Raw genomic sequence first — 209401 nt, forward strand, 5'->3', positions numbered from 1 at the left:
TATGGCTCCTGGCCTTGCTCCCTGGAAAAATTTGCTATAACAAATCACAGTGTCAAAAGCAAGCTCATTAAATGTTTACATCAGGCTGCCATGTTCCCCTCAGCTCCCTGGGTACCCACAGCTCTCCCTTCCAGTGCTCAGGGCTCACTTGTTTTCAAGGGCAGAAGCAAAGCAGTTAGGAGAGAGGAATTTATTTCCTCCCTGCTGTGCAATGGCACATCCAGCACTGCTCCATCACCCCCTCCCAGCCCTGCTGCATGACACAATATTTCCCATGCATTTCACTCAGCACCAGTATTTGTGCTGAGGCAACCACAGCACTTGAGCATCCTGAAAGTGGAGACTGAGCACATTTTCCACCACTGTCTGTCCCTTTCAATGATGTCTTTTTTCCTTAATACAAAGGAATACCTAGCCCATTTACCCAGTAAAGGTTTCAGAAGACATAAAAATCCTTAGATACCTGGAAAAGTTAAAAACATTTATTGGCTTTGCCTTAGTCTACAATATGTTGGGTATTTTCAAGGAACAGGCATGTAAGGAATTGGATTACATAAAAATTAAATTCCCTGTTCACCCATCCACTCTATTTAAAAGGTACATAAACAATTTTTGCCTTTTTTAGAATCTCCTCTCTAATTTTATTGGATTTGAAATATTTATTTCACTTCTAAAGGATTCATGTAGCCAATATTTCACTATGCTTTTCCCAAGAGTTCTTGGGATTTTATTTGTTCACAAGGCCAAATACAGAAAAGATTATGATTTTATTCACCACCATGTAGAGGGTGATCTTGTCCCCCAGTGAGTTGCAGCTGTTTCAGTTGCTGAAGATTGGAGGTGGGCCTGATCTTAACAGGCCACAGCTGCAATCAATAAGAACTAGTGCTAGATAAGAGTAAGGAAAGAGGAGTGAGGAGAGTCAGATTGCTGCGAGGAGCTGGAACAGTCAGTGAGTAGAGGAGCTGCCTGTGAGCAACATCAAGAAGGTATGAAGCTCTGATAATATGAAATCCTTGTACTATGATGATGATAGAACCTTTGCTATCCAAGACAACACCACCACTTCACTTTTTAATTTGTTTTCAGGCCTGACACATCTAACATTTGATGGAGTGCAGTCATTCCTTCCCAGGCCTGCACTGCCACTGGCAGGTAGGATGCAAATCAATGGAATTGCTTCTGAAACTTCACAGCAAGTAAGATTTCTCCCTCTAAAGTGCCACAGGCAGCAGATGGTAAAGCTTGCAATGCTTTTTTCAACTTCCCAGATTTTCTGGAGTTCTGCTGAATCAGGATTTTACCCCAAATATCCTGTCTGCTGCAGATCTACACTTCCTCAGCCACAAGTGGTTAAATAATTAACAGGCACCTGACCCAAAGAAGGCACAAAATCCTCAGACCCCTGGCCCATCTTTAAGCTACTGATGATCATCACCATCATCTGGTGAGTAGAGTCAACTTGGTGAGACCTGGAATAAAAATAATTAATTTAAAGAAAAACAGGACAAGGGAGAGAAGCAGGATGTGAGCTCAGCCCCTCTCCCTCTCTCCCAGGTGATTCATTCCAGCTGAAACCATTTCCATGCCCCATTGTGGGCAATCAGGAGGAGCCTCAAGGAGAAGCCATCAGCATCCCAATGATTATGGACAGCCCAGGGCAGGAATGAAAGGGCAACACTGCCATCTCTGCAGTTCAATCAACCACCAGAGATTCCCAAAACTCCTGATGCAATTTGAAGGCTTCTGGTGTCAACTAAACAGCACTGCTCATGGAAATGACCAGAAACACTGAACAAGTCTGTCTGAGCAGCTGCTGAGAGCTCAGGCATCCCCCACAGGCAGAGCCCCTTCATGCACATGCACCAATAGATCATATTCTGACATTTGACCTCCACCAAAGTACTAAATCCAATATTGGCATTCCTGCATGGAACTAAGGGTAGAGGAACCCCTCCTGCATCTTCCCAGCTGCCCTTGCACAGCCTTTACAGCCAGAAAGAGCCTGAAATTGAAAACAATTTGAAACCAAGACAAAGTACACAAACAAAAAAATCACAACAGGTATTGCTTAAACACCTGAAGCTGTTCTAAACTTCCAGACATCAGATTCCAAAGTGTGTTTACTTTCTGCTGCCAGCTGAGAGGCAGCTCCAGCACCCAGAGCCTGCCAGGCTCTTTCATTAGAGACAGGGACCCACAGCCAGGCTACTTTCTGCACTCACTGATTCCATTTAATCCCCAAGGGCCAAGGCTGCCCTTACATGATCCAAAATTCTCTCATCACCCACACATTACAGGAGGGCAGACTTGCCATGAGGATTTCTGACCAGAAATCTGTGCCACTGATGTCCCAGCTTTCAACCACCCAATTCTGGTACCCTTGAACAAATAACACTCTGCAGGGATTTTCTGATGCATTGTTTTGGTGTTTTGGGAGGGCTCCCTCCCAAATGTATAACATTAATAAGCAAAAATTATCTGGCATTGATCTGTCACCTAAATAATGAATATTTACTCCATATGCACAAATCCAACTGGCTCTAGTGAAAATGCAGCATCTTGGATGTCTCACAGAAAACTGAACATCAGAAAAAATAGTGGAAAAATGGCATCTTTTTCTAAAATTTGACACAAAAATTATTCTTTAACATCATCCCATTGAAGAGAACTTTCTCCCCCAGTTTCACAGGGCTGCCACTGCCTTTTTAAACATGTTCTTCTCAAACAATCATGCTGGGTTAGTGAATTGTGTGCTCTGCCATTCTGAGGTGAACTCAGACAGCAGGGCAGAAAAATAAAAAATCCAGAAACCCCACAGGATCTATGTGCAGCATGTATCCCAATACTGACAGAAGAAATATATTTTCAGGACCTGAAAAAAAGAAGTGCCTGCTGCACAAAAACAAGGTTCAGTTAAATAACAGGCTGCTCTCCTTGTCTTTATTGCAGTTAAAACAGGCATCTTCATGGCTGCTTCTGCATGTTCATTTATGAAAGCCAAGGGTACAAAACAAGGCTAAAAGGGCTAAGATTTAGACCTGAGATTGAAGAACTAAACATGATCTAACCCCCCCAAAGTATTTTAATTTCCTAGGTACCCCATTGAAATAACATGTCTCAAAGCAGCACATCTTAGATTAGATTCTCAAATCAGAACCTGTTGTCCTTCTTGCTGTACCACATTTATTTTTCAAACAGCAGACACCTTCCCAAACACATTTTAGCTCATGCCAGAGATTGTCCATAACCACTTCATCCTCAAAATGTTTAACCTGCTAGAGATGCAGGTCCAACTTTCAGATGCATCTCTAGAATGAAGAGAGGCAAGTGAGTCTCATTTATCACTTGCAGCTTCAAAATGTTGATCTTTATAGATCAAGACACTGTGAATATTCCTTGGCACATAACATCAGCACTGCTCAAACAGGGGCTGCTCTCATTAGACTGCTGAGCCCTTTTTAGGAATATTGTGTTGTTGTAAAGGCTGGCAGCTCCTTGGTTAAGATTGAAGTGAGCCATTTCATTACTGAAACCCTGTAAAACACTGCATCTGGAAAGCCTTGCTGCTTCTAATAGACCCAGCCTCCCAGCCTGAAGACTGATATATTTGTGCTCTGCTCTCAAACTGATTGGATGCTGCAAGCTCTTGGCTGTGTGGGACTCTGCCCACTTTGGAATTTCAACAGCTTTTTTACAAGCTGCACGTTGGGATTCACAGCACATCTCCACTTTGTCATAGGCACTACCCTTTATATCATTTGATTTCAAAGCTGCTTGCTACAAATCCTCTGCAATCAGGTTGTTATTAATACCTTTAATCTGCCCTCAGACAAGAAATCTAGTGCAGTGGGGCTGTGCCAAGCAGGCTGAACAGTAATCAGCAACCCTATCTGATGGATTATGTTCTTTGTACACTATTTACAGTGAGCAAAGAACAGAAAAACACACACATGCTCGTGCCTTGTGCTACTGTGCATGCAGGCCCTGCTGCTGGGTCCATCTGTAGCCCCACCACTCTGTTCTCTGCAGCCAAAGCAGCTGAAAGGAAACAGAATTTTGGGGGAAAGTGCCATACTGCCCCTCTAATGGAATGAAATATTGACAGCTTTTATCAGGTAACATAAAAGGTGCCACAACTTGAATATACCGTGCAGTAAATAGCAATTCTGAGCTCTGCTATATGTTGTTTGCTTTTGCATATTGAATGCAGGAGTTTGCTGAAACTTAGGGAAAATTAATATCAATTTCTGTTCTTCTGGAAAAATTCCCTCATCACTGCTACTTATCTCTTTAACTTAAAATCCCTTCAATCTCAGCTGCCATTACAGTCACAGTTCTGAGACCCATGGAACCAGAAGGCAGTCCTGTGCTACTTATTTGAGAGATTTTTCCTTTCACAGAATTAATTCTGGCAGTTGTTCCTCCTTTTTTATTGTTGTTGGGTTTGTTTTGTTTATTGTATTGTTTTGCTTTGTTTGTTTTTAATGTACAGACAGTGGCAATATTCTATGCATGTACTCTAGTCTAGACTCCTGGGCCCCTGCTTTCTACAAAATTCCTTTGCTCAGTGCACAAAGGTTCTCTGAGGTTCTGGCAAATAGCACAAATTTAGCACACACAGAGCAAAGAATAATCAAACCCCACAGCCTTTGTCAGTAGGAGCTAAATGAAAATTCATAGCCTGGAGTTTCCAAGCAATGCCAATCTGCTGAAATGACAGCAGAATGAACTGCAATGTTGACAGAGATAACAAGAAATCACCCAAGACTGGCTTTGAACAAACACACTTTACTTGGAATGCTCCCTCAATTCCAGGAAACGTTGGGGATGGCTGAGAACTGGGAGTCAGCTCAATAAAAGCAGCAACTTCACACAACCAAACTTTACCACTCTGGGCTTGCTCTGAATTCAGGTCACTTTTCAGCAGCCACTTGAAGAAGCTCTTGCTAGAGACCACTGCCCCTGCTCACAGCTGCACAACACCTGGGCAGAGGTCTCTGGGTCAGGAAATGAGCTATGGCCATCCTCCTACTCTCAGTGCAGGAACTGGGGAGAGCTCAAAACAATCAGCACAGAGAAAATATAATCCATTAGTTATTCAAAGAGCCATGAGATTACACAGTGCTGGACTTGTGTGAGTACCAAAGAACAAGTCTGGCAGCACTATGTATTACCCTGACTGCATTTGGGGAATAAATAAGTAGATTTAAGCATTTGCAGGAGAGGCTGGAACGGGTCAGACTCACTGGAAGGGTGCAGAAACTGATTATTGGTAATCAACATACACACACACACACAGATAAATGCAGGTAAACTTGTCCCACTCTCACCAAATGTCTTTGAAAATCCCTTTTCTGAAGGAGTTTTACATGCCAGATAATAACAGCCATCACTGACACTCTGAAACAGCCAGGAGTTATTTTTATGGAAACAAACACAATCATTTTCATCTGCTGCCTATTGATTTTGTTCTACAATTCAAGCACAGGTGTGTGTGTGAGTTCAGTGCATTTGAAATGCTCACTTACACTGATCTCTAGAGGAGATCAGTACAAGTGATCTCCCAAAACAGGACAGGAAAATCATCCCCTCTTACTCTGTCATTTCTATTTGTTTACCAACAGCCTTTATGTGGCTCTCCTTGCTGCTTTAGCTCATTCACAGCTATTTTTAGCACCTTCCAAGGTGGGGGGAAGGCAGTAAGAACTGGCACTAGAAGGAACATCCTGGGAAAGAGGGGAAAAGAATAACCTCATGTGCATGTAAATAATTCCACACTGCATGGCAGAACAGTGACAGATTTTCAGGCCTGACTCGTGATCCTCCCATCCAGCTGTGTGCACACCTCAGAGCACAATCCTGCAGCCTTATTGCATAGATATATTATATATGTAACAGAAAATGAACAGGTGGCCTTTCCTGGAGCATTGTGAAGTCAGTTCAAGTGCACAGAATAGCACAGAAATGGAGATGTGTGTACTATCTCTGCACAAAAAGAGATTTTTTCAATCACCAAAGCTCGTATTTAGCAAAGTGTAGTGAAAATCAAAGCATGAACATATTCCATGTTTGCTTCCTCTGAGTTTACTCTGCTTTTCCCCAAGTTCACTATGATCTGTAGAATAGAAACACCTTCTGAAAAACTCCACAAGTATGACAGTAAATTCACTGGACCACAGCAATGACTACTGAAGCTTTTCTAGATGAAAGAAAAAATTCATTAAAAAGGAGTCCTCCTTACTTTAGCCAAAATTTAATATATATATATATATATCCTGCAGCTCATTTTGGATCTAATATCACTTCCAAAACATAATTTGCTCACAGCAGTGAGATAATTTGAAAAAATTCCAGGAAAGACATGGCCTGCCAGCTGACAAAACCCAGGAAAACACCTCAGGACTGGAGGCACTGGAGGGCTCTGAACCCCACAGCACCAAACAGTGCAAGGAGAAAAGGAAATACAGGGAATTACTTCCCTTAGCAAGCACAGGAGTGCATTCAGAAGTGCTAAACAGTTCTGAGCAAAGGCCAAGAGTTAACCTGGTTTTGCAAAATGTTCTGCAGAGTGAGACAGCTGTGCTGGAGAAATTCTGAGTCTGAACAGAATCTGAGCAATGTTTTCAAAAACTCAGCTGAAGCATTTATTTCATGGAAGCCTTCAGAGAAAAAAGTCAGCTAGTAAGAACAGAGAAGGTTACAGCACACGGACCAGTTTCATGTTTTTAAATTCGTCAGGCCAAATGGATTTCATCCTATTTCTTGGCAATATTTCATTTGCCAAGAAATCTAGTTGTGAGCTCTGAGAATCCAAGGAAGACAAAGGTAATGCCAGAACACTGAAAAAAAAAATGGGAAATAAAGAACTGATCTTCCAAGAGGGGACTTGGGGAAATCATTGAGCCTCTTAATTTGAGCTCTACAAAAACTCAAAACCCAAAACAGAACAAAAAAGCATCAGCACCAATAGTGAGACAAACAAAACTCCCCACTGCAATCAATAAGCTCCTGAAGATAAAATACAATTATATAGCAGGCAACATTGATTTTTTTTTTCCAAAATAAACCAAGTTAAGTTTAATTTTCCTCTGTAAGAGTGTACAAGAACACCTGGATATCAGATTTTCTGTAACTTGACTGTAAGAGGTTTTTTAACAGAATTTCATGTGACAGTGCAAAGCAAGCTTGGAAATGAGATAAAGATGAAACTACTGCATGATAAGAGACAAAAATGGTTGAACAACCTCACTCAGGGAACAGTTATTAATTATTGCCTGTCCAGAACACACCAGGGAGGTTTCCCTGTGCTCACCACTAATGTATTTCTTTATCCCAGGATGAAACTTCCTCACTATGAAAGTCAAAAAATGCCAATTTTATCACGATAAACAATTTCAAAACCTGGAAAAAAACAGACTCTTATTGTGCAGAAATGCCCCACCAGAATGAAAAGGAGGCACTTCAGTGCTTTCACAGCCTCATGATGGCTTGATTAACCCAGCAATTCCCAGTGAGGGAGCCCAGCAGCCTCATGGGCCATGGGCAGCAACACTGTGACTTATGGCTTCACACTCCTGAACTGGCCTCTCCAGCACCAGCTGATAAATCAACACACAAGTCATTAAATGGTTCATTATCCCTGCAATATGATTCATTCTCTCTGCCAGGAAGAAAGAAGAAATGATGGGCATCTTCTGCTTGTAACCATGGCTGTCCATCACTAGAACAGATTAAGTGCATGAGAGAGTTTAGTTTGGTGTAAAGGTCAATGGGATGCTTCATGTGCCAATTCTTCTTCTGCAAGGCTTGACCTCTTAGCAGGGGAAAAAAGTGTGGACAAAGAGGAAGAGAATGTGGTTATCCTGCTGTGGAGACAGCTTTTTAAAATAAAAACTATTCACTTAAAAAATAAGAGCTGTGACAGAAGAGAATGGAAACAGGGCTTGCACCTGGTCACCATGGAGTCTGGCACCATCAGCTGCCCATGCTTAGAAAAATATCCTTTTTACCATGCATTGACATTTCAGATAGTCCATGGCAGCCTGCAGGTCTGAATAAGAATTACAAGGCATATAATAAATAAGTCTCTGCCATCACTGTATTATGCTGAAGATCATGCAACATCCCTCTAAAGATAAAACAGTTTGAGGAAAAAACCTCTGGCCTAACCCTGGAAAAGTAGAAAAATGTGTAGGATCATTGCTTCACAGAAACAATGAAGAGAAGCAAGTGTGTGGTCTTACTTCCAGTTACTCATCATACATCAGCATCCACTACAAAAAATAAGAACAAGCTGATTTATAAAAAGATTGTGTCCTTATCTCAATCACAGTAACTCAAAGCTTTGTCTTCAGAACTGAAGAATTGTTATATTCCTTCCCAAGAGTTTATTTACAACAAGAGTTGGACTTTCTAAGAGTGGTTGGGTTTTTCTCTTCTGTCAGATAAACACTCAAAAAACAACAGCATCAACACTTGTAGTATGATGCTCAGAGGAGGTGGGAAAGATTAGATTTTCCTAAAGATATCAGGGAATTGTGTAAAACCAGAGTAAGAGCCAGGATTTGGGCTAATTTTGCATCCAGGGTAAGCCCAAGAGTTTTTACCAGAACCTCTGGCTGGAGCTTTCCACACAAAATTAGGTACAGCAAGATTCAAAGGATATTTATGCAAATTACTACATGAGAGTGATAGTATTCATATAAATTATTTTATAGAGTTACACTAGGCAGATCTGCTCCTCAAAGGAAAAGCATTTCCAGATTTCCAGACTATGAGCATTCCTTATAAAACATCACATTTCAGTGTCCTTGTAACTAGAGATGAAGACATCCAGGCACAAATTTTAATAATATCAGTGCACTTGTATAAAGATCCAATTTTGTGGAAGCTGAAAGCCCAGGTATTTTTCACCAATGCCAGCTGCACTGTAAGCACAGACCTGTTACATTCATTTCTGGATATCAGCTATTATGCACCTCTCAAGAGGTGGAATAGAAACTGCCAGAGCAGCAGGATGGTTCTGCTTGAACAAATCATGGAGATTGCATGGTCTGGCTTTGAGGCTTAACTGCAGCTCTTCCTGCAGAAATTCCCAACAAATATCTGCTCCTCAGCTGGCAGAGCTCACCATCACAACAGGTTTAGGAGGCAGCAGAAAGAGTCTTTGTTTCAAGTCACTGATCAGAAATAAGCATTGCTCAAAAAGATTAAGTCTCAAATTCATACATTATTCTGAATGGCTGAAAAAATTCTCTGTGGAAAGTACTATATTGGGAACTGGAGGAAAAAAAATTCTTTTTGCTTAAATTTGGAGGTAAAAATGTAAACAAAAAAAAAAAAAGTACCATATTCCTAAAGCAACTTAGAACTTGTTCTGCAGAATACATGGAGTGAAGAGGTGGAAGGTGTGTAAAAGGAGAAGAGAAAATGCAATGTGTGGGCCTAAATTGTTTCCTTTTCATCTGGAGACATCCCCATAATTTGCTACCAGTAACAGAAGGTGACAATTCCTGCCTTCCTCCTTGGGGAAATGGGGACAGAGTTCTGGAGTTTCAGGGCAAGCAAAACACCTTCACATGAGCTTGGCTGAAAAGTCCTGGAGAGCTGCTGGAATCCTGAGCATTTCACAAAAACATGGACAGTCCTCAGGTGATGGTCTCAGCTGACACACAAATCCCTGAGAATCAACAGGCTTTTGGGATTAAAGGAAAAAAATAAAGCCACCACGTGTAGCATTGATCTAGACATGATTTAGTCACAGAACCATCTCCCCCCCAGGCAGAATTCACTCGTTCTGAGGGCAAGAAAGGAAGGGCTGGAGCAAAGCTCAGACTTCCAGGGGCAAAGCCCCCACCCCAGGAGCTGACCTGACAGAGTCATCCCACCTCTCTGGCTGCTCTGATGCTGGAAATCCACCAATGCCCCAGTGCCAGGCTGCTTTAATCTCTGAATAAAAATAAAAACTACTAAAGAGTTTCTCAAGAATTTCACCCTTTGGATTCCTCACGCTGGCATAAAAGCATTTTTAAATCTCTTGTTGAAGACTCAACTATTTTATCCTTTGTATTTAATGGCAACCATATTCTGCACTTTGGATTTTTGAGGAAAAAAGCATATCCTGTGAGGTTTTAATTTGAAATGTTAGTACATTCTGAGCAGTCCTACATTTCCACAAAAGTGTTGATTTCAACTTGATTCCATCTCAGTAAATGTTCCTAGGAATTCAATGGAAATGACAGCAACAGAATTGGTGGTGGATAATGTATTTGGGACCAGGCTACATAAACTAGGATTATGTATAATTAATTAATGATTACAGAGGGATCTGCCTTTCCAGACTCCCTTCTATAAAGAGCACCTTATGGTATATCTTTGCAAATCTCTTTTCCTGCAGCTTGGAAAAATTTATGCCAAAAAGCAGTGAAATGTGACATATTCCCCCAGAGCAGAGACATTAACTTTTTCTAAACTAGTCTGCATGAAATAAAAAAAAAAAATTAGCATAGAATTAACATTTTTGAAGACTCCTAATCTGCAAAATTATGTTATTGAAATTGACAGCAGTGAGGTTTGTCTCTTCATGTAGGTCTAGGAAAGGGTAACTTCAGAGGGACCAGGAAGGAAAGGATAACCTCAGAGGGCCCAGCCTCAACAACTAATCATGATTCAGATACTTAGCAGAAGTAGTAAGAAAAAGGAATATGGGTAGTAAATCTTTTAGAAGAGATTTTTCCCTCTGTCGTCCCTGACAGGGCTTTAATGAGACTCAGGAAGGGGAAGGTGAGGGTGTAGGGGAAGGAAAAAAAAAAATCTTCAGAGAAGATTACTTATGAGGAAAAAGAAGAAAAGCAGGACTGATGAAAGGCACAAATAGCTCAAGATCTCCTGATTTTCTGCTACAATCTAGTAAATTCTTCATGTTTTGCTAATTATGTTTTTGTCAAAATGCAAACTTTTAATGAAAATAAGGGAAAACAAACATATTTTTCAAAATAATATAGTATTTAAATGAGATTAAAAACGTTTCTGATGTTTCAGAACTTGACATCCAACGTTTAGCTACAGTGACTATCAATCTTCATGCTGACATATACTGAATTTCAGTAGTTAGGTGCTCTCTCCCCACACAGCTGCCTTTATATATACTTTATATCCTGCATGTAGGATATATATAATATATATATAGTCCTGCATATCTGCTCAGTAACCATTGGCAAGTATCAAAGGTGCTGTGTAGGATTTCACAGAACACCTTTCAAAAGTATTGAGACTGAAATTGTTCCAGTATTGAATTCCAGAAGTCTGGGGTGTTTTAATTGATATACAACAGGAGAAGGGAATGGAAAAGGGAGAAGGAAGGCAGAGAAGGAAGGCAGAGAAGGAAGGCAGAGAAGGAAGGCAGAGAAGGAAGGCAGAGAAGGAAGGCAGAGAAGGAAGGCAGAGAAGGAAGGCAGAGAAGGAAGGCAGAGAAGGAAGGCAGAGAAGGAAGGCAGAGAAGGAAGGCAGAGAAGGAAGGCAGAGAAGGAAGGCAGAGAAGGAAGGCAGAGAAGGAAGGCAGAGAAGGAAGGCAGAGAAGGAAGGCAGAGAAGGAAGGGAAGGGTTCTGTGATATATTGCATCACATCCTTAAGTGATGTTTCAACTTGAGAACTACTGTTTTCCAAAGTGCACAGCACTAAATGGGAACTCAGCATGACTGAACAGAGGCCATCTCCTGTGCCACCACTCCCCACACCAGGCAGTTCAGGGTCACTGCAGCGGCCCGATCCCGTTCCCGGAGCTGCATGCAGCTGTGCATGCAGCTGTGCATGCAGCTGTGCATGCCCTGCAGCAGAGCCAGCAGCGTGCAGGGACCCTGCAGAGCCCGGGGGGGACCCGGTGCCCTCCGTGTGCCCCGGAGCAGCCGCAGCCCGCGGGCAGAGCGACATCCCGAGTGATCAGCCCAAACCAGAGCCAGCACAGCGCTCCAGGAGAGAAATCGCAGCCGAAGGGAACTTTTATACCAGAGTGCCTTCTAGTGGCTGTGGATCCCAATCCTCGGCTCCAAACAGAAACCCCAACAGCGGCCAAATAATTATTCACTGAGCCAACCACAAAAATACAGTCATAGGTGTCTTATGGGAAATGTTTGTTGCATGTCAGACCCACAGTTTTCCTGTTTATAAAAACAGAAATATAATTTAGTCATAAAATGTTTTGTACAGCTTTAGTTTACCAAACACGTAAGCAAGAAAATAATAGACACTAAAATACAGTGTTCATCTTTGGGAAAATGTTTAACCTGAATTGCATGTTTATGCCAGCTAGGAAAATTAGCAATATTGTGAGTTCATTTCATTGAATAACTCTAAGAGTTATTATTTATTAGAATGATTTTTAACTGTACCAGCTACACATTTATGTAACATTGAGCTATAAAAGACATAGAAATTTACACCTGGATACTGAAAAAAATTCACAGTCTCAACTAAAAGTTCCCTAATATATAAAATAGTCTGAAAAGGTGAAAAATAAATGGTCAGACTGCTGAAGAATCATTAGTTTTTTCTCAGCCTATCAACCTGATCTGTGTTTTGCAGAAACTCTGCATTTCTATGTTTGCACTGCAGGTGTAGCTCCCTGGCTGCTGTGTTTAATGTGCTTTCACTAATGGCAGCAGGCTCTGGAACAGCTCTCTAGCTTAAAGTGTGAAATGAGAACTGGAAACTGCTGGGGAGGGGGATCTGTGCATCTTCAGTCAGCCTCAGAGCTGTGTCCACACCACACTGCAGTCAAGCACCTTTCAAGCACCTTTCCTTTCCTGGAAACATCCCAAACCAGTGTCCAGAGCCATGGGAAGCATTTCCAAGAACACCAAAACAGGCTGCCTGTGCACCAAACTGCTGCTGCATTTATTTGAATGTCTCAAAGGCACCTCAGAAGAGAAGTTTAATGGTTACAGAAAATGTAACCATTCTACCTTAGGGCTCACTAGTAAAAGTCAAAGCTGATTACAAAATTCTATAGACAAGAAATAAACAATCCTTTGTTCCCAGCTCCCTTCTGTGACTGCCAACCACATTATCACACACATCCTTCTTAATTACCTTCTTTAAACCCAAAAGTAAATGCTGCTGCTCCCATAATCCAACACACACCTCTCAATTAGGGCAGCTTTATACCAGAGGATCTATTCCTTTCTCATGATGCTGTGTTTAATTTATTTACATTTGTTGAAAAACATGACAAAAACCTCTGGTAATTCAGGGAATTGTGCATGCAGATAAATTCTGCTGACTCCAGACACCAGCTGAAGTACCAGTGCACTGGAGTGCCCTCAGGTGACCTCTGAGACAACCATTTCACAGGAAAAAGGTACATAAAAATAGAAATAAAAAATGAGGCAGCTTTTCTTTTTGCCAGCTGCAGTCTGGCCCAGCATGCCTGCATGGCAAGGGAAGCCAGGTGAGGTCACCTGCCACCTTCTGCCTTGGCAACAGCTGGGACAGCAGCATCTGCTCACAGCAGCATCTCTCCTTGCTGCAGCTGAGCTGTTTCTCTAATCCCACACCTTCTCCACAACTACTCCTCTCTGCCCCAGTGGTAATTTCTAGTGAATCATAAATGCAAGAGGTCCCCAGTGTATAAACATCCCTGCCTCCCTTTGTGACACCCCCTTCTGTGTACATGACTGTACTTTACAATTTCAGGTTATCTTTGATTGGTGCACAAAACCAGGAAATTTCTAACATGTGACCACACCTGCAATTCCATTCTCTCCAATCCATTCTGCTCATGAAGACAATTCCCTCATACTCCCCCCAGCAGTCTATGTGCTGGTGGTTATATATTCCTTCTAGCTAGGGAAGTGATACCAAGGTGAATTTTTCATACCCAACACACTAATAGTACAGGAATCATTCTCCAATTCTGTTTCAGCTTCTCCTCTTTCTCTCAATATATTTGTAGCAGATATTGTAAATACTTGTATTGTGACAGATTGCACTTTGGCAGCAATTAGAAAGCTTGAAGTGTCTGCTGGTATTTTAGGAGCACTTAATTTCAAATCCAAGCATGTTTTCTAAAGATGTTTAATTTCTGACTTGTTTCAAATACACATGGAGCTTTCACTGCATCTTCACTCTACTCTGTCCTGCTGCTGGAGAGTCCAACTGCCCAGAGTGCAGAAAAGCACATGGAAAAGAAGCCAAGCCATGTCTGCTGCCACAGAGACAGCACCAGCCACAGGCAACTGAAATCTTCAGCAGCTGGAAATGAAGAGATGGACTTCCAGACATCAGGGCCTTTTTACCTGGGTGCTTTATGCTCTGAGAACTTCTAGAAATGCTTTTCCCATGCCCAGTACATGTGGGTAGTGTTCCCAGCAGAATGTCCTGATTAACAAGAAGGGTCCCATCAAAGACATCAAGAAAAGACTGGGCTGGCTTTTACTGAGGGAAGCAATCAAATGGCATACAACACTAAAAAAATTTAAAATCATTAAAAACGCAGATCTAGAATTATGGAAATACAAACAGCATTTAAACAAGTAGGAAAGTTTCAATGAGACAGTGCCTGGATTTGCAAACATTTTGTGAGCAATAAATCCTGGTTTTCAGAGATTCAGTGAAGAACAGCTCAGCTACTGCTGAAGGCATTGCAAAAAGATTCTTGACTGAGTGGTACGTGCATTTTTACACCAGTACAGAAGGAAATGGTTTAGATCAGTTAAAATGGAAAGAATATAATGTTGGCTGCTTTACCAAAGTAACTGAAGAAATCCTAGCTTTATGGTCTTGCTCTTTATCTGTATCTTTTATTAAATTGCTTCATAAATAGTCTCCTTCTGAAATGAGAGAGCTCATCCCTCTGAAGGTGGTGAATCGATGGAATGAATATCCATTTCTGATTGCTATCAGGCAGGCAGCAGTTTAGGAGAACACTTAAGCTTTAAAGAACAAGCTTAAATCTTACTGGAGACAATTATGTCCTTTGCTAACTGAAGAAAATGGTTGTAGTACCTTTAACAGAGGCTCATGGTTATGTTCAGCAGTAAGGAAAAAAGTATAAGTAAAAGGTAATATTAGAGTAGCCTGGACACAAAAATACATAAGATAAATAGAAATCACCTGCTGAATTGTGTTATATTAAAAAAAAAATTTAAAAATGTTTCTCCAATTCAAACTCATAACCTGTGGGTCAGCCTGGGTATTTGTGCTTGCCAGGACTGAGGTGGTTTCACAAGGCACAGAAAAGAATGCACGTGCAAAACCATTTCAGCCCAGCCATTCCTGGAACTGAGGTCCTACCTAATCCAGCATTCTTACAGCTCAGCTGGAAACAGCAGCTACCAAAATGTTTGTAACAATTGGGAGAGTTGCTGGTGCTGGGCCAGGAGCTGGAGGTGCAGTGGAGCCCAGGATCAGCTCTTGGCACAGAGCAGAGAGAACCAAAGCCTTTTCTCTTTGCCAGAGCACACCTGGAGGGGGCACAGAGCCAGCTGGCAGCACAGAGCAGCTCCATGGTGATGCACAGGTGGCTCTGTCAAGGAAAGGAAAGCAAGAGCCCAGGGCAGGATTTGTGCCCCTGCTCTCTGTGGTGGTGCAGTGGCACAAATTCCTCCTGTGCCACCCCTGGCCCATTCCAGAGCCCAGCAGAGAGCTGTGCTGGTGCTCTCAATGGCTGGAGCAAAGCACAGCAGCTCCAGGGGTGGGAAGGTTTGCCACTGCCACTCCTGGAGGACCCAGGTGGGCAAGAGCCCCTGGGCAGTGTCAGCCCTCAATAAATCTCCTGTGCCTGCCTGGATATCAGAGCTCCAACCCAAGGCTGCTCATTCCAAATCATGTCCACTTTACATCTTCCTTCAGAAAAGGTCAGTGCTCTCTGATTTTTTGGTGTTAGCTTGTGTTTCCTTTGCACATCTGCAGCTCAAATGATGATGGAGGTCTCCCCCATATGGTTCCCTAAGCTTTCCTAAATTGATTGCAATTAAAATAGACAGGTCTTTGACTGATCCTCTTTCCTTAAGCACAGCTAATGCAGATTAGCTGTCCACAGAAAGAGGCTTTAAGTATCCAGTGCAAGAAAAACCTCATATTAAACATTACCAGTGGCACCACCATGCATCACTGTCATCATTTAATGCATTGTGCTGTTTGACAATATAATAAAAATTAGCAACTAAAAATACTTCTGTGCTAAAAGAGCCACATTTTTGCCCTCTCTTGTGCATTTCATGTGTGCTGTCTCATTGAACAGCTCAAACTACAGCACAAAGTAATCCTTGGGTGTCCTTCTGCCTCAGAAAGACCACAGCTGCATCTACTGGAAAATGTGGCTGTACAGAGAGCAATAAATTTGAAATTTCTTAACTACTGTTCAATCTTAATTTTGTTTCTAAACATATCCAAACACATAAAATGAAAGAGATGTGTAATATGAGGATGAAAACATGACAAACTCATATTAGAGCACAACATTTTTCACTACATTCTAAGAACAAAAAATCCACAAAGTGTGAGCACACATAGATTATTAAACCACAGAACTTTCAAAAGTACATTTCTTAATTTTGGAAAAGTTTTTTCCTGTTTTGATGAAAAGTCATGGTCAAGAAAAAAATTTCCAGCACAAGAAGGAAGATGATTAGAATTTGTACAACTTACTACATAAAAACCAATAGATTTTCTGTAAGATAAACTGTGCCCACAAAAAGCAGATGGATGCAAAGGACTAGGATACAAAGGTTCCTAGGATGCTGTAAATGAAATAAACAGCAACCTGCTCCATTGTGACTGGTCCTTGCAGAGCAGTTGATGAGTATCTCAGTAGCTGTTGCAAGCACAGCAATCAATGCCTGTGAAATTAATGCAAATTTTAAATCCTTGCTACTACAAGTTTTTTGAAGTATTCATTTGCTCATCCCCATTTCTCCTCCAGTGACTCACAGAGCTTAGGGTACAGCTACTTAAACCCTCCAAAGACATTTCTGGATAGAAGCATGAAAGGCATGACTGAGCCCAAGGCTAGGGGAAAAGGAGCATGGCTGGTTCTTAACGTTCCCAGATGTGAATCCTTGGGAATTACCAAACACACCAGAAGGGTTACTCAAGCACAGCTAAGCACTGGAACCTTTGTCAATGCTTCCCTAGGAAATGCGCTTGTTTATCTATAATCCAATTTCCACATGAAGATTCAGCCCAGCTTTGGGACAGATTTTCACTTCCAAATATTTTCAATTCTTTATATACTTCAGTATATAAAGAATGAAATTACAAAGTCTTTCTTCAGTGCCTGAGGAAGTCTCTTAGCTTTTAGAACTAACAAAAGTATTTCTTACAAATTGCTTTGCAACCACTACTTTCTTCAGAAAAAGAACCTTTGATGACTAATTCTGCAGGAACAGAGGTATTGAATTTGACTGGCACAGAGTTGATAAAGCATCAAAACAAAAGCCATGGTTAAAGTTACCTGGACTCATCTCATGTGACAGCACACCCAGGACAGCCCTACACCAGTGACACAGTCCCTGCCCATGTTGAACTGGAAGGAAACTTTTTTTTTTCCCAAACTTGTCAAGTTTCCAATACAAAGATTTAATAACAAACTCCAAAATTGGGATGACAATTTCTCTCAGACACAAGCAGCAGGGGATGAGCCATGCTCCCTGCAGGCCACCATCAGACATGTGAACTTTATTAGAGTAACCACACAAAAACCACCTGGCAGGAGCTGATCAGGCTCACAAAAGGTCTGTGACAGAATTCTGCACAGAACTCTGCTGAAAACCCAAAGATATGATAAGAAGCAAAATACTTCATCAAAACCACAAACTGTCCAGAGGATAGAAATTAAAGAAGGAATAATTGGTTTACTGTCAGTATGGCTAAAGAGTAACAGTAATACCTCAAGATTCTGTACAGAGCTTTTCTCTGCAATTTGACAGAAAATACGAACATTTTCTATCTGCCCAGCTTGGTCAAAAAACCCACCAAAACAAAACCGAAAGGATTATCTGGAATAGAGAGGGTGAGCAACACCCAGAGGCGCAGATTTGTGGTTTTGTTAGGTAGATTGTGTCCTGCACACCAAACAATTGCTGAGAACTGCTGTGTGTTCCTGCAGAGCAGGGCCATGGAGCTGTGCCACTGCTGCTGGAGAGCCTCTGCCAGGCTGCCTCTGCTTCCATGGCTGGGGCAGCTCTGGCCTGAGCTGCACTTTGCCAGCTCCTACAGATTCAGGCACCCTATCTCCTGAAAAAAGGAACTGTTCATGTAAGTATTGCTAATTTATCATAATCACAAGATGAATTTTAGGCATATGTTAGATTTTCTATTGAAAAAGAAAATTACTCCTGTTCTTTTTCTGAACGAGTAAGGTCATCAGGAGGCAGCTTTCACCTGCCAGTCTTCTGAATCACAGGGTAGAGCTAGATTTTTTTTAAACCCACAAACCTTTTTTTTAATAAAATGAAAAGGATTTCCATGCACATTTCAGCATGAAAGGATATAACTCCCTATTCTTTGCACTGATTGCAGCACTTATCAAAGAGAAACATCTGCTGGGGCACAAATACTGCAGAATAATCTCCTTTGGGTTAACATTCTGTATTTCCATTATGGATTTTTTTTAACCAGATAGCTATAATAATTTTAAATCAATCTAATGTACTATGATTAAATACTATGATTAAATGAAGGAGAAAGTTAAGGTAAGACCATACAGACCTCAAAGTTTCTGCAGCATCTACTCCCTGTAGTATGTACAGGAGGGACTTGTTAGAGATGGAAAGGAATTGAAACTTCCCACAGAATCTTGACATTTCAGACAGATCACATATGACTGGATGTGCACTAATGTAGCTTTAAATTACACAGCTAAACCACTTTGCATTGCACTGAATCCAGGTGATATCTGCATGAATTCTCATTTTTGGCAGTGTCTGTCAGGGCTTTTCACTTCTAGCAGGCGAGGAGCAGAGTCACATAGAACAAAGAAGGTATGGCTGGGTCAGTTACAGTAAATCCTCTCCCTACAGAGCCATGAGGCCCCTGGGCCACAGGGATGTGGCTGCTTTCAGCTGCCAAGCTCCCCTGCACATAAGGACACCTGCACTCATTGTGCACTCCATATTTTATAGGAGCTGCTCAGGCTACAAAGACTGACCAATTTACCTGCCCAAAATCACCTCTGCTTTGGTGGAAAGCCCAGAACAGCTTTGCAAAGTCACTTGTGAAGTTCTTTCCCTTCCTGTGAACTGGTGGTTTTCAGTAGCTGAGTATTTCCCCAGGAAGAAGGCTCCATGTAAAGCACAATTGTCCTTCCCCATGTCCAGCCTTTTTCTCCACTGACACCTACCTGCCCTTTACTCACTGCCTTCCTCCATGGCTGCACTTTTCAGCCAATGAAGCTGCTGTGACTTGCTTCTCTATGCCCCAACTTGAAAGCCCTGCGTCTTGATATATGAAACTGTTGAGCTTTACAGGCACTTTTTATGTCCACCCACTTTTCCTGGTGTGCTCACCTTGATTTAGTGTAGAACACACTAATAGATGTGTTCTAGGAGAGAAGGAGCACAAACAGTACCAGTGCTTCTGACAATCTGGTCTTACACACAAAAATGACTGAGGAAACTGAAAGGACTCGGGCAAAGCACTGCCAGAAACAAGTGATTTACACAAGGGGAAAGTGCTGCACTCCCCATGGGACTGGCTTACCCCAGCTTTAAACTGTTTGTGTACAGACATTACATTGGCATGCTTCCCATCTGAAACAAAACACAAGAAAATAGAGACCCACAGAGTGAAGTAACACATTCAAACCAGGCTCCTTTGCCTGTTTCTATAGTAACCAGCTGCAGTAAGTGCTTGGCAGAAATCTTAGACCTAGACTATATGAATTTTTTATGTAATCATACTTTACATGCAGACAGATCTCTGCCTCAATGAAGTCACTGTACCACAGGAGAGATGTGTGCTTTACTGCCTGCATTAGCAGAACAGATGGAATACATGGCACCACCATGAAGACAACAAGAGACTGAATTTCCACTCTGAATTTTAACAGTTCTGGCACATTGTTACTCTATAGTGTGTCTGTTCTGGGACACCAAATGGAGCATTCTGTCCCTAGGGCTGTCAGTCAAGCATATCAGACAGCACTAAATTCACTTGTAAAACATCTAGGTGTTAGTAAATATTTTCTAAATTACAAATATTTTTATACAATTTAAGAGTTTAAAGAAAATAAAAGTCCTATTAGAGGCACATCTGTAGTCTGGAATGAAATCTTAGGAATGTCCTCAGAATGTCTAACAGTCAGCTATGCCTGTTTGTCTGGGGAGATAATCTGAAAGCTGAAGCCCCTTCAGGATACTTTGTTTCCCCTTTAGAAATGTTGAATTTTGTTAAATGGACTATATTCAAAAGCTCTAGACCTTCCTGCTCAAGTCTAACAAGACATAAAATAGGAAAGTTACAACTATTTCCCTACAACTGAAATGCAGCATTAAGCTCTTTTCACCATTTGTAACAGATTTAAAACACTGCATGTTGCAAAGCAGCACATCTAATGAGAGCAGAGCATTTCACCCCCTGACCCCCAAGATGTCATTAACACACTATTTTATTTTGGTTTGAAAACACTGAAGCACAGGCGACTTTGTGAAGACCAAGAATGTGCTAATGTGAAAAATGCCTGTGAAAAACATGCTCCACACTATTAAACACTCACACCAAACCTGGAGAAAAGCAGTTTATCAAAAGGGCAAACTTTAAAACAAGCCTTTGAAGAAAAGCTCTAAAAGACTGTTTGGGGACTCTCAAGTAAAGTGGTACTTGGTTATACTGCTGGTTCCAGGTTTTAATTTTGTGCTGAGCAATTCAGGCTTTATTAGCGTGGGTTAAGACCACCCAAGGATTTACCAAGTTACACAAGTGCATCCTACTGCAGGAGTGACCCAAAAGCAGCCTGCAGAGCACAGGACACGTGGGAGCACCTACATACAGCAGGACCCAACCACAGCAGCCAGGGATGATCAGCTACAAACAGGCACAACAAAGCAGCTGGAGGTGCTGGGGGTCCTGGTCCATGGCCAGCACTGGGTCCTTGTGACTGTGTCACAGCATATGGCAGAGTTGAGAGTGCCACAATACAGAGCAGCACCATACAATTCCAAAAGGCTTTAAACATTCCCCCACACAAAGTAGGCCCTTACCTCATCAGAAGGCTTCAGGCATCTGCCCATACAGAGTAACACCAGATCACTTCAGAAGGCTGAAAGCATCTGCCCTTCTTGTCCTTTAGCCCAACCTTTTATCCCCTCATGTTGATGCCCTGCACCTGTGTGCCTCTGATTGCTAATGCCCTGCACCTGTGTGCCCCTCATTGCTAATGCCCTGCACCTGTGTGCCCCTCATTGCTAATGCCCTGCACCTGTGTGCCCCTCAGTGCTAATGCCCTGCACCTGTGTGCCTCTGATTGCTAATGCCCTGCACCTGTGTGCCCCTCATTGCTGATGCCCTGCACCTGTGTGCCCCTCATTGCTAATGCCCTGCACCTGTGTGCCCCTCAGTGCTAATGCCCTGCACCTGTGTGCCCCTCATTGCTGATGCCCTGCACCTGTGTGCCCTCTGTTCCCTCTGGTGGTTGGTCAGTGCCCCTGGGCACTCCATGGCTCATTGTGACAATGCTGATCACCTGCTGCTCACAGGTGTAGCTCATTGGGGATGAGGCTGGGTCTGCCCCACTCCCAATTACCACAAACTGTGCCTACAGGTGAGGCCAACGGGATCCTGGGGACTTAAAGAGCACTGGAGCAGGTCAGGGAGATGACCCTGCCCCTCTAGTCAGCCCTGGTGAGGATCACTGGAGTGCTGTGCCCAGTCCTCTCCTCAGTTCCAGAGAGACATGGAGCTCCTGGAGCAGGGCCAGCTGAACATGACACAGATGGAGAAGGGACAGGAGCATCTTTGGTGAGGGAAAGCTGAGGGAGCTGGGGCTGCTCAGCTCAAGAAGAGACAACTGAGAAGGGACCTCATCCCTGTCTGTCAGTGTCCAAAGGGAGGTGTCAAGAGCACAGACCAGGCTCTCAGCAATGGAACAAGAGGAACAGGCAGGAACTGATGCCCAGGAGGTTACACCTGAACATCAGGGAGAACTTTCCTGTGCAGTGACCAAGCACTGAACAGGCTGCCCAAGGAGGGCATGGGGGTCTCCCTCACAGGGGACATTCCACAACAATCCTGGACACAACCCTGTGCCATGAGCCCTGATGGCCCTCCTGGAGCAGGGAGGGAAGAGCAGATGACCCACTGTGGGCCCTCCAACCTGACCCATTCTGCCCTTTGGTGATAAAGCTGATTTTAAAAACCATAGACAAGACATTGCCTAGAGCTCAGCCAGGCCTAAAATGAAATGCAAGGGACAGAAGTAGTGTATGTGCATCACAAAGGCAGCTCACCCAGGAGATTTAAGGAGTGGAGAAGATGGACGTAAGAACCAAGTGAGTTTTCAGCCTGTCCTTTAATAGGGATTACACCTGGGTAATAAAAGCATAACACCATAACACAACTCCTGGCATGTGACCTAACTAATAACTGTACAAATCCTACTGCAATGGCAGCAGGAGTCAAGACAGTCAGAAAAAAAAGACACCAAAACTTCCTTTCCCATTCCATTTGAACTGATTGCCATCAACAGAAACAAACATTTCCTGTGACATTAAGTTGTCATCAGCTTCTGTAAATCCCAATTCACTCAGTCTTTTCCTGTGCATCTGTCTCTTCTTTGCAGAAGTAGCCCCAAGTACATTTGCAATTTCAGAGTTGTTTTCAGCTTGTTCAGAAGTCTCAGCTCGCTTATAAAGCTCCAACTCATCAGTTACACATCCAGGTTGCTCTTGCCTGGAGCCCTCTGCACAGGCTGTCTCATCACCTGCCTGGGGAGGTTGTGTACACCCTAAAGGCAGGAAACAGAATGTCATCAACAGTCATGCAAAGCAGCCACATCATTCAAAAATCCTGGAATTAGTTTTCTTCAGTCATAACACTGTCAACTCATCCCACTCTCTGGTACTTCATGTACAAAGTTATGAAGTATGCAATCCAAAAACCGGGGTAAACTAGACTGACTTAATGGTTTCAGGAGTTTCTTCTAAGAAAAGCAAAGTACCTTTTGTTCCCTGTGCTGAAGCATCCTTCATTTCAGAGGGCATCGCTGGTCTAACCAGGACCACACCATATCCTTCATTATTGTGGATCATATTATTAACCATGGTTATCCTGGGAGCCTCATAAACTTCATCTAAAAAGTTCTACAGAACAAAAGAGAAATCTAACATGTCATGTTCAGCTACAGAAAACACTAAAATCTTTTAGTTTTAGGTCAAATCAGTCCTCAGTATTAGCTAGAGCAGGATTATTTGCCTATACAGCAGACATTGTGAAAGGCATTTTCTCCTTTTGGCAGCTATGAAATAAAACCAGGTAATTGCTGGAATGTATAAAAATGAAAATATCATACTGCAAAGCTGCTGCAAAGCTGTCTGTCTGTAGGAGGGGTCTGTCTTTACAGAACTGGTTCATCCAGCAAGGATCAAGGCAAGTGCAAGGCAAGCATCATCTGCAACAGGTTAGAGCTCCAGCATAGCATAGCAGGGTCTGAGCCAACCCAAGCCTACTGGCACTAATTGTAGCAGTGATTAACTAGCTTTGGCAAACCAGTACCTTGTGACTGGGACTGACCTTGACCAGTATTCCCTCCTTGCAGTGGTGGATCCCGTTGTGCAGCAGTGTGCACGTACTTCCTGGATAGATCTCCACACCAGCACCCTGCAAGACACAGTTGGCAGCACTTCACAAGTGGTTCAGGCACATTTTTACCCTACAAGACACAGTTGGCAGCACTTCCCAAGTGGTTCAGGCACACTTACCATTGAACTTGACCACTCCATGGCACATCTTTATGTTCACCTACCAGTTTGCACAATGCAAAACTCTGTTACCCCTCCAGCTTCACAGCTTTGTTACCATCTCAAGCAGCATTACTCAAGGCTGAGGCCCCACAGCATGGGGCACCAGTCCATGAAGGCCTGCTGAAGAGCAGCTGAACAGCCTCGCCTTACTTGCTTGTGCTTTAGTCATCCCTCTCAATACCTCAAGCTCCATCATTATTCAAAACACCCAAAGAGTATCAGAATCCATTTTTGTGTTTATCATCCATCTGTAAGAATCAAAGTTGTCCAAAAAGGGCATTTCACTTGCAGAAACAGAAATGAGAAAACTAGCTTTGGGCAGAGAGACCAGAAAATCACCATAGAAGTACTGCAGGACATGAACCAGCCATGCAGCAACGATTATTTCACAGATGTCCCCTGTTACTGCATCACTTTGCTATCATCACACACAAATCAGCCTGAGACATTTCACTAGATTTGACAAGAGGCTATAAGACCCCTGAGACCAGTCTTGATTCAGTAACATGTAGCTGTCCAAAATGAATTTGTAAAGGCCCTCTCCAGAGCAATACAGGCCACCCTGTGACTGACTGCAATATTTCCAGAGAGAAACTTTTATTTTAAATTAGGAAATAAGCCAAAGTTAAGAATGAGTGTACCTTTGCCCCATAGAGATCTGAGTTTCTCATCAGTAGCTCAGCTGATGTCCTCACTGTTATTCCAGTGGTTTCACACTGTAACACACAATTCTCCAGTGTTGTTTTCCCATGATGGACATCTACATACACAGAAACAATTACTGCTGGATGAACCAGTTCTGCAAAGACAAACCCGTCCTACAAACACACAGCCTTGCAGCAGCTTTGCAGTGTGATATTTTCATTTTATCCACTTCATTGATTTGCTCACATGTGGTTTGAACTCATGCTGCTTTTCTGGTCTAAGCAGGGACACTGCTACAAGGGAGCACCGGTTGGAGATTTGTCTTACAGGTTGACTTCTTTTTTATTTATGACAGCAATAATTCTTTTCATTACAATCCTAAGATATTAAATACATGCATACAAATGTTAATAAACATTTTAACATGTTTAAAACCCAAATGTCTCTTGAGGAGAAATATCAGTTAGCATCTTCTGCAAAGACACGGCCACAGCCAATAAACTCCTTGGATACAACTCAGACTTAGTTGAGTGTCAGTCTGAAGGTGCTAGAAACAAAGTTCTACAGCACTCCTACAGCATGTGCTGCTCCTCACTGGAGCACTGGCTGAGGTCAGCTACAGCTGAATTTTGCCATGGGGGCTCTTCTGTGGAAATAAGAATTGTTTCCATTTCCAGGCAACCTGACACAGGCTGTGCTGCACTCAGAGTCAGGCTGCCTTAACAGCAGAACAACAATCAAGTTAATGATCTTGTCCCAGCAGAAGAATAAAGCATAAGAGCCAGAAGAGCTTGAAAGTACAAACAGAAGTTCTTTTGATTTCTACATTATAAGCAAGTTGAAAAAAGGAGAGGGAAGACTTGATATGCATGTATACCTGTAGGGCTCCTCTTTGCAATATTTTGTTAAACTGCAACACTGGGTCCCAGCTTTAACACTAATTATGAAAGAGTCACAAAAAGCTCAAGATGCTTTTACACTTACTTAAAATCCCCTCCACAGCATCATGCTGCACTAACTTCAAATTGGAGATCTTGATATTGGCTCCTGTACAGTCAAAGAAGTTGTCTCCTTTCCCTTGTTTTTCTATCACGACATCATCTGGCAGGCCATAGCCTAAGAGCAGAGGTGAGAGATGCAAGCTCAGAGAACATCTGGTGACACTGAGGTGCTCAGTACAGAACAGACATTTAAATCAATGACAGTAGTTTAAAACTTGATGTTTTAATGCCTTGAATAGGATTTTCAACAAGTGGCCAGGCTATACCTTACATCACCTCTGTGCCAAGGTACAGGGACTCCAAACTAAACTCAAAAGTTACCTTAATTGAATGGCACAAAACAAAATGCAAAGCTATCTGAGAAAGCTGAACAAATGGGTAACTGAGCTCACATTTGCCAAGGCCAAAGTTCTCACTCCCAAAAGTTACCAGACCAGCAGGATGCAGGAACTGAGGACACACAGGCATCTCCAGTCTGCTCTCAAAGGACAGAAGTTCACTAGGAGCAGGCAGAGGTTCCCAAGAACACAGAGGGAAAAAGCAGTCACACCACAACATGAGGAAAAAACAGTGCAAAGGGCTTGATATTGTTAGCATGCTTCATTCAGCTTCCCTATTTACATGGAATTTGGGGGGAAATTTTCAGTGCTCCTGTGTTGCACAGGCTTCCAGATTCATTCAGTTTAAAAAGCAGCTTTCAGAAGCACATGCCAACATTGATTTACTAAACCATCCACAGTTGTCAGCATTTAAGCACTTACAGGAAAATTTATGAGCATGTAAAGCTTTTATTGCTTGTCACTGACAAGAATCATGATAAGGAAAGCAATAATGCCACATCCATTACAGCAGCACGAGTCCTATCATTTTCTGAAAGCACACACAGATAAGAAGTGCCCAAGCAGGATGCCAGCTTCTAACCAAGTACATAAATAAATAAACAGTGCCACATGCAAGCAGAAAGGTTATAAACAAAATGAAAATAAAAAGCTTTGAACAAGAGTCGGCAGAAAGTTTTAAAGACGGGCCATTTAATGCAAAGTTAAGTGACTGATACTTCAACAGATGCTATTACCTAGAAATCTGTTCCCACTGCTACTGATTTATGGTCACCCCTGAAGAGGAGGTGGCATGGGGCAGTTCCAGCATGTAAAAAGAGAGCACCACAGGACAGCAGAAGTTTAACTTCTCACCACTACAGAAAGATGTTATTACCCAAGTAGGAGTTTAGGAATGATTATCCTGCAGAGTGCCTGCAGCTTTCTAACAGTGTCTTTAGCTTGCCTTATACTTCATCTCTGAAGCAGCAGCTCTAGAATGAAGATTCCCTGGCTGCCCAGTGCTGCTCACTCCCCAGCAGGGCTGTGCCCCTGCCTGAGCCTGAGGGGCTCCACAGCAGCCGAAGGCCTCTGTCATCCACTGCCACTGAGCACAGCTGATGCTGCAGGTTCCCAGGCAGCTGCACAAACCATGGCACAAGCAGAAGGGAAGTTCTTAGGCGCCTCTGCAACACCTTGTCAGGCATGGAAGTTATTTCTTGCAGCTGCTACTGCTTTAACCTTATTTAGTTCCTCTAAGTTTTATTTATCCCTGATTTACTAATCTTCATACTTTCAACCTCAGTACTGACTCCACAGTATCTGGGAAAAAAAGAGAAGCTCCACTAAGCAGTGTGATGTATCTTTCATGAGTCACCCCTCCATCCCAAAAAAGCCACCAAAGCAGCCAGCTGCTCAGATTAGTGCCAGCAGAGTATGTCTTGATGCTCCTACTTCAAATGTTCCTGGCTGCTCCTAGCAGTAGAATACCTAATCTGAAAGGAGTCCTTGTAAGAAGATTAAATACCTGACAAGTACTTGTTATTCAGAGCATGGTTTGTACTAAAAATACATATTTATATGCCTTGCTTCTTAAAATAGAGCAGCTCATCCTTTAATGTGTGTTACTGCACCATTTGTGTATTAGTTTCCTTAAAGCAAGAAAAGCAATAAATAGCACCACACACAATTTCAAAACAATGTCATTCTTGAGATAAATAAAGCACTTTATCGATGTCCCTTGTCCTGCAGGGGCACTGGTTATCACAATGTGTGTCTGCATAAATCAAACACACACTGGAGATGGGCAAGAAAGAAACTGACTCATAAACAAGAAGGGCAAGAAAAACACAGTCTAGAACAGCAGGAAATTAAACTCTCAGCCTTCTTCTCATTAAGCAGCTTTGACAAGATAAAAATGCAACTAAATAAGTATCTGAACAGCTGCAGAAGCCACAGTGACAAACAGACTATAGCACTGCAACAGTGTGTACCTGCCTAAAGCAAAGGGATACACTGAGAAATCAAGAATGGTAAGGGAAAGACAGCAACATATCCTAGGCAAAGCAGAAGTATTCTAAACACAAACATTTTGCAAGAAAAATCCTAAAATCAACATCTGTTTCTGCAGAAAAAAATGTATTAATGAAAAGTTGCCTCCTCCACCCACGTGGTTCACTCAGTGCAGAGCCAGGCTGGCAGCACCCCCCCCCCCCCCACTGACATGCTCCAAGTGCCATCAGTAAATCCTAACAGCACCTCCTGCCTCCTTCCCCCTGCACTCCCTGGGGCTGCACCAGCACTGGGGCTCAGAGGCTGCCCCTGAGGCACATTCAGACACTCAAAGAACAAGGACATTTCTCAAGCACTCCTTAGTAGAAGCCTCTCAGAATTACTCCTCTGTTTCCACTACTACAACCATCAAGACCCCTTAGGTTTCTGTTGAATCCTCTCTATTACCTATACAAACACCATTTATGCAGACAAATAGGAGGAAATTATGAATTTGCTATCAATCAACAAAATCTGCAGTTTATCTGCACTAAAGCTCATTAAACAGCTCACTCCACCCTGCATTAGACTCTACAACAGAAACAAGAATACTTTGAAGAAAAAAGCTCCAGGTAAATTCTGCAAGGAGTAAATCCTTACACAGAGCTGGTTTAAGACATTCCATTTGCTTGTTTAAGAACCTTTAGACTAGCAAACCTGCTACCTTCTAGCTCTATTGAATCAGCAATGGAGAACATGCCATCCACAAAATAATGGCCAGGACAGATGATGACTGTGTCTCCTTCATAACAAGCATTTACAGCTGCTAGTGGATCACGGTGAAACTGCAAAAAAAAAAAAAAAAAACCACAATCAGCTCCCAAAGAACGTGTAAAAATGGATGCATTTATGCCTGTAGAGCTTGCTTTCAATTAAATGTTGCTGCTTTTGCTTTAAAGAAACCCTTTCAATAGCATTAATAATACAAAATTTCTACTTTGAATTCAAGAATTGTAGCCCTCTGCAGACAAAACCAGCCTTAACACATGACTTTGATGTTTGTGTCACATCCATTCCCCCAGGAGAAAACTGGGGCATACACAGATAAAAGAGCACATGCACCCCTAAGCAAACTTTTCTGTGGCCTTGGTTCCAGGCCAACACTTCAATTGTGCCTAAGGGATTTGCCATGAAGAAACAGATAAACAGAAATAGAAGGTAAGAAAGAAATAGAAGATAAAGAAAATAAAAACCAAACAGCAAGTAGATCAGAGCTAGTCTGAATACTCCTGTGTTTGCTCCTGGTATGAGACACCCCCAGAGTTCAAATACCACAGTGGTAAATAGTGCCCACATGATCCTTTCCCTTGATAAAGAGGGTAGGGTGATATCCTCAACAAACATTACTGAGGAATTGCATACTGAAAGATGACAAATAGTAAACAGAAACTATACATTTACTGCTTCCCAGCAAATTCCAGGGTAAGCATAATAAGAGCACTTTTTCAGTTGCCAAATCAGAAAATCAGATTTATAGCCTAAAGTTATTCCAAGACATTCCCCATGGCTCCATTCTGGCAATCTGTAATTCACAAACATGATCAGAACACAGCAAATCATTTCATTTGGGTCCAAGGAATTCAGCCTCTTCTGAACTGCTGAAGTAGCAAGTCTTGTCTGAGTTCACTAAAACTAAACATGGCTGCTCCTAAAATAAATGTATTTCCTACCAGGACCAAAGCAAGAAAACTATGCTTCCTCCTTCAAACCCTAGATCATTATCAGCAGCATCAAGAGACATGGGCATTTCAAACTTAAATTCAAGTGTCATGCCTTACAGCGTTTCACTGTAGAGTTATTAGAGGTTCATTTATTTCCTACACACAGGAAGCTGCTTGTATAGAGAACTCAACAGGCACAAATGAATTAAAAGAAATTATTTAAATCATAAAATTTTACCACTTATTGTTTAAATTACAGTGATATTTTTTTATTGACAAAACAATCCCACCACTGTAGTATCTTGCATGTGGTAAATTAACTTATCCTTCCACACTGTTTCTTCAGAGGAAAAACTATTAGCACTCAGACAACTCCTGCTACTGCACCTGTATTTCTAAGGCTTCACAAGATTCTGGGCAAAGCTTGTCTCTTGTCAACAGTTGGAGAAGATTTGCTTTCATGATGCAGGGCACAACATGAATGACCTTGGCACCCGTTGATCTCAGTCCTTTAGCCTGGAGGCTGCCATATTTTTGGTAACCAAACACGTACCTGCAACAAAAGCAAGAGAGCCAACAGCTCTTCCTTCAGCCCCCACCTCCTCTATGTGATTCCCCTTAGGAGCCTCCTCCCTGCACAAACCCACCCATTACCTCAGCAGAGGATTCTCAATTAGTTTTAGCCTTTGTTTTACGTGCTCCACTTGGTCATACAATTTTAGTCCTTCCACCATGGAAACGTTTTCTGCTTCTGAGTCTGAATCACTGCTTGATATGCTGTTCCTCACATTTAGAAACTTCTCATAGAGCTCTTCACACTGTGATAACAAGTTCTGGTAATCAGCTACCAGCCCAGAAGGCACCCGGTGTTCCAGGATGTCATAGTGCCTGCAGTTCAGAGCAAGGGGTCAGTACATGGCACATTCCCAATCCTCACAGACCAAACATGAGACTGCAGAGAACCTGGAGTTCTGCATCAGTTACTTGAGTCAAGGTTCTCTGCAGTCTACATCAACACTGCTCCATTTTATTTGAAGCAGAAAAACCAAAAAAATCTGAACAGACACAAATATTTTACTTTCTAAACATCTGCCCACCCACCTTGAAAGATTGTCTACTGTCAGAAACTCGCCCTAAAAAAATGGCATAAGCACAGCCATAAAAAAAAAAGTAACAATTTAGGAGGTAATATCTAAGCCTTCATTAGAATAACAGAAAGATTCACACATGTTCCTCCTAGAAAATGACCAATTTACAAGTTTTTGTTTACATTCAGCTCTGTTGTGGTTTTTATTTTATGCCAGAGGTAAAAGTGGAGCATCCCATTTATTAGGATTATTAATCCCTTTTATTAGGATTAAACTTATACGAGTGTGAGGATGACTATTGCTGGGTTTGGGGCACCATGGAACACCAAGGCTCAGAAATCAAGTGGCAGCCTCAGCTGAGATCTCTTTCCATACAAGATTTTGACCACTAGACAGTGAATGCTGTTAACCTGTTTTGGCTTACAAACCAACAGAAGCTTTTTGCACCTAATTGAGAGTCCCTATTCCCACATGACACATTCCAGTGGTTCTGCCCTAAGAACAGCAAAGGTGTAGCACTCACAGTCTCAGTCTGGGCTCAACACATCTCACAAAGTAATCAAACTCATCCTCCTCCTCCTCGTCCCAGGTCCTCCAGATGTACCGGTAGAAGAACCTTGGGAAGCAAAGTGTTAAATCACACAGGAGAACAGAGTCAACAGCACTGGAAACACAATGTAACCAACTGGAGAATTCACCTCTCTCTAGAAATTCATATCCCTTAGGCTGCTCAGTACACACAGTCATCCTTCCTGCCTGTTGCTTACCTGCATAAAGAGTTTTACTTTGTGTGTCTAAGCTCAAAATTCAGAATAACCTGTGTTCTACTTCCTCAAAAGGGAGTAAACAGCTAAAACCTGATTTTGAAAAGCAAGACTGACACTCTTCAGATTCTGAGGCTTTCTGGTTGTTTACTTTTGGCCAATCACCCTTCAGCTAAGTTTTCTTTCTTGACAATGTAGGTCATTCCTCCTATTTTAGCTTTTTTTGTCCAGCCCCGCAGCCTATTTGTAGAGAGGTTTCAAACAGCATGTAGTGCCTGAAAGGAGGTGGAAAAGAGACAGATGATAAAGAAGAAAAAAATAGAATATGTGAAGATACACCTAAAGAATAAAGAGCAAATTTAGGGGAAGGGGCAAAATGCAGAAAGAAGAATGGGACAAGAAAAAGAGAAAAATCCAGAAAAATGTTAATGAAAAGAAAGAGCAGTGTATTAGTGTACAGGTGATACAGTCCAAAGAACTCTGGGGTGAAAAAGAGAGGGAAAGCAGTCTCCTCAGAGCACCAATCATCAGACTGACTTTGGAAGGCTTGGCTTGTGGAGCTGCCAGTATGGCCCAAGAATTCAGGACAGAACCCACTGGGTAGCAGAAGGGTGCAGTTGTCCTACCTGACATGCTCTATGGCTAGTGCTGTCTGGTCAAACTGTCCTGAGTCATCATAAACAACCCACAGCTCCTGCAGCAGGATCTGATGTTCCTTCAGCTCCAGGAGCTCCTGCATGCACTCCATGGTGAAGCTGCTGTCCTGGGACTCACACAGGAATGGCTCACTGAGCTGCACAACTGCCTTCAGTGCTGGGAAATTCACATCCACCACCTGTGGGAACAAACAGCTCCAGAATCCCTCAGAACTGCAGAGACAGCTGAGGGAGGGGAACACGATGTGCCTCAGTCAGGGCCATGCTGGGTCCCCACTGACCCCACACAAACCAACACAAATGGCACCGTACAGCCAAGGCCATCTCCTCAGCTCAAGTGATAACCCAGAGTTAAGCTTCTCACAACCCCACAGCTAGAGAGCCTTTTCCACATCCAAAATCTCATTCAAATCCCTCATAATGCTCATAACAAGGCCACTAAGTTGATTTTCCCCATCCCCCCCCGCCCTTTTTTTTTTTTTGTGCTGCTGTTTTTGAAAAATGGCAAAAGCAATATCCTCAGACTAAAATCCATATTTCACAGCCCTTCGGGACTCCTCTGAGGCTCATTTTTCAAAGTGCCCACAGGATACAAACAATCCAAAGAGACAGTCTGGGCCAGTAAAAGCCATTTTTTCACTAACTGGGCAGAAAAGAGCTGAGGGGCCACAAAGTTTTTCCCTCCTCAACCATGAGATGGAACTGCCAGTTTGAACATCCAAGGTCTGCAAGACAGATGTGTGACCTGGACATTGAGAGACTTAGAAAAGTCTGTTAGAGAGGTAAGTTATGTCAAGTGGAGACAAACACCTGAGCAGCAGCGAGCCACTCACCCCCACGAGGACGTCAAAGACGCTGGTGCGCCAGATGGCCTGCCAGCCACAGGGCTCCAGCACCTTCTCCAGGTACTCAGCTATGAACTGCTTCACCTCAGAGGCCTTGCAGTCAGCTACAACAAAGTGAAAACATGACATTTATGCAAGAAATGGAAAAAACTCCTCCAGATCACTGGAAAATGAAAGTCAACACAATTGAAATGATCCTCTACCACCTCTAAAGTTGGACTTCATTCTATTATGCTCATGATAACAGAATTGACTGTGCCTTATCCTAAACAGATTTACAGTACACAAAAAAAATTAGGAAGACCAGCTAAAATAATGCACAGGATCACTACTAACAGTTCTGCCTTTCCATCATTCACATTTTTTTTACTTGTATCAAAACTGCCTCCTGGTCCACCAGCTAGAGCAGCTGAGGTTACAGCACAGTAGGCAGCCCCCATATTAAAGGCATCTCACTGCTTTATAGAACTGACTTCATTTAAACTAAATTGTTTAAAGTTGCCACAAGAGAACTAACACTACCTTACTTTTGTAGAAAAAAATTACTTACCCAAGATGTAATCCTGGTAAGCACTGAATCGCTCATAAAACAAAAGATGATTGGTGTGAAAAATATCCGGAAAAAGCACGTTCCCATCTGGCACAGTCCTTCCCAAAGTAGTCCCTGGTTTGTCACGACTGCCATAGTCACTCCAGGAGTCAGCACTCCAGTCGCTCTCGGCATCTTCCTGTTGCCGATCTGGGAAGAGAAGCGGGAGTAAAGCAAACACCACAAACTGTCACATAGCTACTCACTCACTCCTCTGTTCCCGAAGAACTCCTGCCCAGCCCAATGTCTATCCTGAACCTGCCTTCTACCGCACGCCTTAACTTACCCTTAGTGGAGCGTTTCAAACCCACATACGTTCCTGCCCGCCCATTTCAGTGCCGTGGTAGGCACTGAGAAACACACCAGAACTTTACGATTAAAAGGAAAACAAAAAAAAAAAAAAAAAGTCCACCACATTTTAGAGCTGATTTCCAGAGCCAGCCCTACCCTCGTTTCCAGCCCAGTGCCCACGCCCCGAGCCGGGCAGCCAAGCGGGCGCTACCCTGCCCGGGGCGCGGCCCGCGGGGGATCAGCGGCGGAGCAGAGCGGGCAGTACCTGGCCTGACCTGGCCGCTCCTCCTGTTCGCACCACGCAGCTGCATCCCTGGGGCACCGCCCGAGCGCGGGGCGCGGCTGCCCTGCCCTCCCGGCTCCGCACGCCCTCCCTGCCCGCAGGCACACGCAGCCCGTACCTTCGGCCTGCTCGGGGCGCTCCCCCGGGACGGGGACGGGGCCGGCGGCCGGCGAGTCCCGGCCGTCCCCCTGCGGTCCCGGCGGCCGCAGCTCCGCCATTCCGTCTGCTCGGCTTCAAACGGCCCGGGAAACTACTGGCGCCAGCGCCGCGCCTTCATTGGCTCGCGGCGGCAGCGGGGGGCTCTGATTGGCCGCCGGCAGGCAGCGCCCCGCTCTGATTGGCCGCCGGTAGCGGCGGCCGTTGGCGCGCAGGGTACCCAGCAGCAGCCGCTGGCTCCGCGCTGACGGGACTCGCTCCGGGCCGGGCGGAGCAGGCAGAACCTCCAGAACCACCCCCCTCCGGCCCTGGCCGGCAACGGGCGTTCCACACTCAGCCTGGCGGCCGGGGATGCTGCCATTCCTGCCGAGAGCGGATGCACAACGGCCAAGCCGCAAAAAATGTAAAAGCACCCAACAAGCAGCGTCCTCAAAAAGGAAAAACAAATCATCAACAAAATCCCAGCCCACAACTAACAGAACGGAATTCCCTGGAGCGCCGGGCAGCTCCGCTTTGCTTCCAGCCCTGGTTCGTACACAGCAAGCACCCGACCAGAACGTAAAACACCGGCCTGTGTCATGTCCCAGCTCTTCTCCCGAGACCACTCCGCGTATTCCGAGCTGTGACAGTAAGGGCAGATGGGGATTAAAGCCAAGGCAATTACTCCGGAACAGCAGCGGCCACGAGAGGGCTGCCGTGGATTTCCGACAGGCGATGGAGCAGCTCCCGCCTCAGAGCCGCTCCGTGCCCGCTCCCCAAATACCAATGGTATTGTACAGCAATACTATTAGCAATATTAGCCCGCTCCCCGAATACCGATGCTGTGCCGCAGTAGCAGCACCCAGCACCGTGCCCGCTCCCCAAATACCGATATGTGTTCCACAGCAGCAGCACCCAGCACCGTGCCCGCTCCCCAAATACCGATATGTGTTCCACAGCAGCAGCACCCAGCACCGTGCCCGCTCCCCAAATACCGATGCTGTTCCACAGCAGCAGCACCGTGCCCGCCGCAGCGTACGGTCTGAGTACAGCCACAGCCCAGGCCATCCCAACGTGACCAGAGCAGGAGTTTCCATAGGCCCCCTGAAACCAACCCTTGCCCATCTCCAAGAGGAGAATGGTTTAGTCCCTAAGAGGTTTCTGTTGAATGTTGTCAGAGTTTAACCATTATACCAAGGGCATGGGTGTTTAACCATACTCATATAGTCGTCATCTACCACAATTAGTTACAAAATTACAGTTAAACATCTGAACCCCCCCCCCCCCAAAAGCTTATTGGCAAGGTCAGGCTTTCAGAGCAGAGTGTGTTTGTAAATAAAGTGTCTTTAAATTGGCATGTCTTAAGTACTTAAGTGGAGGGAAGGGATGCCATCCGGAGGGATTTTTACAGGTTGAAAGGGGCCTCTTGGCCAAGCTCATGCATTTGAGCAAAGCCAAGTTCTGCACAGATACAGGCTGGGCAGAGAATGCACTGAGACTGTTTTTGAGGTGAAAGACTTGGGGGTGTTGCTGGATGAGGAACTATACAACCATAAAGTTATGGCTATGGAGAATCCCATATTTAGACGTTTCGATTATTTTTCCTCTAAATAAGTACAATGAATTCAGGGACTTCTCAGGGCTTACAGTGGGAACATCAGCTCTTCCTCACCAAGGTGAAATACTAGCACAATGCTGAGATCAGGACAACCCATTTACCCCTATTTGTTTTGTTTACAAAATAGCTGGGGGCAGATTGTGTTCCATCATGTAAGATTTGCACACTAGTTAATTACCCCCAATCTTTGTAAAGAACTGTTTTACTTCAAACAAACACAGCCCTGGCTGTTTATTTCCAGAGCGAGTGATTGCTGCTACAAGTGTCATGGACATCCTAAGCTCCATTTGGTCAAAAAACTCCTCTGCAGTTGGTTTCCTTCCCCTCATACAGGAAATATAAACAGTCCTCTTATTGTTGGAAACCTTCCACTTTTCAGCTTGTCCATGCATGCAGACTGCAGACCATCAGTTATTTTCCTGAACTCAGTTATTTTTTTCCCTATGAAGTTTATCCATTCAATTTATTATTGAGCATGAATTAGTGCTTTCCTGAACCTCATTTGGAAACTCACAGTCTCCTTTTGCACAGCATACTTTCCTTTTACCTCAGCTACTCTTTCTAGCACTTTTTCCCAAGCTTTTTTTTTTTTCCTGTGTAAGACTGACCAGGTTTGTGAGAAGTCCAGAGGACTGGCAGTATTTCACGTGGAACAATGATACTCCTGAGTTTGAGAGGAGGAAGAGAAATGCTTGCCCTCACTCTTACTACAAGGCAACCTTAAACTACAACAAATTATTTAATTACATGCAATGAAAAAATTTATTAGTTAATATAAGGCCTGAAAATCAGAAAATGTCTATGAAATGGGGGGAAATAAGCAGCTGAGCCAAGCCAGCAGAGATGTGACAGCAATGGGAAAGAAACAAGTATGCACAAAAGAAAAAAAATTAGAAGGAGACCACCATATAAGAGTATAACATTCCTTATACCTTTCTTGTTTTGGCACACATTTTCTTTGTTGCCATGGCAATCGCTGTAGTCTCTCTAAGCCTCCATTTCTGCACAGTAAAATGCAGATAATATTCTTCACTGCATCTTTCAGTAACACATTTGCAAACCACTTTTATGGCAGGGGATGAATGGGGTCACATAACCGTAGACTGCTGTTAATTAGTTGGCTTATTACGGATTGGGTTAGATAACTGGTGTTCTTTGACAGGAATCTCTTCAGTTTTTAGATTTTGCTTTGTAGCAGTATAAACTTAAACCACTGTAAACCTAAATTCATTGATTCTTACCAGAAAAGCAACTGAATTTTTCAAACCTGTTCTCAATACTTTTCAGAATCTTCTCAATATTGGCTTCTTCAGGAAGATACTGGATGGCTTTAGGATTGTTCTAACACTTTTAAAAACCCCAGTAACTGCATTGCTTATTTGGATTTTCACATTAATAGACCATTCTTCTCTTGCAACTCACTTTACTGCTTCCAAAATTCTTGTGTCCCCCTATCAAGGAAGTAGCAAGAGAGATTTTAGCCCTTTTGCTCATGGAAGAGGATACTGCAGGTCTGTTTTCAAGATCCACTGAAGGGCAGCCAAAGGAACATTGTATGAGACCCTGCTTTGAGCAGGGAGATTGGATTAATGACCTCCCGTGGTCCCTTCCAACCTTACCCATTCTGTGAGAATGCTTCAGTAGAACTGGGTGCAGCTGAGAACTGATCTAAGATAGGTGGGGAGTTACTTTTTCCCTTTTTTCCTTTCCTTTCCATTACTTTACACATATTGAGACATACCTCCACCACAGCTGCGGGTGGCCAGAGCAGCCTCCCCAGGCAGGTGCTGTTGGGGTACCTGCAGCACCGGGAGCATCCCCACTTCAGGCTGCCTTGACAACTCCCCCAGCCCGGACAGTGTAACCACAGCCTCACCAGAGTGACGGGAGGACTCCTCGCATGGCAGATCCAGCAGCGTTTGCTAAAGGAAAATCCAAGGGTCCAGGTGAGGCGAGGGTGAGGAAAGAAGCAGAAGGACGCTGGAACACAACCTCTACTAAACGGAACCAGGGCCGAAGACCCAGCAGGAGGGCTGGGGCCTAGGTACACAACTGGGGGAAGGTAGGCGGGGCCAGAGTACAAATTATCCAATGGGGAAGGGAGTCAGGGGTGGAGTTAAGGTGGAGTGACACAGGATACACCAATGGGAGAGCAGAGTGGGAGGGGTCTCCCAGGGAAAGCCAATGGAGGAGCAGGGAGCACAGAACTTTCTGGAACTGGGGATGAACAGTAGTATATTGAAAACAGCACATTGCCATTAAAAAGCAGAGAACCGTGGGGAATTGTGCCAGCCTCTCATCCTGTCTTAAACAGAGGTGTCCTCCCATGGCATTCCAGGTTTATCTGCTCCATGGCTGTCTCCCACATACAGCTGTGCTCTCACCTGAGGGAAATTCAAGTTCATACAGAGTGCTTGACTAAGACTCACCTGGAACAGAAGAGCTACTGATCATGTTCCCTTGGGATGGGAAAGGGCCCTTCTTCAGATACTCATCTCTCTGGGGAAAGGCCTTGAAAGAGCCAAGAAACTCTTTTTGAGCTGCCTCCAAGTCATCAGGGGCACCAGAGGCACAAAGCAAGGCTCCTGGAAGGTTTTCCTCAACTGACTGCAGAGTACAATAGGAACACAGCCCACAACTAAATGTTCTCTTTGTTTGGAGAGAAACAATAGGCAGGCAGATTTTTCCAACATATGTTAAAACTGAAATAAAGAATTGATGGGAATGAATAGAGGCTTTGGGCAAAACCAGAAACTGTAAACAGGCTTCAGCTTTATGATTAATGCTGTGAGATTCATATATCAGGCATTTAGCACTTTATAACAGAGTGCTGGGTTTTTCCTTATTACTGTCAAAATTTTCACTGGCATCCTTGCCACTCGTGAGTCCTCAACTTCCTGCCCCTCCAGAGCTGCTGACCCCATACATCTTTGAAAGAAGAGCTAAGATGCAGTGATTAAATGTAAAGATGAAATCATGATAACACCAGATGCAGAATGCAACACATTGTTAGGCACAATTATGTCAGGAAGAAGGCATGATTGAAGAGAACGAAAATCACTTGCACTAGTGATTTTGCCTGATCATTGCACCTCTTCATTCACTGTAAACAAAACAAAATTAAATTTACTAACGAAGCAACAGAATGCAGCTGCTGGAGATGGGATATGCTGTTTTGATCTACACTTCCTTTTATCTCAGTTAAAATTTTGAACATGGCCATTTAAAGGCAATTCTCCTATATTTTTGTGATAGTTCAAGTACTTTAGGTTCTTTTCTCCAGAGGACAGCTGTGTTGTTATCTTGACAACTAATGTGTAGTAATGACAGATTTAGGTCTTAAAAATTAGCTACTAAAGTGTGTCAGAAAAGAGATGAATTAGCCTGAAGTGATTTCTGACGAACACTTGTCAGTGGGTTTATGAGCAGATGGCAGTTGGGAAGTTGGAGCTGTGTCAGTGTGCTCCCTGCAGTGCCAGCCAGAGCAGTGAAGACACAGACACTTCAGCCTGGGCAGGAGAAGCCAGAAGAGAGAGTGCAGAGAACACTGGATTTGTGGATTTGCTTTTCTGGTGTTGATTTGGATTTCTGCAGTCTGCTTAGTAATTTGTGCATAATCACAATGATCCCACTGCATGATCCACTAATGACACAACCCATAACTGATAAATGATAAAGCAAATTCTTGTACTAACAGAATTCTGAAGATACTTGGGCATTTTAAAAATATGTGGAAGGCCTTTCAAGAAAAAAGGTGTTTCAGACAAAGTCCAGATTTTCTGCTCAGTAAAGCAGGTACTGGGGTACATTCTAAGGTCTGTGGTTTATAAAACAATAGAATACGTGACCCAGTGACTCCCAACACCAGTGGCCCCACCTCTGGCTGGAACAAAGCTTGGTGGAAGCAAGCAATAAAAATCCAATTAAAGCTGCATTAAAGCACAGGCAGCAGAGGGTGGCCTAACTCCCCCAGCTCCCAGGCAGTATTGCTGTGGTGTACCCAGCAGCTGTTCCAGGAGCTGGTGGCACAGGGAAGCATGGATGTGCCCAGCTGGGTGGGAAGTGCCTGTCAGTGTGGTATTCCCAGGGGATGAAAATTAGTTCTTGTGTGTTCTTGACATGCTGACAAATAAAGGCTGACTGACTTTGAACAAAGTCAAATGCCTGTCTCCTATCTCAGCTGACTCACTAAATATGCAGCCTCCTGCTAGACAGATAAAACTCCAGCATTCCAAATCTTGTCCAGAAAAAGCATCTTTTACTACCATCCTTCTCTTGGTATCAAGCATTCTGCAGCACTTGTAACCACACCCCGGCACGTGCTTGTCACTGACTTTTTCATGCCACATTCCTTCCATCCATTAACTCCCTTCCAAGTACAAAAATGTGAGGTTCCCATGTTGGCAGTGGCAACAGTACATCAGTCATCCCTAGCACAGCTCCCTGTGTGACACACCAGCTCCTGCTTTCCTGCTGAAGTCTGGAGGAGTGAGCAGGCACTGAAACACAGCTGATGACCTGAAAAGCCTTCACAGGAATATATCATCAATATGCTTCTAACAAATGTGCCCAGTGAGAGATGCTGCTTTTGACAAGGCAGCTGACAGACTCCTCTCCAAAGCTGCCAAGAAGTGGCATAGTCCTCATTCCCCCTATCACAAAAAAGGTGTTGCTGTCCAGGAGTTAACACCAGTCCTGAGGCAGATCTTTCACCTCTGGAAAGATAAAGCTGAGAGGGGCTGGGAGAGGCAATGTTTTTGTTCAGACCTCTGCTACTGATAAGAGGAATATAACAGCAAGTGGTTTTCTCTAATTGTATCAAACAAACCTGGCCCCCAGTGGAATATTCCATATTTACATGTGTTTACTTTCTGTATGCCTCATCCATCCTGACCTGTAGCTATTTCCTTGAGTTAGTCAAACACTGTTCTTTCTAGAACTCTGCTAACACCAACTCATGGCCTGGCTTTTCAAATTTTATAATAGATCAAAATGAAATGTCCCAGATATTTCACTGGAAAGACTGAAAGGAATTACTGTACTCATCACTTGTCCAGTTAGTCTGGTAAAAACAACTTGTCTCAATTCCTTGCCAGAATTGATACATACTTGGGAATGATAAAAACCAGTAGCTCTTAATAAAAGGCCAGGACCAAGGCTGGTTATTTTCAGTGTGAATCACACTGCAATGCCACTTACACTGAGCTGTTGTACTGCATGGAAACCAAAAAGTCCTCCAGAAACTTGCATAGCCAGGACAAAACTCAAGGATAAAGTATAAAAGTGGAGGCTGAAAGACCAAAACAGTAGCAGCAATCCAAGCAAAAGCAATGAGTTTTAAATGCATTTCAGGTGTGTCTGTATATGTGCATATAAACATGCATGGAGAAGCCTTACTCAGTCTAGGAAAAGACAACATGAAATCAGTAACAGAGCAGATTACAGCTGCACCCAAAAAAAGCACAAGTGATACAAAACCCCTCTCCTGGGTACTAGAAAGAAAAATACAGCAAGAATTTTACCTGTGACTAGAAAAGGGACTGACTTCTAAGGAAATCAGGTTAGCCTAAATACTGTAGATAGTTGGTAAGTTTTTATACTTTACTCATGACATTATTCATTTAAGCTTTCTGAGGCCATGGACATAAATAACAAACTATGATATATCATATCATATCATATCATCTTACTCTAAAGTAAGAAGGCAGCCTGGCACCACTGCTCTCTTCTAAAGCATCTCCCTCCTGATGCCCAAAAGCTATGCAGGAAATAAATCCCCATAGACTGATGTCTACAGAGCAAGTGTTTGTTTATTGCAGTGCCAGTGCTGAGTGTTTTATGGCTAATTGGCTTTGCATTTGCCATTTTTTCATTACTACTATACTTCTCTATCCCTAAAGCAGGTGGATTCCTAGTGAGATTTTTCTTCTTTTTTTGTCTATTCAGAATTAAGCATATACTAGCCACTACACTGTATAAAAAGTTCTTTATATCTGGTTGTATAAAAAGCTATGATTCAGGTTAGATGGGTATCAGATTAAATAGATATATAAAAAGTCATTATTTAGGTTATATAGATATGTTATAACTCAAGCTACATAAGCACCTTGTAACTTTGATCTAAGTTATATAGGCATCACTCCAAAGCTGCTACTCAGCTGGCTCTTGTTGCAGGTTTAACACCCTTAACAGTTTCTGCAGAGCTGTGAACTTCAAGTATAACAGAATTTCGAAGTGCAAATCTCAGCTCAGAAACAGGAAACCTTGCCTGAATTATTTCTTTGCATAGTTTTTTGGTTTTTAAGAGGGATCCTGGTCTGATAAGGTTATCTGGGGATAGAAGCAGATCCTTCAAAGCATGAAGGTTTTGTTGCAGCCAAAGCAGATGGAGACACAGAGCCCACGGAAGCAGCATCTGGAAAAGGCAGCTGCTTCATTTAAAGCAGGAAGCAGCTCTGCTGGTTTTAGGTAGCCTTGTTAGCAAACTGGAACAGGAGTGGAGACTGCTCAGGATGTGGTGATGAATGTGCTATTCTGCTGCCTCTGCAGCTGAGGAAAACACAGGGTGTTCAGGGAGCATCCCTCCTGACACTGGCTTAGGAGCAAAGTCTGTATGGCATTTTGAACAAGAAAATGAAGCTGCTATCAGCATACCAAATTGTGAGAGTTAGTTAAAGCAAAGACTATGACCATAAGAAACAAAACAACCCTCATTTTTCTTAGTTTGATGTCACAGATTACTATGTTGAAAAATATTTTAAGATGACACCTTCTGGTTGGTTTTCTACTGACCTGATGATTGCCAAGATTCCCATCCATTGTGCATCTCTGCTTCTATGAAAAATTCCTGTGCAGCTACAACCTGCATGATGACTATAGAGAATCCCAGCAGGAAAAAAACCCAACAAAACCCAACAAACCAAAAGGTCCAGAAGAGACACACAGGCAACTTCCACAGATGTTGATGAATTTCATAGGAAGGCAATGGGAGCTTTTTCTTATGGAGTAGATCCTTCTTAGCCAATAACCTTTTATTGTTTAAGTGTTCCCATTAAGGCTGGACTACAAAGAGTGGTTACAGCCTGAGCAGATGCATCAGAGCTTGATTTTAAGTGTAAGGAGTCCTTGAAAACCTGCACAGGTGATGAAGAGAAAAATCCCAGTAATATCTCATAAGCAATTGTAACATATTTTCTCATTTACCATAGTGCCACCTCAGAAAAGTCAGCATGGATCAGCCATGATCAATGTAGGGTATAACACCTTTGAGTATCTGAGAAATGTTATACCCTTTTCACCCTGAAATTTTCAAAACTTCTTCACCCTGCCCATGGAATATATAAAGCTGTTGCTGCATCAGAGAAATCTGAAGGTTGATGTGGTGGAAGAAAACTCATTAATCTCTATGATGAGATGACAAGTTCACCACATATCTAGAAGTGCAGCACTTGTGTTTCCACTCCATTTCAATTACATCCTTTGTACAAATAATAAAACTGAACTCATCATCAAAGGACAAGTATCAAATTTTAATACAGCAGATTTTTTATCATCCTTCTTACAAGCAAGATGAAAAATTAATCTGATGGATCTACACTGTGTCCCATCAGACAGACATGGATGGCTGAGTACTGACAGTAAGTTCAGGCATCTAATTCAGGTTGTTCAAAGCCAAGGTCACTCTGGATAGTCTTTGGGAAGCACAGACCCCAAATGCTGGTGTCTTGATTAACCCTGGGAGGCACCTACTCTATCATCTCAGTGGAATCTGGTAATTTACACCAATACCCCTGCAGAGCAACAAATGAAAATGCATGTTTTTCACTGAAAATTTAGACTGGGATGTGAAACTGCATCCCAATGAAAAAAAGCAGAAGAGTCTTATTGATTTCTATAAATCCCAGATCACTTTCTTCTTCTGACCATCTCTTAAATATTTCATGGTCAGGACCAAATAAATATTCCACTGAAATCTGGGGTTTGACTCATAGACAGTGTACACAGGTTGCTGAAGTGATGATTTGAAAGCTACAAAAATGCAGAGCAATGTCAGAAGCTGTTTTTTGATGAGTCAGACATAATAAATACACACATTGAAATCCTTGAATTTCTTGATTGAAAGGTCAAAACTTTTTTGAAATGGTTAGGAAGAAAACATTACTTCTTTTTCAGAAACAAGATGAGGTCACTTGGAACATGAAAGGAAGTTTACATGAAATCACAAGTTAAATCAAAGTGATAATATTAACAGCTGAAGGAAGATAAAAGAGGGTGAAATTCCCAGCCCTAAAGTGGCATTGAAGGCTGGTTCTATAAAGACTATAAAACACAGTGCAAATCTGAGGGCAAGACAATCCTCCTGATGATAATTACCAGGTCCTGGTATTAGCAAGAAAAGGGCATTTCTATCATTACAGATGTACCTAGAAGAAATGTTATTAGCCATTAAAGTCCCCTATTATTCTGCTGTCAGTTACCATCTGTTAATGAAGCCTTCATGATCTGACAGTTCATTCTCTAATTGTCACCCTGTGCCAGGCTCTGGTTCACAGCACACTGTGAACTGAGCCTTCATATATTATACATTTCATGAGCTGAGTTTTCCAGGCTTCACCTTTGATGTGATCTTTATCTCCTCCCTAAGTGACATCCTCCCACACAGCCAGCCCATGGCTTCAGAGAACCCTTTGTGGGCTGCTAAATTACAGACTTCTCTGCTGTTCTGACAGTGGAAGAGTATCCTTATGATCAAGCATTTCTTTCAAAGTTTGCAAGTCTCCTGTGAAACAGAGAACTCGAATGTTTGTCATTAAGAGGTATTTATTGCTAATTATCCTGCCCTCCCTCAGCTCTCTCTCCAGAGTAGTTTTTAAGTTTCCATAGATACCAGCTCATAGCTCTGTTGAATAGCACCCTTTCAAAAAATTGTATTTTTTCCCCTCAAGACAAGACTGCTTATACCTGGAAACCTGTACAACAACATTTGTGTTTTAACACCTCCAATGTACTCTGATGTCTCTCAGATGCTTCTCTCCCATGTGATATTCCCACCACTACACAGACTGAGGTGCTTCGGGGTGTGTGTGGCATTTTAATAAAAGGTCCCAAATATTCACACTGAGAGGGAAGCCACAAAAGCTAGCCAAAAGGAAACTCTCAAAGAAACAGATTTTAATTACTTCTTTTCTCAATTTTAGATTGAGAAAGTCTTCTTTGCAAGGGATGTGTATATGCTGGAATTCTACAATTAGAACATTCTCCAGGGGAATAAAAAATAGGCCAGGGGTTATTTATCAAAAACCAAAGCAAGTGTCCAATAACCAGGCTGCAATTCCCTCTTCCCCCACTCTCCCTGCAAGAGCTGGCACTGCAGCAGCTCTAGAGATTTGGGGAACTCAAGCTCAGTTTTCTCCTCAGTCTTTCAGCTTCCATCCTCAATACATGAATGAAGAGAGGGCTAAATGATTGTACCTCTGCCACATCACAGAAGGAAACATGAGCCTCAGACACATTGCAATATACCAAATTTCACCTGTGTAACTCAAACATGTTGCCTTGTCAGCTGACATCAGGCCAGGTCCGTGCACTGCCTTCCAACACCAATGACTAATTCTGATACTCTCTTCTGATTCTGATATCCCTTCCTCCAACACATCAGGTATCTCAGTTTAGTCACTTATGAACGAGTGTTTTCAGAATTGATGTTCATTTATTATTTAATCTTACATTGTCCTGCTGGATGGAGGCTGCTCTCAATAGCAAAGCCCTAATTGTGTTTCCTTTTGATGCAAGAATTCATCATCTGGCTCTGGTTATGATCAAGGCAGAGATTTTGAAAACCAAGGGCTAATATAGGAATATCCAAACTAGATCAGGCTCAGTGACTTAAATCCTGTCTTCCACAGAAAGCTTTGCTGGGAAAAGAGCATAAAAACAAAGCAATCATATAATGATTACTTCCCCAGAATGAAATGATTACTTCCCCAGAACAGCCTCCTAGTCTCCAAGGATTTGCAGTACAGGGAATTCTTGAGAATGCAGTTGCAGGTTTGCGTGTAATTACCCTCAATGGATAAATTTATGGTCAGAATTTACATAAACTTTCAGTATCCACTATGCCCAGTGAGTTCTTATACAGATAAAATGCATGTTTGGAGATGCTGGGGAGAATATTGTGAGTCTGTGCTTATTATCAGCTTGTCATGGAAATAGCTTCCTGGAAGGAGACACAGAAAGCAGCCGTGCCTGCAGCTTATTCCTGGGGAATGCCATCTACTGGTGGGAAATAAGCTGTTGTGCAAATACATTCAACTGCCAGAAACCCTGTTTGCCCAGAACTTGAGTATCTCTCTGACTAGAATTGCCAGATTAGCAGGATTATGTATCTGGACATTACCAGTGCAAATGAAAGAGGTGACATGCTGGGGGAAAAGGAACTTTTCCAAGGATTAAGAAAGAAGGAACTAAAAATGTGAAATAAACCACAGTCTGGGTACCTCTGAATTTTGTAATGCTCTCATCACCAATACAATATTAAGAGATATTTTTGGAAGTCTGTCCAGCCCTCACTGAGTGAAATCAGAGAACATTTGGTTCTCTGTAATGTACTTGCAGCCAAGAGACAAAATTGGGATGACATCCTTTGATGCTGGCAACATAAATGAAGTTGCTTAAGTGAAATACTCATCCATGAAGTCTCCAGGATGGGAAGCACACCAATGCCAAACATGCCAGACTGCTGAACTGGTAATACAGGGTACCAGGAATAACAGGTGAAACTGCTGAATGAATCCAGAAGGAGCAAAAGGAAATGAAAGTACTTGTAGTGCTTGTATTTTGTTACCGTGCTGCTCAGTTCTAATAAAATTCTGGTGTAACCTTAAGGCAGTTGCCTGTGGGATAACTATTTCTATTTATTGCAGCCTAATTATCCAAGTCCATTAATTAAATCATATTTCAAATCTCTCATCTGCATTCATCAAACTCACAAGACTTACTTCTTGACAAATTGTTAGTAAAACAATAAAGCCAGACATTGAGGGGACCTCAGGCTCATGATGTTTGGATGGATTCCCTCAGTGTGGGACATGGCAATCGTTGCCTCTCCTGAACTGCACAACACAGAGCAGAACCCACTCACCCCAGCCTGGCCCCTCTCCCTTCCCTGCCTCTGCCTCTTTGTCACATGTGAGCACAAGAGGCTTTCCTTAAGCAGCAAGTCACACTAGAAGAGGATGGAAAGCAGTTTCTTGATGTCTGAGCAGGCCATGATGCCTCTCAGCAAGAACCAAAGGGCTGCAGTGTGCTTTCTTTGTGCCACAGCCATTCCCTTGCCCTTCCCATTCCTTTAAAACCAGGCTGGAATAACTACACCAGCTGCTGCTACTGACACCCACACCAAAGATGCCACAGCCACATCCCTCACAGGACTGAGCTCTAGTGGATGTTTCCCTACTGAAGAAAAGAAAGTTCCTCCTCAGTAAATGGTAGGTAACACTGTGAACTCTGAAGCAGATGCCCTTCCACTGGCACTGACCAAACAATTGACTTTTCTCTGTGTGTGGGAACAAGAAGAAAATGTGACCTGCATCATATGCAGGAAGACTTCTCCAAAACATTTTAAAAAATGAAGGGAATCAGTAGACAAGCAAAACCCTGGCTGGCAAAGGGTATAAGGCTAATAGGAAATGCTCATGGCAGAATTTAGTTTTCCCCATTCATTTAACTAGGATCAGCTCCAACAGCAACATTTGATTTCCCAAGTGATAAAGCCTTAGAGGCATTTTCTCAGAGAGTCTAAAAATCGTTCATTTTTTCTTGGCCAAAATACCAACCACTCATAGCAAAAGGATAGTTGACAACAACCTCTAAACATAAAACAGGGCTATTAACAAGTACATATTTTGTCAAGATTTGCAAAACTACTAATGCATAGTTTCTTTTAAATAAGTGAAGGTTGCAGCTATGGCATCCCACTCTTGAAGCGTGCAACAACAGCCCTTTAGCTTCAGTAAAGCTTTGGTACCAGAGAGCATGTGGCACACCAAGAAAACTGCCCCCACGTGGAAGTATCTCTGTAAAGAACAACAAGAAGAACATTATGTACACTGTGCTGTTTGGAAAAGGCACAATGACTTAGCTTTGGGTTCAGATGCAGGCAAAGACCCAATGTAAATATATTTATTACCTTACTTAACTGGAAGAAGATACCAGGGGGGTCTTCAGCACCCTCTGGCCCAACAGGCTTTACAGCAGCTGGAGTGTACCCCTTCTCCATGTTTGGTTCCCCAAGTATTTTTGGAAGCTGATTTTGGCCTGTTCTGGGAAAAGTGTTATCTGTCTGCCATGTGGGAAAATTGTTGTGTTTTTCTGTCATTGCTCTGGATATTCTCACCCACATATGCTCGAGTCATGGGAAATGGCATGATTCAGACAGCTCTCAGAAATTACTGAAGGATGTCTTTGGAAGTGAAAATAATTATTGGGAAATCACAGGGAAAAAAAAAGTTAAAATTTCAATTTCGAGGCATATCAATACCGATGTTCTTATCGGTATTGATATGCCTCGAAAAACAACACTGCATCTTTCATTTTCTTGGGCTTTTGTCATTCCTCTTTACTAACTCTAATAATTTACATATCTTAGAGCAAGAAAATGCTTGAAGTCTGGATTTAAAACCTGCCCACCTAATGCACACTTGTATCTGCTGTCTGTTCAGGACAGCACTAGCACAGTCTTCAACAATAAGTCTCCAAAATGCAGAGTTACGGACTGATAGTTCATGTTTTAGGAACAGAGTTTTGTTAAGACATTGTCCCTTGCCAAAGCAGCAATAATAAAGGAGCATTAAAAGGCAGTAAAGGCAATTATGGGACTTACTGAGAAACTCAAAGTCTGCCAGGAGGAAAAACACTACAAAAGCTACTTCACATAAAGAACACAAGATTACATCCTGCAAACTCACTGAGCTGCTGTAAAATTACTTTACATTAGAGGAGTTAAAGAACATAGCAGTTGTTAATGAAAGAATAAATTCTTCCATGTTTTCCTGGTGCTTGAGATATTTTTTTTTTCTTTTGAGTCTCTTGGCTGACTCTTTATCTTTTATATACCACCACACAATCAGAGAGCAGGTAATATCACAACATTGATCTTGTCCAAACTGAAGTGAAAGGAAAACTGCCAACAGGGCTCAAAGAGTAGAGAAAATGAGTCCCCAAACTAGTCCCTCACACATTTTAGATATGCAGATGCCATTTCTGTCTCTGGACTGGCTGTATCATGAGCAGTTTAAATTGCAAACTGTCCTCAGTGGAGCTCCTGATTTACAGAGATTAACTGGCCTGGAATTTGTATTTCTAGCATTGACAAAGGCTTTATCTTCCCCCTGAGGAAAAGGCCAGTCCACTGTTATCCTGAGAACACATGGTTCACCCCAGACAAATAATAGAGAAGTAATTCAGCTGCTCTTGTTGTCTCACCTGCTGCCCATTGAAATAGTTCTCTTTAGAAAGCTGCTGTGATTGCTTCTAAACTTATTTCAAACTGCTGATTAATGCAAATCTTTTATAAAAGAGGAGTTTACCACATGTAAAACATTGGCTGAATTGAGGGAAGATTATGTGCTGGTTCTGAGCAAGTTCTGGTGCCTTTTAGTGATAAAGAGGCCCTACCGAAGGCAGCAAGTCCCAAAAGTGCTCTCAGCCTCCACGGAACTCCCATGGAAAGGGAGGCAAAGCCCGTCCCTCAATGGCCACGTATTTTAAGGCAGATGAAAATCAAGTGGGCCAAATCAGGAGAGTAGAGATAAAGCTGCATTTCCTCTTTGAATTACCCTTCAAAGTCAACAAAGCTCAGCAGCCTGAGCAGCTCTTTCAGGGGTCACTGTGTCCTGAGGGAGGCCCAGGCCCTTTCCTGGCCGCTCGTGGGTTTGGTTTTTGGAACAGAGCTGCCTTCTGTGGTAAAATTGGCTCCTTGACATCACTGCTACAATGCACTGAAACACTCTCCAAGGCGACTGCCAGTTTTGAAAAGAGACGTCTCAGAAATACCTGTAAATGTTGTGGGAAGGAGTAGGCAGGCAGGGCAGAGAGCCCTTGTTAGCGCTGTCCCGGAGGGAAAGGCTGAGGCAGAGCTCGGCAGAGGCAGAGGATGGGTGCCCTGAGGGCGAGAGCGCACTGCCCGCCCGGAATGGCAGAGAGCAGAGCCCATCGGGGAGCGCCGAGGGCCTGGGACCAGCTGAGGTACGGTGTGGGAAGCCGGGCAGGCAAAGGCAGCGGCTGCGAACGGACTGGGACAGACTGGGAGAGGCGCTGGCCGGGCTGGGGAGGGGCGGACGGCGGGCACCGGGCACGGGACACTCCTGCCCAGCCCCAGAGCCCCGGCTGGGGTTTCTGGTGCACTCCCCGCTCCCCACCGCCGCCACCGCGCTCCGGGAAGTTTTGCGAAATCGGCGCCGTCCCCAGCAGCCGCCGGGTTGGGCAGGGCGGGGCGGGGAAGGACAAGGCAGGGCTGCACCGCCCGGCCCGTCGCTCCGCCCGGCGGGGCTGAGCGGGGCGGGGCGGTGCCGCAGCCGAGCTCCGGGTCCGGACAGTGCCGCGGGCTTTCCGCCGGCACCATGGGCCGGGACGGGCCGTGGCTCAACCTGTCCGGCAGCGCCTGTGCGGCCGGCGGACCCTTCCCTGCCGGGACCGCCGCGCTGCTGGCCGCGCTCATGGGACTGCTGGTGCTGGCCACGGTGCTGGGCAATGCCCTGGTCATTCTGGCCTTCGTGGTGGACCGGAGCCTCCGCACGCAGGGAAACTTCTTCTTCCTGAACCTGGCCGTCGCCGACCTGCTGGTGGGTGAGTGCTGGGGCGCCGCGGGGCGGGGGGTGGCTCCGCCCGTGTCACCGCCGAGCTCTGTCCGCAGGCGGCTTCTGCATCCCCCTCTACATCCCCTACGTGCTGACGGGCGAGTGGAGGCTCGGCAGGGGCTTGTGTAAGCTGTGGCTGGTGGTGGACTACCTGGTGTGCACCGCCTCCGTCTTCAACATCGTCCTGATCAGCTTCGACAGGTTCCTCTGTGTCACCAGAGCGGTAAGGGCTGGGCAGGGGGTGCAGCGGGGCGGCACGGGCTCCAGGGCTGCCCTTCAGGCACGGGGGTTTGCTTAGGGCACCTGGCTTCCAAAGCCCTTGAGCGTCTCTCGAACAGCACATGAGACACGGGCAAGCTTCTCTCAGTCCTGGAAACAGTTCTGGGAGTGATCGACTTTGCCAGAAAATGCGTTTCCTTCTCACTTTTACAGTGGAAGAGGTACTCTGCTTTACAAACAGGCACAGGGGAAACAAGGTGTACTTATTTCCTCCCCAGCTGCATCTTGAATAAGCTTTAAAGTATTACCCAGCTGAAGCAGAGCTGCTCCCTCAGGACACGGCCGTGCCCCGTTGATAGCGCACAGGCAGAGACCTGCTTACACTGGGTGTCGAACTCTCAGGGGAACGGGACGTGTACGGCTGTGATGGGTCAAAAGTGGCAGATTATAAATTAACATCTTGCACAGGATGCAAATGCCATTTCTGTGTAACGGCCACAGAAATAGCTCAAGTCGTGTCTGCAGCACACCACCTATTAAAGAAGGAAGATTAGACTGTGCACCTAATTTACACCTAGACCATAATGCCTCAAAGTATTTTGGATGGTGTCAAAATAATACATTTCACCTGTTAATAGGTTTCACACTTCTACACACACTTCTTGGTCAGTTCCACCCAGTTTCTTGAAGTGTTCATTTAAGTTTGTTGCTCATTTAAATCTCAAAAAAGTACAAAGAGAGACTGCAGAATCAATTCAGCAGTTTAACCAACTTCTTTTTGAAGAGGGAGAAATGAACAGATTAATTCTTTAAGAGTCAACACTCAGAATTCCTTTATTTTCTAGGTTCTGAATTAGCCATGAATTTTTCTTTTATAAACCAATCTCTCATGACTATGCACATAGTGTAAATATATAAACTAGACAGTTTCAGAAATAGAAATAGAAACTGGTCATAATAAATGAAAATAATCATCCACTTCAAAATACTTCAAATTAATCCCTCATATAAAAATCCCTCCCCAAGCAAGAGTACAGAAAATGACTGTTGAGTTAGGGCAGTATGAGAACATATAAGAAGGACTTTCTGAAGTTCCAAATTATTCTCCATCTCAATGAAAATAGTAACTTCCTCCAAGACTGCTCCTGAAATCATTCATAGCTTTGTTAAGGACTGCAAAATCAGACCAAGTTCAGACACACTTAGGTTTCCTCAGCTCTGTGGCTCCTCTACCAGAACAGCACTGGCTGTGGAGATCAAGGCCCACAGATGGGGGGCAGTAAACATGAACCCTGTACAGAATTGAAGAATTTAATATTCCAAAGGCTGTGTGGCTGCTGTGGAGATGTGAGGGGTGAATTCCAAGCCACTACATGAGTATTTGTCCTCAGGGATAAAAATTCCAGGGAATCAGAAATAGAGATGATCTTGACTGATTAATTCCATTGCTGATATGGCTTACTGGCTCAGTATTAGTGACACATCATTTCTGCACCTTAGCTTCTCTATTTTCTAAATAAAAAGAAGTCCGCTATTCTCCTGTAAAGCACTTTGCAGACCACAACACTCCATCTATACACCTTAACTGCAAACAGGAATTCTTTAAGTACTTCATAAAAGAATGAAATTAAGTATATCAAAGAGAAAAAGGTGTTATATAGTAAATTTTTGTGTGATTTTCACATTAAGAGAGAGTATCTTTACAAAATAGAAATAAAAGAACTTGCCTGATACTCTGTGAATTGAAACACTTTTACATATTCTAAATTATTTAAAAATTCCAAATAAAGAATCCAATAAATGTTTTTAACCCTTCTGCAAACAGGTATCACAGCTAATGCAATTAAATATGAAACTGGTGACAGCCAGTTCTGGGAAGAGCGGTGGTTATTTGCTTTGAAGGAGACTTGGTTTTCAAGCTTTTAAGATCTGATGCACTTCTCAGAACTTATCCAATCACCTTGATAAGGCTTCTTGGAAGGCACATTTCAGAACTAACTCCTCTGTGATTCCAGTAAGCTTGGTCTAAAAACTCTCATCCAAAACCAGTCTCTCACCAACCCTCACAAGTGATAGAGAGGGCCATGCTCCAAAGCAGCCACATGGGAGATGTGTAATGTGTGTGACTTTTGTCCCTCAGGTCAGCTACAGGGCTCAGCAAGGGATGACCAGAAATGCAATACTGAAGATGGTGACTGTATGGATTGCTGCTTTTCTCCTCTATGGGCCAGCCATCCTCAGTTGGGAGCACATTGCCCAAAAGAGCATCCTCCCTGAAGGAGAATGTCATGCAGAATTCTTCTACAACTGGTATTTCCTAATGATTGCCTCTACTGTTGAATTCTTTACACCTTTCATCAGTGTTATGTACTTTAACTTAAGCATTTACCTTAACATCAGGAAACGCACATTACTCCGAAATGAGAACCTCTCACTGGGTCAAGAGGACTGTGAAATGAATTTCCAGGGGAAAAAAAGGGAACAGTCTGTGTTTTTTGTAAAGCCAGCTAACAGAGACAAACATGAGAAGAGAACAAGCAGCCTTCTTCCCCCAGGGAAGGCTCCAGGGCTTCAGGCCTCGGCCGAGCTTGGCAATCAGCCATCCAATGTGAGTGCCAGTCTTGACCTTCCACCCCTCCAGGTGGATGTGAAGACCAGGCCTCCCAGGAATGGCTTCTGCAAAGCAACAGAAAGCCTTGGCCAGCCCAGCAGCAAAGTGGATGTTGCTAACATTATGGCAAACCGATTCAGACTTTCCAGGGACAAAAGAGTAGCAAAGTCTTTAGCAGTTATTGTCTGTGTGTTTGGCTTGTGCTGGGCTCCATACACACTCCTGATGATCATCAGGGCAGCCTGCCATGGGCACTGTGTGCACTACTCCCTCTATGAGATCTCATTCTGGCTCCTGTGGGTGAACTCAGCCATTAACCCTGTTCTCTACCCACTGTGCCACATGAGCTTTAGGAAAGCCTTCATAAAACTCCTGTGTCCACGAAAAGCCAAAATTCATCCTGACATTTTGATGTGAAAAGTAGGAAGGCTGAAAATTAGTACATATTTTATTTGGTGGGAATACCAGAAAGCGAATATTGCAATACCTGCAAATATTTATGGAATACTGGTAAGTAGGCAGAAGTGTAGATATTTATGAATATGTAGAAATACAGTCATCCATGTAGCTGGGAAAATCACAGCAATGAAAAGAAAGGTCATTTTTCAAAGCTCTTTGGGAAATTACAGCAACACTCTATTTTCTGGTAATGCTGCACTAGTGTTGAAGTGCTGAAAACAAAAAATAACTTTCATGGCTAATAATCAGAGTTCAGGATCTCACTTTTAATAACTGTAAATATTGCTGGAATTTCATAAAACATTCATCTTAGATCTGTCATATCTTATCCCAAACCCACTTCAAGACATCAAGAATCCCAGTTGTTAAGTCTAGGATGCTTTCCCTGCCTTCACTTAGTGGCAAACCAGACAAGGCATGACCAAAGATAAAAATACAGGAGAAGCATGGGACAGGAGGCAGCACAACAGAGAATGTTACCAGAGAAGCTGAGCAACTGTAGCAGGTAAGGGAGCACTGATGTGAGGGAAAAGGTGATGGAAATAGAAGAGGTGGAATATTTAGTAGAACAAAGTCCAGGAACAGAAGTATAAAAGGGTTTTGAGCTTTTTAATAGGAGATACAAGAATTGGTAACTTACACACTGGAAGTGTTTCACTAGGAGTTCCCTCCTTCAGCAGTGACTTCCTGCCCCCCCACCAGGATTCTGTAAGGGCAGGAATCTACTGAGGTCAAAACTCCACTTCTTACAGGGCTGAGGGTATTACTCTGTGCTTTGCTGTAAGGACAGAGTACACTAAGTAGTGCATGAGAACCATGACAGAGCTTTAGGTAAACTTCCCTTCCAGTAATTTTTAAAACATTTACAGCTGGACCTTTACTACTTCTCGCTAGATTAAAAAAAAAAAAAAAAAAAAAAAAACCAAAAAAAAAACCTTTCACCTACCCCACCCACTGAATCTTTCCATCCATCAAGTCACTGGTGGTCAAGAAAGCACCACTTCAAGTGTTGAGATATCTCCCAGGTTATGCATCATGAGTGGCATGACTCCAAGTCTGTTACAATTTACAGCCTTGCTTCAGCCCAAGAGTCTCTGCCATTGTGCCTGTGCCACACAACTGATTCCGAGTTTGGAGTAGATTTGTCCCACAAGGTGTCACATTGAGCATCACTAATGAGACACCTTTGTTCCACCATCACCAGCATTTACTACATAACTTAACAGATGCTTTCCTTTGCTGACAAGTGATAGTTACTGAACAGCTCTAATTGTCCACTGCCATAGTCAAAATGCATGGTAATACAATTATCTTAAAGTTTACAGGCAGTAAAGTTATCTTCTTTGTAAACTTTCAATAAAACTAATTAAGAGCTGTGGAAGAGTCCTAACTGTGTAGCCCTAACAAGTGGGAGAGGGTGAAAAAGCACCAGTTTACAACATTTGGGTAACTGCAGCTCAAACTGCAAAACTGGTATTTTAAAGACACTTCCTAAGTTACAAGGACTGACATGGTTAGCAAATTCTGTAAACTAGGAGGGCATACCCCTACACTATGAACATATCCACATGAACATAATCACCACATTCTGCTATGGATGTACTAGAACAGCTTAAAAGTTCTGCTATGAGGAACAGTTTCAACAGATACAGAGCAACATGAAGATTTTTGAATCAGCATCAGTTATAAACCTGGGGAAGTAAAGCCTTTAAATTATTTCCCTATTTATTCCTCCTCCCTTCCAAGCCAGACTTATTCATCAGTATATTAATGATCTAATTATTGTCTACTCTGCAATTGTTTCCTAGGATTGTATTTGCCTTTTTCAGAAACCAGGTAGCACTAAATTACTAGACAATCTCACCAAAATCTCATTTAATATCCAATCAAGGCAGGACACATTTTCAGAAAACAGTGGTCACTCAAGGAGTAATGCAATGCAATCAGTTATCTTTAGAACACCACATTCAGCCGGGGCAAACCAGACAGGTCAGAACTTCCAGCAACCAGCATTAACCCATGGACAGGACCAGCTGAGCAGCAGCTGCCACTGGCTGTGCTCTGCTGCTCAGCTCCCTACAGCACTGTCATTCAATTGTCACTCTCTGGCACAGAATCCAGTAGGATTCTTCCTCACTCCAAGCATGTCATAAAAACATTCTGAAATGTGAGCACACATCATCTCAGCACCTCGTGGAGAAACACTGGCTTTGTATCACAAACTCCCACATTCACAATGCCAGCAGCTGCCCAGCTTAGCCAGGGTATCTGCCTTGATTCTTCTGTGCCTACAGAACCAAAGTTCTTTCACTTTCATCAGAAGGCTCAACATTAGCTTTGGGTTCAACAGTGGGCTCTGAAGAGACATGAAACAACAGGTGTTAATAGCAACTTTATTGTTTCACCGGTGCAAAATCATGATACTGAATAAACTTGTGTAATGCATTTTCCCCTAAATTTACAGTAATGAAGGTTATACATATCTATATAGATTGCAATTTCTCTATTTTTTTATACTATTTGGAACAAAATTATCTTGATAAATACGCCCTGTGCACAGTACTGGCCCTCACTGAATGTCACAGAGCCTTAATATGCAAAATATAACTTCTGTTTTTGAACATGGTACTTTAAAACTCTCCAAACATGCATTAATATATTCTAGTTTTAGGGAAAAATATTACACTTAGTCTTAACTCGCATTAAAAGAAAAGCACAAGCAGAATTCGACATACAATAATCCCAAAAATCTGATGCTCTGTAAGGATCAGACACAGTTTCAGCTGACAGTTACTGCCAGTTTAGAGCTCTAGTGCTACAGAAGCAACAGTGAACAGACAGAAGAGAAATCAGAACTGATGAGCCTTACCATGTCACATGGATTTCAAAGAAAGTTTCAGCCATGCTAACTGATGAAACCTGTAGTTGCTGGTCCAACCTTCCAAATTTGTTAGAGTACTCAACACAAGTGTTTGAAGTGCCAGACTGAACACATGAATGTTAACTTGACATTTCTGAAAGGCACAACCTAGGAACCTATCTTAAAAAAACCCATGGTATGTAAATGAAAACAGGTACAGTGAGTGTCTTTCTAAAGAACAAGACCTTCATAAATTGGCCCCTCAGATTCTGGTGACTCCCTCCTCAGACGCAAGTGCTCCAGTGTGTTGTGAAAGTGTTTGTTAATTTGTTCTGTTTCTTCAGTAGACTCAAGGTTTGGGAGATCTTCTCTGATCTTCTGTATAAGCTGATTCAAAACCTGAATTGTCACCTACAGAACATAAAACAGAAGTCATCAGCACCACCTGTGTACAAGTGCAGAGACATTAGTTTGAACAGACTTGTCTTTAAGCTCTCTGTATTTGGACAATCCTTCAAAATGCTGGTAAGACTGTATGCAGACAAACTGCTGGGGACTGCCTTCTCTGGTTCTGCACAGGACCCTTCCAATTGCAGAGTTCTGTGGAAATTCCCCCATCCCAGCAAAGGTAAAAAACTTGTCACTAGCCTGACAGCTTAGCTTGGTAACTATTCCAACAGCATTTCTTTCCAGTGTATTCAATACAATTTAAAAAGCTTCAAACAAATGGCCCACACAATCAGACTGTATATGCACTGTGAGATAATTGTTTCTTATAGAAGTCAGGATGGTAATATCAGATTTAAAGTTATTCTTAGAGAACAAGCCATGGCTGCCTACGGGCTGAAGTTCAGCACTACACAAAATGCACTGCAGGCCACCAGAGTATCCATAGAGTATTTTTCTATCTGCCAAGTGCTTTGAAATTCAAAGCTTTATTTTCATCTCCATCAGATACAGCATCTCCTATACTAGAGCACCCCTATACTGAGAAGCCAGTTCAGTTATTGGAAAGTCAGCAAATCCCTCAAATTTCTTTAGGATTCCTCGCAGAACTGCAGGATATTCTTTAATGTCTGGTCTCAGTCAATGACATCAGAGAAGACACTGATCTCTACTTGACCAAGCAGGTTTTTCAAACTGCATAACTCTCCTTTACCTGCTAACAGAAGATGGATCAGGTAACTATCTCAGATTATACACACACACAATTTAAGCTGAGTACATATGGTGTTATACCTATTTTGAGAAATTAAAGCTTATACCAACCTGGTAGAGTCAGCAGTGACCATGAACACCTGTAAAGAATTTTCTTTGCCTTATGTACACATTAAGTTTGGTACCTCGAAAGCTAGAATCCTACTACTTTCTCATGTAAGTTCAAGTAAGTTTTAATCTAAAGTATTTTAGGTATACAAGTCTCACAATATTTAAATTCATAACTGCAAACATTTCCCCCCAATGTGAGAAGAACCAAGTTTAATCCAATATTTTTACCAGCACAACAAGTCGACTCCTCTCTTATCACAAGAACTTGGGCCTCTCATGAGGCTAGAGGGCAAGCTGAAGAGAATTTGTGGTTGTAAGTGTGAATGAAGAGCTTAAAGAAACATTCTTTAAAAAAGATGCAACAGAGAATGGATTTCCACTCACCGCCTCATTTTCCTTTTCATAAAAATAGATATATCTATTCAGAATTTCTATGAAAAGCTGGACTTGCAAAGAAGGGTCCATGCACTGATTTGCTATCTTCAGAGCCTTCTTTAGGCATTCCATCACTCTCTTTCCTCCATGAAGCTAGAAGGTAAAACACCAAAGTTACAAGAAATCAAAGAACCTTAGGGAGCTCCAGTATCTCTTCCCTTGGCACACACAGCATTTCCTGGGGGTCTGCCACAGAAACACTAAACTACACCAACTGCAGAGAGCAAGCTGTCACTGAAGCCCACCCTGCCTGACTGCCACCAACATTAGATTTTGTTAAATCATATGGCAGCATGAACAGTTGTTGAAAGCCTTCAATTATGAGATCAATTAACTCAATTTTGTAGCATGTACCATAATGCATACTTCCAAAAATATGTTTCAAACACTGCTCTTTAAAATTACAACAGCTTATGTGACAAGCACTGAAGAACACTGAGGATTTTTTTACCTTTACTTCAGCAGCTTTTATCTGTAATTTGGAAGTTCAGTAGTTCACATGCAAACTGAGCTAATATAATAAATACAAGCAAAGTGTAGCCCAGTCAACTAGCCTTTACCTAGCTGACACTCAAAAGCTTGCCTGCTACTTCCACCCTTAAATTAGAGTTTTCTCCATGTCATTATTTATGCAGTTTACACTCCAGGGAGTTTTAGAAGTTTCATGTATTAGAATGAATTCTAACCAAAGCTACATCAGCAATGTATCTACTTTAGAAGTGTTTACAGAAGGATGGCAGAACTGTTACTGAGGCAGGATGTGTCCCACTGCTGTCACTTTGTTCTTACCTCCTCTCCATTCTTGTCAGTGTTTCGGCCAGACCAGAACAGATGGGCACAAGTGCTCACAGCTCGGCACTGGTCTGGCTTCTTCAGGAGTTTGGAGGCTGCCAGTGCACACTGAGTCCTCAAAGGCTCGTGGTTCTCCTCACTGAAGCACTTCATCCTCTCAAATGTCCCAATTATCAAGGTGATTGCAGCCAGCTGTGCTTTTGAGTCACTGATTTCATCTTCATATAGAGAGAAGGCCTAGACAAGGGAGAAAGCAAGACTCAATCAGAACACATCAGGAAAAAAACAAAAAAATCACACCTGCTACTCACACAGCAAAAAACTGTCCAGCTTTGCATTTGTTAAAGGCAGGAAAAAAATCTTTCATGTAGAGTGTAAAATCAAGTAAATCCCCAGACCAGAAAAAGTCTTACAAGAAATAGTATTCAAGTAGTCATAGCAAGTAAGTGTGATCCCACATAAAATCTGAAGATTGAGTTTTTCCTCATTCAAGCACCTATTCAGACACAGAACTTCAGCAGCAGAAACAGTCCTTGACGAAGATTTGGTTCTTTGAAACACACAAAACAGAGCAGAAGTTCACAGCAGGTCAGTGATGACAGAGTAGGTAAGAAAAGCCCTTGCACTGCTGCTACATGGATGAAGAATAGACAAACCTTGAACTGTATCTCTAATGGAAAGTACATCATTGCCATGCTGCTCTCATGGTCACAACTGTGCTACAACAGCAACTGCTACAACACAGTGAGCAAACCCAGCTTATCAGCAACTCTGTTTAAAAACATGCATTTAGTAGCAGTATTAGAGGAAAGATTAGGACAAAACAACAGCATGGATAACATGGAACACATTGGGTCTTTATGTGATGGGTAGGAGGGGAAGGTTTTTGCAACAAGTAAGGCTTAAGACCAAGTTACAAGTTCAAACAGATTTTCAGAGTAGTTTATAATAGGTTCCAATACAAGGATTTTAAATGGCAAAGCCCAGCATAGCAGTTGTGAACACTGCAGATTTTAGAAAATTTCCAAAGAGTGCTTGTGGTCAGGGCAATACCAGCTGGATATCAGGAGCTGGAGTCAGAAGCAGTGAAGGAGCATTTTATGCTGAGAAACTACACTCCTCCAGTGAGCCAACTACACGAGCAGGAGGCAGCATTGCAACATACCAGTTGTCAGACTGAGTATTCAAATCAGTAGCAATGGAGCTTAATTCCACAGCAGCCTGGGAAGCAAGAATGAAATGAGGAGTTTCTACACTGGCTGTCCATCATTTCAGGTGTTTTAATCACACCAAATGGTTCAGTGTTCAGCAAACCTACCCAAATCAAATCAAAGGCAGCACAGGACACCAGTTCTAACAGCTGGACACTCACCTGGGACATGAACTCATAGGCCACAGTTTCATGATTCTCAAAGCCAATCTCTCCTGCAGCCAGTGCTCCCTGCAGGAAGAGTCGAAGAGGCAGCTCTGCCAGCTCTGCTTTGATCAGAGCACTGATGGTCTGATGAGCAAATGAGAAGATCTTCTGGCACTTCTTTTCCCATTTGTCATCCTAGACAAGAAAAGCAAGTACAAGCTTGAACAAGAGCATTGCTACAAGGAAAAGGGAAACTCAATTGTTCTAAGAACTGTTAAGTGCTCCCATCTGTTGCTCTCTGATGCACTCCAGCAGTACAGCATTGGCTTCAGCAGGTCTGCACAAAGTATTTCTTGCATTTACAAAAATTTCACACCCATTTTTCCTACTAGCTCATAAGATCTTTCTTCAGAAGCCTACACTGAACTGCAGTTCAGACAGCTATGCTTAGCACATAACTGAGCAAAAGCCTAGTTAGCCAAGGGGAAAAAAATTCTGTTCAGTCTGGAGAAATCAGAAGTGGAAGAGAATTTTAAAACTTTCATTTTAAAGAGTATTTTAACATTTAAACTTATTTCTTCACAATATAACACCCACAATAAAGGAAATACATATTTAAGGTAACTATCTAAATCAGAAAGCATTTAAGAGCCAAAATGGATAAGTCATTATTTTAATGTACACTTTTATTACTACCACATTTTTTAGGTTTAGAAACGTTACAATAACACAGCTACAATTTAGAAATTGATGAATTTCAATATTCAGATTTAAATCAGTTTCATGCTATCAGGTCTCCAGTAAAGGCACATAATCAGTCACCTTACTGAATAAACAAAACCAGCCAATTTCTACTTCTTCACTTCTCAACCACTCAAGTAATTTACTATGACTTGATAAAAATCTCCATTGAATTAAAAAGCATTCAAACCTCGAGAAAAAAACCCAAACAAAATTAGCCTTCTGTATCAAGTCTGAGCATACTTATGCAGCCAGTCCAAATGCATTTTCAAGAAAATAAAGCCAAGCAAGCATACAAGAAGAGCAAGCTGGAGGTGAACTTACCACTTTGGAGTTGTCTTTGTAGCGAAAAGCGAGCTGGTAGGCAGCGAACACCAAGGGCGGCAGCGTGAAACGGATGCGCTGGTTCCCCCCTGCCCCAAAGTGCTTCCGGGCAGTGTTGAGGATCTGGAACAGAAGCACTGTGAGCTCAGAGAATCCTTCACAGAAACATGCACTCAAGGGAAGCTCAGTGCCCCACCCTTAACCTGTTCTTACATAGATGTAGATTTCATGTAAATAACCTGAATATACAGAAGTCTGTAATCACCCATTACACACTGGTTAGCCACTCTGGCTAATAAATTTGGACTAGGCTGTTTGAATTTGCATTTCATATCTCTTCCATGCAGAATGCATAACTTAAAGTGAGATACTGTGAAAATCCTATAACCTTGGATTTTTCCTGCTGCTGCTGTATTGTAGAAAAATTTGATGCAAGCATTTGCCATGCTGAGGGAGCTATTAAGCATTATTAGTAAAAGGTGTTAAGTAGCTCATAGAATTGTACCTAAAAGATAATGTGACAAGTCCTTTGATGGCATTTAAAGGGGGTCACCGTGATTAAAGCAAAGCACTGCTAGATGAGAAAAACAGACTGACATTCAGAATCTTTGCAGAAACAGCTTCAACATCTCTAGCTATGTAAATTCTTTTGGGATAGACATAATAATTTCGTTGGTGCCAGCATTCCTTTGAGGGAAGCTTTGCTCTCAATAAGAAAAAAACAAAAACAAAAAAACCACCTTTCTGCTTTACTCCAGTAATAAGGTCCTGAAACACAACTGACTCCAGTTCCTGTAAAGTTATTCTTCTCCCCATTATACAAGTATCATTACACTTCAAGGAAGAGTTTTTTATACTATACCTTAAAGCCAAGCTAAATCAATGCTAGTTGTGTTATGCATAGCTTGCACTTCATTCTGTTGCTCTATTCTCACTGTTTATACAGTGTGACATTTATTTCAGGCACAAACTAAGTTCACAGTAGTCCCTAAGCAGGCCTGACTCTGACATGAGCTAATAGCCATCTGCAGTAGATCCAACTCCAGCACAGCTTCTGCCAGCTTCTGCAATGGATCTGGCATAGACAGAATATCCCTGGCCCTCTAATCTAACACACACTTCAAGACAGTTTATTTGAAGTTTAAGTGACCTCCCTAAAGCCAGATATAGCAGATTAACAACAGAACTACATTAAGCTGCCACAGATCAACTCAAACCATTACAAGTACCATAATGCACAGATTTCCAGGACATGTCAAATCTACTGCTACAGATGGACTAAGCAGAAAGGAAAAGCATGTGGAACCAAGCAGCAGGACACTACATGCTGTATGAAGACCCCATCCTTACAGAAATTAATATCCCTAAGGCCAAACATACTAAGCTGTATTTTGAGGTTTTTTGCATTTCCTTGTTATCAAAATACACAGATAGCACAGTACTCCAAATAGCACTTGCTGTGTTTTCAATAGATCATTATATGAAGTTGTCAGAACGTTAGGAGTTCCACAAAATACACAGTTGCCACCTCATGGGATGAAAACTTTCAATCAACAAATGCTTAAGTCCTCATCTGCTTTTTCTGAATAAAGAACATATCATCCTACCACTAAAGGTGTCATACACAATCTCTGCTGAGTTTGTAGTGCCAGAGCAGTGACGCCCCAGCTCCCAGCTTCAAGTCTTATACAGTCAATAAAGCAAGAACTGAGACAGTTCAGAGAGCAGAGACATTGAGAAGCACCAGTCACCAACCAGGTACTGCTGGTCAGGGTCATCAGAACGCAGCAGGTGAATAAATCTCCCCACAAGACTCTGCTCATCTGCAAAGTCCTCAGGGTCAGGATCTTCAGCAGGCTGATCTGGTTGATCCTGGATCAGCGTCGATACCAAATTCATGATAGCATCAACCTGGAAAGGCAACAGAAGCTCTGTTTAAACTACAGTAGTCCATAAGCATAAATTGCCAGCAATTGGGAACATCTTTACAGCCCCTCATAGTGGTGATGCTTCAAGCATATGTGCCTTACACCCTGAAGAAGGGTCCCTCTCAGCACAAGTGGGACATGGCAGCACAGCAGTGCAGAGGAAATTCAGATTCCAAAGGCTACTGCAGCCTTCTTTAGATAGCAGACCCAGTTTTAAAGGCATTCAGGGTCTTTTTCACACCTAACAGATTACAGTCTAGGCTGAGGTGTGGTAAATCAGAAGTAGCCTCTAGGATGAGGTTAGGTAAGATGTTCAAAGACATTTAAGAAGGAAGGAGGAAGAATTACAAGCAGGATAAACCCTGTGCCAGGGGAGGCAGGGGCATACAGGCGAGGAAACAAAGCATGCCCTGCATGAAGTCACTAAATGTGTTTGCAGGTCTTTGAGCAATCATTTAAATACCTAGATTTTCAAATTAACTATATCATACCTGTTCTTGGGACACAATTTCTGTGTTATAATCCAATACATTGCTAAGCACGTAACAACTCATGCTCTTCCTGGACTCGTAATCAAAGTATTCAAAGAGTGGGTGAAAATGTTTTAGTTTCAGAACTGTCAGGATATTGTTGTAAGTATCAACTGGGATTTTCAAAAGTCTAGTCAGCTCCTTTGAAACAGCACTGCTTGTTGCAATACTAAAAGAAAATATATGCAAAAAAATACAATTAATAAATGGTTCACACATGTAGACAGGTTTAAAGTCTGCTTCAGAGTATCAATTCTGAGGTATACAACAACCACCAAACAACTTGGTGCAAGGGAGAAAGGAAACTAGTACCACAATAAGTCAGTCTTGCTCTTTGGGACATCAGTAACAAATGCATGTTTTAAGCTGCTGCCAGCAGAAGCAGGGTGTGGCTGCAAATGCAGCAATAGCAGAAGTCTAGAGTGCTGTGAGGGATGCCTACAAAATGCACACACGTTGCGTGGATGTACAGCACAACTTATGCACAGGGGAGCAAGTCCTGGTTAGCCAGGAGTTTATCAGGGCTGCTGCAGCTCGGTCCACAAGCAGTGACCTTACACACCCAGAGCATGGCTCTGCTATCTCACCAAACGTGGTGAAAGGCAGAAGGCCTGATTTCAGGGTATTAATTGCCATGCCAAAGAAAATGCATGAGACACTCACTGTTCCAGATTAAGTTTGTTGAATATTTCCACAGTAGTCTCCAACACCTTGTCAACATAGTCCACACGGTCTGGGTAGCATTTCATAGCCAGGTTAATGAGAGAAACTTGCAAAGACACCACATCCTCTGAGGGCATATCCTGCCGAGACTGAAATTTAAGACAGCGTGAAACTGATAGTAAAACACAGAAATTTGCAAAAAAACACCGCCAAAACTGCATGCAGGGATACCCAACATACCTGTATAACAGTGGCAACCTGCTGTGAAAAGATATCAAACAGTTTGATATCTGCTGGGATACCAGGTCCATCTTCACGATGTGCAAATAAAGCTAACCTGGTGACAGAGGCAAGGAAAGCAGCTTGGTCAGGATAGCTTTTCCACTCCTCAAACACAGAGCAGAAAGAGGGACTGGCAGAAAAAGCATTTCATTTAGGTATATTTGGAAGCTCTATTACAAGCAAAAAGGAAATTAATGGAAGTCAGAAGCCTTATGAGCAACTGAGCCTGGTAACTATCAGTCCTGAAAAAGAGTGCTGACAGAAAAGGCAAGGTGAAGAAGGAACAGGAAGGACATTTCCTAACTTATGTACTTCAGCTAGAAGCAAGTGCTCTGTTTTTTCCAGCAGATAAAGAGGCACAGAGTAGGCTGATGGTAGAGTAAATATCTTCCATTTATTCATTCAGTGATATTACTGAAATTAGACACCCAATAGCATCCTCCACAAAACAGCCTCCAGAAAAAACCACACAGAAGGAATACGCTGACCTAACTATTCTTTGTCACTAAAGACCAACCAACATGTCTGGAACTTACACTATTTGCAGAGAACAAAATACAAAGTGAACTTAAGAGGAATGGAGAAGTGAAGAATATTGGGTTTTGGGGGGTGGGAGCAAGAAATTGCCATCCAGCAAGCATTCAGGAGATGGTGATTTCTATCTCTAAGAGAAAGTCATGCCAAGCACCATTTCTGCAAAAATGAGATCCAGGATAGAAAGCACCACTATCAGAAGACTAACACCTTAGCACTGAGCTTCTTAAGCTTCAACTGTGGTATCTTGACTTTCTAATTATTGAGATTATTATACTCTGAATTAGAAAAATAACTACAAAAATATTTAGGAAAAGGCATTGCATTAAATTTTTAAAAATTCTTTCTACAGGGTTTCTCAATTTTGATTCTCAATCTGAAATAAAGAGGCACATAAGAAAACACCAGGAGGCAAAAAAACTCCACTGCCAGGAAAAATAAGACATTGAACTATTCTTATATTTGATTACAGTGATAAGAAGCAGACTTCCTAAAGCCAGGAACAATCACTGCCTTTTCTTAGAGGCACAAGGCAGCTTTCCTTGGCAACAGCCCAGTGTAAAGCCAGCAATGCTACAATGCATACAAGGTATGAACAAGCTGCAGGCAGATGGCAGCATAATTAAAAGTCATGAATGGTTTAGTAAGGCAACAAAGATCCCAAAGCAGCAAGACTACTTGCAGAGATTCCTTTAGCAGGAAAGCCCCACAGGAATAAGGATAAAATTTTCACAAGCTTCTTCAGCAGTGACTGATGTTCAGATTCAATTACCCAATGCCAGTTGAAACAGATGAGAAATGCCAAGAGGCACAACCTATACAGGGCAGCTTCACATCTCAAGTACACAATACTGAAGCTCCTGGCCATGCTGCTACCAGCTCCAACACAAACACGAGAGCAACATCCTCCCTACACACATGGATTCCAAGGACAGATCCACTCATATGCTCCAACAATGGCAGGAACATTAGTCAAAATCTCAAGCTGCAATACTACAAAGATCATGCTGCCACTTTTATGCCCTTGTTCTACAGGTCAAAGAGAGCTCTGGAAGCCTTCAACAAACGCCAGCCCAACAAACCCCAGCAGTGGTAAGGGTGGGAGGACAGAGGGTCACTGCTAGTCCGTCACTTATTGGTGTTTATAACATAACACAAAAAACTTACTGTGGACGTGATACCAAAGTTTAACAGGGCAGGAAAAGCTACACAAGGAAAGCCTTCTCAAAAGAACGACACTGCCACACTCCAGTGTAAAGAGCCTAGCAAAATATCCCATGACCTCTTTAAGAAGTAATCAAGATAGTCTCAGAAATCAGTTACAGGCAACTGATTTCGAGTTTTGTGGTGTTTGGGGTTTACAATTTTGGGTTTTTTTTAAGATACCAGAATTACAAAAATGTCAGCCACAGCATCGAAGTGTGGGAAACCAAAGAACTCCTGTGAACATCTCTGTATGAAGGCAGCAAAGGCAGCACAGTGTCTCTGACAAATGCACAAACACTGAAAGGTACTCCAATAAAACCCAAGTCTTGAACGCATAAATCTGGCAGAACCTGGAGAAGACAAACTACAGACTTGGTACGTAAAAAATTTAAGATCCTAAGTCCTACCAGTCATGCCCAATACACTCATGTCCTCTCCAGGCATTAGAGAGGATACAGCAATCCTACCCAATGCTGAATGCCAGGGGGACCTAAGATCCCTGTGCTAACTGAACTCCATACATGGACCAGATGTACATGCCTGGGTGCAAATGCAAAGGACAAGGCTTTTCTACAGCCTGAGACAAGCCATCCAAGTGCACTTCCTTTCTGCAGTAAGAAAGTGCAGGTGCTCACTGAAAATCTGTGTTTCCTTTCAGGATACAAATTAAAACTTCAGTTTGACCTTAAAGGTCTTTTCCAACACAAAGGATTCTATGATTTCTCCCCCAAATCTGAACTCAGTGCAAGCAGTTTTAAGCAGTACCTCCACAGGAAAAACACGCTTTTAAGAGAACAGTATAGATGCTAGTGGCAAGCTAAGAATTAAGAAGGTAGCTCCATTTCCTACTAGCTCTGTTCTGAAGAAGCACGGCTGTGTTCTCTGATCTCTGACCCTGCAAGGTAAAGTATTCCTGACAGATGATTTAGCCATTAGGATCTTCAAGATTTCAAGAGGTACCTATGAGTGATATGGCTGTCAAAGCAGGGCACTGCTGTCACTGCAGTTCTGAAGCATCAGACTGCTCAATACTAAATGGGCTGTTTCCTGGCTTAATCTGTTTACAAGTTTAATTGGTCCATAAAGCAGGTTTCATTGTAAGCTGTAAAAGCAGAGTCCAGAGAGTAGAAGTTACAGAAATAATATTCTTCACAGCTTTAATTACAGCTGATAGAAAGACATGGAAACAGCGAAGTAGTATACAAAATTAAACATATTCAAATGATAGAAGAATTATCATCTGCTTGTGCACAACACAAACTTAATTTTGAGTCAAGTTCCACCCCCTTGGTCACTCACCTGTCAATTAAAGCAATAATTATATTTTTCACATTCACATTTTGGTGCAGCTCAGCACAGGCTCTGAGAAATGGGTTCAGGGTTTGGAGGTGAAATTCATCTGGGAAAACCTGAAGTTTTAGATCAATAGTCATCAAGTTATAAACTGAATTTGCCCATTGTTACACAGAAGAAAAATGCAACAGAATAATTCTAAAGCAGATAGCCACACAGTAAATACACTGGCTTATGAAGCTGACCTTGACTGGGGAAATGCATGAAGCAAGAGATATAAAACAAATGGGTAACTCGAGGGCCCAGCTCTCTATTACAACTCATAACACAGGCACTACTGCTTAGATGCTTACAAGCTACTGCAACAGAAGGAGCACAAAATCTCCACTCTGCCCATCTGGTAAAAAATACAGAACAAGCTACTGTGTATCAGTCCCAGTGATGAAGTCTTCCAGTCCATGAGGAAGATGTGAAAGCTGCCTGAATCTGACTAAGTGTATAGAAGTGTCCCTGTGTCCCATCACTGCAACTGAACTTAAGCAGCTCACCTGTATGATGCACTCCATGAGGTACTCCTGAGCTAAAGCATCTCTACAGTTCACAACTTGCTCCAGTATTCCAGGCAGAACAATCTAGAATAGGGGGGAAAAGGTGTTGCAGTGATTTTAGAATTACCTCCTAAGTTGATATTCACACATACATTTAAATCCAAGCTAAGGAGAATTTCTAACAGTTCTCAGCTGATTCTCTAAAGACTTTCTGGTAAGAAGTCCCATTTTTCTGCAGTTCCATCCTTCAGAGAAAAAAACCCCAAAAACTACTGATCTCATAAGTCTGTCCCTTTCATACATCATGCAAGCTTTGATTTCCTAAGTCAGTGCTACTGACTTTGCTGGCACATACCCAGGGTCTCAGCAGCACCATGGTAGAACTTATAAGGGACAGATTTTAAATAATACATTTCCTTTACTGTCATTTCACACAGTAACAGTTCTCTTGAATGCTTTGGGAAGCACAGCCTCACAACTTGTGAAATCAATCCCAGAACACCAGATGTGTATACATCCCTTAGACCAACCCATTACTCTGCAAGGAAAATGGGAATCAGGAAGGAAAGGTCAGATTTTCTTGTCAGTGTTACAGACAGACTTAGAGGAGAATGTGTGAATCATGTCCTTGGCCTTAGAACACACTGTATGCCAGTATTCTCAACTTTTCCTCGGGTGAAGAGTTTGAGAAGCACTGGGATTACTGAACTTTTAGCAAAGCTACAACACTTCCAGCTGCTCATCTACAAGTCCAAATTCGTTTAGTTTGGAAAAAGCTGGCAGAAGTCAGGAAGAATGGACAGCCATCCCACCTGCTTGTATCTCTCCACATTGACCCCTTCCAGCTGACTGAGGCGGACCAGGTTTGTTCCCACGAGGATCCTCAGCTCCTGCCTCTCTCGCTCCCTTTTCTCTCTGTCCCGACTGTGGCCCTGGTGCTGCATTCGCACCCACAGCTTGTTCATCTCAGCAAAGTTCAGCAGCACAAAATCCATTGAGTCACTGATGTCTCCAGTGGTTTCTTCACTGCAATTGATAAGAAAAGCAGAAATTCATCATTCCAGCCACTGGTGAACATACAAGTTTTAATAAGGTTAGAGGGTGGGATTTCTGGGTTCATAAGAAAGGTTCATATCCTCACTTGTGAGGAAATTTAAAACTAGAAGGGAATTCTTAATGGATAAAATACCTGTCAAGTCCATGGAATTCTAGCATATCTACTTCTCTCAAATCTGAAGTAAGTCACAAAGAAAATTTAAATAAGCTCTATTAACGGTAATTTCATTAAGTTATAGCCCATCCTTCTTACTCTGCTTGCTCGCCTTCATCTGGTAAGATATTCCTGGTACACTGCAGGAGATAGTTTCTAAGGAAGAGGCCTCTAAGAGGATGCTGCACTCCACGGCACATCTCCACCAGGTCTTTCAAAATATCCTTCCTGGACTGTGGAAATGACTTGACATAGACAACACCTACTGTTATCAGCAGATACCTGCAAAAGGCACAGAGTCAAACAATAAACCATAATGTAACAACATCACAAAGGCAATAGTTCCTTTTGTCCATTATGGCAGGATTACCAAAGCACAAAAAACCCCAATAAATTATCACCTGGGTCCCATAATTTTGGATATTTAGTCAGCTTAAAACTCCTATCCTCCTCTGCATTTATACTTCTAGCATCCCACTAAGCTGGAAAACAGTTCTGACACATATAGATAAGTAACCTATGAAGGGGAAGTAGTTAAGCCTCTCTCACATTGTATTCTAGCAGAATAAGAACTACTGTCTTTGTACTCATTCCCTCAGCACCTCTGCATCAGGTAACAGGCAGCAGGAATATGTGAGATACAGAAGATTGCTGCTCCAGTGTATTTGGACTCCCCTTCAGCTTAGAAGAAAAAAACTACAGCACTCAGAACCCAAAGGTATTCAGTTGAGAGGCCTCACCCCTCCCTGCCTGCTCCTGTGCCCCATGCACAGGACCTCCACGAAAGCACCACAATTTTCATCAGGGAGAACCAGAGGCTACAAGCAGGCAGGAAGACAACTCTGATGGTTACACAGAGGTGAAAACCCTGTGGTAGCCATCAGCCAAACTCCAGAAATTGCATGAAGATGCAGTCTGGTGTGTCCAGAGCCTGTTCCTGGCATGAAGGTAAGGTCAGGAATGAAAAACTTGAGTACGAAGCAAAACCTAAATCCCAAAAGCGACTAAGTCAAAGACATACTGCAGCTCAACAGTCACATATTTAAATATAAGCCTCGCAGGCCTTCAAGTATCATTTCTGGCAAGATAACACTTTACCAAAAGGAAAAGTAATTCAGAAACACAAAGACTCTAAAAGTAAAGTCACAAACTTTCAGCTTCCTTCTCACACTTCTTACTCTCCAAAAAGGCAGAAAATTATGAAGCAATTACTGTGTGGGAGAAGGGTAAGATCTAGATCCTCAGATAACTGAAACAGTTAATAAATGCAGAGTCATGCTACCTGATCAGAGCATGGCACTTGGTTATCTTCCACTAACCAGCTCTTTGCCCAAAAGCCAACTTGATTCCAAGATTGAAGTGCTCTCATCTTGGTCATGGGCAACATTAACACGCTGGCAGGAAGAACTGACCTGCACCTGCACTCTGGGCCTAATCTCAGAAGTTTCACAGCAATCCACTCCAGATAGGCAGAAATACTATTGACCATTTTAAAGTGATTGAGAAAGAAATCACTGCCTGAACCCAGAGCAGGACAACTATTCACCAATTTAAAAAAACAAAGTCACAAACCAACATACACACACTTACAGTCTTGGAATGATATTTCCAGCATATTGTACTAGCTCATAAAGGTCTGCCACTTTCCTGCCTTTAGCAAATTCATCTGTCAGGTAGACTTCCAAGTAGTGTAGCTCATCAGAAATAGCCATGTCTTTTCCTCATAGTTAAGGATTGTAAGTGAGAATGTCTACAACAAATTTTCACAGTAATTTGCTCATTCACACCCAGGAATAAAGATGCTGTACCAAATACAAATATGCCCAAGCAAACAGTACTTCTGAACAGTAATCATGATTGGGATAAATGTGCAAAATTAACCTCAAACCTTTGATCAGTTTTTAGCATATTAGAAAAGGGAATAAAACTGGGAATAAAAGAATTGTTTTAAAGAGCTGATCTTGTTTTTAGAATTAGACTCCTGAAACTTCCCAGAGGAAGGTATGAAAGACAATAGAGACCTGTTTTATACCAGAGAGAAAAACTGAACTTAAACCATGAGCAAAGTGCATATTCTCCTACAAAATATACACATAATTGAATTCTGAGGAGAAAAGTGGTAAAAAGTATCTGACACAAGATACCATTGCACCAAAAAAAGAAGATGAGTATCCCAAATACATTTCAACTATTAGCTTCCTCCTGAAAGGATACAGAGCTCATAATAGCTCTTTGGAGATAACATTGAAGTCCGCAGCTCCCCAAGCATGTTGGAAGCATGTTTCAGAGCATCCATGAGCTTGTTCTTGTCCTTCAGAGAAGGAAAGAGAAAAGTCTGTTAGAAATGACACTAGGCAAATGCAGGATTTTTTATCTATGAAAAAAAATCTCAGGTGATTTATTATCTAGCTTATACTACACCTCCCATGCTAGCAACGTGAACATTTTACCTGAGGTGATGAGAAGATGCATCTGAAGACAGAGCTACAGTAATAAATCACACTGCTAATGGTAGAAAAATCTGAAATCATTCTGCTTATGCAGCAATCTCCACTCAACACTCAGATTCTATCCAGCAAGCAAAACAGAACTTGTTCCCCTCCTCCAAATCTGGTCTGTTGTTTTGCTCAGATCTCACAGATCTCCTAGAAAGCTCCAGGAGACAGACAACACAGACTGCCATCATCACCTTCCCCTCCTTCTCACCCACAAAGAACACCTCACTGAAAGCCACCCCTTACTAGTCTGCATCTAACTTACACTTCTGGTGCATTTAATCACCTGGCATCAATGGATACAACCACAAACCTCTAATCTACCACTTTTACAGACTTGAGCAACCCATCATAAGCAGCAGCAGTAAGTTTTGAGGGAGAACAAAAAGAATTGCTAGTGTGATCCACTTAGTGTATTTATACTGCCACTTAATCACAGATAGCAGTGAAAAGCACAGCTGCAGCTACTTGAAGATTTCCAAAGCATTCCACTGAGCACAAAACTCGAAGAGGTGTTACACTTCTTGCTACTGTCATTTGGCTGCAAACAAAGCTGGCTTGGCTAACTACACGAGAACATATGGGAATATTTAAGTTTTCATTGCAACTTTAAGCAGTTTCTCCAAATAAAAGCTGAGGCTTCTCAAACCCAAGAAAGCTACGTGTGATTACATAATCTGCCTGAATTGGCTACAATTCCCAAACAAAAATCTCAGCACAACACTAGCCCGTGGTGTTTTCCAGTCACAGAAGAATTCACATGTATGTCTACAGTTAATCAGTACAAAATTGATCCTATGCAGCAGGTAATTCATCAGCAGCCTCTCAGTCTGACAGTCACACCAAGAAAAGGCTACATAAAAAAAACCCAACAGAATGGTGGGCATAAACAATAATCTCATAATAAAGTTCATCTTAGATTTACTTAAATGCAAGCATGTAAATTATAAAGGGACATCTTTAACTCATCTTGTCAAATACTGGAGCAAAATCAGGAAGACACATTCAAAGAATACCCAAGGCTCACTCTCAATGAGCAGTTGCCTCATTTATTGGCAAAGCCTCTGGCACAAAGATACATAAAGGGTTAATTTTACTCACAGCACTAGAGATTGGTATTGATTTACTGTTTTATTCCTAGCATTCATTGCCTTTTAAAGCCACATTCTTACCAAGCATCTCTTCATCTGGAACGACTGCACCTTCACAGCCTGAATGGCTTCGTCCAGGAGTTTTTCCTGTTCATCCTGAGGAGATTGCTGTGTTGTTGGCTGGAGGAAAAAAGAACCCAAACAAAACAGAATTCAATGAAGCTGCTTATGACTTGACTAAAACTGGATTCCCACACTTTAGAATGCACTGCAAGTGACACTGCAGTGTGACCACTCAAGGGTTGTCAGAAATAGTTGTGTGACATGTGATGGAGAAAGTTCAAGTGCCCTGCAAAAACCTGAGGGGAGGTTACAGGTAGGCTGCAAGCACCATTGCTTCTTGGACAGCAAAGCCACAGGGGCAGAGCAGGGCCAACTTTTCCTTTCCAACATTTAGAGGTCAAGAACCCAGTTCAAGTATGTGGGAAGAAAAGCTCCAAGAGAATGCAGAGACACGACCATGCTGAGAGGAAGCACTGTTATTACTTCTGTCCACAGAGCCTCAAAGCAGTGCCCAGACCACACACTGCAACTGCACAGATGCTTTCTATGCTCACAAGTCACAAGTTCTCAACTGCTATCTGAGCTATGCCATTCCATTCAGGACAAGTTTCTGATAAGCAAAGGATAAAGTACAGTTAGTGCCTTCCAGAAGGTAGAAGCTACTTGCAGATTGGATCAGAAAGCTGAAGAGAAACAACAATTTCATGTGTCTTGTCCCAGTCACATTGTCAGAGTGACACTCTTGCTTCCCCTCAGAGAGGCACATTCTATGCCTTCAACTGAAACTTCCACTATCTCTTATCTTTCCAAGGTTCTTACTGCATTTTCTTAACGCATTAAATAAAACCATTGCATCCTTCTATTTCCCCTCAATCCAGCTATAACAGGCCTTCTCCTACTGCAGCTGCTATCTCCCTCTACCAGAATAATGAGATCAGTTTCCACAAGCATCTTGAAGTTATCTGCTAAGATGTCCAAACTCAGATCAGAACCCCTACTGATGTCTCCACCTGCACCCAGCCTTCCTCCTAAGGCTTTACAAGGAAACACTGCCATCCACCTCTTGTTCAGGTTCAGCCTTCAACACCTCATTAGAGCATCTCCACTTCTCTCAATCTTGCTGCTTGTTTTCAGATGGCCTCTCTGAAATAATGCTGGAGACAAAAGCACTGATGCAGTATTTCAGCTACATCTTCTCTAGTCATGACAAATACCAAGCACAGTCATTTGCACAGCAGGTTCTCTGAGCCTTCACCTTCAATAAATTTTCAGCTATTTATACTTGTTCCCTTCATCCACTGTGCTCAGAAGGTCTCTGGTCTGCTCCTTTTAATGCATTTCAGAAACAAGCTGGAAGGCCATGAATTACATCACGCTAATGTTTTTAAAAACTCTGTTTTCAGTACCAACTCCCACATGTCCCATGTGAGGAGTACCCAGAAGTATCTGTTGAGGACTGAGATTAAAACTGAGGCCTTAATTAAAGCAGGCAAGTTTTAGTTTAACACCAATTGAATGGTGATAGAGCATTTCACATCCCTGTTATTTCCCATATTTAATTGCGTTCTTTTTCTGCAGCTGAAATCTCCCACTATCCTTTTCCCCATACAGAAAACAGAGTGCTCTGCAATACTGTTAACTGTCTTGATTGTGACCTAATGAAACTCTGCTCTTGAAACTCCTCAATCACCCAGCAGGACAAAACCAAGGCTGATCTGATCCAACACTGGTGACAAACCTGCTTCAAGGAGGTTATATGAGAAAAAGGTTCCTTCCAAAAAACACTTGTGAGTCAGTGTGCCTCAGTAATACTCCAACTATGCACAATAACTAATTAAAAAATGTATTTAGTCAACGAAAATGCCATCTCTGCTAATTAGAGTGACTCCACCTCTTACAAAACTCTCTCTCTACATAATTAATCAATGCGCAGGTGTTCCAAAAATGACTTAAGCATAAGGAAAAAGCAGCAACCGTGGTTAGATGATCCTATTTCCCAGGCAATTCAATAGTTACAAACCCTTAGACAACCTCACACTGTGTAACAAGAATGTTCTGCCAGCAGAAGTTTGCTGTAATTGCTAAGCTTTAATTATTCAATGGCAGATCAGACTTTTAAGGAACACAAAATGACAGTGCAGGGACTAGTGTGCAGTAATCAATATCAGAACATCACATAACAGACTTGCTGAATAATGTCTATGCCAGAACACTGGTTACACTCTACAGTCCCCTGAATCCATACCAGTGCTTTAGAGAAAATAAATCACTACTGAGCTGAATGCCATATGCTCTGACCACATCAAATCTCTATTAAAGCACAGCTAGGAACAGTGCAGCAATGCTAACACTGACCACAACTTCCCAAGGCCCCTTATCCTGATGGGCATGAAGTTTACACAGGCACCAGCCCTGCTCTTCCATCCCCAGCTGTTCATGGGGCCAAACAGTGCTGGGAGAGCAGTTTAGGCTGTAAACCATCTAAAAAGCTGTAAGACAAGCCCAGCTGATTAACAGATTACCAATTACCTGGTTCAGCCTAAAGCCACATAAAACACTGCAAGCAGGGCTGTGAAAACAAGGCTTTTTAACAGCAACACCAAGCCAAAGCATTACTGAAACATACACATACTTGCGACAAACCCATTTGGCTGAGTCCATGTGCATTGGTTTCCTTACTTTTGGTGTGCAAATATGTAGGTTATAGAATCATGGCTATAAGTTCAGAACTATCCTTTTCATGATACCAGCTATGAGCCCAGCAGACACATTTGTATCTTCTTAGATAACTTTAGCCACTGTAGTTTAGCCACTGTAGTTTAGCCACTGTAGTTCAGTTGGGGAAAAACTGGAGTTTCATTCATTTATAGTGTCAGCTTTACATCAAACTCTGTCTGCATTAACAGAAGACAGAGAATACTTCCAGTTCTGCTCTAAATTTGAACAGCCAGGTCCCACACTGTATTCAACACTGCAACTAAGTACTGAATTCATCAAAAGAAGCATTTTCATACTAAAACAAGATATTGATTTATTTCTTCTGTATATCTCAAAGATATGGAAAATTAAGAAATAGGAAAACTCAATTTGTGTGTGTGTTGATTTGAAGACTGAGAAGGTGATCAGACTAAATGACTACAAGGGCACTCCACGTCTGAAGAAAAGACAACTGCAGCATTTTTGAGTGGCACAGGTAGCACAATCACCTACACTGCTGTCAAAAGCATAGCACAGGAGCAGTGGTGTCACTTGAGGGGCTGTTTGTACCAGCTTTATTTTTGTAGGAATAGAAAACATCTTAACAGCAGCACTAGTGAACTAGTTCCAACTTTTTACTTTTCCAAGCCTGAATATGTATCAGCTTACCTCTTTCTTCCAACTTCAGAAGACAAGCTACTTTCAGCTTTAGAACTGCAGGGGTTCCCAAACATAACCTGGTAATTATCAAGTGATACACAAGATCACATCAAGACACACATATACTACTAACACATGCCTGAAGTTTGAGGATGTGGTGACAAAAGGAAGATGAAGGAAAGAACATGTAGCAAAAGCCTACCAGTGAGATCCAGCAGGGCACACAATGAATCACAACACAGTTCTGGCAGATTCCATGCTGAATAAAGCTGTTTATGTTCTGTATCTTACACTTAAATTACCAACCTAGTAACATATGATGGTATTTTCAAGTGTCATTTTATCAAAAAAGCAACTGTGGAGCAACTAGATCCATCTACAAAAACAATCTTGAACATCAGCTTTTGAAGTGGAAGACACTTTGACCCTGGACAAAAGCACCAGTACAGAACATCCTGCCTTGTCAACTGCATGTACAATAAGGTACAAACCCCTGCCTGAGCACAAGAGAAGCAATTTGTAGCTCCAATTATGCAGCTATTTAGACTTTAGAAATGTCTGAGCTATACCCGCACTAGATACACTGCCAATGTTGTAGAAAAAAACTAAGTTGATGTGAAGAGTTTTGCTTTGCTCACTTTTTCCTCTGAAGCAATGAGGAAGCAGGTGAGCAGTGGAGAAGGGACAGAGAACTGCCTCCCCCAGGTGCACCAGCAGCTTCTGCACAAGAGACAGAAGCCTTGTTAGCTCTGAACACAGGGCCAGCATAAGTTACCACATGCAAGTCATGGAAGTCAAAACTCACAGCAGATGAACTTGGAAGGGGGGTGTGAGGAAAGCTAGCTTTTAGTATGGGGTTTTTTTGTGTATTTTTCATTCCTTTTAGGTTTTGTTTCTTTGGCTTTTTTTTTTTTTTTTAATAAAGGCTAGTAAACTAAACTGTAAGTTGCCTTGAAAAACAATTTTTTAAAATAGTTAATACAAGTTACCCTGCAGATAGCTATTAGGGAAATGTATTACTACAGCCATAAACATTATTCTGGATCATGACTACCCTCATAACAGCAATTCCTCCTGAACATACAAACCAAACATTGCACCTATTGTGCAAGATTTACTCATTTTATAACACTCATTTCCATGAGATTCATTTTTAGTTCCGTATTTGCCATTGAGCTGCACTCCAGAGAGGGCCCAAAATAATAACCAATGTGCTGACTTGTTTCACTTAAAAATCTGGTACCTTGGAGTACTCAAGAATGACACACTACTGCAAGACAGCAGAGCTCCAGGGAGCTCGTCAAGGCTAAAAGCTCATGTTCTGACACACAGGTGCCTCAAGCTGCATGCAGAGTATCAATAATTATGAGTAAAAGTTGTGCTTCCATTCCATTCTAAAGTGCATTTTCACCTAATCTCCAGAAGTCCTTTTCTTTAGGTAACTGATGTGCTTACAGCCTGTTCCACATGGCAGCTCCTTCTGTTTGCTCACCCACCTGTACTGAACACCACAACAAATGACATTTACCAGGGAGGCTTTCCTGCCTCTTCCCATTGCTATTGAGGCTACCTGCCAACACACCACTGCTGAGACACTTCAGATGGGGCTGCCCAAGAGACAGCAGGGCTGAGCTACAGCAGCAGATCAGGACACTGCCAGCCTACAGCACACAGTGCACTGCTGGCTAACATACTGAGGAAATTACCAAAAAAAATAACCAAAAACCAAAGCATAAGCATTTTATACCATACAGGAAGCATTTCTCTGCAACACTTTAGGCTCCAGAACTTCTATCACATATCACAGTATAGGAGCTCAGAGATAAATCAGAGAGATGAAAGCATTTTTCACGTGTTGAAACTGGTACTTACTACTACAGGAAGCCACAAGAAACTATTAAGTATTAAAGAGATGGACTTTTTATTCAGGGTATGATCAAAAGCAGCCAGAGCCCTCTTAAAACAAGTCATGTTAAAGGTACTTAAGCATTCAGCTTCAAGGTTTAAACCAAGCTCAGCCACAGGAAATCACAGGGGAGCCTAATTTAGTAGAGGGAATTATCCCGTATTTAACACCTGTGATTATCACATGTTCAACATCTGTAACTTTATTTTTTCTGAATCACCTGACAACAGCTATTCTTAGAAAGAAGCCATGAGACCAGACAAGTGTCTGGCCAGTTCCCATGGAAATGGCAGGCAAAGAAAAGTAGTCGCATTGCTGAATAATTGACCAGCACAAAATATTTGTGTGGGGAACAGAGAGTGGTGGCTATACAGATTTAGCATTTCTCATTCACCCAATTCAGTATTCCTCTTTCAAGTAACAGTACAGGTTTTGCCCAGCCCAAAGATACAGAGATCAACATACCTATAACTTTAAAAAAAAAGTCTGTTCCAAAAGCCAAAGAACTGAGCAAACCCCTGTTTATAAAGCATTCAGTGATTCTCTGCCCCACTATCTATATACTGTTAGTACTATTCACATGTCACACTTAGACTAATTACGCTTTGTGGTGGTTACAGCATGTGCTGCTTAAAATTTTACTGAATATTACGTACCACTGAAGGTGCCTTAAAGACACTTGTGTTTTACTAGGAAACTTGATTGTCCCCTTATTTCCATTGAGGATTGAAAAGTATTTCTCAGTGTGCATTACTTCCACGGGGAAATCTCAGGTTTCACAGAATGAATGAGGTTGGAAAGATCAAACACCACCTTGTCAGCCAGACCAAAGCACTGAGTGCCATGTCCAGTGCCCAGTCCTTCTTTAAACACCTCCAGGGACCGTGACCCCACGACCTCCGTGGGCAGTCCATTCTAATGTCTAATCACCCACTTGGTGAATAAGTTGCTCCAAATATCCAACCTGAACCTCCCGGCACATCTTAAGACTATGCCCTCCTGTCCTACTGCTAACACTCTGGGAGAAGAGGCTGAGCCTCACCTCGCTGCCTCCCTGCCTAACAAACACCAACATCTGCGGCAAAGAGCTCAAATGAGCTGCGCCCACCAATGCACAACCGGAAAAGAAAGGAAGTTTACTCGGGAAGCCTACGACAGCAGTCTTGGAGGCTTAGGAGCGCAGGCACGCGTGCACAGAACCGGCAATGCCACAAACCCGGGATTAACATAGGGGCAGCACGGCCAAAGAGAGCGAAACTGACCGAACTGACCGCTGCTACGGCGGCGATTCCCCGGTAAAAACACCGCCTTTCCCTGCGCCCCTAGGAGCAAACGGGCAGAACGCAGCGAGGCGGTGACCCGGCCCAGCCCGCGGGCAGCGTTACCGCCGGCACGGCGGGCCCGGCCCGCACCCCAGCCCCGCCCGGGCCGGACCGTGAGGCCTCCGCGCCCGCTGCAGCCCCGCACCCGGCCGGGCCCGCAGCGCCGCCGGCCCAGCGCGGCGGCTCAGGGCGCTGCCCCGGGCCCGTCCCGTCCCTCGGCCGCCGGCTCCGCGGTCCAGCCGCAGCCCCGCCCGCGGCAGGCGCTCCCGGCACCCCACGGCCCCCCGGCCGCTGCCCCTCACCATGGTCGCGCCGCCGCCGCCCCCGCCAGCACCGCCCCGTCATGTGACTGCGCAGCGCGCACCGCCCCGCCCCGCCCCTCCCCGCCGCCGCGCGCCGCCCATTGGCCCCCTCCGAGGAAGCGCCGCGCTGCGCGCCCATTGGCCGAGATGGCAGTGATTGGCGGCGCGAGCGGCCAATGGGTTGAGTGCGCGCCAGGCACGGCGAGCGATGGAGCGCGGGGCCGTGCGGGGCATGGCGGCCCGACTGGGCCTGGCCGAGCCCGCCCTGCTCAGGTACCGCCGCTCGCCCCGTGCTGCCCTGCCCTGCCTTGCCCGCAGCGGCCTCCGTGATGGTCTCGCCCGGGACAGCGGGTCCCGCTGGGCCGGCCCTACCCCACCCGCTCCCCCGCGCTGTGCCGAGCACCGCAGCAGCGCCCGCCTTGTGTCTGGTGGATGCGCTGGAAGTCCCCGAGCGGCGGGCTCAGTGAGACATCGGCGGCCCTGCAGGGCAGAGCAGAGCGGCTGCTGCACAGCATCAGGGAGGGGCGGCCGTGCCCCTCAGGCCGTGCTGCAGCCGGACTGCGGAACCTTGGATCGAGTCCTGCGGGACGTTCTGCCTTGTAGCTGTGGTTCTGACGAAGCCTTTGTGTTCTGGGTGTTTTGCAGAAAAGCTGAGGAGTATCTGCGGCTGTCCCAGGTGAAGTGCACAGGGTTAATGGCTCAGATGACGGCGACGAGCAGTGCTGTGATGTGCCTGGACCTGGCGGCGAGTTTCATGAAACAACCGGTTGACAAAGTGAGAGCGTGTGACTTGGCTGGCTGGTGCATCCTGCCTGACTCCACAAAACCACTGTTCTGTAGTGTGTCTTGGGAGCAGGAATGGGAAATAATAACTAATGTCCCCCTAAATCCCGCAGTTTGCTGTGGTAGACCTTTCACTGTTCAGTTTGAAACAGTGAAAATTGAGATCACCATCATAGTCCCTTCACTAATTGAGCTTGCTTTGGTATAATGTCAACTTAATTTCAACTCTTGTAGTAACAAATAGATTACCAACAAGGATGTTGCATTTAAGATTTCTCTTTTACTGTGGGGAAAAAAGAAGTTGCTCTAAGAAATCTCTCATTGCAGGGGTACCTGTAAACCTCCATCTGTAAATCTGCCAGGTGAATAGCACTTAGCTGTCAAAATAATGCCTGGTATAATCTATTCCTGATTGTCCATTTACAGCAGAGGAGAATTTAATTGGACCTGACTCCATGAAGGTGTTGCTCATGTCTTCAACCCAGGCTTTGGTAATTTTGTCACTAATAACCTTGTGATCAAGGGACCATGTCACATATGGAAATGTCAAACCTTATTTCCAGTGAAACAGCCTAAAAATATCACTGCAGTAAAAGATGTGGCATTCCTAGGTGGTTAATCTTTCTGTGTGCAGTCAAGACATACATTATTCATTGCACAAATTTGTTTAATGTAGCAACTGAACTTAATGGTTGTGTTGGTTGCCTGACTAAGATGTCAGAAAGGACTCTTGCTAATTCTTGGGACTTGTCTTTGTCTTCTTGACAGAGCTATTGTGTCAAACTCTCTGGTTTGAACAAGACCACCTACCAGAGCTCCATGAAGTCTTTGGAGTGTTTGCTAGGGGTGAACCAAAGGCTGGGGATGCGAGACTTGGCTGTGCAGTTCTGCTGCTCAGAGGCAGTGAACATGGCTTCAGAGATCCTGCAGAGGTGAGGAAGCTCTTCTGGGCACACTGGGAACCACAGTAGGGTTCTTAGCTCTTCAGGTATATAAAGAGATTGATGTTTGGAAGGGCCAGATATCTCCTACTGATTGGAGCACTGAGGTGAGTTCTTAGCACTGAAAATCCAGCCATGAGCTGGGCCACTTTTTAGAATACTTGTTAGAAGGATTTAGTTTGTGAATCTCAGCAAATGATTGTCCAACTGGGAATTTTTCAGCTGGGAACAGTGTAAAAAATACAGGACTCTAAATCCCTGTATTTGCCCATAGCATCACACTGTCATCCATTTAACTGCTGATCATGGCACAGTTCAGAAGCAATGCTGAGGAGAAATAAATCCTTCCTTTTGGGGATAGAGATCTCTTAAAACACACGTCACTCTACTTGTAAAACTAATAGCTAGAACACTTCAGTGGAGATTCAGCAGAGTTATCTAAAATCTCCCATTCTGTATGATCTGCTTTAAGCAGAGCAGTCCCTGAAGAGCTCAGTGCTGTCCCCCTGATTGCACATTTTTAATGCTGTTGGGTTAGTGCACAAAGGCTGTGCCTCCTTGGTGGCACTTTAAAAAAACTGGAAAAACAATAGCCTGGGGCAGGTGGACAGTAAAAAATGACATTTTTCAGTGCTGCACATCCTCTTTGTCATTTTCCATTTATAAGCCTTCCTCTCTGTAACATACATATTCCAGGGAACAAAGAAACTCTATTGCTGCCTTCTGTTGTAGGATGGATTTATGTGAAGCATTACACTGTAAATTTTAAGATGTTAGGCAGAGCTAAAAGTGCTGTGTGGATCAGGAGCACAAGAAGTAGATTTTAGTGACATGCCTTGATCCAGATGCCCAGTTTAAAACACCTCTAATTCCAGAAGAGGAGGTCATCCCAACCCCCTTCTTTCCTCATCTGTTTTGCTCCTCTCAGCCAGTAGCAGCTGTTTCTGCTTGACTGGGTTGCAGAGGCCCAGGTGGTCCAGCAGACCTGTTCAAGGTCTGAGTGACAGATGGATTTGAGAGCTTCATGTGAGGCAAATGCCCTGTCCAAGTGTCACTTGCTGTTCCCCAGGTATGAGTGCAGCCTCTCGGAAGCACAGCGAGTGGACCTGGATTTCTCCAAACCCCTGTTCCTAACAGCTGCTCTGTGCACTGCATGCAGGTGAGTGCAGCCTGGGGACCTTCTGCAGGCTGAAATGAAATGCCTGCTGAGACACCAGCCAGGGCAGCAGCTCATTCACTCAGGGTCTTGCTTAGCATATCCTGCTGCCCTGCTCCTGCAAAGCTGGAGCAAACCAGGCCTTTCCTCATAGTGAAGTCTTCAAGGTGCACTGCACGAAGCAAAAACTTACATGGCTTTTGGTGAAAGGCTGCTCAGGGTGCAAGAAGGGCTTCTGAGCACCAAGAAGCAGCCATTCTGAAGAAGGAAAAGCCCCAAGAGCTACACCATCCCATCCTGAGGGTGCTGTAGCATTTGGGAGATGGCTCTGATAGCTGTAGGCCCATGTCAGCTAACAGAGGTGTGTGACTCAGCCAGCACTTGGGAAGAATTTGCTTGTATGCAAAGATCTTCCTCCCTCAGCATTACACCTGGTGACAGTCACATTCAGCAGTACAGGTGCTGTGTAGTTGCACAGCTCCTGACAAGGGCTTTCTTGACACATTCAGTCACATTCAGCTTTTTGTTGTAGTGGCATTTTGTCCTGGTTTCCCTGAAAATCTGAAAAGTGACCTTTTCCTAAAACAATTCCTTATATAAGTTGAACTCACCCTGAGTTTCAATTGAGCTGTATTGACTGAGTAGTGCAGGGGTCTGGTTTTTAACCAGATTTGTTTCTGAGCAACACAAGGAAAGGTGGATCAAAAAGTCAGGCCTCCCTTCCTCATTCTCACAGGCAGTGTTGCTACAGTAATTACCACCTCACCTAAGTGGTAGTTGCTGGACTGTTGCTTTGTACAGCGATAACTTTCTCTTGCAGATGTTTGAAGCTAAAAGTGGACAAAACTAAAATGGTGGCTACATCTGGAGTGAAAAAAGCAATATTTGACCGGCTGTGCAATCAGCTGGAGAAGATAAGCCAGCAGCTCAGCAGTAAGTTCTTGGCTTTGTCCCTGTAAGACAGCACACCCATCCCCTGGCCTCACAGAGCCCCATCCTGTTCCACTGGTGACTTCAGTCTGATCACTTTCAGCTGTCACTTTCCAGCCAAATCTGCCATTCCATTCCATCATGCTTCCTGCAGCCCAGTTCCACTTCCAGTCCTTGCTTCTGGAGAAATTGCAATAGCTTAGCAAGAACAAAAATAGAGAAAAAGTGGCAAGGACAAAAATAATATCTTCCTCTCTTCTCAAATGCTCACTGCTCTTTACAGCCTCTGCTGCTGCAATTTATTCCTTCCTTCTCCCATACTACCTGACCTATCTTGAATTCCTCCCTCTTGCCTGGTTTCTGCATCCTGTTAACATGGAAACCTGGCACACAAATTATCACAAACATCTTCTCAGGCTGACTCACTCCTGTGCTTTCCTTTCTCCACTGCAAGATTAACAAGCATAAGCCTTGCTGCTCTGGTACCAACTCAGCCATTCCCTGGCACCACCCCTCCTCATACATTGGGCAGATGTCAGGAATATTTCTTGCCCATTGTTGAGCCTGCAGCTCTCTCTGCTCCCTTCTGTGGGGGAGAAAGGCTGAAATACAATATGTGCCATAATGTCCTTGTATTTCTGTTGCTTCTTCTTTCTCCTTTTTCTTTTCCCAGGCTTTCATTTTTTACTTTCCCACTGAAAGTTATCCTCTCTCAATGTGTCTTCATACCCTGATGTTTCCTGCAACATGCGGCCTGAATCTACCCCTAAAGCAGCTGCTACTTTCTCCTAGGCATTTAAAAACCCAAACATTACCCCAGCACTAAAGCAACTAAAGACAACTGGGAATTTCCAGAAGAATTCAAGGAAGAGTGTGCATCTGTATACCTGCACAGCCTCCTGCCTGTTGTGGATATCTATGGAAATAGTGGGAATGGAATAGAAGGGAAAGAAATCATTGATACTCCTGCCTGAGTGACCTACAAGGGTAGCAGTGTGGTTTGGGGCAATCAGCATGGTGGATCATTATGGTTAGCAGTGCAGCAGCTGTTTGCTGCTAATTAAAGCAGCCAGGCAGTCCATGCCATACTTGAAGTGCTGGCACCTCTTGAAGAGCTTGAGCATTAGTCTGGACCAGGGATCTGCTCTGACTGGACAGCAGTACTTGTGGAAGGTGGCACTGCTGTCAAAGATTGATATTAAGCCACCCTTGGAGCCCCAAATACCATTCAAAATCAAAACAACTTACTTGTTTTTTTTAGAAGCTGTTCCACTGGCTGCAGAGACACCTGACAGCTTGCAGAGCACCCTGGAGCAGTGTGAGCAGGAAGATGGTAAGTTGTGTTTAGCTGTGAGAGACAGTCACCTCACTGGAGTAGCTCTGATCTTTCTTGCTGCTCATGTTTGAGCTGTGTGATGGGCCATGATGCTCCAGCACACAGCAGCTCTTAGTCCTGCAAACCTTGGTGGAAGCACAGAGAGCCTGGCAGCAGGACAGAGGGGTTTCTGCTGGATAGTCCCAGCAGAATGAAGGACAGCTGCTCTCTTCAGACACACAGGTGACTGTCCCAGCAGGTGAGGGGAGCAGGACCCACAGGATTAGACAGCACAGGGACAGCCCCCTCCTGCTGTCTGTACATCTGCTCACTGCCTGTTATCCCCAGCAGCATGCTGCCCATGATGGCCTCTCATGGGCTCTCTTGTTTCCTCACAGGCTCTGAAGAGGATGAGGAACTGCCATGTAAACAGCCAAAGACTGAAACTATTCAGGACTATGAGGAATGGAAAAAGAAAATCCTGGAAAATGCTGCTAAGGCACAAGAAACAAGGAGTACTGACTCTGTAATGCCACCCAGTAATGTAACTGCTGCTTGCTCTTGATTTTAACTCTCCCTCTGCTCTAACAAGAGATCCTGTAGTGTGTGCATGATGGCTGCCTGGCAGACAGCTGATTTTATTTAGGTTTTAAGTATTTAAGAATGTTATTTTCAATAAATGACACCATGGAGTGGTGGGATTTTACAGGAAGTATGTGTGACTGCTCACAGGCTCTGGCATTAGGGGTAGAATAGCTTCATTCTCTTGCTGCAAGAAGCAGATAAGATTCTAATGCTACTTCAAGTGTAAGTTCGTTTGAAGTTACAGGCCCTTGGGCCCCTGGTTGGAAGCAGTCAGTGAAATAAGAGGAAGGGGACTAACAGTGCCTTGTTAAACTGCAAAGCTAGCAGAGAAATAAAGCCTTATTTTTTTGGTTTGGGTTTTTTTTTTTTAATAAATATTGTTTAGTCAATGAACTTGACTTATTTTCTTGTGTATAGGAATGAAATCTCTTGTGCTTTTGTAAGGGGTCCCAAGTATTCCAAGAAACAGCAAAAGTACTGGAAAGAAAAGCTTTGTATTATGACATCTTCTTGGCACAGGTACTTGGAATGCAAAATAACATGAGGAGATGTCTGTGCCTTAAGAAGAAAGATATCCAGAGCAAAAGGATGTTGACGGGGCAACAGATTTTTTTGTGTCTCACAGTCAAGCTTAGAGAAGAGGTCTTTGCTCCATTTCTCTTGCATGTTTTCTGGACCCACCCAGAAATACTTTCAGGTTGGTTTGGCAGCAGGGCTTAAACCAATGTTGATGAATATTCTTGTTCCACTTTCATGAAATTTATTAGTATTAATTCAGAAATATACAGACCAATGAATACAATGACATTCAGCATGCAGAAACACTGTGGAAGGAAAACATGAACAAAAGTGGGCCTTCATAGAAGGTGATAAATTATCAAGATTCTTCTCTGTCCCAATTCTGGAAATGCTGCAAAAAAAAGTCAGGACTATGCAAAGTGAGAAACACTTGAGTTGAAAAGATAGCTAGACCAGAGTAAGGCAGTCTTACAAACCTCATCATTAGCAACCAACACTTCTGCAAATTCAAGGGGTGTCAAAGTCCATAAAGTTCAAAGGAACTTTACAGGTGCCTTTGCTGGAAAGCTACTTTTAGTAATACTAATTTCCATTTTTCCTAAGAACCCATCCAGTTCACACTGAGTTTTGCAGAATCCAGAGGAAGAAACCACAGAAGGTTTAATAAATAATATTGTACTTTTATCTGAGAGATTGTAAGTGGCTCCCACTCTATGCATAAGAAAAGAGTTTAAAATCCAAAATAAGTTAATATTGTGAAGAAAAGGTTTAATGTTAAAGAGCTAAGTGAGGGGGAAAGAAGGGCTTCAACCTCCTAACTGGACTAAAGGCAGAGTCTGGCAACACACCATTTCCCTGTCACTGAACCTATTAGAAATGAAACCTGTTTTGCATGTCACACCATACCAGCTCCTCACACTGCATTAAAATTTCCAGAGAGGAGAAACAAATCCTCAAACTAAAACTTAGCAACTTAAGAGCTGCAGTCATGGACAATGAAAAGCACTTACAAATTTTAAAAACATAAAATCTCTGCAACTCTCCTCTTTTCTCTACAACATGAGATCTTTTTGCATAGACCCAACAGTCACTAGGTGATTTGTATGCATGGCAGTTCCACACATCTGCTTCCAGAAGTTCAATCAGTTCAGCTTAATTCAACTTGTCCTAAGAAACAGCAGCAATGGACTGACTTAAGTTACCTCAAACCAGGGCTCCTCATAGTTCATAACTATGCAGTGACTATTTTTTAAAGGAGAGATAGAATAATAAAAAAACAAAACAAACCAAAGCCATGAAAGCTGGAGTTGCACCGAAGCATCTTCATGTTGTGGGGAAACTACCTTTTGGAAAGAGATACAGAAGAAAACAATGTTTGTATCTTTTGAGTAGCAAACACCTGAGGGACAAGTTGTGCCACGGTTCTCTAAAGCTGGTAACACACAACCATCAGTCAGGAAAAAAAAGTCTTCAGAGATCCTGTGCTTGGTGTGAGAGACCAGAAAACTGCCAGGGTTTTCTGCTATAAACACACCAACAATACTCTGCAGAATCATCGCCTTCAGCAAGAAGTCAGCCCCAGTAACAGCCACGTTTTTCCACCACTGTATAGAACAACTAAACACTTGTAAAAACAAACAAAGTAACTTCTGCTTTTAGAAATCTTGTGTTTCTTCAAGGCTCTTCTGGAACCACAGCACTAACACACAAAATAATTGAGGAAGGCAGTCCCAAAACCTTATGTTATAAAACAGGGATAGAAATGTTTGGAGACACTGAGTCCTCCTTCCACCTTCATGTCCACCTTCATGTCCAGGAGTGGAGGAGGTTTCACACAAGCTCATGCAAGCTTGACAGACATACTCTGAAATCTCTTCAGCCTGTTAGCAGCAGCCACCACATAAAAATGTTTCTGTGAACAGAACAGAACAGTCCAAGCGTGAGTGCAACCAAGGCAAAGGAACTTTTCTGCAGCTGACAGGGATTGCTCTTCCTGGTAAACCCATTTCCCTCTAGTGACCCCCAGCTTGTGTGGGTTGCAGTGGTTCCTGCACAGCACTGTGAGGTTCTTCAGTGTTATTGGCAATTGGACAGTGATGGGTCTTTAGATTGTGTCATCTTTCAAATGCAAGTGCAGAAGTTTGCCACCAAGCAGTTGCAGTGCAGGACTGAAAGAAGTGTAAGGCTCTGGTTTAACTCCTTGGCAAGGAAATGCAACTCCCCAGTGGCAAAAGAGAAGGAAATGATCCTGAGTTTGCCTCACAATTCCACAGGCTTCCTTCTAACAAGATCGCTGCGTTCACCTTTTAGGATCAATTATCTACAATCAAATAGAGACTCAAACACAAATTATTACCTATCACTTCATAAAAACTTAGTTCAGAAGGAGCCTGGGGTTATCAGTAAGATCCTGGAGAGTTCTCTCCATGGGTTTAAGCCTAGGTTTGTTTCCTCTCTCCCACATTCCCATTCTGCAGTGGGAGGCACACACTGCCTTAAGTTATATCCCTACTCCTTAGTGTAGATCAGTGAAACTGCTAGAATGGAAAAAGTGTAAAGAGAATTAACTTTTAATATAAAGTAGCATCTGAAGCCACTGAACATGTAGAAAGAAAGATGTAAAAAACTTCTAAACACCAATCAGTGTGAAAATTGAAACCAAACTTGCTAGAAATAGAAGCAGGACAAAACATTTACAGGTAAAAACAGACTTCACAACTGGTACTTACATCCAAGAAGCCTGTGGGCACCAGTGAGCCAGCACACAGGAGGGAATGGCTGTGATTGCCCTGTGGAAGCAGATTTATTTACCTTCCATTTCCTGTGGGCCATGTAGCTCTGCAGCAGCAGCTGCGACTTGAGGCGGAGCTTGCACCGCTGGGCCTTGGCAGGGAGGTCCGAAAGCCACTGGTGCTTCAGGCACTGCGTGGCGCTCATCCGGCAGCTGAGGGGGGAGATGTCCGTGAGAGCCCAGCCCCTCTGCCCCTGCCTCAGGGCCCCTTTGTTAGGGATAAAGAAACTGCCCCCATGACCGAACGCGAGTGCGATGCCCGTGCCCGGGGTGCTGACAGCATCCCGCACTCTCCAGCAGGAGGGGTGAGTGGGATAAGGACTCTGCTGGCTCTGCAGTGCCTCGGCTGAGCCGGGCTTTAGTTCATGTATCACTTTATTATGCAAATTCAGAACTTTGCTAACAGAAAAGTAACGTTTGTGGTGTTATCTGTCTGTCCTGACAGCACAAGCTGTGCCTCGTATTGAAAAAGCATATTCTGTGCCTCATATTGAAAAAGCACAATTGTCTATTCACCCTAAACTTGGATCAAGTCAAGCATACTTAATATCCTGACATCCAACAACGGGCCCAAATGCCACAGCCTATCCTAAAAGGTTTGGGAAGTACATGGTAATAGAGGAAATCTTGAGGTAGAGATGTTGAGAACAAAGTTTAATTTGCCTTTTTTCAAATCAAAAGCCTATGCCTAACTCCGGAGCTCTGTCTGAGCTGTCACTGAGCTGATGAAAGCCATCTCCTGCCTGCTCAGGCCAATTTCAGCGGTCAGGGACGGAGGGGGCTGCAGATCTTGCCCAAGGCCAGACCCACTGTCCCAGCAGGGCAAAGGTGCCTGGGCTGCAGGAGAGCAAGGCTGCCACACACCTTGTGAACAACTGGGCCAGCTAGTCTCTGCTCTCTGCCACTCACTGACAACACTCCTCTCTCACATACTCATTTCGTTCACAGCTCCTAACCAGACTTTGAGAAGTGCCTCTGGACACCCTAATCCCATTGCACAGAATAATTGAAGACTCCAGAGTTTACAGTCTCACAGCAAATCATCATTTACAGTCTGAGAAAAAATCCTTAGATCTCTCCAGCTGGCAGTATGCTAAATTTCACTTAATTCTTTGTTTTTCATAGCAACCTATTGTTCAAAATGGAATTAGTACCAGAACCGATTTGTCTGATTTAGGTAATGATCTGGAAGCTGTTAATATTCTAAGCACTCCTCTGAATTCCTCTCAAACACACAATCTGTTTTATTGTATGCATCATTTCCTGATTTGATTAGTTTTGTATCACTACTCAGCAAGAGAAAAATTTCTGTACCCAGCCAACCCCCCAGCCATGGTCTGACATCAGTATGATCCTCATTCTCTGTATTGTTTCATATCTGCAATCACTTTGTATCTCAGTGGAGCCAAGAATGAGAAGCCACAAGCAGAGTTAAGTCCCAAATGCTCCCTAATGTCTCCCAAAAGCCTGTAAACCACTTTAGAAGAGAACAATGCACATTTCCACAGCTGCAGCTTCCATTTATCCTCCATGGCATTCAAGAGGCATTTTTGCAATTTCTGTCAAGGCTTGTGACAGTCCAAACTAACAATAGAAATAGTTTTTGCTCAGAGAAGCAAAAGCTTTAGAGACAGATTCCTATACTGCAAATCCTTCCAGATTTCCTGTGTCCTGCCTGTGTTGATGCTACTGTGAAAAGCAACCTTCCTCAGTCAGGGTACACAGACACTTTCCTTTAAAATAGGGGCTTCTGAATCATTGAGGAACTGCCCAGCAAGCCCAGCACACAAAAATGTCACATAGTAAGTTCCCATTGTTGGCTGCAGTCCAAACAACTGGCTGGTAAGAATTGAGTATCACTGGTGCCACTGTGCTCACAACCAGACCCAGGTACCTTTTCTCCTTCACAAGCAGTCTGGAAATAAAGTCTTTGGCGTCCTCTGAGAGCTGTTCAAATGCTTCTGCATCAAAATCCCAGCTGCAATTGACTACATAGTTCATTGTCTCAGCATCAGTCTCTCCTAGGAATGGGGACAGGCCACTAAGCCTTGAAAAAAGAAAGATGGGGTGGGGGGAGAAGAGCAGTTATCATATGCAAGGTGAGTTTTTCCTGATGTGAATCCTCTGCTTTGTAGCTGTTGTTATCTTATGGAGGGAAAAGGCTCTCAGCTATGGAAGGTGCCACTTTTCAGTCCCTGCCAGGATAAGGCAACAGTTTGGGGCAATTAAGTGTTGTAATTTAGTGTTACCCCCCAGCAATTCACTCAGGTCAGGGAGCACCATGAATAGATCCCCAAGGAATGGATTCAGTGAGGATTTAGGTACATCCTTCAGTGCCTTCCCAGCTAGGAAAGCTAGAGGGACTCAAGAGCTTTCCCAAATCAGGACCCATATCCTTGTGTGGCTTGAATTAAACACAATTCTGAACAATAAATTACTTTTTACAGTCTCTAAGCCCATCTTTATTGCTTCCATCATTTATTACTTCATTCAGTTGGGTTTTGGCTAACATACAAATTTAAACCAGAAATGTATCCAGTTCACAGAAAATGTCTGTGAAAGATTCTGGGATTCAAAACAAGCTCATCAGAAGGTAGAGACTTTGGACAAATAAGCTGTCCATGGTTGCCATCCAGATGTCAGAGAAGTTTTAGGCCTATTCATGACAGGTCATTTCTTAGACCATGGCCCAACACAGATCATATTAATTCTCCTGAACAGATGCACACCAAGTGTAAGATTATAAAATGATCAGAATACAAATTTAAAAATTAATTCAAGTTCTCAAAAACACAATCAAAATTAAAATTCTCACATATTTTGGGCAACTTTTCAGAGCAAAAAAAAGACCTGTCCCATTAAACTTTGCTAAGTAAGATGATAAGGGAGAAGAACATATTTACATATTTATCAAAGGCTCATTTGTTTAGAACTCTGGACACACAGCGAGGTGCCCCTGTATGGAAAGCTGGGGGTTTTAGCAGAATTCATGAGGAGGGGTCAGAGCCAGATGGGCTCAGGGGCTCCTGCAGCCCTGGCCTGCAGGGCCCTGAAGCACTCACAGCATGTATGTGATCACACCCACGCTCCACATGTCCGTGGGGAAGGAGACAAAGTCATAGTTCACCACTTCGGGAGCCAGGAACTCCGGAGTACCAAAATTCACCTTCAGCTTCTCACAGGGTTTGTACCTGTACCAGGAGAAGAGCCATGAGTCAGGAGCTTGGGAGCTCATCCCACCAGGGAAGAGCAAGGCACAGCTTTTGGGAGCGTGGCAGGGGAGCAGAGCTGAGTGCTGGCAGCCAGGGCAGCTCTGGGGTGACCTCAGGGGAATATTCCATCATTGTCCCTCTGCCAGAGCAAAGCCAGGAGGAAGAACAAGGACACTAAACCCTGCAAAGGGCTCCCCCAAAGAGTGGTAGCAGCTTTATCAAAGAGTGGGAGCCAGACACCACAGGTGTTCCAGATGTTGTCCAAAATCCATAAAACAAACAAAGCAGTTTTGACTATACAAGATTTGGAGAGCACTGGATTAGTGGGATGTCCCCAGCTACAGCTCAGGGTGAACATCTGCATCACAGATATAACTCCATATAACTGAGGTGGGACTGAAGAGGATTACTGGGGCTTGGGAACAAGCAGCAGTGACCCCATAGAGGGGAAAATGACCCTATTGTTTTTGCTACTGCTAAACAGGGAAAGGTTACAAAACTGAAGCAGTAACAATTGCCACTAACAGCAGCTGGAGCCACATCTGTGTACAGACAGAACAAACCACTACAGCACTGCTTGGAAATCCCTTTCTCCTGGATGATCTTGTTCCCAAAACTGCCCTCCCGATTAAAAAACCAACCAAAATCCCAAACTCAATGTACATTATTTTTCCTTTCACAAGTATTTTATGGAAACAAAGTCCTTGAACAGACACTTCTATACAAGCACATAAATATATATATGCATGAAGGAACCAGCTTTTAGCTGAAGAAAATTCTCAAAGGGTTTAGAAAATAATTAGAGAAATACTATTGTTCTTACTGTCCTAATAATAGTAGGACAGGGGCCCTTTTATTCTAGGGCAATTGACCTATGCTCTCACTGCTTTTCTTTAAACTCATGCAAGCAAAATAAAAGAATGGAGAGAAGTCCCTATTTTTCGAGGGTTTCCTGTTTCACATGGGATGGCTCAAACATGCTTATTTTCTTCTTTTTTTTTTACCTTCAATCAACTTAACTACTTAAAGAGTTTAGCAGATAATTTCTACAATTAGAACCTGCACCATGAAACCCTGCAGTTAAGAAGCCTCTGGGAGCCTTCACAGAGTCCCTAGAGTAAAAGCTCTACATGGGGAATAATTTTGAGATAATTAGAACAGTAGTAAAGCTTTATCCAAGAGAAATGTTATTTGAAAAAGTAATTAGATAATTAATGCACACAGCAGAAAATTCATGCCTGCAAAAGCATAATGCATAACTCATTCACACAGAATTATTACAGAGCCATCAAAACACAACCCCCCACCAAAGAACTACCAGAAACATGACAAGTTTGTGAGTTGAATTTGGTTTTGGTTTTTAAAATAATTCACAACTGAACTTTCTTACCTCCTTGCTAATCCAAAATCAATAATTTTAATCTGATTTCCTGTGTGATTTACACATAGGATGTTTTCAGGCTACAAAAAGAGAAGAGGGTATTTTGAGTTAAATGTTTGAGAAAGATATTTAGCAAAAGACAATATAAAATTCCTTCCATAAAAAGCCACAAATGCACCCAATTTTTTTTCCCAATGAGAATGTTTTTCAAGGTGGGGACAGGGAGGTGCTGGGGTTCAGCTGCAGAACTGTCTATGAGCCAGCCTGATTTAATATCATTTGTGTAAGGTGCTATATAAACAGGCAGGAAAAACCAGTTTGTATTTCTGTTTAAAAATATCCATTATAAAGGGACCATTAGGAAAACGTTGCAATTTTGCTGCAGGTTGATTCCAGGCAGTAAAAGGTACAAACTATAGAAGATGATTGAACAGGTATTTGTACACTGCTAAAAAAGGTAGGGGAAATAGATGGAAGAGTGTGGGCATTTGTAGCCAAGAAGGTTTTGGGTGGGTTTTTTTTAATCCATTATAAAAGGGAATTGTTTAATGCTACAGGGAATGAAAAGCTTCTGATTTAAGAAAGGCAAAAGCCCAGAATCCTGATGATTCCAAGGAAGCTACTGAACAGACACTGGAAAAAAGTAATCAATCTCTAAAGCTCCATTCATTGCAGCCATTAATTCTATTCCTTTATGATGTGAATTTCTCATGAAATGAGAAATTACTCCTCAGCAATCAGAGACTCTGTGGTGCCTAAAGCAGCACCACTAAGGCACAGAGAGCACAAACAACTGACCTTCAGATCTAAGTGGAGAATGTAATGCTGGTGCAAGTAGTGGACTCCTTCACAAATCTGCTTGGTGAATAGGATGGCATCCAGCTCTGTCAGGTGGTAATTTTCATCTGTGATCCGGTCAAATAATTCCCCACCATCAAGACTAAAATTTTCACACAGAAAAGCATTAAAAACCCAAAAATCTTGCATTGGCCCAATTTATTTCCAAGTTGGGAATTGGGCTCTGTAATTAAGGGTCCTAACAAAACATCCAATAGAAAGTGTCTCAGCAGCCTCAATGACTTCAAGAGACTTATTTCTCTTGAAATTAAGTATCAATCTAAATTCAGAAATGGGAAAGTTGGCACTAGTATTTGGGAGTACACATGCCAAACCCAAACCCACATGACCTGGTGATCTATGGGACCTGGAGAACCTACAGGGAGTACTCAAGTGTCTGTTATTCTCCTATCTTACTAGTCATGGAAAAATAAGTCTTCAACCTACAAAATTTACTGAATGGAACTTCTCAAACTGAAAGCTGTTTCACATGAGCTGACAAATGAATTCTGAACAGAAGAGAAAATTACTCAGAAATAAAGCTCTGACAAGCTTTTAACCTGAAGAAATTACCTTAAAAACACTGTTTTTTCCTGAAAGTGAGATCAACTCTCTCTTAGGCTGGAAAACCACTTACTTCTTTACAGCTCAGAATTATCATTCCCTATTTGCTTTAGTGACCTGAGAAAACCCAGATATCTGTAATTCCTGAGATCATTTAAACTTACTATTCCATTATCAAAGTGATATTATTTTTGGCTTCAAAAGCATCATAAAGCTGGATCAGATTCACATGATTTAACTGGTTCATGATGTTAATTTCATTTTTTACTTCCTCCTGGAAAAAATAACAAAGTAACAAAAAATGAGCAAAATACACTCCTTGAATTCCAACATACCAAAACAGAACTATTTATAAAGCCCAACAACAGCTACAGCACAGATCTCAAGGGGATTGGAGGTTTAATCATGAATACAGGAGATGATGAAGAGTCCCAGCAAGCCCAAGATTCTGCAGTATTGTTGGTACCCAAGGATGAGCTGCCTCTCATGGGGCAGCTGGGGGCAGTGGTGCTGGCCCTGGCAGGGAGGGCAGGGTCAGAGCTCCCAGCAGTGTGGTTACCTTCTCTTTGGCTCCTTTCACTTTTATGATTTTGGCTGCCAGGTTGAGCCCCGTCGATATTTCCGTGCACTTGTGGACTTGCCCAAAACGCCCCCTGTGGATGCCAAGGAAAAGATTGGGAAAGATGGGAAAGATGGGAAAGATGATGGGAAAGATGGGAAAGCAGCTCAGCACAGAAACCTCTCCTGGAACTATTCTTATCATGAGCAAAAATAGCCCAGGACAAAGTGAACAGAGTCGGGTGGCCAGCAGCATGGAGCTCCTCTTTCTCTCAGCTTATGAAGGATTAGGTTTATCTTTCCAGCCAGTTGTTCAGTGCTTACATTAAAATATTAAGCCCCGTTGGTCCTGCTGAGGTATGATGGCCTAGCCATGCTCTGGCTCCCTCCTGTAACTGGACCCCCTTGCTGTCCTTCAGGGATATGTTAGTGGGTCTATTAACAAGGATATTTCTGTCCTGATCCCAGAACTTTTTAAATGACCATAAGAGCAGTAACTGTAGCCACTCCAGAGCCTGCATTTCTGGCGTGCTGTAAATTCTCCCCCATGTCATACAGATATGTTAATGCCCCTTGGGATGATTCCTAACCACCATCTTCCCTGCTGTTGCATCACACTGCTTATAGTTATTAAGCCATATTTGTATGTGGATCAATGTGTAAATCAAGCCTTCTTGTCACATAAGTAAGGATACAGGAATACAAAAGCTGAAGCAGCTGCAGACTTCCTATGAGTGAAAACTAAACATAAGGTCAAAATAATTATAACTCTTCCTTAGTTTTCTTTAATGTGCAGCTCAGCACAGAAAAAAAAATGATTTTGGAAGCTGCCTGGCCAAATGGGCTTTGTTGACTTTTCAAATGCTCTGAATCTGTCTGCCTTAAGGGTACAGGTTCTTCCCACAACACTGAGGCCAGGGTTATTAAAACAAATGAAAACAAGTCACCAGGATGGCAGTGAGGCACCTGAAAATGGGGTTGGGGCAGAAACCATCCATCTAAGGGACATCCTTAATGCAGGAGTAGCTGTGATCACCCAAAGGGCTCCAGGATGAACCCACCCCCTCTGGCTGCAGAGAGCTGCTGTGTCCCTCACACCCAGCCCTTGGGGCCAGCTGCAGGGCTCAGCAGAGCCTGGGGACAGGCACACTTACCCCCCCAGCACCTCGTGCCGACACACGGAGTAGCTGGCGGTCACCTCCGCCTGCCTGACGCTCACGATGCGGTGCTCGAACGGAGCTGGAGGAGAGGGGCTGTCATCTGCAGGGAGACAGGCTGCTCTGACATTTCTGCGCTCACCACTGCCCTGCTCCACCTCCTCACACCATGGATTTCACCCCACAGCATGTGAGAGGCTTTCACTGCTAAGTCCCTTGTACAGACAAGGAACACAGTCCCAGAACTGAGATCAGCATCCCACCTCCCAAACCTCCACTCTGTTTTTTTAACCCACTGGACACCTTCAGGAGACCAACATCTTACTTTATGCATTAACAGAAAGGGCCACCAGAAAAAACTACCTGAAGTTTTGAAAAAATTACACTTATTTTTGAATTGTTACATGACAGTCAAAAAAAGCAGCAAAAATACACAGCACTGAGGAATGAGGACAGTGATTGATAAAATCATGGGGTTCCTCTTAGCAGCAAGAATGTTGCAGACAACTTCCAAATTAAAGCTGCAATGATTAGCATTACAACTACTAAGTTGAGTCTGTTTGTGGTAAGCTAAATTAGTTAACTGTGATCACTTAATGCCCAAGGTTTTCTAGGATAAAGCTTCATTAAACCCAATTTTTATGTCCTCCATTGAAAGCAATTTTATAATTAATCTCCAGGTATCTCAGGCTGCAATTTAACATGTATTTAACTCATCTCCAGCCCCTGCTCAGAAAACCAGAGCAGACAGGTCATCTGCCCATGTCTGTACACTCTGGAACATACACACACATGTGCTGCCAGGAGAGAGCATTCCCTGAGACAAAGCAACCAAGTATTCCCTCAGGAACCAAGAGACCCATGGCCAAGAACACAACAGGCCACAAGAAGAAACATTTCCTGCAGTACTTTTCCGTGCTCTGGATCTCCATAGTTGCTGAAGTGTGCTTGGTTTGCACCCTCTATCTAAAGGAACAAATGCTGCATCTAAAGAAAATGGGTTTTTTCAAAATTCTTGTACTTCTCATCACACATACACTTCATTCTATTTTTTTTTTCCTCAAAACATACTTTAAAAGGAAAGTTACTATTAAAAGAATCTGTGAATTGTTATTCACATAGCCAAAGGTACCCAATGCAAAAAGCCCTTGAAGTGCTCTACTGAGCACTGCTCCTGCTCTTGTCTGTACAAAGGCAGGAATAGCAAAAATCCTCAGTGTACAAGTTTCAAGAGTAACTATGAGCAACTTACCAATGATTTCTCCTTGAATGGGAAGAGCTTTGCCAGCTGCCAGAGACTTGTTCTTCTCTGGTGCCTCTCCTGTACACTGCTGAGCATCATGTCTGTTTGCCCCTGCAGTCTCAGATCCCCTCCTCTCAGACTTGGTATCTGCTGGGGATTTTTCCGCTTTTGCTGCTTCTTGATGGAGTTTCACTTTTACCCCTGCATCTTTCAAAGGATCCTTTGCAGAGGTATTCTGTGAGGTTATGGGCGCACATTTTAATTCTGATTTCTCTTCAGCTTTTTCACCTGGTTTGGGCTTGCTCAGGAATGGCTTTTGCTTCCCTGTCTGAGGTGCAAGTTCATTTTGCTTATTGTCCCCTTTAACTTCTGAATCTGGCTTGGAGCTGATGTTTTTAGGACTCTGTTGAAGTTTTAATTTGTCAGGCTGCTGCTTGACTCCTTTCAAGTCTGCTGGTGTGGATTTCACTTTGGAACTTTTACCTCTGCTGTCACTTACATTTCCCTCCTTGGCCATCTCAATTTTTTCTTTCATGTCAGTCATATGTACACTGATGGATATCCTGCAGAGCAAACAGGAGATATTTGATATTGGTGCAGGTGGCCAGCCTGGTTTTTGTAACTTTATGGGGGAAGAAAAATCTGTTTCCAAACCCATACATTTCTATAGTGTGGATAAAACCCAACTGTACCAATCCAGCTGGGAATGGCCCACATACACTAAGGGGAGAGCACCAAAAAGCATGCTGGCTCTTTCTCTATGTCCTCCTCTCTCTACATGTCTGCCCTTCTGCTGAACAAAATGTCTCGCACTGCAAAGAGTTAATCCCACATTTGAAAACTTACCCACTTTTTGCAATTACTATGGTTGGGTCTAATAAAACACCACTCATCTGGGCAGAGAGAGGATAGTGATTGCCTGCACAAATTACAGGCTGATTAGCTAAATGGCTGGCTGCTCTACAAATCTGATGGCTTGTGTCCTCTTCCAGCTGGCTGACCTGCACACTCAGCCATCTGTGTTTGGGTCTTCTGATGGGATAGCATTCTTTCCACAGCTTTCTCTTAAAAATCTAGCTCTGATAAACTCTCTCACTCCAGCAATACTATTTTCCTTGGCATTTTAACTACTGGAAGAGTTTAATGATTTTTTCCCCCTCTCGTGTTGCCTAAAAAGAGTACAGGTCAGAACCAATTCTCTGTGCTTCTAAACTCTATCAAAGACATTTGAGTGATAATGTTTGAGTCAACTGTTACAGCTCCAGCTGTCATGAGCAGTCTGATTTTACCAAGGCTGAATTGAAACTTGTGAAGTTGTAAAGGAGATTTCATACAATGGAAAATGAAGACAGCTTCTGATGTCTGGGAGAGAACATACCTCATTTCCACAAAGGTAATTGCCTCTTTCAGTGGAGCAACCTCATTACAAAAGATGTTATAAAAGAAAATGTTTCTGCTTTCTTAAAACAAGAGTGTGAAATGTCTCATTTTCTGCACCTTTAACACCCTGGTGCTGTGCTGTGGATCCTAGCTGCTCTGGTGTGAGCTGGGAGAGCAGCAGAAGGCAGCTCTGAGCAAACACTTCCTCTGCTATCTAGACAAGCGTGAGCTCTGTGGGACTCTCGGGCACTTCTCCAAGCTGGGGAACACAATGTTCCTCTGACACCTCTGTGTGGGCTTACAAACTTCATTAGGAGCTGCATCCATTTTAGAGAGGTGTTTACCACCCTCATGTGACTTCACACTCCAAACCATGACAATGCTGGGCTGCAGCTGCCCCTGGGGTTTACTCCAGCTTCTGCCTTCCACTTACCTGCTGGCCTCCCTCATCCCCAAACCAAAACCTGGGGCTCAGACACCAAATTTGTACCCATGAACAACGGGGAAATTACCCACCCAAAGTCATACATACATTTGTGGACGTGTATGGATGACTGTCGCTCACCCCCACACACACACATAAACCACTTTACAGCCACCCACCCAGACAGAGAAGGCATTGGCAGTTAAAATCTGCCACAGAAGTTCCATTTGTTTGGGTTTGGTTGGGAGGGGTCTTTGGTTGTGGGGTTTTGTTATTTTCTGTTGTGTAGGCTTTTAAAATTTTAAATAAATGGGATTAAAATAAAATCCTAGACAAATAATCCAAAGGAAAATGGACTATGAAACACCTATATGAGGAAAATATTAGCCTGATTGAGATGAATAAATGAACAGTCTTTAGGTGACCAAAACCCTGAAAACACTGAGGAGAACAAACACAAATTCTTTGGTTTCATCATACACTAATAAATATCTCAAATTCCTTTCACTCCCATGGCTATAGAAACCAAGGAGCTGGGAGGGAGGGAGTGGTTTAAATGAGTGGTTTATAACTACCTGAGCTCCTCTGTGGTGGTCACCTTTCTATGTCAGCACACAGAAGTGCTGACACCTCAAACCCCTCTGTCCTGGGCTGCACAGAACCCAGGGCCCTCTGAGCCTTCTGCCTTAACTCTTGTAGGGTCTCTCCTCCTCTCCCACCACGCAGGAGCTGCCTCCTTCAATGGCCTGGCTTTCCTTTTCTCACTTCTAACCCATGGAAAGGTTTCAGGTCCCCCAGGAAGCCACCACCAAGGCCATTACCTGGTGTGTGTCACTTCACAGCCCGTGTCAGATATGGCCCTGGACGTGGAGGGCACAGCCTCCCGGGACGCCGCGCCTGCCGCTGCAGCTTTGCTTTCATTCTTCCCAGGCTTCTGATGCACGAGCTGCCTGTGGCACTCAGCAAGGCCTGGGGCTCTGTCCACCTTCTGGGCTTCAGCAGGAGCAGTTTGGTTGCCTGCCTGATCTTGATGTACGGATGGAAGACCATTGTGTTGATTCACAGCTCTGACATCGATGTCCTTTTGCTGCGGACAGCTCTTAGAGCTCTGTGTTTTGCCAGCACCTTCTCCCCCTTGCTGCTGTGCTGTCCTGTCTTTAAGCTGGGGTTTGGAGTCAGCTTTGTGGGCTACAGCACTGGAAGTGTTCACCTTCTCACATGCTCCCTTGTTTTCATCCAGTTTTCTCACGCTTTTTGTCTCTGAATAAAATAATCCATTAATCAACTATCCTTGGCAAAGTCATGGCAAAACAGAGGAGGAATAAAGCAACACACCTCTCAAAATAACCTACACAGTTACACCTGCAAAGATAGCAAGAAGGTTTAAAATCCTTACACCATCAGGCTCCAGACACTACTAATGCTCCTGGCTTAAGACCAGAGATTCACCTGCTCTGGTGCTTTCCAGCAGAGCCACAGATTGGACTTGGATTCCTTAAAGCAAACAAAAAACCTGCAAGGCTCAAGTTCATCATATCTAAAATCTGAAATCACTTTGTGGGCAAACATAACAGGTAGTTTCAGGCACTGCAGATCCTGCAGGACCCAATACACCCTTCTCCCCAGTTAGGGGGGTAGGGACACACCCAGCAAGGGACACTGAGGCACGAGACAGCGCCCACTTGCAGATTGCACAAAGGTACTAAAAGGGCTCTCCATCACCTTCCCGTGACAATGGCTGTGGTTATTAACATTCAGCATGAGCAGATCACCAGCAACCAAGGTTTGTTCACAACTCTGTGCAGCTTTTGGGTCAGAATTGTGACCATTTGCTTTGGTTTTGTCACTTCCAAAGCCATGAAGCTAAAAAGGGGACTGCTCATAAGGCAAAGGATTCACTGACAATTTGTGAAGACAGCAGCATGACAGGGCCTGCTCAACATCACCTTCACCCCTGCTGCAAGTCCACAGCACTGACAGTGGATGCAGCAGGGCAGTGCCCTGACAGATGCACCCTAAATAGGAATCTGGCCCTGACACACCAGTGAAACTTGCTGATCAAAAAAAGATATTCCAGTGTCAACACATCCCTTTTTCAGAGAGGGGGAAGAGGGAGGGCTGCTTCAGAGGTATTAATGGAAAAGAACTTACTGGGTTTGCTATGTGATAGGGCCACTATCTTCACAGTATCTCCAAACAAGCTCTGCTCTCTGAATTCAGCTCACTGAAACCCAACTCAAAAAACCCCCAGCTCTTCAGCTAAACAAAAGTGCTCCTTTTAATTTCTGTATCTTCTAGCTTTTTGTGGTGCTTGATCCTAGGGATAAACCATCTTGTGATGGTGGTGAGAACAATTCTATTCTCCAGTACTGAGGAGCAAAGTTACTCAGTTACATCTGAGTAATTCAGGTAGTAGGAAATAGCAGGCTATTAATTTCCAGTTTGCCTGCTGCACATTCTAGAGTCAAAGCTTGCAGCATGCCTGGAGTGATACATACCTTCCAGAGGCTTCTTGCTTTCAGTCTGGGTTCCTCTGCTACTAAGCACATGCTTAGGTTTTGCACCACTCTCCTCAGACTTATCTTTGGCCTAAAAATGACAGGGGAACACAGAAATTACAGTTACAGCCAAGAGTGTCTATTTCTCACTAGGTTCCTGCAACTAGGTAGGCATTCAGACTCTGAAAATGGACAGTTATACCTCTTCTGAATTAGTAGTCAGTGCTGTGTTTACTTTCCTCCAGTCTCTCCCTGCCTTTGCAGGCAGGCATCCTTTTAAAACAACATAACAGATTAATACACTAGCTCACTGTTTTCCAAAATTTTCACTGTCAGGGTTTTTGCCTCCTGTCATCTTTACTCACATTGATTAAAAAGTATGACATGTGAAACATGAGACAGTAGAAAAAGAAACGATGCTGTATTTCTATTGCTTTTTGGCTGGTGACAGAATGAAAAGTAGTGTTTCTGAATATATTTGTCAAAATATATTTGTCTCAAGGTACCTAAAAATTCACTCTTTGACCTGATAAGAGGTGATACCAAAAAAGAACCTCTAGTTTTAGATCAACTTTTGTGTATGTACTTGACATTTCACATGTCAGCTTTAGAATGATTAAAAAGAAAAGCAGATTTTTATCTTTAAGCAGTGTTTTCCCCCCAATCAATTTGAGAGGAGGAATATTTTGTAACAGGACCACTAAAGACCTCACACAGCAATACATGTGAAATCAAATTACAACTGACTTCTGTGCAGCAAAAAGCATTACACAAAATTAGGGAAAGGCATAATATTTCCTGTGGTTGACATACAGTTGAAAATCTAGTGATGATCTAGCCTCCTATCCTGATTTGTACAAGCAAATAAGCAACATATAAAGTATTTCTGCAGGTAACTGATTACAAGACAGCTGCACATCAGCCCTTCAGCTGTTAGTAAAAGCAGTTAAGGATTTCATGCACCAACCCTACACCATGAACAGAGCCTCCCCACCTCCCCATTCAAAAAAAAAAAAAAACCCAAAACACCCAAAGAGGAAAAGTAGGAAAAAATCATTACCCTTTTTATTACAGCTCTAAGCAAACCTGCAACAATGACCAGGGTGAACATTATTCTGGCACAATCCTACATGCAAAGAAAGCCTCGGGTAAGTGACAGTTTAATGCTGGTGCATTTTTTGGTTTTTAAGAAGTTAGAGGTTTGGAACCTAGGAAGCTCAATTCATAGTCTCTGTTGACTCCAACCCCACAAAACTTCTTCCATAAGCATTCCCAAGGCATGCCTGGAATGCTGTCACAAACAGCTTCACCCAGAAATGCAAACAGGACCTCCCCACTCCCAGCCCAGCCTGTGATAAGCAGAGCCCTGGTACAAACAGCAAAGGCTGCAAAACAGGAACAAGCAGTCAGCAAGTTCTTTTTTTCTGTGCTCCCCCTGCAACTGTGCAGCTCTTTGGACATGTCTGTGCTGCTATCACACAAAAGGCTGCAAAATCCAGACCCAAGTTAGCACATGGCTCAGCACAAGGTAATTTGTTCACCTGTGCTCTGCTCCACGTTTCCCAGCCAGGTCACGTACACACACAGCCTCACTAGCTCAAGCTAGTTCAGATATCACTCAGCAGTCTGTGATCAAAGCAGACTTAAGGTTTTATGGCTGACCTCATGCTCCAATTTCAAAAAGTGTTCATGACCAGAAACAAGAAAGGAGGACAATGTTGGTCATATTGCAGAACTGGAGTTTGCCACAGAGGTGCTGTCCCACTACACCCTGACTGCTCTCCAGCCAAGGCACAGGTTGGAGCCTGGGACACAGACCTCCACCCCCTCCCAGGGCACCAGGCTGTCACCAGCAGGTCATTCTACCTCAATCTCTACCTGCCTAGCCACAAAATCAGGCAAAGGACAATATCTGTCTCCAGGCATTTTGCAGTGACTGTAATAACACAGCTCTACCCAAAACACATCAGACTTTCCCATTTCTCCAGAAACCTGGAGAACTGAAGCTGGAACTGCAGGAACTGAGCCTTATCTCTATACAGACTTAAGGCTGATAACTAATGCACAATTTATTGTTCTCAACACTAATGGAAGCACTTTATAAATTCTTCTGTCTGCTAACAGACCAGCTCACTTGTCAGCCTCTGGCACTTAAAGGAAGACCAGGAGAGCACTGAAAGCTTGGAAAGGTACATTACCATCAAGCACTGCCCTGTTCTTCTAATGGGTTAGATGCACCTCCCCATCAAAGGATTTTACAGCTTTAGTGAAAAATATTTGCATTAGATACCAATGGACATGGTCATTTGAGTTAAATTCTCCTGACTGTAATCACATCTCCACATACATGGAGATTTAGAATGAATAAACATATCCCACCTCTTGCAGTTTTCCTCTCTTTCATTCCCATGGTGGGGTAGAAGTCACAGTGAAAAATGGAAACTCCCATGACCTACAACTAATTCCAGATGCCTGTAACTGTTCAAAAACAAGGCTATCTATTTTAAAACACCCTATCTAGTCTTGCCTGTTCCTCACTGTCCTCAATAATTAAGAAATGCTTGGGAACTGATGTCTGGGAACTTGCAAACACAAGAACTACTTGATTTCAGAGGTGAACGATGCCAATGGAGTTGATGAAGTCACAGCTGCATCACAAAAATGTAGCTAAAGACAACTAAGATGTCAAAGGATGTGTAAATCTGCTCAGTAACATGACCATAAGTCAGCACAGGTCTCAGGAACTGGTGCTGTGTTCAGAATTTGTGAATGAACAAGGAAGTAGAAGCTTTTCTCAAAAAAACCCAAAGGTTTCTAGTATGTTACTCATACTTTTCACTGGGGCCTCAGTTCAGTCACTGATTTGGGTGACATTGCTGAGCTTTCAGCACTGGTAGAAGCTGAATTTTCCTTTCCAGTAGCAATCTCCTCCTCACAGCCATTCCAGGACTGCCTAGCGCCCTTCAGGAACCTCAGACACTGTTTTGAGCTTGCTCCCTGCCTTAAGAGCCTTGCAATTCAAAGGTCCCAGTAGTAACCTGTACCAGCAATACAGAAAGGAAAACTTGAATTAAGCATCATGCAAGAGATTGACAGGAGAGCCTAAAGCCCTGCTATGTCATAAAGTGAAATGAAGAACAGTAAAACTAAACCAACCTCAAGAGGGATTTCCAGCAGACTCCCCTTCTTCCAGGGCACAATGCCTTTGAGAATGAAATCCACTACTTTAGAATTTTTTAATACTTCTCCCACAAATGTAATAACTTTATCCAGCGTGTCAACCCTTTTCTCTATCTTTGCCAGCCTCTCCTTATGCCTGGAGGCATCTAGCTGGGCAGCTTTCATCAAACTCAACACTTCTGAGCACATGCTCTGCACATCAGGCGGGGCAGCGCTGTCCGCTTCCTTCAGGCCTTTCTGCACTGCATCTGTGCCATCAGGAGCTGCTTGGGATACTGTGAGCTTGTTAATGCCATTTCCTACAGCAGCAATGCCTCTGTCCACTCGCTGCAGTTTGCCTGTCATGTCTTCCTGGAAATGCAGCAGCTTGTCCATCTTTTCATTCAAGAGATAGAGTTTTTTGTCCACCGTACTCAAACTGTTCATTTTTGTAGGCTGAAACTTGGTCAGGGCGTTTCCCTGAGCGAGGTCCAAGCTCCCCACAGACATTGTGTCCAGACAGCAGGAAGTCAGACAGATTAGGCTGGCTTTGCATTAATCATAAATTAGAAAATGAGGCTCTGAAAGTTCATCTTCTTTAGCTATTCCTACACCAGACAAGCTCACTTACCGGAGTTGCTAGAGCATATCGTGAGATAGCTACTGCACAAAAGATTTATTTCTGTGTTATCTATTTCTTACTGTGTGCTTTCAATGATGGAGGCAATTTGGCACCAGACTGTGTTTTCTTGTGCCTCCTTGACGTCACAAAACCATTTAAAATTCTTTCTCGAGTGGCTGTTGATAGGCAAGCATCTTAACAATGGCCAATGCCTGCACAGGCCTCCGGAGGGAGGGGGATTGTTTTCATGACCAGTTTTAGTTCTGTGATAATGAAAAGGTGCTAGAACAGTTCACTTCATTAAATAGAAAAAAAAAAAAAAAGTAAACTGGCTGGCCTTGTGCTGAAGCTTGGAAGAATTCAGCTCTGTAGCATGGATGCAGAACACCCAGCATAGACACAGGGTGCTCTTTCAGTTGGCTGGCACTTGAATTTAAAAATAGAGTACAATGACAATGACCTGAAATACATATCTAGCACCAGCATGTCTTTGTCAACTGAAACTTCTAAAATTAAATCTTTCTCCCAGGTTATAAAAATGAACCAAGTTTAAAAAAAAAATCAATGAAGGCACAGCAGAATTAGTCTAACTATTAGCAATTAAATTATCAAATAATAAATCTTAAAGGATTTGTTAGTGACTTGCTTTTCACTTCTGAATCACAGCATATTTACTATACAAATTACAGTCACTGGAGAACAGAAAAAGTCACTTCACACTGCACAGGCTCCACTGCCACAGCTCTGAATACTTTAGAAACATTATTGAATGTACCCTTACAATAGCACACAGAAGGGGAGCCAGTTCTCTGCCACAGAGGATGAACTGTGGCATCAAGAGAGAGAAGTTTGTCCCATGCCAGATGTGACCCTGTCACACGACTGTGTCTGGTTCTCCCGGGTCCCTCTGCACTGCTGAGTGCAGAGCAAGGAAGGGAAACAATGGAACCACAGCAAAGCCTTTGGGATACTCAGCACCCCTCTGCCTCCAGTCCCTTCCTCATTTTTTTGTAAAGGGCATATTGAGAGAAAATGTCACTCTTTAAGTGAATTTCCTGTATGACACAGAACATTCTAGACATTAAAACCCTTCCCACAGAGTAGTAGCAGCATTAAAGTTACCCTCTCAAGATAATGTTGGTTCCTTGCCACTTCTGTAAGATGAGAATTTTTATTTACACATTAAAAGAAGTGTTACACCTACCAAGGCCATCATGTAATTATAGCCAGCCTGGTGTTTCTGTGACATTTAGAGGCAAATAACCAACCAAAAAACACAGCCAAAGCTGTGAGACTTGGACTGTTTATCACCTTCACAGAAGAGTTTGAATATCAAGCAATGACTTTAAAAGAAAACCTGGCACTTTGTGCCATGTCACTTCTCCTGACCAAAAAGGTATTTTAAAGTCACTGGTGTTTTCACAGTGGTCTGGGATAGAATGGTGTAAGTTTTGTGATATCCCATACAACACAGTAAAATATGCAGCTCTGTCTTGAAGGTTTAGGACAGGGGCAATAAATGCCTTGCAACTCTTACTACTGCAGCTAAAGAATCAAGAGGTTTTAGCCAACTGCCTCCTAGGAATTAATTCTTTCAAGCCCAAAAACATGCTTGATGACAAAAGATAAAAACAACCAACATTATTCACTAAATCAAGAGTACCTGCTGAATGTTGTCGTGTTAGGAACAAGAAGAAAGTAGTAGAGTCATGAGAGTGTTGTATTTGAAGTCAGACAACTTACAGCAGTTACTTCAGCAAGGAAGCTTAGTCACAGAAAGTCATCCCCAGCTGCACACACGGAACTCAAGTTGCCACCAACCACCAGTGTGCTACTCCAGGCACAGCACAAAAACAATGCAAGTACAACCAGGAGCACAACTGGCTGTGCTTGGGGGCAAACAGGAGTCCTACAAAACCTTGAGCTACTTAGTTATTTAACAACTGAGAGCAAAAAGCATGATTGCTGCCCCGTTGTTATTATCTAGTGTTATTATCCATGTAACTGATTTCATCCTCCTCACTTACTGTGGTAAATGCTGTGTAAAGCAAAATGTGGGGCTTCAAAAAAAAAAAAAAAAAAAAATCCCATCCCCTTCTCCTCTGGATTCAGCCACATGCACTGTGAATTCCAGCCACATGGAAGAGATTTTACCACCCAACTTTTCACACAGTGCACTGAGAAATATTTGAAAGAATGCTCTACAGAAAATTCTTGCTAAAAATATGCAGCAAACATTCCTTGCTAGTGTTGTCTGAGGAACAGGGAAGATACAGCCATAACCGCCTCCTACTCTGATGCAGCTGTTTGACTTAGTATACTATTTCCATCAAACTGTGCCTCCATAAACAACTGCAAAATTACAGATGGGATGAAGGACAGAGAAGGAAACCTCATTTGGACCAAAGTAAAAAGTTTTAAACATCTGTCACAAAGTTAAGGTCAGCTATTCTTTATTCTTTCCATTTTCTCCTCCACTCTTTCCTTTTGCACTGCTGGCAAACACACAACCAGAAAAAAATGGCTCTGGCAAGTCTAACAGTTTGTCTTCCCTTCAGGATGATAATATCCTCAAATACTGGCAAAAACCCTTTTATTTCTTTTGCTTTGAATTACAAAAGCAGGCAACTGTTGTTCAGAACATTGATACAGTGCCCAGTGTTCAGATCTTGCTTGAGCAGCCTGCAGAGTATTTATTTCCATTGCTAGTCCCAAGCCTTTCAATAGTTACCAAAAATAAGGGAAAAATCCTAAAATGCCTGACATCACAAAAAAAGCACAGCCATTGTGACAAATGCCACAGCCTATCAAAGTCACTTTTGCTTTGTGAGGGGCTGTGCCTCACAAGGACATTTTACACTTAGATACCACAACACAGGGTGCTTCATCTTCAGCCCCCAAATGTACAGAGTGCTGGATGAATAACAAGTGCCAGGGAATGCTGTGGCACCCCTGCAGAGAGCACAGGTATGTTCAGTCACCCCTGCTGGCACTGCCCAAACTGGTGACCCACAAGGCTCCATCACTGTCTGGGTGTAACTTGAACAAAGCTTCTGATGACAATTGGTCTCCTGTGGGTTCCTGCTCATTTCTTCTAGGTAACAAGAAAATGAGCACTGGGATCTGGAGTGTGCAGGCAACTACCTTGATTCCATTGTCTGCTGGACTGAAATGAACTTTCCTGATCCCTTTAAAACACCTCCAAGGTATCAGGTATCTCAGGAATGCAGAGAAAAGGAACACACATGCTGGAGAAACACAACTACAAGTGACCTTGAACCAATGATGCCACAGAGACTTCTATTCTTAAGGGGGAGAAGAGTTTATTCCTCTTTGGCTCACACCTCTCACACACACTCCCAGCTGTGAGAGAGAGATGTCAGAAAATAAGAGAAAAATTCAGATTCAACACAGAAGATCTATCATATGGTAGTTTAGTTACAATTCCTCCTTGCTAGGTGTGACCCAAAGGAAGGAAAAAATCCTCATAGATGGAGTGAATAGAAAAACAAAATATTAAAAAAAAAAAATCTACACCATGTACTGAAGGGACAGCAGACACTGATACCCCAAATGAGAAATGTCACAGAGGTTAAAACCAGCTGCTCAAACAGATCATCTCATTAGATTGTTGCATTGCTTCCAACAACATTGTAAAACTGGAGATGGCTGACAATACATAAGAAAGTGAAAAAATAACTTTTTATATGGCCTATAAAAAGCCAAAGCTTAATGCAGAACTTAAAGGCTTTGGGAAAAGTTTGCAGTGCAATAGAGTTCCAAGGAGATGGAAAATGCAATGTGGCAAAACATCAGGAGATTACAAAAGGAAAAACCAAAGCAAAGAAGCTCAAAGCAGCCTGGCTACATCTGAAAAACCTTGCTCAGACAAGAAAAAAAAGTAAACTCTTTTACAAATGCTTTTTACATATTTAGAAACCAGATGTCAGCTTTTTCAAGTTATAATGAAAATCTACTTAATCTACATCTAATTGCTGCAGCTCATTAACATACATTTCCTACTTTTCTCTCCAGCAAATGAAAGGGAAACTGAACCTTTTTAGGGTACCTAAATTTTTGAAATACTAAACCTTGTTTCTCATGAACAGCACAAAAGGTAAATTTATTAAATCTACAGGGTAATGCTGCAGCAACAGACCAAATCTAACAACTGCAAGCACAATGGAGGCAGTGGCTCTAACTCAGAGGAGTAACTTCCAAAGGCAAGATATGCCACACAGCCTGGCTAAATCCATCCAGTCCCATGGCTGGGACCAGGGGAAAGTCCAGTTCCTCACCCTGGGAACTGGACCACACCTGCTTTAGAAGGCCAAGGACCCCACCTTTAATTAAGGTGGGGTCATGCCCAGGTCTCTCATGCCCTGTTGGTTGAAATCCACCTGGCCAGGCAAAGGATCTATGGAGCACTGTTGGTATCCCCAGGTGACCCTGGCAAGAACAACTCAATATTGCCTCTGTCACAACCTGGCTCTGGTGCCAGGTACCCCCAACAATCACCATGGAAACTTGGGGATTTCTAGGTATTGAATGAGAGAAAACTGCTAACACGGTCAATGAGGAAATACTCTTGCAAGTCCTGCCTTCCTTCCCCACCTCCACTTCATTATTTTCCAGACAACTGAACCTAAGGATGTTTGCAGGCAGCAGCAGAGCTAGGGATAGGTTACTGAACCTGATACCATGTGCACTATTGTAATGCATCTCAGCCAGGCAGCTGACAGCAGAGAGCTGGACAGATCAATTATGACATTTCATTTACATCAAAGTGATGAGATTTCTAGATAACACTGTTTACCATTTGCCCACAGTCCTTCCACCAGGTTACTCTGCCTCTCAGGATGCCAACAGAGCACCTGCTGTCTATCCACATTCACTCACTTGACCCCAGAGCTTATTCCTCACCACCAAGTCTGTTATTCACAGAAACTACATTAGAAAGCTCATTACTTGGATTTTTTGTCCTTTCATTTATTTTATTTTTAAGCAGCTATTAAACTGTGGAGCAGAAAAGTGGTAACTGAGAATGTTTCCTCAGTGTGGTGGTAAGGATTCACCCTCCCACTCCTCCATACCCTTCAACAAAGACCTCTCCTCTAGAAACTGAACAAACAAGTCATGTTGTTCCTGCTTCCCCTGAATTTCAGTGGTGTTATATCTAATGAAGTCAGTTCCTCATAAAGCCTGCTGATTTTAAGGGTCAGCCACAAAAGCTTCCCTTAGATTCAAGAAGCCTCTTACTTACAAGATGCTCTCTCAGTACTACTGGGAGCTCAGCAGAGAGCCCCAAGGCCCACTTGACACCTGCCAAAAGCTCTTGTGCCGATGCAGTTTGCCCAGGTACAAGTAATTCTGTGTCAGTGGGGATCTGCCACAACAGGAGAGTGGCCCTGGCTGTGCAGTAATGCCAACAGGAGTAAAACCAGTAAAAGCAGATTCTCCTCACTGAAGTGATGAGATAGGGCTCTCAGGACACACACACAGGGAACAGACCTGTTGCATAAGAAAGGGTTATTTCTAGACAGGCAACTTTTCTGAAAAACAAACTTACATAATCCAGAGTTTGCTCCAAAACACATTAAAACCAGCACAATTGTTCTTGCTGACTTGAAATTTGACTGGCTTCAAATCAAATCCCTCAGAAAAGCCTCTACTTTGCCAGCAACATGCTTTTGTTTAAAAAGATGCAAATCCCCTAACTGCACTTCCTGCACTTCTGTTCCCTTCCTACTTCAGAAGATCTTTTTAGCTTCAAGTCTGAAAAGATACAACAAAACTGCACACTCAGAGCTGTACTAACTTGTTAACTTGTAACCATCATTTCCAACTCCACCTTTCTCACCACCATGACTGGCAGTGGTTGTAAGAACACATCATACTATTTCCTTTGCTTCTCCATTTACATTGCCAAGGTTGAAGGGCAAGAACTCTGTCCTCCAGCCCCCCCTTCCTGGATACTGACTGAGGTATGACCACCTCAGCAGGATTTTGCATTGCAGGGGTTTAGGTCTATGACAGGTAAAACACACAAGCACCTCAAATCATGCTGGACTGCACTGGAATTAAGAGACAGAAGTGTTCACAGGCAGCCATGCAAGAGGCAGCCTCCAGCCTCCAAAACCATCCAACTGGACTCCAGCATCCCTTGGCTACAGCCACACACCCTTGGAAACTCCCAGGTGGAGTTTACAGAAGCAGTTCCTGCCATCATCTCAGGCCTGTGTCAGCTGGGCTCTCAGTCCCTGATTTCTTTCTCTCACTCACATTCCCACCTGACAGCTCCCAACTGTGGTTCAACAAACACCAAGCACTGCATTCACTGCTCCTTGCTAATAATGGTCTTTGCAGGAATTTAACAGTGGGGGGATTTTTTAAGTTAGAACTCTTTGACATTGCTATTTCTCACTGAGACCCAAAACATCACGTTAAAAAAATTTTAGATCAAGTAAATATTATCTGCCCTATAATGAAGTCTGTTATGTGCTATATTCACCTGCTGATTTAGATCTCTGGTATTTTGCTTTGACATCATTCACAAATACAGGAATAACCAGCAGTTCAGGCTTAATAACCATCAGTCTCAACACAAACTGCTTTGAAAAGGATTGAGAATAAAAGAGTTTGTGTACAAAAAGCAGTGGTTTTGCAAACTCTTCTCAGTAATCAAAGCTCACACAGGAGCCCCTTGCTGTCCTTTAGGTGAATGTTTCAATGTTTGGCAAAAAGCAAAGAAATTGCTGCATCCATCTCAGCCATGAAAAACATCTCCAGCTAAACTTATAATGGTTTTTATCAGGTTGGAAGAAATATACAGGAAACAAACAAAAGAATGTGATCTACAGAAAAGTTTCCCTAAAGGAACTTTAGGGTATAGTATACCACATGCCAGTGGAATTGCAGAAGGAAACTAACAACAGGAATCAAGTTTCTCAGAGCAAGGAATGAGAAGGCAAGTTTTTAAGTTTATTTCTCTAAAGCAGATAGCTTAAGAACAGTTGGGTGTGAAACAGAAGCCTTGAATTAGGGCTCCAGTGGAATGATTAAGCACAGAGGTCCAGCTTTCCATCTGGGGTTAGTATCTCAGCACAAATATCTAGTAAGAACAGAAATCCAGAGCACATTTGGTACAGCCATTTCCACTCCCAAAACAGCAAATACCCCCCAGTGCTTCTCTGCAGGGCTTCTGTCAGGACTCAGGAAGTTTTGCTTCTGAACCACCTTGCTACCTTAAATCAGCAGTCAACAGACTCCAAAGCATTTCTTTTCCTCAAGCACACAGACATTTCTCTGCACTCATAGGAAGCTCCTGAATTAAAACAAATAAATCATTGATTTTGGAATTCTGCTGTTAGATCAGTGACAAATTAATCTCCAGCTGCACTGCAGAGACAGCTGTAGTGTAAACAGACACACTGATTATCAGTGCTGGACTACAAAAACAGCCCCAAGGCCTGGCACCACAAAGCCAAAAACACTCAGAGGAAAGCAAGCAAATAACAGTGCTGATAGAAGATCCAGGATATAAATGGTTTGGATTTCATATTAGCTGATACCAGGAGTATTTGTCACTAATGGGTAGTAGGGGCAGTGCCAGCTAGAAATCCAGTAACAGTGCATCAAGACCTTTTCAGTGCAAGAAATTAGGAGAGGAGTTAAAACATGGGGCTGGATGCTGGGAAATACTTCTGTCATGTTCTGCAGAGAGGTAAGCAAATTACAGCTGGCAAGAGTCCCTACATAATATCCCTGAAAATGGTAAAATACAGGGTCTCATGCTCTTGTTCCACACAAAAGGAGAAACAGGAAAATTCTGACAAAGTTTGTGTAAACTGAATCAACCCAGTGAAGAGTGGATTCTGCACTGACCATAAAACAGATGAAAGTGCCCCAGATCAAGCTCAGTGTCCCACAGCAATGACTGGCAGCTTCCTACCTGCCTTGCCAAGACATCCCTGCTGGCTGTGGTGACAACTGCCTCACACAGTGGGATGACCCACAGACATTTGGTAGCTTGTGCCAATGTGGTCTGGCCCTAAACCTGATAATTCTGCATAAAGCAAACCCAGGAACAAGCAGGTCAGTCAGTCATCAAATCTGTAGCAATTTATAGCAAGACAGGTCAAGGGAGATGCAAACCAAGCTGTGTTGATTCCTAAAGGGGTGCTGAGAATTAACCAGAAGCCTGAAGCTTCTCACACTGGGCTCCTGGGGACTTCAGCTGAAACTGGGAACAGGAACCCACCAAGAAAACAACCAGAACAGAGATATTGATAGAAAAAGGGCATTTCTTTTTGACTCTGCCCAGCCCCAGACTGTATCAGTGACCATGCAATGACAGGGCAGGAAGGAATCAGGTCTCTGACGGGAAGCATTCAGCACCTGAAACCAGAAGTATGCCTAAGATAGGTGAGCAGAAAGCACATGGGCTGCTCAAGCCTGAACAACAAAACAAGGACACCAATGAGAGAGTAAAAGGTGAGCCACAAATAAAGAAGACAACAGCAGGAGGACCTGTTAGCTCCTGCCATCTCAATTCAGCCATGGAGAAGGTGAAAACAAACCTGGTTTGTAATGTCACAGACTATATATAGTTTACTACTTTAGTTTCTGGGATATGAACTGTCTGAAAGGATACTCAATAGAGTATATTTAGACTGCAGACCACTATGGTGCAAAATTAAAATTGGAGCACATGACATCTTCCTCTTGAGTTCCCACAAAGCCTGGGGAGACAGTGTTAAAAACTGAGATGCTCAGAAATTTGTCAATCATGTGTTTTTCTAAAAATCCCAATCCCTCAGAATGGTTTACCAATTCCATTCATTTCTTTCAGTCTGTCTGCCTCTGTGAGCTCTCCACAGCAGTGTGCACAGCCTGCCAAGAATCTGACCCCAGGAGGGCTCTTTGGGCTCTGCAGTACATGGACTGCCCAGAGCCTGCATCCCAGAGCTGCTCTGCTAGGAGAGAGAAGAGTGACCCCCAGGTAAGCAGGAGCCTGAACTGCAGGTGCCAAGGCCTGATCTCCATCAGCAGCTCTGCAGTCCCAGCATCAACTCCACAAAACAGGAGACAACTGTTCAAAGGAATTATAGGTAAGTGTTGTGCAGTGCAAGAACAGGAAGAGCAGGATGTGAACCAACAGCACCTGAGGAGTTCCAAATAACTCTACACAGGACTCAGAAAAATATCTCTGAACAGCAAAAGCAGCAAGATGTTAGCCCTCCAAAAAAGGCCCACAGAGTGAGACACATACCCTCAGTCACAAACATGAATGAGGAGAGGAGCATCAAGATTAACTTATGGGAATGACTAGATAACTTCAAATACCTCATTAAGTAGCTGTGTCCTAAAAGAGAATAAAAAAAATAAATCAGGTCCAGCAAATCAGAAGAAAGACAGCAGCACCACTAAGGTTAAAAGGATTGATCTAGGTGAACATCAAAGCTGTTCAGCTCCAGAAAGGAAAAGCCTGAAGGAAGTACAGGTGCCTTGATCTTCAGGCACACATTAGAACACTCCTGTCACTGCCTCTCCTAAGAGACCAATTAATTTCAGAGAAAAAAGGCCTTATCTTATTGCTTGAGCACCAACCCCCCCTCCACTGTACCTCTGAGCAATAAGAGAATTTCAATCAGTCTGTAAAAACATGCAGGGCACTGTTGCAGAGCTGCCTGGGGTTAGAGTCCTTCCACAACAGCCCAGCCAGCTCAGCCAGCCCCTTGGTACTGCACAGGAGACTCCAGCCACAAACACAAACAGATTTCCCCCCTGCAACCACTGACATCAGAACTGTACACACACCCACCAGATCCTGCTGGGACAGGCTCAAACCTGACCTGCAGGCTGACACTGGGAAAAGAGAGCTCTGCCTAGGGTTAATATTAAACTTACACATTAGAGGAGTTCTCACCAGCTTTACTAAGAATTGCACATGTGGTCCAAGACTATTCATCCTTCTGTGTTCTCTGCCAGTCCCATCCTCCAAAAGCATCCTTCCCTTTGCAATGCTCCATGAATTTGAGTACTAGCTTTGTGAACAAAACAAAGGATGATTTTCCAAGAGATAAACATAATGAGTTTGGTAAACTGGCCAGAGTGATGTAATCAAATGCAAGACATCCAAAACAAAGTTGGTTTTGATTGTTAGTGCACTGAGGACAAGGAAAACCAATAAGTCAAAATAAATCTAAGATAACTTTTACCTGTGGACCTTAATGTGTTTCCAGAAGAGAAGCACCATTATCACTAATTTTACAGAAAAGGAAATTGAAGTAATGAATATGAAAGAATTACTCAGTCACCCAACAGATCAATTACAGAGAAACAAGATATTCTGAATCTCATTATAGTCTGCATTGCAAAACACTCTGATCTGCACAGAGCCAAGCCACAGAATGCCATGGAGACAGATAACTGCAGTACTGACTTATTTGCCCCAAGACATGACTAGTTCAAAAAACCCTGGCTCATTTGTTTTTATGGCTCTAGGGCCACCTTCTGTAGTCCTGAAAATATCTTTCATTTGCACTCCTTCAGAAAAAAAGCAAAAGAAAATCCCTCATATTTCAGGCTGTTTATTACCTTTAACAAAAGCTGAAAATGAACAATTTAGACACATCATTACCTCTTCAACAAGAACAACAGATGAGCAGTATATTCAAATGAACAGACCAAAACATTTTTCTGCTACGTTGCCATAAATAGACAACAAAACATGCAGTCACTGGGATATGAAATATGTCTGGTTAACTGAGCCTGTTTCTTATGTAATATATTATTTTAAAAAATCATCATACTATTGCCTATTAAATCCATTACATGTTGTTACATGAGAGGAATTTAAGGCTTTGGAACAATATCCTACTTATTGAAATTAATAATTTTTTTTTCTGTTCTTCAACTGAGCCAGATTTCAGTTTATTGCTGTTGAATTAGTCAACTTACTCCACTGGCTCTTTAAAAAACGAAGATGGTTATGAATACAAGTTCTTAAAGAAAAGCCATTACAGATATTGTTGAACAAAATATATGAGGAAATGCTTTCTTCAAAATTTTCAAAGAGAACAGTTTCAAAAAACCCACAACAATCTGATCTATTCTAATTAAAATGCAACTCCTATAATTATAATTTTTTTTAATTTCTTTAACATTATTATATGCCCATGGAATTCTTTTTAAAGTTGCTTAAGTACAATTTTTGCTACTGCTCTTTTCAGCTGCTCAAAAAGTAGGTAAATGCAAACAGGCTACTGAAAAAAAAATACTTTTCTGCTGTGGTAGCAACTGAAACTGAAGCTCACAGGCAGCTTGAAAGCACAGTGGGTTTTAATGGGTAGCTTACAAAGGTAGAAAAGCAGATTCCCATCTTCCCTTCCACCAGTGGTGTCTCCACAGCTCTGTGTGCTCACAGGGTCTGTGCTCTGTCCATCAGGGCTTCAGCTCTAGGGAGAACTCTCTTTTGCTTTGCTCCTCAGACCTGAGCACTGTGGGGTTCTGATCTCACAGCTTTCCAGGATGACCCCAGAGCACTCTTTGAGTGCCACTGCTGAAGGTGATTGCACTGCTTTTACCACAGGTCAGATGGGCTCATGTAGAACTTGGCTGCTCATTAAATCACCTCAGGGTCAGCCTGCCCAACAGAGTCACTGTATAAAACTCACAGACATATGGCAAGCAAAGCAAAAAGCAGTAATAACCAACCTCCACATAATTTGAATGTCAGTGTGCCATCCTATACAATAAATATTCCAGTCAGAATAAAAGTTTGAATGTGCCAAGGCTCCCATGAAAAGTAAATTTATTTACAAAGGCAAAGCTTGCAGTCATCATTTCAGAAACACCTCCTTGAGGCTGGCAGGCGTTCTGCAAGCCAACAGGCTGCACAACCTGGCCAAGAATGTCAAACACACACAGCATGTTACAGAAGGCACAGAAATCAATTCTGTGCCATCCAGAAAGTTTTCAGTTTCAAACCAGGCTCACAATAAAGCATTAAGGAGTCCCTTACCGTAAATCTCTTTATGTAATCTGAAACACAAAATCCTCCCATGCTCAAACGTAGGGATCTGTGCAGGGCAGATTCTTGATATAAAGTCCCCATTCTGTTTGTCTGGTCTGGTGGTCACCCTGGCAGCCTGCAGCCTTTCACTGAATAAAGCTGCACAGCCTCCCTGGATCTTGCTAGAATTCTGCTTGTGTGATAGACCAGGCATTTCATCTTATCTGACACTACACCAGGCATTTCAGTCATTTCACTGCCTTATCACAGCACTAAGTTCTATCCATATCCCAGCAGTTCACTTCCTGAATCACTGATAACAGATACTCCAGGGCAGAGAAACAATACAAGATGACAGCCAGACCTCTGGAGTCACAGAGCAGTCCCTTCTCTGCATTTCTTTGTTCCTTTGCTTATTTTAATCCAATTTTACTTTGCTGTAGCTGTAACTTAAGGACAGCACATTGGCTTCAGCCAAGCAGTGACAAGACTCTAATTTATCCAAGTGCTATTCTATTTTTCAGTGACACTGATAACTGCTGCAGGATATTGCCTTCAACACAACACAAATGGAACACATGTGGGAATTTCTTGCACGCCCAATTTCTCAAGCACAGGAATAGAGGGAACAATTCAAAAGGACCATTCAGGAGGGTTCACCCTCCATCAGAATTCACACACCTATTATGCCTTAAGCACTATTTCTACATCTGATGCTATGCACACAGAGCCACACCCTTCAGTCTCTAAATAGCTCACTCACTTGCACAAATGTACATTGCCATGAAGGCCATGTAGGCATATTTGCGAACCCCCTAGATCTAGGGTCTTTAATTTCTACCTACACAGTTAAATATGCAGCCACAATGCACCTAAATGATGTTCCTCGTGCATTTGGTTCTCAGCCAATGAATTCCTTTTTATTTTGCCCTGTGTAAGATACACAATTTTTTAATAGAATTCTTACCTGTAAGTTTGTGTCCATGGAGGACAAATACACAAACAGAACAGATACCAAGATGCTGGATGACCTAAGAAGGAAATTAGTTCTAGAGAAGTAGAAGCAAATCTGCTTTCAGTTTTAATCTTTGTTTTACTCTTTCACTCAGCCAATAAGCTGTAATAGAATTATCTCTGATTACAAGCTGCAAGTGATCTAGCATTAAGATGAATCCATCAGGCATGGGCACACAAATGACAGCCTCTCACTATGGCCCTGCCTTTGAGCAGGTGGACAAGCACCTCAGGCAGCAGGAGCAGGGCCTGGCAGGAGTCACACCTTCACTGCTTCAATCCCATCAGGAGTGTGCTCCACCACAGCAGGGGTGCACAGGCACCCTGCCCTGAAACAATCAGGTCAGTGATGGAGATAAGATACTGTACCTTTAGCATTATGACCTAAGAGATGTCAGGTCCAGACGTGGGGGTACAGAGCTGGCTGCCCCTCTCACAGCAACAACAAGTGATGTGTTTCCAGCTGGGTTTGTATGGCAAAGTAACAAATATGCTGTTAAAAAATGAAATGAAACCAACGTAAGTACAGACAAAACCAGAATCAGGTGAGTGAGGGACTCTTGCAGGGCAAAAGCCAGGGAGGAGATGGCTATGCTTGCTTTACTGCCTGGCAGGGAATGTTTTTCAGGCTATTTAATAAACAAGTACAGAACAGGGGATGCCTGGGGTGACTTGAGCACAGCTCTAGAGATGTTAGTGATGTAACATCCTGCTAAAGGGACACAGGCAACCTGGGGTTGCCTCAGATGCTGGACTTAAACCTCCAGAGATGAGACCAGTCTCAACTGCCAGACCCCTGTGCAATGCCTAACTCAATCTCTGTGCCTTGGCTTTTCCACCTGTAAAACAGAGTTAAATCTTTCCTAGCTCACAGAATATTTTCACAGCTTTAAGATCTATTATTACCATTTTGCCCTTTTAAAGGGCAGGAGTAAACTATAAATTCTAGGTCAAAACTGCCCCAAGATTTTTAAGACACACCAGCTTGGTACCTGCAGTGGCACAGGAACACTGGTGCCCTCTGAGCTGAAAGCCCTGTCCCTGCTGAGCCATTCCACATGGACAGGACAGGGATGCTGCTGGCCTTGTGGCAGCACCTCCAGCAGCATTCCTGGCACTCTCAGAGGAACAGGAGACCATCCCCATGGACACCAAGCTCTTGAACATGGCCTTCAGCTTTTTTACTACCATGTAACTGATTGTGGAAATCAAAGACCCCCATTCCAGTACCTAAGAAAAGAACAAATATTGGAACTGCTCAAGAGGTGCAGGGCTTAACAATGACCTTAGACCCAAGGGAGGGAAAGAAGTATTTTTATATATTTGACTACTTCCAATGGCACAAATAACCATGCAGTTACTCTAGATTTAGTAAAGAGACACTATTACTTCATGTGGCAGCAGAGGCATGTACAGCATGCAAGCACCATGCCACAGGGGAAAGCTTGCATGACAAAGAGAATCCTTTAGAAACTTTGGCAAGAACTCTGGAATGAGCAATGCTCAGCCTGCAGCCTTCCATTAGCAGATCTAAATACAGAACCATAGTGTAAAACAACACCTTCCTGCAGTATTTGCATTAATTAAGAATATAATTCTTATTATGTGTTTCACTGACTGCTTTTTTTTTTCCATTTAGAGTCTGAAAAATAATTAATTTGGAGCTTCTCTCTCCCTCAGTTTAATCTCCTATCTCTCAACATCAGTTCTGGACTGCGTGATTTTGTGAGTATTAAAAGGCAACAATTTAATAGTAACTGTATAACTTTCAATCCCCAACAAGGAAACACTCCACTTTACACAAAGTTAAATGTATTTCTGTGACAATGGACACAGGACTATGTTATCTTTAGTACCTGGGTAAAGTCTAATGGATTTTACATATAAGGAAATATAGATCTTGGTGCCTTGCCCTTGAGCTATAGGCAAGGAAAGTGATCACTTTGAGTATAGGCTTTGAAGGTGTCACAGGACACCATTTACTTATAGAATAAACGCAGAACTTTACCAAAACTCATGCATATAACATCCAACAAATGAAATCAAGATCAAGGTTAGTACTTCAGCTTTTAGAGGAACTAATCAAATCTGCTATACTTACACTCCAAAACTCCTCTCTCAAGCTAGAGAGGATGCAGCACATCAGTGCATTTGGAGCACAGCCCAAGACAAGGGAAGAAGAAAAGAGGTTTATTTTAACTGGCTTCTCCAGCCAGCTGCTGACAGATTTGCCAATTCTTGCCCTAGCTACAGAGTAAAATGAAGGGGTTCAGCATTTTTGAGGTGACCTCTCTCATCTCCCAGCATTAGCCTCTGTGAATTAGAAGGAGGTGCACTGGTCCACAAGCATCCCATTTTCAGGGAATTTATAATTTGAACAACATTACTTAGATCAAATGGTTAATACAAAGTACCTTCTTTCCTGAAAATGAGGGGAAGCTTTAATCACTTGGCACATTTCTTCTACACACACTTAAGAACTATGAAATCACATAAGTATTTGAGAACCTTTTTGTCATTAATAATCAGGGGCAGGGAGCTTCTAACACTGATGTCACCCAGTCTAAGTCACCATGCCTATGCCCTAAACATCAGCCTGAAGGTTCCCATTTCTCTTCCACAGGCACTTCAAACTGCACTGCTAACTTACCCTTCCATTACGTTTCCATCCACACCACGGGCTGGAGCTGAAAGCCAGCACAGGAGTGTCCCCAGGGAAATGCACACAGGATCAGCAGGCAGGCTACTGACACCAGTAATGTTCAGGTGCCCTTCTGTATCTGATCAGGACAAGTATTCAGGAGCCTGTGAAGACTTTGAGTGATGAGGCATTTTCTAAGAGCAGTCAATTCCTGGTTGTCTCCGTGCCAGTATCAGCTCATTGCTAGAGCTGCTCCACTCACAATGGATTAGTATTAAAGGACAGGTCTGCAACCCTCCCCACCTCATTAATATTCATTTTAGATTTTAAATTCCAGTTACACAAGGACTCATGCCCAAGGCTTGATGCCTCATAAATTATATTCCATTTTTAAACCTGCAGCATTCGCTGTCATTGTTTCAGAAGGAAAACACTAGCAGAGATAGCTTTAAGCAAGCTGCTTTTGTTGAAAAGAATACTATCTAAAGCCCTGTTTTAACTTCATTAGCCCACAAAGATTTGCACTACAATGAATCCTGCCTGCAAAGCACAAATACAACTGCCAGCAAATTTTAATTCTGTCAATATTCTGCTTTTGTACCAGCTGCCAAAGCAAGTGCATATAATGTCTGCAGCTGAATAAACTCACAAAAGGCAACTTACCAAGGGAAGACTTGAAAATAGCTACAACCACCATAAAAAAACAAATTAAGAGACAAAGTGACGCTCTGTATGTACTTTGTCTCCTGGCAAACATGGGTGGGTGATGTAGATGATTTCGCATGGAGAGCTACCCCATTACACAGCAAACCTGGCTTTGATGGTCAGAAGAAAGGTCCAAAGGAGAAGAGATTGAAGCCTTCTCTGTAAGGGTGGGGGCCAATTTTTGGGTAGCAGTCTCCTCCTTCTGTGAAACCCCAAGCCTTGTTACACAGGTCAACCTGACAGCACCTGGATCCTTCTAGTCTCCACTACTGAAGGAATGAACAGCAAAAGGAAAAACAAACTTTGCTCATTTTACCTTTACAAAAAGTAAAAGCTGCTGCAGCACAGATTTCATGTTCAACATCCTGTTAGTTTAAAACATGGAGAGGTAACTGGAAACAAAATTATTTTACATCATTTTTCTACCTGCCTTCTAAAAAGCCTTCAGCAGGGAGAGGAGCAGAACCAGGCTTGTTTCCCAGCCCAGTATGAGCAGGCTGACTCTTGCCTGGGATGAGAGATTTTTAACAACCTCCTATTCTGCAGATGCACTATCCTGTCATTTTTATAAAGAATTAACACATATCCTCTTGCCCACTCTGAGACAGACACAGAGGTGGTAATTACAGCCTCTCATTTAATGGTCCATTAACTAGAGGAGACATCATTGAAGTGAGTAAGCCCCATAAAGTACACATGAAGCACATGAATATACATGTGGAAATCAGAATTATACAATCCTCTCGACTGAATATGAAATTCAAAGGTAAATATTTTAGCTGGATTTTAACTTTGGCAGCCTGGATTGATGATTTTTTTTCCCCTGTATTTTAAATCACTGTCCCCTAACCAGGTTCATTCTAGCCCTCAAAAACCTTCCTCAAGATGTCTCCCCATTTTGATTCAGCTCCGAAAAGCAAGGACTAACACTCTCAGTCCCACTCCCAGTGGTGGTGGGATCTTGTTCACCTTCCATATCATGTCTGAATCTGCTGCCCAGAGAAAAGCACAGTAATCCCACGAGGAAGGGTACAGATGGGGAAGACCAAGCACAGGAACAAAAGAACACAGCCTCTGGAGAATTCCTTTTTTCAACCACTTAATTTCTAGGTATAAAGAACTGCTCAACTCTGGGAGCAGCTGGAATAGCAGTATCCTTACTCCTCTGCAGGTGCAGCACCTCTCCAGTCCCTCTCCTTGCTCTCCAAACTGCCCTGCTCTTCTCCCAGCTCCCACTGCTGAAGCAATGCACTACTTCCTTCAGTGACATCGTGCAGGTTCCCAGGTCACTCTCCCCCAACAGCCTGATCACACTCATTGTTAATTCCCATCATCAGACCTTGCTCCATTCCCTAGCCAAATCCAGCTTGTCTTTTTCCAACCCTCTCCATTCCTGGCATGCTCTCTCTGGTCCCTGCCTCCCCCTCATGTCTGGAGTGAGCTGCAATCACCTTCTTGCCTTTCTATATAAGGAAACCCCACTGCAGCTCCAGTGCTGGCTAATAAGGAAAACTGCATGCCTGAAACCCCAGAAACTGAAATTACTGTAATCATAATACAACCCAAGAACAGTCTGACAGTGGCCTTTTAAGTCACTGTGCTTTTGAGTATTACTGCAGTCACAGAGTGCAAGCTGTCAAAATCCCATTAAGATTTCACAGCTTGATCAGCAAAAAAAGCACTGGTGAACTGAGAAGCAACAATCAACAATCAGTAGTAATTAATCTAATATAGTCTCAACCCATCTGTTAGTCTCACAAAACATAATTTCTATGACTTCCTCAGATTCCCAATGTTTAAATAATGAAACTTCTTGTTTCCAAAGAATGCATTTGTAACACAGGCATTCAAAACAGAACGTCCCCCTGCTCTTTACCATTTGCTGTATTTTAATTTTTGATCTTTCTGTAGTTGGTAGGAGGAGGGTTCTGCTCATTTGGGTTTCAAATTTTTTCAATATATTAAAAGTCTAATAAACATTTTAAAAGGCAAAATATTTTGAGACTAATTTTCCTATGTACTACTGCCATCAGTCTCAACCACTGAACAGTACAAATTGTTCAAGTATCTGTTTCCCCTTCCAAAGTCCTTTAACCTTTTATTTTTTTCCAGAACTACATTTAGATGCACACGCAGGAGCTGTAAGCAAACGTGAGCTTCCCTGTTGCTAAGTAACTGTGTGCCAGAGCCTGCCCTGCCACTGTTGTAAGCAACAGCACCACAGCTGCCACGTTTGGAATTTGCTCAGCGTCAAGAAATGTAAGCTAAATATTTTGGATGAGATTCCCAATCTTCTTAAAATGGGTGTGAGCAACAATGAAAGAGAAATAGATCTGGAGATGACCCGACTCATGAGTAATCCTAATGCTGTGGGACACTTTTCCCCATCAGAACACTCAGGCTGTTTTTCAGAATGCAGCTATTAGTATTTCTCTAAATTAAGCTTCCTGCTCAATTTCCATTCAGCCCATCATACACTGTTTTGAGGTACTATTTTCAAAACCTTCCTCTTTCTGAGTGTTAGAAATAGTAATTGTGATCATTCAGTTAAATAAAAGGTTTGTTTTTAAAGTGCCTTTTTGAAAACCTTCCATTGGATGTCAGACCTGCCACTGTAAAAAAAATCTTAAAAAGTAAATTCTAATGCTCATCTTCTAACCTTAATATAGATTTGTCCACAGAGTTTAGCAGGGAATTAGTTTCTAATTTACTTTCTTGTTTGTAACACAATCAGAGGTAAAACTATCTCAGGACCAGGCTCTGAATCAGTACTTTGCAAAGACTCAAGATACTTCTGTCTTATGCATTTCCTAACTTACTGCACCACTTTTCCTTCTTTGGAATTGCTCTGTCCTAAAGAGCAGAGACCTTTGTTAGTCTTCTCAGATGACAGGAAACAGTCTTTATCCTCCACTGTTTCAGAAAGCTACAAAAAAATGGCACTTTTACCTTAAGCCTCAGTCCACAGCTCCTTGGTGAACTTAAACAAATTGAGCCTTATTCTAACTTCATTCACCTGAGTACACACCAATGTTTCAGTTTTAATGGTCTCCAGCTGAGAGGCTCATGCTAAATGAACAGCTGCTCTCTTCCAGAGTTTCTGACACTCACGCCTTTCCTCTGACTGTCTGTACAACAAAACTGTACCACCTCCAGGACACTAGTGTGGTTCAACTGATAAGATTTCATACCTGCTGCACTCTCATGTGGGTTATGACAAGTATAACTCTAAAGATCCCTGAACTCTGAGTGCTGTTCCTTAAAAATCTCCTTAACACATCAGAATTTTTTATTTGCTGAAGAATTCCACTCCACCAATAAACACTACTGTCAACACACTACACCTGCTGTGCTAGCAAAATCATTTATTCATTTTACTGAAAACCATTACTCCTGGGTCACCTCTTGCTCCAGCAAGTTCACTGATCCTGAAACACTTCTTTGGTGTTGCTGAGAACCAGGAGCTGGGGCCCAGAGCACCTCCACAGCAAAGACTCCAACTCTACCCCTCCAACCTCCCATCACTGCACATGGCCACAAACACTCCCCTTTTGCTCTACAGCTTCTCCAAATAAAGCAACTCTGACCTCAGTCTGAAGATTTCTCTTTATTAGCATTATATTTTTCATTAAATATTCATAAGGTGTTTGTTCCAAGACAAAGCAAACCACAGAAATTTGGTAAACTGCCAGACTATTAATATTTGTACTCCTAGTATCTGGAACACTCACTGTTCTTAACAGCATTTTATGGTCCTCAATGCTGTCCAGGATTAAAAATAGTATTTAATTCTTAAGTCAGATTAACAAAATTAGTAAGTTGTAACTGAGAGAAATAACACTTAGTAGAAGACCAAAGGCAGTAAACCAAGACAGAGCTCAGGTTTGCCATACAAAGTTAAGAAGCACCAAAGAAGCAGCTTATGAGGGGACTGAAGGGAAGATGAAGAAGAGGTACCTGACCTTTTCCTGGGGAAATGCTGCATGATGACACCACATGATTCATGTGAACCATGTTCTGGGCTTGAAATTTTAAACAACATTGGTGAAAGGAGGTTTAGGTTTTCTTCTGCAGAAACAAAGAAATACAGATATTTATCCAGTGCCATTGCCTCCTGCCTAATCAATTTCTTGCCTCTTACTTGGATGGCACATCCCAACCAACAGCTGGCAGTGCCAGAAACCTTTATGAAATAAGTGCACAGGAAAAAAAACCAAATATTTTAGTATATTGATTCACAGATATTTTCATTTCATTATGACCTCACAATATCTATGGAAATCATGCAGTGTCTGATCTGCCATAATGCAGAAAACCTGATTTTCATCTCAACCAAAAAACCTTCTTAATCATTTATAACATTGGGACAACCAGACTTAAAATTCTGTAACCTGTTTTAAAAATGGTAACCTAAAAAAAGAGGAAACAAAATTATTCTATTATATATTAGAGCTGTCCCACCACCACTGCAACCAAAGCGGAAACCTCCTTAAAGGATAGGCAAATAACTGGGGAAAGCAATGCCTTGCAGTGCTGCAGTGAGATTTGCCAGAGGTTATTTGCCAGAACCCACAGTGTAATTAATGAGAAGCCTACCACAAAAACACTGGCAGCACTGTCAATACTTTGAAGGACAAATTGCTTTTAGACTCACCTGAAAGCACTGGCAGTTAACACTGGCTCTCTGTATTGCCATAACAAGCCCAAAGCCAGGCACAGGAGATCTGTGGGGTGGAACAGCTGGAACTGAGAGCCCAGCACCAGCTACAAGTAGTCCAGGTCCTGCAGACCAAACACTCACTGACAGCTGAACAACTTTCCAGGCCAATTGTCCTGTAAGAGTCCTGTCCATCCTGCTTCCCAAGACTAGTCCATGATGCAAATCTAAGCACTGGAGGTGCAGGTACCATGAGATTTGCTTGGAACACACACTCCCCAAGCAAACAAAAGCCCTTGCACAGACACCCAGAGGTTCAACACACATGCACCTGTTCATGCACACACAGGGAGCCCTCTCAAACAGGCCCAAATTAAACTGGGGCTTTACACAGCTTTCTGCTTGCACTGTTTAATCACAAGTTGTCAATACCTTAAAGATTATCAGAAGCCAAGCACCATGTCCTGTTAGGCAGTAAGATGCTAAACATCCTTCATAGTACAGTCCAAGATGCAAGGAACAGACATAGAGCTGCTAATAGCCTACATGATCACTGTTTCACTCTAAAACACCCCAAAATCTAGAAAAACTACAAAAGGAAAAAAAAATCAAAAAGCACTACATAAAACCAACCTAAAGACTGATATTCAAAGCCAGTATCTCATTTTTAGTCTCTTTCTCAATAAATCCTGCCCAGGCACAGGACAATGATAGTCTGCAAAGTATTCTCCAATATCTTCTCCCAATTTCAACTTTTTTTAATCAACCATAGCAGTACTGGAACAAAAGTAACTGGACCATTAAAAGATGTTTGTAAAATTTCACCAAAGAAAGCTTTCAGGGGAGTTCCAGGGGAAGTGACGAGTTTCCTTAAACTATTTGACTGCCAATTTAAAGTTCAGAATTCTCTGGTCCTGACAAATTATCCAACTCCACCAATCTTCACACCTCCAGAACTGATGTCCCACACAAGTGATGAAGCAATGTTTCAGTGCAGGCAGCCAGTAACACCATTAGCAGGATCTTAATTTCCCTTGTTAGGTAGGAGTGATGTTCTAAAGAAAAATGATCTTTCAGGTTGCTCTCACTGCAACCTAAACACTCCCTTTTCCCGGTCTCCATGGTGAGAATGCCGGAACACCAGTGAGCTGTTTGGAATAAGGCTGCCATCTAGGAGCAGAGCAGGGGAAATGCAGAGAAATCTCAAGGCAAAATATGAACTGTGAGCCCACTTGATGGTCTGACAAGCTATTACACAAAGCTATAAACACTGGAAGCACAGATCTTCAGAGGAAAAAAATAGATAAGAAGTGGCAGAAAGCAGAACTTGTTAAAAGGTGGTTTATAAACAGTCAGTTCCCAATACAATCCTAAACTATTTGGCTCACAACAAACAGTTCATCCAGTCAGGCAAGTCAACATGTACAGAGGTGCAGTGGTTCTGCACCTTATCTCCTTTTTCCATTAAAAATCTGCAGCCTAACTCACTTTTTCTGAAAGAGTATTTTTCCATGTGAGGTTACAGGCTACAAAAAATGCATTGAAATAAATGAAGTCAGCCTGAATCACAATGACAGTCAAAGGCAGAGCCTAAAATCTTACACTGAAACTAGTCACAAGAAAACCTTCACGTAAGCAACTTCCTGAAGCCTTACCATATTTATTCTTGCTTCTCAGAAACTATGCAGTTTCCAAGCAAGTCAGAGCTGCAGTACACAGAATTTTGCTCTTTCATCATTCAGCTGTCACTGGCTTTATTTTACTTTCATAGATGGAGAACAAATGCAATTTACAATTATAATCTACAGTGATTTGCCAGTGTTTCATCCGTGGATCATCTCTAACACACAAAAGAAAGAGCTCTTGAGATCCATCATGCTGATGCCTATTTTGTACAAAGCAGACACTTTCCAGTTCAGTTACTGAATATGTTCCAAGAAATCTGTCTTGGCACACCACAGTTACCAGGGCTTTTGGAAGAGGCCGAAATGTCCTGTCTATACAGGATTGTTTCTGGTTGGTGGGAAGAGAAAGTCAGGTTTCTTGCTTTCCCAGATCCCCTGGCAAAGACCCACTCCCTCCCTAGAGTGTTTTCAAGGCCACCTGCTTCCATCACAGCTTCCTGAAAGAAACTGGAAGGCATCAGGGGAAGAAAAGTAGCATGAGGATATGTGGAAAGAGATGACAGAAGAGACCTGGGGAATACAAAGAGAAGAAATACAGAAATAGAACTCAACCACAGTTTCAGGAGAATCTCCACCAATGAAGAAGAATAAATGGCCTTGCACATTTGAGAGGTACAAATGTGTTTTTCAAAAGTATTGATTAGAAAAGGCACCAATCTTAATGTAGAAATTAACTTACAGTTTGTCACATCCAACAACATTGACTTTGGTCCTGTGACAGTAACCAATTCTACGTGCAGGAGCAGAGACAGAAACCTGTAGGAAAGCAGAGCCCCAAAAGACTGCCTTGGCAGCTCCCCCTGTCCCTTCCTAACACTGCACATCTCATTCCAGAAACAGAAGCAACACCTGATCATACCCTTAAGTCGGAACTTCACTTCTGTCACTGGGACTTGTAACTTACCATGCAAATGAATTCTCTATCCTTAAAACTGACTCATCTGTCCTCACTACTGGTATCTGTGACAGGCTACACTTCTGGGAAGCACAAGTTCAATGATGCAGAGAAGCAGGTCTTGTATTTGCAATTTCTCATTTACTGCAATAAAGACAAATGTGTTTTAGTGGCTTAAGCACATTTCCACACCATCTCTCTCATCCAGTGTTAACAAGGATGCAAATAATTCCTTAGGGGTTAAGAAGTGAAAATCACTTTCCATGCTTCCTGCTTTCACTTACATAGTTTGCATTTGATCAGTGTCTTCTTAACTTGAAGCTGGCTTAACTTGAAGCTATCACAGCTCCTTCTGGTAATCAGGGACTAATAAACAGCCAGTCTCTGGTAGTCCAGCTTTATTAATAAACATCTTGGCTTCCACCCAGACATCAGTTCTGTAGCTGAACCTCATTAGGCAATTCTCATTACTCAATGTGATACTGAAAAACACCAGTAATACTGAAGAAAAAGACATTTAGTTGCATTCCCCCTCCTAGAACAGAGCAAATTAAAGGTGACTAAATCCCAGTGTGTCAGATTTTATGAATATAATTATTTTCTACACCTCCTCTCTCAGGATTTTACACAGCTTGAGGCTTTGGGGGCTTTTTCTTGGTAAAATAAAGTACCCATATAGTTATTAAAGGAAGAATTTTGGCTGAAATTGCACTATACCACTTTAAGAAAGACTACTTTGTTGACTGTCTTCCCCAGAACTATTTATATCAAAACAGCTCATTTTTGCAAACTCAGGTAGACTTTGCTTTGGTATTTACAGTCAGCAATCCAAACAGAATACCAATAAGAATTATGCTTTTAAAAGACAGTCAAAAAAAGCTATGGGGAGTAAAAGGAACTACCACATCATGTTTTGGAAATACCAGTCACAGGATGTCAATTGCAGATCTACATTTCTGATGTCTCCTTCTCTTTCTCCAGTAAATAATGGGCTAAGAAAAAGTACAGGACAAGAACTTACCAGCTGGACAAGGCAGATACTCAGCAAATAATTGTTACAAAAGAAGTGCTTGCGTCTCAAACTTCAGGAGTCTGACCCCCAAAGTATATGATTTTTAAAAAACAACTCTATGGAGCAAGAAATTATCTTCTACAGATAATTCATAAAAAATTGAAAGTTGTCTAACAAAATAATCCTCCCAAATGAAACCATTTAAATTTTCTTCCTACCAGAAGTATATCACACCTATTACAAAATGTCATACCTAGGATGAATACCAGATTTTTAAGAGGATTAAAACCAACACACCCTGAGTATCACAAATGTACTTAATTCTCAGTTCAATAAAATATTGGAATATCAATTTATTAAAAAGTTATGTGAACTGTACATACGTAAACTGCAATATAGCTGAAAAATCTGAAATATATAATTTTAAAGGAAAATCATTTATTTCTGAAAATATTTAAAATATTGCATTTCTGGCAGCAAATTCAAAAGAAGTGCTCTGGAATGGGTGCAGTCTCTCTGTGCATTTGTCTTCAAGGCATGAAACATATCTGCCTTCTGATTTTTCACAGCACAATCTTGTGACCACTTTTTTTCTGATTTGTAGAGACAGAATTCGATTTCCAAGAACAGGAGTAGAATTTTTAACAGGAAATGCTATGGTCCTTGTTGGTGCAGACAACACACTTTCCGAGAGTCCATGGCACCTTGGAAATCTGCTAGCCATCCTGCATAAAACTGCATCAGATTGTGCTCACAAGTTACAGAATAAGTCTTTGATTGATAATTTTTCTGTTTATTTCCGCCAAGGCCACTGAAAATACGAAGGCCTTTTCATCTGAAAGGTTAGCATACATGTCAACTTCTTTTTCTTGTTTCTCTGTAGAAGAAAAAAAAGTCACTATTAGAAGCTTTTTCCATTATTTGAAGTTAATGCAAGTTACACAGAAATTAATAAATTATGTGAAGTACTGGAATTGAAGTTAGACAATCAACACCTATGCACAGAGGAGTAAGAAAGAGGAGGAAGTAATAGAGGCACACAAAGGTGCTGGAAGAGCCACAGAATGAGTCAGCCAAAAGCGTGACTGAATTTCTCCACTTTAAAAATTAAGGAAGAATGAATGGTTAACATAAAGATAAGCAAGTATTCAAGGGTTCCTTCAGGTTTTTTTGGTTTTAGTGGTTTGGGTTTTTTTTTTTTTTTGCATGACCACCTCCCATCCAAGAAAACAAAGTTATTTCACAATATGTTCATTAAACAGAAGTTCTGCCCCCTTACTTTGCATCCACATGGAAGAACCCCAGGAGTTTAAAGACAGTGTCAAAGGCCAAAGAGCAGACACCTGGATGAAGTCAGGCTCCAAATTTTCATCATGCACATTTCTGGACTTTCTACACAGCAGACTTTCCATCTTATTCCAGCTGTAGAACAATGCTAACACACCTCATTGAGCAAGTAAAAGCCCATGAGTTCCCTGTGCTGCTGCTGGCTTGCTTCAATGCCACAGACACATAACAGGAAGCCATCAAAAAGTTTCCATACTGCAGTGCTCAAATAAACTAAGTTACACGACAAAAATTCATAAAATAATGTAACTTGAGTAATAGCACTTGCATAAATACCACCTCCCCCAGATCCTGGCTGGTTCTATCCCAGTTTAGCAAGCCACAGGTAGCTGACACAAATTGTTAAGAAAATAAAGCCAACAAAGAAACAGTTTTGTCAGCAGAAGACCAGGCTTGTAGACAGAACGAAGAGAAAAATATATTCAAAGCTTTCAGCTGTGGAACTCCATCTCTAATCCAGGTTCTACGTGGCCTGGACTCATTTCCAGTCACAACACAAAGCTCACCTGAGAGACCCCTCTGTCTCACTAACACACAGTCACACACGTCCACACTCTGACACCTGCTCCACCAAGACACCTAAACTAGCATGGGAAAGCCAAAGAAAAGGCAGTGCTGTAAATTAACAGAAAGCACGACCAGGAACAAAGATCCCAGCAGCTCCCATCTCCACCTACTCACAGGGTTACCCTTCAACAGGGTTCACACTCATCTGGCTTCACATTTGTGTGCAGTTACGGACAGAACTTCAGCTGACTGCCTTCTGTGTGAAATCAAGTGCTTGTGCTCAACAACTGAGTGGGAGAAGCTCCAAAATCCTTTAGCACTGTGTTCTGATCTAATACTGACACAGAAACAGCAGAAACCAGCTTTTTGCTGACTTCCTGGCTATGCAAGGCAATATCCTCTAGTGTATTGAGTTTGAAATGAGTTCGAAAGTGAGTTGCGCTGCCAGTCCTACCCTGCAGTTTAAGACAAATCAGCTTCTGTATGTACACTCTGGGCTGCTCCACTTCCTCCCTCTCACCATTTAAAAATTAACAATGCTGGGAGTAGTTCTGAGTAGACACTACACACACTGGTTATTCCACATTAACCTTTTCTATTTTCATATCTTAGCCCCACCCCTTGATTCATACTTCCTGATCCAAACGAATCCAGCCGCAACTTGAACATATCAGCAAAATTAAAAATACTACCCCTGCACCACACCCTGCTTGCTGTTAACAGACTGTGGATTTCTTAGTTTCCCTTCCTCCCAGATCAGCCTTATTCTGAGACTTCAGCTTACTGAAATCTTGATATCAAAGAGTATGAGGGATTAACAGATGTGCAGGCTTCATGTGCTTTTAGGACAACTGTAGTTCTCATCAGTAACAAGTGAAGAGCTCACACCTGCATGACATTTTATCATACACTACTCCAAGGATACCACAGCTTCCACACACACTCTGAAAATTTTCCACTTCAGTCTTATCTGAGAGTAGTTTTGACTGAATTCTCCATTATGAGCAAAAGAAAAATAGTATTGTGTTTCTACAAGACAGTAAGACATTAAAAACTAGGGGGTTTGCTATACAACTGAGAGGCTACTATTTAGGCAAAAAATGGCTTTTCTGGATCACATCTCTTGTATCCCCAAAATCTCCTGCAATCCCTTCATACTGCAGCCCTTAAAACAGTGATTATGTATAGATCACACATCGACCTCCCCCTTCACAAATGTTGTATTGATTAATTTTTCAAGATAGCAAGTTACTTCAAATAGCCACACTGGGAAAGTAAATGTGAGTAATGCAGCTGGAAATGACAGAAAAAAGAAAACTTACATCAAGAAAATGTATTCAATTTAAGTTTTACCAGGATACTGAAATGTCTGTATCTACCTTTATGAAGATTTGGCCTGCTAAGTAACAGGTCTGCTTCAGCAAGTCTACTACTCTGAGACTTACTTGCTGGTAACCTCTTTCAGAACAACCAATACCACTTCCCCCAGTATAAAAGGGTTTTTGTTTGCTTTACTACAATCAGGGTTTTTACCAGATAACAAGGCAACCTGGGAACCAATCTAGCTGTGTGTCACAGTCCCACACAGTAAAACAAAGAACACACCTCCACAATAAAATTAGAGTCAAATTATTATGGAGTGTTTGTATTTTGAAAATACATTGCAGTACATCTGACAAAGAAATTAAGTGACAATTTTGACAAGCCAAGGCTGCAGGGAGGAGCTCCTATTTTCCAGGCTCATCACATGGCCCTGAAACATGTGATAGGATAATTTTCTGGGTCCCAGTACTGCCATATCCCCTCAATCTACATCTGCTTCCTCTTTCCTCCCCCCTCCATTCCATCTTGCTAAATCTGCAGGGAAAATAGCTTGTTTTAAAAAGCCTTTCTGCTTATTCTATTCTTCTTAATTGCTGCAGCTCTTTGCTCTAATGTGAGCCAGTCACGAAGGACACAAAAGAACCAGTCAAAGGCATAGACATAACTGGGAACAAGCACACTGTGTATGGAATTGCATGACAAGCAAGGCAGCAAAGCTACAGATGACACTGGCGTCTTTAGGAAGGAAATTTTCACAGCTGGATGGTCTTCAAATGTACAGATGATCTGTTCTTCCATGTTAATACAACTGAGGTGTTTTCTGTCTGCCTGCTTTTCCATCTACAAATGCATTAGGAGGCACGTATGTAAACCATGCCAGTAATGGCTTCTTTTCAAGTCCTTGGGGCAAAAGCACAACCTCTAGTGGCGAGTAAGAAGTACCCAAAATACACTTGAAACATACAACAGGCAAGGAAATAAGATACTGACATCTTGTACTGCAGAGCTGACTTTCAACACATACAGACTGCTGCAAGGACTAGCAACCACTGACACAAAAACCACCTTAACTGTGGTAGAATTACAGTTACTTAATAGACAAACAACACTATCAAGCAGCACATGTGGTAAAGGAATAACATTTCTAAAATTCCTGCCAATTACTCCACACATAGTAGTTTCAGTTTTGTAAGCAACTTCAAAAGGGAGAGGTCAATGTTAACTTGTTTTAGTAATTACTTACAAAAGGATGAGCTCCCTGCTGAATTTATTTTTATAGCCATGACAGCCTTATATATAAACCTTTCTTCTTAATCTGCCTGATAATCATCCCAGTGGTCTACACACACTACATTCTGACACAACCAGAAGTAAAAAAATCTTCTAACCTACTTACTCCTGAACAATAAGATGAGCTGCACTGGGGCAAAGACAGTGACAAATGGGTATGAGCCAGATCCCTGCACAGGAGGCTGAGGAAGAAACAGCCATCACAAGATCAAGGAAAAGGCAGGGTAAAAACAGCACAAGAAGATGAAGGCAATCTTATCAAGTAAGATTCAACTTTAAGGCAACACCAAGAAAAGGCCCACCATTCACACTCTTATGCAAAGATCCCACTATATGCAGGTTTCTACTCTTCTACCTCCAACCACTGAAGTATTGTCGCACTTTGGAGTTTGCAGCAAGAGGTTACAAATTTTCACCCTAGTTTTGGACAGAAAATATGTTCTCTTACTATCCCTCCTGCTGTCAAATTCTTGCTTCTTGGAAATTATAAAACACGTCTTAAGAAAATGGATCTTTTCCTTTGGTTGCTTACATTGCTCTCCTCTTTGTCAGGGGACAAAAAAGAAGATTCATTTTTATAGGGCAACCCAACCAGCTCACTGGAATTTTAAAACCAAGGCTGTTTGTAAACTAGACTGGCAGTTAAATGCCTAGAAAGCTACCAAAGTTCAGCCTGGGTCACTAACAAATAGAGAAGCTACACACATCAGTAAGGCATTTGCAATAGTGAAGAGATTAGATACTACAAAATGCATTTCTGTTACAGTAAAACAATTACTATTTGGAAAATATACAGAAATTAAATTCCACTTCCTCTTCCCACATTGAAAGCACTTAAAAACCCCAACAAATTCAAATTTATACTTTGTTTTTACATTAAAGAAACATTAAGAAACAGATTTACATTAAACAGCAGAGATACCAAACTTGGTTTTGAGAAGTCAGAAATTGAAGGAATTTCCAACATGGATTAACAACCTTATTTCTATTTTGCAAGGTGGAAAGAAGAAATTATTCCATTTCTGAATTATGCCACATGATATGCTTCAAGATTTCAGAAGTTTTGGGAACAATATCTGCTGAGTATTTGTATGAAGTTTTGTCATTCCCCTTTTATCTCCCTTCCAACCTTCTGAAGCCCATGCTAAGTTTTGGATTCATAACTCAAGTCTAAAATTACTATCTCCAAAAACACAGCTAGAAAATGCAGTGTCAAGAGGCTCTTAAAACAAGAAGAACCTTAGGTGACAGTTACATTCTTGAGGGCTTCTAGAATTACTCTAGCTATGTAACAGCCTCTCTAATCATTTTGCACAATGATTAAAACCAGCAGGTCACCAAGGAACCTTAACAGACAAGGAGGCATTCTTCCTTCCAGAAACACAGGACCAAAATTCAGGTTATAGTAGTGATTCAAGATGCCCTTTTTAGTTTGGCCCTCCAAAAGGTTTCAAGAAACTTTTTAAGTAATCCAGTCATCCTAATCCCCCCTCGGACAACAGAGAGCATTATATGGTTTCTCCTTGTGATACAAAGCAGCAGCACCTCAAAAAAAAAAAAAAAAAAAACCAAAAAAAAAAAAAACCCAAACAAACAAACAAAAAAAACCCACACACACAAAAAACACACAACCAAAAACCTACTTAACACTTCAGTCCAATGGCTTTCAACCTACATGTTGAAACTTGATACAGTGGCTAAAAATACAGATTTAGATCTTTGTAGTTAGCTTCATCAGACACTGAAACATAAAACCAGAGGTCTCTACACATGCAAATCAGTCCCTTCCTCACATTAAGGTATCAGGTACCTGGCTGAACTAGTCTGCTTATTGAATGGTATAAAGGTGTGCTGATTACAAAAGATACAAATAGAAAATCCAAAGAACAGATTTCTGCAGCTCTCATACCTCTTTCTTCCTCGTGCTTTTTCGCTGAGGCACTCTTAGGTCTTCCTCTTCCTCGTCTGCTCTGGTCTGAATGGCTGTTAGACCTGGATCTTTTGCGGTTTTCTAAGTCTTTATTTACTGCAGAATTTATCTTCTCTCGCTTAACTCTCTCTGTCCGCCTCCGTTTGGCCTCACTCTTGTTTTCTGTGCAAATGAACAGAAATGGCATGAAGCAGGGCTGTTTTCACCTTTGTTCTTAATTTACTCTTAATGCCTACCCCACCCAATCAACCTTTTCCTTTCAAATGCTCAGATGCCTATAGCTTTACAAAACAATTGCATCTGCACAATATCCACACAGAAATTAAGGTACCAGATCCAGAAGGGTGCTTCACTTCTTGTTTCCAAGCATCAACGCTTTAATTACTTCAAAAGCATTTTGCAGCCTGTGATGTCTGCTGGTACAAAAGAAGCTGTTTCCCAGATAAGATGTGAACAGAAACTGCACACATCACAGCCTGTAAGACACTACATTCTGTATCTGTTCCACTAGAAAAGTTTATCCTACAGCAAACACCACAGCACTGGGGCTTCCTATGACACTAACAATGAAATCATTGCTGTTGCTCAGACAAATTGAATGCTGAGTCAATGGTGCTGGCAGTGAACACCTCAGAACACATTGTATGTGCCCCACCACATCCAGCCTGCGACAGGCCCCCTCATGCTCACTGCTGAACAGGTATTGTTCTCCTCAACACCCAAGTCAGTCAAAGAAAGAAAGAAGAATTTACATGAGTTTTATCTGGAAGTTAAGCATGAATTAATGAGCTTGGGTACCAAATATAGTACAGTCAGCACAGCACACTCATGGATTAGCTGCATGTTTGTAAGGCTGCAGCACCATTCCACAGTAGCTGCACTGCTGAAAACACTAGAACAACATTTTGTAGAAGTTGTGGTTACCTTAGGAGCACGATATAGAAATTCACAGTCTCCTACTGTTATCTCTCTGGGGAACTGATTTCCTTTGGCTGCAGTTGTGCCTTTAATCTTGTACAGACACAGGGCACAAGCTGGAGAGCAGGGTCCAGTCACTGAAACTCCTACAGAACCTGTACTTCAGAGTGTCACAGCCAGAGTGAGACAGCACGGCAATCTCTTCAGACCCTAACCCCTGCTCCTACAGGGCCACCAAGAGCCAGCTGCCCAGGACCATGTCCAGGAGGCTTTTGAACACCTCCAAGGATGGAGACTCCACAACCTCTTGGACAACCTTTTCCAGTGCTTGGTCACACCCAGAGTAAAAAGCAATTTCCAGAGCTGCTTTTCAGCAGGATAGCTCCAAGCATGTCTCCATTTTGCCTCCCCTGGTGTATTTCCTCTGTACAAAACTGAATTATACAACCAGATCATGGCCTTCAGCTTCCTTTGGTAACTAATTAATCAAAAAAGCAGGAGGAGGAAAGAAAATTGACCAACAATACCAATCTACCAGAGACATTCTTAACCTCCTCCACCTTGAAAGTTCAGTTGTCAGCATAATGTCACCTAATTCCTACAAGTGGTATCCTTCAAAACATTGCTACAAAACATCAAATAGCTGACTTCCATTTTGTAGGTCTGGTAGATTATTTTAAAAAGTAGGTATTATAGATCAGATATTTGTTAGGTTTGGGTCAGGTTTTTGGGGGATTTTTTAATATATATCTTCCTTGTAAGGCTTTTTCTGACTAATTCCTACTACTGGAGGAAGTGATATAAATGAACACAAGGAGAATGCTGTTCATACCAGAAAGCACATTCAACTGACTTCTTACTGTGTCCATCAACAAAAGACACACAAGTCAGCACTAAAAACAGCACTATTTAATTTAATCATGGAGAGAGAAGCAAGATCCACCCAGTTTTAGATTAAACATTATGACCAATTTGTTATTTTCAGAAAACCCAGCTTCAATCGGCATGTGCTCTGAAATCAGATCCTTTTGGGACCTCTACACATTTAGCTTCAAAACAGGATTAACACAAAGCATTTTGTAAGGGGTTATTTTGCATAGTGATCAATGCGTGCAGCTAGAACATACACAGAATAAATGCCATCATCATGAGTACAAAGGAAGACTGAAAACACCAGCTTTCCTCCTCTCCTCAAAAATCAAGAAAAATTAACATATTCAAAGTCTACCATGCACAAATTGAAGGAAAACTGAACTGACAACAATCAATTTACACAGAGAAGTAAAATCCACTATCTTTTCCCTCCGGGAAATAAGGGTAAAGAACTGAAGCTCACTTCTCCCCCACTCTGGAAGTATTACCTGTGATGGGTGGTGATCTCTCAGCACGTTTGGCGTGCAAGAGTTTTCGACTGATAAATATGTAGCCACAGGGACATGATTTACATGCAACAGGAACCTGGGAAAACAATAGACAAATTTTTCAGATAATTTCAAGTTATGACCAAACTTCTGTCTCATGAAGAAAAAACACACTTAGTAACTCACATTTTGTCCTCAGAGATAGCTCTTCAAATTCAGTCTGTACTGCAAACTACAGTCTGTCCTGTTACTGTATTTAAACATAATAAAGCCAGATTCTGCTGTAAATCACTCACCAAGCCTTTTCTTTACGCAGTTGTTAAAAATCAAGCTTGAAATGTACAGCTGTTGTGATTGCTTTCCACTACTTTTCCCCAGACTGACAGGAAGGGGGTGGGGGAAAGCAGAGAGCATTGAAGGAAGGCTGAATTAAAATAGAATTAGTTTCTCTTCAGAGCTCTCAAATTTCATTAGTCAAATCAGTCAGACATTTCCAGTTTTGCTTCCTCTATATACTTGTAAAAAAAAAAATAATTATGAGTTTAAACCGTCAGTACATTGTGAATGCATTCATTTTCAGCAGGATTTGAAAGCAGCTCCTTTAGAGAGGAGCAGCTTTAGAGGCACAATAGAGCCTGAAGCAAAACAGATGCATTTGCAGCACGCTCTGCTCCAGCGCTGCAGACAAGGCCGGGTGGGTACAGAAGGAACCTCGTTAATTCAAAATGCAAATAACCCAGCCCAGGCAGGCAAGAACTGACTGCAGGCCCAGGAGTTTGAGAGAATACAGTGCCTCTGAGCAGCTAAGCAGATAGCAGCAGCATGCTCACCCAGAAAATAACCATGTAAAACAAGAAATGCCACATTTAATAGGAAAAATAACAAAAATCCACTCAGCAATAAAAAAAAAAAAAAAAAAACCAAACCAGATAAATTACAAATTCATTACCTTAGTGCCAAGATCTTTTGAGATCTTTTAGAGTAGTAAGCAATACCCCATGTTGCTTTGATTAGGTTTAAGACTGAAAACACTAATCAAAGCAAGTTTAGGCAGAGATCTGGAAGAGATTAAATAACACACATTAAAGTGGAATCATGCTGAAGCATGATAGTGGGGGGAATAAGGCAGGAGGTAATTTCTCAAATGTAATTCTATAAAACAGGTCACTACAAGTCTGCCAATATCCACTGAAACAAACAGGAGCACAGAACCACAACTGCCCCCTCAATTTAACCAGACATGGGGAAGAACCAAGTTCCACAGTTCTATTGACTCAAAAAACCCTACCAAATTAGTTCGTGAATTTGTAAAGAGGAACTGAACTGCTATTCAGAATAAACAAATTATTTTGCTTTCTGTAGCACATCTGAACTCCTACACTTCACCCTACAAAAAGCTTGCAGATAGCCTTTTTGATACTGGTTATGCAGAACCAAAGATTTTAACTCCCTTTAAGGGGACACTGACACAACAAAAACGAGTCCAACAGAAGTTTATTGAACTTTAAAGGTCAGAATTTAGCAGACTTGTGTGCAGGGTTGTCTCCTTGTTCATATGTCAGTGTAACAATATTAAATCCCCACCATCTCACAGGTAACTTGTGTGTGTTCTTATTGTGACACAGAATTCCAGCTAAATCCATTTCTGAACACTTGGGTCTCTCAAATAATTACCTTTCCAGGCTTGACCTAAAAAAAACCAACTTTGGCAAAGCCACCCAAGGGGATTGGAACAGAGTCAGTATTTTTCAAGGAACTCAAGTGTGTTTAAGAGAACAATACTGTTCTCGTGTTACAGGTTTAGCACGTAGGGGTGCGCAGCATTTGAGGGTGGGGGGCCTGGGGGAAGGGGTTTATCACTGAAACTGATCACTATCAGTTATCCTTTGAAGACCCACACTGATAACATCCTTAACATAATTAAGGCAAAAGAGTCCTAAACACTATTTCACACTGTTTAGCATTTTCCTAATAAAAAGGGAATTTTTCTCATACAAGACATTTTACTTGATGCTAAATTAAGAAGTGATTATTATTTCCTCAGATTGATTGCAAGTACTTCAGGCTCCTTAGCTAAAGGAGCTATGCTTTGATTGTGAAAATACTGAAATATGATATATTATCTAAATTACAACAGAAAAATGTTTTGAAGTCTAAGAAGTGTTACTCAGTATTTCGCTCTAATAATTGTGGCTGTCTAAATATTTCCATTCATGCCACTTCTACTGAAAAAATCAGAAACAAATGCTAAGCCCTTGCTCATGGAAGAAATTAAGAAACACCAGCACAGGACACAGATTAGAATTATATGAGTTTCCTCAAAATCTGCAAAGGGTTGACTTGTACTGTAGGCCTTAGCTCCTTGCTCCCTCTCAAATATTTGGCAGTGGAAAATAAGGTGTTTTCCACTATGAGCAATGTGTGCCAGGGCAGGACATATAAGCACATAAAATCCATGGAAGCCATAGAGGAGGTGCTAACAGAAAATCTACACTGACAAAAGCTAAAACACATGATATACAAATAAGTGCAGAACATAGTGACACTTTTCACGTCAGCTTAAAAATCCTACAATGTTTCCTTACTTATTGCTGGTAGTTTGACATTCACTACATTCATCACAAAAAAAAAAAAAAAAACCAAAAAAAAAAAAAAAAACAAAAAAACCTACACCAATCTCATACTCGATTTCTCACTCGTTTTCGTTTCTCCTTTCACCAACTGAATAACCAGAACTTGGCACACGATTTTTTTCTCAGAAATAGTATTTCAGTGACGTGCCTAACGTGCATTTGCAGCGGTTGATCTGTTGGTTAAAACATGAAAGGACGCCCACACACAGCTCAGCACTCCCAGCTGCGCCAGGATGGGCAGGAATACTGTAAAAACTATGCAAGTCCGAACAAAAAATGCGATTTTTCTAAAGCTATGCAAGCAGAGAAAAATTATATGAGGCTATTTAATTTTTTTCTAGGTATGGCTAAAGCAGCGAACGGGGGTGACTTTCCAGGGTCACCGAAGAGCGCCGATGTCCCCCGGAGTGCCTGTGACAGGCGCTGCCCCTCGGCCGAGCCCCACGGCCGCCGCCGCAGCGCCGGGCCATTGTTCCGAGCTCCGCTGCTTTCAGCACTCGCATCATTCCCACTAAATGGAGACAGGCTCCTGACACGGCAGCGGTGCAAGCAGCTGCCGCTCTGTGTGAGTGTGAGCAGCTCCATTTTGTGCACAGCAGAACCCGCAGTGGGACACACCGACCGCTCGGGTGGACACTCGGGACCGGGCAGGAATTGCACCAAAGGTCTCCATTTCGCTGCTTCCCGACCACCCCCTGAGAAAACGCCACCTCTGAGCCCTCTCCCGCCCAGCCCCGGGCACATCAGTCATCCGAAGGGCAAACTGCATTATATAAATCAGCTCGTTCATTGTATTTTTAACAGATCACACAGTTACTAAAGAACACCAGCACACAAACGTGAGGTCCTGCAGTCGCGCAGAAACCCCTCAGCACAACACAACTACTCCGCTACCCTGCCAGAGGGATGCGGCGTTCAACCCACATTCCATGCAGAAGCTGCAAAGGCAACAACCATTTAGTTCGCACAAACACCGACTCGAGCCGCACGGAGCCGGTCTGCCCGCTCCGCCCTCCGCAGCCCAGCGTCCGCCGGCAGCCGCTCACCTGCTGGTCGCACTCGGGGCAGGACTTGGTGGCCATCTTCACTTTCTTGGCCCTACTGGAGGACATGCTCGCTGCTGCCGTGGCTGGGCTGACACGGCCGCGGCCGGAGCGCCCGCCCCGGGAGGAGCCAGCGGGAGGAGCGGGAGGAAGGAGGTGGAGTGAGGAGCCGGCGAGAGGAGCGTGAGAGGGCGGCCAGAGGAGGAGGTGGCGGGAGGAGCGGGAGGAGCCCCGCGCGCCCCCGACGGAGGACAAGCCCCGCCCACCTCCGCGCGCGCGCGGCTAGCCCCGCCCACGCCGCCGGATTGGCTGCACGCGGGAGGCGCTCGGCGCCCCCTGGCGGCCGGCTGGGAACGGCCCGGGGGCTGGGAATGGTGAGGGGAGCGGGAATGGTGAGGGGAGCGGGAATGGTGAGGGGAGTGGGAATGGTGAGGGGAGCGGGAATGGTGAGGGCAGCGGGAATGGCGAGGGGAGCGGGAATGGTGAGGGCAGTGGGAATGGCGAGGGGAGCGGGAATGGTGAGGGCAGTGGGAATGGCGAGGGGAGCGGGAATGGTGAGGGCAGCGGGAATGGCGGGGGGAGCGGGAATGAGGGAGCCTGCCTGAATGTCCCTGCCGTCAGAAAGCACCAAACACCACTTCTCCGGTCTCCATCTCAATTCAGAAAGAGACAAGACTGGAGCAGAGGGGGATGTTCATCCCCCGCTGCACTGGTGGGAGCCCGGTGGTCCCAGGGCGCGGTGTCTGGCTATGCCTTTTAGTGGGTTCTGCTCACAAACGGGATGTTTCCGAGTACAATGTCCTCAGACAACAGTGTGCTACTGCCAGACCACCACCAGGACCAGGACCAGAGCAACAGGAACAGCTCTTCAGGGAATTTCTGACACATAATTGCATTTATGTCCTAGCGAGTATCCTCTACATTGTCACGCCAGCCCTCTCCATCCTTACTACCAACACAGTATGATGAATAAAGAATCAAACATCGTTTGCAATGTCCTCTCCTGTTCCGGGACAACCTGTTGATTTTTTTCCTTCCTCTTCCACAAGTGTCTGCCCTGAGCCTGGTTCCCACCCAGGGCATGAGAAGGTCCTGTTGTGTCCTTGCGAGCCCTTGGGCTCCCCATGAGGGTGGTGGTTTCTGGCTGTGCACACAGGTACTAGCCTGCCTCATTTGTCCTTTTCCTTTCCTCCTCAGTATTTAACTTATGACTCAGAGGGTGGATTTGTTTCCCTGTTCTCCCTGCATTTTTTTTTTTTTCCAGCCTATACCAGTCCATTGGCGCAGGTGTTTCTCCAGAGATACACAAAGACAAGACAGGTTTATTTTCCATATAAACTGTGACTGCTGCCAGAAAGCAAATATGTTCTACGTAGGCACAACATCCAGATCCTGAATCCAGAACAAATCCATGCAACCAGGATCTTGAGCGTGCATTTGGATTTTTAATTTTTTTTCCTAATTGATAAGGTCCAGACATAGCAAAACATAGAAAGGTATTTGAGGAGGATTCACAACAGCAGGGGGCTCTGCTGAGTATAGTAACAGTATCTAGTAAATAAAATAATGAATATACAAGAGAGCTCAGAGATCTATGACAATACCCTGCTTTTCTTCGTAGAGCAAATAGTCAGCTGTTCAACTTCTCCATAAAAACAAAAATGTTTTCCTTACTGAATGCAAACAAGATAGTTCCTAGCTAAAAAACTGATTTACCATACATGTATTTTTCATGTTATTCTAATTTTTAAAACATTACTTTTGAGTTCTGAAAGCTCAAAACTATTTCTTTTATATAATTTCAGAGGTTCAGTGCAGCACTGAGATAAAAACAACAAATGCCATTTTAAGGGTACAGGTACTTTCTCTCTTAACAGAGTCAAGGCACTTTGCAAGACCAAGCCTCACTTAGAATGTCTTTTACACCAATTTAAAATAGAAAATTAGAAAATTTTGCAATGTCTCTATCTTATGAAAAGCTGCAGGTGACTTTGTAAGTGCCTGATGGCTTCTTTTCTTTGCTGCTGCCACCAGACACTCCAGCTGAGCTGAAAGGCTCAGCTGTTTCCACTGCCTGGCACATCAACTGCCTGCACAGGGCAGTATTTTGGTGTGCAACTATAACCTTACAAGGAAACAAAAATTCCAAAGTGGGAACAATTCACACATCCAGTCCACCTCAGAGTGGGAGAGAGAAGCACTCCTGAGCTGTATTTCTGCTCAGCACTCCAGGTAATTTGGAAGCATCCTACTCTCCTGGAGTGTCCCCTAGGAGAGCTGACAGCCTTGGACTCTGTCAGCCCCAGTGTGCTAACAAAACACAGCAAATTGAGAAATTAAATTCCTGAAGTGCTCTGCAACTTTGTCTCAAAAAGGTTATAAAACACATCCTGGTTAAGTAACAACTTCCTAATTAGTCAGCTGTAGTCAGCAGGGGTATTATTCTTTCCACGGCCAAAGTACTGTCTAGAGAATTCTTAACTTATATCTAAAATACAAGATTAGGATGCATGAGAGCAAAATTACAAATAATAGGAAGAGCTAGATTATAATATTTGCAATGTTGCCATGAAGGAATTGAAGTTGTAAAGGGACAGTATTCAACTGGCAAGAAGAAAGTACTGTATAAAAAAATACACTGATTATACAGGCAAGCTTCAATCCTATTTTATTATTCTGCTTTTGGTAATTTTGATAATAATAATAGTTTATAGTACTAAATAATGTTACTGTGCTTCTCACCAGTAAATTTCAGGGCAGCTGTAATCTGAGCCCCCTCTGAGTCCTTTCACAGGCAATCAAAGTCGTGCCTAACAAGTCCTTTGAGATCCCATTACTCTGAATTTGGGCAAGACCAACATTTAAGTGGCACAAATGTTGGCTTTGTTCTCCAAGTACAGCTAAATTTTGAGTGTTTCCCAATGACAAAGCATTTTTTAATTCAGTGTTGTTAAGCATTGATGCCTCTTGGTTTCAGGAAGCCCAGGCTTGGCTGGCTCCTGCCTCTGGCTCAGCTGAGCACATTAATGCTTGCCTCAGAAAAAAAGGCCACAGCCTCAGATTTTAAAAAGAAGCTTTTCTTAAAATATCGATAATTTAAGCTATCTAATGGCAGTAGCACCTACAGTTCCCTAAAAAAAGGCTTCCAACATTTTATTCTCACATATTACATCTTTTTTGTGGGAAACTTTTTTACAATCCACATGGTGTTCTGAATAGTTCGGTTTCTACCAATTAATATAGTTTCACCAAAAGCTTACATTATTTTCATAGAGCATCTTTTCAATTAGTTCTTATGAAGATAATTCAATGGATTACACATTCCATCTGACTTTAGTTTTTGGGAAGGAGGTTGGGCTATTTTTGGGGGGGGGGGGTTTGTTTGGTTGGGTTTTTTTTCTCTTTATCATGAAATAATGAGTTGTTAAACACTAAGGTATGAAGTCACTTAACTGGCACTGTTGCAGTGGACTGCATTGAGCTTTGCACCAAATCTTAAAGTTTTATGTTCAGTTTGAAGAACAGTAGAAATAGTAATTTCTCTGAAGACACTCCTTATATTGTGAACTGCTACCATAAGCAGTAGTCCACAGTAAAAGAAACACATCCTCCTTACTTGTACAACACAGAATACAGAAAACCTTGCTCTTTTTGCCTGAATAAACCTGGTTTTCATAATGTGGTTTCCATTTGTTTAGTATGCTCAAAGATTTCCAAATATCATTAAAAAGACTTTGGCATTTTAAGCTATTGAGAGCAGTTTTCTATCCAGAATCTCTATTTCAATGAAACAGCAGCAGCAGAATGAATGCTGTTACCACATGTCATTATTGTAATCATGGGGTTTAAACCATGCAACTATTCATGGCAAAGCAGCTTGTTGAAGGTCTGTCAGAACGGAACATGTGACAGCAGCTGCTATTCTGTTTATCACCCTTATTTCTCCAAGTCTCCATCTACCTTTCCATGTATTTATGCACTTGCTGCTGTTCTGTATCTCCAGCTTGGCACCATCAACATGAAATTAATTATTTTAGCTTCTTATAACTGCACGAAAAGCAGCTTGTGTCTTTATGACTAGAGGTGGAACAAAATATGGAGATCAAAGAACCTTGGTAAGCAGCACTGTCCACCTTCACTGTCTGGTTTGTCTGAAACCTGTGTTCATATGATTTGCACATTCATTCAGAAACAACTTTGCCTCAAGATTTCATGTTCATCCTACACTATTTATGTCCAGGAAAGCATCTGTATTAAAATAACCTTTGCAGATATATTTACAATGTGTAAAGAGAGAGATACTTTTCTCTAACACCATTTCATACTGCATTTACCATGGAAAGGCTTTGTTTCATCCCATTTATTTCCTGTGTGCATTTCTAAGAAATTACCCAGACTATTGAATTCCAGTTCTGCATATATTATTCCAATGTTCTACTAAAACTATTTTGGCTTGTGCCAAGTGCATTTGCAGGTGTGGAGCCTCAATCCAAGGCTGCCCTGTGTTCCACACTAACCAGCAGCCTTACAGAATTTGCAAGCAAGGTCAGGGGGCTTGCTTGGATTGTCACCAGTGCAGGGACAGAGATGTCAGGGGATCTGTGCCTTTACTTGTGGGGGATCAATGGGACACTCAGGGCAGTGCTGGCTGGAGACTTTGTGCTACTCCAGCCCTTTCTGGGGGGTGGACTGGGGGTGGAACAACAGCATGTGGACCAAGAGCAAAGGTCAACTTGTGCTCTTCCCCCAGCAAAATGAGTGTTTCCAAATTACAGTCCAAACTCTGATCTTTAATAGTTTGAGTAGCGTTTCAGCCTTGATTTCTAAGGAACCATGAAATAAACTTGAATTAAGATACGTGGGAAATCTACTTGTAACCACTGAATGTAAATATGAGAATTTAAAATAATTTTAACATTTCAGGTCATCTGATAAAAGCTTACTATAAAATCCAATCTGATTTTGTGATAAATCCAACCTTGACATGTCTTACCACAGCTTGAAATATTTTCTTCTGAACTTCTTTTTATCAAACCTAGAAAAAAGGGACATGACACTGCTAATTATCAAACTGCCAGGCTCAGAGAGCACTCAGCTTTCCAGATACACAACTGATGACAACTTTAAAAGTAAAGTGTCAAAACATACAGGCTCCAAAACCTGACATTTCAAAAGTTAAAAAGGCTTATGGGAAAAAAATCGGATGCAATCTCCTGGAACAGCTGCGGCAGCTTCAAGTAAACAAAAATGGACTTCTTGGAACTTGAATTTCTAACAGAGCACTCGATTGGGTCATTCTGTGGGCAGAATTTTGGAGGGAGGACAAGCAGAGTCAGAAACACTCAACCGTGGCCTTCACAAACTGAACAGTAAACAAGAAAAAGTTCTTAGTAAAATCCGTACAATGTCTGGAAACAAAAAACAAACGAGTTTTCTGCACCACCTCAAGAATGTTCCTTCAACACAAAAAAATTCCATCTCTGTTATTTTGTTAACTATGAATTGACTAAAATCCTCAAGCAGCAATTATTTTTAAATTTGCACAAAGCAAGTGCTGAAAAATATTACACTTGAAATAGAATAAGGACTGGAGTGAACTACTAGTGAAACTAAAGACTATGGCAAGCAGAAGCTTGTTAGAAAGAAGAAATAGCAAAGACAGAAAAAAGGCTAAAGACATAATTGTATGTAGTGAAATAAAATCAGACACACCAAAAGCAGCTTCCTTGCTCTTCATCAGCCGAGGAAAACACCAAAACAGAAAAGAACCCAAGCCTCAAACCATCTAATTTAGGCACCTAAAATTAGGAAGCTGGTTTGCCATATTCTAAGTGGCAAAGGAGAAAGCAAAAAGAAGGTTCTACAAAAACAATTCACAAATAAGGCTGATTTACTGCCCAGGCTCCTACTCAGGGAGGTAACATTAGGTCATAGGAATATTCCTGAGTGAATGATCCCTTATTCCACCCTCTGAGCACAAACAAGGAGGCTCTTCTGAGCACCCAGGATGGGTAAAAGGGGCCTTCTCCTGCCCAGAGGCAGCAAGGAGAGACCATTTACCTCTCTCCCCCCTGAATTCTCCTGCTGCTGTATTTAATGGCAGACCTCCAGTCATTTGCTATGAAAGCTGAACTGAACCCGGGAGATAAAAACATTTTCATCATCTGGAAACAATGAGGAAACTGTGAAAGAGGACCGGCTTGTTCCTGCGGGAGGCAAGGACCAGGAGCAAATGCTCCCCTGGCAGAGTGACAGGGTGAGGGACGAGGCTCTGGCGCTCATTCAGCCTCGCTGCCTGCCCGACTCTGGAGCCGCTCTCCAGCAGCCCCGCAACAGGTGACCGAGCCAGCCCCGAGCCCACCCCCGAGCCCACCGCCCCGCATTGCCAGCGCCACGCCAGGCTGCCAAAGCAGCGCGGGCGGCCTTTCCCGCACGGACAGCGGAGAGCCAGCGTGGGCAACGCTGCGCTTCTCACACCCAGAGCAGAAAAGCACACCCAGACAAAGGGAGCGCTCTGTGCACGGCCAGGAGGCGGCACCGCGGGCTCCGAGCGGCAGCGAAGCGCTCCCTAGCACCGAGAACACTTGGCTCTGCCGTTCCCTTAGGAAAATCCCCCCGACTTGCCCTGACCCCAGTTCCCCCCGCATCTCCAGCAGCGGGAGCACGCCCCGCCCTGCAGACAATGCGGGAGCGGCCCGGGGAGGCCTCTGGGTGCGGTAGTTCCCTGCCCATCACCTGATGCCTGGGCAGGCGCAGCCGGGACTACAGCCCCCGCCAGGCAGCGCGCCCACAGCCCGGCTGGTGCAATCACACCTTAGCACGCCCCGGGGCCGGGGCCAGCGCCGGCTGGGAAAAGGATGGGTTTGCCCGGGACTCTTCCAGAGCACTAGCGGGGGCACTTCTGTCGGGCAAGAGGCTGCAGCGTTATTCGGATGTAATGGTGGTTTCTATTTCTATTTCTACTCCTTAGGTGGCATCGCAACACTGCAAGATCAGTTGTATCCATTGCAGTTAAGTTTGCGGGATCTGGACATGAGAGGATAGAACGTATACGTGTAACTGTGCCAGCTCCTCGGCATTTCTCCTGACCGCACCTCCTGCTCGCCTGCATCTGACTAACGTCCGATTCCGACTACAAAATACACGGATTCCCAGCACTTGTATGGTTCATCTGGTTTTGGGAGCTACCCGAACGACCATGCATCGGTTTCTCTTGGTTGCCAGGCAAGCTGCGGCACGGCCGTGCGGCCGCGGGCCGGGGGGCTGCCGGGGCGGAAGGACGGACATGGCTCTGCGCTGCGCCGCTTCGCTGGCGGCCGGGCGGCAGCCGCGGGGTCCCCGGCGGGAGGGGACGGTGCGCTGGAGCAGCGCTGCCAAGGCCTCCGCCGTGAAGATCAACGAGAAGGCGAGCAGGGAGAAGATCCTGACGCTGGAGTCCATGAACCCGCAAGTGAAGGCGGTGGAATACGCGGTGCGCGGCCCCATCGTTCTGAAAGCCGGGGAGATCGAGAAGGAGCTGCGGAAGGTGAGGCAGGGGCGGCGGGGCGGGGCAGGACAGGGCAGGGCGCTCCCCGCAGCCGCACCGGCTCTGCCCCGGGCGCTCCTCCGCCGCCGCTCCCGGCTGGGGATGTCGCGGGGCTCGGCGGGGACGTGACATCCCGCGGGGCTGAGACGTGACCCCGTGGAAGCCTCGGGAAAGCGGGAGGCACCACGAGTGCCGCTGCAGGGCTTCCTACCGAGTTAAAAACTCTCGGAGCACAGCAGCGTTTTCCCCATCCCTCTGCTGCGGACGCGCTCTGCCCGGCCCCGGCCCCGCTCCGCTGCGGCACCCCCGGCTCCGCGCCCCTTCCCACGGGAGGCGGCAGAGCACCAAACAAAGGAACCCTCCGGCTGGCTACTGTTTATCTGGTGTCACTGGCTGCCTAAGGCAGATACGGGACACCCCCATAAAGCAGTGTTTACATTTCTCCGGCCACTTTGACCCTTTGCTGCAATCCCGTGTCCTTTGTCTTATACAAGGGGGTGAGTGACCAGCTTTCATCATACTGATAGAGCGTTTAGGTCGTTCGTGAGGATTTTGGAGATCCTGCCTTGGCCGGGGCAGGGAGGCACCGGGCTCCTGACAGGTGAGCTGGCCCGGCTCTCCCGGCACTGCTCCGCAGCCTCACCCAGCGCTGCTCTGGGTCATCCAAGGAGGGCACCGATAATGTGCTCCTTTTTTTTATAGTTGTAGAAGTTGAGGTGCCCGAGGACAAATCTTCAGAACGCTATCCAAAGTTGTAGGTGGTTGATTCTCTTTGGCAGATGAGATAATTAAGCAGATCCTAAGGGTCTGGGCCAGTATGTGCTAAATAAAGCATCCAAATCGGTCAGTGCTTATATTTTGCTCTTGATATTTCTTTCTTATTCCTCGAGTATTGAAACAAAAGATAATAAAAAACCCTTAGCAATACAGACATGGCTTTTTGCCTCTGCTGTTCAAACCACAGCTTCCCCTCTCATCACAAGGACACACTTATTTTTTGTTTTGATGAAGCATCTGGCAGAGTAGTTTTTCTAAAATTTTAGATATTATTCCATGCTGTCACTGCTTTAGAGAGTCTTTCTAATACCTTATTGCAGGTACTGCAAGACCATTTTCATTAGTTCATGTAAAGTGCTTTGAACAGAAATGTGCTACAGCAATTCTAATCGTGAGAGTAAACTGGTAATTCTCTGGTCTTAATATTACTTGGTTCCCCTTGTTTTAGAAGGTGAAACATGTTTTCAGTTCACTGTACTATATGCATCAACTATTTATGTCTAACTCAATAATTATTACAAATAGCTTCCTTTTTATTTTAGAATTTCTCTTAAAAACTTCAGTGTGGTAATGAGGAATTAATTTTGGAACATCTGTTTTGATTTTTGCCTTTAGACTTGTTTATAAAGGTGTCATTGTGTTTATGCAACTAGGTTCCCTAGTGGATGCATTTTCCAGAGTATAAAATCCTCCAGTGTTCTACTGAGTATGTTTGTTTTCAAGTTAACATCACAGAACAGGAGATATTACTTGACAAAACAAATATAAAAGGGCCCTTCACAAACTCCTCCCAGCTCCCCTGCTTACTCCAGTTACCAGCTGAATCACTGGCAGAAAGAATAATCTACTGTGGACTTTTGAAAAACTATAACAGGAAATCATTGCAATCACTTTATTAAAAGATTTTTATGTCAGTTTAGTGTTGTGCTTACTTATGTGGCGTTTTCCATTTAGTTTCTTTTTTCCTGGAACCAGTCTCATGAAATAATGTTTGCCATTGATAATGGCTACCAGCATTCCTAGAGGTGACTATGCTTTAACACAAGTAAGGCAAACAAACCTCCCAGCTGGCAGGGAAAGAGGACAAAATTACTGCAAAAGTTGAGACAGTGTATCTGCACAGAGCACTAATCAACTTCAGTAAAAATCCTTTACTTGCTTCCACACTTCTCAAGTTACTCATTCCTCTTTGGTTTTCTGAGAAAAATACTGTTATTCATTCTCTTGTTTAATCAAGCTGTCTGCTAAAGTGTTGAGTAATACCGAGGTTCCTTATAAGTAAAGTATTTTAGGTTATCTAATTGTCTGTTTTTTGTGTGTGTGTGTCTGAAATTTAATTGTGTGTGCTCACACATCACTGGCACTTTTTTGTTTCCTTTCTATCAAGTTGTACAGCTTTTTCCATCCTTCCCAACCTCAGCTCACAGGGTTAGGCCAAACACTGCCAGCAGAATTAACACTGCTGGATAAAGGGAAGAGGCTGAAGTGGTTGCCACTTCAGGAAAGAGGAAGGAGAGATGCCACTCAGCATCTCTAGATCCACAGCCACTGTTCACTAACAGCAAGAATTGTCCCATAACACTCTTCTACACCTGATGGGGAAGGAGCTTTGCACAGGCAGGAGAGCACAGGCTCCCTGGTATGAGTGGAAGCACTGCAGTGGCTGGGGGTAACCAGAACAGGCAGGGGTGAAGCAATGGCAGTAAATCTGCATTTATCCTCTTCTGCCCAGATGCCTTTAGTTAGTTTGTTTCTGAACTAGAAGCACCCTAAATGCAGCCATTGTATATAATCAGATGTGATAGAGGCTCTCCCTGTTTTAACTTGGTTCCATTTGGTTACTCTTCATGCTTGTTAATACTCATAGAGCTGTTATGGAGACTATAAAACTTGAAGCTGTTTGCACAGTGTTAAGCTTTCATCTTCCTTGAGGTTTGTTCTGCTGTCTCAGATCCCAAAGAGCAGCTCCTCTCTTATTCTCTCTGGCACTTGCTGCTTCTCTATATTAACTGCAAATGATCACAACAGGAGCTGTAACTCCTCAGTGCACACAGAAATAAGGACTGAAATGTTACTTAAGAAGTCTCTGACTGGGCAACTGAAGGGATATTATGTTCCTTAAAAGAGCAAATAAAATGAGGCATTAGTTTTAGTTCTCGTGCCTGGGACTAAGCCAATGTAAGTGACTAGTACAATACTCAAAGCAGATTAAGATTGATTGCCCAATACAGGTGGGGTGTGCTGTACCTGGATTTCACAAGTTTTGTTGGCTTGTGTCCTGTATTCATCTAGGTGGAAAATCAGAGGTGTGATCTATATTAAGTCTTTCAAGATGGAAATCTTAATGCAAAATCAGTGATTGGATTACTTTCCTGAGTATTTTTTTCATAATTTTGAAATTGTGTCATTCTTTGAAAGTGAAAACCCTTTTTCTCTTCCTCTTTGCTATTGGTAGCAATCAGCTGATTCTGACTTACTAAGATGACAGAAAGAATTAATTCTAACCATTTTCCTTGGTGTTTTTGGTAACTTTTTAAAGCTAGAGGACAGGCATATTTTAATAAATGATTACACTCTAAATAGAACACTATCAAATAAGACCTTTTTTCTACCCCCTTTGTTTAGACTTGCTAACAAATGCTCACTGTATCAAGTATTGACTTACATTTCAGACTAGAAATTTGCTCCTGAATAAAAATTCACTGCAAGAATAAAGCAAGGTCTGAGAAGAGCCCTTCTCCCTACCTAATCAATAATGACAAACTAACTTATCATTAAAGAGGCAGGGCACATACCTGATTTGTTACTTTGCATTCATGCTTATTTTTACTGACCTTGTTATGGAAAATCCCTTCATATCTGTTTCTCTGACATTTCACTGATACACTCCTTTTCTCCCCAATTCCTGATTGGGTTTTGCATAATGTCAAGTTCTGTGTTATGTTAAGCTGCCTTACATCTCCTTGCAAAGTGTGTGCATATCAGACAGCGTTTCAGGATCCACAGGTCAGCTCAGGTGACATTGGAAGCAGGGCCTGGCTCAGTATAAGGCACACAAGGTCCTTCCAAACTCTCAAGCTACTGAAAGAGAATTGTAGGGTAGAAAGAGAGGGAAGGTGTGCAGGGATATATGGGTAGCATGTAGGGAGTTCCTTCAGATAGCACAGGTAGGTTACATATCCCAGCCCTGGGCCTGGAGCCATGGGCCTTCACTGGCATTATACAGTTTCTATACACTGAAGGCCCTATTTTTCTGTTACCTTTACAGCAAAAGGGTTGTGCATTCATCTCCTGTGCCCACGCTTTTCATTTGCATAACTATTGCAAATAGGTTCCTGTTTCAGGTTTATTCAGGCCACTTGTTCCCTCCCTACATTGCTGTTTAGACAATAAAACTACCAAAATCCTTCTACTTAGGTAACTGAAATCTCAGGCTGCTTCTGCTAAAGTATTTTGACTAAAATACTGTCAAGGTTTTTTTTTCCCCTCACTGAATCATCAGACTTTTAAATTGAATAGAAAAAATCTGACTTAGAATCCAGCCTTAATTGTAAATGTGAGTTGACTGTGTCCCTAAGAGTTTTGGAAAGATAAAATACAATTTAGACAATGACATGCAGAAATATAATTTAACATGCCAAAAAATAGAGACAAGATTGACTGGTACACCCAGTAATGAAAGATGTTAAGCTTAAATTACCATCCTATAATTTTCTGCTTTGAATACGTGACTGTGTGCACACGAAGGAAGTATCTTCCAGGCAAGAGCATCTGACCTCATTAAGACAGAACTGTTGTTCCTCAGTTGTCTGTACATGTTGCATATATAAGTGAACCTGTAGTAAAACCCATGGTTTTTAAGATGCCAAAAACTACTGCAGATGAAGGTGAAAGAAAACTGGTTTTAAGAGCACAATTATCAAAATCATATTTTCAGAAGCTCACAGCCCACAGAATCCAGTTTTTGATATCTTCTGGTTGAATACATTAGCAAAATTTATTCTAAAATAGACCTTTTCCAGTAACTCTCCAAGTTAAGAGGGTCTTAATGTCTAATTACTTTCTAATGAACATTATTTTAATTCTGTCATTTAATTCTGTTATGAAATCTAGTGGTTTATCTATATAGGGAAAATTTCTGAATGCATATCCACTTAGATCAATGTGTCAGGAAAAAGTAACCTGGGGACAAGTCCTGTTCTGTAATCTCTGAATCAGATCTGCCAATTAATGGTCAGCCCTGCTGATTTTCTCATGTGATATGAGGGGCATGCAAGTCATCACTGCCATTGTAAGTCAAAATCCAGAATTTGCCTTCTCCTTCCTCCCCAAAACAGCTCATGTCAGCTTGAATTACACAAGCATAATACAAACTCAAAGCCTTACTCCATGGTAAGCAGGTCAGGTTTATTTTTCTGCTGTAAGCTGTTTTAATAAAAAGATTGGAATTCTAATTCAGGTCTTCAGGTCCCTATTAGTTAAGGGCCTCTGGGCAGTGCTTTCATGGCCTCTTGAGAGGAGGAGAGAAAAAAGCAAACAAGTAACTTGGCTACTACAGCGTAGACCTCAGCTATGCTGAAATGTTTGGGTTTGCCAGCTCTGATTGTAGAGCTTGTTTGTGCAAGTCACAGCAACAGCAGTCTCAAGGAAACAGTACAGTGTTTCTTAGTGTGATGTTGTTGCCTGATAACCATCAAGAGGAGGCACAAAGCAGTGGCGATGAAAATGAATCAATTGGGAGCAGCCAGGAGCAGGCAAATTCTGAAATTCAGGAATAGCTGTAATACCATGGCTCTCTTCTGGGATTAAAAGCAGCTCCCATTTTTGTGGCCTCCTCAAGGAAGCTCTTTTCAATTCTTTCCTATTGCCATTATCAAATCCACACATACTCTCTCCAGAGTGATGGTTTTCCTTTGAAATTTGCTGAAGATTTAACAAAGACAGTGTCAGGTCAGTTTGTACCATTCTTTACTCTTTCTGGGCACAGTGGTATTTTGCAGTTTGCCAGCACTGTCAGATGGCACCTTTGTAAAGGGAACCTCCAGGTACACTAAAACTCCTCAGAGACAAAGCAGCTCCTGGTAGGGCATTTCCCTCATGGTCCTTCTTTGGGGTGCTGTATGTTCTGGCATCACATTGCTTCTTTGATCAAGTAATTCTCCCAACACTTCTTCCATCATGACTCTCTCCTTGAGAGACAGCTCATCATTTCATACTGTTCTCCTTTCCTGGTGGGTTTCCTAAGGCTCTTGGGATGTCTAGGGGAAGAGGAAACTTCCCGAAACCTAGCTAACTGCATAAAGATTTCTATTGACTTCCTGCAAATGAATTCTAGTTCATGTATAAAAATCCCTCCTCCCAACTTTTAGTTGTTAGAATAATTGCTATTTAGTTGCTAGAATAACTGTGTCTGGCTTGCTTCAGGTTTCATCAGGTTTCTTAAAAGATGCATCAGATTTCTAAAAAGAGCAGAGAGACAGAAGTAACAGCTGAAGGAAGTAATTTCCAAAGAGCATATTCCAAATCCTGGAAGGTTCTTTTATTCTATTAAAATCCTGTAATTATCCAGAAGATGGCCACTAAAAGACAGTACATGTTTTTACATTTTCTCTTTTACATGTGGAGGTGAAAGATGACTTCTACAGCTTTAAAAAAGGGCGACTATCATAAATCTTTTGGTTTGGTGACACTGTCAGAGGAGTGGCAGGAGCCTGGCCTTGTTCCGAGCTGAAGCTGAATCACGTTGTGAGCCCAGCGTGAGGTGCCGCCAAAGGCAGGAGGCTGGAGCAGAGCTTGTTTTGTAGGCTGGGCATTTATTCTCCTCCTTGATGTGGTTTATACCCTCTTCACAAGGCAGGAGAATCAATCTGGAACTTACTGCTCACGAGTTTGTTATTAGAGCTCCTGTTATGCAAGCTTCCCTTTTGCAAAGCTCTGCCTGCTTCAGTGCAGCCAGGCTGCCTGAGGAGCACACCTTGCAGACAGAGGGAGGCCATGGGACTCCAATGTGCTGGGGCATCCCTAGAGGAGAGCAAAACAACTCCAGTGGCCCAGTTCCTGCTCCTTCTGTGTGTTCCTTGGCTTGCAGGGACACGACTTGTCTCAGCTCAGGTGTGTTGCTGGCACAGTTAAAGACTGCTTAGCTTTCTGCAGTGAAATAAATCTATGACCTGTTGCAGCCCTTTTCCTGCTGCTCTACAGTTTGATACTGAGGTTATCATCATCACATTCACATTTCCTCCTTTCATACAGATCTGTCCACAGACCTTCCAAAAGTATTTGTCATAATCCTCCCCTTGGATACCTACACCCATCACCACAGCAGCAGCCTTGAGACAAGTAGCTGGTGACTGATGCTGCTTCCAGAATTCTTCCTGAGCAGAATTCTGCCTTGAGCCCATCTGCAGAGTCACAGGCTCTGTCTCGGGGCTTTCTGAGTCCATACCCAGAGCAAATTGTTATAGGTCATTTTCTACAGAAAATGAATCAGTCTGATTTTGCAGTTCCTTAGTCCATGTGACAATTCTGTCACTGTTAGGATGCCTCCCTACTACCTCTGAAATATACATTAGAACAACTCTAAATTTATTATTGCCTCTCTCACTTCTTCTTCTTGTAATGTTGGCCTTTACTTTCAGTTAATCTTTTTTATTTAAACCACTGGTGGTTTTTTCAATCAGTCAGTGCCTTGCCTTTTTTATGCCCTTATTTTATTTTGCTTTTTAAAGAGCTGTGATTGCTAATCAACATTCATTTACTACTTTCCTTGTGTTCTCATGATGTATTCAGTTTCTCACAGGAAAAATGGCTGTCTGTTCAGATTTTGGAGACTAGGAAGCTTTTAAATATTCATGGTGATTCTTTAGCACTTCTGTTTATGATATAGAGCCTCACTATTATATATTTTGTGAAACATCTCTACATGGAAAAGTGGGGTCATCATACAAGGAATACTTAGTCCAAGTATAAAATAAATAAGCAAGATGTATATTTACTCTTTTAACTCTCAAAAAACTAAAGGTCTTGAGGTTTCTTTTATTGGTGGTTTCTCAAATATCCTCAAGTCTTTTTAGCTTCTTGACTGATCCATCCCTCCCTTAGGTGTCTCAAAGAAGTTGCTCTAATACTGACAACTCAAAATGCCTTTTTTTCCATCTTTTCTACTTCAGTATTTAGTTTCCAGCCAAGTCAGTCTCTTACTTCCAGCTAGCAGAAAAATAAAAGCCAGCCTATCATTTAAAAATGTGTCACAGTCAACAGCATTTCTGTAAAGCATTTAAGATTTCCTGGCAGTGTTGTATAAGAAATGCATTCAGCTTTACATTGAACATTGTAGCTGTTCTGAGATCAGGCACTGTTTAGTTACAGCCACATGACATATACTAAAAAAGATTCTTCTACTACAGCCCTAACAAAACATTCTGAATGATCCGTTTCTAGGGAATAAAAAAACCTTTTACTGAAGTGATTAAAGCCAACATTGGAGATGCACATGCAATGGGACAGAGACCAATCACCTTCCTCCGTCAGGTAAGGCCACTATAAAATATTATTATTCATTTTTTATTAGAATGTCTTGAAGCTGTCTGAAATAGGTATTAGTGCAATTGATTCCCTAATTGAAAGACTTAAAATAGTTCTTTTGTAAAGAATTTTAAATGTTCATTTCTGAGCCAAAGTCCTATTGTTTGCTGGTTGGCCTCTTTTAACACAGTAGCTTTCCTTAGTTTCCATTTCATTCCCCACCCACACTTTTTCCTGCCACTTCTGTGTTATCAGTCAGCACATTCATTATCAATAATGCTCTTCAAGAAAGGAAGTGGTTCTCTTTAAAGAAAAAAACAAAAGCCTTTCTTCATCTGAGAGAATACTTTGGAATCTGCACGTAGCTGGGTTCAGCTACTTGTACTGTGTCTCATTTTGCACATTTTACCTCTGGGCAAGCTAATTGGTAAGTCACCTTTTAGGAAAGATTACAACAGAATTCATATTTGTATATTATTCCTAAAACAAAAGGTTAAAATGAGTATTGTCATATTTACTGCGCATCTCTCACACCCTCATGTAAACTCCTCTGTCTATAATAATGTAAATTCAGAGAGTTCCAGGACAAACTGAAGCCTTATCAAGCTGAGGGCCCAGGTGAGATGAGATTATAAAATTGAGCTCTGCAGCAAACTAGGGAGACCTGAGCTTCTTATAAATTATTCAAATGTATTACAGGTTATTCCAATGTTATGAAATAAAATGGGAAATCCTTTCTCCCCATGACTGTGTGCACACATGGATTATTTCATTGTCATTGTCCCACAAGATGACAGCAGCCTGTCCAGATTACACAATTTAAACATTAAAATGAGAGAGCCTGGAATAAATTAAGCTGATCTCAAGAGAGACTTCTCAATTCTTTGTGTCTTACACTCCTTCATTAACTTAATTCTGCTGGTTGTGTTTCTACTTTTACTATGTTCTATATCACCACTTCTTTTTTTAATTAAATATTTCCCATGAATTCAAATCAGTAAGAACTAGAAGTTATTTTGGGGAAGGATTATTAGAACATGCCATTATGACTTCAAAATTTGATTATATTTCTCAGTTCTGCTCCATGCTTGAAATCTTGATTTCTTGTCAATAAAAGTGAGCTAGGGATACACAAAGAGTGGAGGACAGACCTGCTTAGAGATAACATAGGAATAGTTAACTGTGCTTTACTGTGTTTGCACTATGCTTAGCTCACCTGGAATCTTCACTGTCTGTAATACAAATAGTTAATAATTCTAGAACTGTTTTTATCAGCTTAACTTGGAACCTGATAAGATTTTTCTCTTCTGTGAGAACAACCCTTAAAAAAAACCAACTGCAAACTCGTCATCTATAACCCATATTATAAATTAGCCAGTATTTGTGATCTTCATTTCCAAGGAAAGTTAACATAATATCACCAACTTAAACTGACCACTGCAAAGTGGCCAATTGACATGTTCTTGGCCCTGCAGGTAGTGGCCCTGTGTACCTACCCAAACCTGCTGGACAGCCCGAGCTTTCCGGAAGACGCCAAAAAGCGCGCCAAGCGGATCTTGCAGGGCTGTGGAGGAAACAGCTTAGGTAAGGCTCTGTTCTGGTGTTAGGAACCACACAGGTGGTTCAATATCTGCAGCTGGTGGGGGCAGGTTTGCAGTGTGACCTGCTGGTGGTGACCAATGGTGTGAATTTTTGGTGGGACTTGTCCCAGAGGAGAGGGTGAGGGTTATGCATCTCTGGAGCCCTTGCCACAATAACATCTAGGCATAACTCTAAATGGAATGCTGAGGGGTTTTGTACCAGGAAATTGGCAGAGAGTACTAATGAGGCTCTGTTCTGTTGGTATGACATCTCCTCATCCAGGGCTTTGTGTCTCCCACGAAGACAAGGTGGAGGGTTTTACAGTTTACATTCTCCAGTTGTTTCTCTGCCAAGGAGCCTACTGTCCCTGTAATGCTGGTGTCAACAAACAATGTATGTTCATCTCAGCTGATCCAGGGCACACTCCTGGATCTTAATTTTGAACCATCAGTTCAAGTATGTTTTGTGGGTATCAGAAACTCAGGTACCAAGGTGATAATCCTCTACAAAAGGAAAGCTACACTGCTGAAAGTCTTTTACCTTGCTGAGATAGTTTTCACTAAAGGTGTCAAAGCTCTATTTTCTCCAAGGTAAAATAATTCTTGAAAGAACTACAGAGTTCTGTTCTTCAACCACTGTTCCTACAAGAGAGCATGTCATATCCACATAAGTACAAACTTTGCATATTCATTAGAAAGGAAATGGAAGAGACAATTTCTTTCTCATCTAGTGACTGTGCTGCCTACCTGTACCTGGCAAATGCCATGAGAATTTCTACTCTGCAGATACTGCTACAGCTGCTGGGTGCAGCAAAGAATCTGGCACACTTACCTTCTTTCAAGTAGGCAAACAGTGACATTTCAGAGGACTTACTACAGTAATTGGCATATTTCTTAATCTTTGTGATTGCAGTGCCTATTTGCACTGGTATATTTTGAGAGTAGGTGCTATGAAACTTAATAAAAATAAACAAAACATAATAAAATAAACAAAACATAAACAATGATTGCAGTAGCAGTATTTCAAGCTTGACAACACAGCCTAATACAGAATGTGTTTTATCTTCACCTTCTTTGTATTAGTTTGTCTTTTAATGTAGACCATTAAAAACACATTATCAAAACTGAGAAGTTCCTCTAGCTCAATGGATCCCTTTCCTCTCTTACTTTGGAACAATAAATCCACATGGTACTGTTGGCACATGTAACTGGGGTTACATTTGAATTTTGACTCAGTCTTTCTTTGTAGTGATTGTCTACTTTAGGGATGTGAAAGGAGTTCTCAGACTGAGCAGTCTTGGCCCCTTGGTGCTCCCTTCCCCTTAAGGGCATGGTGGCATGGGACATCACAGCCCCATGTTGTAAAGAATTCAGTCTTGCATAATATTTCAGAAATGTGTTCCTTTTTTTCAGAAGATCACACATTTCCCATAATTTCTGTTAGCTCAGTAGATTCTGAGGAAGGAGGCCTGAAACAATTGCAGTATTCAAATAAGATGATAATTCTGAATACACACTGTTCATTTCAGTAGCTAAATTTGGGTTCTGGAGTCTAAATGTTTTTTAATTTTGAAATTATTTATGCCAAGAACAACTGTACCTCAAAATTCCTGACAACTAAAACCTCTGTATACTTTACTGATGTGCTGTACTGGTTTCTGCCCCCTCTCCACCCTTCCTGGATTCAGTAAGGTGTGTCAGCCCCTCCTCTTGGCCTCTGGAGCTCATCAGCCTCTGTTCAGCCTCCCAAAACATGCAGCCGGAGGCAAAGGGATGTGCAGCTGAATGGAAGTCACCCCTATCACTTTGTTGGTAGTCTGATAACTTACTGCTATTCTCTTCATGGCTGAGAAGGAGAAATTGCCTTTCTTGTTAAAAAACAAAGATAAAAAACTGGCCCCCTATGTTGTGTTCAAAACCTTATTTTTTAACAAATTTGTCAATCCAACACAAAGGTGAAATCACTACATTGCTCAAAGCCATTTGAAGTGTTGCACCCATATCTATAGCAGCCTATTTAAAGGTGTTAATTGTAAAGTTAATATGAATATGAAATTTCCTCTGGAAGTGAACTAGAATGCCCTCACTTCCAATGAACATCCATTTGGCAAAACCCTACTCGTGGTTTTGAGCCTCGCTACTCCCAGGCCATGTATGAAGGCTCAGATGAGTCCTCAACTTCTCTTGTGTCCAGACATTCTGGGATTCTACTGACACCACTTACTCTGCACATGGGATAACTGGAATATCTTTCCAGGCATTTGAGACATCCCTCCTATATATAGAAATACATAATATATGCAGCTTTTTGGGTTGGGTTTGTTTATTTGCATCCCACAGTGCAAACATGGGTTCTAGTCAAAGCCATCAACTGAGTACAAGTAAGTGTAGAAGTACAGGGCAAGTAAATGTTCTGTATGTCCTCAGAGTGGTAGGACTTGGCACCCAATGGAGCACAAGACAGAAGGACAGCTTAGGTTTGTTCTCCTCCTTTAACAGCATCCTGGCTGTGGTGAAAGACCCGTGTGCAGACCCAATATAACTTCTAATCCTGTAAAAGTAAGTGTTTAGAACATCAGGGAACTTTGTGCCCTGAATCACCATTTTATCCCATGCAATTGTGCAGTGCTTGCAAAAGTTCTTTGTCTTTTTAAATCATGCTTTCACAGAAGTCCTACCAGGCAGTCTACTAGCAGATAACACAGTGATAAGAGTTAAGTCAGGCATAATTATTCCACTCCACCCAACAAGCAAAGAAGATTCTGCAGCTTCCTGACAGTGTTCTAAAATAGATGTACACTTGTCACTTCTTTGTCCATCAGTCTTAGGCTTCATAGCTTGAATTCATTCCTCACCTTGACCTAGGTTTATTTTTAGTCTTTGTTTGTTGCACATCCTCAGCAGTGATGCTTACAGGAATCTAACATCTCATTTTATTTATGATTATTAGCTGTGCTATGTAAACTGCACTTGAGACTGGGGAGATTCTAGACATTTCTGCTGAAAAGTGGTTGTGGGAGATGCTGTGGGGGAAGGAGAGAAGCAGTTTAGGATTTTTTTGGTTTCAGACTGTGGGAGAAAATGATATGTTATTTTCATGTTGCAAATAAAACCCTTATATTTATCATGGATTAAAAGAAATTACTTTCTATTGTACATGCTACCTCTGTTCCTTGTTCCCATTACTTAAATAGGAGTTTGTTTACATTCAGGAGTGCTTCCAACATAAAGCAACTGAAAGATATTAAAAATGGGATTGCTGTCCCAGTTTGCAAAATAGGCTTGAAATCACACTTTTTACCAATCCGCTAAGTTATTTTTGTATTTTAGTGATGCTTATTATATTTGTTTACTTCCAAATTAATTCTTTTGCTCTATGAACAAACCAGCTCCCTTTCCTACTCCATGGAAAAAAAAAACAAACCCATCCTGGGGATCCATGTAAATATGGCTCATGTATACAAACTCCATCCAATACCAGCTCAGGAGTTTTGCTAGTAACAGAAAATCTGATGTCCACTGCATTCAATTCTCATCTCATTTTGTATTTTTCACAGGATCCTACACTTCCAGTCAAGGTATAAATTGCATCCGGGAGGATGTTGCTTCATATATTGAAAGAAGAGATGGAGGGGTTCCTGCAGATCCAGATAACATTTACCTCACCACTGGGGCAAGCGATGGCATTTCTGTAAGTGTTCAAATGAAACCTCTTCCTTCTTGGTACAAACTGTTACCTCTGCAAATACAGATCCCTGTTGAACCTCTGGTCTCACCAAGTCCTGTGAGTTTGATCTGGCAGACAAGGAAGCCACATTCAATGAATATCCAGTCCTGTGAACAAACCAGTGAACCGCCTGTGTGAATGTCAGGAGCTAGCTAAGAAGTGTGTGCAAACTCTCTTAGTAGACATTAAGTTGTACCTTTCTGTAGAGGAAATATGAAATGATTTACAGGTGCCTAAATATAAATTTAGAAGATTCAGTGCATTCAGACTAAATAATGGTTGTTCTCAGTGGTTAAGATTAGAGGGTGTCAGTCAGTGGAAGAGGGAAGAGGGAATGAACCTCAGAGGTGAGAACTCTCAACTCTTCTTCCAAGTAAACCCTGCTAGTGCAGATCAATGCCAGTGAAAATCCCAAAGATTTATTTCTGTTTGTGTGTTTTAGTTTGCTTGAGAAAAACTTCAGGTTTTGGGTTTAACCAAGGTTCAAAGGTGGCCCTCAGTTAAGACAGTCTCTATCGGGCTGCTCCTTTACACAGACACATTTACTGACAGTGCAGCAGCAGTTTGGCTCTCATGAAGGCAGCCTTTGGCAGCGTGTTGGGGAAGGTGCTTTTTTAAAGGACATCTAGTGGCAGAGCTCAGAATGACAGCGATCCGGCAGGAGCGGCTCTCCAGAGCTCTGCAGTCAATTGGCTTTCCAGAGTTTCTGGCACTGGCAGCTTGTCAGTAGGAATGTAGCAGGAATGGCAGCGCAGCCCAGCTGAGCTGCACCGTGCCGATTTGATTTCACCGCTGATCTAAAGCCAGCACTATGGTCTCATTCTTTGGCCCTTCTAAAGATAAAACAGCTATTGTTTCACACCTCAGGGGAGAGAGAGTGTTAAGGAGTTTTTAAATATGCATTTGGTCCTGATTATATGTTTTGGATGCTTGGTATTTTTAAACTCGTGGTGGGTACAAAATTATGTTGATTATAAATCATTAGCTTAGCAGCTGAGTATGTGATGAGAGGCACAGAACAGCAGATTTTGTACTAGAACCACAAAGAAACTAAAGGATACTGCTGCTGAGAGAAAAGATATTTTTGGGTTTAGATGCCAATTACATGCTGATAAGGATGCTTGCTTTGATTGCACCTGTACTTCAGAGTTCTCCCATGGTTATAAAGGCAAGAAATCTCTCTGCTTCCTGCCCCTTGTGTGCTGTTTTATTTAATTCACACGTAAAAAGCCTCGACATCACACAGACATTGGGCACAAGGAAATTGTCTGGACTGACCTTAGCACAAACATTACCTTTCTGCCTGTATCTTCTGGGCATAAGCTACATATGACCCTAATTCCATCCCAAGACATGCAGACTTTGGTCTGCTCTGTTACTTGAAAATGAAAACATAATTGCTCCTGATGTAAAACAGGTTTCTCTGTTCCAAGGGAGAATCTGCACAGGCCCCAGCTCTAATTTCTGATTTTATTTATTGGTCTTTTGTGGTTAATGAGATAAAATGAATGGAAGGCAATAAGCAAGAACTAGCTGAAGCTTCTTTGCTCACAACAGGGCACAGCAAAAAAAAATGATCTTGATATTCCTGTTTCCAACTTGCCCTCTAGCCTTGTGCTCAGAATGTTTTTCCTAAATTTTGCAGTTGATCAGGCATGATCTTTGGAAGTTATGACATGAGAGGATTCCATTAAGCTTAGACCATCCTCACTCAGCCAGTAACAACTTGAAATAAATAACTGTATTTGACTATCTGCTTCTAGGACAGAAATCCACCTTAACTCTACACTTTCTTAGGAAGTTTAATAACTGATTCCAGAGAATATTATTAATTTTGGTGCATGACCTTTTTTATTTTTTTAAATTCCTACTTTTTCCCCAGGCAATTTTAAAGATCCTGATCTCAGGATGGGGCAAATCTCGAACAGGAGTGATGATTCATATTCCCCAGTATCCCTTATACTCAGCAGCCATCTCTGAACTGGATGCTATCCAGGTGAACTACTATTTGGATGAAGAAAATTGCTGGGCTCTAAATGTGGACGAACTTCGCCGTGCCTTGAATGAAGCTAGGGCATATTGCAATCCAAAAGTCCTCTGTGTCATCAACCCTGGAAATCCCACAGGTCTGTAGGAATTTTCTTTAATGAAGGGGTTTTAAGACCATTTTCTTTCCTTTTTCATTCATTTGACATTGCAGGCAAATCCTAAGTACATATCAAATATGTTGAGCTGAATTCCAGAGATCAGTCCTCTAAGTAGGACAGACTTTACTTTTAGAAACATATTTTCAGTGTCCTGGAACTCCAGAAAGGAGGGAGCAGATTCACTTCACAGGATCCCATTTGAAGCCGCTGCTTCCATTGAAGTTTTCCAGACTTGTGGAATGACTTTCAGTCACTTTTGGTCTTTAGAAAAGATCTTGCTTCTGGCATGGTCTGTGGCCTCTTGGCTTGTGACAGGCAATGACTGTAAAAACTCAGAACTCAGTGGCAAGCCTCCCTCAGAATTTAGCTTTTTGAGTAGTTGAGGGTGATTGGTGAGAAGCTAGCTCCCTCCTAACCATCATGCATGAGAGCATTTACAATGATTAGCTATACACAGAGTACTCTCAATAAGTCCTTGATTGAGTACTGTATCTCACACTCCCTTTGCTTGAAATGGACTAAGTTACCTTGTACCATAATTCTTCCAAAGTGCTCCTTACTTTCATATTTAGTGAACTGAATTCTAAAGTTCAACAGCACTTTTCTGAGGAAGAGGGATATCTTCTTGAAAAGTTGGTAATCTAAGTAGGTGTGGGTGAAAAGAATTGTATGTGTACACTGCACTAACTTTCTTCTTGCTTTAAAAATCAAACTACAGGACAGGTGCAAAGCAGAAAGTGCATTGAAGATGTGATACACTTTGCGTGGGAAGAAAAACTTTTTCTTCTGGCTGATGAGGTAATGAAATAATCTGTTCTCTCAAAAGCACAGCTAAGGGTACTCATATGAGGTACAATTTTGTTCCGTGTGTGGTAGTGGTATTTTTAAAGTACAGGGAACAGACTCTCTGTTATCATATTAAGACATGAAGGGACATGCAAGATTCATAAAGTCAAAGGATCAGTATTACAGGTGGCTTGATCTGAGTTTGAACTAGAGAGAAAGTGTAGGGGACACAAGGAAGAACTTTGCTGCAACAGACCCAAAAACCTACGTGGTGCTCAGACCACTTCAAATGGAAGAAACAGAAGGAAAATCAATTCAAACATACAAGTAAAGGTTAAATCATCCAAAGAGGCTTACTGTTCTCCAAAGGCCCAGCCTTTAACTGTGGTCACATCAGATAAAAAGTATCATTACAGTAACTATGACTTAACAAAGAACCTTGTGTCTTCTAACAGCTTTGAAGTTTTGAGTGTAAGGACTGTTTCTTCAGTTCAGATCTGCCTCTCTAAAAGGCCATGTTTTATCCTTAGTTGGGGGAACAGAGCACATTAATGTCTTCTGACTGTTCAGGTTTACCAGGACAATGTGTACTCTGAAGGATGCCAGTTTCATTCTTTCAAAAAGATTCTGTATGAGATGGGACCCGAGTACTATAACAATGTTGAGCTGGCCTCTTTTCACTCCACCTCTAAGGGATACATGGGCGAGTAAGTCTGATTTAGTTTTTTTTTATTTCATCTTCCTCATTAATCTGGTGGGACAGCGCTTTCATATTACTGACCTGAAGGTAATCCACCATAATTAATCCTCTATTAATTTTAACTAAAGACTATTAAGAAAAGAAAAACAAGCACAGAGTAATGGATTAACTCAGTGGTTTTTAAAGTACCAAATAATAAGCATATTTATTTCAGACACCTAATGCCTCAGTCCCACAAAGGTGAAATCCTACAGTCCCAATCAGGATCTGTGATAAAGGAAAATTGGCCTCCAACATTCAAGGGAACAGCTCAGTAATCACTGGGATATTAGAAATGTTTGGGTTTGGTTTTTTTGGGGAGGAGGACATGGAAGAAAAATAATTTTTTTGATTACATGTATGCTGCTACAGCCATATGCTCTTGTCCTGAAGATTAAAGATCCATGTTAATTGTTAACTTTCCTACCAGGGAAGCAGCATGTCCACCTTTATCTCTGTATGGGATACTAGGACTAATGACATGTCATGCAGCTCCATCTTAAACCATGTCAGTGTGGCAGCTGTTTCAACAAGCTGTATCTTACCAATTGTGAGATTCTCATCAATTGTCTTTCCACTTCTGCAATCATTTTCATTGTTTTGTTGTATTTACAGACTTGAAGTTAACCAATCTCTTCTGTTCACTTTGTCACAGATGTGGCTACAGAGGAGGTTATATGGAGGTCATAAACTTGCACCCAGAAATCAAAGGACAGCTGGTTAAGCTGCTTTCTGTTCGCCTTTGCCCTCCAGTCTCAGGACAAGCAGCCATGGATATTGTGGTGAATCCTCCAGTACCTGGAGAAGAATCTTATGCACAGTTCATAAAGGTCAGCAATAACATGCTTGTTCTTTTGTGCATGTCACAAACCTATCCTAAATATTGGGAACTCAGATTATGCACAGAGACCAAAGAGTCTTTTGTTTCTCCTATCAAGTCAAATCAAAGGTTCAATTAAGATGATCTCTAAAAAGAGCCAGGAGTGGATGCTGAGGAAGAAGACTGTAAAAAGAGAGCACACAGTTAGAGACTTCTGCAGGTTATTGCCTGCATCACTGTAATTGTACCCTGCTAAAGCCTTTTTGCACTGCTGTTTTTAAGAGCACAACTGGAATTTGGAACATTGTTTGCTCTAGCAGCTCAGCAAAGCCCTACTGGTGTTTCATTTGGGGAAGGCCTTTTGAAACATCATCATTTCTCCTGGTGTTTTTATTGCTACTTGAAATGTGTCCAACTGAACACCTTCCTTTCAAACAGGAGAAGGAATCTGTTTTGAACAATCTTGCCAAAAAAGCGAAACTAACAGAAGACATGTTTAGCAAGATCCCAGGAATTCACTGCAACCCCCTTCAAGGAGCTATGTACGCTTTCCCTCGGATCTTTATTCCTTCCAAAGCCATTGAGGAAGCAAAGGTCAGTCAGTCATTCTTACCCCAATCCATTTTAACCTTCTCTCACCTGTGCCTGCCACTTCTAATGATGAGCTTGGATTCCAGAGATGGAGTACAAAAGCAGTATTTCATGGGCTATGTATGATCCTAAACATAACACGACCTTTATTTGCAGAGAGGAAAAGAGAACAGATCATTTCATCCCAGTGCAAGGCTCCCAGGCTGAGAGTGTCCCCAAGGATCTTGGTGTTTAAGTCTGCTACACAAGGAGCTGGCCCTGTGCAGTTCCAAATTGCTGCCCATGCCTGGGTTAAGGGGACCAGCATGTGTGAGTGGCAGTGTGTTACTGATCACACAAGAGAAGCCCCATTCACCAGGAATGGGAAAGAGGGCTGGAGGCTTCCTTAAAAATTTCACCTTTTTGCCTTTGGGACAGTAACCTATGTTAATAAATGATAAGTCTTGCTGTTCCTAAGTAGAGCTCTGAAACCTCATTTGTAATATTCATTTTGTAAAGGGAATTTTATTAGCACAGCTGAGAACAAAAATAGGGCTGTTTTTCAGCTGCTTATTTGATTAGGTATATAACCTGTACATATTTAAGAACCTCTCATAGTTATTAATCAGGGGACTTCCTAGGCAGCAGATTATTCTGGGGGAAAAAAATAGTAACTGCCAACAGAACTGGAACACACAGTTCTCAATTTAATTTAATCTTATCAAATGTCAGTGCCTTAGATTTTTCCAAGTACAACTTTTAGACTTCTGACAAAGGTTACAAGCAAGTCAAGGGGAATAACAAAATTACCTAAACCCTTTCTTTTGAAGTGAGTTTTTGTGTAAGTTCTCAGCCCTGTTCCTCCGTGAAGTACTGTTAGTTAATTCAGTGTGACCTGCCCCATTAGCATTTATTCCTCATCTTCCTTAGTAAATTGAATAAGAAACTAATAATGTAACATTAGGTTTCTGGGGGAAAGAAAGCAATCATGAAATTCTATATATTAGGAATATTTTGACTTCAATAATTCCAAGGCATCCATTCCCTTAGGCTCATAAAATGGCACCTGATATGTTCTATTGCATGAAACTTCTGGAAGAGACTGGAATATGTGTTGTACCTGGAAGTGGATTTGGCCAGAGAGAAGGAACCTACCATTTCAGGTACAGTTTCTGGTTTTTTAAAAGCAAATTAGCAGTAGTAAGCAAAGTATCATCCCAGTTCTTTCTCTTCTGATAAAATACAAGGATTTTTATTTCAGTTTATGTTGTCTCAGTTTCCACTGGACAGTTTCTGTGGACTGACAGCAAGGTCAAAGACCTGGTCTGCTAGATGAACTATACAAGTTTTTATGGTGTTTTCACAGCTTGCTGGCATAATGTTATTCTGTTTTTACATACTGGCATTTGAAATGTCTTCTCCAGGAATACAAACATTAGTAATAGTTTAGACTTTAATTTTAAAGTATTTAAAATTATTATTATTATTATTATTTTAAAGTATTTAAAAGTATCTGGAATTACAAAAATTGCCCTGTATTCTTTTGGGGGGAGGAGGGGGTTAAGATGTGTTTCCATATGGAGAAACTGCATAAAAATGCAGTATCTTCCCTATAAATCTGTTCCTTAAACACTTTGTATAACTTAACCAAAACAAGATGTTGAACTAAATATTCTAATACCAAAACTGTTGCTTTTGCTTGCAATAAACAGAACTTTGCTCCAGCCAAGCCACTGATAGCTAGAATTTAGCATGGAATTCAGTCTTCCTCACCCTGTGCTGTGTTGTTTCTGTGTGTGAAACCACAGAGCACAGGGTATCTTTAACCTTGGCAGTTGTGCAGCACAGCCAGCTGGGTCAGATCCCTGGGTGCATACAGCTCCAGGGAAAACCTAGAGTCCATTCCTGCACCAGTGTGGGAAAGCCATTGTGTTCTGTAGGTCTTGCAAGCAGCCGGGCATCCACACCCATGGGATTTTCAGGGTGTGCAGAAGAAGGGGAAAAGGGACTAAAACCTGCAGAATGGGATGTTGCATTGTTTTAATGCTTCTGAATTCAGGTTTTGATTAAAGAAAAAAAATGTACATTTACTCATAACTGACAACTCTTAAAACTCAGAAAACTGGGTATAATTTGGCATAAATGCCCAACGGTGGAAACTGAGCTGCTGTTATTTCTTACTGATAATCTTCTACACCACTCAAAAGAAAATAACAGTTCTTGAATTCCTGTATTCTAACCAATAGAAAAAAATTGCTGTAGTTTAGTAGTATAGTTCAATTAAAGTACAAAGGCAAAAAAAAGAGAGAATAACATCAAAAAGATGTTAAACTTAACATGTTACTCACTGTGCCTTGAGATAAATCAAGATCTGTGCAAAGATCACAGTTTAGGTGGTTCTGAAGATAATATGGGCTGGGTTTTTTTTTATTTCTTTAAATATTATTTTTCAGAATGACCATTCTTCCTCCAGTAGAGAAGCTGAAGATTCTACTGGAGAAAATTAAAGACTTCCACATAAAGTTTCTTGAAAAATATGCATGAAACTACTGTGGCTTTTCCCCTCCCGTTCCCTCCCCTTCAAGGCAAATGCAGACAATGAACAATGATGTGCTGAGAATGTGCTGTTTATCTAATTTAACTAAATTCAAAATAGACAAAACCAGACTCAGATACTGCTACAACTTACTGGACTATTAAAGTTATGTCTGGTGTAGAAGACATTGTTACACCAAGTTTTTTTTAAGGGGAAGGGGGAGAATGCGAAGAGAGCTGTGAGAAGAAAGAGTCAGTAAATGTTTTTGTGCCTTGATTGAAAGTTCACATTTGTGAACTTTTGACTCCATAGGTTGGGGAAGGGAATTGCTCATTAAAATTACTACTGTCATGTGGGTTTTTTTACAAAACAAAAATGCCAAGCTCAATTGTTAAGATAGGAATTTGTTTCCCATCTTAATATTCTACTAAACAAAAATCAAAACTCCTACATTATAGGTATTGCTTGGTTTAATTTTTGTTGGTTTTGTTGTTAAGTGTGAAGTGTTCTCCAAACCTGATCAAGCATGTAGGGACAGCACACTTATTTAAAGAAAATCTTCAGCAGATTTGTGCAGATACCTTTGAAATTCTGCTGAAAAGAAATCCTGCCATCCCAGCACAGCTGGAATGGAATATACAGTTTTGATCAGAGGAGTGAACACAGTGTCTGCTTGAACAATATTTTTATGAAACTGAAACATAATAAGGAATACAGTCTTCTTCTTCCTGTGCTATTCAACACATGATCCCAGCATAAGAGCACTGAACACTTCCTGCCATAACAATTCCAGGAGTCTCCTGCTAGCCCACATCTTTTATACACATGGAACAGAGTCAGTTAGTGTCTCAAAGCAGATGTGAGTACAGTCAATCCTTTCAAGTAGGGTAAAACACAACCCTTTCAGAACCGCTCTGTCTGTGGGGAGCATTTGTTTGGAAACATCACACAGCCCCTGGAGCTGGCCAAAATCCAGCTGGAACTTGCAAGGACTGGCATGTTGTTACCAGGAGAAATGCTGGGGCTGATTCCTAATGAAGAGGAAGGTATTTAAAGGAAAAAGTCTTACACCAAGCATAAAGATAATGAAAGTACAGCTGACACAAATCTTCCACAGTTCTGCTGCTGTCTGAACAATCCTGAGTGCTTCTCAAAGCCCAGCTGAACAAGGTGGCTATCTAGGAGTACAGCTGAGTGACTCCACTAATCTCTGCCAGCTTCCCTGCAAAACAAAGGACAGCTTCTGTTTCTCTAGAGCTGGAAGCTGGACACCTTCTGCTAGCTCTGATAAAAGGCTAAAGGAACAGAGCTTTCAGTATTCAGATGTGAAAGCATTAGCATTTGTCAGGCTTAGGCTCAGCTGTTACAGAGTTTATTCATCAAGAATATCACATTCAATCTAGTCATTTATTTTAAGTTATTATTTAGAAGTAAACTAATTTTAATGTCTACTGGCGCTTTGTGAGGCTGCTGTTGTAGCTGGTGCTGATCCAGCTTACTAAAGCTAAGGGCTAGAGAAACACCATCCAGATAAACCTGTGCCAATTTCTCATGTGAGGAAGATGGGATGCTGCCAGTAACTGTCCTTGCCACAGCAGCCCCTGTCTATGACCCAGCATTAGCAGTGGCTGAGCTTCTCAGAGCTCCTTACTGAGGCCTGTGAGAAGAATTTATTCCTCTCAATCACCTGCCAGGGGTCACAGGTTATAGATGAAAATGGCATTGCTGCTACACAAAGCTACTGTGGAGGATTGGAGAAAAAATGACCTTTTTCTTCTCAGAGCAGTGCACTTCGGGGAGGAGAGCACACTGAGAGCACTTATGCTGCTACCATCCATTGAAAAATACAACCTGCCAGCACCCACCACTTGGCATCCTTAAAATGCACTAATAAATAAAACAAACCCAGAAAGCAAAACCGTGGGAGGAGGTCAGAATAATGATGTGAAAATAAGACAAACAGCGCTTTCCTACTCTAGGAATGTGTCCAAATCAGATCTGGCTTTGGACTCTTAATGCAGTGTAGATTGAAACTAAGATCTAACAATGGGAGTTAGAATATTTTTTATATTTTTGTAACTACAGCTTTTTCATGGGGTAGTATTTGTAATCTAATAAGTCAATAGATTTTATATTTGCCTTGCATTTGCACCTGATACTTCTGGAAAAAAATGTAAAGGTTTACAAGTTTATAATGATAATTTACAGGTGTGAAAGGCTTTTTGTTTTAAGTCGGGACAGTAATTCTTACACTTTTGAATCAAAATATAATGGCATAAACTGAGTTTTTTCTAAACATTTTATTATGGTGCCTTTTCTGTTTCTGACATTATAAGGGATAACAATTTATTCTTGATGCATCTCATATGGAAGGATGGTGATTTCTATTGTCCATCCACAATATTTGTATGTATTGTGATAAGCTTAATGTGCATTTTTGTGGAACAATCCTGCAAAAAGGCTTGTTTTCCATGTCTTTGAAATATTTCATTAATAACAGACAATTCTTCCTTTCAAATGCATGCTTCTAGGTTTGATCTTCCTCCAGGTGCTCCTTATAACAGTACTTCAGATGTATGAGACTTCTAAATAATAAAGCACATGTTATAAAATGGTAATACTTCTCCATTTTCTATGTCACTGGAACAACACCAGCTGGATTGCACTATGACACATTCAATCCCATGTTCAAACCAATATTTACTAATATTTAATACCCATGTACCAGATCATTAATTTCTGCATCACTCCAGTTTATGGACTTGACATTTGTCCAAGTCATTACCACAAAACTATTCCCTACAAGAGCAGAACTGTACATAGAGATGGTCTTAGGCAATTTCATGCTCATAATTAATTCTCTAATGTAAGGAGTTGTAATCAGGAGTCAAGCAAGCCAGACTTCTTTTTTCACAGAGAGGATCAGCGAGGGAGCTGAGGCTGATCAGCTGTGTCCTGAAAGCTTTGGTGAGGTGTTGTCAGTTCCCTTTTTAAAAAACTTCTTAGATGGCTTGTAGGAGATTAAACTTACAGAGCAGCACTATCTAGTCTTTTTACAGTGACACCTCAGAATTACTTTAGTGGTGTTTGTTTGGTAATTTCAAAGAAAACAAAATTTAGGGAAAAGGAAACTAGCCCTGCTTCTGTAAACATATATGCATATGCTAGAATTACCAAAAGCTGATATTGATATTCTTTTCTTTATGTCAGGATTTTGAGTGTTTTCTGGAACAGAAACACTTGCCTATTTGTCTGGAAGGGTTTTTTGGGGGTTGTGGGAAGTGGAGTACATTGTTTGTTTTACAAACAAGAAAACTGTCTGATACAAAATACTTATATTAGGAATTGTCAGTCAGATTTTTTACAGCTCTTTTTGAGTGACATAATCTGTCCCATCTGGCTCAAGGAGATGTGCTAGATGCACATGATACAGAAAAAGCTACTCACTTCAGAGAGCTTGCAGCATCCATATACAAAATGTCAAAACCACTAGTGTTTTAAAGCATTATCTAAATGCCTCTTTGCACAGTTCCTTGCTCAAATTTGTACAAAACCCAAGATACAATAATACCTCTAGTATTATTTATTTTAATTTAGATACATGCAAGATAAGTTTCTTAATGAAACTCTATTTTTAATGATATGGATGTGAATATTTTTATATATTCAATACTTGGTGTAGCCACACCTTTCTAATGTTCCCTGTTGCTACATTTTTGTTAAATCCTGTCTTCACCTGATCAGAATTTGCACCATTTGTAACCATTTGCACTGGACAGAGCAGGTTGTTCCCTTGGTTCGCTCTGAAACCCTGCATGCTCTGCACACCGAACAGCAGTAATTTAGCGTCGTTTTGCTAACCCCAAAGTTGAGCTGTGGAACAGGGCCCTTCCTGTGGAGCACAGAGCCTTCCCAGCAGCTGGGGGAGCCGAGCACGGCCTGGCCCGGCCCTGGGCACCCCGGCTGCAGTCACAGTCCCTGCGGATGGAAACGCTCACCTGCTCCAGCGCAGCTCCTGAGTGCCCGGGGCGGCTCCAAACAGGGGACAAATCAGCGCAATTCATTTCTCTGGGTGTGTGTGTATGTATGTTAGAGAGAGAGAGAGAGAACCTGTCCAGCTCCTGCGTAAGAATCATTAAATCGTGGAATCATGGAATGTCGAGGGCTTGGAATGGACCGTAAAGGTCAGCTGGTCCCAACCCCCCTGCCTGGGCACGGACAGCTCCCACACGGCTGCTCAAGGTTTTATCCAGCCTGGCCTTGAGCACTGCCAGGGTTGTGGCACCCGCAACCTCCCTGGGTTCCCGTGTCCACCGCCCTCAGAGTAAATAATTCCTCTCTATTATCTAACCTCAGCTTCCCCCCTTTCAATTTGTACCCATTCCTCCTCGTACTGTCACTTACAGGTGCCAACGCTGAGGCACCTCAGAGAGGGGCATTCCTACCGCCCTTCCCCTCACGGCGTTCCCTCCCTTCTCACGGAGCCCGGGGACCGCGGGCTCTCCTCGCCCCCCGCCCCCGTGGTTCCCGGCTGCCCCTGCCGGCCCCGGGGGTGTGTCCGGCCGGTCCCGCTCCGGGCGCGGCTGCGGGCACGGCTCGGTGCGGCTGTCGGCCATGGCCCCGGGGAAGGCCCCGTGCCGGCGGCGCAGCAGCGACTCGGGCGTGGAGCCGGACCGCGGGGCGCTGCCACGGGACAGGGACCAGCGCACCGCGCTCTCCCAGAAGAAGAGGGACCAGCGCATCGCGCTCTTCCTCAGCGACTTCGACCAGCAGGGTAGGGCCGGGGCTGCCCGGGGTGGGAAGGGAACGGCGGCTCCGGGCCGGGAGAGCCCCAGGCCGGGGTCGTGCCCTCCGGCAGGGCCGCTTGCCCCGCGCCCCGGGTTGGCGGCTGATGGAGGCTCCAGGCGCTCCGACTCACCGCTCGGATTTCTCCGGATAAATCGCTGTTTTAACTTTTATAGCGCGGTCTTGCAGTTCTTATACTTGGAAACATGTAACACGCGAGGCAATAAAAGCGTGTTTTGTTTTAAAGCCAAGGAGCACATCCAGGAGATGAAGAAAGAGCTCGATTCGCTTTTGCAGACAGCGGAGAAGGCGTTTGCGGTGGAGCTGCTGACGATGCCGGCTGCCGTCAGGAAGATGAAAAGGAAAGAGGTGCTGGGTGAGAGTGCTTGGCCCTGTGCTCGGGGTGCGGGCAGCGGTGTGCTCGCGGCTACGGGAGAAGGCCTGGGAGCTTGCTGCCTTTCATGAAAAGGTTTGCTTTGTCTGCCCTGTATTTTAAGCAGATCAGCAGTGCTGTTACCCAGCAGATGCTCGCTGAGCGCTCCTGTTCAAGTAGACTGATCTGAGTAATTCAGGGTATAGAATTAGTTGGTGACTAGTCTGGAGAGTACTGTTATGTGTGCACTTAGGTAATTCTCTTTGAAGTCTGAAGAGACAAGAAATAATTACAAACCTAGTGTTTTCTGTGTGTAAAACCAACCATTTTTGTTCATCTGAATCTCTTCATCCTTAGCCACTGAGATTATTTTTGTCAATTTGAATTGTCCTGAGCCATTCTAATCTAGTCACATACCTGTGATGATAAGTAAACAAGTTTAATTTTATATTGATACATTGATGCAGAGGTTTAAGATGTTTACACTCAGCATCAGATGTATGTTCTAGGGAGAACTGATGTTTCTGGAATCTACCTTGCAGCTGGAAATTATAGGAGCCACACAGAGATCAAACCTGAACCTCTTGAAGAACTTGAGCTTACTGTAAACCTGAGTATGTTTTGGTGTTCTTCTGGAGAAACTTCTGCCCAAGAGCATTAGCTGTCTGCAGTGCAATGTGAGCGTGTAGGGTTTGAATGCGGGGGATACCCTGTGTGCCTACACTCAGGGTTCTTTCAAGGATAAACACTGACATGGCCTCAGATTTTGATTGTTGTTTTGTAGGAGTGACTGTCCTACAAGACTGGAATCTTGTTCAAATGTAACACATATGCTGACCTAGGGTTACCTATTTGACCACTGTAATCCTGAATTACTTGTTTGGCTTCTGAGCTCATAAGAATATGAAAACAAAAATTATGCAAGTAATAGCATCTAAATAAGTTATTTCTTGAGTTACAGATTTGCAAGGACATGAGGAAGTGGCTCTTGCTGCTGCAGTAGTAAGTGTGTGTTTTCAAAACTTATCACAGTTTACAGAATAGAAATCTTCTCTCCCTGCTGTAAATACTTCAGACAAATGATTTCGTTTGGCTCTGTGTTTAAATAGAAGAGGATATGAAATGACTCGGCAGCCAGCCATGGTGCAGTTATGAACATTACCTAAAGTTTTGGGATCATCTGCTGGCAGAAATTCAGATGTTTCAAAAAAAAAAAAAAAAAAAAAAAGCCAAAAAAACAACTGGTTTAGCCAATCCCACTTCCTGTCAGTTGTTTTCATGCCTTTTTAGTTCACTGCCTCTTTTAACATAATATGCATCTCCTGGGAAAAATCTGACCACCTTCCCTTGTTGGATATACATTTTTTTCAGACTGACTGCTCTGTAGAAGACATGCCAAATCCCAAACTGGTGAGGACCAACAGCAAAAAAGGCAGGTTAACTCATAATAATTTTTCTTCATATCCCCAAATATGCAATAAGGAAGACACTACCACTGGGGTGTAATTCTGTTTTGTCTGTGGGTTGAGGGATTATCTGGGATCTTTTAACTGTCCTGTGTGTCCCAGTGCCTGCTGAACACATACACTTTGCTTTGACTTGTGTCCCAAGTGAATGACATTGGATGGCACAAGGGCCAAAGCTGTCCATGGGGGAGAAACAGGCTTCAAACACGAGGCTGAAGTGATGTTTTGTGCTCTTCATGAGATCTTTATTTTCCTTGTCTTGCTAACACATTTATAGTGAAGGTAACTACAATTGTTGAATATGAAGATACCAAACACGGTTCTGCAAAGAAAATAACTAAAAAAGTAAGTTTGTTCTGTTTTTATTCAAAAACCATAAGGACTTAATCAGTTTTGATCTGCCACAAGCCCTGCTAGATCCATGAGAAGGCAGGCCAGTGTTCTGCTGTCTGTTGGAAAAGTCAGTTATTTTAAATGTAATGTATTTGGAGTTAAGCAAGGCTAACTGTAAATTATTTTCATAATGAAAATATGCAGTTCTAGTGACTAATTCACAGAGGCTGGCAAGTACTGGCATGGTCATTCTCTCTTGACTTGCCAGTAAGTTTTGATGGTTTGAGGAACCATATTTTGTTGAAAGTTTATTTTTTAAATCAACCTCATGTTTAATCCATGCTTTTCTATAACTGAGTAGTGCATTCTTGTCTCTAAACCAAATCAAGTGTTCTAGTTTTACCACCTCAGTCTGTCTGGGCAGTGTAGCTCCTCAGCCAGACACTGATGTAGCAAGCTGACAAAAAATACAGAAAAATTCTGTGCAATTACAGACTTCTACTGTAAAAAGGCTTAAAAGTTGGAAGGGTGTACATTAGGTGGTTGGCTCTACAGAATTTCAGTAAGAATAAATATGTTCTGGCATTTTGAAACTTCTTTTAGAATGTATATTTGGCATTTTGTATATATATGTATATGTATATGTATATGTATCTTTCTCAAAGGCAGCACTATGGGGCTTAACAACCCTTTTTTAACAGGGAATTTTTACAGTATTGGTTCCTGCAAATACCTATCATTTTGCTTTCAAATGCTACCTTTTTTAACTGCAGTCTTATATATAAACTTTTAGATTTCCAAAACCAGGTCGCTGGTTTCACTAGCCTCTGGTTTAAGTGGCAAACTGAACCCTCTTTCTAGGTAAGACTGATTTTTGATAGCTTATTTAACTCACCTGAATTTTTGAATGCTGAACACAGTTATTTTCAAATACAGTAGCTGAGATTTGAGCCCAGTGGGAATACATCTGATAAGGATGCTTCCATAACCTGAGATGCACTGTGGTGATGTAAACCTGAGCAAAAAGCACCTGTAGCTGATGGAGGCATAATGGTGCACAGCTCTGAACTGAGGGGAGCAGTACAGATCCCAAACAATACTAATGGAAGAGAGCATGTAAGGGAAGCATCTTTGCTCTGCTGGTACTACTGAATTGTTCTGTATTAACACCTGACTTGGGTATTGCAGCCCTCCCTTGCTCAGTAACATAAATTATTATTGTGTTCTTGTATGGTTTTAATCCCACTATGTCATGTTTACCTCAGGAGGGATTTTTCACATGTTTTTCACTCTAAATCCCTGTCATGGGGCACTTCAGCATTCTCTAATCTACTGTCTACCTTCATCCTAGCTAAAACTTTACAGTAGAAGTAGATGAGGAGGAAATAAATAAAAATAGTAAACCAATAAAATAAAACTCCCAACAAAACACAAAACCAATAACTTTTTTTTTTAGTGTCTGTTTACTCTTCTGCTAGTGTAGCTTGCAAAAGGATGCTAGGTCTCTTTGTTTTCATTGCAGTGCCACAAATCTCAAAGCCACTCCAAAGGGAGCTAAAAGGTAAGGAGTTTTCAGTTTGCTCTTAATCAATAATTTTGTTCAATACCAAGACACTATATATTATTATCAATCTAGATGTAACAGATTTTCATGGTCTGCCACTAAATGTGTCAGTAGGGATGCCAAACCAGTTACACCTCCTGCTTTGGCTGTGGGTGTTAGCTTACATTATTCTGGAGGCACAGGATTTGATGTCCTAAGTCAATTTAAAAAAAAATTATTTAGAGTATAAATGCTATTCTCACTATTTACAGACATCTCAAACTTGTTCTCAGAGCCCAATCTTGATTAAAATATCACCAATACTGCTTTGTTAAAAGAAAAATAAACCAATCCCCACAAACCCCTCAACCAAATACACTGATAATCAGTTCTTGGCATCTTGAACAGTCAAGATTTTTAATTAGTATCATTCTGCATACACTACAGAGTTTGCTTTTGGCACAAACTGAAGTGAGGGGGTGAACAACTTAAATGGGTCCTGAAACCAGAAAGTGGTTCAGTTTCACATTGGCCTGCTATAAATGTCAGAGGCTTGTTTCCATGCAGAACACACCCAAATCTTACATTTTTAAAGTAAAGTAATAACTGTTGTATAATGAAAACTTAGGAATTCTGCATGGCATAAGGCACACCCTGTGCCTCTGAGAGGTAGCAGCTTTGGTATTTATTGATATCTCCCTCTGTAGTAGACAGATACAGCACATGTCTTATCTTAAGCCCTGAGGCACGAAGTTTCCTCTTTCCAAAACTGTAAACATTCACTGCTGATACTGGAGAGTGGATATTCTTGTTACTGAGTGGCCAAAATGTCATCTTGTGTCACAGGCTTACAAGGTTACTGCAGTGGCAGGGTCATAAAACCTTACCCAGCAGCGCCCATAAGTGCTGCTCATGGTTGGATTTCTGTAGTCTCCTGGCAGAACTGGAAAAATTTAAACATGAATGCCTCTCTCCTGGGTGTATTTCCTACTACTGGCATTTATTTCATGCTTGAAAATTTCCAGCAGAGCATAGAAAGTTGACCTCAAAGTAACATTTTCATTGTATTCTAGTGCTGGATTACAACAGACTGTCTCAAGAACTTTACCTGCCAGTGGAAGAGGTCAAGGCATGTTAAAGAGAAGTAAATCAGTACCCCAACATAAAAGTGTTCCATTTGTCAACATTCCCCTGGCTGATGGACAGGTATCTTTTTTAAAAAAAAAAAAAATTTTCAACTTACAGTAGTTGATCAATGCAAATAGTCTGATAGTGATAGCTCTTGCTATTCCTAAATGAGATGCTGCTAAATGAAAGGCAAATGGTTGCCAAAGTTTTGCAGTGTATAGGGGAGCACATGAGTTTCAGAGAAGCTTGGCATGCAAGAAAAATTTTAATCTTAGAATTGTTTCTCTTTACAGACACTCTGTACAGCTGGTGGAGACCTGCGTAACATTGATGTGCAGCTCCTAAATCAGGATACAGTACAGCACATCCATAACCTGGTGGTAAGCTTGAACTAGGAGACTTAAAGATCTGTGTATTCAGACACCTGGTCTCAGGCTTTCATGTCACATTCTGTCATGAATGCAAATTTCAACTCCTTGGAGTTTAATCCTAAACTGGTTGGCATCAGTTGGAGGGAGCAGGAGGGAGGGAAGAACTGCTGCACATGGATCATGTGTAAAAGGAACTGCACTTACATAAGCATGTGCAGTTTGGTGACAGCCTGAGGGGCCACAGGAGCATAAACTCTTCCTTCTGCAGTGCTCTGGTGGCTGTCCTGCCATGTGAGTAAACTGCCATTCTCTTATCTCTCATTCACAAAGGCTGATGAAGCTACAGCTCAGTTTTGAGTCCTCTCACAATCCATTATTCTGTGGCCCTTGCTGAGGAAGAATTATACACCTGTTAAAGTCCCTGCTGCAGTTGAACAGGAACTGCTTTAATGGTTGTGAAGCAAAATAAAGTGGAACAGAACTTTGTAGCACCTACTGCCCCATCCTTCTTGAAGATGAGGGTACCTGGGTATTGTTTGAAGTAATGGAAATTATCCAGACAGGAGAGATGTTAACCAGTTTACAGCTGTGCAAGTATAGAGCCAAGCTCAAGGTCTGGGAGCTGTGCTGTGGTTTTTGTTATGGCCCTGCCGCTGTAGGCAGACAGTGGGGAGTGAGTAAGTGCTCACTGCTTGCTTTAACAGTAGGGATCTTTCTTCCAAGTTCTTTTGGGCTGCTTGAGCTAAAATCAATTTTCCTCCCTCAGAGTGAGCTGACTGTCCTATGTGGAAAGGTAACACCTAAACCAAGTTAATGGACTTGTCTGGTGACTACAGTTAATGGAACTGTTGGTGACTGCTCTTGCCTGCTGCCTCCAAAGTGTTGAAATCTGTGTCTATTATGTCTTAATAAAGCTGTATACTGCCCAGTAAATGTTTATATAAGCTTTTATATCATGTGATGTGTCTTATTAAGTTCCTGTTACAAAGGATAGCAAAACAGAAGAAAATGCTGGTTCTTCTTTACAAAAGGCTTAGGTTAGGTTAAGGAAGTTCAGAGCAAAATGAACAGCAAGAGGCTGTATACAGGAAATAAGCTTCTCTAATATCAACTCACAAATAAACTGAAATACAAGGTACTAAATTTTTGTACAGCCTTAAGACACTTCAATAACTTTAGGTATGTGGTAGCATATATGAATTGAAAACAGGAATAAAATTTATTTCCAGTCTTGTGTGTGACAGGACAGTAATGTGCAAGATGACAGGTAAAATTAGAATCTATCAGGTGCTGCTGGCAGGAGCCCAAATTAATGCCAGCTGAGGACTGAAGCAGAACTGCCCAACAGTGATCAGCTCTTCCTCCACCCCTTCACTTCAGCTACCTGAAAAGCTACCTTGAATCCCTTCCTCTCTTCCCCTTCAAAAAACCAACAACCTGAATGGGGATTAAAGGTTTAGAGTATTACTCTGTTTTGCAAGGATTTACAAGCAGAAGACAGGTGTTGTAATTGTTTAAGCACTGCAGGTTACAAGGACTGACTCCTTGGTGAGATCAGTCAGGAGAAAGGATCAGCATGTAACCATGGCTTCACAAAATGCAACCCCAAGTTTTAATAAATGAAAATAAAAGACTCACTAGAGAATGCCACATCATAAGTCAGTACTGAAATACAGATCAAACAGTATTTATTTTTGCTTCATTTTTAGAGTCTATAACAAGGATGTTCAGCAACACTCAAATGCCAATGCCTACCCAAGCACATTGAAACCCTTGGAGTTTGTCCCTCCAACCTCATCAATAAAGTGTCAACAACTATCAGAAAAATAACTAAACAAGTCACACTTGAGATTTGTAAAGAAAAGTAGAGCTTCAACTTTCTCACTTAAACAGGAGAGAAACCTTGCTATAGAGGCAGCTTACCAACCCAACACTGTTCATGCACAACAGTTCCTTAGTTAAGGTCACATTTTTGCTTTGTTCTGGCATTTTTGCCAATTAATAGTAATAGAACTGCAGCTGGAGATTTTAATATCTTCATACTTAAACCAAAGTGCAAACTACTAGAAAAGTAACAAAACCATCTACATTTATTATGTTTCCAGGTTAAACAATTCTTTTTTTAAACTGAAAACATTTCTCTAGGAAGTGAGGCTGAATCAGACTTTGAATAGGATTCAAAGGCTAAGAGAAAGACACCATTATTTCAAAATTTAATCATTCCCCATTTAAGAGGTTTGTTATCTTTAGACTGAATTCAGATATCCTTGTGTTTTCTTCACACAAAGGGGACATGGCTGCAGCCTTCCCTGTGCCCATTTAGTCATTTCAGGAGGAGACTTGAATGTGGCACACAATTGTTATCTAACCTTCACCTAGTCTTAAGGCAGCTTCAGCCTCCCTGTGTTTATAAAATATCTATCATCTACATAGTCTCTTCATACACAGACTAGTTAAAGCCACTGGAAAAGTAAGAGTTACAAGGCAAAAGAAATATATTATACACCAACTGCTTTTATTTAATTTCAGAAACCGTTCACAAGATGGTAGAAAAAAACTTACAACCACTTCTAATTTAGTCTTTCATTGTTCCCAGTCAGCTCTAAACCCATTATGTGCAAAGCCCATTTACCATGCATCTAGATGATAGATACAGGCTATGAAATTCTTGATTCTACTTGTAGCAGCTTATGCAGGTGCAGCCAAATACCAAGCCTCAGGACAAATTGTACACAAACTTTACAATGTAGAATTTGAATTTAAAATATGAAACTTAAAATCTACACAAAACTGGTAAAAATCAAGCACAGATACGAGGACAAACTTAAAACCCATGTGAAAAGGAGTCTCGTCTTCCTTTCAAGTGCTTTATTCTGCTACACAGTCAAAATGAAGATGTAAGCTTGTGGTTAGTTTAAATTACACTCTGTAGATACTATAGACCAATTTAAAAGTTACACATACAGCAATAGATGTCCATTGGTTCATCTGGATTACTTATACAATCCAGCTGGATTGTTGAAAACAAGTCAGGCAAAATTTGAAAGAAAATCCTTGTGCAACTTTTTTAGACAAATGTTTACTGGTGGGCACACTGTACCCCAGGTCCATGATGGCTGCTTTCTTCATCAGAACTATCATTATAAGCTTCACGTCTCTGGCCACCACCTGAACCACGAGTGGTATCAAATTCCTGAAGATCTACCTCTTCTGCATCACCAATTACATTGGGAAATTCTGGTCTAGCTGGCAGAAGATCTTCAAGTTCCTGCCCCAAAGAAAGAAATGCATTCAGTATTGCATCTAGAAGACCTAAATAAAGTGACTGGTTTCCCATAACTTCGAGACACCTCTAAGAGCAGGTTTGGCTTAGAAGTCTAGGCTGATGAAAGCCCTGAACTGCAGAGTCATTTAAAAGCATTTGTATCAACCGGGAGACACCACTTCAAGAAAACCAACAGCTCCACATATCATCAACCAGAAGTGCAATCAGTAAATACAGTTGCACTCCACAAACTTATCACACAGCAACAGAAAGGTTCTCCTCCTGCCCTCATCTGTGTCCCATCTGCACAGCTCTTAAATACAGCTTCCATAAATTCATATTTCAAGGGTTATTTTCAAGTAACAGATGGCCCATTAAAAAGGTTAAAAGAACTTTACTCGCATCTGAATTTAAGCACTGAGAGCAAGCCCATGAGGTACAACACAGGCTCTTAGCACACTATGTCAGGTAAGACACCACATTTATGCTTGAACAGCTACTTACTGAAAGCTTTTCTGGGCTAATCCAGTTATTTTCAGGAAACTGAACATCAAATTTAATGTAGAGATCCCCCTTCTCAAAAGGATTGCGATACTGTGGCATTCCTTCCCCTCTGACTACACGAACACAACCTGGAATTCAAAGAGAAGTAAAGTAATCAGCAAAGTGCTACTGCAAGCCATTCTCTCTCCACACAGTTCTCTGTTTCCCCAGCCTAGGCTCAGTTAACAGGACAACAAGGGTGGGATTAAGTGCTGAAGAGTCACAAAAGCACAATCAAAGAAATCCTTATCAGGATTTCTTCAAGCCTACCTGGTTCAATTACTTTTCCAGGAGGGTATTTAACCACAATCTGACGTCCATCAAGGTGCTTAAATGTGAACTGAAATCCACACAGTGCTTCAACAAGTCCAATCTTGTGTGTCATATGCAAGTCATTCACATCCCGCTGGAACACCTGGGAAACAAAGGAGATATCCTTTCTAGTACTGGAATCACAACTCCACCTGACTCATTATTAAGAGTTCATTATTATTTATCCTTAAAATTCAATGTCAGAGCAACAGCCTTGTATGATGTGAACCAGATTCTATTCATTCAGATGGCTTAATATGCTTGGGAAGTTTGTGCCCGACCAAGTGTCATCTAAAATAAGCCAAACCACACCACACACCAAGGTAAGATACAAATTTAACCAGGCCTGTACAGCAGCCCCAACTTTCACCCCCAACACCTTCCACACAAGCAACCTATAAACAAAACTGACAACAGCTGGACACTATTTCACCTGCATTGGGGTATATAAACCACATCTTTGTTTTTCAGCTCTTGTCCTCGAGCATATCTGCTTTAGCTCTCTTGACCTACAGCAGGACTTTGATCACTTAGTCCACAGCTGTCAGAAGAGATCTTTAGGCCACATAACTCAGGATTCTTAATGAGAGTAATCTTAAAATTTTTCCACTGGCAGAACCGTGAGTCCCATCTCAAGAGAAGTTTTAAGAACAAAGTCTATCTAGTTTTACTCACTAGGACAAAGTACAGACAGGCAGATTAGCAGTCCTTGACACAGCTTTGAAAAGCTTCCAAAGTACCTAATTAGCAGGTAACTAACATTACATCCTTAATGTATGACTGTAGTTTAAATTTGTACCCCATGCTACTCTGTCACAACAGAAAACTCCTCGAGTGCAACACACAAACTGTTTCTTATTTCACATAGCTTTTAGAATTAAAAAAGGAGCAGTCACCTTAACTCTGCCCCACATGAGTTTTAACAGAAGATAAATTGCAATATTTAATTCCAAAGTGCAGTGATTCCAGCATACAGCGAACATAAGTCTTACCAAACCAGTATAAAATAATGATGTTTGTTTTGTTAAGTTAATCAGCAACATCACCATTTTGTGTTACTTCCAGAACCACAGTAGCAGACACAGAAAGCACCATTTGGGGGTTTTATCAGGAGCCCCCTGCCGTGTCACAAGTCATGGAAAAAAGCCACACTTAGAATTTTGTTAGTGGCATGAGCAAAGCAGACTGAAGTTAACATCCTGAACAGCTCTTCACTGCATCTACTGTATCAAAGTCACTTGGAGTTTATCTGAGAAGCTACCTCTTGCTAGCATTAGGAGGCACCAGAAGCTGCCAGTCCCCTGGCAAAGGACCTGGGTATAAAAAGCTATTAAAAGCTACTCCCACATCTCTCCTAGAGCTGCAACTGTATCAATTACTTTAAACGAATGGCCATTTATATAACTTAAATATTAACAACTGGATAAAAGGCATTTAAAAGATGAACTCAAAAGCATTACCTCATTCTCCTTCTCTTGGAGTAACAGGACGATATCGCCTGGTTCCACACCGGGAGCCTGATCTGCTTCTCCACTGAATGTAATTCTTTGCCCATGTTTCATGCCTTTATCTACATGGACTTCAAGTATTTTTACCTCTTTGATCACCTTCTTCCCTTCACATTTTTTACAGCGGTCTTTTTCATTAATTACTTCACCTAAATAAAGACAAATTTTGAGTTCAGAGATATTCATAGTCACATACAATTCCTAGGAAAAACTATCTGAAAGCAAGCTGAAGAATTTCTGCAACACAAGTAGTGATTTTGATTTTGCTTTATGAATTCCTCACAAAAGGAAATCCAGGCTTCATTTACTCTAGCTGAGAAAGGGGGAAGGAAGAAAAAAAAGTTCCCTGACTGCCTCATCTCCCAGAATATCCCCACAAGACTGTCCTGAGTAAATGCAGCCCGCAGTACTATAGACTCTTGCATACAAAACAGGGAAAAAGAGCCGGTCCCATCAGATTCACCCCTACAAAGGTAATTACTGTTTCCAGCAAACTGAAGGGTGACAATCCAAAATAGCTTTAATGCTCTGTTCTACCTCACCTTTATTTTTCCAGTGAGCTCTTGTCTCTATACACAGTAACCAAAGTATTAGGGCACATGGACTGTATGATTTCGGTACTAAGTGCCACAAGCAGATGCCTTTGGCTTAAAATATTAAGCTTCTCACCTTAAATCACATTTCTGTGAAACAAAGCATAACATTATGATGAAGTTGAAACTACAAAATATGTAGGTTAGGCATATGAAATGTTAAAAGACAACATCATTTATGAAATGTTTTGACAAGTCACAAAATACAACTCTTTGTAGCCTGAGTGTTGTGACAAGTAAAATCATCCACAAGGTGATGTTACTACTCTGCCAACTGCAGAATACATAAAAAGAAATCATATGAATTGCTGAACTTGCTACCCCTAATCAGAACCAATTCAGGCAAAGATATCATCTTAATTTGAAGAAGTTAAAAATTCAACTTTAGGCTCCCATTTTTAACCTACAACTGTCCTTGGATATCAGGAAATGCAAAAAGACAAATAGCTCCTAAAACAGCAACATCTTGGTTTTTACTTTAACACAAGAGTAACAGCAATAAGAAATAGCCATATCTAAGTGTTTTTAAAGATGATCAATCCCTACTGCTTGAACTTCTAGGCTGTTTTTCAGTACACTACACACTGTAAATCTTGCTGCTGTTCTGAGTGAAATGATTTCTCCATGCTGCCACCAGAATGAGATGCAGCTGACTGGGTAAGAGCAGAAGTGTCCTGGATAAGCTCCTCCTGAGATTTGAGCAGGAGGCTGGATCCAAGCAAGCACGTTCAATAGCAGAGCAGAGCCTGGCCTACCTTCTCCATTGCAGTCGGAGCACACAGACTGCATCTGCTGCACCATCCCTGGGGCCAGCTGCCGGATCATGATGCGCACGCCCCGGCCCCTGCAGGCGTTGCACTTCTGAACGGAGCCAGCCTTCCCTCCCTGCCTGCAGCACAAAGCACCAGTTGCATGAAAAGGAAGTTCTTCAGAAAGAAACCAGAAACCCCCTGCAGCAGTAGGTTAGCATGCCTACATGCCCTACTGCACTGCCAATTACAGTTAGACCCTCTGCTCTCCCACCCTTCCCCCACACAAAGCCCCTGAATAGTTCCAGTTCCATCAACAGCATCATTCAAGTTCAACAATTTGCTGGTCAGAAAGCAGGCTCCAGTAAGTCAAATACTGATAAAGATCTGACACAGGAGATTCTTCATTACAATATCTGCCAACAAAGCAACCAGAGAACTCAAAAATACAAATAAACTTACCCATTACATGCACTACAAAGGACATTCTTGCTAAGTTGTAGTTTAGTTGTCTTTCCATTATACAGATCTTCTAAAGAGACTCTACAAAATAAAGTATTTCTCCTGGGTTATCATTTAACAACTTATTTCCCCCATGTAATTAAAATACTTGCCTAGGACAAATAAAAAACCAACCTAGATATTCCTAACAAGACTAAATCCGCTATCAAAATAAAATTTTAAGCACCATTTTGAATTCACCAAAGAGTTACTGAAAAAAAAAATCCATACATATCAATACACACTTGTAAATCTGAACATAGTTTTAGAGAAAAGCTGTAATTGAATCAGAATAAATCAGACGGGATTGGTTGTGTTTCTCAATAAGAAGCAAGTTTATCTGGAGTTTAAGGTGCTATTATACAGTCATAATTAATTATTAATTTAATTCTACCAGGCAAGTGAGAAACAAGCCTCTGTAAACACTCCAGACAATAATATTGTCTATTGCATATATAATAAGAACACATACAGAGTACTTACTACTGCCCTGGGTTTTCCACACAAGAGAGTATAGTGGGGAGGGGTCAGCATGTCCCCAAGGCCACTTAACTTTTTAGTGTTTCTCCTAAAAGGGTTTGTTAGTGGATAGAAACTTCAACTTCGTGTATTGAGTTGTATTAAGAACAGGTTGCCTGGCATCAGTATTTACAAATAACAAAAAAATCAAAGCTCATTAATAATACACCATGGAGTACTAGTTACTAAACAAGCAAGCATGTGAAGCTAAACAGACTTCACCCAGCACAGTTTGCCAACCACAGGAAAGATGTTGCTTAACTAAGTTGTTAAAATGGACCTGCTCGGCAGGCAAAAAGCCAGCCATGACTGCAAGAGAGATCTCCAAAACACAGATGTGATATTCTTGAATGGCTTTGAATAAATAAACAAAACCAAAGCCACCACACACACTTTTCCATTAATTAGGAGGTTTGACCATAGTTCCAGCTGGCATTGCCCTATGAATTCAAGTCTTTCCAGAGCACCTCCACCTCCACAGACCAGAATCTGCCTGGTGAGTAATACTTGGCTGTTAAAGGCTTTTCCAGATTAGAACTACCAAGTATAATTAAGGAGCAAAACAAAGAAAATAAAGCTAACATAGTGCATAATTCAAATAACCTGGCAAAGTATTTGGTAGTTTCTAGATTAACCAACCAAGGAAAGTAACTCTGGATGACTGGCCCCTGCTCCACACACAACATGCAGCTCTGAAGAGAAGTACAGACTGCAGAGGATCTCAACTGAGAAGTCTATCAAGCATAGAAACCAGCAGTTTCTACAGTCAGGAAAGCTTCAAAGCACAAGCTGCAGCATCAAGGTACTCACTTGAGTGGATGCACCATGTCTTCTCCTCTTCTTCTACCATTGCGACTTCTACTCTGGCCACCCATGAAATTGAACAATCCACCACCAAAGATATGGGAGAAAATATCGTCCATGCCACTGCTCCCACTCCCTTCCCGGAGCCCCTGCTCTCCATATCGATCATACAGCTCACGTTTCTCAGGATTTGACAATACTTCATAGGCAAAGCTTATTTCTTTGAACTAGAAGAGGAAACAGAGTCAAAACAGTGCATGATAATTTAGAACTTTAAGGCAGCATTTTGTGAGTTTCTCCTCCTGCATGAACACCTACCAATTAAGAAGGTATACAATAAAGCACTTTTCCACCCTCATTTTAACACAATGTATTCGTAGCAAGACTTTAAAGTTAGACTTGGGCTTAGTTTTGTTACTTCTTACCATAAAATAAGATGTTTTACTGCAAAACTTGGTTGGCTTTGTTCTTTACGAGCATAAGACAGATTTTTACAAATTAAAAAAAAAATCCAACCAAAAAAAACTCCCAAGTACACAACAGTGCAGAAGCCAAAAGGCAGAATATCCAACAGTTACATACTAACAGCAAAGACTTCAACATGTTGGGCACTTCAAATACACTAACAATTAAGTAGCTTACTAAAAGGCATATTAATGTATTTGGCAAATTAGTATCTTTTCATAGTCATCTCTGCTCACCTCTAAGCAGCCATCAGTACTTCAATTTGGGTTAAGATAATCAGCTGAGTCAACTTAATTGACGATTTAAAAATTGCTTTTAGCATAACAAATCTAATTCAATCTTCCCACATATGTAATTTGGTTTATGCTGCAGCAGTTTTAAGAATCTCTAAACATACATTTACAGATTCTCCATGTTGAAAAAACTTGAAAAACTGACAATCTTTTTCAAATTCCTACACAGATGCCATGGCCAGATGACATTATCTCAGGAAATGAGCAGCAGTTTTTTCCTCAGCATTACCTTCTCAACCAATTTGAGCCAACTGCTGCATTTTGTCATGAGGTACACTGGCAGATTTTGAGATTGGGGTGAAGTTGACCAGACAATACTCCCTCCTACAGTACTGCTTAACAACTTAAACAGCAAGCCCCCAACACCTGTATTCAGTTCCTTAGATGCTACTGTAACAGAAGTATTAAAAAAAAAAAAAAAAAAAAGATGAGTCTTTCTTACTTTATCCCCTGCATTTGGATTCTTATCAGGATGGTATTCCTTGGCCAGCTTTCTGTATGCCTAGTTGAAAGAGGTAGAAAATAATTTAAATTTTCCATTAATCAGTTATTTTCTGAGAAACTCAAGTAATGTCCCCAGAAAGAAAGAAAATCCTAATAGAGCAAAGTGTAAATATTATAGGGTTTCAAAATCATTAATACATTGATATGACCTAAAAAAATTTTAATATCATTACGTGCATACATTAACCAGACTTGCATTCACACACAGCTGTGGCACACAATAGCCAGAACTAGTTCTCCTGCTTATACTCATTAACTTAGAGGGAGAATTCCTTTTGACTTCCATTGAAATGATTTGCTCTTTAGAACCCACTCAAACCCTACACCACAACAGCAAATTTGAACCGTGTTTGTCTTTGCACTCAACCACAGCAGTACAGGAACAACAAAATGGCTGCCTCAGCTTCCCATTCCACCCTACAACCACTCCTCACAACAATCATTTCCTCCTTCCCTACCTATCACTAATGGAAGGGTTCACCTCACTTTGAGCTCGGTGTATGAGTTACATGTGCAGAAACGTACAAACCACTGCTTTTGTTTCAGTTCACTGCTGTAAATCAGTAGGAGTAAGTACAGCCAAATCCCCAGAAGGGACTTTCCAGACTGCTTCTTTCTGACCAGCACTTTGACATTCTGGACCATCACTGGTTCTTCAGCAGCCCTTCATCTTTCTGCTTACACTTGAGAGGATCAAAGCAAACAACACAACAGGCAGAGACTTCGCCCACTGGAGCTAATGAGTAGAAACTTCAACCCTTCCTCTACTCTGCCTCAACACCCCTCAGAAGCAATCAGGGGGCAGATATTAACAAATTACATGCATACAGTCTTTTTATTTTTCAAATTACACCTATTAAAAAAGCTACAGTGATGCAACAGCAAAAAATTGAGGTATCAATTCCTGGAGAATATTTTTCAAACAATTTATTTCTTAATAATTGAGCACCTAAACTAACTCTTGAGAAATAGAACGTTAAGAGCTTTACACACAAAACTACAGAAATCATAACTTCTCAACTTCTGAACAAATTTCCTTTTTTTATATCCATTCAGTTATTTCCCATTGCTGATTTTATCTTGAGACACTGTACTTTTGCATGGAATCAAGACATAATAAAGAACTAGTGAAATAAAAACAATGTTGATATTACAAGCCTAATATTCTAAAGCAGAGTAAATGTAAAAAGCAAAACTCATACATCTTACTGGAAAAAAAATCACCCATCAAGAACAAAGCATAATGTTCCACAAACCTGTGTATTCTATGTCATAATGGATGTTCTCCATATATTTTAAGTATTACAACCAAGAAAAAAAACAAAAGACCACTAAACTGATAACCTAAGTAACATTATCTAATCAGGAAAAATGGATCTTGCAATGGTGATTTTTAAAAAGAGAAAGCCCTCACATCTTTTCTGAAAAAAGCGTTCCAGGCCAGAGCAACACTTACAACTACCCATGGCCCTAAAGGAAGCCATCACTATTTCATCATAAGCAAATCCAGAATCAAGGTCTACACTGGGAACATATATAACTTCAGTAAAAGTTAATTTAGCCACTGTAAAAGCCTGTTCTCTCAGCTCCTTCAGACCAAGATTAGTTTTCAATATTTCTATACTATTATACAGGTTAAAATATCAGATTTTAAAGCACCCATGAAACCTCTCAACGACAATTATACAGGAAGTCCTTGGTGTTGCAGACAGTTGGAAAATTTACATTCCAAGATTAGTCTAATATGTGGTAATTAATACTGGGTGGTGCAGGCAGGCTATCCTAGCAGAAAACTGCTCTGGTTTTCTTTCTTAAAGGACACAGATAGCTTTAAGCTAACTCTGTAATAAAATAAAATATTCTGGTGGACAATGCTGTGTACTAAACACAACCCTCTCACCGCCTGCCCTCCATCTCCAGCACAATTTCAACACTGCAATTGCCTATCCCTGCACAAATTAGGCTGCCGCGTGCATGACGGGTAAGGCGCAGTTGTTGGTGCCAGCACCACCCACCCGCGGAAGCCTCTGCTAGTGAACCGTCTGGTTCATTCTCCTCCCTCACGTGGAAACGGTCATTAAGGCCTCCACAAAAAAAAAGAAAAAAAAAAAGAAAAAAAAAGATAAAAAGAAAAAAAGAAAAAAAAAAAGAAAAAAAGTGCTTTATACATTACAGGATGGAATTGCTATAGTGACGACCTGGCTCCAAGTTTTCATCTCCCCTCTTTGTTTACCTCGCCTTCCCGCGTTCGGCCTGGGAGGAATCGCATCTATGAGCGAAACCGAATCCTCCCAAGGCCTGCACGTGGGGCAGACAATGGCACCGGTGAGGCTCGACCCGCAGGGATTCTCACCCCAAAAAGCCCTTGCGGCCGCGCACGGCGCGGTGCCGCGGGGGCGGGACGAGCCGCGTCCCGCCCGCTCCCGGAGCCCACGCGGGACGCGCCGGGACAGGGACGCGGCGAGCGCGGCCGGGCCGGGCCCCGCCGCCCCTGCTCCCGCCGGGCCCTCGCCATGCCCGCGGCCTCCCCCGACCGCTCGGCCCCGGGCGCGGCCTACCGGGCACCGCGGCCTCCGCCCTGCCGCCCGCGGGCTGCCCCCCGCGCCCCGCTCGGCCCCGCTGCCCTCGCCACCCGCCGGCCCGCGGGGCCCATCCCGGCCGGGGCCCACCACCCCCCCCCCAACGCCCGACCTCCGCCCCTCCGCCGCACCTTCTTGAGTTCATTGTCGGAGGCGCCAGGCGGCACGCCCAGGATGTCGTAGAGCTTGGTGTCGGCCACGTTGGCCATGGCGGGGCGGCGGCGGGGCCGAGCGGGGCCGGGCGGGCCGAGGGCGGCGCGGGCAGGGCCGAGACCGGCGGCAGGACACGGACACGGACCGGCCGCGACGTCACCGCGCACGCGCTGCGTCACCACGCCGCGACGCGCGAGGCGCGCGGCCCCGCCCCCGCAGGCCCCCTGACCCAGTTCCGGCGCGGCGCGGCAGGGGGCGCTGTGCGCGGGGGCCGTGAGGGCACGGGCGGCGCTGCCGGCGCCGCTCCGCGAACAGCGTCCTCGGCTGTCCTGCCTGGTACTGCACAGAGCCAGCGGGCTCCGAGAACACCTCTGAGATCGTCCAGTCCCACCTATGACTGAACGAGACCCTGGTACTGAGTCACCCTGTCCCGTCTTTTCTTAAACAACCCCAGGGACGGTGACTCCACCGTCCTCCCTGGGCAGCTCGTTCCAGTATCTGCGAAAATTTGGACGTTTTGTCCAACCTGACCGTCCATCAGGGCAGGTTAAGACTATTCTCTCATCCTGTCACTTACTGTCTGGGGGAAGAGCTGAGCCCCACCTGGCTTCACCCTCCTTTCAGTGAGTTGTAGAGAGTGATAAGTTCACCCTTGAGCTTCCTTTCCTCCAGGCTGAGGCCCCCAGCTCCCTCAGCTGCTCCTCATCTGACCTGTACCCCAGATTCTTCCCCAGCTCCATTGCCCCTTCTCTGGCATCACTTCAGCACCTCAATGTCCTTCCTAAATTGAGGGGCCCAGAGCAGGACACAGTGTGGCCTCACCAGTGCCCTGTACACTGGGACAATCACTGCCCTGGTTCCGCTGGCCACCCTATTCCTGGTACAGGCCAGGGGCCATTGGCATTCTTGGCCACCTGGGCACACCTGGCTCATGTCCAGCCTTTGTTGACAAGCACCTCCAGGTCCTTTTGCACCAGACACTTCCCAGCCACTCTGCCCCATCCTGGAGTGCTGCAGGGTATTATTGTGGCCAAAGGGTGGGACTGGCATTTGGTCTTGTTGAACCTGAAAAGCCAATTTGGTCTTGGCCTGAAATTTTAAGCCTGAATGGCAACTGTCTGTGCACCCATGTCCCCCAGGTCCCCAGCTCCTTCCTCCCCAAGCATGTCACTGAGGTGCCTAGGGCACCTGCACACCAAGCTGCTGCCTGCCCTCAGGCACCAGTGGGTTTTCCTTCAGAGACATATTGCTAAGTGGTTAGAAATAGCACTGGAACCCACCTGCTCTGGTTTTGTGTTTTGCTCTGCTGCTGTGATCTGAAGCACCAGTTGCTGTGTGAGTCCCAGAGTGACTCACAAAGTGCACCAACCCCAAGGCCCCAGCTGGGCACCACTCTTTGCAGGCAAATAAAAAGCTGGGTTGTGTTTAATTAGATGTTTGTCTCTTAAAGCTGGGCTAGGAGAGCAACTACTAAACCCTTCCTGGGCTGTAGTCTCTTGGTTGTTATTCCTTTGTTAAGCAAGGGCTGCTGGAAGGCTTAAGAGCTGTGGCAGGTGCATGGCTAAGGGTGATGGTATGAGTCTGTATAAGGGCAAACCCCAAAAACTGGCTTCTTGCTTTCTGTCTGGGTAAACCCGGGCTGTGCCTCAGAGAGGATGCTCCCTGAGGAAGAAGTGAGCAAGGCTGAGGCCTGAGGACAGGCTGCTGGGAACAGATTACTGGCCTGACCTGTGAGAGAGAGCAGAAAAGGCCTTTTCAAAAGATTGTTGTGCTTGTGGCATAGAGATTTAAATGGGTCCCTTGCCTAAGGGGAATAGATCTGAGTGCCTGAAGGCTTCTTCCCTCTTTGTCTGTAGGGGTTCCCTTCATCTTGACACAGCCTGTGGTTGCATAATCCTGGGGCAGGATTGGGAACTACTGTCTGCTGGTGGCTTCTCTGCTTCTTATTGGGTGGGTGGTTTTGGGGCCCTAAATGCCATCATTGTGTTTATTTGGCCTGTAATGATCTGCTTCAGTACATGATGGTTAATACCTGCCTCTGGGGTTGCAGGCGTGGCAGCAGTCAAGAGCTTCAAAAGAAAATGGAGGGAGAAAAAGAGTGGCAGAGTAGAGAATGGCTGGTGGAAAACAGTCCTATGGATTGTAGTTATTAGTCTGGTTCAGAGATGCACAGAAAGAAAGAAAAGCCCCTGTAAAGAGAGGTATTTTTCTTTGGTGTTTTTAGAGGCTGCCTGTACAGCCTTTGGGAATTTCATGGTTTAACTTACAGAGCCAGTAAGGCTTCATTAGTTGGTTTACCTGTGCATTACTTTACTTGGCTTCATATTTTATTTTTGTAAAGCTAAATTCATGTACTCTAAGAATTGTCTGCTGTGCATACATGGCTTGACTATTTTAGATTGTACTCGCTGACAGATTGATAGAGAATATTTTTTTGGTCACACAGGTTTTTCTTTTTAGTCAGGCAGTCAGGCAGGAAGAAAAGTTAGGAGTGTGTGGAGGATTGCTTCTTTGCCCTACAGCTTAGATTTGTTTTTTTAGGTGTTAAGCAGAATCAGCAGGACAGATATAAGCAGTATTTAACATATAAGGAATGTTTAGCATACCATAGTGTTTATGTTTTCTTTGCATTAAAAAAAATAAAATTCCAAAGCTCTAAGAAGGCGAGTTGCTCAAACCAGTGAGGTGCCATTCTTATCTATGCCTGTGGGGAGGAAGTTCACTGAAAGTATGATTCAGCCCAGACTTACCTGTCCTGGGAGCTGAGTGCCTTCTGAAGGCACCTGGCATCTTGAGGCCATGTTGGCAGGCAGACCATGAGCCAGGAGTGCTGGGCTGTGGGGTGAGAGGTGAGCTCAGAACCTCAGCTGCAGCACAGCCCAAGGAGGCAGTTTAGAGGCAGCATTTGCTGCTTTCTTCTTCCCTGCCAAAATAGCCAGGTTTTTATTGCAGGCCTGGTTTATATCTTGCACAATCAAACTAAGCAATAAATAATAAGAAAATGCCTCTGGATGAAACTTTACATTTTATTTTTAAGTGGAGCTAAAAAATCATAGGCTGGGATGATTAGCTTTTTATTGAATTCAAATGTGGATGAGGAGCAAGGTGGTGTTTCTTCTTCCTGCACACTGCTTTTACCATAGACTTGTGAGCTGTACTGACAGAACACATTAGACACACAGCTGGCCATATCTCACATTCAAATTGATTTCAAAATATCTTCAAATTGACACTTCCCTTGGAATCCAAAAATGTGTCCTCCCCCACTTCTTTTGGTGTCTTTTGCACATTCTTTGTTTCCTTTGTATGTCTTTTTCATTTAAAAAAATTATTTTATTCTTCTTTCAGATAAGAGCTTTTCATTTAGTTCTAATGTTATTACATCATGATAAAAAGCAGTAGCTATAGGAATGTTTGTTTGTTTCTAAATAGACTGCACTATTCTCAGCTCTTTGAGGTATTCTTACACAGACACCAAAAGGGACTATTCAAATTCAGTTGTTTCAGACCTTTTTTTTTCATTCTTTATAAAAAACAAATTTAATTTCTTTTTTTAAATGAAGCATTTTTGATGCTTTCTTAGAAATAAAATAATATTAATCATGTTCAGCACTGGAAAATAGGAAAGACATCAATTTTATGTTACTACAAATGAAATAACCCCTGTTCAGGCTTATTTATGAAGTTATTTTATGTGTTCAGTGTTGTCTGAACATGAAAATATGACTGGGCATCACTAACTCCTGCTTTATTACTAAAGAATCAAATTTAAATTAACAAAAGGGGTTCTGCTTAAATTCTGTTAAAGAATGCAGTTACACTGAAAAAGAAATTGCTGAGCCTATATGGCCATTCTTTGAAATGTTTTTGGTATCAGGTTTAATCAGATAAGGCAGTTGGTGTATCCTGCCCACTGTCTGATTTCTAGACCCTTTTAGCAATGGAAAGCAGGCCCATGAAGATTAAGGAAAAGACATGAAATTTGTAGAGAATTTTAGGACTCTCAAGAGCCTGTCAGGAAGAGGGTAGCTCTAAAGGGCACAACAGCCAGTGGCAGCCAGCTGTTCCCTCACTGAGCAGGGAGAGCACCCTGCCTGCCTCTCCTGACCAGGGGAGCAGGGGGAGCTTTGGTAGGGTCAGAACAGGTCTGGTTTCTTGTCCTGCCCGGGCGTGGTGATGCAAGCCAGGGCTGCCTGACAGCACCTCTGGGCAGCACCAGGAATGAGCTGCACACCTAGTTCCTTTTGTCATTTCCTGGCCCTGTTTTTGCTATCATTACACCTCTGTTTTTCCAATGCAGGCTCCTCCCAAATAAACAATCCACCCCTAATGACTTGTTCCACATTGGCCCCAGTTTTGCTACATCTGCACTCAGATTTGGGTTACTTAGATAATCCCACCTTATATGGTGTTACTGACATGGTCACCCTGAGGTGGTGACCTTGCATTGCATGACTTTAGTCCCAGGAATGTCCCTGGCAGTCCCTTCCAATTCTCTCTGCTGTCTGTCAGTTTCTCCTCTAACTCCTCCTTAAGCACCTGTGGCACCCAGCCACCCTCACAGCACTATCTGTAACTTTTGTCACCCCCTCACAGTGTTATTTGTAATTCCTAGTGATTTTTTTTAATGTCATGTCAGTAGTTTCACACATTTTGTTCAGTTAACTGAATCTCATGCCAACACCAACTCCCTGGTCTGTCATTTTCCTGCAACCCCAACTGAGCATAGCTGAGAGAAAATCAGAAAGTTACTTACTTTTTATCTGAGTGCTGGGTTTCTGAGTGTGTTTTCCTTACAAAATTAAAGCAGATATCAGCAAGGAGTGGAACAGTGGCAGGTAGTTCTAAACAAGCTAAAAAGCCTGCATTGTGGGGATCTGAAAGGGGGAGCAGGGAGGGGGTGAGCTTAAGGAATTCTCCTTCTGAGTTAGCTAGAAGAATTTAGGAGTTCTACATTTTTAAATGCCAAGTTACCAAGGCACCTGGGCTTTACTGGGTTGTTTCCATCAGAAGGGCATGTGGCAAATCCTTTTATTCTTGTAAATAAAGTGTTTTGACTTTGGATTTAGGTCTTGGAATTTTTGGGTGTAGAGTCAGAGATCACAGAGCAACATAGATTGGGGGGAAAGTGAATTCATTTCTTTCTCAGTGAGAGACTTCTGTGTGATGAACAGTGTTAGGTGTTATGTATAGACCTTTTATAAGACTGGGAGTGATCAGAAAAATATACCTATTAAATTTATTAACCTTATCTTTTCCCAATAAACTCTTGGTCACAGACCTTCCTCTGTGAGCCAGAGCAAGATAAATGGAAAGTTTCAACACAGCTTGGCATATGGTGTCTGAGCTGAAGTTACGAAGTACTAAGTTAGATTATCAGGCTGAATTTATAATGGTCTTTAGAAAGATGAAAAGCCTTTTTTCCTAAGCTTGGGAAAAAGCTCAAAAGGATTGTTATTTTATCCTTTAGTAAGAGCTGCATGAGTAAAGAAAAAAGTGTGTATGTATATAAAAAGCTAAAAATTGTGTGCATGCATATACACATTGAAAAGTTGACATTGCAAGGACCTTCTTTCTCCTTTTGAATTGCAGCTGATTGCAACCCCTATCACTGATTTCCTTGGAAGCTTTGTAATAGGCAATATTTGAGAACAGTCTGTGCATTTCTCTCTGTGTCTATGTCTTAACCCTGGATAAGCATCAACACACTATTGTCCTTTATATAGCCAAAATTTTGATGTCTAGAGTTATGTGTTATTTTGGAGGAAGTGCATCTGATAAAAGTTTTATGTACAAGATAGATCTTTGTGCTTGAAAAAAATGTAGAGGATTGTCACATTTGAAGCTTTCTAACATCAAACACTTTTACAAGCTGGAGCAGTATCTCTTGACTAGTTCAAGAGTGCTGTTTCAGAGCTGTGTACTAAAGGGCACATCTGTCCTTATAAAGAGATTTTTATGAGTTTGTTTAACCATGCACCAATACCTATTGCATTATTTGTTGTATTTCTAAAGGTTACTTCATAACTTTAGCTTCAAACTTGTTCCAGTTGATCTGACTTTTACCTTTGATTTCAGCATAAGTGCAAGTCTGGAGCTTTACCCAATGTCAGTCTGATCTTTTCCAATTTGAAACATGTTTGAATAACAAGTTAAAATCAGAAAAGTTTTTTATCTGTCACTGAACTAATAACGTGGACAGAGTATCTGAAAGTGAGATTTTTGCCTTTCAGCTACCACAAATCTCTTTAGCCTGCAGGAATACTACAGAACTTGGGGGAGAGAAATATTAAAATTGACTTGCAGATCCTCTCTTGTATTAAAAGCAGGAATTGTGTATTCATTCATCTGCTACCTTTGCACTCTGTGAAAATGTGAAAAATAACTGTTAGCTTGTTATCATAATCATTGTACTCCTCTTGAATAATGACTCATTTCTGACTTCTTCTGAGAGGTCTGGGAAAGGGGAAAGGTAAGAAATAAAATCTCTTCCTGTGTTACTTAATGATTTTTTTCTTTTTTTTTTTTTTAATTCAAAGTGAGAAAAGAGGCCTGACTAAAAAAATAATGAAAGGATTTGAGAGAAACAGTAATACCTAAGATATTCAAAGATGGCTCTCCTGATTTGGTCACAGGGTTCATATATAAGATTGGGAGTTTTAAGATAATCTAATCAAACTTCCCCAAAAATAAAGGCCAGACTGCCTTGTTCTCAGCTAGGATTATTTGTGAGATGAAGTTGTTGTTCTAAAGAATTTTCCCCAATGATGCATTTTGGTTAATGCTTCTAATAGAGCACAGTAGTTATCCCTTTCATGAACTAAATGCAGCATTTCCAGCTAAAATCAGATTTGCAAAGTAATCAGGAAATAGGAAGAGTCCAGACAAAATAGGAAATAGGAAGAATCCAGAAAAAGGGTACTGCAAAGGGATTCTGATTTTTTTGTGTATGCAATTTTCCCACATTTTAAATGTCATTTAAATGGTCTGTATTATGTTGGACATGCAACTTAGCATATCAGAGAAGTGTTGGAGATTTTTTTTCCCCTCCCATCTCTGTAAGGAATGAAGGAATTTGGCATCTGCTGCCTGTGAAAAAAATTCCAAGAGAAACTACAGAAATACTTCGTGCACTTTGTTTATCTCTGCAAGGGGATACCCACTGCAGCCCCCTGCAAGTCTGCACCCGGCCCCGGCCGCTTTCCTGCACCCAGCTGTGGCCAGGGGAGCTCCTGCAGCCAGGCTGTGGCTGAGCTCTGTTGAACTGGAGGGGGCAGTCACTGACAAAATATTTCTTAGCTAGAGGTCTGAGGCTTGAGAAACCCCGGCTTTTCTCAAGGGCAGAGCTCTCCCTGGAATGCTTTCCAGCCCTCTCTGATTAAAAAGCTGGGAACAGTTCTTTAAGATCGTGTGCCAAACGACGGCTGTCATCAGGGTGTGTTTTGTGCTGTGTTACATGTTAGCAGCTCCCTCTAGGAAAAGGCTGTGGTAAAGGACTTAAACTCGTTTCTCTTGCTGCTTATTTGCTTTTTTCCTGTATCCCGGAAATTTTCCATGTGGCAGTGAAGCAGGGCGGACCGGCTCTGTGATAAGGATCGGGGCTATTCCCAGTGCTGTGCGAATGCTCTGCTGAAAGCAGCGTAGGGTGGCCGTGCTGCCTTGATGAAGTCTTCTTGTTCTGCCTTGATTGCCAGAGAAGCAGGCACTCTACAAGAACAATTACAGTGGTTCATCTTGATGATCTTCAGATAAATTTGAACTTTGAAATCTTCTTTCTATCTGGAAAGAAATTGGTCCCCCTCAAGTAAGACGAAATGGGCATACTTAATATCTGGTTAAAACCGAAGCATGCAGTTCAAAGAATATTCTTGTTCCTTTCTCATTTTGATCAGCAAATCTTGAAGACAAAAAAAAAAAAAAAAAAAAAAAAAAAAAGAAAGAAAAGCCTGGTGTTTAAAATGTGGCAGTTTTCCAAACCTAAGTAATGTCATTGGTGACTTTTTTAAAAAAATATACTCTGTGTGTTTGGGGATGCAGCTGACCTGAAATCAATTACCTTACGGTTATGAACTTCCTTATGTTCTGTGTGTTATTTGTCCCTCTTAATTGTCTCCTTTCATTAAAGGGCAGCCCAGGAGCTGGGCCCGTGTGTCCCCTGCTCGCTGCGGAGCCCCCGGCCGCCGCTCTCGCCGCTCGAGGGAGCTCTTGCTCGGGAAATGACTCCGCTCCCACCTGAACCTGCCTCTACCGTGCCCACGCCTCAAATCCTGCTTAGCCCCCCCCTTAAACTTCACTTTGTCACGCTAAACGTTTTACATTAAAATTACTCACCCTAAATTTTCAGTTAGGATAGAAGCATCAGGAATTGTTTCCATAGTAACTTGAAAATAGATGCTTAGAAACACAATCTACTAAACTGACAGTAAATTAAATTTGGAATAATTTTGGTAATGGGACTTCTGTAAATTTAATAAACTGTCATTTTCAGCAAAATCTGGTCCATATTGCCTGGTCAGTTAGCTCTGGAAGTTGGTTGTGTTTTGATATGGGAGAAACCAATTTGAATACAACCCAATTCTTCCAGTTTGGACCTGGTAGAAGAAATAATAGTGAGATGAATAAGGTCATGCTTTCAAAAAGAAAGGAAAAATAATACATTTTGTAACCTATAGGTAACAGCACAAAAGGGAAAAAAAAGATTTGTAAGTGCCAAACAAACTGAAAGCAGAGGATGACTTATGTTTGCAATAGATCTTGCAGAAACAGGGCAGTGTAGGGAAGTGCTGTGTCATGGAGAGTGGCAGCCATGGCCACTTTTCTGTTTCATTTCATTGGAAATGCAACCACCTCTCATGAGTGTCTCAGGATCATAGCTAGGATTTGTAATACCTGTGTTGTCTTTCAGTAGAGATCAAGCTTTTGTTAAGTGACTTCTCTACTTCTTGATCTTTCGCTTTCGAGGAAACAAGAGGGAAAAACTCCTTCAATAAATGTAGATATTATTTCCTAGGTATTCAAGTTATGACAAGGTCTGTATCTCCTTGCTCTTTTTAATGTTGCTTCAGTGATTTTTAGTGAAACAGTTAATCAGAAAATAATTTTGAACTTAAATAGTCAAAATTAAATTTTCTGTTTTCCTACTGATTGCTAAGAGTTAGTGAAGACAACCTTCTCCTTTTTGCAAGTCTTTAAATTGTGAATGAATATTTTTTGGAGCCTTCGGTTTGAGTCAGAAAATGAAACTATAGAACTAAATGGTCGACAGGAAACCTTTTCCTGGTATCCAAGAAACACACATTTGGCAATAATCCTGGGGCTTCTGATTACAAGCTGAATGGGAAAACTTCATTATTTAAAGTACAGAAGAGACTGAGAGAAGCTTTTTCTGTAGTATTCTTGATTGTTGGAATGTAGTCTGTCATTTAACAGAAATAAAACACTCTGCTGCGAGATCACTGGATGGCAGAAACCAGAGAGTGCAGAGTAAAAGTCTAAGGACAAAACAGGGTGATGCAAATTGTGAAGTTCTAGGGTGTGTTTTGTGTGTGTGTGCATTTTAAGAAAGGGACATAGTAGCAATATCAATAATATTTTTAAATACCATGTAGAAACCATATTGGTTTTTTTCTGATTAACAATGTCAGCATGTTTAAGGTAGCCTCCTGAGCAAGTTATGCATATATAGTTCACTATATAATATGTATATATATATATTTGTAATAGTAATTTGCTGTGAAAGGCAAGTAGGTTAGCATCACCTCAGATATAATTTCAAGGGATTTCAGGTTTCAGGACAGACTTTTAAAAATACATCCTTTTAAGAGGCTCAGCTTTGCTCTTTCATCATTTATAACCTATATAACAATGAAGCTAAGATTTGTGGCTTTTTACTTTGGTATTCCAGCATAGAACTGGTGTTGTAGTGGTGCAGACTGGTTTCCTAACTAATTCACTGAACAGGGGAGAGAAGCCTTTTTTGAATTGCTTGTGGGAAAACAGTCTGTGTGTTGCCAAGTGGTTGTTGCCTTATTGAGCTTTAAAACAGTTTGGCTTATATAGGGGAAAAAAATCTGAAACCTTGGGGCTTTTAATTAATTCAGTTCTATTGGCTAAACCCAGGAACAATCACAATTAATCAAACAAGTTGATCTGGCTCAGGTAATAAAATTACAGTGCATGGTTCTGACATGCTGACAATTAAGTGAGCAGCTGACTTTGGCTGAGTGTATATATTGATAATTTCGGGGCTGAGGTGCCCTGGTGGGGTAAGGTCTCACAACAATAAATACTCTGTTTCCAGCTGGAGAAGTGAGTAATGAGCCCAGCTGCCCTCCAGCATTGCTGCAGCTCAAACTCTACCTTCAACATTGCCTCTTCCTGTCAAGTGTGGGAACATGTGGGCAATAACAGCTCAGTGCTCCTGACAGGGAGCATCTTGGCTAGTGCCCTGTGAGAGCCAAGCACTGCCATAACAGGGGGAGAAGCAGAGTTCAGTGCTGGTTCTGAGCTGACACAGGGCACAGAGCCTGCCTACAACAAAGCAGCAAGATGAGCTAAATCAAATAATAGATTCCTCCTACTGCTGCCAGAGCTTTATCAAAAGAAGTGTGATATGGCTAGAGGAGATCAATAGAGGATGGAGTCATCCCTTACAAAATGGCTTAGACATCCTTTGGAAAAGGAATATGCTGTATTAATCCTGAGAGACAAGTATTGGGTATAAAATAGAAATAACTACGTAAGTATTGAGGATCTTTTTTCTATTCTATAGTATGTGCATGAAGTCTCCCAAAGTTAGAGAGCATTCTCAGAGTGCCTGTATGTGGTTTTTTGGTTTTGTAAATTAGGATTTTATTCCTAGCATCTGCTGTTCTCCTGAACAATTAAAGTAAGCTCCTTAGATTTATGCACTAAGATTCTAAACACTACTACAAAAGTAGTAAATAACTTGTTTTTCAGAACAACCAGGTTTACTTTATTCTCCACTCTGATCCATTATCACCATGGATAGTAACAGCAAGATTTACATCATGCGTATTTGTTCTCTAAATATATTCCAGTTTTCCTTCCAGTACAAATAAATCTAATAATTTATACTCTCTAACCTGTATACTGCTAATATAAATTTATACTAACACTGTTCAGATTAAATTTTTGCTGGAGATAATAATGGGGAAGGAGGACTGAGCAATTTACATTTTTATATTATATCATATTATGCTTTATGAGAAGTATACTGGCCTGGCCACTAATTCCTTCTCCTGCCCTTTGGCCCTTGTTGCTATATTGCAGTAGTGAATTTTGCCTGCATTGGTGAAAAGCCTTCAGCTGGTTTGGTGTACAACTGTATTAGCAGTCAAAACTCAATGTAATTTAAAGTAGCTCCTTAGCTGGTTGATTCTTTGCCTTCATTTCACGTTGTCAGTCTGAGCAATGAAAAAATATCTGAAATCTTGCAATCATTGCACCTGAAGATCATCTGAAGATTGCATCTGGAGAATCATTGCAATCAAATGCACCTGAAGATCCTCCTGGCTTGGTGCTTGTGGGAGGGTGTGTTAGGAGGAAGATGGTTCTAGAATATTTTTTTTTCTTTTTTTTTTCTTTATGCTTCCAACAAAGAATGATGGATGTGATCTGGGATTGTGTCTAGAACTTCTTTGTGTAGAAAATTTGTATTTTATATGAAAATAAGTGTAATTGTGTACCTGTTTTAAGTGTATTATGCAGATACCTCTTGAGTGAACTGATAGCTGATAGCTATCCTATTCATTTTCAGCTTAGTGAGGAGGTGAAGACTATAGGGATTATGATGATATTTACTTTTTTCTGAATGTCATATTTTCTTTTAAATATTATGCTATAACCTTTCTCTCACTGTAGTTTGCTTTGTATGTTAAGGCAAAATTGATTCCTGAGCAGGAATTTGACACAAGATTTGTGTGCTTCTTAAATTTTATGTAAACTCCAGATGGTGCATGGGATTTAAACTGGTATTTTGTAGAGTTAAACTTCACCTTTATGACCTGGTTAAGGCATTTTTAACTTGGTATCAGCAGGTCACTTGTAAGGAGAGACACCTAATAAGAGTTGATCCAAGCGTCACTTTTTTCACACTGAATTTCTCGAGGCTTTGAATAACAGCTGTAAAGAGTAATCCCTGTTCCCTCATTGCCACACAACTGTTTTCAACATCTGTTACCTCATGCCTACCTACTGAAAGGTGCTAAGGAACTGTCACTCTTATGTCCTAGACTGTCAGTATACCACATCAGCCCACCATACTCTCTGGCCCTGCGGCCAGTTTGCCATGATGCTCATAAATGAAGAAATTCCTGAAAAATGCCTATGTTTAAAGGCTGACTTCAAATACGTAAAATTTGGGTATTTAATTAAAATTTGAATTTGAAGTTGCCATATACTTTACAATCCAATTACCTTGATGAGTATTTTAATTTGGACTCTATCAGTGCTGTCAGTCAGACATGCTTGATTCTGTTTGTGTTATATTCCCCAGCCAAACTTTTGTATTCCTTATGAATACTGACCAATTCTTAAACTGGTTAAGGAGTTTCTCAGATTTCAGGTATGCTTTCACAGTGATGATGTTTCTCTGCTGTTGCACTTGCTTTTATTTATTAGGTTGGGGATCTTTGGCTTCATTGTTGTATTAGTCCTTGTACCTGAGGCCAGAATTCAGGGCAGTACTAAATTAGTAGTAGTTCCAGTAAAAATATTCCTTAAAAAAGTCATGTTTTAGCTGACTTAAGGACTCAATAATACATCTTACTTTATTGTACTGTCATTATTCAGTGCAAGGATTAAATTTTTTGCAATCCTTTATCATGTAACAGTGTAGGAATCGTAGCTGACATCGATTCTCCAAAAACATACAATTACAAATTTCTTTATTCTGCAGTCAGGAACCAGTATAAAAACTGGAAGAAAGGAGCATGTTTATTTCATCCTCCCTGTTAGTCCTAGGGAACATCAAAGAAAGTAAACTGGTAGCTAAAATGGATTAGAGAGCACTGAGAATTGGAGAAGAGCATCATGGTGGAGTACAGATAGCTTTGCAGGCAAGAAGTTTGATTAGGGCTGGGTTCAGAAGATTTGATGTGCACCTGTTCAAATGTATACTTCCATGTCTCATGTCATTATAATCAAAGATTATAATGACATGAGACATGCCTTTAACAGATCTTACAAGAGCTAAACCACTAGTGATTAGTCCTTTGGTAAATTTGGAGTAATGCATGAGGATTTATGAGTATTTGCAAAAATAATTATTTGAAAAAAGAACGGAGTTTGTGGTTCCAGTTGTGCTTTTAAAATTTAAAAAGCATTTCTACAAGACTGTGGTGTCTGATTTAACATTGTCTGAATTACAGTCTTGCAGTCTTCTTGCTCAACACAGTTCCAGGGCAGCCTCATTACTTCTTTTCTGACCTTTGTCTGTGAGTTGGTTCTGAGATAATGTCCTGGAAGGCTTCAAGGCTAATACATCTTTCTGATTTAACAGGATTTCCTTGGTGTTCCAGACTTTTAGGTTTTCTTTCACTGAGCTATCCCAGTGACATGTATTCAACACAGCACTACATTCGTCAGTGCTGAAAGTGTCCTGCTGATCTCATAGCTGAACAACAGAAGAAAAAATTATTTAAGAAGGACCAATCATCCTCTCTAACTTTCTATGTAATAAGTAGTGCAGAAGGTGCATTGTGGTTTGTGTCTGTATCCTTTTAAGATTCTATGGCAGCACAAAACTAGCTGTTTCTCTAACCAAAATTTATGTTGGTGATTATAGGAATAGCTTCAGACTATAAATTGAGGGCTTTCAGAAATCTATTAATGCTATCTATTAATAAATCTCTATTGTCTTGACAACTTTATATGCCAAAAGGTAATTTTTCTTTGTATAAATATTAGTGTTTTAGAATTCAAACTTCTTGAAGTGAGTACTTCGGGGCAACAGCAAGATCAATTGTGTAGTAAAAGGTTTTTATTTTAGCAGAGGTTAAAGAAAGCCAGTGCATGAAAGCTACTTATAGGATTGCATCATCCAAGTCTGAGATATCTATAGATAAAAGTTATAATTACCTTCCAGCAGATCTATTTTCTGTCTCTTCTAAATCTGAGGCCATATTCTGTAGGAGGAAAGCATCTTGACCCAAAAATCTGTGATGTATTATTTTCTATGGTGCTGTCAGTCGCTGCTATACCAGCTGGGAAAGCTGGGGCAGAAAGGTCTGCAGTGAGCTGACTTTGCAGGCCTGTCTTTTCTCACTGCACACTTCTG

General features: G+C 42.3%; 9 protein-coding genes across 27 annotated transcripts; 4 read left to right on the top strand and 5 right to left on the bottom strand.

The window, feature by feature from the left end:
* Window positions 1–22486: 22486 nt before the first annotated feature.
* Window positions 22487–37732, bottom strand: SHCBP1 (SHC binding and spindle associated 1). Of its 4 annotated transcripts, none has more exons than XM_018914549.3 (13): window positions 37642–37732; window positions 33535–33723; window positions 32973–33088; window positions 32110–32318; window positions 31243–31335; window positions 30286–30519; window positions 30019–30184; window positions 28635–28755; window positions 25585–25716; window positions 24597–24715; window positions 23726–23812; window positions 23154–23295; window positions 22487–22940 (listed from the first exon to the last, which is right to left on the bottom strand). In XM_018914549.3, the coding sequence occupies exons 1-13, from the start codon at window positions 37715–37717 to the stop codon at window positions 22621–22623; spliced, it is 2004 nt and encodes a 667-aa protein (XP_018770094.1). In that variant the 5' UTR covers window positions 37718–37732; the 3' UTR covers window positions 22487–22620. The 4 variants fall into 4 exon arrangements, with proteins under 4 accessions (XP_018770094.1, XP_030083623.1, XP_050834959.1 ...); XM_030227763.2 differs by lacking the exon at window positions 37642–37732 and adding an exon at window positions 34781–35071; XM_050979002.1 differs by lacking the exon at window positions 37642–37732 and adding an exon at window positions 34266–34401.
* A 12781-nt stretch (window positions 37733–50513) lies between these two features.
* Window positions 50514–55419, top strand: LOC103816605 (histamine H3 receptor-like). The gene is made up of 3 exons (XM_009090600.4): window positions 50514–50744; window positions 50812–50978; window positions 53115–55419. Exons 1-3 carry the CDS (start codon window positions 50519–50521, stop codon window positions 54000–54002), a joined length of 1281 nt encoding a protein of 426 aa, XP_009088848.2. The 5' UTR covers window positions 50514–50518; the 3' UTR covers window positions 54003–55419.
* Window positions 55420–56423: 1004 nt separating this feature from the next.
* VPS35 (VPS35 retromer complex component) lies at window positions 56424–80630 on the bottom strand. The gene is made up of 17 exons (XM_030227505.2): window positions 80553–80630; window positions 73684–73782; window positions 72231–72327; window positions 71607–71730; window positions 70116–70298; window positions 69619–69832; window positions 68807–68890; window positions 68265–68374; window positions 65184–65280; window positions 64944–65092; window positions 64242–64449; window positions 63578–63733; window positions 61823–61945; window positions 60773–60952; window positions 59398–59637; window positions 58558–58701; window positions 56424–57315 (listed from the first exon to the last, which is right to left on the bottom strand). The coding sequence occupies exons 1-17, from the start codon at window positions 80553–80555 to the stop codon at window positions 57136–57138; spliced, it is 2391 nt and encodes a 796-aa protein (XP_030083365.1). The 5' UTR covers window positions 80556–80630; the 3' UTR covers window positions 56424–57135.
* Window positions 80631–80731: 101 nt separating this feature from the next.
* ORC6 (origin recognition complex subunit 6) lies at window positions 80732–86383 on the top strand. The gene is made up of 7 exons (XM_009090602.4): window positions 80732–80825; window positions 81198–81327; window positions 82104–82267; window positions 83346–83435; window positions 84253–84365; window positions 85624–85695; window positions 86076–86383. Exons 1-7 carry the CDS (start codon window positions 80761–80763, stop codon window positions 86240–86242), a joined length of 801 nt encoding a protein of 266 aa, XP_009088850.1. The 5' UTR covers window positions 80732–80760; the 3' UTR covers window positions 86243–86383.
* Window positions 86384–87011: 628 nt separating this feature from the next.
* Window positions 87012–137624, bottom strand: MYLK3 (myosin light chain kinase 3). Of its 12 annotated transcripts, none has more exons than XM_030227773.2 (16): window positions 130505–131439; window positions 130230–130364; window positions 120007–120130; window positions 103887–103952; window positions 102827–102917; window positions 101150–101588; window positions 98534–99087; window positions 97279–97384; window positions 96126–96219; window positions 95731–95840; window positions 94964–95105; window positions 94175–94245; window positions 92635–92763; window positions 91467–91619; window positions 89593–89725; window positions 87013–88693 (listed from the first exon to the last, which is right to left on the bottom strand). In XM_030227773.2, exons 3-16 carry the CDS (start codon window positions 120013–120015, stop codon window positions 88622–88624), a joined length of 2169 nt encoding a protein of 722 aa, XP_030083633.1. In that variant the 5' UTR covers window positions 120016–120130; window positions 130230–130364; window positions 130505–131439; the 3' UTR covers window positions 87013–88621. The 12 variants fall into 12 exon arrangements, with proteins under 12 accessions (XP_018770100.1, XP_030083633.1, XP_050834740.1 ...); XM_050978783.1 differs by having other exon boundaries at window positions 126946–130364; XM_050978788.1 differs by lacking the exons at window positions 103887–103952; window positions 120007–120130 and adding an exon at window positions 126946–127051.
* Window positions 131571–143791, bottom strand: C11H16orf87 (chromosome 11 C16orf87 homolog). Its single transcript, XM_009090604.4, has 4 exons — window positions 143588–143791; window positions 139909–140005; window positions 137609–137791; window positions 131571–132109 (listed from the first exon to the last, which is right to left on the bottom strand). The coding sequence occupies exons 1-4, from the start codon at window positions 143651–143653 to the stop codon at window positions 131991–131993; spliced, it is 465 nt and encodes a 154-aa protein (XP_009088852.1). The 5' UTR covers window positions 143654–143791; the 3' UTR covers window positions 131571–131990.
* Window positions 143792–150346: 6555 nt separating this feature from the next.
* Window positions 150347–172498, top strand: GPT2 (glutamic--pyruvic transaminase 2). The gene is made up of 11 exons (XM_050978926.1): window positions 150347–151109; window positions 159327–159416; window positions 160886–160994; window positions 164548–164681; window positions 166600–166843; window positions 167583–167662; window positions 168221–168357; window positions 169045–169219; window positions 169648–169803; window positions 170830–170942; window positions 172233–172498. The coding sequence occupies exons 1-11, from the start codon at window positions 150747–150749 to the stop codon at window positions 172321–172323; spliced, it is 1692 nt and encodes a 563-aa protein (XP_050834883.1). The 5' UTR covers window positions 150347–150746; the 3' UTR covers window positions 172324–172498.
* Window positions 172499–176835: 4337 nt separating this feature from the next.
* Window positions 176836–183265, top strand: LOC103816800 (borealin-2-like). Of its 2 annotated transcripts, none has more exons than XM_050978929.1 (10): window positions 176836–177089; window positions 177348–177476; window positions 178435–178475; window positions 178845–178905; window positions 179217–179284; window positions 180066–180133; window positions 180795–180833; window positions 181889–182021; window positions 182237–182323; window positions 182645–183074. In XM_050978929.1, exons 1-10 carry the CDS (start codon window positions 176930–176932, stop codon window positions 182669–182671), a joined length of 813 nt encoding a protein of 270 aa, XP_050834886.1. In that variant the 5' UTR covers window positions 176836–176929; the 3' UTR covers window positions 182672–183074. The 2 variants fall into 2 exon arrangements, with proteins under 2 accessions (XP_050834886.1, XP_009089076.3); XM_009090828.4 differs by lacking the exon at window positions 182645–183074 and adding an exon at window positions 183081–183265 and having other exon boundaries at window positions 176839–177089.
* A 1543-nt stretch (window positions 183266–184808) lies between these two features.
* Window positions 184809–197918, bottom strand: DNAJA2 (DnaJ heat shock protein family (Hsp40) member A2). 4 transcript variants are annotated; one of them, XM_050978927.1, is made up of 9 exons: window positions 197853–197918; window positions 192309–192368; window positions 191115–191335; window positions 189747–189827; window positions 189291–189424; window positions 187895–188091; window positions 186393–186537; window positions 186084–186211; window positions 184809–185582 (listed from the first exon to the last, which is right to left on the bottom strand). In XM_050978927.1, exons 1-9 carry the CDS (start codon window positions 197901–197903, stop codon window positions 185394–185396), a joined length of 1206 nt encoding a protein of 401 aa, XP_050834884.1. In that variant the 5' UTR covers window positions 197904–197918; the 3' UTR covers window positions 184809–185393. The 4 variants fall into 4 exon arrangements, with proteins under 4 accessions (XP_050834884.1, XP_030083313.1, XP_050834885.1 ...); XM_030227453.2 differs by lacking the exon at window positions 197853–197918 and adding an exon at window positions 195081–195246; XM_050978928.1 differs by lacking the exon at window positions 197853–197918 and adding an exon at window positions 194539–195003.
* Window positions 197919–209401: the final 11483 nt, after the last annotated feature.

This window comes from Serinus canaria, chromosome 11 (genome assembly GCF_022539315.1).
Source record: "Serinus canaria isolate serCan28SL12 chromosome 11, serCan2020, whole genome shotgun sequence".
Classification (NCBI taxonomy): Eukaryota; Metazoa; Chordata; class Aves; order Passeriformes; family Fringillidae; genus Serinus; species Serinus canaria.

What these genes read in the sequence shown, in the direction of transcription:
- LOC103816605 (XM_009090600.4), top strand. Translation starts at nt 50,519, where the DNA reads ATGGGCCGGGACGGGCCGTGGCTCAACCTGTCCGGCAGCGCCTGTGCG. An exon ending in CGTCGCCGACCTGCTGGTGG is followed by an intron (nt 50,745 to 50,811) that starts GTGAGTGCTGGG and finishes CTCTGTCCGCAG; the next exon opens with GCGGCTTCTGCATCCCCCTC. An exon ending in TCCTCTGTGTCACCAGAGCG is followed by an intron (nt 50,979 to 53,114) that starts GTAAGGGCTGGG and finishes TTTGTCCCTCAG; the next exon opens with GTCAGCTACAGGGCTCAGCA.
- SHCBP1 (XM_030227763.2), bottom strand. Translation starts at nt 34,883, where the DNA reads ATGACACAGGCCGGTGTTTTACGTTCTGGTCGGGTGCTTGCTGTGTAC. An exon ending in GCTCCAGGGAATTCCGTTCT is followed by an intron (nt 33,724 to 34,780) that starts GTTAGTTGTGGG and finishes TTCTCTTCCCAG; the next exon opens with ATCGGCAACAGGAAGATGCC. An exon ending in CAGATCTCTATGGGGCAAAG is followed by an intron (nt 23,813 to 24,596) that starts GTACACTCATTC and finishes TGTGTCTTGCAG; the next exon opens with GGTGCTGGTGTGGAGATCTA.
- DNAJA2 (XM_030227453.2), bottom strand. Translation starts at nt 195,158, where the DNA reads ATGGCCAACGTGGCCGACACCAAGCTCTACGACATCCTGGGCGTGCCG. An exon ending in GACATGGTGCATCCACTCAA is followed by an intron (nt 189,828 to 191,114) that starts GTGAGTACCTTG and finishes TTTATTTTGTAG; the next exon opens with AGTCTCTTTAGAAGATCTGT. An exon ending in CTTTGTAGTGCATGTAATGG is followed by an intron (nt 189,425 to 189,746) that starts GTAAGTTTATTT and finishes TTTGTGCTGCAG; the next exon opens with GCAGGGAGGGAAGGCTGGCT.
- C11H16orf87 (XM_009090604.4), bottom strand. Translation starts at nt 143,653, where the DNA reads ATGTCCTCCAGTAGGGCCAAGAAAGTGAAGATGGCCACCAAGTCCTGC. An exon ending in GCCCCGAGTGCGACCAGCAG is followed by an intron (nt 140,006 to 143,587) that starts GTGAGCGGCTGC and finishes TTGTTTTCCCAG; the next exon opens with GTTCCTGTTGCATGTAAATC. An exon ending in GAGATCACCACCCATCACAG is followed by an intron (nt 137,792 to 139,908) that starts GTAATACTTCCA and finishes TCATTTGCACAG; the next exon opens with AAAACAAGAGTGAGGCCAAA.
- MYLK3 (XM_018914555.3), bottom strand. Translation starts at nt 106,495, where the DNA reads ATGTCTGTGGGGAGCTTGGACCTCGCTCAGGGAAACGCCCTGACCAAG. An exon ending in CGGCACGAGGTGCTGGGGGG is followed by an intron (nt 96,220 to 97,278) that starts GTAAGTGTGCCT and finishes TGGCATCCACAG; the next exon opens with GGGGCGTTTTGGGCAAGTCC. An exon ending in ATCACTTTGATAATGGAATA is followed by an intron (nt 95,106 to 95,730) that starts GTAAGTTTAAAT and finishes TGAAAATTTTAG; the next exon opens with TCTTGATGGTGGGGAATTAT.
- GPT2 (XM_050978926.1), top strand. Translation starts at nt 150,747, where the DNA reads ATGGTTCATCTGGTTTTGGGAGCTACCCGAACGACCATGCATCGGTTT. An exon ending in CAACCCTGGAAATCCCACAG is followed by an intron (nt 166,844 to 167,582) that starts GTCTGTAGGAAT and finishes ATCAAACTACAG; the next exon opens with GACAGGTGCAAAGCAGAAAG. An exon ending in GAAGGAACCTACCATTTCAG is followed by an intron (nt 170,943 to 172,232) that starts GTACAGTTTCTG and finishes ATTATTTTTCAG; the next exon opens with AATGACCATTCTTCCTCCAG.
- LOC103816800 (XM_009090828.4), top strand. Translation starts at nt 176,930, where the DNA reads ATGGCCCCGGGGAAGGCCCCGTGCCGGCGGCGCAGCAGCGACTCGGGC. An exon ending in TGGCTCTTGCTGCTGCAGTA is followed by an intron (nt 178,476 to 178,844) that starts GTAAGTGTGTGT and finishes CATTTTTTTCAG; the next exon opens with ACTGACTGCTCTGTAGAAGA. An exon ending in CAAAGAAAATAACTAAAAAA is followed by an intron (nt 179,285 to 180,065) that starts GTAAGTTTGTTC and finishes ATAAACTTTTAG; the next exon opens with ATTTCCAAAACCAGGTCGCT.
- VPS35 (XM_030227505.2), bottom strand. An exon ending in TCCAGATGAAGAGATGCTTG is followed by an intron (nt 72,328 to 73,683) that starts GTAAGAATGTGG and finishes CCTTCTCTGAAG; the next exon opens with GACAAGAACAAGCTCATGGA. An exon ending in AAATTGTGTCCCAAGAACAG is followed by an intron (nt 63,734 to 64,241) that starts GTATGATATAGT and finishes TTGCCTTTCCAG; the next exon opens with GTTGATGCTATCATGAATTT.
- ORC6 (XM_009090602.4), top strand. Translation starts at nt 80,761, where the DNA reads ATGGAGCGCGGGGCCGTGCGGGGCATGGCGGCCCGACTGGGCCTGGCC. An exon ending in GCTCTGTGCACTGCATGCAG is followed by an intron (nt 83,436 to 84,252) that starts GTGAGTGCAGCC and finishes TTTCTCTTGCAG; the next exon opens with ATGTTTGAAGCTAAAAGTGG. An exon ending in GCAGTGTGAGCAGGAAGATG is followed by an intron (nt 85,696 to 86,075) that starts GTAAGTTGTGTT and finishes GTTTCCTCACAG; the next exon opens with GCTCTGAAGAGGATGAGGAA.